General features: G+C 39.1%; 5 protein-coding genes and 1 pseudogene across 12 annotated transcripts; 3 read left to right on the forward strand and 3 right to left on the reverse strand.

Moving 5' to 3' along the window:
* Nucleotides 1-46,833: 46,833 nt before the first annotated feature.
* LOC143381056 (cytochrome c oxidase subunit 6B1 pseudogene) lies at nucleotides 46,834-49,043 on the forward strand (annotated as a pseudogene).
* A 1,680-nt stretch (nucleotides 49,044-50,723) lies between these two features.
* On the reverse strand, nucleotides 50,724-88,403 carry Glud1 (glutamate dehydrogenase 1). The gene is made up of 13 exons (XM_076834457.1): nucleotides 87,719-88,403; nucleotides 71,669-71,749; nucleotides 70,779-70,834; nucleotides 69,655-69,718; nucleotides 65,284-65,378; nucleotides 61,249-61,428; nucleotides 60,159-60,296; nucleotides 59,843-59,980; nucleotides 58,508-58,588; nucleotides 57,734-57,857; nucleotides 56,685-56,776; nucleotides 53,242-53,304; nucleotides 50,724-52,099 (listed from the first exon to the last, which is right to left on the reverse strand). The coding sequence occupies exons 1-13, from the start codon at nucleotides 88,161-88,163 to the stop codon at nucleotides 51,980-51,982; spliced, it is 1,677 nt and encodes a 558-aa protein (XP_076690572.1). The 5' UTR covers nucleotides 88,164-88,403; the 3' UTR covers nucleotides 50,724-51,979.
* A 50-nt stretch (nucleotides 88,404-88,453) lies between these two features.
* On the forward strand, nucleotides 88,454-172,061 carry Shld2 (shieldin complex subunit 2). Of its 8 annotated transcripts, none has more exons than XM_076835115.1 (15): nucleotides 88,454-88,533; nucleotides 89,322-89,369; nucleotides 91,804-91,854; nucleotides 95,110-95,183; nucleotides 96,283-96,353; nucleotides 126,950-127,040; nucleotides 139,637-139,731; nucleotides 140,078-141,619; nucleotides 144,688-144,795; nucleotides 154,150-154,344; nucleotides 154,509-154,643; nucleotides 160,928-161,134; nucleotides 166,260-166,488; nucleotides 167,873-167,988; nucleotides 171,709-172,061. In XM_076835115.1, the coding sequence occupies exons 8-15, from the start codon at nucleotides 140,083-140,085 to the stop codon at nucleotides 171,945-171,947; spliced, it is 2,766 nt and encodes a 921-aa protein (XP_076691230.1). In that variant the 5' UTR covers nucleotides 88,454-88,533; nucleotides 89,322-89,369; nucleotides 91,804-91,854; nucleotides 95,110-95,183; nucleotides 96,283-96,353; nucleotides 126,950-127,040; nucleotides 139,637-139,731; nucleotides 140,078-140,082; the 3' UTR covers nucleotides 171,948-172,061. The 8 variants fall into 8 exon arrangements, with proteins under 8 accessions (XP_076691230.1, XP_076691238.1, XP_076691232.1 ...); XM_076835123.1 differs by having other exon boundaries at nucleotides 166,311-166,488; XM_076835118.1 differs by having other exon boundaries at nucleotides 88,489-88,533; nucleotides 89,319-89,369.
* Nucleotides 105,508-106,478, reverse strand: LOC143381169 (mitochondrial import receptor subunit TOM20 homolog). The gene has a single exon (XM_076834516.1). The coding sequence runs from the start codon at nucleotides 106,411-106,413 to the stop codon at nucleotides 105,976-105,978; it is 438 nt and encodes a 145-aa protein (XP_076690631.1). The 5' UTR covers nucleotides 106,414-106,478; the 3' UTR covers nucleotides 105,508-105,975.
* Nucleotides 172,062-186,606: 14,545 nt separating the features above from the next.
* LOC143381057 (synaptotagmin-15-like) lies at nucleotides 186,607-194,579 on the reverse strand. The gene is made up of 8 exons (XM_076834337.1): nucleotides 194,410-194,579; nucleotides 193,385-193,660; nucleotides 192,703-192,845; nucleotides 191,562-191,884; nucleotides 189,918-190,088; nucleotides 188,943-189,063; nucleotides 187,849-188,028; nucleotides 186,607-187,290 (listed from the first exon to the last, which is right to left on the reverse strand). The coding sequence occupies exons 1-8, from the start codon at nucleotides 194,577-194,579 to the stop codon at nucleotides 187,148-187,150; spliced, it is 1,527 nt and encodes a 508-aa protein (XP_076690452.1). The 3' UTR covers nucleotides 186,607-187,147.
* A 25,724-nt stretch (nucleotides 194,580-220,303) lies between these two features.
* Nucleotides 220,304-221,671, forward strand: Gprin2 (G protein regulated inducer of neurite outgrowth 2). The gene has a single exon (XM_076835280.1). The coding sequence runs from the start codon at nucleotides 220,304-220,306 to the stop codon at nucleotides 221,669-221,671; it is 1,368 nt and encodes a 455-aa protein (XP_076691395.1).
* Nucleotides 221,672-288,358: the final 66,687 nt, after the last annotated feature.

The following is a 288,358-nucleotide window of genomic DNA, read 5'->3' on the forward strand; positions in this document are numbered from 1 at the left end:
TCCAGTTCTGGGATGATTTGGTGGAAAACAGTCATTTCTTTTCCAGGAACTGGAGGCCTCCCCACCCACCTCCTCTCCAGGGTCTTCCCCTGCCTGTCAGCAGGTGGCAGTGTTTCCTTCCTGACTCCCTCCTTTATCTAGTTGTGGGTGGCCACCTTTCTCCAGGCTTTGACCTCTGCCATCCTCACCCCAGGGTGGTGCCCAATTGCATGCTCAGGTCCTTGTGGCTGACTGTCCCCAAAGGGAGTCCTTTCCAAGCCTGCAAACTGAGCCAAGACTGGTTCTCTCCAGCTCAAAGAAAGGTCCATGAAGAGACACCTGGGCAGTCTGAAGGCAGCAGCAGCATCCCCATGGGGACCACACCTGTGAAAGGTGACCCCTGATCACTAGAGAGGGCAGGGAGACACAGGAGAAGGCTGGGTGGATTCGGGGTCCAAGAGAGCCCTAGAGTCTTTCTGGTATACATCCTTGCCCTGTGTGACTCAAGGATAAATTCCTGTGGGCCTCACACTGGCTGATCCCCTGTTCTTCTGAGTGAGTGCCCTCAGCATGGGTGCAGGGCCTAGCTCTGATCTGGGAGGGGAGATTTTCACTCAGAGGGAGCCAGGAGGTTTCTAGCAAGGTTTTGGTGACCATAAGTAAGTAAATAAATAAATAAGACAAGGAAAGAAGCAGCTCCTCCTCTTCCCCAGGGAAGAGATAGAGAATAAGATATATATATATTTGTGTGTGTGTGTGTGTGTGTGTGTGTGTGTGTGTGTGTTCCACTTGTGACCTGCACTTCAATCTGCTTTTTTTTGAGGTGGGTGTGGCCAGGGGATTGAACTGAGTGTCACTCTACTATGGAGCTACAGCCCCCACCATTTTCCCTGTTTTGTTGTTGTTGTTTTTTAAATAGTTTTATTTTTTAAAAGTTAATTGTAGATTACAGGAAAAATAAAAACACAAGCCAAGAACAAAGTCATCTAGTCTCAAGCAGCTTAGTTGGACTTGTCCACTAGGTTGTGTGTGCATAAACACAATATCCCATTTTGGGTGATTAAGATGGTAGTGTGTATCAAGCTTTTCCACACATCATGAATCTTCACCAATTCAAAATCCTAAAGCTACATAGGTATTTTTTGATAACCAAAAATACACTACACCAACTCAATCTGTTATCCTTTCTTGGGGACCAAAATTTCACTGCAGACAGAAATGGCCAAGGCCTCTAGGTAGACATATTGGCAGAGTTACAACTGAAATAATGCATTCCCTCAATGCTCAATTTAAAATAAGACCGCAACATAACACACCAAGCTTGTTTCATTACCAGATTTCTACTACTAAACTATTAGCAAGAATGCATGTTCCCAGTGAATTAAAGTAATCCTATAGTACAGCCAGCAGATGCACACACACCAGTGGCTCACATCAAAATGTAAATCTTTGAGCCCTTGCTCCCATCTTTCCCTGTGTTTCCCTGTGCCCCTCTGCTGTCAGCCTAAGGAACAAGTCCTGATACACAATGCCCCTCTGGGGCATTGTAGTTTATTTAAAGCAATTCCAGGTCCAAGATGAATGTTTTCTATCAATTATAACAAAAAGATATTTTCAAATTGTCTAATTCACTAGCACTCCTTTTTTCTTTATTTTTTTTCTTTTTTCTTTTTTGTAGTTGTAGATGGATAGAATGACTTTATTTTATTTGTTTATTTTTATGTGGTGCTGAGGATCAAACCCAGTGCCTCACCCATATTCGGCAAGTGCTCTGCCACTGAGCTATAGTCCCAGCCCACTAGCACTCCTTTTTATGATTCACTTCACCTCAGGACATCTAGAAAGCTTAGATGTTGTGAAATGAGGTAGGAACGTTGTGCACAATTTCCCCAAAATGCACAGATGGCTGATCTATGGTTATAATGTAAACCTGTATCCAGATATGGAGACAACAGCCAAGAGCACTTCCCCTCCCACTTCCTCTTTTCCTGCTTCCCCATTCCAGGGGAAGTGTGGATTAATAAGGGTCATTCTCAGAAGGCAGTTCTTCCTCAAGATCAACAAAAGGATATTGATACAGGGGTCATTTTGCTATTTCTAACACCTTTGGGCATTAGGACTTATCCTTTAATACGCAGCAAGATTAACTAAAATGCACAGGTAACAATGGCTAGATAATCCGAACTAGTCTAAGGGACACAGAATGCTTCTCTATGCAACATTTCTTCTTTCCCCATCCCCACCCAGTGAACTTTCAACCTACCCTCCAAGACATCAAGTTCAACAACTCCATTCCCCTACATGGCAACCATTCCTATGCAGTAACAACACATACTTAAAAGGTATTACTTTAGCTCTCTACTTTTACCATGTCTGTGAGCTTTTAAACATCTAGAAACACTAGATGTTTTCGACAAGGACTGAAGTTTCCAACTATACATACAGTAGCACCAAAGAAACCGCAGCACTTACTAAACAATGGCTATACTTTGAAGAAAAACTCCCCCTTTTTTTTAAAGATGAGAATTTGAAAGTTTCTTCCAAACAGTTACATTCTGGCCTAGAACCCTTCCCTTTCTAGACTTATCAACCCACAGGTCAGTATTTGCATCTGTAATGCTGACAGATGACTTTAACAATTTCACTTCCTAATTGGTTTTAAGAACAGTCTTTCCTATGAATTTAACACAACATGTACTCAGTGTGGTAGTTTACAAACTCTACTCTTGTCCTACACTGGTAATCTCTTTAACATCTAGATAGACTAGATGCAAATTAGGACTCATTTGTCCTTTATATACACTCTTTACACAGAATAGTAAAACAAAACTCACAAATAGAAGGGACAATGGTCAATTGTGCTTCACAGAAAATACACTGGTATGAAGCCCTTTATATTTTCTTTTCCTTCTTCCTCCCTGAACCAACACTGATATAATATGTCCTGCTCAGAGAAGTGTTTGGATCATTCCATTTCCACAAGACAGATATTTCCTCATGAATTTTAACCAAAGGATATCTAGGATATGTCTTATTTACTACCTCGACTTTTAACATACATGTGCACTTCTCCACATCTAGAAAGAGTAGATGTTTGAAATAAGGACTTAAGTTTGTCCACTATGTACATAGTAGTGTTAAATAAAGTACACACATGCAACAATGGTTACATCTGAAAGTGTCTTCTAAGCAGGATCATTCTTGCCTAGAATCCTTCACTTCTTCCAGTTCTTTCTCCTCTGTAACATGTGTCACCCCTGAGTGTCACATGATGTGATGTTACAATTTCACCTCCAAAAGTCCTTTTCAGAAGACTGCCTTTCTATGAATTGTAACAGAAAATGTACAAAATGTGTGAATTTACTAACTCTACTTTTGTCATACATTGGCAACCTCTTTAATATCTAGAGACTAGGTGTTATAAAATTAGGACTCCTTTGTCCAGTATATATACAATATATACAGTACAGTATCGTGAAATGTAATGCATGTTACAGGGCAAAGGGTAAGCTGAAATGTTCTAACAAAACACCTTTTGCAACTTCTTCCCTCCCTTCTCCCTTAACCAATGAACAAGTACAGATAGTATTCTGTTAAGAAGTGGTTTAACATTCTGAAAATGGTCCACACCAGCCTGTGTGGGACCCAGTCTCACAGTAGGCCTGGTCCACCCCTCCCCCAGTGGAGCAGAGCCTAGCTTCTGGTGCAGGACCACAGTAGGCCTGGTCCACCCTCCAAAGCCTAGTCTTGAAGGGTGCAAGACCACCCCTTCCGAGCAGCAGACTACTGCAGAAGCAGAGGCCCGGCCCAGCCCACTCACACTAGCCCCCACGGGTCCCAAGCCCAGGTCCACCCCTCTACTGGTGGGGCAGATACCTGGCAGAGCCTAGCCTCCTAGGACCAAACTCACCAATCAAAAGACATAGATTAGCAGATTGGATTAAAAAAAAAAAAAAAAGACCCAACAATATGCTGCCTCCAAGAGACTCATCTCATAAGAAAAGACATCCACAGACTGAAGGTGAAAGGTTGGGAAAAATCATACCGCTCACATGGACTGTGGAAGCAAGCAGGGGTTTCCATCCTCATATCAAATAAAATAGACTTCAAACTAAAGTCAATCAAAAAGGATAAAGAAGGACACTACATACTGCTTCAGGGAACCATACACCAATAAGACTTAACAATTATAAATATATATGCCCCAAACAATGGAGCATGTATGTTCATCAAACAAACTCTTCTCAAGTTCAAGAGTCAAATAGACCACAACACAATAATTTTGGGTAATTTTAACACACTTCTTTCATCACTAGATAGATCTTCCAAACAAAAGCTGAACAAAGAAACTATAGAACTCAATAAGACAATCAATAGCTTAGACTTAACTGACATATATAGAATATTTCATCCTTCAACGACAGAATACACTTTCTTCTCAGCAGCACATGGATCCTTCTCTAAAATAGAACATATAGTATGCCACAAAGCATCTCTTAGCAAATATTAAAAAGTAGAGATACTACTGTGCATGCTGTCAGATCATAATGGAATGAAATCAGAAATCAATGATAAAATTAAAAATAAAATCCACTCCAATGCCTGGAGACTAAATAATATGCTACTGAATGAACAATGGGTTGCAGAAGATATCAAGGATGAGATTAAAAAATTCTTGGAGGTGAATGAGACCACAGATACAACATATCTCTGAGACACCATGAAAGCAGTTCTAAGAGGAAAGTTCATTGTATGGAGTTCATTCCTTAATGGAGAAAAAAATCAACAAATAAATGACTTAAATTACATCTCAAAGCCCTAGAAAAAGAACAAATCAACACCAAAAGCAGTAAAAGACAGGAAATAATTAAAATGAAAGCTGAAATCAATGCAGTTTAAATAAAAGAAACAATTGAAAAATTGACAAAACAAAAAGTTGGTTCTTTGAAAATATAAATAAAATTGACAGCTCATTAGCCATGCTAATGAAGAGAAGGAAAGAGAAAACTCAAATTACTAACATATGTGATGAAAAAGGAAATATCACAACAGACACTACAGAAATAAGAAGATAATTAGTAGTTATTTTGAAAACTTGTACTCCAATAAAATAGAAAATATCAAAGGCTTTGAGAAATTTCTAGAGTCATATAATTTGCCCAAATTGAACCAGGATGATATACATAATTTAAACAGATCAATTTCAAGTGAAGAAATAGGAGATGACATCAAAAGCCTACCAACCAAGAAAAGCCCAGGACTGGATGGATACATATCTGAGTTCTACAAGAACTTTAAAGAAGAATTCATACCAATACTCTCCAATTTATTTCAGGAAATAGAAAAATAGTCTCAGCACTTCCAAACTCATTCTATGAGGCCAATATCACTCTGATTCCAAAACCAGGCAAAGACACATCAAAAAAGAAAACTTCAGACCAATATCTCTAATAAATAGATGCAAAAATTCTCAAAAAGATTCTGGCAAATCAAATACAAAAATATCAAAAAGATCGTGCACCACAATCAAATGGGATTCATCCCAGAGATGCAAGGTTGGTTCAACACATGGAAATCAATAAATTTAATCTCAGCACATCAATAGACTTAAAAGATAAGAATCATATGATCATCTCAATAGATGCAGAAAAAGCATTTGACAAAATACAGCACCACTTTATGTTCAAAACACTAGAAAAACTAGGGATAACAAGAACATATCTCAACATCGTAAAGGCTATCTATGCTAAGCCCAGGCCAACATCATTCTAAACGAAGAAAAATTGAAGGCATTCCCTCTAAAAACTGGAAAAAGGCAGGGATGCCCTCTTTCACCACTTGTATTTAACATAGTTCTTGAAACACTGGTCAGAGCAATTAGACAGATGAAAGAAATTAAAGGAATATGTATAGGAAAAGAAGAACTCAAATTGGCACTGTTTGCTGATGATATGATTCTATACTTTGAAAACCCTAAAAGTTCCACTAGAAAACTTCTAGAACTAGTTAATGAATTCAGCAAAGTAGCAGGATATAAAATCAACACCCATAAATCAAAGGCATTTCTGTATATCAGTGACAAGTCCTCAGAAATGGAAATGAGAAAAACTACCTCATTTACAGAAGTCTCAATAAAATAAAATAAAATAAAATACTTGGGAATCAACTTTACGAAAGGGGTAAAAGATCTATACAATGAAAACTACAGAACCCTAAAGAAAGAAATCAAAGAAGATCTTAGAAGATGGAAAGATCTACCTTGCTCTTGGGTAGGCAGAATTAATATTATCAAAATGACCATTCTACCAAAAGCACTATACAGATGTAATGCAATTCCCATCAAAATGCCAATGACATTCCTAATAGAAATAGAAAAAGCAATCATGAAATTCATCTAGAAAAATAAGAGACCCAGAATAGCTAAAGCAATCCTTAGCAGGAAGAGTGAAGCAGGTGGCATCACTATACCAGACCTTAAACTATACTACAGAGCAATAGTAACAAAAACAGCATGGTATTTGCACCAAAACAGACTGGTAGACCAATGGTACAGAATAGAGGACACAGAGACTCACCCACAAAACTACAATTATTTTATATTAGACAAAGTCACCAAAAACATGCATTGGAGAAAAGATAGCCTCTCCAACAATTGGTGCTAGGAAAACTGGAAATTCATATGCAAAAAAATAAAATTAAACCCCTATCTCTCACCATGCACAAAACTCAACTCAAAATGGATCAAGGGCTTAGGAATAAAACCAGAGATAGAAGAAAAAGTGGGCCCTAAGCTTCATCATGTGGATTAGGCCCCAACTTCCTTAATAAGACTCCTTTGGCACAAGAATTAAAATCAAGAATCAATAAATGGGATGGACTCAACTAAAAAGTTTCTTCTCAGTGAAAGAAACAATCTGTGAGGTGAATAGAGAGCCTATATCTTGGGAGCAAATTTTTACCCCTCACACATCAGATACAGCACTAATCTCTAGGGTATATAAAGAACTCAAAAAGTTAAACATCAAAAAAACAAATAACCCAATCAATAAATGGGCCAAGGACCTGAACAGATGCTTCTCAGATGATGATATAAAATCAACCAACAAATATATGAAAAAATGTTCATCATCGCTAGCAATTAGAGAAATGCAAACCAAAATCACACTAAGATTTCATCTCACTCCAGTCAGAATAGCAGCTATTATGAAGACAAACAACAATAAGTGTTTTCGAGGATGTGGGGAAAAAGATACACTCATACATTGGTAGTGTGACTGCAAATTGGTGCAGCCAATATGGAAAGCAGTATGGAGATTTCTTGGAAAATTGGGAATGGAACCACTATTTGACCCAGCTATTCCTCTCCTCAGTTTATACCCAAAGGACTTAAAAACAGCATACTACGGGGACATAGCCACATCAATGTTTACAGCAGCACAATTCACAATAGCTAAGCTGTACAACCAACCTAGATGCCCTTCAATGAATGAATGGATAAAAAAATGTGGCATATATACACAATGGAATATTACTCAACAATAAAAGCATAAAATCATGGCATTTTCAGATAAGTGAATTAGTTTCTTACTATGTTTCTGGTCTTTTCTACAGTTGGCCTCACAAATTTCTGAACGGCCCTGGAATTTCCAAAGTTTCAGGTTCGGAACACCTGCCACTGTCCAGCTAGAGTTGGGCATTGCATCTCAGTTTGGTTCCTGATGACTTTGAACTCCTCCTCTCTAAAACCTAAGCTCAGAGGGCTAAAATTATTGTGGGTGGCAGAGTAAACTGGAACACCTTCTTTGAACAGCAGTTGATTTTTTGGACTTTGTTTTTCAGGTGTGCACAGGTACACACAGGTGCCTAAAGTGCAACACAGATTTATTGTAACATGTCTATATTAGTGACAGGTTGTTAGTTCATAAAATGCTAGTCAGATATCACATGGATGGCAAGTTCTTGTGTTTATTAGGTGTGTCACACACAGGATGGAGTTGATATCTATTAATTCTACTGTATTGTAAACTCCGTAGCTTAAAAAAATGGACCCAGTTTCCAGATGGCCATCAACTGGGATTGGCCAACAAATATTGCATATGTTTGAAATGGAATATTCCTTGGCTATTACAGATGAGGGAAATGTACATATATCATGAAGCTCTGACCAAGTATCAACAAGTTGTAAAATATATATGTGGAATAATTTCAATTTTATACAGCAAAAATAATTGTGTAAGGAAAAAACTGATAGCATACACAGAGCAATTTTTTTTTACTTCCATTTCGGATTTTCTTTTGCTGTCTGTGCTCTGCAATGAGGGGACATGAAATCAACTTCCATCAAACTATGCATGTTATAAAAAGCAATATAAAAAGTGAGAGTGATATCAGAAAAAAATGGTGGAATAAGGACTACTAAAAATGTTCTCTTCTAGGAAAGCCATGAGAAAAGTGCTGTATATGCAGAGGACAGCAGCAACCAATGTCCAGACCAGACTGTGCCCAGGACCCCAACATTCCTGATTTCTTGAAGAATCCACTTAACTATAGCCTTCCATCTCCTGGAAAAACCCGAGGAAATCTTATACCCTTGCAGTGGCTCCAGACCAATTGAAACTGGTGTGGGGAGGTGGGGATGAGGCTCAGTGCTAGACCACTTGCCAGGCATGTGTGAAGCCCTGGGTTTGATCCCCAGTACAACAAAAATAAAATATAAAAAATAAAAAAACCTATCTGGCATTATGAGAATGGAAGGTGGTCACTTGGTATGGTCACCTCTCCTTTCTGCTACTTTGAAACTTATGGATTGAACTCTTTGACCATCTGTCTTTTAAAAACCTAATGTGAAATGGTAGAAGTTTCATAACACTATCTGTAGCTACCTATGGGTAAAGTTTTAGTATATTACCTTCTAGAGGCCTTCATCTTCCTGTTTGTTACCATGGCTTGATATCATGTTCTCTATTGAAAATCTTTTAGGATGAAATTAGCTCAGTATTTATTGTTCTCATGACAATGCAGCAAAGTGGGACTCTGAGTTAGTTTCCTGTCATCATACCTAAACACCTGAGATAATGAACTTACATAAGGAGGGAAATGTTGCTGACTCATGATTTCAGTTCACGGTAACTTGCCCCAGTGCCTTTGGGCCTGTGGTGAGGCAGGACATCATGGTGAGTGAAGGCAGTGGGGGAAACTGCACTGCAATGCCGCCTGGAGGAAAAGAGAAAAGGGCTGGGGGCCAGTGCTCCCCAGTGACCTACCTTCCTTCCACTAGGCCCCATTGCCTAATGTCCCACCATGTCTCAAGAGTGCCATAGGCTGGGGACCAAGCCTTCACCCCTTTGGCCTCTGGGGACATTCAACATCCTAAATATAGCACATTCTCAAGTTCAGATTCAGCTCAGCGGAGCTCTAAAGTGCTTACTTCTTCTGCCTGTGAACCCTTTTTAATGTTGTTTTATTGAGGTGGATGTTTATTTCTCCAAGGCTCACTTCTGTGAAAACTCAATAAAGAAACGAATAAAAATTAAGGGATGGGGATATAGCTCAGTTGCTAGAATGCTTGTCTCGCATTCACAAATCCTTGGGTTCACTGCTAGGGAGCTCTGAAACACACCCCCACAAACAAATAATCAAACAAATAAACAACAACAACAAAAACCAAAACCCTAGGACTCTAACACTCTTAGAAGAAAAGAGGGAAATCTTCATGATGCTTGATTTGACAATCATTCTTGCATCTGACACCAAAAGCACAGGCAACAAAGTGAATGTAGGTAAACTATACTGCATCAAATGTAAAAACCTCTTTGCATCAAATAACACAATCATCAAAGTGAAAACATAAGCTGAGAAAATATTTGCAAGTTGTGCATTTGATAAGAGGTTAATATTCATAATATATAAAGAGCTCCTACAATTCCACAATAAAGTAACCCACTTACAAACAAGTCAAGTCATTAGGCGTGGTGGTGCATCCTGTAATCCCAGAGACTCATGAGGCTGAGGCAGGAGGGTCTCACTTCCACAACTTTGTACTGTAATTCCGTCTATCCATTATCTAACTTTTCTTGCTGCATGCACATTAGGACTTTCGTTTTAATTTAAGAAACAAAGCAAATGACTATGCCACACTTTCCAGTTATGGGAAGATTTGGAGGAAAACAGTCTTCTTCCTTTGACCAGAAACTAGAGGTCCCCCAACTTACCTCTTCCCAGGAGCCTTTCCCTTCCTGTCAGCAGGTGGCGGTGTTTCCTTCCTGACTCCCTCCAGAATGACATTGAACTTTTGATCCTTCTGCCTCAGCCTCCTGAGTTGCCGTGGGTGGCCACCTTTCTCCAAGCTTTGATCTTTGCCATCCTCACCCCAGGGTGGCCCCCAATTGCATGCTCAGGTCCTTGTGGCTGACTGTCCCCAATAGGAGTACTGTCCAAATCTGCAAAATGAGCCAAGGCTGGTTCCTCCATCTCAAAGAAAGGTCCATGAAGAGACACCTGGGGCAGTCTGAAGGCAACACCAGCATCCCCATGGGGACCACACCTGCGAAAGGTGATGCCTGATCAGAAGGATGGCATAAAGACACACAGGAGGTTGCGTGGGGATGCATACCAAGAGAGTTCCAGAATCTTTCTGGTATGCTTCTTTGCCCTGTGTGACTCAAGGATAAATTCCAGTGGGCCTCACACTGGCTGATCACCTGCTCTTCTGAGTGATTGCCTTCACATGGGTGTAGGACCTAGGAGAGGTCAGTTCAGAGGGAGCCAGGAGGCATCTATCAAGGTACTTGTTGATCATAAGAAAGTAAATAAATAAACAAGACAAGGAAAGAAGCAGCTCCTCCTCTTCCCCTGGAGACAGAGTACTTCTGTGTGTGTGTGTGTATGTGTGTGCGCCCGCGCGCGTGTGTGTGCGCGTGCATGTGGGAGTGCACGCGTGTGTTCTACTTGTTACCTGCTCTCTAATTGGCTTTTTGCGGGATAGGGGCCGGAAGATTGAACTCAGTGGCACTCTACCGTGGAGCTAAAGCCCCCATCCTTTTTCCTTTGTATTTTGATACTAGGGCTAGCTAAGTTCTCCAGAATGACATTGAACTTTTGATCCTCCTGCCTCAACCTCCTGAGTTGCTGGGGTTACAGCTGCTTTTTATTCTTTTTGCTGTTCTGTCTGGAAAACCAATCAACTTTGCTTGAACCATTGGAACACTTACCCTATTTTATGGAATCAAGCATTGCCTCCTTCTAGAATAAAAAATAAAGCCAGGGACGGGGATGTGACTCAGGGGTAGAGCACTCGCCAAGCATGTGCAAGACCCTGGGTTCAATCCCCAGCACCACAAAATAATTAAATAAATAAAGCCAATGAAGATCTTCAAATTAAGTTGTAATTGTATCATCATTAACATTACTAAGTGCTGCATTTGAGGGTGGAAACCTTCCCCTTTAATCTTTGGTCTCTGTTCCTTCCTCCCTCCTCTTCTTCAAGGCCATGTTCAGTCAGTAGGAGGAGCCTTCTTTGTATTTATCTTCACAGCCCCCCAGAAGACACAACCTCAACCACTTGGCTTTTCAGCTTTGATTCTCATCAGACTCCAGATGGGCAAGGACCAGAGATTTCTACTTCCACCTTCTCTTCCTTTTTCCCTCTTTCTATCTTTTAATTGTCTTCTTTTGACTTTGTGAACATGTGTAGTATTTACATTCCATTCCCCAACACTCAGTCACACCTTGGCCTTCCTCCTAGATGTGCAGTTGAAGATACTAACAGCTCCGTGCTATTCCTTTGGTTGAAATATTTTCTGTTACCCATTGATTGGTTAGAGTCGATTTTTCCAGAAGTTTTCTCAAGAATGAAATGTTCACAGGTTAACAATAAGACTACCAGAATCTGGGATGATAATTTTGGTAGTTGTGTGATAAGTCTTGGAGGTGTATAATATTCTATTTTTATGCATGACATTTTCTATTTTTAATTTTTTTTTAATATTAATTTTTTAATTATCAGCAGACACAACATTTTTGTTTGTACGAGGTGCTGAGAATTGAACCCGGGCCGCACGCATGCCAGGCGTGCGCACTACCACTTGAGCCATATCCCCAGCCCCATTTTCTATTTTTAAAAAGGCAAAAATGTTAAAATGTAAAAAGAAGAGATTATGTGAACAATATTCAGAGGTCTTAGATGTTTGAGTGATGCTATTGGTCTTGTTAAATAAAAATTAGAAGCGGCCATTGTTTTGGACTAAGCTCCTACATAGACTGGGCTGAAGATCAAAATTCAGTTAATAGGTAGGAGCTAGCAATGAGCAATGGAATGCATGGTAAGATCATAAAGTGTTCTTTAAATTACTTTAGGCTCCTTCTTTAAACACTCTTAAGAAATCAAATGGTGGCAGTTGAAAGAAAGTGAGGAACTAGAAGATAGGCAAGCAAGAAATATAAGGCAGAGACTAAGCAGAGATACACAGGAGAGTCTTTTTTTTTGTTCAGGGCTGACACATAAAGGCCATCTCTCCATAGACAGAGAGAGGCAACACAGGCTAAGGTTTGACTTTTATAGAGGAGGCTCAGGGATCAGAGCCTGGTGGGTCCTAATGTGGGCAGTTAAGTGTGGGTTGGTATGAGGGAGTGGGGAGCCTTTCTCGGAAAGGCCCTTGAGTGGGAAAACAAAATTTTTCTTAAAATGGCCATCCAGATGCTAAACAAGGACCTTACATTCCCCCTTTTTTTGTTTGTTATTGGGTCCCTTAAGGGCATGGGGGTAGATCAATCTTCTGCATCTTCTTCCTGCTGGGAAGAGGCGGTATCTACTCCTCAAGGTGTCTTTGAGGCAATGGTGATGGTTAGGACCCAGCGATGCTGACTCTGGATGTCCCAAATTTGGTGAGGGGTTGGCAGTCCTGTAGCAGAAGCTGATTCACGTTTTGGTTAGATCTCCTTTGAATCTGGTCTTGAATAACTCTAATGATGCAGGGGGCAAGCATTAGCCAAAGGCCTATGACAAGGAGAGGTCAGGAAAGGAAGTGTTCAGTGGAGAAGGGGGTTATTTAGCTGCCATCCTAAAGTTCCAATGGCAGTGGGAAGCTTTGAGACCTGAAGGAGATTGGAGCTGAAGGGGGCATTAGTAATTGAAGTTCCCTTGGTGGTAAGGAATCCACTTTCCTTCCAAATAGCAGAGTGGGAGAGAAGTGTGTGCAAGTGTATTTAGAGTCGGTGTAGACACTGAGGGAGGCTCCCTTTGCCAAAGTGAAGGCTCTGATGGGGGCAACAAGCTCAGCCTGCTGATTGGATGTATTATTGGGGAGGGGAGCTGCTTCCACAACTGAGGTTGGAGAGACTACAGCATATGCTGCCGGAGGAACTCCCTCCTGAAGGAAGGAGGAGCCATCTGTGGGTCAAGTGTATGTTGCCTGGAGCAAGGGCCTTCCTGTATGTGGGAGGAAAATGAAAGAAGCTCCTCCAGAATTCAATGCATGAATGGGTGAGAGGTGAAGAGGTGGAAGAGTCCTGAGGGGCAGGGAGGAGAATAGCTGGGTTTGAAGGTGAGCATGCATGGAAAGTGATTCTGAGATCTTCCACCAGGGAAACCTCTAGAGATCAAAGGTGACTGGCGGGTGGGAGGTGAGGGGTATGTGTGTAAGGAATGTAAGCCTTTGAATATGAGGAGTTCCTTCAGGTGATGGGCAGCCAGGATAGTAAGTGAGGCCCCAAAGGTGAGTTTCTTTGACTCCTTAATGAGTAGAGAGGCTGTAGCCAAGGTTTGTAGGTAAGGGGAAAGTTAAACTAAACTGACACTTTTTTTTTCCCCCTTAGGCCTCCTATCAAGCCTAGTGAGTCTGTATTTCAATGGTAGCTTGAGTGTGGCCTTGCCCAGGGAGATTGCTGCCTAGGGCTTTACAATGTAGGAGGGTCTGGGTCTCTTGTCTGTCTAGAAGTAGGGTCTCTGAAGGAATCCAGACGTTTAGTGGCAAGTAGTGTAATGCCAGATTCATGGGACCTCAGTAGACCTCCAGGAGCCAAATCCGATGCAATCACACAAGAGTCTTTACTGCAAGCTCGAGCCTGGACTCACAACCATTTCTGATGCAGTGGTCCCAGGGAGTGAGTCCTGGTCCTTTGTTCAGTGAGATTTTATAAGTTTTGGGGGGATACTCTGTGCATCACAGTATCACACAGCAAATCATTCCATACGGCGGGAAAGTCAAACAACAACTCTTAACATTGATTAGCACATTCACAGGCGGGAACAAGTTGGGTAGGGGTGACAGGTTAGTACAAGAGGGGGATTTGTTTGAACTGATTGGTTTAAGCCATAAGGGGTGTACGTGCTAAACTACATGGTTTCCCAACATGTTATCAACCACCATAAACTACTTGGGGGTCATCAGGCATCCCAGGTATTTTTCCCTGTCTCATGCTGATTAGTGGTTGCTAGGGGGTTGCTATGGGTCCTCACCTAGCCTAACTGAGCCAGGGACATCTGGCACTGTAGACCTCTCCTGTTATTTGTAGACAAACAACTCAGCAGGGTGGGTATGGGCTTAGGAGCCCTCTGTGGGTTTTTCCCAGGACAAGGGTCACGCCCCCTTCCTTAGGACAGGCCTTGAGGTAGAAGCTGCTGTTATTTATTTTCAAAAATGGAGTCACATCAGTTTCTCAGTAGAAGCTTGGCAGGGGAGCAAGAGGAGCAGGAGTCAAAGGGAGTGGGGCTTAGTGGGCAAGGAGGCAGCCTAGGTGAGTCAGATGGGATTTGGAAGTTCCCCCATGGCAAGTTGGAGTCTGGGCCTGAGAGAAGGGAGTCCCGAGCTTTGTCCTTAGAGAGTCTTGGCTGCCTGGCCAGGGCTTTCCTGAGCCCTGCTGAGGAGCTGAGAACCAAGACCTGAGAGTGAACTTGCCAAGGGGAAGGGATGGGCGAGAGAGACTTGTGAGGATGAAGGGAGTGGAAGGGCGAAGTCACTTACCCAAATGAGGCCAGATTGTAGATGAAGAAGAAGAGAACTAGGTGAATGGGGAGAAACTGATGTGACTCCATTTTAAAAAATAAATAAATAACAGCAGCTTCCACCTCAAGGCCTGTCCTAAGGAAGGGAGCGTGACCCTTGTCCTGGGAAAAACCCACAGAGGGCTCCTAAGCACATACCTACCCTGCTGAGTTGTTTGTCTACAAATGACAGGAGAGGTCTGTGGCGCCTGGTGTCTCTGACTCAGTTAGGCTAGGTGAGGACCCATAGCAACCCCCTAGCAACCACTAATCAGCATGAGACAGGGAAAATACCTGGGATGCCAGATGACCCCCCAGTAGTTTATGGTGGTTGGGAAACCATGAAGTTCAGCATGTACTCCCCTTGTGGCCTAAACCAATCAGTTCAAACAAACCCCCCACTTGTACTAACCAATCACCCCTACCCAACTTGTTCCCGCCAGTGAATGTGCTAATCAATGTTAAGAGTTGTTGTTTGACTTTCCTGCAGTATGGAATGATTTGCTGTGTGATATTGTGCTGACAAAAAATAGGAAACAAAAAAAAAAAAACTAGGAGGAAAAAAAAGCAACTAAGGGTAAATGTACAAACCTTAGGGGAAAAAAAAAAACTAGAAGATAGAAATAAGATAAAAAATGGTTGAAAATGTCAAGTAAAGGTATTTCAGATAGAAAATGCAAAAAGCTAAGACAACTAGTAGATACAGACATGTACTTATTAAAGCAAAAAGAGGGAGTTGGAAAGGGGTATATATCCCCCAAAGAAGAACGTGTTTGTAGAGGGCTGGTGTGAGTTCGGGAATAAAGAATTGCTGTTTGAATCTACAAAGCTGTGAGTGGCTCGTGATTTTGTGCTCATCCAGACTGCGGCATTTGGTGACCTGTACGCGGAACATCTGAAGAGAAGGTAAGTGAAATTACTCGCCCCTGAAGGAGAGCGAAAGAATGGGTGAGCATTTCAAAAAACAATGTGTTCTTGTTCTGATTTATTTTGTTTTTATTTCAAGTTGCCTGTTCCTAGAACTTTCTCAGGCAAACTCGGGAAAATGGTTGACTCAAGGTTTGAAGTTGTTCGCCTCCGAGGAAGAGAAATTGTTAGAGGTAGGATGCACCCCAGGAAGACCAAGAACAATTAGGGCATATGTTGATACAATACAAAAATGTAGCCCATGGCTTTTTAAAGACGAATTATTAAGTATATCAATGGGACCATCATTGATGAATTTTTCTTCAACAAGAAAGAGATGGCTAGTTCTGTTTACTACATTTGTCTAAGACCTTGGTTTTTACAGACATCTGATTAATTTACAAAGCTAAAGTGTTAAAATATCAACCACTAAATATAAAATCAAGTACTCTTTACTTATTAAGTTACATAAGGTAATATATTTAAACACTATGTGTGTTTTCATAAATTGGTAAATGGAAAAAAGTTTAATATTGCTTTGGTCTGTGTCTTTGCCAAAACAAGGTTACTAAGTGTTAAGATTCTATCAGGTGTAATTTATATACAAAGAGTATAAGAAGTTTCAGTTGGGTTTCAATTACAGTATTATAGTACCATAAAAAACATGAAAGTATTTCATCCTATTAAAGTGGAGTAATTTGTCTAAATTAGAAATTTTATAAGAGTTGTTTCAAAATGTGAATTTATAAAAAGGGTTAATGGTTAAAAAAGAGATTAAAAAAAGATTCAAGATGTGGAAATATTTTAATATAAAAGGTTAAAGGAAAAAGAAATGTTTCGAGATGAGATAATCTCTGTGTGGTAAAGTAAAAAGTTGTAAAATGCCATTTAAAAAGATTTTGAGGAAACTAGACTTACTTTAAAAGCTTGAGAAAGGAAGAAAGAAGAAAAAGGTGTGTGTACATGGCAGATTGAGACAAAGCTTCTTCATGGGAAAAAAAAAAAGCCTTTAGTTGAAGGGCAGCCATGTAAACTAATATTAAGCGATTTAAACAGAATCTAAGCCTCGTTTAAAAGAGTGAAGCTATAGGTGGTTTTGAAAAAGCACATTTAAAAGTACAGTATTTGTGACGGAGGAAAGATTGTGTCATTCGAAGCCTAGTTAATCTTAAAAACATTACTTAAAAAAAAAACATGAAAATGGGAAGATAATAGGATAAAAGATACTTAGGTAAAGAAGATTAAAAAATTGAAGTGAAAACCTTTAAAGACAGAAGTATAGAAAGTTAAAAAGAAAAAAAGATAAGAAAAGATGTAGGAAGATAGAGAAGATGTAGGAAGACAAGAATTTTAAACCCACAAAATAGGAAGAAAAAAAAACTAAGAGGAAAAAAAGGAACTAAGGATAAATATACAAACCTTAGAAAAAGCTAGAAGATAAAAATAAGATAGAAAATGGTTGAAAATGTCAAGTAAAGGTATTTCAGGTAGAAAATGCAAAAGGCTAAGACAACTATTCAAGATAGAAAAAGGTAGAAGAGAGAAGTTTAAAGTCAAATTATGGATAAAATAAAAGAACAAGGAGATTATTAGTAATTTTTTCAAAAAGCCCATCAACTTTAATTTCTGATGGTGCAGAAATTAGACGTCTTAGATAAGGGTGTTAAAATTTATAGGCAAGAGCCAATTTAGAAAACGTTAAACTAGAAGAAAATTGGTTTAAAACCACATCAAAAAATTAAAAGGACTAAAGTAAAACGTACTTATTAAAACAAAAAGAGGGAATTGGAAAAGGCTATATATCCCCCAAAGATAAACTTAAAATAACGCTTTTTACACTAAACTTTTTAAATTTGGATTCATCAGGACTTAGTGCTGCGGAAAGGCATATGTATCCAAAAAATGTACATAAGCCTAAAGTACTTTGGAAGGATATTCTAACAGGACAATGGAAAGGTCCTGACCCAGTGATTGTATGGAGTCGGGGTTCTGTTTGTGTTTTTCCACAGGGAGAACAGCATCGGATTTGGATTCCAGAGAGATTAACTAAAGCAATTTCTACAGACCAAAAAGAAGATGATTTGACTCAAATCCATAACAGCTGATATCCAGAGCTCCAGCTTGGCTATTCTTACATCTGCGACAGTGATTAACCAGGGTGTTTTTTTCAATATCTATTTTATTATTGCATTTTTCCCACATCATAAAGTTCTATTTTATTTTTTGAGCTCATACACACCTAGGTTAATGTTTTTCTGATCAGTTTTATTTTTTGACTGTGGTGTTTTTAAACATTGCAATGGAGATTTCACCTAGGTAAAGCTACAAGGCCTTTATTATTGTCTTATGTGTTGTACGTTTGTGTGCACATTTGTGTTTTGTGTTGTATGTCTTTGTGTGCATATGTCCATATATCATATATGAGGAGCGCTCATGAAAAAATGGATCCGAATAATTTTTTTTTATTCATGTGATTTAAATGGCTTAATTTAAATTAGGTAAACAGCTGTTAAGGATTGTTTTTAAAGGAGGTTAACAGATCTGTTTGTTTACTTTCACCTTTCCTTTTCATTATATTTAATTCTTTTCAGGATAATGTCTCTTTAGCATCATTGCCAGAATTCCTATCTTCATCCCAGTGCCGGTGAAGACAAAGATAAAACCAAACTACAGCTTCTATGATAGCTATCACAGTAAACTGTATAAACTGATGCATTAATGAATATAACTCAACAAGTAATGCTCAATCAAGGACTCGATTTACTTTGGGAGGAAATGGACATATTGATAGATTCCTCCGCTTTGAACCACTTGCAGAACTTGCCTGGACTATGTAACTATCGTTTGCTGCAGCAAATTGTGGTAGTGCTGGCATATCTTTACTGATGGTGTCACCAGTGATGCAATTTTTATTTCCTTGCCAGCGCACCCCATGTTGATTGTGGTAGTGCTGGCATATCTTTGCTGATGGTGTCACCAGTGATGCAATTTTTCCAAAGGAGCCGTCAATTGGCTTGGTGTCGTGGCATTTCTGTATCCTCCTCCCTTCTGCTAGTGATGGTCTAAAATTTGGGGGCCAATGGCTATATGCTGGACCAGTAGTCAGTGACGGGTATGATCCAATTGCAGTGGTATCAACCTAAGACAGGAGGCTAACGCCTAAAGGTCAGTTTTCTGATGATGGGTAAGTACCATATGTTGAATTGGACAACCTACCAGGCACGGTCCTTAAGCCACATTGCTTGTTTAATTAATCAGAAGGGGGGAGATGCTGAGCGCCATTAGCCAAGTAGGTATGACAATTTCCTTGCCAGCGTACCCCATGTTGCTACAGGAAGTACTCGTGGTAAAATGGACTTGCCTTGGACATTTTGCAGTGACATTGCATGTAAGGTGACCTTGCTCAAGGACCAGGGCGGATCAGGGTTGGCTCTCCTTGGGTTTAGGGCGGTTCCAGGTTTAAGGTGTACCCTGCTGGGAATAGGGCATATCCTGCTGCCTCAGGTGTGCCTGCTCCAGTAGTTCCCATTGAGTTCTCATGAGATTCAGAGAGTATTTGGGCAGAGAACGTGGATTCCCCCAGAACGTGTGTAGAGTGTCGGTGTGAGATCGGGAATAAAGAATTGCTGTTTGAATCTACAAAGCTGTGAGTGGCTCGTGATTTTGTGCCCAGCCAGACTGCAGCAATATTGTGATGCATAGAGTATCCCCCCAAAACCTATAAAATCTCACTGAACAAAGGACTGGGACTCACTCAATGGGACGGCTGCATAGGAAATGGTTGTGAGTCCAGGCTCGAGCTTGCAATAAAGGCTCTTGTGTGATTGCATCAGATTTGGCTCCTGGAGGTCTATTGGGGTCCCAGGAATCTGGCATAGCAATGGAAGAAGTGTGGTCATTGTCCTTGACCCTCAGTCCAGGATCCCAAACAGCTGAAAACCCTGGAGGGGAGAGCAAAGCTGAGAGGAGAACATGATGGAATCACTGGCATCCATGGAAGAAAAGTGGCGCAGGACTAATCACACACACACCTGGAATAAGAAGCGGGTTTATTGTCAGGAGACTGACACGGCTGCTCTGCAAAAAGAGAGGGCTAGCAGCAGCAAGGAGGGCAAGCAGGGATTGTGATTGGGCCAGGAAATGGAGGGAGGTTTTGAGATGGATGTGAATAAGCTCCTGGAGTGAGGCATGGAAGGACTTGACACATCCCAGACAGTAGGTTCCACCTTGGATGGGGGTAATGGGGAGGCACTGGCAGACGGAATAGGGGATGGTCTAAGGTAAGGGCAAGGATCAGGGGAGCGGCAGAGGAGTCTGTCCATTCCCATAAGGGGAACAGGGCATTGTGGATGACCAAAAGGAGTGGGTGAAAACTAGAGAGCCAAAGGCGCAAACAAGGTAGGTGTTTACAAGGGCTGATAAAGTTTGCCCTCTACTGGAAAATAGAGGTCATAGAACAAGTAGTAGGCCCCCAGAACTCCTTGAAGATGAAGAGGTAGCCCTGGAGTCTAGGAGGAAGGAGACAGGCCTACCTGAAATAGGCAGAGTTACCCTGGGTTCCCACAGACTGATGGTAGTGTCAGGTTATGGGGATGTGGGCCTTATCAGTCCTCTGCAGCCAGTCCTAAGAGTTGGAAAGGGGATCCAGAAGGGCCGAATGGCCGGGGCCCACTATGGGCTCAGGGACAGTCAATAGCCCAGTGTCCCTTCTGATGGCATTTCAGACAAGGGCCCAGAAGCTTGCAAGGCTTAGGACATGTAGGAGCCCAGTGATCCATCTGACCACATTTAAAACAGGGTCTGGGGGGTCCCCAGGGACCTTTCCATGGGCCAGTGAAATCAGTGACAGATGCTGAGCCCAGATAAATGGCTTCAGGCAGCAACTGACGTTTCTGCTTCCAGGCCTTCTCCTCTCTCCCATTATACACCTTAAAGGCCACTCCCAGAACCTCAGCTTGGGGAAGTAGAGGCCTCCCTCTCAAGTCACCTTAGTTTGGCCTTAATATTGGGGAAATTCTGGGAGAGAAAGTAGGTCATTGATAGCTGTCTCCCATCTGGACACTCAGGGTACACATTAGTATATTGTAATAGTATATTGTAATAAAGCCTTGGTCAGGCGACCCAGAAATACTGAAGGGTTTTCATTCTTATCTTGGATGACTTCCTGGAGCTTTTCATAATTGATAGCCTTATGGGTTGCCTTTCTAAGTCCTGCCATGAAGCAAGTAATGAAATGGCTTCTATTAGTTACTCCTCCAGACGAATTATAATACCAATTGGGGTCCTGTTAGGGACTGCTTCAGTGCCAATCAGATGGGCGGGGAGGTCTCACGTACCTTATCAGCATAAGAGAGAGAGAGAGAGAATTTTTTAATATTTATTTTTCAGTTTTCAGTGGACACTTCATCTTTTTTATTTTATTTTATGTGGTGCTGAGGATCAAACCCAGCGCCCCGCGCATGCCAGGCGAGCGCATTACCAGTTGAGCCACATCCCCAGCCCTCAGCATAATTTCTAACTTGCTCCCAAACTTGCCTGCGCTCCTCAGGCAGGAGGGTGTTAGGATCATATGGGCATTTATGTAGTGGGACTTGAAGTATAGGACCTAAGCCGCTTTTCTATCTGTGAAAGATCTGACAAAGAGAGAGGCACATGAACCAGATTCTACCAACTACCCCAGCCATTTTGGGTAGAGGACACAGAGATGTGGGTTGGCCAGTGGCAGCCTGTAAGTATGTGGCAGGAGGAGACGAGGGCAGAGGGGCCAAGGGGACAGTTGGTGTGGTGGGTTCACTAGAAAGCAAGGGGAGATGAGAGCTAAGAGGACTTGTGCAGGAGAACAAAAGTTGCAGAGAGAGGGCTTAGAGAAGATCTGAACATATGGTATCTATTTCCATTTTGCTGAACCCTCATAAGAGTTAAAAATATCCCTGATAATATTGGTACTGAAGCCAGATTTAAAGTTAGGTAGTCAGTATAGTTAGATAAATCAGGTCTAATACCGAGTGAAATCTAAAATGGAGGCCATGTTGAATGAATTCAGGGAAATGCAGGACAACTCATGGAATGTTAATGAAGTCCCAAGAAAAGACCTAGGCCCAAAGTCCATCCCAAAGGAATGTTAATGAACAGCTCCAGCAGATTTGAAGGTAGCCCATCCCAAAGAAGTGTTAATGAAGTCCTTCCTGCTCAGACTACTTCTTTGGCCCACCTGTGTCTGACCCCTCGGGCCTTCCCACCTACATTCCATCACTGAAAGAACTATAAAAAGGGGAGACAACAGCCCTTCCACGGATTCCACCTCTTGGGTCCCCTTCTTCCTCCGGGAGAAGTCTTTAATAAACTTCTACTCTGACCTTGCCTCGGCGTGCTTCTCTGGTGTTATTCTTCAACATCCGGGAAGCAAGGACTCGTCACCGGTCAACAGCGGTATCAGTATCTTTAAGTGTCCATTTAGAGTTGTCATCCAAAGGATATTGAGACCAGATCTGTTGCACAAGTGGATAAGTTTTGGGGGTTTAGATTGTAATGCCAGATTCATGAGAACCCAATAGACTTCCAGGAGCCAAATCTGATGCAATCACACCGGAGTCTTTATTGCAAGCTCCAATGGACTCACAACCATTTCCAATGCAGCAATCGAGGAGTGAGTCCTGACCCTTAGTTCAGTGAGGATTTATAGGGTTTTGGGGGGATACTCTATGCATTATAACATCACACAGCAAATCATTTCACACCTTGGGGAAAATCAAACAACAACTCTTAACATTGATTAGCACATTCACTGGCGGGAACAAGTTGGGTAGGGGTGATTGGTTAGTTCATGAGGTGGATACATTTGAACTGATTGGTTTAAACTGTGAGGGGTGTGTGCGCTAAACTGCAGGGTTTCCTAACTAGTTATCAATTACCAAAACTACCGGGAAGGTCACTTGATATTTCAGGTATTTTCCCTGTCTAATGATGATTGGTGGTTGCTAGGGGGTTGCTATGGGTCCTCACCTAGCCTGAGTCAGGGACACCTGGCGCCACAGAGCTCAACTCAGCAGAGTGGGTATGTACCTAGGAGCGCTCTGTGGGTTTTTCCAAGGACAAGGCTCAAGCCCCCTCCCTTTGGACAGGCCTTGAGGTAGAAGCTGGTTTCTCAAAAATGGAGTCACATCAGTTTCTCAAGGTCTGGGTGAGAGAGAGAGACCCTAGGTTAGTCAGGGAGCAACCTAGGAGACTATGGGAGGGAGTGGATGAGAAGCTGCCCATTGAGAGAAGTAGAAGATGAGTGTAGAGGTGGGGCGTCCCCCAGTCTCTAGTATTGAAGCCAGATTTACAGATAGGTAGTTAGTGTAGTTAGGTAAATCCGGTCTAATATCCTGTAAGATAAATAAAATGGAGGCCATTATTGAGAATGGAGTTCAGGAAGCCAATGCAGCACTTGGGGAAATTGAAATGTTAATGTCCCCAATGCCCAGAGCCAAAGGAAATGTTAATGAAGCAGCTCCCAGCAAACAGGATATGCTAATCCAAAAGCCACCCTTCCTGCCCAGAGTACCCCTTCAGCCCACCTATCCCCCACATTTTGGGCCTTCCCACCTACGTTTGTTGTGGCAAGAGAAAGAAAGACAAAGGACAGGAATGTGGGAAAATTGGAAGAAGACCTTAGCTATAAAATCCTTCCATGGATTCCACCTTTTGGGTCCCCTTCTTCCTCTGGGGAGAAGTCTTTTCTGCTGTCCTTTAATAAAGCTTCTACTTTCCACTCTACACTTGCCTCAGCATGCTTCTCTGGTGTTATACTTCAGCATTCGGGGAAGCAAGAACTCATCACCGGGTAAACAGCTGTTTACTGTAACAGAATGACCCAGTCCCGAGGATGGCTATGCTCAGTGGTCCTCACCCCGGGGCATAAGTATGGGGGCAGGGCCCAGAGAGGCACTTGGTAGGAGCAGAAGCCTTAGAGATTAACCCAAGGCCAAGTGGTGTCACCCAAATAACTCCCTATCACCCTCCTTGGTTTTTCTCAAAACTCAGGACCCAATAGACCCGGTTGACAGTAGGGATCACTCAGTAGGAATCTGGCGAAGCTGTGAAAACTGTGGCTGGGGTACCCCCAACAACATGGTAACCCTGGGAATGGGTGGAGAATCCAGTCACTTCTCTGGACTGTAGGTCGGTCATTTATGTCAACTAGAGACAGGGGTCTTACCTGGAATGTCTGTGGTGGGTGCAGAGAGAGCATTTGGCAGAATGGAGGGCCTGGTCCCATGAGGGAATTCTGATCAGGACCCAGGGACACTCAGTGACCCTTGAAGAAGGGGGCGGGCACATTGGGGAACCAATCCTGGGTTTTGGCACCAATGAAAGGAAAGCAAGGAGACTGGGAGAACAAGAAATGAAAGAGGGAGACCAGGCAGAGATACACACAAGAGTTTATTTGTCAGAGCTGACAAATAAAGGCCATGTCTCCATAGAGGGAGAGAGGCAATGGAGGCTTAGGATTCTAGACTTCTTTGGAGAAGGCTCAGGAATTAGAGCCCTGTGGGTCCTAAGGTGGGCAGTTAAGGGTGGGGTTTGCATGAAGGAGTGGGGTTACACCCTTGGGTGGGAAAGAATGCTGGACTTGAAGGGTTGTGTAGGTATGAGGGAGTGGTGAGACTTTCTCAGAAAGGCCCTTGGGTGGAAAAGAAAAACTTTTTCTTAAAATGGCAGCTGTCACTTAAGATGGCCATCCAGATGAAAAACCAGCCTCTATCTCAGAGCAAAGCCTGTCCAAGGAAGGGACATGACCTTTGTCCTTGGAAAAACCCACAGAGCGCTCCTAGGCACATTCCCACCCTGCTGAGTTGTTTATCTACAGGAGAGATCTGCTGCGCCAGGTGTCCCTGACTCAGTCAGCCTAGGTGGGGACCCCATAGCAGCCCCCTAGCAGCCACCAATCAGCATGAGACAGGGAAATACCTGGGATGCCAGATGACCCTCCCAGTAGTTTATGATGTTGGGAAACCATGTAGTTCAGCAGTACACCCCTCTTGGCTTAAACCAATCAGTTCAAAGGAATACCCCCTTTGTACTGACCAATCACCCCTAGACAACTTGTTCCCACCAGTGAATGTGCTAATCATGTTTTAGAGTTGTTATTTGATTTTCCCGCGGTGTGTGATGATTTGCTAAAAGAGGCTATGATGTATGTGAAGTCCCTGCCCTCTCCAAAGAATGTATAAAAATGCTGCAAACCCTGGGTTCGGGGCCTCTCAGCTTCACCAGTTGCTGTGTATGCGTGCGGAGGACCGAGGTAGCTTGCAATAAACACCTCTTTGCTGCTTACATCGATCTTGGGTCTCTGGTGGTCTTCTGGGGGTCCTGAATTCCAGCTTAACACAGATACAAACAAGAAAATTACAGCAGTTAATCTGTAGAAAAAAAGCAAGGGGGGCTGGGGATGTGGCTCAAGTGGTAGCGCGCTCGCCTGGAATGCGTGCGGCCCAGGTTCGATCCTCAGCACCACATACAAACAAAGATGTTGTGTCCGCCAAGAACTAAAAAATAAATATTAAGAAAAATTCTCTCTCTCTCTCTCTCTCTCTCTCTCTCTCTCTCTCTCTCTCTCTCTCTCTCTTTAAAAAAAAAAAGAAAGAAAAAAAGCAAGGCAGCTATTTCTAAAACATATCAAGAGAAAAGCATTAATGGGAGTAACTAGACAGAATCCACTGAGGTTGATGTGAAGTTAGAAATTTGGGGTAAAAGTGTCTCCAAGTGTCTGAGGAGTTACTGACCCCAGTGTCCACATTAACATGGGATTCACTGTAGATGCAGTCCTCCTAAATAGGATGGCCACCATGACAGTTCTGGAGAGGACCAACTAAGTCAAAAACCCCACCACCCCATAGGAAGGAGTTGAACACCTGACTGGTGAAAGTCGCTGAAGGGGGACCTCAGTTTTCATGTCAACCATGAAACAGTACTAAATTTGGAGACAGCATTGGCTCCTGTCTGCTTCTCTGCTCAGAGATGGCTCACTGTCTCTCTCTCTAGAGAGTGCAGTCTCTGCTTGAGCCTCATTTGGCTTTTCTTTCCTTTCACCTCACTTTCTCTTTACTTTCACTGATAATAAAGTTCTCTGCCATGGCTTTTGGTATCTGACTTTAAAGTTTCTTTTGTCAGAACACAAGAACCAAGGTTTGGTGCTTCAGCTCCCTGCTTTCCTGTGACAGGAAACTTCATGCTGAAGTTCCAAGTCACCAAGCTGACACTCAGTTGATTGTCTGACCTGCCCAGTAATCAGGATTAGAGAGACTGCCAAGTTACCAAAGAGGCCAGTTTCAATTGGCATGATGAAGAGGGTGCCTCAGCCTTAATCCTCCCACAAAAAGGCAACCTGAAATAATCTGATGTGAACCAATTATTTTTGTATTGTTCTATGTCCTGTTCAATCCTAGCAAGGAAAGTTAACTTTGAAATGGCCAATCTGGTTTTTGCTCTTTGTTTCTTTCTTCAAGTCCTTCTCTGTATGTAAAATGAAAAATCCCATGCTCAGCTCATCAGAGCATTCATATTTTATGAAATAGTGTTACTCTGTTCTAGAATAGACAATAAAGCCAATTCAGATCATTAAGTTGAGTTGTTGTAATTTTGTTTTTGACAATCTATAGCTTTTCTACTTTATACCTGTCTGGGTTAGAAATCTCTGGCTCACAGATGTGTTCTTGAGTCTTGGGAGGGTTGGAACTCTGCCTTCTGGTGCAGGAGGGTTAGAGTAGGCACTAGCTAGAGCAAAGAAGATAGGAAAAGGAAGTTCAGGCTGTGTCCCTGGGTAGCATCCAACTGGCCATTACACTTCTCAGGGCCACTTTCCTGTGTCAGACAGCTCCCTGTCCATCTGGAGAATATGGATACAGTCTATGCTGGGGAAATTGCCAAATGGTGAAATTGACAGAGGTGCAGGTAATTTAGGTGGGAAATGGCTGTAACCATTGCATAATACATGGGGTGGGAAGATGCCAAGTAGGCCATAAAAGCCCAGGATGAAGAAACAAGAGCTTGCCTCCTCTCTTGGCACAGCCTGCTACACGTTCTGTGAAGCATACTTTCATTTCACCGAATAAGCCCTTATGCCTCTTCTGTGTCTCAACTGAAATCTTTCTTTTGGGAAGATGAGAGCTGAGTAACATCATCTGGTCACATAGAGTCCAGAGTTCAAGATGTGTGACACCCTTTGGAATTTCTAATTGATCTTTCTGGCTGGACATCTTTTTTCATCTTTGAAATACAATGACTTTTTTAATAGTTGATTTTAATGACACTGGTTGTTAGTATTCCCTGGTGTGCAATTTACCCTTTCACCTGAAAAACCAGCCTCTATCTCAGAGCAAAGCCTGTCCAAGGAAGGGACATGGCCTTTGTCCTTGGAAAAACCCACAGAGCACTCCTAGGCACATTCCCACCCTGCTAAATTGTTTATCTACAAATAACAGGAGAGATCTGCTGCACCAGGTGTCCCTGACTCAGTCAGGCTAGGTGGGGACCCCATAGCAGCCCCCTAGCAGCCACCAATCAGCATGAGACAGGGAAATACCTGGGATGCCAGATGACCCTCCCAGTAGTTTATGGTGGTTGGGAAACCATGTAGTTCAGCAGTACACCCTCTTGGCTTAAACCAATCGGTTCAAATGAATACCCCTTTTGTACTGACCAATCACCCCTACCCAACTTATTCCCGCCAGTGAATGTGCTAATCATGTTTTAGAGTTGTTATTTGATTTTCCCGCAGTGTGTGATGATTTGCCATGATGTATGTGAAGTCCCTGCCCTCTCCAAAGAATGTATAAAACTGCTGCAAACCCTGGGCTCGGGGCCTCTCAGCGTCACCAGTTGCTGTGTGTGTGCATGGAGGACTGAGCTAGCTTGCAATAAACACCTCTTTGCTGCTTACATGGATCTTGGGTCTTTGGTGGTCTTTGGGGGTCCTGAATTCGAACATAACACACCCTGTATTCTAGCTTTATTTTGGGATATTTTAATTATTGTTTTTTTATATTTTTAAATTTTTTTATATTTTTAAAATAAATTATATTTTATAATTTTAAAACTTTTTCTGTATTTATATTTTAGGACAGATGCCTTCATTTTATTTATTTATTTATTTTTATGTGGTCCTGAGGCTTGAACCGAGGGCCTCACATGTGCTAGGCTACATCTGCCACTGAGCCACACCCCAGCCCCTCAGGACTTTATTTTTAATTGTAATTTTCTTTCTTACTTTAGTACAACCATTGCTCATATTCTTTTCTACATCTATGTGATTTCTTGCATATTAACCTAAAAACTTCTGAAAAAATTTAAACCTTACATGTTTAAGGTATATACTGTGATATGTCCTTGTTTCAGTACTGAGGATTAAAGTCCAGGGTGCTCTACACTGAGTTACATCTCCATCCCTTTTTATTTTATTTTAATCAGCTCTTGCTCTATTGCAAAGGCTGGCCTCAAACTTGTGATCTTCCTGCCTCAGCCTCCTGAGTGGCTGGGATTACAGGTGTGAAGCAGCATGCCAGGTTTGATGTTTTGCAGTGTTGGGGATCAAATTCAGGGACTCTTGCATGCTAGGGAAGTGCTCTACCACAGAGCTACCACCCCCATACTGCTGTGATGTTTGGATGTATATATACACAGTGGACTGACTCTTACAATTGAGCTAATTAACATATCCATCCTTTCACTTAAAATCCTCTCTGTGTGATAGGAAGATTTAAGATCTATGCTGGGCATAGTGGATCACACCTTTAATCCTATTTATTTGGCCAGACTAAGCAACTTAGTGCAGATCCTATCTCAAAATAAGTTGTAAAAAGGGGTAGGGATGCAGCTCAGAGGTAGAGGGACCCTGAGTTCAGTTCTTCACACTACAAAAATAAATAGCAGGGCACAGTGTCATATGCCTGTAATCCCAGACTCAGAAGGCTGAGACAGGAGAATTGCAAGTTCAAGGCCAGCCCCAGCATTTTAGCAAGACCCTCAGCAATGTAGTGAGACCCTGTCTCAAAAATATTTTAAAAAGGGCTGGGGGGCTGGAGATGTGGCTCAAGCGGTAGCGTGCTCGCCTGGCATGAGTGTGGCCCGGGTTCAATCCTCAGCACCACATACAAACAAAGACATTGTGTCCGCCGAAAACTAAAAAATAAATATTAAAAAAAGGGGGGGATGGGGATGTAGCTCAGTGGTAAAGCACTCTGGGTTAGATCTATAAGTAATAAATAAATAGTGAATATTTTTTCAATTAGCATACATACCACTTTATGGTTATCTGCTCCTTTGTTGATGGATGTTTGGATCTTTTTCAAGTCTTGGCAATTGTGACCAATGCTGCAAGAAACACAGGAGGACAGATATTCCTTCCAGGTGCTGATTTTATTTCCTTTGGATGTATGCCCAGAAGAAGGATTGCTGGGTCCTATAGTAGTTCTAGTTTTAATTTTTTAAGGATTCTCCACAGTATTTCTCATAATGGCAGTATATTCCACCACAGTGTAGAAAGGTTCTCTTTTCTTCCTATTCTTACCAACACTTGTTTTCTTTTGATTTTAAAAAATAATACCCATTATTTTTAATGGGTGATATGAGATGCTATCTCATTGTGGTTTTGATTTGCATTTCTCTTATGATGAATGATATTGAGCCTCTTTTCATATATGTACTTAACTCTATTTTAAAATATTAACTATGTGCCTTTGCTTGCTTTCTTCTTTGGGAATTCCAAGTATTGGAATGGGGGTCATTCCTACTTTGTTTGCACATGTATCAGTGTCTCCCAAATACTCTGCATTTCCTTAAGGCTTCCTCTTTTCTTTGTTTTTAAAATTTTATTCCTTAAATTCCTCCTGTGGTATCCACTTTATTTTGCTTCTTATCTGAAAAAGTCCGTCCTTCCTTCCTTCCTTCTTTCCTTCCTTCCTTCCTTTCTCTCTCCCTTCCTTCTTTCCTTCAATTATTATTATTATTATTTTTGGTGGTACTGGGTTTAACTGGGAAGGCTCTATATTTCTAGCCCCCTCTCCCACTTTTTCACTAGATTTCTGAGGCTGGCCTTGAATTTGCCACCCTCCTGCTTCTGCCTCCTGAATCTCTGAGATTAGAGGCATGCATTCATGCCTAGCATATCTTACCTGTTTTTCTTCTAATTTACTCATGAATTATGTATGTCCTGCTAAAAAATCCTGTTGTCTGACCATCTCAGAATTCTGGTATTACTGACTTACAGTTTTCCTTCATAACTGCTATTGTTTATAAAGGATCTTCAATTGTTTTAAAAATTCATGTTGGAAGGTTATGTAATCATTTTCATGTTGAAAAACCAGCCTCTAACTCAGAGCAAAGCCTGTCCAAGGAAGGGACATGACCTTTGTCCTTGGAAAGACCCACAGAGCACTCCTAGGCACATTCCCACCCTGCTAAGTTGTTTATCTACAAATAACAGGAGAGATCTGCTGCACCAGGAGTCCCTGACTCAGTCTGGCTAGGTGGGGACCCATAGCAACCCCCTAGCAGCCACCAATCAGCATGAGACAGGGAATTACCTGGGATGCCAGATGACCCTCCCAGTATTTTATGGTGGTTGATAACAAGTTGGGAAACCATGTAGTTCAGCAGTACACCCCTCTTGGCTTAAACCAATCAGTTCAAATGAATACCCCCTTTGTACTGACCAATCACCCCTACCCAACTTGTTCCTGCCAGTGAATGTGCTAATCATGTTTTAGAGTTGTTATTTGATTTTCCCGCAGTGTGTGATGATTTGCTAAGGGATGCTATGATGTATGTGAAGTCCCTGCCCTCTCCAAAGAATGTATAAAACTGCTGCAAACCCTGGGCTCGGGGCCTCTCAGCATCACCAGTTGCTGTGTGTGTGCGCGGAGGACTGAGCTAGCTCACAATAAACACCTCTTTGCTACTTACATCGATCTTGGGTCTCTGGTGGTCTTTGGGGGTCCCGAATTCGAGCATAACATTATTTATTTACTTGTAAGTGCATACCAAAGAAATAATTCATACATTTTAATCCTTTAACAAAAATCACATCCTTCAGGAAGCCAAAGTCTTTACAGCAAGATTAGAATACAGAGTTCTGTTTGATTTGTGGATATCATTATGTTTGCTATTTAGGTGCTCTTGCTGAGTTCTAAATTAGTATGTTTCTTAAATTCCCTCTAAGTGATATTTTACCCAGTGTGTTTACATTTAGAATCATCTTTCATGATAAAGTCGGTCATCAAATAGGAAAACTCTCTCTCTCATGAGAGAGAGAGAGAGAGAGAGAGAGAGAGAGAGAGAGAGAGAGAGAGATTGGTGACCTACAGAGAGAGATTGGCAGATGGAGAAGTGGTGGAAAGAGGGGGCAAATGGGAACAGAGTACCAGAGATAAGAAGTGACTCTTCTCTGAGTATATCTTTTTGTTTGTTTGTTTTTTGATAGTTCTGACTTATAAAATCATAGTAATATTCTAATACTGAAGCCAGATTTAAAGATAGGTAGTTAGTGCAGTGAGAGGTAAATTGGGTCTGATATTGAGTCCAATAAAGAAAATGGAGTTCATAAAGAAAGTGGAATCCAATCTGAGCCTGGGAAAACCAGAACAACACCTGGGGAACTTGTAATGTTAATGTCCTCAAGGCCCCAGGCCCAAGCTAAAGAAGTGCTAATTAAACCACACTAGGCATCTTCCTCCTATCTCTGCTCCCCACCCCAGGAGTCCACCTGTTTCCCACCTTTTGGCCTTCCAACCTGCATCCCCCATCATATGCAAGATAGAGAGAAATAAAGGACAGGAAAGTGGGAGAACAAAAGAAGACCTTAGATATAAGAGGAAAAAGACCTCTACTTTCCACTGATCCCCCTTTCACATCCCCTTCTAATTCTGGGTGGAAGTCTTTTTTGTTATCCTTTAATAAAACCTTCCACTTTCCACTCTACCCTTGCCTCAGTGTGCATCTCTGGTATTATATTTCAGCATTTGGGGAAGCAAGGAAAACTCAGATGAACAACGATAACAATACCCTCCAAAATACACAGAATCAATTAGAATTGGGGGGGGGGATCCCCAAATGGAGTGCAAATACCAACAAATCAACCTGACTCTACTACAAATGGAGAAAATGGGGAGAAGAGAAAACAGAGTAACTTGGGAAAGGTCTAAAGGTAAAAAGCACTATGCATATAGGTGGTCATGTAGTCAGAAACATGGGCATTTCTCATAGGATAGTGGGTAAGCAATTCTGGAATAACTTTCCTGTATTTCCTCTGTTTGCTGAGAGTACCTAGACACGATGAATCCTGGGAACAATGAATATGTCCAGCAGTCCTATACTGGTGGCCAAGTACCATTTTCAAATTAAAGGGACTAGGACTTCAAGAAGAAGTGTTTTTGTTTTGTTTTGTGCTGGGGATTGAACCCAAGGCCTCTTGCATATTAAGCATGTTCAAAGAGAAGTAGTAGATGGTCAGGCCATGGCAGGGGAAATGCAAGAAGAATCTGTAACACCTTGTAGTGCCATTAAGGAGGAAACAGTAAAACAAATGAACAAATAACATATTTATTATTATTTTTAAACTTTTTGCTAGGTTGGGATTGAACCCAGGGCATTCCACATGCTAGGAAAGCTATATTCTCAGTCAAATCAATAACTTTTGAAAGATTGATGCTTATTGAAAGAATATGAGGGCTGGGGCTGGGGCTCAGCGGTGGAATGCTTGCATAGCATGTGCAGGGCCCTGGGTTCGATCCTCAGCACCATATAAAAATAAAAAAGGTATTGTGTCCAACTACAACTGAAAAACCAGCCTCTATCTCAGAGCAAAGCCTGTCCAAGGAAGGGACATGAACTTTGTCCTTGGAAAAACCCACAGAGCGCTCCTAGGCACATTCCCACCCTGCTAAGTTGTTTATGTACAGGAGAGATCTGCTGTGCCAGGTGTCCCTGACTCAGTCAGGCTAGGTGGGGACCCATAGCAGCCCCCTAGCAGCCACCAATCAGCATGAGACAGGGAAATACCTGGGATGCCAGATGACCCTCCCAGTAGTTTATGATGTTGGGAAACCATGTAGTTCAGCAGTACACCCTCTTGGCTTAAACCAATCAGTTCAAAGGAATACCCCCTTTGTACTGACCAATCACCCCTAGACAACTTGTTCCCACCAGTGAATGTGCTAATCATATTTTAGAGTTGTTATTTGATTTTCCCGCGGTGTGTGATGATTTGCTAAAAGAGGCTATGATGTATGTGAAGTCCCTGCCCTCTCCAAAACAATGTATAAAAATGCTGCCTCTCAGCATCACCAGTTGCTGTGTGTGTGTACGGAGGACCGAGTTAGCTCGCAATAAACACCTCTTTGCTGCTTACATTGATCTTGGGTCTCTGGTGGTCTTTGTGGGGGTCCCGAATTCGAGCTTAACACAACTAAAAAATAAATATTGAAAGAAAGAAAAAGAAAGAAAGAAAGAAAAAAGAAAGAAAGAATATGAGCAACCCTTTAGAACCAGATTTGAAATACTTTGGGCAAAAATGTCCACAATGATAGTATTTGTTTCAGTCAACATTCCATTGTTATGACAAATACTTGAGACAATTACCTTATAAGGAAAAAAGGTTTACTTTGGCTCACAGTTTTAGAGGGTGCAGTCCATGATTGCTTTTAGGCCTGTGATGGGAATTGTGGATGGCAATGGCCTAGAGCACATGGCAGATCAAAACCAACCACCTAAGGCCAGGATGCAAAAGTGAGAAAGAGAAATGGGTCAGTGTCCCACAATCCTCTTCAAGGCCATGCCTCCAATGACCTGAAGACCTCTTATGAGACCCAATGTCTTACCAGCTCCACTCCCTCCCCATAGTGCCACCCTGGGGACAAAGGCCACATGACAATGGGGGACACTCATCCAAACCATAGCAGTACTGGATTATAGTCCACAAAATAGAATAAATATTTATGAATCCAAACTAATATAAACAGGGAGTGGGTTGAATAAATACGAAGAAGGAGCAGCTCTTACAGCAGAATTCCAACTTGTAATTGTGGAAGGGCAGAGAGCAAAAGGGAATGACCAGGCTGGGGCTGGGGCTCAGCAGTAGAGCTCTAGCCTACACATGCAAGGTGCTGGGTTCAACCCTCAGCAACAGCTAAAAAATTAATAAATAAATTGAAGGTATTTGGTCCAACTACAAGTAATATATATATAAAGAGTGAATGACCATTAGAAAAATGCAATAAATTATTAATTAATTAATTTATTATTAATAAATTATTAATGCAAATTAATAAATTATTAATGCAAATTAAGATTTACTGCTGATTTCTAAAATTAGTGTGCAAAATATGAGGTGCAAAAAATGGGTTTTAAGGAGAATGTCAAGACTGCTCAGTGGGGAAGACAATTTCTGGCAAATAGTGATGAGAAAACTGAAAGTCCACATGCAAAACAATGAAGTTGGATTCTGACCTTACGCTATTTCAAACACTAATTCAAAAGGTATACAGAACTAACTATTAGAGTTAAAAGGCAGCCTGGGGCTGTGGCACATGCCCATAATCCTCTCTGCTCAGAGACTGAGGAAAGAGGATGTCAAGTTCAAAGCCAGCATCAGCAAAAGCGAGGCGAGGCACAAAATAACTCAGTGAGACTCTGTCTCTAAATAAAATGCAAAAAACTCAATGAGACTCTATCTCTAAATAAAATGCAAAATAGGTCTGGGGATGTGGAATGTTCGAATATGCCTGAGTTCAATCCTCATTACCTACCTACATAAATAAATAAATAAATAAATAAATAAATGAAAGATTTAGAAGGCCAGACACCTGTTGTTCCAACTACTTGGGAGGCTCAAGCAGGAGGATGGATTGAGTCCAGAAGTTTGAGACCAGCATGGGCAATATAAGGAGACCCCAAGTCAAATGAACAAATGAAAAAGCCAAACGTGGAGATGCATGCTTGTAATCTCCACTACTCAAAGACTGAGGCAGAAAGACTGCAAGTTTGAGGGCAGACTGAACAACTTAGTGAAACCCTATCACAAAATTAAAAATGTAAAAAGGGTTAGGGATGTAGTTCAGTGGTAGAGTGTTTGTCAAGCATCTGTGAGGCCCTGGGTTCCATCCCTAGCACTGAAACATACACTTGCACAGAAAAAAACAAAAAAACAAAAACAACAACAACAAAAACAACCACAAGCAAAAACATTGAAAAACCAGCCTCTACCTCAGAGCAAAGCCTATCCAAGGAAGGGGGCATGACCCTTGTCCTTGGAAAGACCCACAGAGCACTCATAGGCACATACCCTTCTTTATCTACAAATAACTGGAGAGATCTGCTGCACCAGGTGTCCCTGACTCAGTCAGGCTAGGTGAGGACCCATAGCAACCCCCTAGCAGCACCAATCAGCATGAGACCAGGAAAATACCTGGGATGCCAGATGACTCTCCCGGTAGTTTATGGTGGTTGATAACATGTTGGGAAACCACGTAGTTCAGCATGTACTCCCCTTGTGGCTTAAACCAATCAGTTCAAATGAACCCCTCTCTTTTACTAGCCAATCACCCTTACCCAATTTGCTCCTGCCAGTGACAGTGCTAATCATGCTTTAGAGTTGTTTTATGATTTTCCCGTGGTTTGTGATGATTTGCTAAGAGATGCTATGATGTATGTGGGGGTCCCTGCTTTCCCCAAAGAGTGTATAAAACTGCTGCAAACCCTGGGCTCAGGGCCTCTCAGCGTCACCAGTTGCTGTGTGTGCCTGTGGAGGACCGAGCTAGCTCGTTGCTGCTTACATGGATCTTGGTCTCTGGTGGTCTTTTGGGGGTCCCGATTTCGAGCATAACAACATAAACAACAGAACTATAAAACTCTTAGAAGAAAACAGGGAAAAGCTTGATGATGCTTGATTTGACAATCGCTTCTTGGATCTCATACCAAGAACACAGGCAACAAAGTGAAATAAACAGGTAAACTGGACTGTACCAAATGTAAAAACTTCTGTGCATCAATTAACACAATCCACAAAGTAAAAACCTAAGAAGAGAAAATATTAGCAAATTGTATATTTGATAAGAAGTTAATATTCATAGTATATAAAGAGCTCCTATAATTCAACAACAAAGTAACCCAATTACAAACAAGTCAAGTCATCATGCAAGGCGGTGCATGCCTGTAATCACAGAGGCTCATGAGGCTTAGGCATGAGGATCACAAATTGAGGACAACTGCAGCAACTTAGCAAGTCCCTGTCTCAAAATGAAAAACAAAAAGGGCTGGAGATTGGTTCAGTGGTAAAGTGTCCCTAGGTTCAATCCTCAGTAGGACAGACAACCAAACCACCACAACAAAATGAAGTTCATTTTCCCAGACACCACTTGGGGAGTGGTTTGAAGGGGGTGGAGCAGGGGAGTGCCATATCTTCACAAGGCTGTTGGACGTGCCTCTTGGAAAACAAATGAGTTTCAGGAACATTCTACCACCATTCTTCTGTCCCCTGTGGCAATCTCTAAGACTAAGTCCTTGTCTCCCAGGACTCCCTTTCTCTCTGAGATCCCTCCCTCTGGACTTCCTTGGGCACTGTTCTCCATCATTCCTCACCTCAGTCAGACCTCACTTCTGTTCTGGGGAGTTTTCTGAGAGTCCTCTCCTCCTGGGACTATGTGGCTGGCAACAGTGGAGACCCTCCCTCTGGTCCCTCCCCACTCCCTGTTCCTCCTCACTTCCCTGGCTTCCTGCACCTGAGCTGCTGGCCTCACCTGCCTCTGGGGTTTGCAATCTTCCTCTGTTCTCATTCTCCACAGTGAAGTGAGGATGTGTGGATGGTGGCCTTCCTTGGCTTCTCCTGGTTGCTCCCTATAGTTGGAAGGAGACCTGGGACCCTTTAGAATTTAACCACTGCCATGTTGCCACCAGACCTGGAAGTCCAGCAGGCTGAGCTGGTCCTCTTTGCCCCATCCACACTCACTCTCCCCTGCTCCTCCCTGCCTGGACCCCTCACTCTGACCGTGACTGGGATCAGCCCAGAGGGAACATCCTAGGAAAGTGGACAAGGGGAGAAATAGTGATTCCCCCAGGTACCTTCTTGCTGGGCATGGTTTGGGGGCAGCTTTGTTCCTCTAATAATGGTGGTGGTTCCCGTCTGCTGACCCTTTCTTTTATAGCCATGGCTCCTTTTGGAGGCTGTGAAGGCCTCTCTTGCCCCTGTAGACCCAGGAGATACAACTGCCACCACTGGTGCTCACTCACAGGGAAAAGCTTCATGATGCTTGATTTGACAATGACCATTGCTCATTGGTCCCTAAGCCTATTCCTATCTCCATGAACAGTCCCTTTCCTCAAGTGCCCTTTCAATGGACCCAGGAGCCTGATTGATCCTCATGGATGTGTGAAGGTCCTTATGCTGGGCACCTCTTCCCTTGCTGACTAAAGAGCCAAGAGTCCAGTATCTGGATGAGAGAGGATCCCCTGTGGCAGGGAGGGGTCAGTGTGTGCAGGATCTGTGGGCACAGCATATACTATGAGCTCAAATTCATGAAGCACAAGTAGGAGGAGGCCTAGGCAGAATGGACCATCACAAAACTTTTGATGTTTGTGAGAGCTATAGCCCCAACCACAATGAAATATCTTGCTTAGCCAGGTACTGGGTTGTACACTTGTAATCCCAGGGACTGGGGAAGCCAAGGCAGAAGGATTGCAAGTTCAAAGCCAGCCTCAGCAATTTAACAAACCCCTGTCTTGAAATAAAAAATAGAAGGGGCTGGGGATGTGCCTCAGCGGTTAAGCGTCCCAGGATTCAATCTCTGTTTTTAAACAACAAACAACTAAAAGCCATGTTTCAGACATTTGGGACATCCTTACATATTTATTTATTTTTTTTAAGAGAGAGAGAGAATTTTTTAATATTTATTTTTTAGTTATCGTCGGACACAACATCTTTGTTTGTATGTGGTGCTGAGGATGGAACCGTGCCGCAGGCATGCCAGGCGAGCACACTACCACTTGAGCCACATCCCTAGCCCTCCTTACATATTTAAATACTGAAAATAAACATTAAAAAAGGAATTGGTAATAGGTAAGTTGCAAATTGCTATTAGAAAATTGGGTGTCTTTGACTTGATGATTCAGCCTGCTGTTCAATTATTGTGCAATTTTCCCTTGAAGAATTAGTCTACTCCTGTCAACACCAGATTCATCCTGTCCAAGGGGAGGTGGACTTGACCTTCTGACTCAGGATATGCTAGCATGGGTGCCTGGGCTCAAGGCCTTTCTGTTGGGGCCCTCTTCCAAGATGAGGTGGTGGAGGGTGGGCCCCGCCTGAGTCATCTTCAACGTGATCCAGACACTTGAAATTGTTCTGTTGCAGGAGTGGTTTGAGCTCAGCCCCTGAGAACAGAATCCATTCCTGGTTAGGAGGGTCACTGGTGAGGTTAGCAGCCTCTGGGGTGGAATGTAGAGGGTCTGCTGGGGCTTGTGGGTTGGGCTGGGAGGGCAGGGGCTGGTTATAGCTGGAGCTGGGAAACCAAGCAGGACTAGACCAGGGCCAGAGCAGAAGAGACTGGGGTCCATGTCCAGTCCTGGAAGTCTGGTCCCTTGCCTTCTCTGTATGGAGCATTTGGAACCTGTCTCTAGGCAAAGGGCCATAGAGCGTCCTCACTGGAGTGGTCACCTCGAGGCAGTGTATTAAAGAGGGACAGGGTCTCCTGTGCAGGGGGGATGGGGAGGGCCAGCAGTATCTGAGAGGGAGGGGAAAGGCAGCTGTTCAAAGAGGCTGCAGTGGGCAGGGCTCCAGGCAGGCTCCTGTGGACAGGGCGCTGCTGAGGGGCTGAGCTCTGAGGAGGGTCTGTCAGGGCTGGTGAGCTCCTGAGAGGGCATCTCTGACCAGCACACTAGCTGGGGCTTGTGGGGTGGGGTCTGGAAGCGGGTGGGTATCACTTCTCAGGGGAGGGGCAGAGAGGACCACTATGGAGGTGAGAGTCACACAGCCTCCAAGGAATCAGAAAAGGGGTTTGATGGTTCCAGGGAACATCCTCATGTGTCCCTCTGCCCCAGTCCCATCAGCCTCCCTGTCTCCCCGACCTCCACCACCCTTGCCCTGGGTGGCCTCTGGAGCTGTAACAAGGGCAGCATAGGGTCATCTGGACCTGCTTAAACTCCACAGTCCCCACCTTCATGGTTCTTCCCAGGTCCCCGGGTCATAGGTATCTACTTGGATAACTTGCAAGTGGAGAATTATTGTAATTCTTTTGTTAATGAGGCCTCCTCCAAATTATTTAAGCCTTGATCCACCTCTGCCCAAGGGAGGTGGCAGTGATATGTGTGGGGCTGTGGCCTCAGGCAGGATCCTAAGGTCCTGCTGCCCACAGCATACTCTACCCACCCTAGGGAGGCTGGCCTTGGCTCTGAGCCCTCCCAACCTCTCTCAGAACTGCGAGAGGGCTTCAGCTTTGCATGGCACAGGCTGTGAAGGCTTATGGACTGGTAAACACTAATTAGGCTCCACCACACCCAGGGCTCTGAGGGATACGGGAGTCAGTATGGGGAGGGCAGTCTCTGACTCCTGTTCTAGGCCTGGACCAAGGAGCAGGAAGGTGGAAGATCTTCTCATCTCAACTCCTGGCCAGTGGGAGTCACGTCCTTCAGCCCTCTCTCCAAGGAGACTTATTCCCCAACCACTCCTTAGCCCACTCCACTGGTTGGCCAGGACCCAATGCCCAGGGGTACTTCCTTAGCACAGTGGTGATGACATGGAGGAAACAGGTATTTACTGAGAGCTTGCATACTTTGTCCCACTGTTTATCAGTGCCACAGCCAGGAAGGCATAGTTGTTCCCATTTTATAGATGAGGAAACTGATGCTTACGTTGGGCTAGTGATTAAGGGAGGCAACATGTAGCATGTGGCTTGAGGCATCTCTATTCTGAGTAACCAAGGAGGAAGTCTGGCCCTGTTCCGTATGTGACGAGTAAAGGGCCAGTAAAGCTGCTTTCTGTGCAATTCTAGCTAGGGCCAGAGAACCTCCTTGGACCTAGAAGATCTTCTTGCTGATCTCTCAGATCCTCCCCTACAGACTGAAATCCAAAATGAATTGAGGTCGGGATTCCTCCACCTGCTGGCTGCCCCAGTACTGGGACACTCAGGAGCACAAGCGAATGATAATCAACTGCCTGGAAAGTCAGGGTGACTACCTGGCTCAAGGCTGTGACCTCCTCTGTTTGGAGAGCCAAGGTCCTTAAGAATGGGAAGGGGGGTGGTGCCCACTACTTTTTTTTTGTTTTTAATATTTTTTACCTGTTGATGGACCTTTGTTATCTGTTTCTGTGGGGTGCTGAGAATCAAACTCAGTGCCTCACACATGCTAGGCTAGTGCTGTACCACTGAGCTACAAGCACAGCCCACCACCACTGTTGTGTGCTTGACCTCAGGGGATAACTGAGTCCCCACATCCCTAGAACCTCCAAAATCCTGTCTAGGCCACACTGGGAACCTTGATTAGCAGACGGGGAATCCTGGGCATTTTCACCAGCTACATAGGAGGTCTGAGTTGGTAGGACAGTTGTCTCTGAGTGCTGTCCTCCCCTAGAGCACCCAGGCCCCTGCCCAAGCTGACTTCTCCTCTCCAGCCTCAGAACTGATCCCTGTCCTTCTCCTGCACAGGGTTGCTAGGACATGGGTGGGGGCACTGTGGGGTGTCTCACTGTAAGAGGGGCAGTGCCCTGCGCTGGCATGCCCCACCCAGCCTCTTCCTCTTGCTGCCATCTCCAGTGACTCACCTGCCCAGCTTCTTAAAAGGTCAGGTGAGGGTTTGGTGCTTGGTGAGACATCAGAGTCATCTATAAAAGCACACTGGTTCAGTCCCCAGCATCCGTCTGTCACTGCCTGCTGTTGCATGATGCTGGGAGGCCTGGGGAAGCTGGCGGCTGAGGGCCTGGCCCATCGCACAGAGAAGGCCACTGAGGGAGCCGGTAAGGACCTAGGGCTTCTTTCCCCCGTGTGGGGTCAGGGCAGGCTTGACTGGGCCTGTCCCCAGCTGATCCCAGGAAGCAGGCCAGGCCTTGAGGCATACTGAGGGCCTATTGGGAACCCTGGCCTATCACCCCACCAGGAGAGATGGAGCTACGGGGTGCAGATGCTGGGGAGGGCAGTTTAGGGTGGAGCCCCCAGAGCCTCACTGCCCCAAGCAGCCGTCTCTACCTGTGGAGCCTAATCCAGGATCCGTGGTAGAAGAGAGGCCAGGCCAGATGAGGCTCCTGGGGACAGGTGAGGAACACAGGTGCTGAGTGAGCAGCTGGCAGGTTGGATCCTTTCCTCTGAAAACTTGGGTGCCCTTCTGTGTCAAAACTGCCTGTTCTCACAGCCTATGAAAAAAGGATGGTGGATTTTAATTTTCATCATAATTTTAAAGCTTCAAGCATTCCCATGTTATGAAACAAATGAGTCTGATTCAAAGTCCATGAGGACATTTTCCCATTTTTTCCAAGAATTCAGCAACTAGTTTTATGGGCAAAGGTCTGCAGCTACTGGGGGAAGCTCATCCAGGTCCCACCTGTGGGACATGATGGTGGAAAGGTTGTGCCCAGGCCTGCTCTTCTCTTTGTCAACAGGTGCAGAGCTGTCTGCATTTCACTTTTAACTCCACAGCTGGTGTGGACTACCCACTTTAGTCTTTCCCTTGACTTGTGAGTTGTGTATGATTTCCACTGGATGATGATGAGGGGATATGGCAGAGGAAGCAGAGGAAGTTGGAGTTAGATTTTAGAACCAGTTTTGACTCCAAAACGTTTTGGTTCTAGGTTGTTACCACCCAAACTGTAAAACCCCCTAAGGTAAACAGGGAATGCCCTCTTCCTGAGGGCACTCCTTTGAGGGATGTGGTTTCCCCGGAAGAGGCTTAGGGATTCTGTCAAGGCAGAACAGCCAGATCAACCTGAGAGGTGTGGTGACTTGGCCAACAAGGTAGGCCTTGGCTCCTGGTCCCCAGCTGGCAAGAGGCCTGATCCCAGCACTTCTCGCCTACCAGACTGAGGAGCATGGAGGGCCCTGTGTCCTCATCCGGCTTCTCAGTTCCCTTTCAGCAGCCAGGCCCTTCTGTGCAGCCTGAATTGGCTGGGTGTGGCATCCTGGAGCTCCACCCTGGTGTCCAGAGGTACTGGGAAGGGAAGCAGGCTTGCATGGTGACTTTGTCTCTGAAATTGTCTGAATTGGTCTTCTTTTTTTAGTTCATGCTGTGGAGGAAGTGGTGAAGGATGTGGTGGAGCATGCCAAGCAGGCTGGAGAGAAAGGTAATGAGGGCTGGGGTTGGAGTGAGGTGGGGCAGAGGCAAAGAGGGAAGGAGAGAAGGAAGAAATGGAAGGAAAGAGAAAATGAGAGTGAAACGGTGGAGAGGAGAGAAGATCAGAAGAAAGGGCTGGGGAATGGAGCTCAGTGGTAGAGAGCTTGCCTTAGTATGCATGAGGTCTGGCATGCAATTTTCAGCATCAGCAAGAAACCAAAAAAAAAAGAACAAGTCCAGCATATAGTGGTGTATGCCTACAATCCCAGCCACTGAGACTGAAGCAAGAAGATTGTCAATTTGTGGCTAATATAGGCAACTTAGGGAGATGCTGTCTCAAAATAAACAGTAAAAAGGGTTGAAGATGTAGCTCAGCAGTAGAACACTCCGAGTTCAACTCCTATTTCAACAACAACAACAACAACAAACCAGAAGTTGAAGAGATGGAGGACAGGATGAAGAAAGGAAAGATAGGTGGGGCCAACGCCTTCTTTACCCAACAAAGTCAAAGGTCAGCCCCCCTCACAGCCCCAGTGTTGCATCCTTTCCATTGGTATTCAATTATCTGTGAATGCAATTATCAGTTCATACCAAACTTTTTGTTTAGGTTCCATCCAGGTAGTCCTCTCTGTGCAAAATCAATGCAAGGTGTCAAAAGATGATGTGGCAGACACTGGGACAAAACATTTAAAATATAAAATAATAAGCCAGCGGTGGTGGTGCTCCCATGTATTCCCAGCTACTTGGGAAGCTGAGGCAGCAGGATTGTAAATTCAAGGCCAGCCTGGGAAACTTAGTGAGACTGTGTCAAAATAAAACAAACAGGCCTGGGGGTGTAGTTCAGTGGAAAGGTACTTGCCCAGCATGCAGTAATTCCTGGGTCCAACCACAGTACCACATACACACAAAAGCCACAGGCTGAGGCAAAATATGTATAATAGAAATCATAATCTGATCTAACAACCCAATATAAAAAAGAGCAAAAGATATGAACAGAAAAGTGAAGAATGAATAGCCAGTGAACCCATGAGCAGATACTCAGTCTCATTCAAACTAAAGAAAGGCAAGTTGTTGGGGATATAAACCAAATTGGTTTTGTGGTACTGAGGACTGAATCCAGGGCCTTGTGCATGCTGGGTCAGCATTCTACCCCTGAGCTAAAACCCCAGCCCCAGGAGAACCAGGTTTGGATTTATTCTGCCTCTGCCCCATGGGATGTGTCCAGGAGTTGCTCTTGTCAGACTGCCCCAGCCCCCTGCCTCTCAAGGTGACATGCTGAGCACAGCAAGGGGTTCACCCTGACTTTTTCTCTGTTTTTCTTCCTGACAGCCCTTGCTGAAGCCTTAAAGAATGCCCAAGAGTCGGGAGAGAAAGTGGTGAAAGAAGTCACCGAGAGAGTGACCAACACTGTCACAGATGCTGTCACCCATGCGGCAGAGGGCTTGGGCAAACTGGGACAGTGAGCCTGCTGGCGACTACAGCGGACCCTCTCTATATTGAATAAAAAGCTGAGGAATGTGTACACTGAGTCCTTGACTTATTTCTCTTTCAAGGGAAACACTAGGCAAAGTTTTTGTTTTGGTGCTGGGGACTGAACCCAGGGCCTCACACTGCTGAGCATGCACCCGAGCACTGCAGGGTACCTCCAATCTCTGACAAGGTATTTTTAGGCTTAGTTGTACCTCAACTCCACACCAGCATGGCAAACACCTGCCAGTGGGTCAGGTCGTTTTCTAGGATGAGTCAGCTGATGCATCAGATGCTTCTGTGGTTTCTCCTGTCAGTAGGCAGCTTCCCTGCCCCTTAACCTGTTACTAGGGATTGAACCTAGTGAAGCTTTGCCACTGAGCCACATCCCACCCCTTTACATCTTTTATTTTGAGAAAGGTTCTTAATTGCCAGGTTGGACTTGGACTTGCGATCCCCCTCTTTGAGGAGCCTTAGGAGTAGGTGGAATGACAAGCATGTGTCACCTCTGTGCCTGAGCAGCAAACTATTGCTGCTCTCTCCCTCCTTTCTTTTACTGCATCCACCTCACTCTTGCTAATCTTGTGTTCTACCACGAGCTACCCTTCCATCCTGGGCTCTGTGAAAAGACTGTTTCCCCAGAAAATATGATTTTCAGACACCTTGATGCTTCAATAACACCTAGAGGGAGAACCCAAATTTTTCTTGCATGTTCTTTGGATCTTCCCTGAAATGCTCTTGTAGGACTCAAGGAAGGCAACAGACCAATCTGATTAGAAGTTTGGCAGGGCAGACTCCCACTAAGCTTTTTCACGTTCTGCAAGAGGCTCTGACAACATTTCTGCTGTATAGTTGTGGAACCGGGTCAAAGAGGCCCTGAGTCCACTGCTGAGTGGCCCTAGAAGCTGCTGTTGAATCTCCACTGGGTCCTTGTGTCAGGTCCATTTGTTGATAGAAGTCAGTACTGCACAGGTTACACATGTGTAAGCAACAGTGAGCTTAAAAGTTTTGGAATACAAAAGAGGAAATGATGTGTAACAATAGAGCTGGGAGCTGTTTTTTCTTAGGAAGTAGAAGAAAGTGTGCTTTGATTAAAGAATGAATTAGTTGCTTACTATATTTCTGGTCTACACTTGCCACTGTCCAGCTAGAATTGGACATTGTATCTCAGTTGGTTCCTGATGACTTTGAACTTCCCCTTTCTAAAACCTAAGCTTAGAGGGCTAAAATTATTGTGGGTGGCAGAATAAAGTAGAACACCTGCTTTGAATGGGAAGTCGGTTTTTAGGTCTTTCTTTTTCAGGTGTGCACAGGTACACACAGGGGCCTAAAGGGCATATTCAGATTTATTGTGGCATGTCTGTAATAGTGAGAGGTTGTTAATATCCTAAAATGCTATCGGATATCATATGTGTAGCAAGTTCTGGTGTTTATTAGGCGTCACACACAACATAGAGTTGATACATATGAATTCTACTGTATTATAAATTCCTTAGCTTAAAAAAATGGGACCCAGGTCCAGATGACCATCAACTGGGATTGGCCAACAAATATTGTATATATTTGTAATGGAATATTCTGAGGCTATTAAAAATGAGGGGAAATGTACATATATCATTAGGGTGTGTCCAATTATCAACAAGTTATAAAATATACATGTAGAAGCAAAAATAACTGTATAAGGAAAAAACTGATAGCATATGTAGAGGAAAAATAATTTAACCTGTTTCCCTTATGTTTGTTTAAGAGAAAACCAATAACTTTTTTTTTTTTTTTTTTTTGTGATGCTGGGGATAGAATTCAGAGTTTAGCTCTATTACTGGGCTACATCCTAGCCTTTTTTTTCATTTTGCAATAGGGTGTTGTTGAATTTGGCCTCAAACTTGGGATCCTCCCATTTCAGCCTCCTGAGTAACTGGGATTACAGGAGTGCAACACCACACCCAGATAATAGATTTTTTTTCCCCCCAAAGATGTGGTTGTAGAGGACTGTATTACTTTATTCAGGATTGTTTTCTAAAGAAATGCTACTCAAAATTTGCTGTTTTGCAAACTCCATTACTACTTGGTAACAAGTAGCTGAGATTGGAAACTTTATAGTAATTTGACCATTGCCTGGATCTTCAGGGGTGATCAGTGGACGATTCTTGCTGAACAGGATGTAGAACAGCTTGGGTTGTTGAACTTGCCTGGCAAGTTGCATGTACACTAGTCACTGTGCAATAAGACCACATACCATCAGTTAAACAGATTGTTCATTCTCAGAGAGCTGGAGAAACACTGCCTACAACTCCCTAACTTAACTTTGCAGGTTGTTGTTCTAGAGTAAGCACTTCCACTCTCATTTTCTTTTTGCTGCCTGTGCTCTGCAATGAGGGACATGAAATCAACTTCTATCAAACTATGCATGTTATAAATAGCAATATAAAAAGTGAGAGTTATGTCAGCAAAAATGGTGGAATAAGGACTGCTATAATTTTTCTCCATTAGGAAAGCAATGAGAAAATTGCTCTGTATGCAGAGGTCAGCAGAAACCAATGTCCAGACCAGACTGGAGCCCAGGACCCCAACATTCCTGACTTCTTGAAGAGTCTGCCTAACTATAGCCTTCCATCTCTTTGAAAAACCCGAGAAAATCTTATACTCTTGTAGTTGACTCTCCAGACAAATTGAAAGTGGTGTGGGGAGGTGGGGATAAGGCTCAGTGCTAGAGCATTTGCCAGGCATGTGTGAGGCCCTGGGTTTGATCCCCAGTACAACAAAAATAAAATACCAACAAAGGAAAAAAAAAAAACCTGCTGGCATTATGAGAATGGGAGGTGGTCACTTGATATGGTCACCTCTCCTTGCTCCTACTTTGGAAATTATCGATTGAACTCTTTGACCATCTGTCTTATAAACACCTGATGTTCAAAGGTGGAAGTCATATAAACACTGTCTGTAGCTACCTGTGGGTAAAGTTTTAGTATATTACCTTCCAGAGGCCTTCATCATCCTATTTGTTATCATGGTTTGATATCATGTTCTGTATCAGAAAAATTTTAGAATTAATCAGTATTTATTGTTCTCATGATAATACAGCAAGGTGGGACTCTGAGCTAGTTTTCTGTCACCATACTCAAAACACCTGAGATAATGAACTTATTACATAAGGAGGAAAATGTTGCTCTAACTCATGATTTCAGTTCATGGTAACTTGCCCCAGTGCCTTTGGGCCTATGGTGAGGCAGGACATCATGGTGAGTGAAGGCAGTGGGGGACACTGTCATTGCAATACAGCCTGGAGAGAAAGAGCAAAGGGCTGGGGGCCAGTGCTCCCCAGTGACCTACCTTCCTTCCACTGGGCCCCATTGCCTAAATGTCCCACCATGTCCCAAGAGTGCCACAGGCTGGGGACCAAGCCTTCACCATACAGGCCTTTGGGGACATTCATCATCCTAAATATAGCACACTCTCAAGTTCAGATTCAGCTCAGTAGAGCTCTAAAATGCTTACTTCATCTGTCCATGAAGCTTTGTTAATGTTGTTTTATTGTGGTGGACTGTATATTTCTCCAAGGCTCACTTCTGAACCTGTGAAAACTCAATAGAAAAAAAAAAAATTAAGGGATGGGGATATAGCTCAGTAGGTAGAGTGCTTGCCTCACATGCACAAATCCCTGGGTTCAATCCCCAGCATGCTCCCCCCACCCCCAGCCTGCCAAAAAAAAAAAAGTTTGGGCTGGGGTTGTGGCTCAGAGGTAGAGTGCTGGTCTAGTATGTATGAAGCACTGGGTTTGATCCTCAGCAGCACATAAAATAAAATAAATGTATTGTGTCCACCTATAACTAAAAAGAAATTATTTAAAAAAAAAGTTAAGGGCTGGGGATGTGGCTCAAGCGGTAGCGCGCTCGCCTGGCATGCGTGCGGCCCGGGTTCGATCCTCAGCACCACATACAAAGATGTTGTGTCCGCCGATAACTAAAAAATAAATATTAAAATTCTTTCTCTCCCTCTCTCTTTAAAAAAAAAATTAAAAAAAGTTAACATGCTCTAGATAAACAAAAATAAAAAGAATTCCTGAGAACTGACCTTCTCTATGGGAAATAATTAATAGCCTTTCAGGCTGAAATGTAAGGATGGTAGTTAATAACTCAAATCTACAGTGAAAAAGGGGGAACATGAGATGTAATTGAACAGGTAAATATATGACAGTAAAAATGTACTTCTGAGTATTTATTTTTTTTGGGGGGGAGGATATTGGGAATTTAAGCCAGAGGTGTTTAACCACCGAGCCATATCCCCAGTCCTTTTTATCTTTTGAGACAGGGTCTCTCAAGCTGCTTAGAGCCTTGCTAAGTTGCTGAGGTTGATCTTAAAACTTGAGCTCCTCCTTCTTCAGTCTCTCAAGCTGCTGGAATTATAGACATGTGCTATAATGCCTGGCTCAAATGTACCTTTTTCTCCTGTAATTTAAAAGATAACTGTAAAAAGCAATAATTTAGATCTTTATTGATTGGCATATGATATACAGATATAATTTATATGACAATAACAGCAGAAAGGGAGCAAAGGGAACAGAGCTATATGAGTAAAATTTTTGTATGCCTTTAAGTTATTATTATTTTTTTATGGAACTGGGGATTGAACCCAGGGCTTAATGATGCTAGGCAACATTCTGCCACTGAGCAGCCCTTTGTATTTTTTTGAGATAGGGTTTTGCTAAGATGCCCAGACTGGCCTCAAACTTGCAATTTTCCCGCCTTAGCATTCTAGTTAGCTGGAATTATAGGTGTGTGCCACCATCCCTAAGATAGGTTGTTATTAATTATTAAGTTGTAAATCAAGATGTTATAATCCTAAGGGCAACCACTGAGAAAATAACTCAAAGGCTTAGACACTGAGCCACATGCTGCTCAAAGAGCGACTTTAGGAGTCAGCATCATAGCAAGAGACACCAAGAAAAAAATCAAGCCAGGAATGGTGTTGCATTCCTGTAACGCTGCCAGACTGTGGAGGCTGAGGCAGAAGGATCAAAGCCAGCCTCAGAAACTTAGCAAGGTCCTAAGCAACTCAGCAAGATCCTGACTCTAAATACACACACACATAAAGGGCTGGGCATGTAGCTCAGTGGTTGAGCGTCCCTGGGTTCAATTTCTAGAACCAAAAAAAAAAAAAAAAAAGACAAAAATCAAGAACTGTAAGACTGCCTCTTTTGATAGCAGGAATCAGATCAGAAACTGCTGTCAGATTATCTTAACTTCCATCTCTGTGAGAAGGCAATGACTGCAAATGGGAGTGATGTCTGTGGTACTGGTACGAATGTGTGTTAAGTCCCTCTGCTCGATATCCTGCCCCTCTGCTCGATATCCTGCCCCTCTGCTCGATATCCTGCATCTCAACTAAGGATGAACACGTGGCAGAAGGCATATTTCCTGGGAAGATTTAAACTGGTTCTACATGGCTCTCCTGTCCTTCTCCCAGGATGGTAAAGGAGGACTTGGGTACATGGTAGTTCCTACATTGGGACCCTAGATCATTAAATGATAAAAACTCACTGGGTAAAGTTAAAAAAAAAAGTGTACAGTAAAAGAAAAAGTTGTCAAGGGAATGAAAATGGTCATAATTATTATCTTGTGATAGACAAGTCTCTTCAATTATGAGATTTTTTTTTCTTTTGTAAAAATTGCGGGGAGATACTATGAGACTAGCTGTCTCCCCACTGAACATTTTTTAGTATCAGTGGAAATTTTCTATTATTCCTTGCATGTTTAATTGGCACACCCCTCTATGGGATAATTTCCTATTTTCTGCATTAATTCGCTTATTTAGTAATGGTAGCATAGAGTCATAAATTTCTTTTGAATCAGGAGTTCTTTACTCAATAAATAATTATGAATAAATAAGGAAATTTCAGTTAGGGAGTTATTTCAGTTAAAGAATAACTGACCAGATTTTAACTCAAAACTTGAGGAATCAACTAGTGCTGGGTCATCTTTATAGACTCCATTTCTGAGAATACAGTTTAATATCAACAATTAGTACCTCTCAACATTTTAATCTTTAAAAAAATTCCAATATCAGAGCCAGGTATGGTGGTGCACACCTATAATCCCAGAGACTGGAGAGGCTGAGGTAGCAGGATTGCAAGTTCAAGGCCAGCTCAGCAATTTAGTGAGGCCCTAAACAACTTTGTGAAATCAAAAACCCCTGTAATACCATCAGGGGTCAGGGGCTGTTTGTAGCTCAGTGGTAGAGCACTTGCTTGGCTTACAGGCCGCCTTGGGCTCAATCTCTATAACTGCAAAAAACCAAACAAACTGAAGTCATCACTATTGGTTTTTCTGAGGTTTAGTCACGCCATGACTAAGACTTATCTTACTTTCACATGATCTGAATGTACTGACCTACCCAACATCATTCCAAACATTCTAGAATTTGTTTTCACATCCTTCTCTCCATCCTGACATACTTCAGTACTACACTTAGGTGCTGCAGAAAGGCTCACTGTATCTACGTGCCACTGGGCTTGTCCATCTGATGATTTCATAATCAGAAGCAATGAGGCAGAGCCATGAAAGACAGATAAAGAGAATGAATGAAACTTAGGTCCCAAATCTGGCAGCTAAGTAATTGGTGCAATCTGATCTAGAATCCAGTTCTGCTGATTGCAGTTAGTTCTGTTTTAAATAGCACTTACATTCTGTGGCTAGATTATTCCAAACAAAACCTCCCCTCATTTAAAAAGGCACTAAAAATCACTTTAGTTATCAGTTTTAATCATTAAATCTCCTCCCCGAGAACAGCTATTGGTATTACTTAATAAAATTAAAATGCAAAAGAATTCAGGAATAAAATTTGGGCAGCTCAGGACACAACAAAAGGAAATGATACATAGGCAGCTGTTACAAATTTTTTTTTTAAATTTATTTTTTAGTTATCGGTGGACACAACATCTTTGTTTGTATGTGGTGCTGAGGATCGAACCCAGGCCGCAAGCATGCCAGGCGATCGCGCTACCGCTTGAGCCACATCCCCAGCCCTGTTACAAAATTTTTGAAATCCAGATGTAGTTTTATCCTACTAAGAGAGAGATCATTAAATATAAAAAACACAGAAAAGAAGCAAATTTTGGAAAATGTAGACTTTTAATAACTGCTTTTATCACCAGGTTAAGTCATGCAGTTACAAAGTAGTTAGAAATCTGTTAAAGGGCATTATCGTTAAAATAAAAAAGAAGAAGAAAAAAAAGAGCTCATTCTTACATAAATATCTAGAACTTCATTGGGACACTGCTCAAAAGGCCAAAAGGCCCTGGAAACATAGGTTCTAAACACTAGAACCTATATTGTTTTCAGCCTGCTGTTAATGCTGTTAATGAAGCTGGGTGCAGAATGCAAAGCCTCCAGAAGGGGAGGACACACAGGTTGAGTCAGGGCCATCAGCAGTGCTCAGAGCCAGCTGGACTCCAAACAGGGAGCCCAGTGGTTTTTCTTGGGACACTCTACTTGAATTATGGTTTAGTCAACACAATAATCTTCAAAAGGGAAGAACAATTAATTAACATGATAAGGAGATTACTACATTCTTTGGACTATGTGTCATAATGGCAGTTAGCAAATTCTGATAGTTTTAACAAAAATAGCCTCCAATGTTTCCAGGTATGAAGACAGATCTCCATTAGGCTTTTTATTTCTGCTGGACAATATATGACTGATAAGCTATAAATGATATTACTTTATGTTATAAAAATACTAGCTTTTTTCATTTACTGTGTTTATAGGCATTCACTGCTTGAGTCAAGGTTAGGCTTATTAAGTGATTCAAGGCAATTTTATTACAGTAGCATGTACTTATTTTATTCTATGAGAATAAAATGCATACGAGACAGCTTTTATTTTTTTTGCAACTTATAAAATTGAGTTATTACGCAGATGTAAAATACCAATAACTCATTTGAGGACCATGCCACCTTTCAAAAACCATATATCTAATTCTCACATGTATCAAAGTTACAGCATGTCCCAGACCTGCCAGAGCAAAACCGAGTAACTGTTCTTGACTGCTTTCCTTGGCAACAACCCTGACAGTGTTGGGAAGAGCCCTGGAGCAAGGCAGCATAGTCAGGTGGAAGATACTTTTTATTTAAAAGCAAATTGCCTAAGTGGCTTTCTGGAATAGGTAATTTCTACTTTCACACTCATCAGATTGTACACGATCCCCTAAACTTAATTTCTTTCTTAAGGGGCTGAATCAAATTGACTTTTTTAGAACAGTGTCCATTGTTTAATGAGTCATGAGAGAAAGATTTCTGCAGTTACATGTAAACTTGTGATAGGTCAGCAGAAGTTACAGAGGGTGGTGAGGAAGTTAACCATGATCCATTTATGTGAAGGTCACGCCAGCTTCATTGTATACTTTGAAGACTTTCTCAATGGCATTGACATAGGCAGCTGTTCTCAGGTCCAAGCCCAGGTTATATTTCATGGCTGTACGCATAATTTGCTGAAATGAAGGAGAAAAGGCAGTGAAAACCACCTGAGTCAAGCAGATGGGCCATGAACACAAAAGACATGTGACACAGTGGGATCTGGGCAGCCAAAGACAAACTATGCCATCAATACAACAACCTCTAGGCAGGAAGGACTAATTCTCTGGAATTATTATCAATGATTACTGTCTTGGCAGTAATAAAAAGCCATTCTCAGAACTGCAGATGCAATGCCTCTCTGCCCATAAGGCACTGTTAAGTTGTGTATATCATATACTTTTTAATTGTTTCAAAAAACCTAAATGAGGTGATGAAAATGTTCTAGAATTTCATAGTAGTAATTGCAACACAACTATGTGAATATCCTGCTGAACTATATACTTTAAACAGATGAATTATTTATAGCATTTTAGCTATATCTCAACAAAAACAATTCTAAGAGCACCACCTTCTTTATCAGTATTTTTTTTTTTTTTTGGGAGGGGGAGGATGGGAGGGGGGTGGTGTGGTACCAGGGATTGAACTCAGGGACATTTGGCCACTGAGCCCACATCCCCAGCCCTACTTTATATTTTATTTAGAGACAGGGTCTCACTGAGTTGCTTAGCATCTCGCTTTTGCTGAGTCTGGCTTTGAACTCTCAATTCTCCTGCCTCAGCCACCACACCTAGCTTCATCAGTATGTTTTTTTATGCTGTTTCAACTTGGCAATTCAAGTGAATAGAATCTGAGCTTAAGAAGAAATTAGGAAAACGGATTCAAACTGTGTTTAAGGCCTTGCTTGAAACAAGGATCAAGTAGTCAAAAAAACTCTTAAACCAAATTTTATAGAAAGTTAGCTTCCTACAGCTGAAATATAGTGAAACCTGAGCTGTATTCCAGTTTGGCCCCACTACTCAACATTTAGCTAATTACTGCCAATCACTCCCTCCTATCTCTCAGTATTATTATTTTCAGGGTTTGGTAAACACTGAAGATTGACAACACTACTCATTGTTTGAGGAAAAAAAAAAGGCATGTTTTTTTGCTGCACACAAATGAGGACAGACTCCTATTTTCTATCACTACATATATAATTTGGCCACTGAGATGATATGGTTGAGCTATGTATGATTCCTGTCACTAACAGAAAGTCAGATAGCATCAATTCACGTACCCTGGCTGAACGCTCCATGGTGTAGGCTAAGCCAGAATGCACAATGTCTTTCTCTGATGCACCCTGTAGGAAAAAAAGAACACAAATTTAACAAAATCACATGAAGAAGTATTTTGTGACTCCAGAAAAGTACAAAGGATTCTTAAGTTAATGTACAGACAGAATTGTTTTGTTTTTTAGCAAAGATACATGTAATTTCTGTACACTATCAAGGAACAGTATGTTTTTGTTTTTCCTTTGGTTTGTGGTACTGGGGATGAAACCCAATGCCTGACACATTGGGAAAGGGGTCTATCACTAAGTAACATCTGTAACCCAAGGTACAGTATTGTTTTTTGGAGTGGTGCTGAGGATTGAACTCAGGGGTGCTTTACCATTGAGCTACATCCCCAACTTTTAATTTTGACAGGATCTTGCAATAAGTTGCCAAGGCTGGCCTGGAACTTGTGATCCTCTTGCCTTACTCTCCAAAACTGCTGTGATTATAGGTATGTGCCACCACACCTAGTAAAAGATAAAGTATCTTGATACTGATGCAGTTGCATTTTAACCAGAAGAAAACCTGGTTAGAGCCAACAGCAGCTCTGGAGTAGAACCCTGCTTGTGTATTCAGTAATACCACCAACTTTAAGGCTGAATGATCTTAGCAGCTCTTTAATTTTACTTGGGAGGAAACCCAGGACCAAAGGTTGGGCAAGGTTATCAATAGCTATTTTAAGACTGGGAATGACCCAGGGCTTCCCATTATCAAGTCAGCTTATCTCTGTCCTTTGTCAGTTATCTATCACTATTCTTCCTCATGTACCATACATAGTCATAGAATATACATTCATGACCTGTCAGAAAGAAAACAAAAGTGCATTAATTAAAAAAAGTAATCTTTGCTGGACACCATCCAATACATACTGTATTCATTTAAGAAAGTATATTTCTAAAACATATGTATTAATAAGGAATCTTATGGCTGGGCACAGTGGTACACACCTGTAATCCCAGCAACTCAGGAGGCTGAGGCAGAACTGCAAGTTTAAAGCCAGTCACAGAAACTTAGTAAAGCCCTAAGACACTTAGTGAGATTCTGACTCAAAATATAAAAAAAGCTGGGGAAGTGACTCTGTGTTTAAACACTGGTGGGTTCAATCCACACTATCAAAAACAAATGGACACAGTAGAGAACAAAACAATCAAAGTTCTCTGTTCTCATGGAGTCTCTATCTTAGTGGGGGTGGTGGTGAAATGCATGTGTGGACTTGAAATCATGAGGCCAAACAGGTGCCCAGTGTTTTAAATTTAAGTTTAGAAGTGGTTCAGAGGCTGAGGGCATCTAGTATTAAAAGGGTGGAGAGAGGAAGAGTACCAGCAAAAAGCAATGAAAAGGAATGGTTAGTGAGGTAGAAAGAAAACAGTCTCAGGCAGCAGCCTTAACAGTGAGAAGGATGGCTGATAAGTCAAGATGAGGACTGAAAAGTGACCACTGGACTGGGCATTGCTATGTCACTGGTTCTCTTGAAAAGAACAGTTTTGGTATAGTAGGTTCAAGTACAGAAGAACTGAAGATGGAGTATATATAACTCTTTTAAGGAGGCTTTGTGTATGGGAAATAAAATTGGCAATAACTGAAGAAGTAGGATTAAGATGTACCTTTTTCAAGCAGTACTTGGTATACTGAGAGAATGACAGGAGAGGGAAAACTGATGATGCAGGAGAGAGGACAAGACTTGTTAAGTGTAGTATATCTGAGAGGCTATGGGACAAGCCATGCAATATTCTGTATAAGAGCTGGGTGTAAATGGAAGCATACAGAGTTAATCTACCACCTTAGGGAAAATGGCACAGGAAAGGGTAGACACCAAATGTTGACTAGGTGTGTAAGTTCTCTGACTGCTTCAACTTTCTTTGATTAGATACCAGCTCAAGAGCTGTAATGTAGGTAAGAAGAGGAGAAAATGATACACGATTCAGGGGAGGAAGAGAATGAATGCAATAGGGAAAAGTAATGAGACTGGTTAATCAACAGAGCCTCCAGCTACATAGGCATAAGCATGGAAAAAGGAGAGCTGGGATTTTATCAGGGGTTGTTTAATTGTTCACAAGAAATGAATATGATAAAGCAAAACAAGACCAAGGAGTACTACTGTAATGATGGATTGTGGGCCTTTCATTAGATAGAAGAGAAAATTAGGGAGTGTGGATGAGGGACAGTGAAAAGATGGCAGGGTTAATAGCTATTCTAAGCCTGGAAGGGCTAAAGGGCTGGGGAGGGGGAATACAATGGACAGAGTTGGGGAAAACCGGGTTTTCAAATGTACTTATTATAAGACTTCCTGAAATAACAAACTCAGCGAAGAGTGAGAAATAACAAAGTTAAACTTAGCAGCACTAAAACCATTTAAAAAGTAGAAAGCCAGGTGTGGTGGTGCTGCATGCCTATAATCCCAGCGATTTGGGAGCTGAGGCAGGAGGGCCACAAGTTCAAGGCCGGCCTTAGAAATTTAGAGACCTTGTCTCAAAACAAAAAATTAAAAGAGCTGGAGGTATGGTTAAGTAGCTTTAGGCTCAAGCCACAGTACCTGCCCCCCCCCCCCAAAACCCCCACAAATTGTGTTAAAAAGGCCACTCACAACCAGATAATTGTTCTCTTTCTGTGCCCCTCCTGAGGCACAATGTGAGTGATCACCATGTGCCAGGCATGTATCAGACACATGCCAAGTAAGGGGAGAAGTGAGCCCTTCAATGTGCTGCAAGTCACTCTGACAGAAAGAGTAACAAACAAAAAAGATACGCTGTTTTTGTTAATAGTGAGGTCAAACTTTTATTTAGGTGTACATGCAGGGATAATCTTTTTTGGGTCAATAATGAGTATTTGGTCAATTTTGGTGAGAGTCTCTTCTTACCAAGTTCCCAGACTGGACCAATAGGCAGTTTATGCTGTTTTTGTTAATAGTGAGGGTTAAACTTTTATTTAAGTGTACGTACAGGACTTTGTTGTATGTTTGCTCTCATGTAGTGGTAAAGAAATTCTCTTTGCAGTATGTTACACTATTAAGTCAACATCTGGTTAATACGAAATACCTTTTCTAATCTGTTTTATCTCTTGTGTCCACTTAGCTACTTCAAATTTTCATATAGCCCAGTCTAATGTTTATTTTAAAATTGTTTCTTTGAAGCTTAGAAAAATTAAAATAGATAGCAATCATTCATGATTATGTTGAATCACTGTAAAGTCACTTATATTGCAAAAAGTAACAAAAGCAGAAGAGCAATTAATTATTTAAGGTTGATATTAGATTCTTCATTTTTATAATAGAATGAAAGAAGATACAAAACACACAAAAAGCGTACAATTACTATCATGTTGACCACCACCTGTCAACTCCAGTCAACCTGCTGTATGGAGGTCAGGATGGGGAACATATGTGCTACTTTGGTGCTACCACACTCACCGATATCCTGTCTTGGAACTCTGCGGTGGGTACAATAGGAATTGTTCCACCATGCTTTCCAAATTTTCTTTCTAAGCTCTCTTGAACAGACACTATAAAAAAGCAAGAGATCAAAATAAAATATTGCTAGTAGGGCAGAAAAACAAACAACAACAAAAACCTCAAAACCTCCATAAATAGCCCCAAACTATATCTATAGTTCTTCAAAACAGTTTTAGAAATCTTCAATGCTAAAGAGATATAAAAGAATTAATCTCTAAAAACTCAGTCAAAAAGGAATAGAAATCTTTGCCAAATTCCTATGTAAATGTGAATTTAGGTCACTGCTCTGTTTCCATAACACCCATTACCAGGGTTTTTCATTGGCTCTATTAAAAAGAAAATGCTGAGCTAAAAAGAAAAGGAAATGGAAGAACACTTCACCCAGATTCTCAGAGTGGCTGCTCAGTTGGAGGTCTTGGTCTCATTTCAGTCTGATGAGAAATTCTATTCTTAACTGTGTAGCTTACTCTCATCAGAACACTCAAAAAAAATTCTCCACACTAGATAGGCTTTTACTAAGAGCAACCAGAGACAGAAATGGATGAGTATCAAACAATGGAGCTCATATAATTTAAGATACTACTTTTTATAACATCGTTAACTTGTGGATTATGTTCTGGAAATATAAAATCATAGAATAAAAATTTGAGGGCTGGGGATGTGGCTCAAGTGGTAGCATGCTCGCCTAGCATGCGTGAGACACTGGGTTCGAGTCTCAGCACCACATAAAAATAAAATAATGATATTGTGTCCACCTAAAAATTAAAAACTAAATATTAAAAAAATTAAATATAAATACATTTAATAGTCAATTCATTGAATGCCCAAAGAAATTGGTATTTTGGTCTAATCCTTAAGAGAGAAATAAATAAGAGTTTTCTACTCTGAGATGGAAGTCTCTAAGATTACCAAAGGGAAAAGACCTCCTGAGTGTATGTATTCTTTCTCCAGCCTTTTGGCTGGTCAAAAGGGTTATTTTTTTGGAGAATGATATTATAGGGACTCACTGAGCAAGTGGTAGTTAGAATCCCTTTCATATTTGAAGGTTAATCGGCCATAGCTGACATGATTCAGATTCTTCAGCCACTCAAAGTAAGATACTGTCACTCCACCAGCATTTAAGTAGAGATCCTATACATAAAATGTGACAGGAAGACACCAAAGAAATTAAAAGATGATGACTTTAGCAAAAGCTTAAAATGAACATAAGAACTCAATTTTAATACCAAGGTGGACCTAAGGTTTAAACTTCCCAATTATATTTTCGATAGTATCAGCAATTTCATAATTTAACAAACTCCCCTTCACAATTCAACTAGGATTTTTTTCATTTAGAAAAATCTTTTTTGGGTCATTAGTGAATATTTGGTCAATTTTGGTGAGACTAGACCAACAGGCAGTTTACCAGGAGATTAGTATTCCTACTACCTAAAAGCAGCCTATTTTAGTTAAATATTTTCAGCAAAGAGGGCTCTTCAAGATATACCCAAGACCTGAGCATATGTTCCTCATAAGAGCTTTCTAAATAAAGCAGGAAGGAACACTTGAAATGTATTAAGTTAGGAATTATATAGAAGATCTTAAGGGTTTAAATTGAAATGATATATCATATACAATATAAAACTAGTTATGTCGCTGCCTCCATTTTCTTAAAAGCAACATAAAGACAAAAAATTCACCAGCTGAGGAGACGAGTAAGTCTTCTCTTTTTCCCTAATTCTTAGCAAAAAGCAATTGTAATTCCTAGTATGCATAAATCTGGATGAACACAGATGACTTACTGGAATAACCATGATGTTCCTCTCCAGGAAAATCTTATCAGCTTCTGGAGTGGTTGGTCCATTGGCACCTTCAGCAATGATCTGCAAGAGAGTCAGGAACACATATATGGCTAGGGATCATAGATATGCACATACAGATAAGAGAACTGAATGGAAGATTATAATTTTTTTGGTACCTGCAACTGAACCCAGGGAAGTTTAACTATTGGACCATACACCTTCAGCCTGTTTTTTTTTTTTTTTTGTATTTTATTTAGAGACAGGGTCTCACTGAGTTGCTAAGTGCCTTGTTAAGTTGCTGAGGCTGGCTCTGAACTCACAATCCTCCTGCCTCAGCCTCCTGAGTACTGGGATTTCAGGATGAGCCATTGAGCACAGAAGATTATAACTTTAGTTAAATTATCAACTGGTAGGCTGGGGATGTGGCTCAAGTGGTAGCACACTTGCCTGGCATGCGTGCAGCCCGGGTTCGATCCTCAGCACCACATACAAAAAACAACGATGTTGGGGCTGGGAATGTGGCTCAAGCGGTAGCGCGCTCGCCTGGCACGCATGCGGCCCAGTTTTGATCCTCAGCACCACATACAAACAAAGATGTTGTGTCGGCCGAAAACTAAAAAAAATAATAAATATTAAAATTCTCCCTCTCTCTCTCTATCTTAAAAAAAAACCACAAAGATATTGTGTCTGCCGATAACTAAACAATAAATATTAAAAATAAATAAATAAATAAATAAATAAATAATCAACTGGTATGTGCTGGAGGTACATGACTGTAATCCCAGTTACTCAAGAGGCTAGGGCAGGAGAATCACAAGTTTGAGGCCAGCATTGGCAACCAAGTGAGACTCTGTTTCAAAATAAAAATAAATAAAAAGATATTGTGTCCATCTACAACTAAAAAATATTAAAAAAAAAAACAAACAAAAAAAAAAAACGGGTGGTGAAATAGCTTAGTAATATAGTGCTTGCTTAGAATGGCATGAGGCCCTGGGTTCAATCCCTAATACTGCAAAAATAAATAAATGAATAATACAGGTTATTTTGCTCTACAAAGTGCATCTTTGTAGAGCATGAGGAAGGTATCTTTCATTTCATCTTTTCTATTTCCGTAGTTTTTAAAAACTACACTTGGGTGATGGTTACATAATTCTGTAAATATGCTAAAAAGATATTAAATTATATCCTTTAAATGTGAAATTTATGAGACTTAAATTATATGCAATAAAGTTAAAGAGTGGGGGAACCCAATAATAATCTGACAAAATTTTTTATAATCTCGTTAATATCATCTCACATTTATAAAGCTGATTCTGATTTCTATAATGCTTTTACCTTGGCTTTCACTCTGGGTGCATTGGATTTGGTCAACTGCTTCTCACTGGCAGCAGGGATCAGTATGTCACAGTCAGCCTCCAAGATGCTTCCTTCATAGACCTTTGCTTTGGGGAAGCCCAGAATTGATCCATGTTGCTGTAATTGATTGAAAATCAGAGTGAATAGCTGCATCATAGTTTAAATGTTTATATTGAGTGCCTCACAAACATGAACATTTAAGGACTTTGAACTACATTTAAAAAAAAAGCAATATATTTAAATAATATTTATTTTAACTTTACAGGGTTCTAAGTAGTAAAACTGTTCAGATTACCAGTTTGAAATCTTCCAGTTCCTTTGGGTCAATACCATCTGGATTCCATATACTCCCATCAGATTCACCAACACCAACACATTTAGCACCAAAACGATGTAAATACCTCATAGAGTGCAGGCCCACGTTACCAAATCCCTATGGAGAACAATCACACACAATCCCAAAATTAAAGTCTTGGTACAGATAGTAGGAGTCTTAATCCATGTATATTTATATTCTCTCTGTGCTAGGTGAGCACTCTACCACTCAGCCATAACCCCAGCCCCTGTATCTATATTCTTAATTATCCTAACCCACATATAGGTAAAGTTTCAAAATCCTTTTGCCAGAAAAACCAACATACTAAATGACTTCTCTTAAACAATAAATCTCTATGTTTAAGAATCTGGGTCAATACCATCTTATGGTGGAACCCAACCCTTTATTGTCGGTGAGAGTGAGTCCTGAAGAGGTTTAGTTAGGTGCAAGATTCTTGGCTTATAAAGAAATGGTAACAATGCCAACCACACCAGTGTGGTCAGACCTGAATGACCCAAGGTCCTATGGTCATATTAATGTATGTCATTAGTGTAGAGGAATATAAACTCTAAAGTAATGTTCAACATAATTTAGATTTCCCTAGATAAAATACATGTTACCATATCATACAAGTTTGGGGCAATGTGCAAACTTTTCTGCATACTCATATTTAGAAAATCATGAGACATTTTCCTTTTTTGGATACAATTTCAGGTTCAAATAAGGTCCAAAAGAAGTTGATTATTGTCTTATATATATCTGAGAGATATTAAATCAGTTCTAGTCACATGAATCAACATTCAAAAGAGGATGCATTATTCTTCTGAAAGCAACACTCTAAAACCCAACAGATTCAAAATAATAAAAATTTAAAGTTGTAAATCTACAAACATTAAAAATGTATTGTAGGGCTGGGGCTGTGGCACTTGCTTATCATGTGTGAGGTACTGGGTTTGATCCTCAGCACCACGCAAGAAGATAAAGATATTGTGTCCAAAAACAAAACAAAGCCAAACCCTCATCACATATTGTTCATCAGTTATAAAGAAAATTAATTTTTTTAAAAAACCTGAACCACAAATGTTTTATCTCCAAATCCTGGTGTCATTCCTAAAATGCTCATGTAAGAAGCTTCATTGATGAAGTTTTCAATTCCATGGAAAACACCACGGCCAGTAGCAGAAATGCGTCCATGGATGCCTCCTTGACTGATGGGTTTACCAGTAACACAGGCATGTGCATTAATATCCTGCAAAAGGAGACAAAATAATAAAACAATGTATCCTAATTTTTATGATGAATCAATATAATGAATATAAGTCAAAGCACATTCTCATCTAACTAAAAATATTCTCATTAGAAGTGTGTGTGTCAAGCATGTGTGCATTGAGAGTCAATGTATTTAAGGTATACTGTGACCAATAGGAAAAAACCTCACTTTTACTTTCTGTTGCTAGAAAATGTAATAAATTATATTTCCCACTGGGAGAAACAGTTCAGAAATTTAGCATCAGTCTCTATATTTATGAGACTATTTAGCTTAAAGCCATTATTCCTTTAAATCCTAAGTCAGAGTATGCATCTTGTCTACCACAATCTACCACAAGACTTGCATATGTCACCAAAACAGTCTGAGACAGAAAGAGACACTGTAATTTTCTTGTTGGGAAGACTCAATTTTTAAAATAGGAATATGGAGGCAAGATACAGTGGTACATGCCCAGAATACCCCACCCCTTTTTAAGTAGTAATGGGGATCCTAGGGGTGTTTTATCACTAGGCTACATCATCATTTTTATTTATTTATTTTGTACTGGGAATTGTTTTACCACTGAGTCACATCCCCACCCAGTACTTTTTACTTTTATTATTTTGAGACAGGATCTTGCTAAATTGCTTAGGGCCTTAACAAGTTGCTGAGGCTAATTTTGAACTCCCAGCCTTTGAAGTTGTTGCTGGGATTATAGGTGTGTCCCACCATGTCCAGCTCCTTTTTATCTTTCTTGAGATGGGGGTCTAACTAACTGCTGAGCTAGCAGTGAATTTGTAAACCTCCAGAGTTGCTGGGATTACAGATGTGTACCACAGTTCCTGGTTTACAGAGCACCTTTGGTAGCAGTGCTAGCTCTTTAAGTATAGAGGGGATTAATGATTTTTATCACCACACTTTCTACCCTTCTTCTTCTTCTTTTGGTACTGGGTATCTAAGTAGGGGCACTTTACCACTGAGCTACATCCCCAGCCCTTTTTCTTGAGATAGGGTCTCACTAAATTGTTATGGCTGGCCTCAAACTTTCGATCCTCCTGTCTCAGTCTCCCGAGTCTCTAGGATTATAGGTATATGCGACCATGCTTGGCTTTCTCCCCTCTTTGAATTGAGGATGTGTATGTATTTTTGTTGAGAAACAAGCATAACTAGAAAAAAGGGGTTTGGAAGGGATTCCCTTCCAAGGTATCAGATATACTACTATGAAATGACAACCACAACACTGTGGAACAGATACACTGATCAGAGAAACAGGAGAAATGAGATGCACTCTGATTATGTACAGGAAAGAAACAAAAAATGAAGGGAGAACTTTAAATCAAAGGCCAAAGAATGACTTGCTAATGCAATTTGCCACCATGTGAACAAGATGAGATACCTTAATTCATTTCATATTCCTATCCCCAATACTGTGTTATAGCCGAGTTAAAAATTAATCTGTTTTTTATCCATATTGTTTAAATATTTTCACAGAGAGAACTTAGAATTGCATTTCTTGTATAATTATCAACAACAAAAAGAAAGCAAGTTAAAAAAAAAAAGCAGTCTAATAAAGCACTACAGAATTAGTAGTTTTCCCACAGTTTTCTTTCATGAATAATTAACATTATGAAAACAGAACTGCAAATCTGGTGCCAAACAGCTTCTAAACAGTGAAAATGCAAATGCTGAAACTGAAGGAAATACTGTCTGAGGTCAGGCCTAATGCCAACTGCCAGGCTCCCCAGCATACCTAATGGTCCTGCAGCCCAGGGTAAAGAATATGGGGAATGTTCTCCCCCAACATGGCACTGTCAGATGGGGCCGGACAGAAGACTCCCTGTTCACATCTGGAAACAAGTTAACAAAAACTATGGCCTCCTAACCTAGCCTGGGTTTTGGAACACAACATTCACCAGTATAGTCCAAGGCTTAGCTGGCAATGCCTCATAAAATTTGCTTTTGCTGTCACCTCTATGGAAAGAGCTATGAATAATGGTATCCTGCCTATTAGTTTGTGCTACTCAGTCGAGTGTCCTGCTCAATACAAACAAGAGATCATACTCACAGCTCATTAACAGGTGACATAGGGAAAAGTGTCCCTTTTGGGAATGGCAGTCCAAACCAAAAATATCTACTCTTACTTTTATGCCCAGTAAGAGCTGAGGACTGTTCTAAGTACATTAACTCTACATTCCTTTTCTCCAAGGCCTGTTTTACTTCTAGGGTCCTTGAATGACACCCTCTCCGCTGCCTTTATTCTCTTGCTCTATCTATTATTATGGGTTTATTTTGCATGGTTTGTCTCTTGCACCAATGAATGTCTATAACCAATAAACACAGACAACAACATAAACCCTTTTATTAGTCACTAGTCACTTTTCATGCTGTCTTCTCTAGTGCCATTTTTCTTAGGTGGAGGCCATATGTCATGCCCTACCTTCCCTCTCTTCACAATCCCGTGGGATCTAGGCCCTTTCTATTAGTTTCCTGTCCTTAACTTCCCATCTCCTCTGCATATTTAGATAGGCTTCAGTGTACCCTCAGTTGTGCCATAAACTTGTTCATAATTAGATCTTCATCACTTCCCTGTTTTCAGGACAAAGACCAAAAGTCCTTATGGTTTCATATTAGGCAGTAACCTGGCCCAATCTCCTCTATTGGCCTTTTGTATCCCCTTCTTCCCTTTCTCAACTCTGGTTACAACAGCTGCCCACAGCCTCTCAAGTTCCCTTCTCTTCTTCACTTCATTCAAATGCAGACTTCTGCCCCAAGCACTTGCCCCACCCCTTTCCCTAGATGCATAGGCAAGAAGGATTCATCTCCAAGGATGCCTTTACTGACCTTACCTCCAAAGGCTTGGTCTGTCCCCTTTAATTCCAAGCTTTGAAAGGTGATAAACACCTGACCTGCATTTAGCTGTGCTTGCAGGATAGAATGTTTTTAAAAATATCTACTTTTCTTCCTGATCCTTATATGTCTGTTTTTCAAGGTTCCAGGGCTTTCAGGGACAGGAATTGTCCTTTCCTCTTCCGTTCTATTCAGTGGCTTTCTTTCTTTCAGTCCCCACAGTTGTATCTCCTTCATATCAACTCAAACTCATCCCCTTCCTTGATTTCACATATATAGTCTAGGCTCACTGAGTCTTTCTCTGTGGTATCCATTATGTGCCTAGATCAATGGCTCCTAGACTATGATGACAGGTGCTGGTACCATGTAGGAAGTTATTCTTTCTTAAGAAGGGGTTGCAGCAAAGTCTTACCACTGAATATTAAGTAAAACCAACAATGGACTTGGTATTTTTGTTGTAGTTCACTTACCTCTTTACTTGTATATTCTACTACCTTTATAAATATGCCTTATTTCAATTTCCCCAAATCTCCAGATGTTCACATTAAACACACTTTCAAGTCTGGTCCAGATATCTCTTCCAGAAAGCCTATTTTGAGAAATCATAATTCTTTTCCCTATATTACACTATTTCCATACTTTATCTGATTATGTGTCTTAGCTCTTCTTTTAGCTTATGTGTCTTAGCTCCTCTTTAAATGAAAGCTCTTCGACACAGAATGCTTCTTTATATACCTTCTAGTCTCAGCAAAATGTGCTGACCTGGTTGGAGAGGGTCCTGCCCACTGTGTAGTACGTGCAGCATATAAGTAAAAGCTCAATCCACATTCACTACATTTATAGTTCAAGAGTAGAGAAAAAGAAGCAAAATAACATGCATATCAAGTTTATGATTTAAAGAGAGTAGAAAACCCCAGTGAGTCTCAATTTCTCCTTATAATTAGCTGAATTGTTTCTTCTTGTGAAGAGCAAATACAGGAAGCCTTGGGGCTTCTGGGGAATACTCACATAGTGCCCTATGGTGCTGGCATAGGTGTCAGCGATCCAGGACATCTCTCGCTCACCCGTGCTCATGTCTGGGGCAGGCACATCAATACCAGGACCTGGGAGCACAGGGAAAGGGCAGTGCACCAGTTTTTAAAATAATTCTCTAAAGATAACAGCACCATCTTGCTTGACATAAAACAGAATTATTATGGTTAGGGAATAGATGTGTATGAAATACTATAGCAACATGCTACTTACTGGTTTAGGTTCAGTTCTTTTCATCAGGTAGAAAAAGATGGAAAAAAGTCATATGGCTGAAGCAACTGTGTTTAAGACTGTAGTACTTTTACTTATGGAAGAATGCTGCTTTTACCTGCTGTTCAATGCTTAGTGAACATAAAGTTTTAGGTTTTGACTTATTTTTGATATTGTTGTTGCAGTGCTGGGGACTGAATCCAGAGGTGCTCCACCAGAGCTACATTCCCAGCCCTTTTTATTTCTTGCAAGCATTAAGCTAAGTTGCTGAGGTTGGCCTCAAACTTGCAATCCTCCTTCCTTAGCCTCCCAAGCTGTTGAGATTATAGGTATGTGTCACTGCACCTGGTTAGGCCTTTACATTTATTTCCTCAGATCACAGCACATTAAAAGTTTGAGAATAACAAGATATTGGTTCACAGGTAACACTGAAGGCTCTAACACTGATGGCCAGTGAGCTCACTGAAAAACTTCTTCAATGATGTTGTCTCCTATCTCTAAAGGCAGAAATATTCTTCTTAAAAACAGTAAAAATAGGGGTTGGGGTTGTGGCTCAGTTATAGAGTGCTTACCTAGCATGTGAGAGGCACTGGGTTCAACCCTCAGCACCCCATTAAAAAAAAAAAAAAGTTCTTAAAAAAAACAAAACAGTAAAGATAAATACAGGACTGGCACAAGACAATTTGAAATACTCAAGGTGTGCTTTTCACATCCCCACCCTGTCACTCTATGTCCTATCCCCCTTCCTTTCCTTAGGTACTTACTTTCTTATGAAGTCTAATTTCCCCAAACTACTCTCCCTCCACATAGCATCCCTACTTGAAGGATTAATGCCATGTTTTAGTGTCATATTCATGGATCAAAGGACATTAACTGCTTCTCTTCACTCACGTTCCATTTCTTGGGAGTGATATATATTAGCTACAGGTTAGTACAAAAATTGTTTAACCACATTCCTTTTCTAAGGTACAAACGACAAATTGCTATTGAATCCTTATAGACGTATTTACAAGTATTATACTTGTTTAGCAACATTAAGAATTAAATAATAATCTTTGTTGTCTTGAATAACAATTCAAACTGGCAAGTCTGAGGTAGTTTGTAAATCAGAAACGTGTACTGATACACCACTTTAGTCTAGACGTGCTAAGATGAGACAGTTTCTCCCACTTCAAAACACAAGTACAAAGTACTGCGAGATTTATGAGTTTTCTACTTTATGGAAAAGTCAACATATACGCATGTACAGATTGCAAGTAACATCTGAATTACATATAAATTCTCAAATATTTGAGGGAACAGGTCAGAAGTCTAGTCTTTTTTTTTTGGTACCAGAGATTAAACTCAGTCTGGGGCACTCAATCATTGAGCCACATCCCCAGTCCTATTTTGTGTTTTATTTATAGACAGGGTCTCAATGAGTTGTTGGTGCCTTGCAGTTGCTGAGGCTAGCTTTGAACTTGAGATCCTCCTGCCTCAGCCTCCTGAGCTGCTGGGATTATAGGCATGTGCCACCATGCCTGGTGAAGTCTTGTCTTTTTGACAAAGCAATTGCTCTAACATGAGCAAAGAGTAAAAGCTAAGAGAGTTAATTTTGGCATATGGAGATATATAGGGAGATGAGAAAGATGGAAATATCAGGGATCTTCTGGGGAATTTTATAGCTTATACAGGTGTTACCTGAACTCACAAAAAATTAATATTGACCTTTTACAAGCTTTTGCAAATATCAGAAGTGGAGGGAACATTTCCTAACTCATTCTATGAGGTGGGTATAACCTTGATTATAAGTTTGAATAAAGACATCTCAAGAAAATTACAGACCAATCTCTCTTATAATAGCATCAGAAGAAATAAAAAACAGTTAAGAATCCTACATGGAAATCTATAATGTCATTGAAAGAAATTAGAGATGAAAACATGGAAAAACATTCCATGCTTATGGATTAGAAGACTTAATATAGTTAAGAATTGTTCCATGAATTGAGTTACAGATGAAATAAAATTGCTATCAAAATTCCAGCTGCCTTTTTTGCAGAATTTGTCTAACAATTCTAAACTCACAAAATGTAACAGGGTCAGGATGCAGACTCAGGTCTGAGTCACAATACGAAATGCGACAGAAAGGAAGACATAAAATAACAGATTTGGAGGTGTGCCCAGGAGTGAGGAAAAAAAAAACCAAAACTTCCTTTTGTCTATTTACAAACCTTTCTGGATCCAAATGTTAGTTTAGTTATATCATGGATTAATGAGGTTTTTGCACAAAAGCAAAGAAACCAGATAACATGAGGTTTTTGCACAAACGCAAAGAAATCAGACAACTAGTATTGTGGGGCTTTGCTTCCTTTCAGTGTCCCTGTAAACTTTTAGACCCATAAGATACTTGTCAAGATCCATAAAACTAGGTTGAAAACGCTAGATATAGGTAATGAATATGACTGAATAAAATATAAAACCATACAAGTTTATATTAAAGTACATTTAAGATTTAGGCTAAAAAGTAATATGATATAAAAATGTGATGGCTATCATCAGGCTGAACATAATTTTAATTATACTTCACGTAAGTGTGAAAGAGGTAACTAACTTCTGTTAGCATGCTTCTCCTATAAATAATGTACAAGTTCATAGCAGTACTGGTATGAGGTATGTCAAAATCCCAATTGCCCTTAAAATTATGAAATTTGTGCCAAATCTTATAAAGTTCTAGCATTACCTATGTATTTTATTTCTATATTAGTTTCTTTATTTCATGTATTTTTCCCTAAAAATGGGATAATTTAAAAAATATTGATAGTTTAATTTCAGAGAAACTTATCAGTGGTTAGGGGAACACAGGAAAAAAAACTCAAAGGAAGGAATACAGAAAAAAAGTAGGATTCTCCCCGTTTTAGTCAGTCTTATTTTGTTTATGTTAACAGGGCAAAGATTCTTTTTAACAATTTTGTTCATTTTATTCCAAAAAACTAGAAGCCTTCTAGACTAAAAGAAACATGAAGACTTAAATTGCTTAAAACATTGAAGAGTAAATGATAAATATTTATACGTTACAAACAAAAATGTTTCACACAAAATAACATAAGCACATGTAATAGACAGTAGGATAAACAAACATCAAGCAAACAAAAATTAGTATCCTCAGAGATACTGATGGTGACTGGCTATTCCTACTACTTTAAAGGGGAATGTGGCATTTATACACAATGGAGTATTACTCTGCATTAAGAAATGACAAAATCATAGAATTTGGAGGGAAATGGATGGCATTAGAGCAGATTATGCTGAGTGAAGCCAGCCAATCCCTAAAAAACAAATGCCAAATGTCTTCTTTGATATAAGGAGAGTAACTAAGAACTAAGAGTAGGGACGAAGAGCATGAGAAGAAGATTAACATTAAACAGGGAGGAGAGGTGGGAGGGAAAGGGAGGGAGAAGGGAAATTGCATGGAAATGGAAGGAGACCCTCAGGGTTATACAAAATTACATACAAGAGGTAACGAGGGGAAAGGGAAAAATAATACAAGGGGGAGATATGAACTGCAGTAGAGTGGGTAGAGAGAGAAGAGGGGAGGGGAGGGGAGGGGAGGGGGGTAGTAACGGATAGGAAAGGCAGCAGAATACAACAGACCCTAGTATGGCAATATATAAATCAATGGAAGTGTAACTGATGTGATTCTGCAATTTGTAAACGGAGTAAAAATGGGAGTTCATAACCCACTTGAATCAAAGTGTGAAATATGATATATCAAGAACTATGTAATGTTTTGAACAACCAACAATAAAAAAAAAATAAAAAAAAAATAAAAAAAAAAAAATAAAGGGGACAGGTAGGCCTGTTTAAAAGCCCCAGCTCCAAAAGGCATTAATTAGATTTCTCATTGCTTTAGGAACAAAAGGATGACCATTTTAAAAACTGTGTTTTTTATACTTAAAAATATTTCAATATTATTCAGTGTCTCAAAGTAGGGCCATTTTGAATGTCTCAATAGAGAAGAATGTCCAGGAGATCTACCATAAAACCTGGTTTCTAAAGGAAAGAGAATTATGATATACTATATTTAGCCATGTGTAAAGATAAGAAATGTCAGTTATTATGAATTCCATTTCATACAGAAACTTACATGGCAATACATACCAATAAAACCTTTTTTTGCGAGCTCCATAGTGAACCTTCTTGTGATCTTTTCCAATTCATTATCCTATAAAGAAAAAAAAAAAAAGACAACCAACAAAATACAGTAATAAAAAGTATTTTTGACATAAAATCAGCTGGGATGCACATCATGTTTTGTATATGAGAGAAATTCTCATATATCTTCTCCTGTAATTGTCAGTATAATCCATAAAGTAGGCATTTCCATTTTAAAGAATGAAAATTAGGTTACAGTGGCTAGGGATGAAGCTCAGTGTTTGAGTATGTGCTTAGTATGCGCAATGCCCTGGATTCAATGCCTAGTATGTGCACAAAACACACTCACATACATGCAGATAAAGATAATAGACTAGGGCTCCTCAAATCCCAGTTTCCTTTTGTATTAATTCCTCATTTCTTTCTTTAAAAAACTTTTTAGCTATAGATGGACATAATACTTTTATTTTATTTACTTATGTGGTGCTAAGTATCGAACTCAGTGCCCCATGCATGTGAGGCAAGTGCTCTACCACTGAACCACAACCCTAGCTTCAAAATAACTAAATATTAATTAAGACTAATTGAAAAATGATATAATTGTATTAATATGAACCCGATAGGCCATGTCCTTGTATATTTTCATTTATAAGGTGAACTTACAGGTGTGTGCCACCATGCCCAGCTTAAATGGTGAACTTCAAAGAGAACAGAATCATATGTATTTATTATGTTTGTATAGATATCATTAATTTAGTACTATGTAGGGCACTGTAACTAGTTTTAATTAACTTGATACTGATAGGAGGATTACTTAAGGTATTGTCACCAGAAGGAGATCCCTACATTAAAACTTGATAATAGTAATTTTTAAAAGTGAATGTAAGTGTCTAACAATATCAAGTATTAATTGCTTCTTAATCAACTAAGAAAATGAAAAGACTTCGATGTTACACAGATGATCTTTAATATGGCAACATGCTCAATGAGGCAATTATTTACTTATTTTCCTATTTTTCTGAAAAGCATCGAAGACCATTAATCTCATTAATGAGGGATATACAGAAGCCTAAAAATTTCAAGTTCTTTGGTAAATGCATTGTGCTTACAAATATCACTTTGATACTTACTGTATAGTTCTTGGGATTGATCTTAACACCTGCTTTAGCACCCCCAAATGGCACATCTGAAAGGAAAGACTGAGAGTTGTTACTTCATATAAAAATTTAAAAAATAAACACACAGAAAGCACTATCCAAAAGAGGTTGGATATTTTTTACCTGAATACTTTTTTCAGAAATATATATTTTTTAAAGGTAAAGCATTCTTTTTTTTTTAAACTTTATTTTATTTATTTACTTTTATGTGGTGCTGAGGATCAAATCCAGTGCCTCACATGTGCTAGGCAAGCAGTGTACCACTGAGCCACAACTCTAGCCCCTTAATTTTGTACAGTATTTTCAGTGTGTCTGCATTTTGACCTAGACCTGTCTCATGAGGTCAGGTACGGAATTTATTATTGATGGCTCCATGTTCATATTTAGAAAATTTCAGATTTTGAAGGATTTCAGATGTCAGATTTTTAAATTAGGGATGTTCAACTTGTATAATAATGCTTTACCATTTTAATTTTGGAACATTGTAGAAATAAAACCATGATTCTAAAGATTATACTTTAAATAACACTTTATTAAACAGAAATTATAAGGCTAGTCAAGTTATAATGTAATCAGTATTCTCTACTATTGTTAAAAGAACACTGTATTTACTTTCCTTTTACTATGACTTGGTTTTATTTATAGATGGTGGACAGGTATTTAAAACAAAGATCTATATTTTGAGAAAGTCCAACTAGTTCCTATAAAAAAATCCCCCACTTAAGCCTTAAGGAGTTTAACTTAAAGAAAAAGTTCTGATAAGGTATACTTCTATAATATCTTAAAATTAACACTCTATGTATTAACACTCTATGTAGACCTATTTCCCCAGTTATTAGGTAGCAACAGGGGTTATCACTTACCAACCACTGCACACTTATAAGTCATCAGAGAAGCCAACGCTTTTACTTCATCTACACTCACATCAGTGCTGTAACGGATACCTGGTGGTATTTAAAATAAATAAATAAATAAATAAAATAAAAATAAAAGTGGGGGGTGATGTATTTCAACAAATTTCTGGTAAGTTTCAAAACAAACAAACAAAAAAGGGCTATAAATTAAAAACAATCACACTATTTACATTTTATGCTCAGGCTATTTCCAAGAATGTTTGAAGTGTCTATGTGTCAGAACACCATAAGAAGTGAAAAGAAAAAACTAAGAAAGAGCTATAGAATTAACCCTGAATTTGGTTTTAAATATACTGATAACAAAGAGAGGCGATAGTGCTGAAGCTCAGTTTTCACTTTCTGGTATGAGTAAGACAAAAAAGAGCAAGAGTTCTTAGGAATTTAAAGATGGGGAACACAGTCCCTGTTCTTAAGGAAGTTATAAGCCAGTGGGAAAAATAACTGATCACATAAGGCAAAAAAATGCTCTCCAAAGCAATGTTTTTTACACTTTCCAGAAGGCAACTACCTCATAAGTCTTTTTTATTTTCCTTGTACTGCTTGGTTTGGGTAATTTGCTAGCAATAATTTCAAGAATTCTGCTGTCTGAAAACATACAAACATGAAAAAATGGACTATAACCAGGTTTGACAGATTCAATATCAGATGTCTATATAGAAATTTTGGCTTCAAATGGATAGATCCAAAGAATTTCTTATGCCTGCTGTTCCCCTTAACCAACTGCCAGACTCCTCCACTGGGATATGAGAAAGCTTTCTCTTTTTCCTAGATATTAACATTTCCCTTCACCATTTCTTCAAGGAGGGGAGGAGGCCATTCCAAGTTCTAATGCCCCTGCATCTAGAAGCCATGAGGCATCTGGGTCATTCACCTTTACAAGTTTTGCAGGGTTAAATCACCTCTCTTTCTCCATGTTCCACTGTTCTCAACCCCAAGGAAGATAGCCTGGGTGGTGATATCTAGCTGCCCTGATGCTCTGTGTGTGTAGACACCCAGATGAAGCTGCAGCACCTTTTCTACCCTTCCCTCTTCTATCTAGCTCTAGGTGCTGGGTATAATCCTCACTCAGAGTCACAGGTAAGTAATAGGGGCCTCAGGTACATCTTTTTAAAAGAATAATCCAGGGACGAAAAGTTCTTCAGACAAACATGGAAAATATCTCATGGGCAGCCTGAGAAAATTCTAGTCAATTTTAAAAGCAGATTTTTGATGTTTCAGAAAATGTCAACTTAAATATTGATGCTTTAAGAGAAATCTTTATAGTATACATGAACATAAAGAGCAAATTCTGAAGTTGCACATAAACTTTAGTCTATTATAAAAATAAGAAAACGAGTGAGTCAGGTACAGTGGAACATAACTGCAATTACAATTAGAAGGCTGAGGCAGGATTGCTTGAACCTAAGAATTTAAGGCCAGTGTAGGCAATATAGTGAGACCCTAGCTTAAAAAAAAGAAAAAATTTACATTTAGAAGAGTGGTTTCTTAGAATTGTATCTTATAAGCCCAGCTTGGTGGTGTACACCTATAATCTCAGTGACTCAGAAGGCTGAGGCAGGATGATTATAAACTCAACAATCTACCAAGAACCTAGCAATTTAAATTTAGTGAGACCCCCATCTCAAAATAAAAAGAGCCGGGAATGTAGCTCAAGGGTAAAATGCCCCTGGGTTCAATTTCCAGTATTAAAACAATAACAACAACTAAACAAAACACCCCAAATAAAAAACAGAATTATATTCTGTACATAATGGGTATATTTTGTACATAATGAATTCTCAAATTTCTTATGAAGTTAATGAAATCATTTTTTAAAATTTTAGAATGTGATATGACCGGTTAATTTTTCTAGCATACAGATACACAGCTCTTTCATTTCATTCAGGTCTCCATTTCAAATTATTCTGAGAGGTCCTCCTTGACTATTCTACTTAAAAGCACTTCCACACATCCACTCTCTAGCCTTTTGAACCTTCTTCTTCTTTATTTTTTTTTAAATATATTTTTTTGGTTGCTTATGGATCAATGCCTTTTTTTTTTTTTTTTTTTTAAATGTGGTGCTATGATACAGGCAAGTGCTCTGCCACTGAGCTACAACTCCAGCCCCTATCTTGTTTCTTTATAGCATTTATTATAACAGATCTACTTATCTATTTATGTCTGGCTTTCCCATTCGGGAAGTTTACACCAGGAAAACAGACTGTGTTTTGTTTGCTGCTTTTATTCCTGATGCCTACCACAGAAAATGGCACATAGTAGGCACTTAAGTATCTTAAAATTTAAGGAAGAAAGAAATGCCATGGTCACTAAAATATTTGTCATACACATTAAACAATTTCCCATGAACATCTTTACTTGTCATGGAAGAACTAAAACCATACTACAGAGTTAAAGAACAAGGTCCTAAAAAAATCCAAAATAAAATTTGTCAGTAATAATAGTATGAAATGTTTGTATCTTTAAAACAAAAATTTTGCTTAAACACTACACTGCTTTTCTAATTAATAAAAAAGCTAAGTAATGATATATTACTTAATGAACATTATATTAAACCAGGGATACAAGTATAAGTGCTTTATCCAGGTGATCCCAGCCAACAGATGATCCCAGCTCATCTGGAGAGGCAAAACACTGTTCTCCTTTGCTTATGGCCAAGGCTGTGGGATGTCCTATGTGAGTCATCTGACTCAGAGGCTTGCACTGTCATACTCAAATTTCAACTATTAGCACTGCTTTAACAACTGAAAGTAGTAATACATAACAAAGCAATTTATCAAAACACAAAAGGGTCTAAAGTGACAGGGAATTGAATAAACAGCTTTATAAACTTTGATTTCATTACTTCAAGATAAATTAATAGTGGGTGGTAAAATAAATAAGTTTTTAATAATTAGTTTATTTCTTCTTACACACAGATTACTTTTTTCATTGCTCTTTAAAAGCCTATGGAAGTAGCCATACTAATTTATTTATTGATTGAATTATACACCTAGCCCTGTCCAAGCTGGCCTCAAAATTGCCATTCTTCTGCCTCAGCCTCTTAAGCAGCTGGGATTGCAGGTGCCCAAGATTGTGCCTGCCCCCACTCAATTATTTGAATTTAAGTTTATGAAGAAAAAGTTACTTTAACTAGAAACCTAAAAGTTTAAAAGGTACTTAAGAAGTACCTGTAATGTAATGCAGTTATAGTGAAGAATTAAAAGCTGATTTAACTATAATCTTCATAAATCAAATAGCAGAAGCATCCAAATGGCAAGTCTAATATTCCAGACAAAGATACTAATAAGAAACCAGAACACTCCTTTTACCAAAGTGGAAAAGAATTGTCGTTTTTATTACAAAAGTCTGGAATGATGAGTCATAAACTCTATAACAAAACAGTTTCCCTGGATGGAACTCAGGAATTCATTTGTGAAATAAAATTTTCTTTCTCATCTATAGAATTTTCTGTCACACAACAGGCATATTTTCTGCAGGCTATGAATTAATGAGAATTTTTACTGTTATTGAGACAAGGGAGGAGCTATAAAGGAAGTAGCAGAAGCTTAGTGGAATAAGCCCTAAAGTATAAAGGTGGGGGAGCTGAGGCTGTAGCTCTCAGTGGCAGAGCGCTTGCCTAGCATGTGTGAGGCGCTGGGCTCAATCCTCAGTATCACATAAAAATAAACAAATAAAGGCATTCTGTCTATTTACAACTATAATAAATAAGTAAATAAAATGAAATTAAAAAAAAAAAAAGATAAAGGTGGGTCATGAAGGGGACAGAAGGTGATATTGCCTGGGCTAAAGAAATAGTTTCTTTAACATTCTAATTAATCAATAATACATTAATGTTTTCACTTCTAGAAATTAGCAGGTATATTAGTATAGGGTTACTTAAAGTGTCGATATGAAAAAAACAAAAATTCTCAAAGAGTACCCATAAATAAAATACTCTGTAGTAATACTTGAGATAAACTACAGTAAAACAAGATATTCACAGTTCTAGAAAGTTAGTTATGTTTCCCCTTCTGCAATTGGAAACCAAAGATAATTACTAAAAATATACTATTGCCTGAAAACTCTTTACCATATTTTTATGGACATTAAGAGATTTGAACAACAACCTGATAAAAAGAAGGTACTTTCTGTTTATAAATTTAGCAGATTGGGAGCAATTAGCACAATTGGGTTATGTGAAGGATAAAATGATGTGACATTAAAATTCTTAAAAAAGGAGAAATCCAGAATTTCTGAATGGAAACCATATCTCAAGAATTCTAATTTGAAAATAAATTTCTTCAAGAAGGTAAAAAATAGATAATATGCACATACATATTTTTAAAAACCCTGAAAACTTTAAACAAGCAAAAGGAAGAACATCCTTTTGATTTGATTAGAACTTTAAATAAACAAAAGGAAAAACATTTGCAGTTTGAACATTCTGACATGTAACATGCCTGTAATCCCAGCAGTTTGGGAGGCTGAGACCCTAAGCAACTCAGTGAGACCCTGTCTCTAACTAAAATACAAAATAGGGCTGGGATGTGACTCAGTGGTGAGTGCCCCTGAGTTCAATCCTGGCTGTGCCTCCCCCCGCCCCCCCCCAAAAAGTATGGACCACAGAATGGATGTCTTTAGAAATGAGATTTAACTTAATGAGAAAATAATCTGTGTCTCAGTCCACTAGTGAAAATTAGAGAAACACTGCCATGAAAATGATTTATCAATCTCAGTCAAGTTGGAGGAAGGGCAGGGGACAGAAAAATGAAGTATTTAACAATGCAAACTTTGAAATCATCCTTTTTACTCTTAAGAGAAACTGATTAGTTATTTTGGGTTAATGCTATCTGGATGTTTCAAAAGAACACAAATGAATACAGACATCTGCAAACTACACGAAAGCACAAAGCACTGTCTGCCTTTTAACAGATATACCTTAATATGTTCAATAGTCTAATGATTGGTGCACACTAAGTTTCTCTAGGAGAAATAACTAGCTGGAGTTGCCATAGTGATGGACAAAACAAACAGCTCATTACTTTAAAAAGATTCAGTGAAAACCACAACTGACTAGCTTGAAATTTTCCTTTTCCTAGATGACTCAAAACCAAATATACACATACAACCCCCTAGCTACCATTATTTTATGATGAATCATTAACTAAACATTTATGAAAATTCAAATGGTTTTTAAAGTTACTTGAACTGGATCTCTTAAAGGGTATGATTTATTCATCAGAAATCCAATTTCTAACAGTACTCTAAATTATTTATAAATAAACAAGAATTCTACATCAAGCACAGAATTCCAAGAAAAGCAAAAAAGCCTTAGGACAACTCTGAAAATTAATGTATCAACACTCTCTCCATGAATTCACCATAACCTATTTTCTCAGTTAATATTGGTATACTTTCTAACTCACAATAGAATAGCAACAATATTAAAAATGAAGTGCAGGAGGGAAAGAGGCAGTAAAGAACTAATTGCCCATCAGCAAATAACAAATACCTGGAATCCCAGAAGCATCAGATACAAACTCAAATATTCACTGGGAAGAAACATTTTGCATAGGAACAAAGAAAAACCATACATTTAAAAAAAATTTTTTTGAGGGGGTGGGTACTAGAGATTGAATCCAGGGGTGCTTAACCACTGAGCCATATCACATCCCGGCCCTTTTTATTTTTTATTTTGGGATAGAGTCTCATTAAGTTGTTTAGGGCCTTGCTTAGTTGCTGAGACTGGCCTCAAATTTGTGATCATCCTGCCTCAGCCTTCTGAGACACTGGGATTACAGATATGTATCACCATGCCCTGCAAAACTATATACTTTTGTTTCACCATATCTAAGTACTGTAAGAAGTCAGGGAAACATGCACTTTGTCCTATTATCAAAGTCTTTTATTAGTTTAACCATTTTGAAGAGATAAAGTTTCCTGGGAAGCAAAGGTTTAGCTGCTAATGAAAATATATTTCTTTTTACTAAAAATTTAAAATTATATAATAATATGCCTATGTTTTCATTTAAATTTGAATCTCTCTTTGACTACCACTCGTGCCTAAAAGTCTTCTCCTTAGGAGTGACCATTCTTAGTGATATAAAATGTATATACTTTGAAATTATTTCCCTGCATATCTTAAACATATAGCTTTGTTTTATGTTTAACTTACTGCCTTGTTGTTGAAGATTAGGCATTAGGAGGATCTTGCTAAATTTTTTATTTTTAATTTTGTACTGGCGATAGAACCCAGGCCTCTATTCATGCTAAACAAACACTATACTACTAAGCTAAGCCCTAATCCCCTGATTTTTTCTTTATATTACAGGTCCTTTATTCTGACAATAACAATTTAGCCACAGACCTTTACCCAAACAGGTTGGAAATAATGCTACACTACTGAGCATAAAGTTGGATAATGTTTAGCAAAAGATAATAGTAACCTGTAATAAAAAGGTTCAAAGAGGTAAAGACACGCAACTTCAGATATCATTTCATATAAATTATTTACAAGTCAAGGTGATATTTAAGATGGGTCTTCAGAGAGGAAGAATCATTGGCATAAGGGAGGCAAGGCATGGATGGGCACTGAAGGCATGCCTGTATTTCTTTTTTCTTTTTTAGTACGTGGGATTGAGCATAGGGCTTCGGGCATGCTAGCTAAGTACTCTACCACTGATGTATATCCCGCCCCCCCCCTTTTTTTTAAATTGAGGCAGTCTCACTAATTGTCCAGGATGGCCTTGAACTTGAGGTCCTCCTCCTTTAGCCTCCTGCATAGCTGGGATTACAGGTGTGTACTACCATGCCTGATATATAGGCCTCTATTTCCAAAGATCATTTCGTATCAGATTTCCTTAATTTTCAAAATTCCTTCCTTTTTTCCTAATACATAGTCCCTCTTATCTGCAAGAGATTCTTTCTAAGACTCTCAGTGGATGACAAAAGGTATGGATAATACTGCATCTTTTATATACTATGTTTTATTCCTATTCATCCCTATGATCAACTTTCACTTTTTACTTAAAGGAAGCACTTTATGGCTTCTCTTTGGCATATCTGAATTGCTAGCATCATTTTTTTGTGTGTGTGCTTTGAAGCCATTAATAAATAAAATAAGAATCACTTGACATAAGCACTACCATTACCAAGACAGCTACTGACTGACTAATGGGGCAGGTAGCAAACACAGCATGGATACGCTAGGCAAAGTGATGATTTGTGCCAGGGAAAGATGGTATGGGATTTCATCCCACCACTCAGAATAGTGCACAAATTAAAACCATTAATTATTTCTGGAATTTTCCATTTAATATTTTCAGACTGTGGCTTGATTGTAGGTCATTGAAACCACAGAAAGTAAAAACAGAAAATGGGGGTAGGGAGAGGCAACTACAACCCTTTTCTATCCTTGGTACCATCATTTTTTATCAGTCTTTTGGAGTACAAGTTTTGTACTTATCTTTGACTCTTTCAAACAGTTTATCAATATCCATCCAACAAACTTAAAAGGAAAACTTTTCTACCCACACACTTCTGACACCAAACACGGGTTTTCTAAATTGCTGCAGACACCAACTTGATATTTTACAATTCTGACACTAACCACCCAGCATTAGTGCAGACCTAATAGGTTAAGGACAATTTCCTCACTCCAGACACTAGTTGCACACTTCAGTCCAACTTGGCTACAAGTCAGGGATTCCCACGACCCCCTCCACAGGCTCAATAATTTGCTATCACACCTTACAGATCTCAGGGTACCGACTGCAGGAGTTTATATTCCCAAAGAACTAGAGGTACGCTACCCTCCTGACAGCTGGGTGCATTTACCAAATTGGAAGCTCTCTGAACCTCCCATCATCATTTAGGATCTCCCAACCCTGAGATTCTATTACATAGGCATGATTGTTTATATCATTAGCTATGGGTGATTAGATTTAAAATACCAAGAGTTTTAAGGGCTCTATATCAGGCGCCAAATATATTTATTACGCAACAAATTCTACTCCTTACTATTTACAAACAGACAGTTCCACTTGGGTAAATAATGAAAAAAAAATTCAGCCTTGTATTTAAAAAAATTTCTTTCTTTTCTTTCTTTTTTTTTTTTTGACACCAGGGATTAAACCTAGAGGTGTTCAACCCCTGAGCCACATCATCAGCCCATTTTTAATTTATCTTGATACAGGGTTTCACTAAATTGCTTGGGTTGGTTTTGAACTGGTGATCCTCCTGCCTCAGCCTTCCAAGCCACTGTTAATACAGGAGTGCATTGCACCTACCTTTAAAAAGTCTATGAAAAGTTCCCCCAACAGACATGGCACATGCCTATAATCGCAGTGGCTTGGGAGGCTGAGACAGGAGAATCATGAGTTCAAAGCAACTTAGTGAGACTCTCTATCAAAATAAAAAAATAAAAAGGCCTCGGGATGTAGTTCAGCGGTTAGGTGCCCCTGGGTTCAATCATGGTAACAAAAACCAAACCAAATCCACAAAACCATAGGTCCTTTTGTTGCAGCGCTAGGGATTAAACCCAGGTAAGCAATGGATCACACATCTCAATGAATGGTCCTTATTCATTAAACCCCTAATATGGGTACCATCACCCTTGGTTATTCCTATACATACTTATGATAATATCAAACAACAACAATAAAAAACAAAAACAGGACTGGGCTGGGATTGGGTGGTAGAGCACTTGCCTCACACATGTGACATACTGCATTAGATCCTCAGCACCACATAAAAACAAAATAAAAGTATTGTGTCCATCTACAACAACAGCAACAAAAATATTAAAAAATAGGACTTTATAAGATATATTGCTGACTATGATAAATGACTAAAGGGATTACCAAAGCATTATACAGATTTAATGTAATTTCTATTAAAATCCCAATGACATTCTTCATAGAAACAGCAAAATCAATCATGAAATTTATTTGGAAAAATAAGAGACCCAGAATAGCTAAAGCAAGCCTTAGCTAGAAAAGTGAAGCAGGAGGCATCACAATACCAGACCTTAAACTATACTACAGAGTTATAGTAACAAAAATAGCATGGTATTGGCACCAAAATTGACTTGTAGACCAATGGTAGAGAATAGAGGACACAGAGACAAACCCACAATACAGTTATCTCATACTAGACAAGGGTGCCAAAACATTCACTAGAGAAAAGATAGCCTATTTAACAAATGGTGCTGGCAAAGCTGGAAATCCATATGTACCAAAATACCTCTCTCTCTCACCCTGCACAAAAATCAACTCAGAGTGGATCAAAGACTTACACATCAGAACAGAGACCCTGCACCTAATAGAAGAAAAAATAGGCCCAAATCTTCACCATGTCTAGGATCTGACTCCCTTAACAACACTCCTAAAGTGCAAGAAGTAAAATCAAGAATCAATAAGTGAGATGGATTTAAATTAAAAAGCTTCTTCTCAGCAAAGGAAACAATAACTGAGGAGAGAGTCTACAGATTGGGCTAAGGAACTGAACAGACACTTCACAGAAAAAGAAATACAATTGATCAAATATATGAAAAAGTGTTCAACATCTCTAGCAATTAGTGAAATGCAAATTAAAACTACACAGAGATTTCATCTCACTGCAGTCAGAATAGTGATTATCAAGAACACAAATAACAATATATGTTGGCAAGGATGTGTAGGGGGGGAAGGTACACTCATATATTGCTGGTGGGACTGCAAATTGGTGCAACCACTATGGAAAGCAGTATGGAGATTCCTTAGAAAATAGGGAATGGAACCACCAATTGACCCAACTATCCCACTCCTTGGTTTATACCCAAAGGACTTAAAATCAGCAGACTATAGTGATGCAGCCACATCAATGTTTACAGCAACTCAATTCACAATAGCTAGACTATGGAACCAACCTAGTGTTCCTCAATAGATGAATGGATAAAGAAAATGTGGTATATATACTCAGTGGAATATTACTCAGCTTTAAAGAAGAGTAAAATTATGGCATTTGCCAGTTAATGGTTGGAGTTAGAGAATATCAGGCTAAGAGAAACAAGCCAATCCCACAAAACCAAAAGCAGAATGTTTTCTCTAATATGTGGATGCTAATTCACAATAAAGTGGGGGGCACTAGGGAAGAATAGCGTTACCTTAGATTAGGTAGAGGAAAATGATTGGAGGGGTGGGGTGGGAATGTGGGTATAGGAAAGATAGTAGAATGAAACAAACATTATTACTGTATGTATATATGACTACATGACCAATATGATTCTGCAACATGTACACTCAGAAAAATGAGAAATTATATCCCATCTATGTATATCGAAGTGCATAAATGCATTCTACATTGTGTATAACTAAGTAAAACATATAAAAAATTTTAAAAATGGTAAAAGGAATCACAGTACTGATAACCTTTGCAAATTTCCTTTGTATTGTCTTTCACATTTTCCTTTAACCCAGAAGCAATCCAGCAAAGTTTGGTCTGGAAAACGTTCCCCAAGAACAATCAAGAGAAGTGACAATGACCCATGATAAACAGAATTCTCTTAGTTTTTAATGAAGACATGTAAGAGAAACTCACTTTAAAATGATTCAAGTGAAATTCCTTAAAGATAAATAATAAATTAGTTGTTCTAATACAGTAATCTGTTAAATAGCAAAGATTTTTTAACCTCTTCCATGGAATACTCTTTTTACAATGTTATTTCACTGCCTTAGCAATTAAAATACATGGATCACTAAAGATATAATTTTTTTTTTAAAGAGAGAGTGAGAGAGGAGAGAGAGGAGAGAGGAGAGAGAGAGAGAGAGAGAGAGAGAGAGAGAGAGAGAATTTTTAATATTTATTTTTTAGTTATCGGCGGATACAACATCTTTGTTTGTATGTGGTGCTGAGGATCGAACCCCGGTCGCATGCCAGGCGAGCGCGCTACCGCTTGAGCCACATCCCCAGCCCCAAAGATACAATTTTTGATGAGGTTCATGTGCAAACTTGAACATACATTATTTCCTAGGAAGAAGACTAGTATAACAGATATTAAATTTCAAAGGTAGGCATGATTTAAAGTTATTAGGAATCACTGTGTCATAGAATAATACAGTTCTCAATCAGTGCTTACCACAAGATACAATTTGTAACTTTTTACATGAACAAGTCCCAGATAATAATGATTAAGAAGATGGGCACCTGAAGGTGGGTAGCCTCCAACTTGTGATGCTCCAATTCTTACAAAATGTATTTTGCATCGGTGAGCAGTGTTTGTCTTCCTGCACATGGGATTTTTTCTGAACACAGCAAACTTGCTAAATGGATTCACACATACAAAGTCTGAGTTCTAATTCTACTATGTACTACCTGTGTCACCTTGCCAAAGGACAGACACATCACTCTTTAGTTTTAGCAGCATTTAGAAATCAGGATGACTGTTTATTTCATTAAGTATAAAAGCAACAATGCATGAAAAATTCTTAGCTTTCACTGTTAGCTATTATTATTATCCCTTGCTTTGCCAATTGGTCTCTGTGAAGACAGAATGCCTGTGGCTTCAAAATTACCCAGGTAAAGTCTCTTTTTAATAAAATTACTCAAAAAGGTCTTAAGTAGACCTTTTTAGTTTGTCTTTTTGCCCTTCACAAAAGCTTTCCTCCAGCCTTTATCAGTAGTTTTTCCACATATGAATACTTCCATTTGGTTAGTGAGTACTTCAACTTGCATTAATTTCTGTTTCTGGAAGGGGGAAATATTGATTTATCTGACTGGTTAGATTAGGTTTAGAGAAGAGTTTTGGATTTAAGAGCCTTCAATGCTTATCTTGCAGGATACAGGAATTATGGGTCATTTATGAATTGATGTGATTTATTAAAGCAATACCAGAGAATTTTCTCCTTACCTGTATTATAAAAAACATTGTGCAAAATAAACAGAAAAACAAAACAAGAAGATGCATGTCAAACTAGTGCCTAGATTTTTTTCAACACCAACATATTAGTGTTTTTATTGTTTCCAGGCAGAATCCTCAATATCTTTAACATTAGGGGATAAAAACTAATTTTCCTAGCTGGGCACACCTAGTGGCATATTCCTATAATCCCAGCAACCCAGAGGCTGAGTAAGAGGATCACAAGTTTGAGGCCAGCCTTAGCAATTTAGCAAGATAAAAAAATAAAAAAGAGTTAGGAATGGCTCCGTGGTAGAGTGCCCCCAGGTTCAATCTCCCAGTGCCACAGAGAACTAAACCTGGTTTTCCTAAGCAATTTAAGTCATTACCAACTATAGTAAATCCAATTTCTTCCCAATATAAGCCAAAGAGCTCATTTTTTAATTTCTTGGACTCAAAAGTTAAATACTATCAGTTTTATTAGAGTTTAATAGTCCTGGTGCTTAGCTTCCAATTTGTGATGCCCCAATTCTTACAAAGTGTATTTTGCATGAGTGAGCAGTGTTTGTCTTCTTGCACGTGAGGTTTTTTTCCTGCTAGAGCAAACTTGTTAAATGGATTCACATGTACAAATGGTGGGAAGACTAAGTGACAATATCATGAACACATCTCCTCTGGAATCATAGGTCTTTATGCCTGAGAGGAAAAGTAGCATGTGACTTCCATGAAATAAAAAGGCTTTTATAATGGCAACACTTAAGTTTAGTTTTTAGTATTAGAAAGTACTAAAAACCAACACAACCTCAGGGCTAAAATGTTTGATAGTTTAAATTCTGTTATCTTGTGGCAGCAAGATATAAGCAGTCACACTTCCAAAATATTAGAAAGTGTGTCAAATACCCAAATTTCAATGGTTGTCAATTGAGCATAGGAAACAGGAGTCCAATGTTTTTCTCCCCAGTGAAGACAGGGTATCTCATTTTAAAACAGTATTAGTATGTAAATGCAGTCTTCCCCAAGGTACTGATATTCAACACACAATGAGGGGAATTACAGCCTTACAAGGCTTCCAACCCTCCCCCGGCATCCTGTCATCAAAGGACCATCTATCTCCAACTGCTGCTTCTTGCATTTTGGTTCTTAAAATAAGTCCCAGGGTTAACACAGAGCATACTTTTTAATTTATAATTAAATAAAAGATTTATTTTTATCAGAGAATTCCATTTATAGTCCATTAATTTTATTAAAATAGTTTTAGAAAGTTCTAAGACAGGAGGAATCATTATGGAAGAATTTTGACTTGTAGTAGTTTTAAAATCAAGACAATGAGGGGCAGGCTTAAAAACTGACTCCTACATCAATGGATTGCTATTATTAATTTGTACTCTTTTCCCAAACTGACTTTTTTTGGGGGAGGGGCAGGGGTGCATTATCATTTTTATAATGAGCTCTATCTCAGGCCCTTTTGACTTTTTATTTCAAGACAGGGTCTCACTAAATTGCTGAAGTCCTTGCTAAATGGCAAAGGCTAGCCTTGAACTTGAAATTTGGTTATCCTCTTCCTGGCTTAGCCTCCAACATTGCTGGGATTAAGTCACCCTGCCTGACCCAGAATAAATGATAAACTTTCCACTAAAAAGGTAGATTGGTCTCAGGTAGAACCATGGTAAATTAAATATAGAACTTACTCAGAGAAAGTGAATAGAAACAATTTTCAAACATCTGAACCTTTGAATGAGTCTTCTTAATCAATCTCTCATTCTCACAATACTGATCTTTGCTGAATTTTTTTTTTTTTTTTGGTACTGGGGATTACACTCTGGGCCTCATATATACTAGGCAAGTGCTATGAATTTGAGATACATATCCAGCCCTTTTTGGTTTTGAGACAGGGACTTGCTACTAAGTTGCTCAGGTTGGCTTTGAATTTGTGATTCTCCTGTCTCAACCTGCTGAGTAGGAGTAGCCACCATTCTTGGTGCTCAAAGTATTTTTAAGGCCTTATGTAGAGCTTCCCTTCATAGCCTACAGCACATTTTTCTTCGAATCCTTAACAGAGACAAATCTAATGGCCTCGGGAAGAGAACAAAAAACAACGTACTATTAAATGTACACTTTGAATAAAGTATTCACTAGCTACTAAGGTATACTAAGGTATTCCAAACCACCTCTTTGCTTTACAGATATAACAAGTTTGTTGTTTTGATTCAAGCTTTAAGGATTCTATTTTAGGAAACTCAGGTACAACTGCTATGGAGGAAAGATTAGATATAGAAAGCTTAGGGTTGGGAAAAGGATGATGACCAGATGAGGTTCTCCTTTTGCAAAGGATACTAGAAGAGAAAGACAGCTTAGTGGGGTGGGGGTTGTGGGGGTAGGGAGTGTGGCTAAAATGTTTAAGAGGGAAAGATTTACTGAAGTTCAGAGATTATCAAAGGCACTTATCTCAATCATCTAACATATTCTGTATTTTTAGGACCCTAATGGGACCAAGAAAATTAACAACTTTTTTTTTTTTTTTAATTTAAAAATAGGGTCATCTGTAGTCCTTTTTATATTTTATTTTGAGGCAGGGTATCTCTAACTTGCTGAGGCTGACCTTCAACTTGTGATCTCCTGCCTTAGTCTCCTCAGTTGCTGGGATTATTGCCTTTGTGCCCAGCTTGATGTCCATTTTAAAGCAATACTGCAATTTATTATTTGCTGTATGTTGCCTCTTCTTCCAATATCCTTGTTTGCTTTTATGGGAGTCTGAACTTGAGTTCCTGGTTTGGAGAATAAGGGAGTGATAGGAAGAGGGAAAGCAGTGTAGAACGACAGTATGCCCCTTTATATAATTTTGGAGCTGAAAGGGAAACTAGAGGTCAAAGTGATACCAACAGCTTTTAGCAGAGGAAACTACAGGGTTAAAGGACAATTAGGCTTCAAAGGTAGAAGTAGGGGCGGTATATGCAAATTTAGTAAATCATTAAACACTGGGTAGCAACCTTTGTTCTCCTGCTGAGAACAGGGTCACAGCTAAAGTTTTTCTGGTAGAGAAGGGATTTCTAAAAAATCACCCTCAGAATTAGGCTGCCAAGAAGAGAGGATAGGGTTGAGGCAGACAAAGGATCTAGCCCAACCTCCTCCATGCTTATTAGCCAATCCACCTCTAGCAAGACTTCGCCTCTCTGGATCCTTTATTTTACCTAAATTTTTTTTTTTTTTTTTTGAAAAACAACAAAAAAAAGGTGGTTTTGTCCCTTTCATTTTAGGACACCTTAAAACACATACTGTGCAATGTACTGAAAGTGGGGGCGGGAAAGAAAGCTTTCATTTATTTGAAAAAAAAAAAATCAATCTGACTACAGAATCCAAATCTACACACATCCAAAAATTGAAACTACAGAATACTTCGAGGATTACTAAACTGTAACTGACTCAACTCTCTTCTTCACCTAGTTATCTTTTCCTTCAGCTCAAATCTGGTACTAGCCAGGACCAGTACACACCCCTGGAGCTGTTTCATTGCATTGGCTGGCAGGCCTTCTGCAGTCTACACCCTTTAATGTCAGGACACCCAGTGTTTATTTGTCAAGAGACGTTATACGGACCTATTTTTTTGAGGGGCGGGCGGTACAAAACAAAGTGTAAAAATAACTTCACAAGCGCTTAGTAATTTCCTTTGGTTAATAAAACTGTCTAGATTTTGAACCTTGAAGACAAGTCATTCTCTATTTTTCTTTTTCATCTGTCACTGCTGCAAAAAAAAAAAAAAAAAAAAAAATCAGAAAATTCTATAGTTTGCTTTCAGGGGAAAAGTCAGAAGCCTACAAAAACTCTCACAGCACCATCGGATGGGCTAGGGGCCAGTCACTGCCTTCTCCAGAAGTGGAATTTGCAGGAATTGGACTAAAAGACCAGTGCAGTGTCTACTTTGATACAGCATTGGCATAGTGAGGCCAGCGGTGATGGCTCGCGGGGGAAGGACGTGGGCTGACTACACTGTGGTTTTAGGGCGGAAAAATCACTTATCTTCCAAAACTGCCACACCCGAGACCGGCTGGCCCGAGCGTAGAGCTTGGGAGGGGAACACCGCCCGCCCGAGCGCTGAGCAGTTGCTCCTCGCAGGAGGGCGGGTAAGACGGGGCCCAGCGAGCGCTCACCTCCCTTGCAGGGCGTGCGGTGCTGGCTGTGCTGGGCCCGGTAGCCCTCGATGACCTCCCAGGAACCGTCGTCGCGCCGAATGGGGAAGGAGAGGCTCAGCACATGGTTACAGGGCTTGATGATTCTCAGGATGCCTCGCACCCGGTTCCGCTTCTGTTCCTCGCTCTCCCGGGTCTTCAGGTCCTCCACCAGCTTATCCTCCACGATGCTGGCACCACGGTCGAAGAAGCCCTCCACCATCTTGAAGAAGTTGGGGTCGTCTTCACGGTCGGCAGCCGCCTCGCTGTAGTGGCGCCGGGCGGGCGGCGTGAATCCCGGCTGCGGGGAGGCGGCGGGTTGTCCGCGGGCCCAGCCCAGCAGCGCAGCTGAGTCGGCGGCCGCAGAGGCCAGCGCAGCGGGTCCGGCGCGCGACAACAGCAGCGCTTCGCCCAGGCGGCAGTACATGGCGGAAAGTAGAGGCGAGAGGCGAGCGGGCCGCAGAAGAGGTACGCTCGGAGGCCTGGGACTGAGGGAGGAAGAACTTGGCGCTGGCAGTCCTTTTAAGCCGCAGCTTCCTGCCTGCCTGGCTGTCCCCTCCCCTCGACCGCTCGTCGTCTAACGGGAGGAAGGACTTCGGGGGCCGCGCGCCGCCCAGGGCGCTCGGCCTCCGCCTCCGCTCCGGCCTCCCAGGCGGCGGCGCGTGCCGGCCTGGCGTCGGGGGCGCGCAGGCGCGGGCGGTTGGTGCGCATGCTCACCGGCGGGTGGAGGGGTGGGGCGGGCGCTCGGGCGGCTGGATCTCTTGGGAGCCCGCCCCTAGCCTTCTGGGGGCTCTCAGGTGTGTGCGCGCTGCTGGGGGAGGGGACAGAGCCAGGGAGAGGACCCTAGTCTCTCGGGGGCGCTGCGGGGCGTAGTTGCGGGGTCTGGGCGGGACCGAAGCCTGGAGGTCTGGCCCCGGGCCCGGGGCGTCTTAGTCATGTTTCCGTCCGCCTGCTAAGGGGCGCCCTCGGGCCGGAACCAGTTGTGCGGGGCTCAGGCGCTTGAGGCCGGAAAGCGATGCGGAACAGAGGGTGTTGAGGTCTGGCTCAGGGCTGGGCCTCCACCCGGGGTGAGGAAAGTTTTCATCATTAGTGGAACTGAGAGGAATTATAAAGGAGAAGGCCGCGGGGCTGGGGAATCCCTCCCCAACTGGCTTTTACTACCCACGTTTTATTTTGTCCCATTCTACTAAAAGACATCGAGATAAAAGTTACGCAAAGCACTGTTTTCTTCCTCAATTCGTTGACTATACTTCCTATTTGCCAGAATTATGGTCATGAAATAGTCTAAAACAAGGCAATGTGGAAATGCGATTATGCTCAGGAATAAATAAATAAATAGGAAATGCTAAATCTAATGCACTTCTTTAAATAAGATGTTTGAAAGAGCCTAATGACTCGGTCATTAAGGAAAGCTGCCAAATGCCACATGACCATCTTTAGTGGTCCCATAGTACTTTGGCGGTTTTTAAATGTCATCTTTTTGTATTTCCTGAAATTCATCTATTAGATAACTTCATTCATCTATTAGAATATGAAAGAAAAATAATTCTCACAAGATTCTGTATATTCTTATGTTTTTCAGCAGAAAAGAGATCAGTATCCTGAATTTATTTTGATGGTCAAAAAGTTAAAGGTACCAAATTTTGTTTTCACTTGATAGTACTATTTTACCACTTAAAAAATTTTTTTTGTCGTTGTTGTAGATGGACAGAATGCCTTTGTTTCTCTTTATGTGGTGCTAAGGATTGAACTATTGCCTCACACATGCTATGCAAGCGCTCTGCCACTGAGCTACAGTCCCAGCCCCTTATTTTACTATTTTACCTTGCAGAAAGCAAACACCCCAAAATCTGGAGTTTCAGAATAATAACACCCCCAAAGCTGAAGTTTCAGCACTACCTATCAGCATTAGTAAGCTAATGGAAATGTTTTTCTTTTCAGGCTAATTCTCTGGTATGTTTTGAGGAAAGTGGTTTAAGAGATTAGTTTTATCTCTTTCTTGATAACTGCAGCCTTCAGAAAATAAATGTTTAACTTTGCTTCTTCTGTGGCTTGTTCATCTGAATTCAAGAAGATGGAATTTAAGAAGCTTGGGAAGGAGTGAGGAATAGAGCTCTGGAAATTCTTTTTTATTGAGTATCTCCTGTGTAGAGTTGTCTTATAAAATGGCTATATGAGAAATCTATAAAAGGAAGTTTTTTTAATTTTAAAAACATTCATTGTTTTAAAATTATATACAAGTTGTAAAAAATTCAAATTTTACAGGTAAGTTTTTTTTTAAAGAAAGTGTAATTATCTAACCCTGCCCTTCTTCCTCCATTTAGTGCATAGTTGGAGTTATTCCTTTTTCACCTTAAATAAGGTATTATGATCACTTATTTAACAGAAGAGGGAACTGAGGCTCAGAGACAAAGTAAATTGTTGATGATCACCTGGATGATAAATAGGTTAAGATTCAAACCCATGTATCTGATCCCAAAGTTTCATTATTCCAAAAAGTATCTTAAGCATTTGTTCCATTTAGTTTAAAATTACTGTGACATAAAGTCTCTTAAGTTTCAGCTTTAGATTTATGACTTATTTTGAAAAATGTACAAATAGTTTGCAAATTAAAGTTTAATTATTTGTAGTAATTTCTGGTTCAAAGGGGATCAAAATTTAACTTGAAGGGAATTTTGGTCATTCACCAAAGACAAATTGGTTTTCTGCCTCGAAATTTATGAGTTTTTCTTAGCTGTTTTAAAATTCCAGGTTCTCCTTGATCAGTAGTGTGCTTTTGTACTTTCAAATGCTTCAAAAAACATTTTAGAAGAAGACTGTCAGAATTTAGAAATGAAAAGCATGTAAATACATGAACAACAATCATTTGAAAAAATAATTTAGTTGGAAAAGGTATATATTCTATCTCTCTAGATATGTCTATTCTGGGCATTTCATTTAAATGGAGTAATTCAGTAGGTAGTCCTTACTGATTGCCTTTTTTTCACTTAGCATGTTTTAAAGGTTTACCCATGTAGCACATATGTGTACTTCATTTTTTTTTTCTTATAGCTGGACAGTAGTCATTGTATTGCTATATTACTATTTTTTCAGTGCTCTACCACTGTAGTGCATCTCCACTAGTTATTTTGACTATGAAGAATAATGCTCTTGTGAACATTCTTGTACATGTTTTTGTGTGGACATATTTTTTTCAGTGCCTGAGAGTGTTGACTTAGGAATTGCTGGGTCATATGGTAACTCAGTGTTTTACCTTTTAAGAAACTGCTAAATTGTTTTACACAGTGACTTCACCATTTTAATTGCTACTAGTAGTGTATAAGAGTTCCAGTTTTTCTGTATCCTTACAATCATTTGTTGTCTTTTTTATTATAATCATCCTAGTGGCTGTGAAGTGGTATTATTTGCATTTCCTTGGGAGCTATAGATATTGAGTTTGTATATGTTTTTATGTGCTTTTTGTTAGACAGCTTTCCTCAGCCATGGCTATGACAAATATCTGAGAAAGACTGCTTAAAGGACGAAAAATTTATTTTGGCTCATGTTCTCAGAAGTTTCAGTACAAGGTCCACTGGTTCCATTGCTTTTAGGCCTGTAATTAGGTAGAGACTTTATGGTACAAGGGTATGGCAGAGCAAAGCTGCTCAGGACAGGTGAAGAGAAAAGGGGTGGGAGGAAAAAAAATATACCCTTTCAGGGTATATTCTCAATTTTCTACTTCCTCTAGCTGGCTCCAACTAGGCCCCACTTCTTACAGTTGTACCACCTCCCTGTAATACAAATAATGTCATCAAATTGTGATTCCTTCAGTGTATTAATCCATTGATAAGGTCAGAGCCCTCTTGATCCATCACTTCCCCAAAGCCCCACCTCTGAACATAGCTGCACATGGGAACAAGCCTTCAACACATGAGCCTTTGGAGGACATTCCAGATCCAAACTATAACACTTTTCTGATTTAGAAATGATCTGACTTAGAAATGTCAGATTCTTTGCCTATTTAAGAAAAATATTTTTAGTTGTAGATGGACACAATAACTTTATTTTATTTCTTTATTTTTATATAGTGCTGAGGATTGAACCCATTGCCTCACACGTGCCCGGCAAGTGCTCTTCTGGTGAGCCAGAACCCCATCCCCTCCTTTGCTCATTTTTTAAGTTGGGTTATTTATTCTTTTATTATTGAGTTATAAGAATTCTTTATGTATTCTAGATGTAAGTTCTTTGTCAGCTGTATGATTTGCAAGTGTATTCTTCCATTCTGAGGATTGTCTTTTCACATTTTTAATGGTGTCTTTGATGCACTGAAGTTTTAATTTTGATGAAGTCCAATTTATAAGTATTTTCTTTTGTTGCTTGTGATTTATGTTATCTCATGTAAGAAACCATTGTCAAATTGGAGGTCATGAAGAGTTATACCTATGTTTTCTTCTGAAAGTTTTACAGTTTTAGATTTTATACTTGGGTCTTGGATCCATTTTCGAGTTGATTTTTGTATATGTTGTAAAAAAAAAAAAGATCCAATTTTATTCTTTCCATATGACTATCTATTTGTGTTAGCACTAATTTGTTTAAAAGACTATTTCTTTCCCATTGAATGGTATTCACATACTCTTTGGAAAATAAATGGGCCTACATGTGAGCATTTATACATATGTGTTCCACTTATCCATGTGTTTATCCTAATGCCCGCACCATACATTTAATAACTATAGCTTTTTAAAAAAAGTTATTTATTTTTTGTCTGTCAATGGGCCTTTCTTTTATTTATTTATATGTGGTGTTGAGAATTGAACCCAGTGCCTCATACATGGTAGGCTAGTGCTCTGCCACTCAGCCACAACCTCAGCCTTAATTACTTTAGTTTCGAAGTAAATTTTGAAGCTGATAAGCACAGGTCTTCTTTTGTTCTTTCAAGATCATTTGGGGGGCTGGGGATGTGGCTCAAGTGGTAGCTGCGTGCGGCCCGGGTTTGATCCTCAGCACCACATACAAACAAAGATGTTGTGTCCGCCGATAACTAAAAAATAAATAATAAAATTCTCTCTCTCTCTCTCTCTTAAAAAAAAATCATTTGGTTATTCTGTGTCACTCGAATTTCCATATGAATTTTAGGATCACGTGTCAATTTATGCAAAGAAGTCAGCTAGAATCTTTATAGGGTTTATGTCGACTCTATAGATCAGTTTGGGTATTAGTACCATTTTAACAATATTACATCTTTCAGTTGGTAAACATGGATGACTTTCATTTATTTAATACTTTAGAAATTTCTCTCAGCAGTGTTTTGTTATTTTAAAATGGAGGTTAAATTTTATACTACTTAAGATTACAGCAAACTGAGACAGTATTTCCCAAGAATTGTATGAGAAAGTAACCCTTCAAATTTTGTAAAATAACAAAATTGTTGCGTGAGTGGGGAGCATATGCCAAGCCCAAAACAATTTAGAATCAAGGATAGAATTCAAGAGAATCAAGGCTGCAGCAGTAATATTTTAGATTTATAAACTGTATGTCCATCTTAAGTGTTTTAGGAAAAATTAAGCTTTAAAATTTAAGGGATCAATCTGTGATCCTGAAATAAAATATGTAATAAATTAATAAAAAATAAAATTTGTTTTTCTTTAGTCAAATTTATTATTATTTTTTTTTAAATATATTTATTTTTTAGTTTTAGTTGGACACAATAGTATTCTCTGTATTTATTTATTTATTTTTTATGTTGTGCTGAGGATTGAACCCAGGGCCTCACAGGTGTTAGGTGAGCGCTCTCGCTAAGCCAGAACCCCAGCCCAGTATTTTATTCTTTTCATGCTATTGTAAGTGGAATTATTTTCTTCATTTTCATATTGCTCATTGCAAGTGTGTAGAAATTCAATTGTTTATTGTATACTGACCTTTTATACTTCAACTTTACTGAACTTTTTATTGTTAGTTTAATGGATTCCTTAGGATTTTCTATATACAGGATTCTATCTTATGCAAGTAGAGAGTTTTACTTCTTCCTTTTCAATCTGTTGCTCCCCTTTTTAATTCTTTTTTTTTTTTCTTTCTTTGGTTTTTTTACCCCCTCGTGGTAAGGGATTGAGCCCAAGGGTGCTTTGCCACTGAGCTACGTTTCCAGCCCTTTTTTTTTTTTTAATTTTGGGACAGGCCTCACTAAGTTGCCTAGGCTGGCCTGGAACTGGTGATACTACTGTCTCACTTTCTTGAGTCTCTGGAATTATAGGTGTGTGCCAATATACTTGACATAGTAATTTTATTTTGTACATACACAGGTAAGTATCAGTTTTAGATTTAAGGATTTCAGTTTTCTGTCACATACGCCACAGTAAATACCTCTGCATGGAGGCAGTTTTATTTCGTTTCTCAGCTGTCAAAAATGATGTTTAATAATAGCACAGCTCAGCAAAAGAGGAAGACATTGCCTACCAATAATCATTCAACAAAATTATAAAAAACTTTAGAGCCTATTGGAGTGACTTTTCATGAGAAATGGTAATCATGATAATAATAGTATTAGTAATAGTTACACTCTATTGCACTTTACTATATTTTGGCAATCTGATGACATTTTATTCCATTTTCTTGCTTAACATTACTCATTCTTCTTTGCTGTTTCATACTATTTCATTGTATGGATGCATCATAATTATTTTTCCCATCTCTCATTGAATGACATATACATTGCTTCCAATATCTTGAAGTTGTAACAATGCTATAATAAATAACCTATTACATATTACAACAGCTCTCTTTTTCATCTCTTTACCTTCTTGTGTATGTTATGACTTAATCTTAGGAAGAATTTAATAAACATCTAAATTTTGTTTTCCTATAAAGTTGCTTAGTTCACATTTGACCTTAATTATTATACTTTCTAGTATTTCAAAAGTGATGTCATAAAGCCAAATTATATCACAAATCAAATATTTAACCTTTTAAACATAGACTTTTAAAATAAGCAATTAAAAACTTGAGATCAGGCCCCATATTCCATATTTTTATGGGGATTTTAGTTCACATTAATCATTAATTTGCTAAAGAAAGTGGAAATAGGAGTGGAGCCTTTGCTAAAGAAGCAGCATTTGCAGAGTTTGCAGATAAATGAGATCATAGATTGCAAATTTAGGGTTGCATACATTTGGTTAAAAACAGTTTGATCAATGCAATAATTTGGCTTAAACAACAGTTGGGTTGAAAATGAATATCCTCTAGCTATGATTTTTTTAGGTACTGGTAATTGTGGTGAATAATGGGTTGTTTTTCAAACTTTTGTGTTGAAACTTTCAGAAAACCATTTTCTAGTTTGCCTTTGTATTTCTAATTGATTATTCTGAAAAGTATTTAATTGTGACTTTTTTTCTTTTTAGTGAGCAAGTTTTTGTAATAAGCCAAATAACAATAAAAGGAGTTGTATCAAAGAAAAGGATCTGAAGTTTTCAAGGTTTGTGGTCTTTCCTCTAAAACCTTATTTTCCTAATAAATCAAATGTTAGTTATGTCTGTTTGACTGATTTAGTTTTCATGTTGCTGAATTTCTGAGTAACTTTGAACAAAAGTTTTATCAACTCCTGCTTAAGGAGCCTTTCTTTATTATAAGCAAACATGGAAATTCATAGTATGATCTTTATCCCTTTAAATATAGCATTCAAGAATTTTTAAGTCTCTTTAAAAGAGGTTGAATTCTGATTTCACCTGCAGTTATTCACTTTGTCTTTTTCATTGTTTTTAAATTTGGGTTAAATTTTTTGTTATGAACAAAGGATACCAGACTCAGTTACACATTATTTAGCTGTATTTATTAATGTTCTTGGTGACTCTGTAAAAGCAAAACCTTATCCTGTATTTAGCATTTTATTTTTAAAAATTTTAGATCAATTGTGATTTCAATATGTGACTTGACTTTGGATAGTAAGAGAGAAAATGTAAGCTAAAAATTGGGGCACATTTGTAAAGTTGTTAAAAGCAGACATAACTGAAAAGTGTATCAGAGAAGCAAAAAGTACCTTCTATTTCATCATCAGGGAAAAATTGTGGAAGAAAGACTTTATGTGAAATAGATGTGAATATAATTACATTAAGCTTAGTCCTTACAACAATTAGAATTTTAAAAAGGAAGAGAAGATATATGGCAGTGAAGCACTAGGGATCAAGGTAGAGAGGGTTGTAGTGTTGAGTCCACTAAATAGCAGAGACCTAACTTCCTGACCTGAGAGTGTGAAGTGAACAGTTATTTGCTAGCTAGATTAGTTAGTATGTTTTGGCTTTGGCTTTCAGATACCAACAATATCCAAATAAAATGGCTTAAGCTTAAGCCATAAACTGTTACCTATCAAGAAGGTCGAGGTAGGACTTTTCCACTGTTAGAATTAAGGGTCTGTGAAACTATAAGATGCTCAAGTTCTATTCTCTGTGTTATATTCATCACATTAGTGATATTTGTCCTAATGGTTTTTTTTTTTGTTTTTGTTTTTTAGAGAGAGAGAGAGAGAGAGAGAGAGAGAGAGAGTGTTTGTTTTTTTTTTTTTAATATTTATTTTTTAGTTTTCGGCGGACACAACATCTTTGTTTGTAAGTGGTGCTGAGGATTGAACCCCGGGCCACACGCATGCCAGGTGAGCTCGCCTCTGCTTGAGCCACATCCCCAGCCCTGTCCTAATGGTTTTAAGATGGCTTTAGCACCTAGTGGTGGTGGTAGGGGGAGGTTAGGTTCACATGGAGGTACAATCAAATGCTACAGAGAAAGAGCAGTTTCCTCCTCCTGTGTATACCCCTTTATTGTTGAAGGTAACCTCCTCCAAAGACTTGCTATCCAGCTTCAGCTCTCTTAGGCCCCAGAGTTGGGATTGGGTTACATCCTAGCTCTGCCCTGGTTGTAAGGGAGGTGAGAAGGAGGACTTTTTATAGAGGAGGCACTTTTAACCCCTGAAGTATAAGCAGAATCTGTGAGCAGGGAGGAAGGGTGGAAGGAGTGATTGTTAGATAGGCAATCAACAGTGTTTGCCATATTTGCCATAGAAAATCACTAAATTGCACTTTGCTATCTTATTGTGATAATGTAATTCCTTAGAATACAAGTGAAATTTAAGGGTGGGGTTAATTCTTAAATATGACACTGGGAATTATGATACAGTTTTCTTTTCTCTGCATTGGGAAATCTACAAATTCTAGTTCTTTTTTTGATCTTACATAATGATGATTGTCTTTAGATTATGCCTCCTGAATTAAACATTGGCAGCTTATAAAGCAATAGTTTCACACTATGGTGTTTATTCCGTTGCTAGAATGAAGGACAGAACAGAAACCTATACTTAACTTTTAGGGTTTATGATGAAATAGCAAGTGCTTAAATGATTCAGCAGACTTTTTGATGAAGTTTCCATGAGGGACTTGTTACTGTCATTGGTGTATGTAGGCAAGTGGCTTAAAATAATAAGAGGGCTCATCTGGCCTTTATGTTGAAATTAGAAATTCTTCTTGCCTTTCTTTGTCATAAGGGCAGAAATAATAGACTTAATTCTCTGTGTTATAATAATATAGTAATAGAAGCATAGCTTGGGATTAGACTACTTTGAAGATACATGAAGTAGAAAGTCACAGTGGCTTTTACATAGTTATTGTTTTTCACAGTCTTCCCATTAAATGTGGAATCTTTAAGATTGCATTCTTAGAGGGCCATTGAAAACTACATCTTGATTCTAGAAATTGACATCTGTCAGCCATCCACAATGAAAGTTCAAACCACCTATTCAAAAAGAAAAAGCAGGAATGAGTATTCAGTGAAAACATATATCAGTGGGAAGGTACTGAAATAGAGAAATAACAGGATTCCTCAAGAATAAGAGAAGTTTGTGATGAGAGGCTCAAGTTAAAGTATATATCCCCTACCTTTGTGTTTTTTTTTCCTAAGTCAGGTATTAATAGTCTGTAGTCAAAAAATAAATTATTTTGAATAATACTCTTTTTGGTATATTCTTATAAGTTGGCTCCAATGAGTTGTAGACTTTGGGTAATCTTAATTTCATATTCTTTTCTTTTTTTATGATATATGACACACCAAAAAAATGTGAACCAATTCACATTAGAGGAAGAATCACAGTTGGCTTTAAATTAAGTAGAACAAACTAAAAAACCTAAGTGTTGAGAAATTTTATTTCCTTGCCTTCTATGGTTTTCATTTATTTTAATACTTTCTTGGGTAAAAGTTTAAAAGATATAAAAGTGAAAATAACAGAAAGGTTATCCCTTAATCCACCATAACTGCATTTTCATCTACAGATTTTCTGCAGTTACACAACTCTAGATGTCTGAATTAAGAAGCAGAATAGATGGATCGGCAAGGAATACTTACTATTTTATTCCTAATCTATTTATATAAATTCATAAAATTTCTAATCTATATCACTCTATTTTCGTATTTTTTCACAGTCAACTGCTATGTTCTCATGGAACATTTAAGTTTTTCTTTTTTAAAAAAATATTTATATTTTAGTTGTAGTTGGACACAACATCGTAGTTGGACACAACATCTTTATTTCACTTATTTATTTTTTTATGTGGTGCTGAGGCTCGAACCAGGGTCTCCCACGTGCAAGACGAGCGCACTACTGCTGAGCCACAACCCCAGCCCCACATTTAAGTTTTTCTAATTTTTCTTTGTGGTTATTACTCTAAAGTAATAGAAACTGGCAAAAAATGAATTAGAATTTAAAAAGTAGGATAAAACTCAAAACATTCTGAAAAATGAAATAGAGATGCTTAAAAATTGCTCTAAAAATAATCAAAAGTTACTGTCTGATACAATTAAGTTACTAATAAGTGAAAAAAATAATGACTGGATGTATTCAGTTTTTCTACTTTCTGAAATTGATGTTTTGTTTTAGAGTAATTTTATTCATCATAAATTGTTTTGTAGTAATTGTTTTATTAGAATTAATTTTAGATAAGAGTTACAAAGATACTACAGAGTTCCCATAAACTGTTCACCAAACTTTCTCTAAGGATAACATCTTTTTAATTTTTCCTAGTGGTACTAAGAATTGAACACAATGCCACTTTACCACTTCCTTTATATTTATTTTTGTATTTGGAGACAGGCTATTACAGTTTCCCAGGCTGGCCTGGAACTTGTCATCCTCCTGCCTTAGCCTCCACTTCTATGGGATTGCAGGCATGCACCACCACATCCAGTTTCTAATGATAACATCTTATATAGCTATGGTATGAAAATTAAGAAATTAATTTTAGTATAGGTATATTTATTTATTTTTAGTTATAGATGGACACAATACCATTATTTATGTTTATGTGGTGCTGAGGATCAAACTCAGTGCCTCACGTGTGCTAGATGAGTACTCTTATCACTGAGCCACAACCACAGCCTGGTATATCCATTTTTGGTGGTTGTTTGAGCCAAAACCTCCTGTTGGCCAACATGCCCTTTTTTTTTTTTTTTTGCTTTTATTTTATTTATTTATTTATTTTTTTTATTCAAAACATTACAAAGATTTCAGAATCACATCGGTTACACATCCACATTTTTACATAATACCATAATAGTAACTGTTGTATTCTGCTACCTTTCCTATCCTCTACTATCCCCCCTCCCCTCCCCTCCCATCTTCTCTCTCTACCCCATCTACTGTAATTCATTTCTCTTCTTATTTTTTTCCCATTCCCCTCACAAACTCTTATATGTAATTTTGCATAACAATGAGGGTCTCCTTTCATTTCCAAGCAATTTCCCTTTTCTCTCCCTTTCCCTCCCACTTCATGACTCTGCTTAATGTTAATCTTTTCCTCCTGCTCTTCCTCCCTGCTCTGTTCTTGGTTGCTCTCATTATATCAAAGAAGACATTTGGCATTTGTTTTTTAGGGATTGGCTAGCTTCACTTAGCATAATCTGCTCCAGTGCCATCCATTTCCCTGCAAATTCCATGATTTTGTCATTTCTTAGTGCTGCGTAGTACTCCATTGTGTATAAATGCCACATTTTTTTTATCCATTCATCTATTGAGGGGCATCGGGGTTGGTTCCACAGTCTAGCTATTGTGAATTGTGCTGCTATGAACATCGATGTGGCAGTATCCCTGTAGTACGCTCTTTTGAGGTCTTCAGGGAATAGTCCGAGAAGGGCAATAGCTGGGTCAAATGGTGGTTCCATTCCCAGCTTTCCCAGGAATCTCCATACTGCTTTCCATATTGGCCTCACCATTTTGCAGTCCCACCAGCAATGTATAAGAGTACCCTTTTCCCCACATCCTCGCCAGCACTTGTTATTGTTCGACTTCATAATGGCTGCCAATCTTACTGGAGTGAGATGGTATCTTAGGGTGGTTTTGATTTGCATTTCTCTGACTGCTAGAGATGGTGAGCATTTTTTCATGTACTTGTTGATTGATTGTATGTCCTCCTCTGAGAAGTGTCTGTTCAGGTCTTTGGCCCATTTGTTGATTGGGTTATTTGTTTTCTTATTGTTTAATTTTTTGAGTTCTTTGTATACTCTGGATATTAGGGCTCTATCTGAAGTGTGAGGAGTAAAAATTTGTTCCCATGATGTAGGCTCCCTATTTACCTCTCTTATTGTTTCTCTTGCTGAGAAAAAACTTTTTAGTTTAAGTAAGTCCCATTTGTTGATTCTTGTTTTTAACTCTTGTGCTATGGGTGTCCTATTAAGGAATTTGGAGCCCAACCCCACAATATGTAGATCGGAGCCAACCTTTTCATCTATCAGACGCATAGTCTCTGATTTGATATCAAGGTCCTTGATCCATTTTGAGTTAACTTTTGTGCATGGCGAGAGGAGGGGATTCAGTTTCATTTTATTGCATATGGATTTCCAGTTTTCCCAGCACCATTTGTTGAAGATGCTATCCTTCCTCCATTGCATGCTTTTAGCCCCTTTATCGAATATAAGATAGTTGTAATTTTGTGGATTGGTTTCTGTGTCCTCTATTCTATACCATTGGTCCACCCGCCTGTTTTGGTACCAGTACCATGCTGTTTTTGTTACTATTGCTTTGTAGTACAGTTTGAAATCTGGTATCGCTACACCTCCTGATTCACACTTCCTGCTTAGAATTGCTTTTGCTATTCTGGGTCTTTTATTTTTCCATATGAATTTCATGATTGCTTTATCTATTTCTACAAGAAATGCCGTTGGGATTTTGATTGGCATTGCATTGAACCTATAGAGAACTTTTGGTAATATTGCCATTTTGATGATGTTAGTTCTGCCTATCCATGAACAGGGTATATTTTTCCATCTTCTGAGATCTTCTTCTATTTCTCTCTTTAGGGTTCTGTAGTTTTCATTGTATAAATCTTTCACCTCTTTTGTTAGGTTGATTCCCAAGTATTTTATTTTTTTTGAGGATATTGTGAATGGGGTAGATGTCCTAATTTCCAGTTCAGAAGATTTGTCGCTGATATACAGGAATGCCTTTGATTTATGCGTGTTGATTTTATATCCAGCCACTTTGCTGAATTCATTTATTAGCTCTAGTAGTTTCTTTGTAGACCCTTTTGTGTCTTCTAGGTATAGGATCATATCATCCGCAAACAGTGATAATTTAAGTTCTTCTTTTCCTATTTTTATGCCTTTAATTTCTTTCGTCTGTCTAATTGCTCTGGCCAGTGTTTCGAGAACTATATTGAATAGAAGTGGTGAGAGAGGGCATCCCTGTCTTGTTCCAGACCAACATGCCCTTTTAGGTGAACATGTTTAGTACCCTGTGATCTGATTTTCCCATTCTTAGGCTACACGTGACTGATTGTCTTTTGGGCAGATGTCCCACCTTGTTCAATCTGAATGCTGGCCAGAAATCTGTGATGTGACTTTGTCAATAAAGTGGTTTTCCTGTTGTAATTTCATTTTTAATCTATATGTATCTTTATAATATCATTGTTTCCCTTTATAAAGGAATCCAAGTGTCTATTTTTTTTAACCCAAGCGTAAATGGTACATATTAGGTAACAGCATCATAGTTCACTGTCAGTGGAGTATGTGTATGTATCTTTTTGAAGAAGGGGAGGGTCCTATGGGAGAAAAAATGGTGAGAGATCAAGAGGCATTTACCAGATTATGTCTCTACATAGGGCCAGTTTATTGGCTTTCCCAATAACCCTCTATTGTATGCTTTTTCTTTGTGGTGTTTGAATCTGTTGATGAGGACCTTTCATGGGTTCTAGAATATTTTCATCTGCTACCCCCTCAAATACTATCTGTACCCTCTTCTGTTCTCTTTATCTTCTGTGTCTCAGTCTACTCTTGTAAAATATAAAAGTATTTTCCAACTTTTAATTTTTTTGTGATTTATTCTATAAGTGCCTTTGAAGAGGTGGAGTGCCTCCTTGATCCAAGGTTTACAATTCCCTGAACCATGAAACTATGCAAACCTTTGTTATAAGACTGCAGGGACTGGTTTACTTTTAGATGACTATTACTTTGAGAATGTTGCCCTTTGGCGCCACAGGTCATTGTGGAGAAGTTACATTTTTAAACTCATTATTTTATTTGGGTTTTGTGCTTTAAATTATGTTCCTCTTAACCCATAAGACCCTCAAACAAAAATATTTTTCCTGATGACCAGACACCCTCAGGTCAAAAGCAGCTCTAATGTTAATTTTCCCTAGACTCCCTATTTTTATAGTTTTGACTGAGTAACTCCTTACTCTTCACTTGTGACTTTTAAGAATTTGTTTTTCATACTTCACCCAATATTTTTTGTTGTTTTAATGGGAAGAATTGATTGAAATCTATCTTACCATTTTGGAAAACTGGAACTTATTTATATATTTCTGGTATTGATCATGATTAATTTAAAAAAACACATTCTACTTGATGTTGCATTATATCTATAGATTCATAAGGGGAGCCTTGACATATTATTGTTTAAAAAGAGTGTGGAGCATCTTTTATTATATTCATTGTCTGTTTTCTTCAGTAAAGGTTTTAAGGACCGGATTTTATTCCTTTGCAGTTTGTATTCATATACTTTTTAAAATTAATTAATTGTTTTGTGACTTGGGGATTGAATCTAGGGCCTAATGTGTACTAAGCATGGACTCTACCATTGACATATATCCCCAGTCCAAATTTTAATTTTAAAGAAACTTGTCTTGATGATTTGTTTTTATTTCATGTTTCCATTTTAAATGGCTTTAACTTGAAGAAGGTACCTATGATTTTAGGTATCATATTTCTAGACTTCTATAATTGCATTCTTTAAAAAACAAAAATAGAAACTTATTTTTGGTCTTCTGTTTGACTTTAATATTCAAATTAAAAAATAGTGAATGTCTGCTTTTAACTTTTATGTGTGTGCGGTACTGGGGCTTGAATATAGGACCTATAGGACCTAGTACATGCTAGGTAAGTTCTGAGCTCTGCCCCACTATCCACTAATTATTTTTAGCTTTTTAGTTTTTGAATTTATGAGAAAATTTTGGGTTTATTTTATGTATCACACTTTTGTTTTATTCATTCATGTAGGAACCATTTGTTAAGACTTATTATCAACCAGACATTGGGGTATGTGGTAAACAAGACAGATATCTCTTCTAATGTGGAATTTTCATCCCAGTGTAGAGGCTACTGATTGTAAGAATGTTAGCTAGAAAATAATAGCGTATTGCATTACAGGATAATAGGTAATACTTAACATTATATAAGGTGCTCAGAGGCGGCCTCTTCATGAAAGAAGCATTTAAACAGAAACTAAAGGGTTGAATTGGAACAACCTAAATAAAGAGCTATGGGAAAAGCATTCCAGGTAAAGGAAACAGCATGTGAAAAAATTGTGGTAAAGGAAAGATCTTGACTTTTTTTAGGAATGGACAGAAATCCAAGCAAGTCTGAGTGGAGAATGGAATTTTTTTTTTTTTTTTTTTTTTTTGGAGCAGCAGATAAGGGTCAGATTATGGAGGAAAGAGCTTCATATTTTATTTGTACAGCAGGAAATCCAATTGGAAGTACAGTAGGCATAAACTTTGTAGACTACAAATTTAAATGTAAAAAAGACAATACTGTCCTTATTTCTCTGTAATTAAAATTTTCTTAGCTGTAGAGCTTCTTGTTTCTACTGAGTAGAAGAAAATGATCTTGCTGAATTATCTTGCCAATTTAGGATAAAGTCAGTAGCTTAGAGTTTAGCTAAGTTAATTCCAGATTAATTCAAATCCTTGGGTAAATACTCGGTCCTTTGGGTAAATGTTCAGTTTTTCCACATAGTTCCCTCCGCCCCAACAGAAGATATTAGTAAAGAAGTCTGTTTCCTGGTAGTGAGGGGGAGGCATACCATCTTTGTGTCATCCTCTGTCCTTCTAGGACATTGCTAATGACTGGCTTGATCTTGAATGGTGCTCTCTGCCCCTGCCACATCTGAGACTGATGTCATTGCTGCTTTCTTGGCATCTGGTCATTATATCTATACATGCTGGGTTCTCCTGAATCTCAGGCTGTTTTGAGCTCACTGGCTGAAAGGAAATTCCTCCGTGGTTTTCTGCATCATGCTGGTCTGTGTAGGACTCTGAGTGACTTTTTAAGAATATGGTTTATACATGTCACTGGCTATTGCATTGCTGCCAACTGTGATCTAGTGTTAGATGCAAGATTTTGCCAAGTGTAGTTTCCTGTACCATAACATACATATATAAAATTATCTTCTATTCTGGTCCTTCCCCACTGACATGTTAGATATTTTTGTTACCCTTCCTCATAGTAATACTTACCTCCAGATGGAGCAGGAGGTAAAATCTGAACTTATATCTAATCTAACTTTGCTCTCTTGTTTCTCTCTGAACTCTTTAAGTTTTTATGTTGTCTTGATCATTTTGGGAGAACTATAGTTGTTAATACCTGCCTCTTCCTCTAGCTGTAGTTATGAACTATGCCATCAAAATGTTCGTGCTTTGGGGCTGGGGTTGTGGCTCAGCGAAAGAGCACTCGCCTAGCATATGCCAGGCATGAGTTTGATCCTCAGTACCACATATAAATAAATAAATAAAGGTATTGGGTCCAACTACAACTAAAAAAAATTTTTTTAAATGTTCCTGCTTTTTTTTTTTTTTTTTTTTTTTTTTTTTTTTTTTTTTTTTTTTTTTTTGCCATTAAGTACCAAGGATCTTTATTTATTCTCAGTTCTGAAATGAAGTCCGTGACTCAGATAATATGCCACTATTTGAAAATAAAAGGTCCCACCAGCCCCAGTCTTCCCAAATATTTAGTCACAAGATCACACTTCATTTACCACACAAGACAATCAAGCTGAAGAATTAAGGAGGTACACTGAAGATAAAAGCAAAAAAGGAATCATCCCAGTTACTTAAAAAGTTAAGTTTCAGATTAATTTACACAGTAGTGACAAAACTATTTAGTCTTAGTGAAAACGAAGACAGTCATACCATTTAGAAAAGATCAATTCAGAAATACTAATTCAGGCAAGCATGCAAAATTCAGAATATTAAAAAAAAAAATGCAAGGCCTGGCTGCACACTCAGGTGAATTGCAAACTGAAAGGGACTCTTGAGGGATCAGCAGACCAGTCTCTCCTTCTATGAATGAGGAAAGTGAGCAGACATGTACTGGCAAAGCTCATGTGGCGACACCAGGTACATACAGATCTAACTCCTGGTGCCACCTGCAACCCCATATACTTAAAATAAGGATATAATACCAGAACACAGAAGCCCACTGATTTAAATAAAAGATTTTAGGACCGATACACAGAGAGGAGGTCAAGTTAACACAGCACAGTAGCACACCTCATGTTTCAGAGATGAAATGATCAAAGATTTAATGCTTCATTTTCACAAACAATAAAGTTTCTATCCAATTTTCTGATTTATAGTAAAATGTACTAGCTTAAAAAATGTGCACTCTTCACACTTTTTTGCCTAACTTTTAAAACTGAGAACTGGCTGTTTTTTAGCCCAAGAAACCTATGCCATGCATACACTTTAACTGCATGTCTTAGGAATACATAAAATCTGTGATATTTTGGTAATTTATAGTGTATTTATAAAATGAAAAGCTCTATCAAAATACACTTTTCACTGGGAAAAATAAATAAAACAAATGAATGGATCTACACAAAGCAAACAATAACTTTGGTAGACTTCAGTGTAGGACAGTCTATGACAAACGCATTTGCCCTTATTCCCCCAGAGCTGCTCATCTTCCAAGTTAACAATTTTTAACATTTTTATCTGAGATTTTATTATGTTGACGTTTGTTTCTCATTCCACATCATCTTCAGCCAAGCTCTGAGCACTCACAATTCTCTGACTAATTGTTGGGAGCTTAGTCAGAAGCATCTGGAACACTGGTGGTGGAAGAGTTTGCTGTAACACTTGCAGCAACTGCTGTGGCTGTCCACAAACAGCAATTGCGTTTGTCAGATGGTCCACACCTTTCTCATATTCACCTTGAGCTAGCAGCTCTTCACCGAGTTGTATTTCTTCAAGGAAGAACTTCTGAACAGCTTCTGCATCTTTAAGGTCCGGTAACTTGGAAAGCCCAGCTCTCTCCTTGGCAAGCTTCTGTTTCTTTCTTCGTTCCCGAAGCCTGTTCTTGAAGTTGGGGTCGCTCCGTCTTTTGCGGTCGAAGTAGATGCAGTAGCCGATGAAGAGCGCCCCACACACGCCGGCGGCGATGGCGCTGTTCCGGCCCACCATCTTCTCTCAGTGCGGCGAAGCCGCCGCGAGCACTCGAACGAGCCTCGCCGCCCGTCGCTCTGGACGCCGGAAGGATGTTCCTGCTTTGATTAGTGATATTTAAAGCCATATTTGTAGTATTTTAAAAAGCTCTCTTAAGTTTTTAGATCTTAAAATTGACATTCTTATTAGCTTTCAATAATTACAATTAATGGATCAAAGACCTAAATATAAGAGCTAAGTGTAAGAAAAACTATAACTCTAAAAGAAAATATAGGTGTTAATCTTTATGCTTTGGATTAGGCAACATCTTCTCAAATATGAAACCCAAAGTGCAGGCAGCTGGACTAGAGATGTAGCTCAGTGGTAGAGTGCTTGGCTAGTATATGTGAGGCCCAGGATTTGATCTCTAGCACTTTAAAGGAAAAAAGAAGAAGAAGAAGAAAAAAAATTGATAAATTGGACTTAAAAAAATTAAACATTTGTGCTTCAAAGAAAAGCAAGCAAAAAGAAAACAAAAAGAAGCTGGGTGTGGTGGTATATACCTGTAGTCCCAGTAATTTGGGAGGATGAGACAAGAGGATTACAAGTTTGAGGCCATCCTGGGCAACTTAGTGAGAATGTCTCAAAATAAACAGGGCTGGGAATGTAGTTCAGTGGTAGAGCTCTCCTGGGTTTAATCCCCACCCCTTCAAAAAAATATTTTGTTTTGAACTAATATTAGGCTTCTATAGAATAGTTTTGATAAGATCTTCATGGTAGAGATAAATGTTAGATTGCTCATAGAGTAAGTGGGAATAGTTGGTGAAAGAGAGCAGACAATTCTTTTAAAAATCCTTTGCAATGGCTAGATAGGGTAGTGCAGGCCTGTAATCCCAGTAGCTCAGGAGGCTGAAACAGGAGGATCACAAGTTCAAAATCCACGTTGGTAACTTAGTGAGGCCCTATTCAACTTAGTGAGCCTCTGTCTCAAAATAAAGTAAAAAAATATATATATATACTATTTCCTGGGAATATGTCTCAGTGGTTAAGCCCCTCTGGATTTAATACCTGGTACCAAGAAAATTAAATCAAAAATAAAAAAGTTTTGCTAGGAAAAATGGTAGGGATACAGGATAGTAGATAGAGGAGCATGTTGAATCTAGGTAAGACTCCAGCATATTTATATGGTATATGGAAAAGGTCATTAGAATTTGAAGATTAAGTAAAAAGGAAATTGTCCTTAAGATTAGCAGGAATGGAGTGAAGATACTGGGTTCTAGGAAGAATAAGAATATAGTTTCTGCTGAAGTAGGAGTAAGGAAGAAGGGATATTACAGATGGGGAAGTGTATGGATGGTAGGTGAGGAATTTGGGGAATCAACATTCGAAGTATTTTTTTTTTCAGTGAGGTAAGAAAAAAACCTGCTGAGATTGATTATAGGGGAGCAAGATGGTGATTTCAGGGTAGACATTGAGAAGAAAAGGAGTATTTCGAGAAGGTTATTAAGGAAATAAGAAGGTGAACTGAATTAGAGTACTTAGAAGTACTTCATTGTTCTGGTATATACAGTTATGTGAAAGATTTTTTCCCCCTTTTCTCAGGATTTAGCAACCTAAGTGAGCAGACAAGTTAAACAACTGGGTCAGTCTAGTTTTAATTTTATGGGCTAATCTGACACAATAGTTAAGGAGACAAGAGATTAAATCATGAGAGTGAAGTGATGGACCTTTGAGTCTAGGCTGAATAGGGAATAAATGAAATCAGAAGGTAGCTGCTGGCATATTAAGTGGTTGGTAGTGGAGATTGGATAGTGGAATTTAAAAACAGGAAGACCAGTTGCTGGTTATGACAGGATACAGATCTTACTATGGAGTGGGTTTTCAAAGTATAGACAAAGTGAAGACTATTGGATTGAGATAAGGGGACTCTAAAGCTAGATTGTTAGAGGAGTTAGCAATACAAACAGTGAGTTGCTCAGAAAAGTAGCAGATTGAGGGGTGGGAAGGTTCTGAACCAAGTTGCAAAGTCATAGTGAACATAAGAGTGTCCAGGTCAGTAAATAACAGAAATAAGGAGAGAGAGGTTAAGAGATGACATAAACTGAGGAGTATTTGGGGAGTGGTAGTTCATGCCTGTAATTTCAGTGACTCCAGAGTCTGAGACAGGATGATAGTAAGTTTGAGGCCAACCTCAGCAACTTAGTGACACCATGTCTCAAACAGAACAAAACAAAAACCCTAAACTGGGGATGTAGCTCAGTGGTAAAGTGCCCCTAGGGTCAACACCCATTACAGAGAGTCGGAGTGTGATGGGGAGAGAACATAAGCCTCAGTAGAGGTACTTTTATGTGAGGGTATCAAATTGTGATGATAAATAAATGACTTCTCAACTGTGATGGTAAACAAATGATGACTTGTACAGGCTGCATTTGTTGAGTGAAAGAGTAGTTGTCACTGAGGTTTTAATTTAGACAAAAAGATTTCCAGAGTGTTGGTGAAATTAATTCAGGATTTAGGGTATTTGTTTACAGTGGAAGAGTTTAAAGGGCTATCAGTGACTATTGTTATTGGGGATATGTGAGGGTAGAGGAGAAGGGGAACACATACAGAGCAAGAATGAGATGAGAGTGCAATGAGAAAGGGGAATTACTTGTAAGGACTTAAATTTTGGATGATTGTGACTGGTGAAAAATATGGTGATCTTAGCTGATCTCAAAATTTTGATTAATTTTGTGGGAAACTGTGTTTATGCTAACAGACTAAGATGCTGGATTATGCACAAAGCTAGATAGCTTCATTGTTTTTAGGTCTACTTAGTAAGATTTAGCATTTTGTAGCCTTTGCTCAGTGTACCATAGAATACCCTAGCAAAAAAAAAAAAACTGTTTCATTCTTTGACAAGCTCAGTCCTGGATGAAAAGGAAGATCTGGATGGAAGCAATTATTGCCTGTTGGATTTTTTTTTTTTTTAAAGAGGTGGGTGAGAGTATAGATAACCCTAACTTCAAATTACGGTGATAAATACTAGGTCTTAAAGCCTTTGCAAAGTTTGATACCAGGTTAAGAGAGAATACAAAAAAGTTGTATAGTAATAATCCCAATAATAATAGCAGCATGATTGACTAATGATCTGTTTTAAGACATGTAGAATTAATGATAAATTCTGAAGTATAACCTGAAATGCTACATATTAAACATGCATTTTTCAGAATTGTAAGAAATGTATCATTTCATAAAGTTTTAAAATTGTACTCTGAAAGTTTTGCCTTTCCTGAAATGTCTATCTTAAAATACTGATTAATCTTTGGCATGTTTAAAATATGCTTTGGACTTACTCAGGTCCTGTAATACTTAAAATCTAGAAGCATGTCTTATTTCAGAGCACTAAGAAATATTGATGTGTATAATTCTGCTGTTTAAACCAAGAATAATTTTGCCAGCAGGAAATATGACTTCATTACGTGTTTAACTGTCTCTGTGTCTCACAAAACATATGAATGGAAAATATTAGAAAGAAATAATATTTCACAATATTCACTGACATATGAGAAGAAAATATTAGAAAGAAATAATATTTCACAATTTTCCTATTTTTTCAACTAGTGGGCCAACTTGCCTCATGTTTGTTTGCTTCTTTTTTTTTTTTTGGTACCAGGGAATGAACTCAGGGGCACTGTTCAACCACTGAGCCATATCCCCAGCCCTTTTTCATATTTCGTTTAGAGACTGGGTCTCCCTGAGTTGCTTAGTGCCTCCCTTTTGCTGAGGCTGGCTTTGAACTCGAGATCCTCCTGCCTCCTGAGCTGCTAGGATTACAGGTGTGCGTCTCTGTGCCGGCTGCCTCATGTTTCTTTTGTCATTTTTAGAACTTTATTTCAAAGACAGGAGGTAGCAGATAAGTTAAGGAAAATTTGGGAGGTAAAAATTCCATCTACTTTTTAAAAAGACATTTTAGCATTGGCATTGTATATTGTTTTCTTAGAGTTTCTTTGTTTCTTATTCTTTTTAAAGCAACCAGGTTTATTGAGGGCTGTTCTGTAAAGAAGTAGGTTCTATCTTCAAATAACTTTGAGAAACTGAACACCATGTCCCCTCCCTGCTTGGTGATTCACAGGGAGGAAATGGTATTACTACTAATAATGTAACATTTATCAAGCACAGTCTAGGGCTCTCTTCTAAGACTTGCACATGCATTAATCTTTTTAATTTTTTTTGTACCTTGAATTAAACTCAGGGCACTTAACCACTGAACCACATCCATATTCTTTTTTTTTTTTTTTTAAAGAGAGAGAGAATTTTCTTAATATTTATTTTTTAGTTTGTGGTGGATACAACATCTTTATTTTTATGTGGTGCTGAGGATTGAACCCATCGCCCCGCGGGCGAGTTCACTACCACTTGAGCCACATCCCCAGCCCCCATATTCTTTTTCATGTTTTAATTTTTAGATAGAGTCTTGCTAGATTGCTTAGGGCTTAACTAAGTTCCTGAGGCTGGCTTTGAACTTGTGATCCTCCTGCCTCAGCCTAACAAGTTTTGGGGATTACTGTCATGGGCCACTGCATCCAGCAATCTTTCTAACCTTTACAATAACTTTATCTACTAGAAATCACATGGCTGAGCTGAAATGGAAGAGCTGGGATTCAAATCCAGGAAGACTCTAGAGCTGGGTTTATGGCTCAGTGGTAGAGTGCTTGCCTAGCCTAGCATATGTGAGGCACTGGGTTTGATCCTTAGCACCATATAAAAATAATAAATAAAATAAAGATATTGTGTCCATTACAAAAAAAAAAAAAAAGAATGACTTCATAGGTGTCAAGCCCAATATACTACTTGCAGCCAGTAAGGAAACAGGACTGATGTTAAATCCAGCATTTCTCAAACTTGTTTGACTCTAGAACCTCATGATTTTTCAATATTTATTCATGGATTAGTTGTCCATGGATTCGACCCTAGACCTTGTCTGAGCTGGCTTACACTGGTGATTGCAGACTTTTTTAAACATATTTTTTAGTTATACATGGATGCAGTATCTTTATTTTGTTTATTTACTTTTACGTGGTGCTGAGGATCGAACCCAGTGCCTCACACATAGGAGGCAAGTCCTCTACTACTGAGCGATACCCCAACTGCCTAATTGCAGACTTTTACAATGGCATTGTTTTAAGATGGGACTAGTTTTTTCTAACTAGGTTCTCTATTGATAATACTAAATGTTATATTTATGTGTGAAGTTTTCTGCCTGAAACTGTTTTGTATTCTGTTTCATAGTGACCTTTCCCAGGAATTTTTAAAAAGAGCTATAATTTTTTTAATCCAAGTTGTTATTTGCACTCTGCTTTTCCTGCCCCAAGATTATATTCTCATAAAATTTTTAATGTTTAGGGATCTTAGAGATGATCCAGTTCATCTCCTTTATTACTTACTTATTATTTTTTGCAGATTAAGAAAGTGACAGCCATTTAGTGCTGTGCAACATTATAATAATTTACATCTGAATTTGAACATGATGCTTTTTATTAGTTATGTGGTCTTAGAAAAGTTACTTTGTTTCTTAAAAGTTCTGTCTCTTCGTCTAATAGACCATGATAATATCTTGCAAGATGGCTATGAGAATTAAATAAGAAAACCCATGTAGTATCTGGCATATCAAATGTTCTGTGTTAATTGTCCCTTTTTTTTCCCTTAAGGAGATAGTCTATAAAGTCTGCACACGAATGAATTATGAAAGTGCTTGGAAAGGAAGAAACAGTTTTTTAATGTGAACTGTCCCAGGTTTATGCTGGCATCAGCTGATTTGTGGTAAAGTGATGTTGTCATGATACAGGTTATATGGGAGTTAAAACCAGTTTCCTTCTGGTTTTCAAGATGACATAATAAGCAGTACCTGATGGGGTAAACATAGACCTGTTTATTAGCTCACTTATTATTAATGTTAAACTAGCTTTGTGCTGACTTCTTCTGTTCTTTTTGAAATTTTACTGTTGCCATTTAAAATCTCATACAACTTCAGTCTTCATAGAATGTTTAATGATTTAAATCATCCTCCAAAACATGTGAAGTGTCTTTTCTAATGTGGCATCATCTGGTAGTATTGTTAAAAATCTGCATGTAGGACAGAATTTACTACTGGATGCTTGTTTGGTTTTCATAGCACTCTATGTTTGGGGTTTATGGGTATTACCAATGTGTATAACCTAAACATTTAAACATTCATTTAAAATAGAACTATTCAAAGAGATATCTATGGGGATTTTTCAGTTTTACAACTTCCTGAACAAAAAGAAAATGTGTTTGAGAGCCAGGTATTTTGGCATGCCCATGTAGTTCCAGCTAATAAGGAGTCTGAGGCAGGAGGATCACTTGAGCCCAGGAGTTTAGGCTAGAGCCTGAACCTTAAAAAAGAGAAAAGAAAGAAAGAAAGGAAAGGGGTTTTAGTTTGACTTCTGTGATGGGGGATTTCTAATATTCTGTTTTAAATCTCTTTTACAGCCCTAGTACATAGTACGCATTCAGTAAATATTTAACGATGAACTAAATTTAGTTTCCAGTCCTGACTCCATCTCTTGCAACTTCTATGACTTTGACAGGTTTCTCTACACTTCAGTTTCCTTATATATAAAAATTCCTATGTTCCAGGGGTTTTGCAATAATTAAATATTTAGGCATATAAGAGCCCCACAGCATATGGCACATAGTAGGTACATAATATGTTGAATGTTTCTCCCAGACACTTACCTGCTTTCTTCAGCAATGTTTTTTTTTTTTAATTTTTTTTTGGTTGTCAATTGACCTTTATAATTTATTTATATGCAATACTGAGAATGCTAGGCAAATGTTCTACCACTGAGCTAGAACATTGCCCCAGCCCCACCAATGTTCTTTTTAAGCATATTTTTCTCTTCTCATTCCCTGATCATTTAGAAACTATGTTCAAGAGAGAATATGATTGACAATTAAACTGGGAATATGTTCCTTTGCAAACCATCCTTAGAATGTCTTACTAGAAATGATTTTATGTCTGACAGACCTTGGTTTGAATCCTTGCTTTGTAATATACTGGTGTTGTGCCCTTATGTAAGCCTGTTATCTGTAAAGTTATTGTTAGACTAAAATAAGTAATAATATGCAAAAGGCATATAGTTTATTTTCTGGTTTGGATGGAACCCAAATAAAAGTTATTACTTTTTTAAAAAATATTTTTTTAGTTGTAGATGGAGACAATACCTTTATTTTATTTGCTTACTTTTATGTGGTGCGGGGAATCAACCCAGTACCTCACACGTGCTAGGCAAGTGCTCTACCACTGAGACACAGCCCTGTCCCAAAAGTTATTACTTTTAATTGAAACTTTTTTTTTTTTTTTTGTACTGGGGATTTAGCCCAGGGGCACTCTACCACTGAGCTACACCCCCAGCCCTCTTCAGTTTTTTTTTTTTTTTTTTTTTGCAGGGGTCCAGCAGGTTCTCACTAAATTTCTGAGGCTGACCTTGAACTTGTGATCCTCCTGCATCAGCCTCCCAAACTGGGATTATAGACATGGGTCGCCTGTCTGATTTGAAACTGTTATTAATCTGGTAGATTCTATGGTTAATTCATGGACATAGCCTCCTCTATTCAAATCACAGTAAGAGCAAATAGAACACTATGAGTGACTAGTGGGCATATTTTTATATAAGTAGCTCAATTTGGCCTTGCCTAGAATTAGGTTTCACAAAAGTGGTATTACCTGTTGTACTTGGGTAAAAAGAAATTGTTTGGCTCTGCATTTGGCATGACTTTAAAATGTTGCCTTTTTCTGTTGAATATCAAACAAACTATCAAAGAAGTTTATGAGTAGTACAGTATTAAATTGTTTGCTATTTAAAATGCTTTTCTTCTTTTGCTGATCTCATTTATTAAAAATAAACATGTTTCCCTCCTTACTAACATTTAGCACAGTATTAGCAAGCCAAATTTAATAAAATATTGTGTCCAATTTAAAATTCACTTGAATTGTTTAGACAAATATGAAATTGATTCCTACACTGGTGGACTAAGCATTGCAAAGTAGGAAATAATGAGAATTCCTAGTAAATAGAAAAGCTTAAGTAGGGATATTGTAGAAAAAAGGTTTAATTTTATAATATACTTATCAAATTAAGAACAGAGTTTTAAATGGGTACCAAAGCAATCAACATTTATTTCAGAAGTTGGCTTTCTCTGATGAGAAGGCAGCATCAATTTTTTTTTATGTAGGGTTTCTTTTGTTAAGTAAGATATGTAGTTATATGACATAGATGTATTAGTGACATTAAGTACGTTCCTGTTGTTTTGCAGCCATCACCATTATCTAGTTCCAGAACTTCTCATCATCCCAAAAGGAAACTGCATTTCACTCACTTTCTATTCCTGCCTTCCCCCAGCTCCTGACAGCCACTCATCTGCTTTATGTCTCTGATTTGCTTACTCTGTTTCATATAAATGGAATCACACAACATGTTGCCTTCTGTGTCTGACTTCTTTCATTTAGCTTAATGATTTTAAGGTTTATTCTCATTGTAGCATATATCAGTACTTCATTCCTTTTTATCTGAGTGATATTTTATTGTGTTCCCATACCATATTAATTTTACCTGTTTGTCAGTTTATGGATGGATGTTTGAGTTGTTTCTGTTTTGGGATATTATGAATAGTACTGTTATAAATGCTCATGCATAAAGTTCTGTTGGAACATGGTTTTTACTTCTCCTTAGTATGTATCTAGGATGGAATTACTGGGTCAGTTGCTAACACTATGTCTAACTTTTTGAAGAAGTACCAAAACTTTTTCAAAGCACCTGCATTCTTATTTTTTAATTTTGAAGTGCAGTGGATAGAACCCAGGGCTTTGTGTGTGCTAGGGAAGTATTCTACCATTGTGCTAGACCTCCAGACCTGTTAGATTAATTTTAATGCTCTTATACTTTGGAAGAAATGAAGAAAAATGGATAGTAAAATGTTGATTTGAGACTATTCATACTCAAAAACAGCCAGCCCTTCTGCAAGCCAGATGGATTGTAAGAATTAAGTCTCAATTTGCTTCATTTGTTTTACAGAATGAAAACTTTAAAATATAAACATAACACTATAGGAATAGTGTCAAATTTTTGTGCTGCACTGTTACTCCAGCCACCTACTTCTGGAGGTTTAGAGTATGCTTGGAATTGATGGTATTTACTTTCATATGAGGATAGTTATCTAAAAGTGACATATTAGATTTCCTGGCTTTCTTTGTTTTCACTTTTTGTTGCATAGTTTACTAAAGCAGGAAATTGAATAATGCTTTTTCTACAGAAAAAAATATATTTAAAAAAATTTTTTTAGGGCTGGGGATGTGGCTCAAGCAGTAGCGCGCTCGCCTGGTCTGCGTGCGGCCCGGGTCCTCAGTACCACATACAAACAAAGATGTTGTGTCCGTCGAGAACTTAAAATAAATATTAAAAAATTCTCTCTCTCTCTCTCTCTCTCTCTCTCTCTCTCTCTCACTCTCTCTTTAAAAAAAAAAAAGAAGAAAATAAACGTTTTAAAAAATTTTTTTTAGTTGTGGTTGGACACATATCTTTACTTATTCACTTATTTTTATGTGGTGCTGAGGATTGCTGAACTTCAGCCCTACCCATATAGAAAATATTTTTGAATCAAAATGTAACTATAAATTTGTAGTTTATCAGGGGTGTAATCTTAAAATATGAATCTTGGATTTGAAAATGGACTTTCAAGCAAGCAAAAATTATTCTGTTGGTTATAATGTCTGAGATAATACTTGAAAATTTTTTATGAATAAAAAATTGATGAAAAGTTGAAGAAACTGGGAGTAGACCTAATTAATTGTAATTAAATTTTCTTGAATGTAAAATAAAAATTTTCAATCATCGTATAAAGACATCACTTATCACTTAAATCTTTATGTGAGGGCAGGGAGTAAAGCTCAGTGGCTGATTGTGTTTATCATGTGAAATACACATACACACACAATCATGTTTCTGTGAAAGATATTGTGTTAATGTGTTAATGTCTTAGGTGGTTAAGAGACATTTCTGTCTCCACTGATGCCGTTGTCTCTCTCTGTTGCTGTCCTTCACTGTCATTGTCAGTTCAGTCTCTTTCATTTGTAACCAACAAATGCTTATACAGCTTTTACTAATTAGCATAAAATGAAGTCATTGTAGAGAGGTAAAATAAAATGGTTTTATTGGAAGTATAAAATATTAGAGGTTTTTTTTTTTTTTAAAGAGAGAGTGGGAGAGAGAGAGAGAGAGAGAGAGAGAGAGAGAGAATTTTTTAATCTTTATTTTTTAGTTCTCGGCGGACACAACATCTTTGTTTGTATGTGGTGCTGAGGATCGAACCCGGGCCGCACGCACACACCAGGCGAGCGCGCTACAGCTTGAGCCACATCCCCAGCCCATTATTGGAAGTATAAAATATTAAAGCAGAGCCACAAGTGGTGGTGTACACCTGTAATCCCAGAGACTCAGGTGTCAGAGGTAAAAGGGTCTTAAGTTCAAGTTCAGCCTTAGCAACTCAGAAAGATCTTCAGGAACTTTGTGAGAACTTGTCTTAAAAAAAAAAAAAAAAGTAATAAGCAAAGGACTGGAGTTGTAGTTCAGTAGTAAAGTGCCCCTGGGTTCAGTTACCAATATTCCCCACAGCACTCCCAAAAGGATTTTTAAAGCAGAAAATGCACTCTAGAGAAATAACTGTCATGGAGTAATTTTGAATGCTAGATTAGATGGCTTTATGCCTTATCTTATTTCAGGTGTTAATCCATGTGAATTTTATATTTGGAAGAAAAAAATGTGATTATCATTCATTCCATAAAGTTTGAAGGGAACTTTGTGTATCTGGATAAATCATCCTATTCCTTTGCAGATATATTACAGATATTGAATTGTTTCCTTTCTTAGGTAAATTTTTTTCAGGTTTTAAAATATGAAGGTTAGTAATCACTTTGGACATTGAATAGGTTGTCTACTAAATTCTGTAATTTTAACTTACAATTTTCAGTAATTTTTGCAATTATTTTGATGACTAAAATAATTTGTTATCGTCACTGAATAACTTTGTGTTGTATACCTTTGTCTACCTCATTTTGGGAATGTTGAAGTATAGATAGTTGCACTTGCATTATAGAAATATTGCGTTTACTCAGATTTTTATTTGGATATTGACTCTTGTAATTACTTTTTTGTATTGTTTTTGGCCATTGTATTAAGTTTATGATCGATAACCTTCTGTACTAACTATAATTATAGTTAATATAGAAATAGAAACTGCAAATAATTGATTCAGATAAAATGTTGGTGGCTATTTTTATTTAAAATATTGGTAAGGAGAAAGAAACTAGGGAAATTTTGGAGGGCAAGTTTTATATTATGAAATCCCAATTTAATTATTTATACATTTAGAAACAGTATGAGTGACCAAAATGTGATTTCTAGGAAATTTATGGGAGTACCTATACACTCTATAATTATACACTCTATAATTCTTGGTGCTCAACTTTTATCTTGCTGCCAAGATTAAGGAAAATATTCATTTAGTTGGAAATCATAATGCATTTCCTTATAGAAGCAGGGTGGTTGAATAATAGTCTGAATTCTTATTCATTATTCATTAAATGAATATTTTAAAGACAGAAGGCAAGTACTTTGTTATATACTCTTTGTGTTTACCAAGATGTTGTGCAATTCCTATCTTAGAAAAATCCACCCTGTCCCCGCAGCCTTTTGCTAGTTGTGGGGAGCACAAAGGAAAAGAAGTGGTTGAAAATTACCTAACAATTATGCTTATTCCTTTCCATTTCTGTAGTTCTTAGGTAATTTATGGGTTAAATTGACCTCTGTTTATTGTCCAGTATCTAAACTTAATTTCAAAATTTTTTCTGTTTGGAAAAAATGTTTTTTAAGTTTTAATAACAAAACATAACAACATGAAGAACACACAATCTGTGTATAAGTTGGAGAACTTACCTCTTGTGAGTTTGAACAGTATTTACCTCAGCATTACTGAATTAGTTTGTACAAAGTTTTTCATTTTAATTGATAACTTGCTTAGAGTGAATGATTGACAACAAAGTGTAAGATAAAGTATGAGTAATTTTTTAAGACACACTTCGTTCTTCAGTGTAACAAGAATCTTTTTTTTTTTTTTTTTTTTTTTTTTGTGGTGTTATGGGGATTGAACTCAGGGACACTCTACCATTGAACTATGTCCCCAACCCTGTTTTTTTTTTAGTAGAGGGATCTTGCTAAATTGCCAAAGCTGGCCAGGAATTTATGACACTCCTGCCTCAGTCTCCTTGCCCCTGGGTAGCAAGTAACTGGGATTATAGGAATGTGCCACCATGCCTGGCTAGTTTCAGTGATATAAAAAATACATGTGGTGCATATACACAGCACAATATTACTCAGCCATAAAGAATTACGAATTTATGGCATTTTCCAGTAAATGGATGGAACTGGAGGCTATCATGCTAAGTGAAATAAGTCAGTCCCCCCAATCAAAAGCCAAGTGTTGTCTTTGATGCTAACATACAATAAGAGAGAGGGGAGAATAGAAGTTCATTGGATTAGACAAAAGGGAATGAAGGGAATGGAGGGGGATGGGAATAAGAAAGACAACAGAATGAATCAAAGAGAACTTTCCTATGTTTATTTATACACGACCAGTATAACTCTATATCATTTACAACTACAAGAATGGGAAATTATACTCCATGTATGTATGATAGGCAAAAATACATTCTACTGTCATATATAACTAAAAAGAACAAATAAACAAAAAGATAAAAAAGTGATAAAGTACTAACCATATTAATACTATTTATAGCCAATATTGCAAGCAATGAATAATGTTTGCTTTTCATTGAGAGATTTTGTAATTCTCTTATGCTATTATGAAGAGTATCTATAATAAGTACTTTATAAAGTACAATAATAATTTTATATTTAATTAGTTTCAAGGCAAGCTAAAATTATTTATAATTTATGAGCAATCATATTTGCTCCTGTGGATATACTGACAAATAAGAAAAACAAAATTCATGTCATTATGGAACCTAACTTCTAGTAGAGGAGACAACTAAAGAAGTGAAACAAGTACATTTCAAAGAGATGAGGGCAATGGAAGAAAAGTAAAGAGTAGGGTATGGGGATGAAGGGTGACTGGTATCTGTGAGACTTTTTAAATGGAGTCAGGGAAGTGTCTTTGAAAAAGGTGATATTTGAGTACAGACACTTTAGTATACCAGGGCGGGAACCATCCAAAACGGGGCAAGAAGTCTCCTTGCTTTTCAGATGTACAAAGTTGCATGATATTATTGTTCTTTCCCTGAAAACCCTTAGAAGCCAAATTAGAATTGAAATTTTTACAAACCTACCAGAGAATCAAGGATACATGGAAACCTAAATGAACCAAACAAATGATTCAGAAAACAATTCAACCTTCATAATAAAGAAGAAACCCATGGCTGCTCTGAGATAAAACAGCCTAAGGAATAGGAATCTGCCTTAGATGGGAAGAAAGGAATCAGCAAATTATCTTCTTTCTTTTTTCCTCCTCTTTCTTTCTGTTTATCATCTTCTTCCTATTCCTTCTCCCTGTCTTTTTTTCCTGATTCTGGGTATTGAACCTAGAACCTAGAACATGCTGAGCAAGCACTCTACTACTAAGCTATATCTGCATGTGGACTGATGCAACAGGTTAGAATCCTGTGGAATATCAGCTGAGGAACATCAGCTCTTGTACCAAAGAACCTTCTTCTTGCTCTTATCTTAATCATAGGTCTTCACTGAATGCTTCACAGAATGACAGAACTCCTATTTGAGTCATATGGAACCTCTCCTAAGGTTAAGGCAGCACTGATTTTCAGTTCTAGAAGGCTGAAGACAGGCAAAGATCTGGGGTTGAGACCCCTACCTTGTACACTGGAACTCCCTGTATTCAACCAGTAATGACTGAGGAAAGGGCTGGAGAGGTGAGAGACATTAAGCTACCACCCAGTGTAGGAAAGCTGACCTCCAAAAGAAGGTGGGGACTGGGGATGTGGCTCAGTGGTAGAGCACTTGCTTGCCTGCCTGGTATGTGTGAGGCCCTGGGTTCCATCTCCAGCACTGCAAACAAACAAACAAAAAAAGGAAGGACAATGAGGAGGAATAGGGCTGAAAGAGAGCACCTGAACTGCAGAAAACAAGGTCTGGTACCCAGAGATCTAAGAGAACACTCTAGCAAACCAAAAGCCTGGCAGTTGTGTTTTAAAAAGGAGAGTTTCCAGAGGGCACATTGGCACATATCTGTAATCCCAGCAACTAGAGAGGTTGAGGCAGAAGGATTGCAAGTTCAAAATCAGGCTCAGCAATTTAGCAAGACCCTAGGAAACTTAGTAAGACCCTGTCTCAAATAAAAAATAAAAAGGACTGGGGATGTGGTTCAGTGGTTAAGGGCCCCTAGGTTTAATCCCAGGCAGCAAAAAAATAAATCAAAAAAGAGAGCTCCCAGCAGGGTACAGGGACACATGCCTGTAATCCCAGTTGCTGGCAGCCTGAGACAGGAAGATAGAGAGTTTGGGGTTAGCTGTGGCAATTTAGCAAAACTCTGCCTCAAAATTTTAAAAGGAGCTAGGCGTGCCGGGCGTGGTGGCACATGCCTGTAATCCCAGCAGTTTGGAGGTGGAAGCAGGAGGACTGAGAGTTTAAAGCCAGCCTCAGGGACAAGTTGCTAAGCAACTCAGTGAGACCCTATCTCTAAATAAAATACAAAATAGGGCTGGGGTTGTGGCTCAATGGTTAAGTGCTCCTGGATTCAATCTCCAGTATCTGAAGAAAAAAGAGGAAAAAAAAAAAAAAAAGGAGCTAGACATGGTGGTTCACACCTGTACACCTGTAATCCCAGTGGCTCAGGAGGCTGAGGTAGGAGGATCTCAAGTTCAAAGCCAGCCTCAGGAACAGCAAGTTGCTAAGAAACTCAGTGAGACCCTGTCTCTAAATAAAATACAAAATAGGGCTGAGAATGTGGTTCAGTGGTTGAGGGACCCTGAGTTAAATTCCCAGTACCCCCCCCCCAAATTTTTTTTAAAAAAGGACTAGGGGTATAATTTAGAATAGAGAGAGCTTTCCTATCATGCATGAGGTCCTGGGTTCAACCCCAAGTGCCAAAACAAAACACCAGAAAACTCTCATAGTTTTTTTTTTCTTAATAATTTTATATTTATCAAAAAATTTCACAGATGCCTATCTGCCCTGTATCCTTTTCTCCCAATTATTAATTAACAGCTGACATTAGAAAGGTTTGTTTGTTAAAATTAATGAGCTAGATCTGGGGATGTAGCTCAATGGTTGTGTGTTTGCCTTGCACGTATAAGACCCTGGGTTCAATCCTTAATACTGCAAAAGAAAAACACGCTATAATTAATGAGCTAATGTTAATATGTTATTATCTAAGTCCTTTTTTTAATCTAATGCCCTTTTTCAGCTTCAGAATCCCTTCCTAGGTACCACATTATGTTTAGTTGTCATGTCTCCTTAGGCTTTTCTTAGCTATGACAATGTCTCTGACTTCTTTTTTTGTAATGCCCATGATGTGCTGGGGATCAAACCCAGGCTTCACACATCCTTCATACATCCAGGACTTCATACAGTCAAGCTCTCTACCATTAAGCAACACCCATATCCTGCTTTTGAAAGTTTTGAGTTATTATTACTCAGGTAGTTGTAGAACATCTCCTTATTTTGGTATTTGTCTGGAGTTTTTCACATGATTAGAATGGTGTTTGTGGTTTTGGGTTTTGGGGAAGGCCTAGGTCTGAGTACCCTTTTCATTATACTGTATGAAACAGACATTGTCAACATGACTTGTTTTTTGGTTTTGATACTGGGGATTGAATCCAAGGGTACTTAATCACTATCCATATTCCCATCTCTTTTTATTTTTTATTTTGAGACAGAGTCTGGCTGAATTGCTTAGGGTCTCACTAAGTTCCTTAGGGCCAAAACTGAGTTGCTCAAGATGGCTTTGAACTTGCAACCCTCCTTCCTTAGCCTCCCAAGCCTCTGTGATAACAGGCATGTGCCATTGTGCTCTGCTTAATATGACTTATTGATCATGTTGACCCTGATCATCTGGCTGAGGTAGTGTGTGTCAGTTTTCTGTACTATAAAGTTACCCTATTTTCCCTCTTTTTGCATTTGTACTTTTGGAAAGTATTGATATAGGCATAGTCCTCACTTAAGGAGTGGGAATCTTTCTGTCTCTCTCTTTCTGCTTTTGTGATAGGAACCTCATAGATTTCTTTTGTGTTCTTTTCTACCATGTGAGATCACAAAGAAGTCTATAACTAGGGTGTTAGCACTCTGTCTCAAACTTGTAGACTCTGGAATTGTGAGAAATAAATTTCCATTTTTGTAAGCCACCCAGTCCATGGTATTTTGTTATAGCAGCCCTAACTAATTAATTAAGACAATGGGTTGGGGGTGAGCTCAGTGGCAGAGCACTTGCCCAACATGTGCAAGGCCCTGAGTTTGATTGATGCCCAGCACCTCGCCCCACCACAGACAATAAGATTGATTATAATCTATGCAAGCTAGAAGACATTGGAACATCCTTTTCAAAGTACCGAAAGACAAATAAATGCTGTCCATCTAGATTTCCATAATCAGTGAAAAATATCTTTAAAAAATATATTTTTTCAGACTAACAAAGGTGTGAGGATTTATTGCCAGCACATCTGAGTTATAAAAATGTTAAAACTTAGCAGAGCTCCATGGCACACACCTGTAATCCTAGTGGCTCCAGAGGCAGAGGCAGGAGGATTGAGAGTTCAAAGCCAGCCTCAGCAAAAGCAAGTCAAGAAGCAACTCAGTGAGACCCTGTCTCTAAATAAAATACAAAATAGGGCTGGGGATGTGACTCAGTGGTTGAGGGCCCTGAGTTCAATCTCCAGTCTCCTCCCCCACACAAAGTTTAAAACTTTTTAGACAGAAACAAAATGATACTGGAAAGGAAATTGAATGTATAGATAGAACCAGAAATGGTAATAATGTGGTTTTCTGATTCTTAATCTCTAAAGGATAATTGTTTATATAAAGGAAGAATAATTGCTACCATATTTGGGGGGTTTATGATATTTCATGTATTTGTCATACACTGATGGTCCCTGACATATGATTTTTTTGACTTCATGATGCTGGGAAAGCAATAAGCATTTAGTAGAACCCATACTTTGAATTTTGAATACGATCCTTTTCTAGGCTAGTGATATTCAGTAGGATCCTCTGGTGATGCTGGGCAGCAACAGCTCCTAATCAGCCACGTTGATCATGAAGACAAACAACTGATCTTCTACAGTGTACTGTGTTGCTAAGCTAGAATGTTCAGTAGGTTGTCTGAGAAATTCATTTTTTTTTTATGTAACAGAATATTCCTTAGTGTTATCTAAGTCTATGTTACATTTGTCCTGTTTCTCAAAAATACCTTTTTTATTGATTCAGATGTGTTCTAAACATGACATTTGGTTGATCTCTTAGCTCTTCTTTAAAGCATCCTCCTGTTTTGGTTCTTTGCCACTTATTTATTGATGAAACCCTGCCATTTGTCTTATAGAAAATCCCACATTCTCATTTTGCTTCTATGTGATATTGTTCTTTTTATTCCCCATATTTTCTGTAAACTGATTTGATGAGATTTGCTTTTATTTTAAAATAAACACATATCCCAAACCAGTGGTAGTTTGGAGTTACCATATAAGTAAGAATGTGATTTAGGGTGCACCTTTTCTATTAGTTAATGGACAATTTCTTTTTGACTGTGATTGTAAGCTATTTTCTATTTTTTGAAGAGATTATAGTTAATTTTTTAAGCACACAGTAATTCTTCCTGAATATTTAGGGGTTATTTTTTGTGTAATAATCCTTTACTAATTATAATTAAACTTGTATTTCAAGAGATTTGAAAGCAACCAATCTATAAGTTCCTTATCTCCCAAAGTCCTGAACATAAATAAATGCCCTGCAAAATAGTTTGCTCAGGCTGCTATGACAAAGTACCACAGAGTGAGTGGCTTCCAGAGATATATTATTTCACAATTCTAGGGGCTAGAAATCTGAAATGACGGTGTTGGCAGGGTTGGTTATTCTAAAGGTAGTGAGAAAAAGATCTATTCCAGTATAAGTACTTTTTTGTTTTTTGGTACTAGGAATTGAATCCAGGGAACCACTGATTCACATCCCCAGCCCTTTTATGTTTTTTTTTTTTTTTTAACCTTTTGAGATAGGGTCTTGATAAGTTGCTTAGGCCTCTGTAAGTTGCCAAGGCTGGCTTTAAATCTGCAATCCTCCTGCCCTAACCTCCCAAGTCATTGAGATTACAGGCATGTGTCGTGTCACTACATGTGGCTTAAATCCATTTTAACATGGTATTTTTAACTTAGGATGAATTTATCAGGATATAACCTATCGTAAGTCAAGGACCATCTGTATCATAAGTATACCATGTACATAGCACATATAATACATTTTATATAAAAATTTATATTATTTATATAAAATATGATAAAATAGCATAAAGAATAGTAGGAAAAAATGGATGAATACAATTGTAATATTCTTACACTAGGTTAAGTGGTATAGTGTTATTTGAAGATTTAATTGTTAAATTTGAAATTCTACAGCAGTGGCTAAAAACATAGTACAATGTCAAAATGATAGAATTAATAATGTAGTAAAAGTATTGTTTAGAGGGAAACATTGTATATATTAGAAAAGAAGAAAAGTGATAAATCAATATAAAAATAAGGGATCAATGATCTTTGGTCTGTAGGCCAAATTCAGCACATAATCTGTTCTTAATGTGGCTAGTGACTTAAAAATACTTCTTACATATTAAAATGGTTCAACAAAAATCAAAGGAAACTTTATGAAGTGTGAAAATAATAGGAAATTCAAATTTCAGTGGCTGTAAGTAAAGTATTATTGGAATATAACAATGTCATTTGTTTAAATATTGTCTCTGTTTGCTGTCCCACTATATCAGTAGCATAGAATAGTTGGAACATACTGTATGGACTTAAAAGCCTAAAATACTTACTATCTGACCTTTTACAGAAAATACTTGTCAACCATAGGTAGGGATACTATATATATTAAAATAATATGGTTATATTTTCTCTTTTACCACTTCTATTTGGCATTGAACTAGTGGACCTAGATTGTATAAGAGGTCAAAAGAAAGAAATAAAGTAAGGCATGAAAAACTAAAAGAAAGTAAAACTATTATTTACATATGTCATGATTGTATACATAGAAAACTCTTTGAAACTTACACAAACCAATTCTAGTAAGTGAATTTAGCAAAGTCAATCCATAGAAATCATTTGTAGTTCTCTGTAATAGCAATGAACAATTTGTAAACTGAAAAATTGTTTACAATGACATTAAAAAAAAACAAGTACCTATGAATAAATCTAAGAATATGCTCTCAACCTCGAAGTGTGAAACACTGCTAAGTAAGTTAAACAATAGAGGATTGGGAGAGAGGGAAACAAATGGTGACAGTCATGACTGAAAGACTGCATTGTTAAAATGGAATTTTTTCCAAGTGATCTACAGATTTAAATACAGTTTTCATTAATATCTTGGTGGTCTTTGAAGAAATAAACAAGATGATTCAATAAATTTACCGAAATGTAAAAGACTAAGGATAGTCAAAATAATTTTGAAAAAATACAGAGCGCTTGCCTAGCATGCGTGAGGCACTGGGTTCCATCCTTAGCACCACATACAAATAAACAAGTAAAAAAATAAAGGCATTTGTCCATCTACAAGTACAAAAAAAAGAAAAAAAGACAAAGTCAGAGGCCTTTTATTTCCTGATACCAGGGTTTCTTTTGAAGCTACAGTAAACAAAGCAGTGTGATCTTGGTGTAAGGATGTACATATCAATAGAACACAATGGAGAACTCAGAAATACACAGGCACTTATTCCCACCTAAGTGCCAAGTCAGTCCAGCAGGGGAAAAAAAAAAAAATGTCATTCTACCTTCATATCTGTATGGGAAACAATGAACTAGTATTCCTACTTACTCCATACACAGAAACTAATGGAATTGCATTTCATCATATACCTAAAATCTGAGTATAAAAACTATAAAATTTCTGTATCATCTCTTTCTATATAACAAATTTCCCAATATTTAGTGGCTTAAAGCAACAGATATTTATTACTTTGCAGTTATTCTGTGTCAAAAACACAGGAGGACCTTAGCTAGGTAATTCTGGCTTAGGTCCCTTGTAAGGTTGCAGTCAAGATGGTAACAAGTATAGTCATCTGACGGCTGGATTGGAGTTAGAGAATCGCTCACTCAAGTGCCCTTAGGACCTGGTAGCTGTCTTCCCTCAAGAGTGAATGATACAAGAGAGAGAGCAAGGAGGAAGCTGAGTGCCTTTTATGACAGTCTTGAAAGTCACACACTGTCACTTTACTGTATTCTATTCATTACTCCAGCCTGTATTCAAGATTAGAGGAATTAAGCTTATGTATTTTTTTTTTCCTTTCCTTTTAGAAATGGGGTCTGTTTGTTGCCCAAGCTGGCCTGTAACTCCTGAGCTCAAGTGATCCTCTGGCCTCAGATTCTTGAGTATCTGGGACTACAGGTATGTGCCACTGCACCTGGCAATAGCACTCTAACATGGTAGCTCTTGAATGTTAACTGAAATTATTGATGTCATGCTACTCACTGCTCATTTGGAGACAAGTTAGTTAGAGGAAATGGGTTTATTTAGCTAGTCCTAGGAAAGAAAGAAGAGACTTTTTTGCTTCTCAGATCTCCATCTTTGTGGGTTTCAGTATGCAAAGAGTTTTTAATAGTAGAAAAGGGTGTACAGTGAAACAATAGGCAGGGAGTCCTTGTATTGGTCAAGGTCTTTGGCATCCAGATGTGTGTTTTCTCTTGAAATAACATCAATATGACCTGCAGCTAGTTAACAAAGCCTTAAGAAGGGCTTTTGTTCAGCCAAGCTGATTTAGGGAGGGGTGGAAGGTAAAGAGAGGAGAGAGCAAGGGATGGTTTTAAATGAACCCCTGTTACAGGAGGAGTATCAAAGAATTTGTGGACTTTTTTTTTTTTTTTTTTGTAATGGGTATTGAACCTGGGCACTTCACCACTGAGCTACATCCCCAGTTATTTTTTTTTCTTTTAAATTTTGATACAGGGTCTCCCTAAATTGCTCAGGCTGGCCTTAAACCTGAGATCCTCTGCTTCAGCCTCTGAGTTTTTAGGCATTGTGCCTAACTTGTTAATATCTTTTTAAACTGCCATACCTTCTATGAATTTCAAAAGGAAAATAACCTTATGACCCTGGAACATATCTTGGATAACAAGCTAAGATAAAAAAGATTGGAATAAGAAAAAATATTGATTAATTAGAATTTACTTAAGTTAAAATTGCATTCTTTAAAATATGCCATTAAGAAAGTGGATGGGGGTTGGGGCTGTAGCTCAGTGGTAAAGCGCTTACCTTGCATGTGTGAAGCACTGGGTTTGATCCTTGGCACCACATAAAAATAAATAAAGATACTATGTGTTCATCTACAACATATATATATGTGTGTGTGTGTATATATATATGTGTGTGTGTGTGTGTGTGTGTGTGTGTGTGTGTGTATATATATATATATAATATAAAAAAAAAGAAAGTGCATAGGGCTAGGTATAAAACTCAGTGGTAAAGCGCCCCTCTACCACTGTGTGTCAACCTATTTGTAAGGTGGGGAGCAAAAAGCTAGATTAAGGTTCACTTGCCGTTTAAATCCTTTATTGGAAGAAGGCAAGTGCCCTGTAATGGAAAGTGAGAGGGAGAAAGTCCCATTTGTATTACAAGCAGGGATAAGAGGCTCACTTGCACTGTACTAACCTTAGGTGGTGATAAGAGGTAATGATAAAAATATGATTATAGATGTTTTATACGAATACCAAAGACAACTACAAAGGAAATCAGTACTTAGGAAAGAAAATTTAAGAAATTAACTGTTCAGGGACTGAGGTTGTGGCTCATTGGTAGAGCATTCACCTAACACCTGTGAGGCACTGGATTTGATCCTCAGCACCACATAAATAAATAAAGTTACTGTGTCCATCTACAACATTTAAAAAAAAAAGAAATTAATTGTCTGCTCAGGTTTGTTTTAGTAGCTTTTACTTCAGATACAGGAATGAGTAAAAGCTTTAAACTTCAATTGCTTTTCTTTTTGAGGTACAAATAACATAAATGGGTATCTTATAACCTTTCACAATTAATATAAAATGTGGAAAATCTGATACTAGTGTCTAGTAACTATTAGTAATTCTTAAGAATAGAGTTCAGCATAAATGTATGTAGTATATGAATTACTAGTACTCACAGTTATTTATTAGGACAAATGAATTAAGACAAATTGTATTGGTTAAATGAGGTTAAATAATACAAAAACTCAGCTGGGCTAGTAGAGCACACCTGTAATCCCAGTGGTTTGGGAGGCTGAGACAGAAGGCGTGTGAGTTCAAAGCCAGCCCCAGTAAAAGTGAGGTGCTAAGCAACTCAGTGAGACCCTGTCTCTAAATAAAATACAAAATAGGAGACTGGGGTTGTGACTCAGCAGTAGAGCATTCTCCTAGCACATTCGAGGCCCTGGACTAGATCCTCAGCACCATATTAAAAAATAAACAAATAAATAAAAGTATAGTGTCAAACTATAACTAAAAAAAATAAATATTTAAAAAAAATACAAAATAGGACTGGGGATGTGGCTCAGTGATTGAGTGCCCCTGAGTTTAATCCCTAGTATCCCCAAAACAAAACAAAACTCTTTGTCTTTTTGTTTTTGTTTTTGTTACTAGGAATGGAAACCAGGGGCACTTTATCACTAAGCTACATCCTCCGCTCTTTTAAAAATTTTTATGTGCCACTATGTATGGCAAGAACTGTTTCTTTTTTTTCTTTTTTACCACCACTTATACCAGTCATCACAGAGAACACATAAGTATTTTAACCTCAGTGTAAATAGTAGTAAAATGGACATTGATCTTTTTCAAATATATATGTAAAATGAAATTTTCTGTATCTAATTTTTTATAGTTTCCTTGTTTACCTATCACTGTATTGAGAACAAATTTTTATATGACTATATTCTTCATTATTGTAAATGGCTGTATTGTTTGCTTTTGTTTGGATCTGCCATAATTTGTATAACCAGACCTCAACTGATGAATATATTCCTAACATTATAAAAAACAGTGCTACGAAAATCCTGTAGGTGAATTTGTGAGAATGTTTATAATATATTTCTTTTTGTTAAATTCCTAGAAGTATAATTGTGAGACCAAAGGGAGACAGAATTTCCAGACCTTTGACGTACATTGCCATATTGCCCTCCAGAAATGTTTTACTAGTTTAAACTCCTACCGGTATAAACCATTGCCCTGTACCCTGTACTCTTTTAATGAATCTTTGCTAGTTTGATAGGTAGAAAATGTTTTCTCATTAATTTATAAAATTTTCTTGCACTTTATGAAGAGGATGGGTGTCATCCGTGTTTCAAACCATGTACATTTTTCCCCTGTGATATATGCTTCCTAACCTATTTTTTTTTTTGAGAGAGAGAGAGAATTTTTAAAAATATTTATTTATTTTTTTAGTTTTTGGCGGACACAACATCTTTATGTGGTGCTGAGGATAGAACCCAGCGCCCCGCGCTTGCCAGGCGAGCACCCTACCACTTGAGCCACATCCCCAGTCCCCCTAACCTATTTTTGTTGCTTTGTGTATCTTTGTGTACACATGCTTGCATATTCCTCATGTATTAAAAGTATTAATCCATGTATAATTTAAAGTTCACTCTTTTTAATTTTGCAAATAACTAGAGAAATGCAAATAAAACAATAGTAAAGTACCTCAATATCCTTACTAGCAAAATTACTTTTTTTTTTTGGTACTGGGAATTGAATCCAGGGGCACTTTACCACAGAGCTATATCCCCAGTCCTTTTTATTTTCTGAGATAGGGTCTTACCAAGTTGTTGAGGTCTAAGTAAATTACTGAGGCTGGCCTTGAACTTGCAATCCTCCTGCCTCAGCTTGCTGAGTTGCTGGGATTACAGGTGTGTGCCACCATGCCTAGCTACACAAAATTACTTTTTAAGATACTAACAATATTGTGGTAAGACTGGTAAGACTGGTACCCTCAGGTATTGTTGGTGGCATTATAAGCCATCCAGTTCTTTAGCAAACAGCAATATAATAAATATTAATAGTCATAAAATGTACATAAAATGAATCTAGTAATCCCATAGCTAGGAGTTTATCAAAATAATTGAAAAGTGATCTAAATGAGCTAAAAATAATTTATTGTAGCATTATTTTTCATAATGATAAATTGAAAACAAGTTAATATACATTACAGTGACTGAAGTTAATATATAGTTGAAAATTGCTAAGAGTAGATTTTAAGTTTCATACAAATACAAGATAGATAAATAGAAGATAAATAGGTAAGGTAATACATATGCTAAGTTGCTTGATTTATGAATTTCACAATGTATGCATATATCAAAACATGATGTGTTCTACCATAAAGATATTCTATTTTTCCTTGTCAATTAAAATGCAAATTAAAAAAGAAACAAGTTAATAAATTAGAAATAATGGTTAACTAAATGAGACTCATCTTTAAGATACCAAGCAAGTATTAAAAATTATTAAGATTATAAGTTGACATAGAAGGGTAGGCATGTATTGGTTGAAGCAGAATACAAATTATTTCAATTTTATCATTACCACTGTGTAAAAATACACATTAAAGACAAACACATGAAAGAAATCCAGGGGATTTTGTCATCAAGTATGTATGTATAGAGTTTCCTAGGTATAAGACTATAAAAAGCTAATTATTTATTGAGTAATTACTGTATACCATCTCATCATAGCACTCTATGGAAGTAATTGATGTTATTTTCAATTAACAAACTTAATTCTCCTTTGACAGAAAAAATTGATCTATTATTATGGATTTGTCAAATATATATAGATCTATAAAGGACAGTATAATGAACTCCATGTAATGATCACCTGACTTCAGGGCTTTCTATTTTGCAGTTTTGGTAAGTTGCAGAGCAGGGATTTGAACTCACATCTGTTTTGTTTCCAAACCATGTTTTTAATTATGATCCCATGCTTCTGCTTCTTCATTTTGTTAGTTGATGCTATTGAATAATTTTATAGTTGTTGGTATTTTGGTGAAATAGACACAAAAAGTGTTCATAATAGTTATAACCTATTATAATAGTGCAGTTTTAGAGTTTGTTATGAGATGGAGAAAGTGCTCTCTTAATGCCATGTATTTAGTAATAAGCATTTTTTAGTTGCCCTATTCTGCAAAGACAAAACCTGCTGATACAGTCCATCCTGTTTTATAAATCTTTGACCCATTCATCAGACTCTGACCACTCTAAAGATAAAAGATTATGGTCATATTGGTCTTTCCGACTGAAGTGGCCTCCTGCAGATTGAGAAATTGTGTAATTATTAACTGTGGTAATGGATATGTACTTGCAAGTTTCATCTGGTATCTTACTGAGCTTTAACCCCCTGCATACACCCAAAATGAATTCTAGAATCTTTTGAAACTCATCGGTTATCTGTTACTTAACTCTTGTATTTAATTTTGCTATGATAAATATGTTGTTTCCCCTGCCCTCATCACTGTCCATCCCCTTACTTACACATTCATAACTCCTATTCATTCTGGGTACTTAGTAGTAGCAGCCTTTGGTATAAATAGGTTTAAAAAATACTCATTTTTAAATGGGGCTTTCTAGTTAATCTTTGGAAGGGTGGGAATCCTACATTTATAGGGGTATTTATTCAGACAAATAAGTGAAGGTACACTGAGGTAATTGTTACATATAAATAACATGCTTTGTAGAATTTTTATTTACCTCAGACATCTCTTTCTTTGGGTGATTCTTTGAACTCTCAAGACACTTTGGTTTTACCACGGTGCTTCACCATCTTTCTGAACCTAGAAGGCAAATAGAGATTTGAATCTTGCCCTTGATTCTTCTGTGATCCTGTCAAATGTGGTGATGCTAGAAATATAGGTCTGAAGGGGAGCGAGAGAGAGAGAGAGAGAGAGAGAAAAGATGGTTCAATGTAGGTTTGTAAGACACAGTTGGATATGTGGTAGGATTGGATAAAATTCTCCAGAAAAGCCTGGCTCAGTGGCACACCCTGTAATCCCAGTTGCTCTGGAAGCTAAGTCAGGAGGATTGTAAATTCAAAGCCAGCCTTAGCAAGAGCAAGACACCAAGTAACTAACTAAAATACAAAATAGAGCTGGGGATGTGGCTCAGTGGTTGAGTACCCCTGAGTTCAATTCCCAGCACCAAAAACAAAACAACAACAACAAAAAACAAATTTCCAGAAATATGTGAGGTGATGGATAGATAACATTACCCTAAGTACATGTATGAAGACACAAATAGTGTGAATATACTTTATGCACAACCAGAGATATGAAAAATTGTACTCTATAGGTGTAATATAAATTATAATACATTCTGCTATTATATATAACAAATTAGAATAAAAGATAAATAAAAAAAAAAGAAATGAGTGAAATGAAGAGATGCACCAGGAAGAAGTAGAGAACGAAAAATCAGAGCAGTGAAAGAACCAGTTAGGAAAGAGCTGTGATCTAGAAACTAAGGAAAGAAAGAGTTTTACAGCTGAAATGGTGAAGTGCTGGTTGTGGTTGGCAATTTGGACTTCACTATTGTCTTAATAGAGATAGGAAATGAAAGTTAGATTTTCAGGCATTTAGGAGGTAGTGTTAATTGAGGACACAAAAGCAGTATCATATACTCTTTAAATGTCTTGGAGATTAGCAACAATAGGCCTATCTCTTGGGTGATCCAATTTAGATAGATTTCCTGGGCTGTAGAGTACAACTTTTTTTCTGAAGATTTAATAATGTTGATAATGACTTTAACAAATTAAGTAACAATTTTTTAGTCCAAAAAGCCTATGAAAAATACAGATAATGGGCAGTTACATGTTGGTTGTGTTGTCCCAGGCTTCTCTCTTCTGAGGATACCCTTACTTTTAATTCTGTAGTAGCTCATATCATTGCTTTATAATTATCATTTTAAAGATCCTTTTTTTGTTGTTGTGCATTCTTAATACTTGACCATAATGCCTGACAAATAGTGTTGAGTGTTGTGTGAATGATTGTCAGATAAATCACAAAATATTTCTAATTTGGTGGTCTTTTAGGATTTAAAAATGTAGAATATTTGAGGAAAGAAGAATTGATAAACAGTTTCAAATGGCAGTAAGAAAAGGTTTGAAAACTGACCTTTACGTTTGACTATTAGAAAGTCATTGGTTTCTAAGTATTATAGCAAAATTGTTGGGATAGAAGTCAAATTAGGGCTTGAAAAATAAATTAGAAGTGAGAACAAAGAAACCAGATAGAAGTGTGTTTTTTAATTTTTTTAATTTAAAAAATTTTGAAACTAAAGGGAAGAAACCATTGGAGAGGAAACTAAAAATTTAAGAGAGTAGAGTTCTTTATCATTGGCAGCTTTATGAACTTGTTTTGCATATATCTAAGTACTTCCTCCAGTTCATCAGGATAATATATTCCTCTCGGTTTCAGTATATATCTTGAACTTGAAGGATTTTGCTGTGCTATTTGGAGCCTCCTAGTGGCAAATCTAATAATGGCATATAATCATAAAAACAAAAAAATTAGATCTCATATATCTGTTACTCCTTATGCAGATTAATCTTTCTATGAGGATTAAATTAAGGTGGGATATGTGATAATTATAGTGATGCTTAGTTCTTTGATTTTCAGTGAGTCAAAACTTCACACCTAAAATTACTATAATTTTGTCTCAATAATAATTCATTATTACAAACTGAAAATTGTAGTATATTTTTTTTATCTACTAGTTCCTTAACAGTGGCTATCATTGTTCTCAATTCATACTGAAATGCTAGCTATAGGACCATTGTTATGAAACTGTTGGAGCATTATATTCTGTTGAAAGATTGTGAAAGAAAAGCCTGAATTACCAAAAAAATGATATTATGAAAATAATACACATTAATTATTCCTTGATAGTAAAACTTTTAAAATATAAAACTCTTTTAAAAATCATCCATAAACTTGCTTCTTAGTGTTTTTCTCTGTAGGATTCAAAAAATATTATAAAATATTTCTGAACAATATAATGAATACTTATGTAAACATATATAGTTAAAAAATAAAATGTGATCAGTATAGTTGAAACCTTCTGTGTACCGTAGATCACATCCCTTTTATTCTATCCCAAAGGTAATCACAATCCTACATTGGTTGTTTTAAAAGTATATATATATATATATATATATATATATATATATATATATATATGTGAATAAAAACAAATATAAACATATATGTGTGTGTGTGTGTGTGCATGTATAATATATGTGTGTGTGTGTGTGTGTGTGTGTGTGTATGTGTGTGTGTGTATGTATGTGTACTTGGGGATTGAACCCAAGGACCCTCTAGGGCCGAGCTACATCCCCAGATCTTTTTATTTATTTTTATTTTTATTATTTTTTACTACTGGAGATTTAACCCAGGGATGTTTATCACTGAGTTAAATTTCCAGCCCCTTTTATTTTTTATTTTGGGACAGGGTTTGGCTGAATTACTGAGGCTGGCCTCAAACTTGGCAATCCTTCTGCTTTAGTGTCCCAAATAGCTGAGATTACAGGCATATGGTACTGCACCTAGCTATATATTGTATACTTAGAATAACATTTTATTTATTTACTTTTTTGGTACTATGGATTGAACTCATGGGTGTTAACTACTGAGCCACATTCCCAGCCATTTTTTATTTTTTATTTTGAGACAGGGTCTCACTAATGTGCTTTTTAATGAGCTTTGCTCAGTAGCTGAGGCTAGCTTTGAACTTGTGATCCTCCTGTCTCAGCCTCCTGAATTGTTGGGATTACAGGCATGCACCCACTACACCTGGCTTAAAATTTCACTTTCATTTACAATTAGATTTGTAAAATGGATCTGTGTTGACATGTAGCTCTTATTCATTTATTTTTGTTGCCATGTTGTAGTATCTCTGAATATTCCATGCTTTATCCAGTCTCTTCTTCATGGAGTTTAAGTTGTTTTTAATTTATTGCTTGTAGTCTCCCATTATCACTCTTGTACATGTTTTCTTATGTATACATGGGTAAGAATTTGCCAGGGTAGAAACTTGGAAGTAAAGTTGTTCTCTTAAATGGTATGTGTGCCCTCAGTTTTACTGTATTTTGCCAAATTATACTTCAAAGCCGTTTGCCAATTTACTCTTCCAACATAAGAGTTTTCCAGTCTTGGGTATTGTCAGACTATTCAAAATTTTTCTCAATCCTGTGGATGTGAAACAGTGGTTTCTTAAAAACAAACAGATTTGTATTGTAGGATATTTTAACATGTACAAAAATAGATTAGTGCAGTGGATTGTTTTGTGTTTCATCACCCTCATCTCACCAGTTATTGACACATGGCCAGTCTTGTTTTGTCTACTCCCTTTGCCCCTCCTCTCTCATGTTATTATGAAGAAATCTGAGATAGAATACTATTCTATCTGAAAAGACTCATATCTTCAGCACATACTGCTTTTTAAATGTAGCCACAATAGCCTTATCTCACTATAAACTGACAGTAATTCTTTCATTTATCAAATGTTAGTCAACGTTTCAGTTTTTCCAATTGTCTTATAATACTTTCACATTTGTTTGTCCAAGTCAGGATCTAAATAAGATCCATGCATTGTAATTGGTCTCAATCTATAGGTTTCCTTCACTCTTTCTTACAGTCTTTATCTTTGTGAGGTTAGTAACCATTAAGGATCATTGCCTAAAAGATCCACTAATTCACAAATGTACAAGAAATTGAGGAGCTGAGATGTAGCTAGCAAAATGATGATAGTATATCATTCTTTCTTTGGTTACTAGCAGGATCTCTATAAAGATAGATTTCTAGCTGGGCATGGAGGCTCAATCCTATTACAGCTACTTGGGAGGTTGAGGCAGGGGGATTACAAGTTCAAGACTGTCCTGGGCAATTTGGTGAGAGACCCTGTCTTAAAATTTAAAAAGGACTGGGGATTTAGCTCAGTGGTAGAGAGTTTGCCTAGCAAGCATGAGGTTATGGGTTCGATTCTAAGTATCATAAAATTAAAAAAAAAAAAGATTTCTTTTCATCACATAGTTGGTTATCTTAAGATATTATTAAGATAGGATGAAATTCTTTTTTAAATCTAATTTATCAGCTTTAAAGAAGTTCCTATGACCATTGAGAGAGTTTGCTTTAGTTTTCTTTATTTACTCATGGGGATTTAAGCATGTTTGATATGATCTAACCCATTACAGTGTTTGCCTTGTTTATGCTCAGTGGGAACTTCTTCAAGTTAATTCTGATTTCTTTTGATATAATCCTAATCATCTTTTATAATTGTTTTTAGGGGGCAGGGCTTCTGGTATGATATATTTTAGGTTCATCTGTAATTTCCTGCCCCAGACCTTGAATCAGCCATTTCTTTAAGGAGACTGAGTCAGATAGCCAGCCTCTGTCTAGCAGTACCAAAATGTCAAACTTCCAGAAAGAAAGCATGTGTTCAGGATTGACTCTGTTGTTTTACATAAATACCATGCTTTCACAGAATACCAGCCAGCCAAAGTCCACTTTATATGCAGATTTTTTAAAAGAATGTAGTCTCAGGCCTGCTACTTTACCTTTTATATGTATGGATACCTATTAGATATCTTGTGGCAAGGAATAAGTAGAAAATTGGATAAGGAGTCAGGAATTCAAACGAGAGGTTGTGGACTATTATCCTGTAGAAGCCATTTAAAGCCCTGAGACTGAATGTAGGTAGAGAGTTCAGAGATTCAAGTACTGGGACCTTGTACAAGAAATTGAAGAGCTGAGAAGCAGCTAGTAAAGGAGCAGCTTGCAAAAGCTAGAAAGAACAATTGGTAAGAGTTTGAGATGGGTCAAGATTCAAGAGGATATGATATCCTTAAAGTCCAATGAAAAAAAGGAGTCAGTGGCCGGGCACAGTGGTACATGCCTGTAATCCCAGCGACTCGGGAGGCTGAGGCAGGAGGATCCGGAGTTCAAAGTCAGCCTCAACAAAAGCAAGGTGCTAAGCAACTCATCAAGTTCCTGTTTCTAAATAAAATGCAAAAATAGGGCTGGGGATATGGCTCAGTGGCTGATTGCCCCTGGGTTCAATCCCAGGTTCCCCCGCCCCCCCAAAAAAATGAGTCAATGTTGTTGATAGGCCAATTAAGCTAAAACTAGAGTTGATAGAGGGCAGTGTAGAGGTCATTGGAGACCTTAAGATAAGCTGTTGTTTCTTTATAGATTTGGACAAAAGCTTGGTGCAGTGGGTTTAAGAATAAACAGGAGCAAAGGGGAGTATAGATGATTCTTTCAAAGAATTTGGCTGTAGATAGAAATAGAAAACATGGTGAAATAAGTGATGAATAACAGCATGGGGAAAAGTAACAACATGTTCATGTGTTAATGGAAATGCTCCAGTACAGAGAAAAATCCCTGACGGAGAAGAGCCAGGGAAAATTATTAGAGCCTGAGTAGGAAAGTGGGACCATGTTGGTGTGTTAAGTGTGAAAGAGATGGTCTTGCATTGAAACATGATAGTCCATAGTAACAGGAAGGTAGGCAGCATGTATAAGACCCATAGAGCTGGGTTGGTGAATGTATTGTTGGGAATTTGTGAATTGAAATATGTAGCTATGAGTGGAGGTTGGGAATGAGATGCTGGAGATTATATAAAAATGTATAAAAGAATTATCTTTAAGAGTGAATGGATAGGGAAAGACAGTATTGCTAGATACTGCCTTTAGATTAGTGGTAATAAATTTAAAATGAGATCAGTTTTCAGATGATTGTGTATTTTTTTCTCTAGTTACTTCTGGCCAGCGTAGGTGATGATGTAGCTGCATAAGTACCTTGGAGATCAAAGTAGTAGAGTTAGAAAAGCATGATAGGAAGTGATTATGGTAAACTCTAGAATTTAAGATGATGAAGGAGGGAAATGAAGAAAGAGGCTGTAAACTGTATGGTAAGATAAGTGCTTTCATTGTATATCCCATGTGGTCAAAGAACTGTTGAAGTTGTACATCTAGAGGGAAAAAAATTGGAAGATAGAGTAGAAAGTTGAAAACAATTTTGAAATTAGGAAAGGGTATGCAGTTATTGATAAAAAATGGTATTTTGTATGATTATACAAGTAGATGACTGAATAAGGGGGGAAAGAAAGTCAACAGAGAAGAGGAGGTCAAGGAACCATGAGATGAGCCAGGAAATAGGAAGGATCAAATACACTGATATTGAAATCATGAGCTATGATCAGATTAGGAAGAGGTGCCAATGAGTAAATCTTCAAGAACTATTAAGTGTGACAGGAGATTATAGCTGGCATTGCTTGGCTTAGACCTCGTTTTGCATATACTTCCACATGGGCTTTTCATGATTGATGTTTCCTATGTTTTTACAGTGGACCCTATACCCTAACCAAAGTCCTCAGTCCTTCATAAGACTTTCGTAATTTTGCCCTTTTATAGATCCTATTTCTTGTTTGAAATGCTTGTAGCTACCTTCTATAAGAGCACTCTTCCCTAGTAGATCATTATTTCCCGGTTATAGGTTATAGTATTGCTTACATTATTTTGAAACTACAAACTTATGTTCACTGTTGCCCCTCCAGTTGTTTTTAAACCAGGTCAACAATTCCCTCATGTTGAGAAACTTTTCTGTCTTTTGCCCGAATATAACACTGTAAAAATGTTTTCAATGAATTCTAGGAATAGATCTATTTAACAAGTGATTATTTAAAGTCAGTTATGAATAAACAGACATTGATATGATTCTTTTATGTTTATCTCAGTAAGAATGATGTTTACTTAGATTTATTTATTACAAGTTATCACAGTTAATAAAAAAGTTTAAATGATACTGAGTTTTTCTTTTTTATCTATATGTTACAAGATAATTATTATTAATCTGATTATGGAAAAGGTAAAACAATTTCTTAGTGATTGTGCTAAAAGATTGAAGTGAAAATAGAAAATATAGTTACTTTTACATTTTGAAGAAAATCTTACTTTTTTATATTCTCTGCCTGCCAGTTTGTGCCTTCTATTTTGGTTTTGGGAATTGAGTTCACAGTTCAAAGAAGGAGGCTCAAAACTTACTGAGATAATCTATGGAATAAAGAAAACAGGTAATGTAAAAGTGATTGTAATAAGTTAAACAAATGCTACCCCTCCCTTTTACTAACTTGTTATTTAAATGGGGCAAGAAATGAACATATTTACCTGTATGATGCTAATTTTATTCTTAATTTTATTTATCTGAAAGAATCTTTAGGTAAAGATATTTTTGTGACTAAGTTGATTTTTCTTATGATTTCTTGTGTATGTCTCAGTTTTATAATTAAATGGCATATGAAAATAAATCATTGTTATTAATTTTTCAGTTTATATTATATTTTATTTTGATACATTATTAAGTTAATATTATATATAAAGTCTATCAAAAATTAATTTAGGGTTTTTCATTTTTATCAGAAATTATGAGTGGAGGATCTCAAGTCCACATTTTTTTGGGTGCTCCAGCTAATCCACTGGAAATGACAGTATCACAGAGAAAAACTTTAATGTCCACTGCAGACCCCTGGAAAAAAATTCAAATTTGGTACAATCAGCATTCTTTGCATCTGAAGGACGAAAACCATGAGCCAAACAATCTGAAAGACTATCAAGTCTCAGAAGCTATTACTGGCCCTCCAGATCTTTTAAGTGGTGGTTGTTTAGTGAATTCTGTGAGTAGATCTGTTCAAGTTAAAGATGATTTTACATACTTTACTTCAGAAACACAGAATATAAAATCCCAGAAGATTTACCCTTCAGGGCTGAGTGATGTAACTAATTCTAATGTGCAAATACATGGATTTAAGGGCACAGTTCAGCATTTACCTGAAGAACAAAAGAATCAAAAGGTTCAATGTGAAAATAATAAAATTACAGATGAAGAGCCTAAAAATCAATCAAACTTATGTCAAAACTTTCAAACAGATTCCTTTCAGTTAGATCATAAATGTGCAGTTATATTGGATTTGGTTGGTAGTACTAAACAAACTAATACAGATCTTGAAGCTGTAGAAACAAAGTATAAGCCAACAGAACACCATGAAATGCAAAACCAGTGTCTGGACTTCTTTTCCTCTAACGCAATGGATGAGCCAAGGTCTGATAGAGCAGTTAGGAACGTCTCAAACCTTAAAATATCTACTGACACTGAATTTCTGAGTATAATGATCTCCAGCCAGGTTGCTTTTTTAGCTCAAAGGGAGGATAGAGCTCTGAATTCTATAAATAAAGGGACCAGAAGCATGGAAACTGAACCAAAGGCAAGTCATGGGGAAATAAGAATAACTGAAGATAGTTTTATTCAGCCTAATGATGATTTTGCAGAAAGACATGAAAGAGGACAAAATGAAGAAACACATTCCTTAGAACTTTTTAGTCCTATTTGTCCTGAAAAAAAAAGTAGCCACATTCACATAAACCCTGAAAAAGATGTTGAAGAAAATATAGGATCTCAAGAACTTTTCAGTTCTGAAGATAAACTGTCACCAAATGAGATCTGTATTGAGTTGTGTCGCTCAGGAACACAGTGTTCCCAACTAAATACCTTTCACAAAAGTGCTGTTAAAAGAAATTGGAGCTCTGAAGAGAAATCAGGCCATTCGAAAGCTCTGTCTAAAGTCCTCCAAGTATCTAAGAAAATGAAGTTGGGTTCTAATGCAAGAGATTCTATCATAGCAATGAGCCAGAGGAATATGTCTGAATTTAAGGGTATTAAAAAAATATCATTAATAAAAAATTGTGATTCTAAAAGTCAGAAGTATAATTGTTTAGCTATGGTGCTAACTCCAAGTCAGATGAAAGAAATAAACATAAAATCTGGACCCAATTCTGGATCTAAAGTGCCTTTAGCAACAATTATAGTAATCGATCAATCAGAAATTAAGAAGAAGGTTTTTCTATGGAGAACTGCTGCATTTTGGGCACTTACAGTATTTCTCGGAGATATAATTTTACTCACAGGTGAGGTTATCAAAGTTTAGTGGTGACTTATTTTATAAAGCCATGGTTTTGTGTGTGTTTGTTTTATCCTACTTTAGGTATTTGAGGATTCTTACTTTACCGTGTGCCTCCTGGGGGCCCAGCATGATTGCTCTCTTGTAGCATTGCTTTAGTCTGCTTATGTTGCCGGGTATCATTGCCTTTTCTGGGCCTCTGTTCTAAGCTTAGTTCTGCACTGCCATTCTATACATCTTCTTTAAGAAGCTTTTTCTGTTTGCTGTCTCTTTTTTATTCCCCATGTAAATGTTTAGGTCATATCATTGGGCTCCTTTTAATTTTCTTATAATTTTGTGTACTTAGTAGCAGTAGTCTTAGAAATGGTTTATAGAGGGAATGAGAACCTTAGTTAATGTATCTGATGTTCTTCTTCTAGAATTATCAGGGATAATCTAATAAAGAGGCAAAAGGAAGTTTGTAACAAACAAGCTTAGCATAGTCCCATTCCACTATTTATATGTTGTTATTGTTGGAGAGTCCGTTTAACTCCTATTCTATCTAACTCAGTGCTGAATACCTCTTGTGATCTGGCTTCCCAGCTGTAGAACTGTTTACAAAGTGAGGGGATTGTAGTATTTTCTTTAGTTATTAATACTTCATTGTAAATGAAAAAAAGTTGAATTCTGATTTTCTTGTCTCATTAACCTGTTTAATATGTGCTTATGTTACAGAGCTGATATCCACTTTTGGAATTTAGATGAAGTTAGCATTCTGAGTCTCTGAAGAGAGGGCTAGAGTCTGGAAGATAGTCATTTTACATAGTCATTTGCCATAATCATTCACTTTGTGAAATTTCCCGGAGACCTTTTCCTAGTAGATGGAAACTTGACCTTACTATTTCTGTATTTCTCCCCCTAATGTTTTATACAATTGTTAACAACTAGGTTACATTCTATCAAGTGACTTTATTAGATTTTACTTAACTATTTTTCTATTATAGGACATTTAGGTTATATCTGAAGACCTTTTAAAAATATCAGTTTTTTATTCTACATTCTTAGGAAAAATATATCTAGTTTACTGTTTTCTGAATAAGTTTTATTTTGTGTGGAAAAGATGGAAACTTAGAAAAGAATCAGTCTTTTTCCATAGCCCTAATTAAATAGTGGATTATATTTGCATGGACATTTATGAATGCACCCGTTTTAGTCAATAGCATCCAATTGTATATTATTATATCTTTGTCTTGGATAGCTCATACTATCTATTGATATACATCCCCAAACTGAAACATTTTACATAACAGATATGTCCCAGAACATGTTCCTTTTAGTACACAGTAGATGTTTTTGATTACAGTAGAACTAAGAGATGCTATAAATATGGCTTGTCTGTGGGAGACTATTGACTAGAGTTAAAGAAAAGGAGGTAGGCTTAATCTGGGGAAATCACAGTTTTTAAGGAACAGACTGAAGAAGAGGAGTTAGGAACTAGGACATAGCAGTGAATGGGCAAAATGGAAACCAGGAGGCAAAGGCTGGGCTACCACTCCCCATGTCCCACTATCACCATTAATCTAACATAGGTTTTGCAACCTTAGTTTTCCAGGAGGAAAATTCCCGGAGAAATTTCTCATGGAATTTCTCATTTGCTGCTTTTTTCTGAAGAGTCGGCAATCTGAGTGTCAAAACATGAAAAGTCTTTTTTTTGTTGTTGTTCTTGTTGTTTTGCAGTGGTGGGGATTGAACTCAGGGCCTCATATATGCTAGACAAATACTCTACTACTGAGCTACATTTCCAGTGCAATGAAAAGTCTTGAAAGCTTTGCTAACTCTTCCTGGTTAAGTATTGGGGATTCTCTGAGTGTTCCTTAAGCAAGTCACTTGATCCCATTAATGTTCTTAATAAATGACTTGTGAGCATTGTGGGGCATGGATTGAAAGGAGTACTGGGAACTATTAAGAGAGGAATGTATGATGTAAAGCAGCAGGAGGGTAAAGGCAGTGGCAGGTCCACTAGGCAGAGTCAGCTGGTGGGGGTTTGGGGACAAAGGTGTGAAGGAAGATGCAGGATAACCTCAGGTTTTGGTTTACTTGAAATGGGTAATATGGAAGGAAAGCAGATTTGGACAATGCTAAGTATGGGAAGCAAGCAAAACCTAGTTGCTAAATCTATCTGGGAATATCCATTAGGCAGTTGTAGATTAAAGAACCTGAAACTAAGGACAGGGTTTAGAATATAAATTTGAAAGTAATCACTTTGAATTTATGCCTCCTTGTTTTTTCTTACTTACCAAATTCTTTTGCTATTGTTAATATTTTATGCTTCTAACACTTTGTCCATGGATTATATTCTACCTGGTAGTTATCCCTCCCCCTCCCTCCCTCCCTCCCTCCATCTCTCTCTCTCTCTTTCTTTCTTTCTTTTTCTGTTCAGAACTTATTATTATAGTTTTTGCTTTGTCTAGAACTATTTCTGTCTGTTGATATGTTTACTTCTACTAATTGATTCTTCTCTCTCTATCCTAAATCAGATAGCCCCTTTTTTCTCAATGAAAAATGTTCTCTACCTCTGAAGTATTTCACTTTTTATATTATAGAAGATAATTACCAAGCTATTCAGGGAAAAATAACTAAATTCTTTAAAATCTGCCTTATATTCAAATATATTCAAAGCAGAAGGGACCGTGTACACTGAACATTATTATACTTCTAGACACTACTGCTTTGGAACAACTGCTTTGCTTCCAGATCCTAAAATATTTATTTTTCAATTTATCAGAAATATACATTACAACATTTGCCTTATTTAAATGAAAACCATTAAATATTTCTCTGCAGAACAGTGAGTTTCTATATTGACATAATTTGAATATACAGAGGCAAGTGGTTCTTTTACTTATGTAAAGGCATACCTGAAAGATTTTGGGTTTGTCATTTTATCATTTTCTGCCATTAGGCAAGTCATTTAATGTATCTGAACTTTAGTTGCCTGACGTGTAGGAGTTTTGCATGATATTTTGCTATGATTAGTAAATTAACCAGAATGTGAAGGAATTTATGGCACAATCAGATTTTTTTTTCCCTATTCAGATGTTGTTATTCATGAGGATCAATGGATTGGTGAGATAATACTCCAATCAACATTCACAAGTCAGTTCTTAAATCTTGGGAATTATTCATCTGTACAGCCAGAAGAATGTAAGACATATTTTAAACATAGTAATTTCTTAGTATTTCAAGTGCAAACAGTCCCCAACTTATGATGCTTCACCTTACAATTTTTTTTTAAACTTTATGATGGTCCAAAAGTAATACACATATACTTTGGATTTTGATTTTGATCTTTTCCCTGGCTAGTGATGTGCACTATGATACTCTCTTGAGAAGCCTGGCAGTGCCAACGAGCTGCAGCTCCCAGTCTACCCTATCTGATCAGGAGGGGAAACAACTGAGACTGTAGTGTGTGTTGTATTGATCAGCTGGGATATGTAGTAGGTTAACTGTTAATACATTTTCAACTTACAATATTTTCAATTTGTGGCATTATTAGGGTATAGCTATTCTAAGTTGAGGAGCATTTCTGTATAAACATACTAGGAAAGATTAGAGTTAAAATGGTTGTTTTCTAAGCAGTTATTTTTGTTAGTAAGAATAAAAATGGAATTTAAAAAAATGAACTTGAAATTTTAAATCAAAATTATTTTAAAAAGCATTGTGGCTCATGTTTTACCTTCTTTTCTTTTTTTAAATATATTTTTAGTTGTAGATAGACACAATACCTTTATTTTATTGATTTATTTTTATGCAGTGCTGAGGATCGAACCCAGTGCCTCACACATATTAGGCAAGTTCTCTACCACTGAGCCACAACCACAGCCCTTACCTTCTTATTCTTACTATGGTGGTAGTTTTTCATCACCTAGGAAGTCATAGACCTCTTTGAGAAGCTGTGGGCCCTTTCTGTAGAAAAATGGACTTACATAGGTAGACAAAAAAATTGTTTATAAATCCTAAGCCACTCCATAGACTTCTGTATTTCTTCTATGCAATTTCTGAGTGTTTGATTAAGAATGCTTGAGTCAGTCAGCTGTGGCTAGAATCCTTATTTTCAATCTACCATTGCTAGGAAAAACTATTTTCCTTCTCTGATAATTGTTTTCTCCTCTTTAAAATAAGCTATTGAATGAAGAAAATTGCAGCTATCTTTTTCTCCAGGAAATAAGAAAAGAAAGTAGGGAAACAATATTTGGAATCTAAGAGGCCAGGATTTGAATCCTGACCCTAGTACTTCCAAAGTCTTTTCTTTATCCAAGATATTTAATTCCGCTATCCCTGTCTCCTTAGTTGTGAAGTAGAAACAATATACACATACCTAATGGGGTTGTTGTGAAGATTGAAAGAAAAAATATAAGGTATCAAAACTGCATATAATAACAGTATAGTAAGATCAATGGGAGAAATAGTAAGTTAGCAAAATATAGTAGATAGAATACTGTAATAGTGTAATAGAAAAATAGCTAGGAAAATCTGATTATACCAGAGTTTAACTAGAAAAATAGGAAGTTATGGAAGGTAGAGCATAGAATTCCAGCAATTAATTCAGCAATTAGAATACTGATACCACTGTGTTGAGAAAAGGTAAGGTTTCACTGTATTCTTGGGAGTTCTTCAGCAAAAAAATAATACTGACACATTTTCATAAAATAACTAAATCAGTTCTTTATCCAATATGTATGTATTATGTATTGATATTGTTTCAAGCACTATGCTTAACAGTACATGAAGGATACAGCAGTGCCTGCCCTTAGGTAGCTTACATTCTTCTGTGGAAGATATACTGAAATAAACAAAAGAGAATTTTTTATATATATATATATATATATAAAAGTATTTGCAAATAATAGAATGTTGTGGAGAAAACTGATAAAGGACTAAGATTTAGAAGAATATCATGGTTGTAGTTGGGAAGTATTGCTCATGGAGTGGAATTTCAGAGGGTTAGAGAATTACACAATACTTATAGTGGAGATAAAGAGAAATGGATAGATTGGAGATAAATTTCTAAAGAGAGTTAACCAGATGGTGTGGATTTGGGGATGAGGGAAGAGGAGCAATCTACTAATAAGAGACTTTTGGTTTAAGTTACTTGGTGGCTTGTATTGGCAAAGAATGAAATACAGGTATATGAGTATAATGGAAGGTTCTAATTCAGGCATTTAAAATGGAGATATCTTTGGAGCATCCAAGTAGAAGTATCACATAGGAACTAGATACAAAGTCCAAGACTCAGAGGTTTAAAATTAGGATACAAATTTAAATTATTGGCATATAGATATTCATTTATTTCATTTAAAAACTTTTAATCTTAAAATATTATTTGTGAAATTATAGACTCATAGGGGACTACAGAAATAATAAAAATCCCATGAATGCTTCACCCAACTTCTCCCAATGGTGGCATATAACTTTAGTATAATATGAACACCAGGAAATCAACAGTGTAGTACTGTTGAACTAGACTACAGACCTTATTAGTTTTGGCATACACTTGTGTGTGTGTGTGTGTAGTTCTTTGCAGTTTGAGTCTATGTATAAATTTGTGTTAAAACCATCATAATCCAAGTTACCAAATGGATTTATCACCACAAAGGAACTCCCTCATGCCATCTTATAGTTGCAACCGCCCCCCTCCTTTTTTTTTTTTTTTTTTTTTTAGTAAAAGGAGAAAAGGTTTATTGCTTTGCTAGCAAGGGAGAAACACCAGGTCTCCTGTTCCAGAGGCTGTGATTTTTGCCCATTAGCAGGTGAATCAAAGGCTACATTCCACATGTTCTCTGTTGGAATTGTAATTCATTTGATAATTTGGGAGACAGGCATTTCTGAGATCTTCTGGTACCATCCCCAAAGTCTGGATTATTTCCTTCCTATGGTAGGTGTGTACTCAAGGATAGATAAATCTGCCTAAAATGGGGAAGAACTGTAATTCTGTTTCTGTTGAGATTAAGGAGGGAAAGAGATTAGGGAGGAGCAGGGAGAGAAGAAGAGAAAGAAACATGTTCATGCTAAAAATAAGTTGCACTGGCAGAACAACAAGGGCCATATTCAAAGCATAAAGTGGACCACTATTCCAATTCCTCACTGTCGATTTCTACATTCTATTCCTATGGAAAAATAACCCTCCCCCTTTTAACTCTATTCTCACCAATTTGTCTTCCATCTCAGTGGTTTTGTCATTTTAGAATGTTGTATACATGGAATCATGTTGCATGTAATCTTTTGAGACTGGCATTTCTCACTAAATATAATGCCCTGAGATCTATACCATGTTGTTGCATATATCTCTAATTACTTCTTTTTTAAAAAAACATTTTCAGTTGTAGATGGGCATAATACCTTTATTTATTTATTTTTCATGTGCCTCATACATGCTAGGTAAGTGCTTCAGCACTGAGCTAAAACCCCACCCCCTAGTTACTTCTTTTTTAGTGTTGAATAGTATTCCATTATGTGGATCTACCAGCATTTGATTAATCTGCTGAAGAACATTTGAGTTGTTTCCCAATGTGGGATATTAAGAATAAGCAAATATGAAATATGAGTACAGGTTTTTCCTATGAATATAAAATTTTACATCTCTGGCATAAATGTCAAAGGGTGTAGTTGCTGGGTTGTATTGCAAGTATATATTTAGTTTTATAAGAAACTACCAAACTCTTCCACTGTGACTGTTCCATTTAAAATTCTTAACATGGCCAGAGGATGTAGTTCAGTGGTAGAGCACATGTCTAACATGTGCAAGGCCCTGGGTTCAACTTAAGTATTGCAAAAATAAATAAGTAAATGAATAAATAAGCCAGGTGTGATGGCATGTACCTTTAGGCCCAGCTTCAAGAAATCAAGGCAGGAAAATTGCTATTTGGAGGCTAGCCTCTGCAATGTAGTAAAATCCCATCTCAAAAATGAATTACATAAGCAAATAAAAATTTAAAAATAAAAATAAAATTTTTACCAGTAATATATCTTCCAGTTTCTCTACATCTTAGTCAGTATTTGGTGTTATCCTATTTTTTATTTTAGCTATTCTGGTGGATGTGCAGTAATATCTCATCATAGGATTAGTTTGTATTTCCTTGGTAGTATAAGACAGATCTAATGTATAAACTATAATTAAGGAGATAAAAAAATCTAAACAACATAGTGCAAAGATTAGATCATTTAGATATAAATCAAACTCTACACTAGTAATACATATTCTTTTGTACCCCCAATACATTCAGAAAAATTGATTCTATACTTTAGCTCACAAATAAAATACTAGTGACTTCCATAAAGTATAACAAAAGTGTTAAAAGGAGTATAACAAAAATGCCTATCTAAGTGCTATAAAATTAGAACTTATTAATAAAACAAGATTGTTTATTTGCAAGTTTTAAAACTTTTTAAACAAATTCTGGATGAAAGGGTAATACAAACTGATACAACATTTAAAAAATAACAATGAAAACATGATATATGAGAATCTATGAAATACATTTAAAGCAGATATAAGAGAAAAATTTGTTAGGTAAACACTTTTAAGTAAAAATGAAAGAATAAAAATAGTTAAATCCTAAGCTCAGAAAACTTTCCAAAGAACAACCAAGTCATCCAAAAAAACCATAAGAAATAAAATGGTGAGGATAAAAGCAGGAATTTATGAGAATGAGAATTGATAAACAATAAATGTAATTAATAAATTAGAATTCTACTTTTAAAATAACAGATAAACTAACTAGCTTATGTGATTAAGAAAAGAGAGGGCTGGGACTCTAGCTCAGTTGGTAGAGGACTTGCCTTGCATACACAAGGCCCTGAGTTCAATTCCTAGCACCACAAAAAAATAAAAATAACGTGCTCTTTCAGGCTGGGGTTGTGGTTCAGTGGTAAAGCACTTGCCTAGCATGTGTGAGGCACAGGGTTTGATCCCTGGCACCACATAAAAATAAACAAATAAAATAAAGGTATTGTATTCATTATTGTATCCATCTACAAATAAAAAAAAATTTTAAATAGGTCTGGCTTTAAACTTGAGATCCTCCTGCCTCAGCCTCCCAAGATATTGGGATTACAAGTGGGGGCCACTTGAAGAAGGCTTTAACAAAATTCAATACCCTTTTAAGAAAACACTCCAGGAAACAGGTATTAAAGGATACTTTCTCCTTCAGTATCAATAAGTATCAATGTAACATTTTAAATATAATACCATATTAATAAAGTAGATATACTGTTTCAAATTCCAATGTCTTATTTAAAGAAAAAATGCTGGAGGGCTGGATATAGTGGCACATGCCTGTAATCCCCAGATTTGGGAGGCTGAGGCAGTAGGAGTGCAAGTGCAAGCTCGAGGCCAGCCTCAACAATTTAGTGAGCTCCTTAGCAATTTATTTAAATAAGTTGCACTGGCAACTTATTTAAATAATTGGCGATATATTGCTCAGTGGTAAAGTGCCCCCACATTCAATCTTCAGTACCAGTAAACAAACAAACAGATAAATAAATACTAGAGGAATTTTTGCTAACATTAGGAACTAGATAAAGATGTCCACTATCTGTGCAGCTGTACATTTTATACTAAAGTTATTATTCAGAGCAGTTAGACAAGATGAGGCATCTGAATGGGTGAAGAAGAAAGCACAATATCTCTATTTATAAATGCTTTGATAACCTAACTAGAAAACTCTAGGGAATGAAAGAAAAATTAATTCAAACAGTAAAAGAATTCAATGATACAGCAGGACACAAATTAATGTTGAAAAGATCAGCGTGTTTAAAACACTATTGGCAGAATGATAGGGAAAAACTCATTTACAATAGTAATCAAGAAGATATTTCAGAATAAATTTAACAAGTAATGTACCAGACCTATATGAGGAAGAATTTTAGACACTCCAAAAAGAAATGAATACATGGGTAAATGGAAAGATCTTCCTTTTCTTGGGTAGAATGATTCAACATCATTATGTCATTTCTCCCTAAGTTAATGTATAAATTCAATGAGGTTCCAATACCAACAAGTACTATTATGGCATATAAAAATTGATAGTAAAATTCATATGGAAAAACAAATATGCAAATGTAGCTAGGAAAACACTGAAAAAGGAAAACTGTGATGGGAGATAGTATTACTAGACATTGAAATATTAAAACCTCTATGATTAAAACGGTGAGTTACTGGTATGTGAATAAAGTAGACTAGTAGAAAAGAATAGGAAGATCAGAATTAGACCCACATTCATGAAGCAATTTAGTATGTCAGAGGTCATATCTGAAATCATTGACATAAAGGGTAACTTTTTAATAAATAGTGTTGAGGCAACTGGTAACCATTTGGCAAAAAATAAAATTAGGCACATGCCATAACAAACAGAATAGCAAATACCAAACAGATTGAGAAGCTAAATGTAAAAAATAAAACCATCTACTAGATGGAAACATGGTTGAATCTCTTAATCTTGGTATAGGGAAAGACTTTCTTAATATTACTCAAAATCCAGACGCAGTAAGGCAAGACTGATGAATTGGACTACAGAGAAATAAACCTTTTCATGACCAAAAGCATTGCAAAGAAAGCCAAAACACAACTGACAAACTTGAAGAAAATATTTGCAACATTACTCTAACAAAAGGCTAATATCTCAATATATAAAGAACTTTAAAAAATTGAGTGACAAAGGAACTGAGAGGAAATGAGAAAACAGGGAAAAGAAATGAATGGCATTTAAAAAAAATAATTTAGAAATGGCCCTCAAACATTATTCACTCGGTTTTAATTAAAGACATTCAAATTAAAACTTTAGGGAGATATAATTTCTCACTTATTAGTAAAATTAAAAAAATATGGCAACATATTCTTTTTTGAGGCTGTGGGTATACAGATATTCTCACACATTGGTGGTGGGAACAAAAATTGTTAAACCCTTCTGGAGAATATTTGTCATTGCCTAATGAAATTACATATGCACTTTGCTTTCAAAGGAGCAGTCCTACTTCTAGGAATCTTCCCTGGAGATATACTTCCAGTAATATGAAAATTACATCACCACAAGTTTATTCATTGCAGTAGTTTATAATTGCAAAACATTGTTAAAAATCTAAATGCTTATACATAGAAAGATGATTATGTAATGAAGTCACACAGTGGAATACTATGCAGTTGTAAAAAAGAATGAAAAAGATATGAGTCATTTCCAGGATATACTGTTACATGCAAAACACAGAGCCCCCAAAAGTATATGTTCTTTTCTTCCCTAAAGGCCCAGATAATTACAAGAGCTCATTATTGACAAAGTCAGAATTTTAACCCAGCTCTTCTGAGTCCAGATGTGCTGGAAATACTGTGGAAGAATTCAGTCTGGTTAATAAATTGGAGCTATGGAAGGAGATGTTTGAAGTTGGGTGGTGTAATCTAATTGACTTCTTGCTATTGTTCCCCTCATTCATTTTTCATGCTGTCCTTTTTCTTACATATATTATCTTTGTAAGTGAGATCAGCATTATTTCATAGAATTCATTTGGGAATTGAGTAATCCTAGTTGTTTCTTTTTATCATATTCTAAAACTTTTCAAACATTTATTCTATTCCATTGACTCAGCTGGCTAGAAATCTTTTCTTTACTCTCCCCTTAAATTTAACATGTCATTCCATTGCAAATAATACAATAATATGCATTGATATTAGCAGTATTAAATCACATATATTATCATGTTACAGTATAATTTTTTTTAAATATCTGGGTTCTTTTTAAACTTTATTTTGTCTATTTATTTTTATGTAGTGCTGAGGATCGAATCCAGTGCCTCACATGTGTGAGGCAAGTGCTCTGCCACTGAGTCATAATCCCACTTACAGTACAATTATTGAAGATAACTTGAATATCATGTATACCATCATTACTTTAAAATTACAGTAGTAGATAATCTGCTGTATATTGTTATGCAGGAAGACTATTATAATAAATATTATTTAGATAGGACTTCAAATGCTTCATCAGACTATCAAAAGCATCTATAGATTTATAACTCCTTCTATTTATCTTGAAATATAAAGCAACTCTTGACCTAAAAACTCTTAGACATTTTCCTAAAACCCTGCTCAAGTATTCCCTCATTAAAGCCTCTCCCAGCTTTCCCAGGGAGTTCTTTTTCTCTGTGCTCTTAGGAATGCTTGCCTACATGCCTTACACCATGTGGCCAGTGTTTGTTGTTGTCCATCTCCAGGTCAATGACTCCTTCAGTGTTGAGATTGTGACATGGTTTGTTTTTGTATTTTCAGTACCTGATATAGTGCTTGGCCCTTAGTAGATAATCTACTGAAGAGTGAGTGAATAATGAGGGTTTAATCTAGCTGATGGAGTATACAATGATGAGCAAATTAATAGAAGAAAAGAGGAATCATAAATCAGCTTATAAATTCTGCTTTCTAAAAAATAACAAGTACTTTTTTGCCAACATCTTATGGTTTGTCAGTAATCAAGCAAGCATTTTCCTTCAGGGAAATTAAAATTTAGACATCAAAATTCATCAATCTGTGAATTCTAGATGGGGTAAATGGGAGGGAGGGGAAGGGAGGGGTCTGGGGTTAGGAAAGACGGTGGAATGAGTCATGAATGGTATGACTTTATGTACAACCAGAGGTATGAAAAATTGTGCTTTATATGTGTTATATGAATTGTAATGCATTCTGTTAGCATATAGAACAAGTTAAAATTTAAAAAATTTATCAATCTGTATATTTCAAAATCATATTTTACTGTATGTTAAGTATGCCTCAAAAATGAGAAAAAATTGAGACAGATAGTAATTTAAATATGACTGAAGAATTAAATAACCAGTCTTACAATTGAGCATTATTGCAATGTGGCACATGTTTAAATGCCAAATGAGAGTTAGAGAGAAAAAAATCCTGAATTTAGAGGAGGAAAAGTCCCTGTGAGCCTGAAGTGGTTGTTAAAATATGTGGGATTTAGATGGTGAAAGAGCATGAAAGCATTGAAGTCTAATAAAAGTGAGAGCATTACAACTGGTCATCATCAGCTGCATAAACACGGGAAAAGGAAGGGCATGTTCAGGGAGAGAGCCAGTTAGGTGTCTTGTAGATTATTTCCAATGGGAAGTGCTAAGGGGCTTGTAGAGGAATGGCAGTGGTCATGCTCAAGGGATTGGGAAACCAATGAATATTATCACACTGGTGGAGGAGTCAAAAAATGATGGGAGTTTTAAGCTTGGCTAATTAGTAGAAAAATAGTATTTTTAACCAAATAGAGAAGAAGGGGAAAAGAGCAGATTTTTTTTTGATATGGTAAATAATTCTGTTTCCATTGCTGAAAAATATCAACTGTTGTTTTTGCATTTAAGCTGATTTAAGAATATGTTTCTGTACAAATTAAGTCAGGTTTTATGTCTAATCACACTTTATAACATAAAATTTAGTTCTAAGAAAATATTATGCATTATCAAGAAAACATGATCTTGCCATTCTTTGTCCATTGTTTGTATGTTTTTTTCCTTCCTTAGATTCCAATATAGTTAGTGATGTTGCACTTCAGGATTTACTGGCATATGTGTCCTCAAAACATTTCTATCTTGAAGATCTTCCACAGAGGCAGCCTCAGAAAGTGAACAGTATAGAGTTTGTAGAATTGGAGCGACTACAACCTGATAGATTAGTACATGCAGTACTAAGAGTTGTGGATATCACTATAATGACAGGTAAACATTTGGAGTGCCTCTTTGATTTTAGATTATAAAAAGATTAAGATACAAGACCATCTTAGTTTATCACCTAGTTATCACTATTTATTTGTCATGAGATATTATAATGTCACCTGTGCTAAAACTAAGCCAATCCACATTTTCTTCTTTTCCTTTTCCAGAGTCATTATACACTTACAGAGGACAGAAGCAAAGGAAAGTTATGTTAACAGTGGAACAGGCCCAAGGTCAACACTATGTGCTTGTATTATGGGGTCTTGGAGCAGCCTGGTACCCTCAACTTCAAAGGAAAAAAGGTAAATACACCAAAAAAGCATTTAACCTATTTATATTTTGGTAAATGATTAATGCTTATGAGCCTAAGATGAAGAGAATCTGTAGACATTAGTTAACATTTGAAATATAAATGATAATTGAATAATATTCTGAAAATTTCTTATAATTTTGTACCTCTTAGCAATTAAGTAATTATTATCTATAATTATCTAAATAGTTAATATCTATAATTAATGCTGGCAAAACAAAGGCTTATATTTATCTCCAGGTATATACTACTTTACCTTTCTTAGTGAAGATCTTATCCCCTTCAGATAATGTTCTTGAAAAATTTAATTCTGAAGAAGCTTCTGCAGTTTTTTTCTTCTTCCAAAGTGCTCTGATAAATAAACTTCTCTTTGGTTAGAAGGCAGATGTTAGGGCAGTTATATTAACTCTTTCAAGTCACAGTTATTATTCAATAAATTACCATATTTCAGGTTTTTATTCCAGTTCTTTTAAAACTGGAGTCATAATAGAATGATCATTTTAAAAAGATGGCTTGATGTTACATTTTTCTAAAGCATAAATTGATAATTTATGGTGCATTGCACTAAATGGTATTAATGTATTAATAAAATAGTATAACTTCTTTTTGCTATTGGGAGATCTATTAGTTGTAGCAATTCTTTTGCTATTGTGAGATCCTTTAGTTGAGATAGTTTAATAATGGTTTATGAATTGTTTTGCCCTGCAAATTTAATAGAGATTAAGCATACAAACCATTAGTTTTTACCCGAAGGAGTTAATGTCTCTTTCCAAACTTCTTCCTACCAAATAGTTACCTGAAGGTAGGATCTGTCACATTGTGTCTTTTAATCATTAATAACCTATAACTAGGATTTGAGATAAGTCTGACTTTTGACTTTTATGCTAGGATCAAACAGTGACAGATGTTTGTTCTGTTGAGAAATCTGACAAACATGTATTAGTATACTGAGTGTGATCATTGACCACCATGTCACAGCTTGGAACATGAGTCTAGTGCATGCTAAACAAAAATGTAGGTCAGGGTTATATTGGAGCTGTAGCAAAGCAGCTCATTGTGTGTAGCCATTTAATGTTAATAGTTATTTAGTAATAGAAGAGAAATTAAAGTTGTTTCTAGATTATCTATGGTATTTAGGTTAATATTGAAAATATGAATTGAAGAATTAAGCTGTGTTTGTTCTTTATTCATTTGTTAATTCAACTTATGATAGTTTATACCATTGTTTTAAAGTTTTAACATCCATTTTAATACCTCAAGACATTTCTTTTGTAATAGAAAATACCAGTTTTGAAGGACATTTAAGTAAGTGGTTCTGCTTTCAGAAATTGTTAACATTCTATTTATTCATTTAATATTTCTTGAGACCTTCTCAATATTTACCTCTGTATGAGGCACTGGTTTTACTTGGTCCTAAGGATAACAAACTGACATTTAGATGATATAATAAAAATTATATAGTCATTATAGAAGATTACAGAGTTGATATTTTTAGAAAAAATAATAAGAAAATTCACAATCCTTTGCAATATGCATTGCTAGTAGAGATTGAACATGCTTCATCTGTAGCAAGCATTGGTTAAGGTCCTAATGAGGGTAAACTAGAGACATAAAGTACACTTCTTAAGAGGAAAATAAAATATCTGTTCAGATATGTTTTTTCCATGCAATATTTTTCTGAAATTACTTAATAGAAGTCTTAATATTTCAAATATATAACAAATCATGAGGTACTCCCATGAAATAACTAAGCACAGAGCATATGCAGATAATCCCAACACATAAGACTATATGTTCAAAAAAAGACTAGGGCTAGGGATGTGGCTCACTGATAGAGTAATTGTCTAGCACATGCACAGGGACTTAGGTTCAATCCCCAGCATCACCAAAAAAAACAAAACAACAACAACAAAAACCCTTTATGTTATACCAAGTTATAGTTATGTCTGCATGGAGGTTTGAAATCCATTTACCTCCTTAGTTCATGATTCAAATATAGAAATATATCACAGTTTATCTCATACAACTCTCCTTCAGATTTTGCTAACTTAACTGGCACACAGTTCCTTTCTGTTACTTAAGGGTGCCAACCATCTCCTGTTTCAGGGTCTTAAATGTATCTTAGATTTGTTTTCAGGTACACAACTAGATGCTTCTCCCTAGAGTGCTTTTCTTCCAACTGTGCCACATGCATGGCTCCTTCATATCTGTGCTCCAATTTTATATCCTCGGAGAGGCCTCTCTCAGGAATGTACATAATTACTCTCGGGCAGATCACTCTTTGCATTCCATTCTAGCTTATTGTCTTCCTTATTGATTAATTTTCTTACTACAGTAGAAATTCTATGAATACAAGAACATTGACTAGCTTGTTCACCCACTGGGTATCTCCATCACATTGCACTGCTTTCTCTAGTAGTTATTTTCTCTATGAATGAAGATTAAAATACAAGTCAGCCAGCCATTCAAATTTCTCACTGTCAAGAGTCAAGTTTGAGGAGGAAATAAAGTTGCTGGGTTTTAAATAGTAAGGAAAAACATCACAAGGCTAAAAATAAAAATGTACGCATTTGAAGATTTTGCAATCCTTGGGGTGTGTCAAAAAGAATTATAGGTAGAGGTAATAGAGTGTATGCTTAGCATGCACCAAATCCTGGGTTTAATTCCCAGGACTAAACAAACAAAAAACTAATTACTGAACTTGGGTTCTAATGGCTTGTATTATAACTAGAATTCCATCCTGGCTAACTTAAACAATTTAAAGTATGTGGAGTGTCACTTAGTAGCCAATGGCAAGAGTGCTGGTGGATTCCAGGGGCACTTAGAACCAGGAACCTAAACCCTACAGCAGTCCCCAGAAGCTTCTCTGTGTATCTGTTTTATCTGAAATTATTTATTAGAACTCAGAATTTCTCTGCTTTTCCATAATATAGAAAGCAGAGGATGGTTACTCCCTAGCTCCTGATTTTGCATGAGGCACTGAGTTCCATCCCTGGCACCACATAAAAATAAAATAAAATAAAAATGTATTGTGTGCATCTACAACTTAAAAAAAAAGTTACTCTTAAAAAAAAAAAAAAAAAGAAGGGACTAATCCTACCAGGCATGGTGGCACTTGCTGTGATCCTAGCAACTAAGGAGGCTGAAGCAGGAGCATCACAGTTTCAAAGCCAACATCAGCAACTTAGCGAGACCCTAAGCAACTTAGTGAGGCCCTAAGCATCATAGTAAGATCCTGTCTCAAAATAAAAAATGAAAAGGGCTAGTGCTATGATTCAGTGGTTAAGCACCTCTGGGTTCAATCCCCAGTACCAAAAAAAAAAAAAAAAAAAAAAAAAAAAAAAAAAACGAGAGAGAGAGAGGGAGAGAGAGAGAGAGAGAGAGAGAGAGAGAGAAGCGGGGTTGGGGAGAAACACCAGTCCCATTTCCAAATTTCCAGCAAAGAGAATCTGATTGCCCAGACTAAATCTAATTCAATAAGCTGTGACCAGAAAGACAGAGTTACATAATATGTAATAGTCATAGGAGGGCTTAAACTTAATTTAGTGGCAGAAAATTGTTAAGGAAGTTGTTTATTGTCTGGGTGGACACATACAGTATTCGCTGTCCAAAATATATATATTTACCAGCTTAGAAAGATGTACATGACGTATTACTTAGTTTTTAAAAAGGGCTTTATAAAACTTGGTGTATAAGAGGATCCAATTTTAATAAAAGTATATCTATAAGTATCTATGTACATTTAAAGATCTGAAAATATATATAACAAAATGCTATCTGTGGTTATTCTGTATAATAGTTTTATGTTTGATTTTCATTTTTTATTTATACCTTTAGTTTGCATTTTATCTGAATTTTTGTGTGCATCTGCATTTTTTTTTAAACTTTTGTAAAAGCTTCAAGCGTATACAAGATTAGTGAGAATAATAAGTACAGATAAGGAACTTAAATGTCCATTAGCCAGGTTATTAAAAATAGCCAATCTTATTTCACCTATTACCTCTCTTTTCTCTTGCTGGCTTAATGGTTTATAATAAATTTATTATTTAAAAATCAACCTAAAACATTTTTCTTTTGAATAAAAGAATATTTGACATTTGGAACATTTAGCAATTTGAGGAAAAAATAGAATTAAATTCTGTTTCATGTCTGTGCCAAAATAATCCCAGATGCATTAGAAATTCAAACAAGAAACAAGTAGTAGAAGAAAATAGAAGTCAATTTACTTGGAATGCAAAGATTGGTAAATTAAATAAAATGTAGCAACAAAACCTATTAAATATAAAAGCCACCATATGCAAAATTAAAAGATGTGACAAGCCAGAAAAATTTTCATTTTGTCAGAAGATAATGAAAATAATTCAATAAGAAAAATCTTTAAAGATAAATTGAAAAGGATATAAATAGGCAAAGCATAACAGAGGAAATGTAAATGGCTAATAAATATATGAAAAATTACTCTGCAAATAATTAAAGACAAATAAAATAATAATGATGGTTGATTTTTTTTTGTAAGAAATTGATAGGAAAAAAATTGGGAAAATAGCCCATAAACAGTTGGAAATGAGGATAGTTGTAGATGCCTTATAAAATAATTTGGGGTATCTGACTCATTAATTACACCTTGAGTAGGACATTAATTACAACTGAACAGGACTATCTGTAAAGATGTAGCTGAAAATGTTTCTATCATGGTATTGTTTTTAATAGTGAAAAATAAGAAGCAAAGAGTACCAAAATAGAAGATTGTTATAATAATTTTAAAGATTTTGGTGTGTCTGTACAATGGCATATTACACAATTTAATAATTTGAGTAATATTTAATGACATGTAAAGTATGTATTTGACACATTAAGCAAAAAAAATTTAAAAATCCAAAACAACTGTCCACAAAAGTGTTAACTCTGTTTGTTTTAGGGTATTAAGATTATGAAGCTGCTATTTATTTACTTAGCTTATCTGTGATTTCAAAGCATGTATTTTTTATTTTTAAATTTTTTTTAAATTTATTTTTTAATTTTTGGTGGACACAGAATCTTTATTTTATTTTTATGTGGTGCTGAGGATCGAACCCAGCGCCCTGCACATGCCAGGTGAGCGCGCTACCACTTGAGCCACATCCCCAGCCCCAAAGCATGTATTTTTTAATAAGACAAGAAGGCTATTTTAAAAGTAGCAATTGGGTTTTTGTTTGTTTTGTTTTGTGGTGCTGGGGATGCAACTTAGAGCATGCTAGGCAAGTGCTGTACCACTGAGCTATATACCCAGCCTCATCAGCTAGAAGTGATTGGTTTTAAGCAATAATTTGTAATATTTATGCTTTAATTCTGTGTAATGAGTCTGTACAGATTTATTGACTCGTTTAATCACACACACACACACACACACACACACACACACACACACAGTCTAATGAATAAACCTAAGGAACTAAGTGGGTAGGAGTGAATTAGATTTATGGTCTAAAGTGGGAAACTAAACAGGCACCTGTTATTATCTGAAAAGTTAGTGTTGAGAAGTCTCCTTTTTTATTATTTTAAAGTTGAATTTACTAATATATAATGATTACTTGGCAAGAAGATCTTTGCTACTGTGTTTAAAAGTTAGCATTATTACTGAGATAATTAAATAGGTGCTACTATATTTAAATGCTTTTTTGTTATTATCATTCTGGAAAAGTCAGCTAAATATGATAACAAAGGTATTGAAATATCAGTGAAACATTGCTTATGGTAGACCTGTGTCCATTTCAATTTCCTTAAAAAATACCTCCTAAAAATATTTGCCTGTAGCTATCAAAATGAGAATTTGCTATTCTATAAAACAGTTTGTTGTGATAAATTATGACTTTTGGTGATCAAGAAATTTTTAGAAAATTCTTTACTGGAATTATCTCTAGGTTAGGCATTCCTGTAATCCCCATGACTTGGGAGGCTGAGGCAGGAGAATGGCAAGTTCAAAGATAGACTCAGCAACTTAGTGAGACCCTCTCTCAAATTAAATAAAAGTTTAAAATGGGCTGAGGATGTGGCCCAGTGGTTAAGGGCCTCTGGGTTTAATACCCAGTACCAAAAACAAAACCAAACAAAATTATCTCTAACATTCTTACATTATTGCTTTTAAACAACATTTATATTTTGTCTCTTCATGCCCAAATTCTTAAGTCATAAAAGTTGTATTTAAGTGATTCAATTAAGCTAACCTGTTTAATCTGATTCTGAACCTAGACATTTTCCCTTTGGATAATCTTTTGTTTTTATTTGTTTTTGTTTAAGATTATATTTGGGAATTTAAATATCTTTTGGTTCAGCACAACTGCACACTGGAAACCCTAGAGTTGCATACAACGCCTTGGTCATCCTGTGAATGTCTGTTTGATGATGATATAAGGGCAGTTACATTTAAAAAAAAATTTCAAAATAGTGTACCCACTTTTGTCAAGATGTCAGATTTAGCAGCACACTTAAAGGATAAGTATTCAGGTAAGATCTTTATACACATAAAATGTTGCTAGAGATAATATAAGCAAAGAAACTACCATTTGTGAGAAAATGTATAATTGAATATAAAAGTAAAAGTTCTTGCAAATAACTGAAGCCCATATTGACAACTTTTTAGCTTTCTGTCTCTATTTCTTTGATGTTAATTTTTTATTAGGGATCACTGTAAAATATTTTTCATGCATAGTTACCAGCAGCTCATCATTTGATAAACCAGAAATAGAAAAATGACCTTCACCAGAGGTACTGTTGAGATAAACATCTTATGAAGTCACTCAGCTGTCATCTAGACATGATTGTTAAGATTTAAAATTGATAAAGGATCTGTGAAATTTATATATTGCTTTGTAAAATTCAATACTTCCTGCTGTGGTTTTGGATGTTTTCGTCCCCCGAAGGTTCATGTATTAGAGACTTGGTTCCCACTGTGGAAAGTGATAGACTTTTAAGAGGTGGAACCCACTGGGAAATCTTTAAGTTAATAGAGGTTTGCTCTCAAAAGGGATTATGGGACCTCAGTCTCTGGCTCCCTATTCAGCAGTGTGATCTCTCATATGCATTCCTGCTAGTCATCATGAGGTTCTCATCAGAGCTACACCAATGCCAGTGCCATGGTCTTGAATCTCCAAAACTGTGTGCAAATAAACATTTTTTAATAAAGCTAGCTTGCCTCAGGTATTTCATTATAATGAAATGCAGTCTGCTACCCTTCTAGTACTCAAATATGTGTGTGTCTAAAATTCATCCTCAGAAGCATACCACATAGATGAATTCCTTTGATTATGAATTATATACACATATTCATATTTCCTTTTAACTAAATATAATTAAAGTGATTTGTTTGTAGTACAGAAGGAAAGGAATACATTTTAAATCCAAAAGGCCAAGGATTTTGGAATGAAGAGAGAGTACAGTACAGTAGTGATGATAAATATTTGTAATTTCAGTGGGAAATAGGTTTCACTAGATTGCACTGGCTTCCCACTTACAAAGATAATGCTAAATGATTCTGACTTCTAGTTGAAGGATAGCAAATAGCATTTGAGCTATATTTAGGGTTGCTAAATTCCAGTAATTAATAAATGACAGTGATTATCAACTTTGGAAAGTAATGGAAAGCTTTCCATTGACTCTGATAGTAAATGCATTTTGGAGAAGAAATAAGGATTGAAGATAATGGAATGTGTATATAGGTTTATTTTGTTCCATAGTTCAAGTGTTTTAATGAAAAAGAAAGAAGTTGGTCAAAAATTTCTAAGAATTTTTATAAGATTACTATTTTTGATGCTTATATAGGTTAAATTATTGAGAATAACTGAGGAACTTTGATACAGAATTTTGTCTTCATTTTTTCATTTGCATGAATAATCTTCTGAATTCATATATGATTTTAGATTTTACAAAATGCTACATGTAGCTTAAGTGAAACAATATGATTACTTTTGTAATTATTTTGATAAAAAGAGTCTGATCCAAAATGAAATAAATTACAACTCTGAAAGAGACCACTTGCTAAGAATCTCAAGTATTTTTTTGGAGCTTTTAAGCTGACATGGTATGCTTCCTTTTTGGTACTTTCACAGTAATTTGAAAGTTGTATCTCATTTTAGAGTTAGTGTCTTTCAAGTGTGGTTCAAAAACCAAGTGTTAGATTAAAAAATAAAACCTTAACAGAGTTTTTGGGTGTAGTTTTCATATAGTAATCTTAACCTATTATGTGGATTTTTACATGAAACCATTACCACAGTTAAAATAGTGTTCCTTTTGCTTTTTTGTAGTCTCTTCCTCCCACTCATGCTACTTCTGACCTTTCTATTATTTTTTAAAATAAATGGAATATCATAGTATATACATTGTTTTATCTATCATCATTCAGGAGGCAAATTCTTTTGAGATGCATCTGTATGGTTATGTTTATCTGTTCATATCTTTTCATATATTGATACACATTGGGATTCTTTCCAGATCTTGATTATTACAAATAAAGCTTTTATAAATTTTCATGTGTATGACTTTATGTGGACATAGTCTTTCTTTTCTTTTGAGTGAAATACCTATAAAATAACTGAATTATATGGTATATTTAACATTCTAAGAAACTGCCAAACTGTTTTCCACAGTGGTTGTACCATTTTATATTTTATGTTCTCACCAGCAGTATATGAAAGTTGCAATTTCGATACATTCTGATCAACATTAGATAGGGACCTTCTTTTTAATTTTTGTCATTCTAATAAATATGTAGTAAGAATTCATTACTGTTTTAATTTATATTTCCCTACTGGCTAATAATATTGAGCATCTTTTTCATGTACTTAGTTATTATCCATATGCCTTTTACTGGTGGAATATCAATTGAAATCTTTTGCCCATTTAAAAAAAATCAGGTTGATTGTTTTATTATTGAATTTGAGAGTTCCTTATATATTCTGGATATAAATCCATTATCAGTTATATGCTTGGCAAATATTTTTTTTCTTTTCTTTCATTCTTTTTGGTAGCAGGGATTGAACCCAGAGGTACTTAACCACTATATGCTTGGCAAATATATTCTCCCAGTTTGTTGGCCATCTTTTTATTCTTTCACCTGGATCTTTTGAAGAGCACAAGTTTAAAAATTTAATGAAGGCAGATTAACCATTTATTTTTATATGAATAGGGTTTTTGGTTTTGTGTTTTAGAAATATTTGCCTAACCCAGGGTCAAAGGATTTTCTTGTGTTTTCTTCAAGAGTTTTAGGTTTTTTATTTAGATCTATGATTTATTTTGAGTTATATTTTTATTTAAATCTGTGATTTATTTTGAGTTAATTATATTTGTATATAGTATGAGGTATGGCTTGAATCTCTGTCTCTCTTTCCAGCTCTCTTTGTTGTATGAAATATCCATTCATGTAAACACCATTTGTTGAAAAAAATCATTATTTCCTCAGGGAATTGGCTTTGCACCTTTGTAAAATATCTGTTGTCCACATCTATGTAGTCTATTTTTTGACTTTCTTTTCTGTTATATTAATCTATTTGCCTATCTTATACCAATACCAACCTGTTTTGATTATTATAGCTTTACAAGTCCTAAAATTTGGCACTGTTAGCCTTCCAACTTTATTCTTTTTCAAAGTTTTTTTTTTTTTTTTGGCTATTCTAGAACACTTGCATTTTCATTTGGATTTTAGAAACAGTTTGTCAATTTCTACCAAAAAAAAAAAAAACCTGTTGGAATTTTGATTGGGACTGTGTTGAAGCTACAGATAAATTTCTAAGAGAACTGACACCTGAGTACTTAGTTTCTAATTCATGATCAAGGTCTTTCTTTTCACTTGTTTGTCTTTCTTGCAGGCATGTTTTGTGTGTTGAGAGTATAGACTTTCACATCTTGTCAGACATGTTTATTTTTCTACCTTTGTGCTATTGTAAATTATATTTTTTTAAAAAAATATGATTGCAGTGGTTGCTAATATTTGGAAATTCAATTGATTTTTATATATTGATCTTGTATTTTTGTAATCTTGCTAAATTTACCAAGCTCAATAGGTACTCTTGTGTAGATTTGGATTTTCTACAAAGACAATCATATTGTCTGTGAGTAAAGACATTTTACTACATCCTTCCTGTTTTTTATTTATTTTTCTTACCTCACTGTACTTGTTAGTTCCTTCAGTATAATATTGAAAAGACTTTGTGAGAGTTGATATTTTTATTCATGATCTTCATTTTTAGTATGATGTTGACTATAGGTTTTTTATAGATTCCTTTTATCAGATTGATTGATGTTATCATATATCATTACTAAAAATTTTAATCAGAAATGGGTGTTATATTTTGACAAATGCTTTTTCTCCATTTTTGAGATGATCATATAGTTTTTCTTTTTAATCTGTAATTAATTACATTGATTGATTTTTTTAATGTTAGACAACTTTGCATGTATAGGAAACCCAACTTGGTCACAAATATATATCTTGAGTTGCTGAGGCTGTTCTTGAACTTGCGATCCTCCTGCCTCAGCCTCTCAAGTCACTGGGATTACAAGCCTGTGCCACTGTGCTTGGCTTTAGGTTTTTCTTTATTGAAAGATTTTCACTGAAATTTCAATTTCCTTAATAAATATAGAAGTATTTAGGTTATCTACTTCTTCTTGAGAGAGTTTTGGTAGTTTGTAATTTTCAAGAAATTTGTTCATTTCATCTAAGTTGTTTGTATAGCAACAAAAAATTTATTGACGTAAAATTATATTATTCTCTTTGTGTGTGTGTGTGTGTGTGTGTGTGTGTGTGTGTCTGATATATATACTGGGGATTGAACTCAGGCCTTGCACATACTAAGAAAGCACTCTACCACTGAGCAACACCCCTTATTATGGAGAAGAGGGGAGAGTATGCTTAGATAAATTCATAGAATTTACTAGTATACTGAAAGGAAAAAATAGGAAAAAAAGAATGTCTGGCAGACAGTAGATATTCAGTATTTGTTCAATAGGTGAATGATGAGCCATTAAGTAGTCATTGAGCATGCTTTAGGTTACATTGAGTCACATGAGAAACCATTAGTAAATGAGGACTGTCAGTGCTCACATGGCTATATAACCCAGGATGGATGGATGGGCAAAAAATTGGTGGGGGGAGGGGGAATAAAAAACAGGTGGACTATTGGTTTATTACTTTTGGATAGAGGAGAGAGTAGAATAACTAACCCACCTCCTGCTTGACTTTTGACTGAAATAAATTAAAAAGATGGTTGACACAACAATGAAAGAGGGCATATTAGCTAGCTTCAAGTATTTGAAGGACTTTCTCCTAAAAGAAGGATTAAATTTATTTTGCATGATTCGAGAGGGTGAGGAGGAAGAAAATACCACATGTTTAGTCATATTAGCCAAATAAATCTTTACTCACTTACATGTAGAGATCCCTTTAGATTCTAGAGTCAGTACTGAAGCTGTGAGACTCTCTAGGAAGAGTGAAGACAAAAAAAAAAAAAAATCAAAAACAAGAGCTTAATGTAATCTTTACTCTAAGTGACTAAATCAACCATATCATAAGCCATATTGATAATTAAAATTATAATTTGGGTCAATAATTTATAATATTTTTATTTGTCTTTTATAGGAGTAGTTCTAATTAAAGCTCAAATTTTAGAACTAGTATTTCCTGTTGCAGCAGCTCAGAAGATAACTCTAAATGCTCACAGTTCCCTGAAGAGTATCTTCTCCTCTCTCCCCAACATTATATATACTGGCTGTGCAAAATGTGGATTGGAACTAGAAACAGATGAAAACAAAATCTACAGACAGTGTCTTAGCTGCTTGCCATTTGCTAGGAAGAAAACACATTATAGGTAAGACAACTAAGCAAGCCAATGTAAAGGAAATTTTAGGTCTGGAAGTGACTGAAAAATTACATGTATCATTACTTTCTAACAAAAATTAACTAGAGCTAATTGAAGAGGATAAAATACTCTCCTTGAGTGACAAATAGCTATTTATAAAAGCAAATATTGTCCAGAAATTATAACAGGAATTTTTTTTTGGCATTTCTTGGGATTGAACCCAGGGTGCTCTACCAAGCAGCATCCCCAGCCCTTTATTTTTCAATTTGAGACAGGCTTCCACTAAGTTGCTAAGACCGCTCTCAAACTTGTGATGCACCACCACGCCCAACACCGTTTTTTCAAACAAATGTTCAAAGCCCACTCAATCACTAAAGTTTGCCAATTCTATTTTTCAAACACTCTTAAATCTGCCCACTTCTTTCCATTTCCACCACTGACACTGCAGTCAAGTCATCTCTCCCCTAGGTTTGATCCCTGGTACCACCAAAACAAAACAAAAACACAAACAAAACTTATTTTCTTTTTTCTTACTAAATTTGTAAGTTCCTTAAAGAAGGCATCAGATTTGTCTTGCTATTAGTGTATAGCCAATGTTTAGCACAGTCATGGTACATAATGAATATTCAGCTTGTCTTTGTTGACATAAAGAATGGAGGGAGAATGGAAGTGCTGTAAACATTGATGTGGCTGCGTCACTGTAGTATGCTGATTTATAGCAGCTCAACTCATAATAGTTAAACTATGGAAGCAACCTAGGTGCCCTTCAACAGATGAGTGGATAAAGAAAATGTGATGATATTACCCAGCCTTAAAGAAGAATGAAATGATGGCATTTTCCAGTAAATGGATGGAGCTAGAGAACATAATGCTGAGCCAAATAAGCCAATTCCAAAAAACCAAAGACATCATGTTTTCTCTGATATGCAGATGCTAATTCACAATAAGTTTGAGGAGGCTAGGGAAGAGTAGAGTTACTTTAGGTGGAGGAGAGTGAAGGGAGGGGAAGGGAATATGGAAGTAGGAAAGACAGTAGAATTAATCAGATATTATTACTCTGTGTACATATATAACTGTACAATTGGTGGGATTCTACATCATGTATAGCCAGAAGAATGAGAAATTATACTTCATCTATGTTTGAAATATCAAAGTGCATTCTACTTTCATATATCTATAATTAGAACGAATTTTTTAAAAGTTAAAAAAAAAAAAAGGAATGGAGGGAGAGAGTGAGCCTGGAGAAAGAGTGTAGAGTGAGAAGAGGATGGGACCTAGAATCACCATATGGGTAAAGTGGGAAAATCCTTAGTCACATTTTATCTCTGTTATACTAAATTTCCCTCTACTAATGATCTCTTTTAACTTCTAATTTCTATTTTTTTTTTTGTAGGCCAGCTTTAATGACTGTAGCTGATGGAACACATAACATTTGCATCCATGTAGGATCAGAGTTGATAGAGAAGATTCTTCTCAACATTTCTCCAGACTGCCTCAACAGAATTGTAGGTAATGTGTCAACACTCCATCAAGGAGATTTTCTTCATGAAACCATTCATTCAGGAGTATAGGTAGTATATTGGAACAGAAGGAATGCTATGTTGTAAATTGACTTTTTTTTCATCAGCATAAAAGCAGAAGGATAATTTACCTTGAGTAAAACATAAGTCTATGTAAGTTAAAAGGTGAGATTTTCTCTATACCTATCTGGGTACATGAATATGGGGAAGTACTTAACCTCTCTTTAAATTCCCCATTGGTCAGCAAAAGCCCCAGGGCCCAAGTTTTATAATAAATAAATAAATGAATGTGTAATTCCATATATTTGAAGGTAGTCTACTCTCAGTAGAATGAATTTGCAAGCTCTTCAGCTAGAACGTCAGGGACAGTCAGTGGCTAAGGACAAAGCAAAGATACTGCATCTATCAGGTAATCAAACTCCATACCTGTTCTCATTAGCCTCAGATTCTTTAAGCAGATGAACTAATTTGGCTCTTTTTATTGCTTTGTCTCTTAATGGTGTATTGTTTTTCTTGCTTGTTGTGTGTGTAATAGTTTTTGTTTGAATGCTGACCATAGCATTTAGCATGCTTCTTCTTTTAGATCTTTACTGGGTGGGCAGGGGTATGGTTGACTTCAGGCATGGGCCTCAGATTCATGAGTATTTTGTTGTGAGAATGGTGAGCAGCACTTCCCTCTACTCCTGTTCTGCTGCAAGCTTTAGTCCTTCACTTTGTACCTGGACTTTACAGAGCTTCTTTCCATACTTATACATATGTATGGAGTCCAGTGTGATATTTTGATATGTGTGTACAATGTATAATGATCAAATCAGGATAATTAACATTTCCATAACTTCAAACTTTTATTGTTTCTTTGTGTTGAGAATATTCAAAATCCTCTGTTTAGCTACAGTTGTATTTGAGATGTATTCTGAGAAACATGTTATTTGTAAGTGTCATAGAGTATGCTTATGCAAACCTGGAGAGTATAGGTCAATCATTCCACATGGCCGCTTGATGCAACCAAGAGACCTGGTATGAGATATATGAGGCTGCTGCCAGTGTAATACAGCATACTCTTTTATAGTAAATGATTTAAAAAAAAAAAATAGGTAAGAGTACAGTTAAAATAACAATTTAAAAAATATTCTGTAGTAAACCAGTAACATAGTTGTTTATTATCATCAAATATTAGTTAGTATAAAAATTATAGGTGTTATACATTTATACAACTGGCAGCACAGTAGTTGAACACTGTCATCACTACAAAACGTGATAATGCTTTACCCAATAACATTATGAAGGCTGCAACACTGGGTGATAGGAATTTGTCAGGTCCATTGCAATCTATGGGACCAATATCATGTGTGCAGTGTTTCAATGACTTCATGTGGTGCATGACTGACTGTATTTTGAATCTCTGTGTTCTTACATGTCCTCAAGCTGACCTGGCTTCTGTTGGTTGTTATTTGGTGCATCCTAGGTTGGTCGGGGAAGGGGACCAGGATGATTCTCTCTATGATTCTGTTCCAGTCTTATAGGGTTTTGGGTGTGACACTCCCTCTGTGGCCTTGCCCCTTTTGCCATGGCAAATAAGCTCCAATGTGACTTTGGTGTTCTTGCTTGTGTGGCTCTGTCCCTTCCTCAGCAGCAGTGTATTGCGCATCTTGATCTAGAGAGGTGTTCTGTCTCTTCTCCAGGGTTAGAAGGATTTTTTTCTCTTATTTTTCTCTCATTTATACTGGGTCCTCGGGGCAACAGAATTTACTATCTTTCCTCTTTTCTCCCCTCCTTCAGGACTTCCCAACAGTTGGAAGCCTTTTCTGATGTCTTGTACTGCCCCAGGCTATGAGCACCTGATAGAGGTGAAAACAGCCACATGGAAGGGCCAGCACAGATGCAAATTCCCTTATGTCTGTGGTATTGGCCTGTATTTGACTTTTAACAATTCATTAAAAAAATGAACATATTCTTCTTTTCCTGTTTGTTTGGTGGGCCTGACTTCTTCCCAAGCCCTATTGTGATTGGACCTGGCTCCTGTTCCATCCCTCCTTGGAGCTATCTGTCTTACCCACATTTCTTGGCTGCTGGGAAACCTTGTTTTTCTGTGGTTCCAAGAAAAATGATGATTTTGTCAGTTAGCTTTTTCTAATAACTTGGGGTGGGAGCCATATCTTTCCAGCTTTCTACATCCTAATTTGAAGAATCTTCATTTGTTTGCTTTTGTAATTTGTTTTTCTTTACGTGCATTCTTTTGGCTATCTTCATTCCTTTTCTCAATGTTCTTTTATATTTTCAATATTATCTCTTTCATCTTTTAAGATAATAATATTATTATTTTTATATTGTCAATCTTATCTCTTATTATTATTATCTGTGATACTGGGAATTGAACCCAGGGCCTCATGCATGCTAGGCAAGCACTCTACCATCAAGCCACATCCCAAGGTCTTATCTCTTCCATTTTATACACAGTGTAGTCTTTATTTCTCAGAGAAGCATCATTCTTATATCAGATATGCTTTGTGCTTATCCATTTTTGAGACAGTTATATTTCTTGGCATATGTTAGATTATCATAGTTACAAAGAGGTTATCAAACCATCCATATAATCACTAGTGCAGATTTTTTTTGTTTATCAAAGTGAAAATACAATAATTTTAAATTCCCATACTTCTGGAAATATGCTATTTTAAATTACCATACTTCTGGAAATACAAAAATTTCAAATTACTTTATTTCTGGAAATATGACTTCCAGGACAATAATAGCCCAATCCAAGAAAGACTGTTGGTATTGGTCAAGGAACTAGTGCAATTTCAACACAGTTAATAGTGCCCTGTTAGTCTGGGATTAAACAATCTGCTAAAGTAACTCATTAGGTGTCCTAAAAAAAAATAAGAGGAAGAATATAGGACAAAAAATAAAATGATACATCTATGCATAATTTTTAGTTATCAAAATTTGGTATTCATTAAATAGCTGATTCAGGTTCTTTAATATTAAAATTAAGTAAAAAAATCTGAAATCTGAAATGCTTCAAAACCCAAAACTTAGAGTGCCAATGTGGTGCCATAAGTAGCGAATTCCACAGCTGTCTTCATGTAACAAGCTGCAGTTAAAACATAGTCATATTAAAAATATTGTATAAAATTTCCTTCAAGGTAATGTGTATAAGAAACATGAATGAATTTTGTGTTTAGAATTGGTTCCTGTTCAAATGATCTCATATAAATACACACACACACACACACACACACACACACACACACACACAAATATTCCTAAATCCCCCTAAAATCTAAAATCCAGAACACTTCTTCAACCAGTATATGTGTAGGTAATTGTGATTAAAAACAATAGATCAGATAAATATGAGAGTCTTTCTTTTATACAGATACTCTCTTTTTGTTTTATTCATAACTTAGGGAAACATTAGTCTCAGTTCTTTGCTACATTAAGAAGCTGATAGCTGTGTGGCAATAGGAGCGGCTGTCAGTCTGAATAACTCATCTTCTGAGCTTGCTTTTCCTGTTAATGAGAATCACAGGCCATTGTACTAGACTGCCTTCAGTAACTTGAAACTAGAAAGAGAGGTATAAAATGAGAAATTTAACATGGGTATGAGACTTGAAGAACCAAATGAAACAATGAAACACTCAATGTATGTGTCTATTAATCTGGAAGGGATATTGAACGCTTCCTGTATGTCTCTGTTCTTCCTTAGTACCTTCTTCAGAGATCACCTATGGAATGGTTGCAGCAGACCTGCTTCTCTCCTTGTTGACGGATAGCACAGAGCCTTGTGTGTTGAAGATTCAGAGCCTTTTTGTCTTAGATGAAAATAGCTACCCATTGCAACAGGATTTCTCCCTACTGGATTTCTGTCCTGATCAATGTAAGGCATGGAGCCCTTCTCTGAGGCCACATAAGGAAGTTGTAGACATTCCAAAGAAGAAGTACTGAAATGATTTGTGTTTTAAATGAATGATAGGGGTTTTGCTTTGAGCTTATTTTATATATATAAAATAAAGAAAATTGTGCCAAACATATGAATTAAAATTATTTTTTCTAAGAAAATTCTGTGAAGTTTTATTATTTATTTTGTTTTTATTTGTTAGTCTCTTCCTTTCTTCTGGTGAAATTGTCTAGCAATAAAGGCAATATGCAGTTCCCTAGGCATTAAATGTTACTTTTTAGTCCCTTCTGTGTTCAAGGCTCTATGCTAAATACTGGGCATTCACACATATAACATTTCCTCAGAAATTGCTTTTCTGCTATACTCACAAACTCTATATACTTTGTCTTATTTCTACCTCAGTAAACTATCAACATGAAAAATATCCTTGATTATAAAGAACTAGACATGATAATGCATTAATTTACATAAGCCTTTGTTCAGACAAATTTAAGACAAGCATGTATTTATATAGAAAGCACTGAAAATGTGGGAAACAAGATCATGTTTCAACTCAAAAGTGGGGAAGAGTCCTGCTGTTGCTTCATATCTAGAATTTGAGTGCCTTATTTAATTTAAAAACATTTAGCAACTTGTTCTCTCATGATAGTAGAAGAAGCTCTTATAAAATGATAGTCACTAATTTATTATGGAGTGGCATTTAACCTATAAGTCTAGAACATGTTGAGTGTTAATAGATAAATAATATATATTAATAACATTGCCTGAAAATAACTATGTTTATGCTGAAACAAACAAGCTTATTTTAGTGTACGTTTGTTTTTAAAAAACTCTTTTCATTCTAATTGTTTTCTCTAATTCAGGATTTTTAAACTTGACTTCCCTAAGAATGAACTTCAGGAATTTTGTGATTCTTTGAAACATAATATGCAGTAAGGTATAGTGCATATTGTATATACACGTGGGAGTGCGTACACACACAAGTACATCATTCTTCTGAGGTGAAGGGTCTATAGCTATCAACAGTTCCTGAAAGGGACCTGAGTCAGAAAAGGAAGAGCAAGAGCAAAGCCTTAACTGATGAGTTTCTTCCTGGGGAAGATAAGAGAATTAGAGCAAATGACTGCCAAGTTCTTGTTCAGTAGCTTAAAAGGTGGATAGAGAAAGAATTGTCCTCATTTTGTATCTAGACAATTGAATTCAAACAAAATAGTTGGCTCCCGTAGATAAATCATCTACTGTGTGATGAAATGCAAGCCTGGAGTTGATGTCTTCCAACCTGTGTTCTTTTCTCCACACTGGGAGCAAATTTCAGAATTCTTCTATCCAAGTAATAACTAGACCTGACCCTGCTTAGCTTCTAAGATCAGACAGGAGATCAGGCACGTTCAGGGTGGTATGGCCATCGATTCAAATTCAGAATTTTGATGTAAAGCTTACTAAAATGATATGATTACTATGGAGGGGGGGGATTTGGGGCCTATTTTCACTTTATTTTTGATTAACATGCATTAATTATACATGTTAATGGGGTTCAGCATTATATTTTAACTGAACAAATAAATATATTGAATACAATATACAGCATGTATTGACGAAACTCAGCTCCCATTATTATTATTATTATTATTTTACAGTGCTGGAGATCAAACCCAGGGCTTCACATATGCTAGGCAAGTGCTCTACCACTGATCTACATTCTCAGCCCCTTTTATATTATTTTTATCTTATCAAATCATTTGAAAAATTTCCCTAACTTCTTAAGAGTAAAAATTCCATAAAGTCTAGGGACTTAGTTCAGTGGTAGAGTGCTTTTCTCACATGTGAAGTCCTGGCTTCAATCTCCAGCACCACAAAAACAACAACAAAAAAAAAAAATATAGAAAAAGATGGTATGGTTTTGAAAACAGAGAATAACACCACATAATATATACTGACACTTTGTGGGGTGGCAGCCAAGCATACATTGATACCCCTTCTTTGAACCATGTCTCTACTATTTGGTTTGATCATTTGGCAAAAACTGATTACTGAAGGAAAGCAAGACACCTGACTCCAGATGGGCCAATCAGATTCCTTTTCTTATAATTTAAAAGAAATTGAGTTAAAATTTATGCACAGTAAAATGCACAAGTCTTAAATGTACATCTTGTTGAGTTTTGCCCAATATATACATTTGTTATCAATAGATGCTCCAATCAAGATCTGGGACATTTCCATCACTGTAGAGATTCCCTTATCTCTTCCCATTACTCCCTAGTCATGACAGGCAACCGTGGCCCTGATTTCTGTCATCATAGGTTAGTTTGATCTGTTCTTGAGCTTCATACAAAGGAAACCATACCATATATAGTCCTTTGTGAATGGCTTTTTGTCATCCATATTTTCATGGATGAAAATTCAGCAATATTTTCTTTTCTCTGAGAAATATACCTATAATGACTCTATTATCCATTCTCCTGTTGAAGGCCATATGGGTTGTTTCTAGTTTGGGGCTATTATGAATAAAGCTGTTAAAAATACTTTTTAAACAAGTCTTGTTGTGGAAATATGCTTTAATGGTGGGGAGGGAATACTTAGGATTGAGATTTCTAGGTTTATAAAATAAGTATATATTCAACTTCATAAGACAGTGCAAACAGTTCTTCAACGTTGTGTAATTTTACACTTTTGCCAGCCAGTATAAGGGTGCCAGTTGCTCTATATCCTTGCCAACATTTGGAGTTCAGTCATGTTCATTGTACCCATTCCAGTGGGTACAAAGTGATGTCTCATGGTTTGGGTTTGCATTTCCCTGATGAGTAATGTTGAGCAACTTCACTCGTGAGTTCACTATCTGCTTATCTTCACCAATGAAGTTTCTGCTCAAGTCATTTATACATTTATTTTATAGTCTGTTTGTCTATTCACTGAGTATATATAAATTCTAGGTAAAAGTCATAAAGTATAAGTATTATTTATATTTTCAAAAATCTGTTCATCACCAGAAATGCTGGCCATGATTTAAGAAGAAAAAAGATTATGCAACAAAAAGTCATAAGCTACAATATCACTATTTTTAATATTTAAAATCTATACCCAGAAAAACAATGTTGGGAAACCAACAAAAATACTAATAATATACTACTCTTTAAACTTATATTACACATAATATAAATTTACAAAGTTCTGTTCCAGTAATATACAGTTCTAAACATAAAATAATAATGCTCACAGATAAAATAGAAACTCTAAAAGCTTTATATATTCAAAGGAAATGATTGAAAAGCCACAAGGGGAATAAAAGGAGATAGAAATTAGTAGAACACTCTATCATGTCCTTGCTATTTGGAAAGATTTGATAAACAAAGTTGATTCAATAATAACCAAAGTCCCTGAAAGATAGCATATAGAAACTAATTTTAAAAATTGAGAATATAAATAAATGAATAAAAAGAATTGAGAATAAATGGGAATATGATATTTTAAAATTATTGACTCATACTTTAAATGGGTGAATTGCACATTTGAAATACATATCAATAAAGTTGTTAAAGAATAATCAGGAAAAAATTTTTAAGTCAAAAGAAAAAATAAGGTAAACAAAACAGTGGGAAAAAAAACATGGTTTTGGTGTTTACAGCATATTGAGTGAAAATTATTGTTAGGAAATAGTATGAAAAATTTTCTGTTCTTTTTCATTTTTGTTTTCCCCCCAGTGCTGGAGACTGAATGCAAGGCCTCATGCATGCTAGGCACATTCTCTACCACTGAGCCACATCCCCAGCTCCAGATATTTCATTTTTGTCAGATATTTTCATTTTCTATTAAAAGATAAACTTTGGACAAATGAAATTTAACAGAGTTTAAATGAGCAAAGAAAGATTCATAAACTGGGCTGGTTCCTCTGGTTCCTCTAGTTCCTCAGAACCAGGGCGGATTTAGGGAGAATCTCCTTTGCAATGTCATCTGAAAGGTTTTATGGACAAAAAAATGGGAAAAATGACACAGAGAAATGAGTGAGGTATAGAGAAAGCTGAGTTGTGTCCAGCTTTTTATTTGAACATGATTTGAACAGTTGGCCACCTGTGACTATAACTGGATGCTATGATTGGCTAGAACCCAGCAATGTGCTACTAGGACAACTTGCTAAAATAGATTTAAGTTTTTTTAAACAGCAATGTTTATTCTACGAAGCTAACACAGTAAACATTTTATTTAACAATGAAATGTGGGAAGATTTCTAAGAACAGAAATAAGACAGCTCTATCATCCTTCTGTCATCACTTATATTGAATAGTTGTATGGTATTCCTAGCCAGAGGAATCAAGCAAAAAATTGAAATAAAAACCATAAGGATTGGATGTAAGATATATAATCATACTTGTGTTTATTGAAAACTTAGAATAATCTAGAGATAAATTATTAGAATTAGTGAGTTTAGCATGGTTGCTGAGATCAAAAATCTTAATTTCTGCATACCAGCAAGAATAAAAAGATAAACATTTTAACAATATTATCTACAATAACATAAAAAATCAAATGTCTATGAAAACTTGATGAACTATGTACATGACCTCTATATATCATATTACAAACATTATTTAGAGAAGAGTTTAAAAAATGGAAGAATGTATCATGTTGACCAATTAGAGGGCACGGAACATTAAAAGTGTTGATTGTTCCTTGAATTTGACTTATGAGCTCAATAATGCCAATCAAAATCACAATACACTTTTTTGGGGGGCATTAAAAAACTGATTCTAAAATTTATATGAATATGCAGTGTCCAAGTAACTAAGATATTCTTTTTTTTTTTTTTTTTTTAATCTGGGGATTCAACACAGAGCTTCATAATGCTCAGCAACTGAGCCACATCGCCAGCCCAAGACACTCTTGAAGAACAGACCCAGGACTTATTCAACAAAATATTGACTTCTTAAAATTAAGAAATGGTGGTATTAATATAAAGATTGTCAAATTAACCAAAGTGAAGAAGGACCTCAGAAACAGACCCAAACATATACAGACACTTAATTTATCCCTAAGGTGTTACAATGAACCAATGGGAAAAGGATAGTTTTACAATAAATGGTGCTGGGATGATTGGATATCCTTATGGGAAAAAAAAAAAGAGGGGCTGGGGATGTGGCTCAAGCGGTATCGCACTCGCCTGGCATGCATGTGCTCCAGGTTCGATCCTCAGCACCACATACAAACAAAGATGTTGTGTCCGCCGATTCTCTAAAAAAGAAAGAAACTTGAACCTTATGTCATAACTTAAAAATCAATGTTGAGTGATTTCTAGATCTAAGTGTGGAAGACAAAATAATAAAACTTGTAGAAAAGAATAGAGTATCTTCATGATCTCAAGGCATGGAAAAACATTTAAAACAAGATACAAAAGCACTGATATAAAAGAAATCAAACCCACTTCATTTAATAACATCAAAATTAGAAACTTCGGTAGAGATAACCTGCACAATGCAAGAACATATTTGCACACTACGCATCCAAAACAAGGATTAATTTCCAGAATGTATAAAGAACTCGACTTCATAGCAAAACAAAACAAAACATAAAACAATCACAAAATCAATCTGATTAAAAATGAGCAAATGATCTGAATAGAACTTTCTCAGAAGTTAGACAAATGATCAACAAGTACATAATAAATGCTCAAAATAACTAATCATCAGGGAAACGCAAATCAAAACCACAATGAGATACTGCCTCAGCCCAGCTGAAATGGCTATAATCAAAAACGGCCAAAAATAACAAATGAGGGCAAGTATGAGGAGAAAGTGGGGCTTTCATACACTGTTGATGAGAATGTAAATTGTATAGCTATTATGGCAGAGTACTGTGGTTCCTCAAAAAAACAAAAACAAAACAACTAGAAATAGAACTACTATATGATCCAGTTATCTCACTTCTGGGAATATATACAAAGGAAATGAAATTGGAATATCAGAGATATCTTCACTCCCATGTTCACTGCAGCACTATTATAATAGCCAAGACAAGAAATCAATCTAGGTAATAGCCCCAATCAAGAAAAAACCTCAAAGTCCATAAGCAGTAGAATGGATAAATAGCAAAGCATCATGCAGTATTATACAGCATTGAACATGAAGGATGTATGCTTACATACATGAAGAATAAATCTCAAAACATAATGTGCAATGAAGGAAGCCAGAGACTATTTCCTTTCTGATTTCTTAGATTACATATATGTTGCATGGTTGGGTGGTAAAAGCAAAAGCAAAGAAATAATTGCCAAAGAAGTCAGGGAGGAAGAGGCACTGTTTTGGAAGGACCGCACGGGAAGATTCTGGCAGGGCTGGTATGCTAGGTACCAGTTTATGGCCTCGCAGCTCCAAATCCATCTTTCCCTAAATTATGGTTACCCTCAAATCTCCCAAACGGCTCTTTATCGTCGTGAAGGATGTTGAACAGTAGAGGGCGCTGGAGTCCCCCCTTGCCAAAGGGCGGTATTATTGTTGTGGTGCAGGCATGGAGCCACTAGGGCCGTTCTCTGCCAGGACCCCGCGCCCAGCGCGCACGGTCCAGGTCCCTGCCACCTCTTGGCCCTGCCTGCCTTGTCAGTAGTGTCCCTCCTGCCCAGGACACCATGCACTCTAGGCTCCATCCCCGCAGAATCCCCACTCCCTCCACTCCATCCATTCCTGCCTGGAAGTTTGTCAATCAGCAAACTATTTGGAAGCAGATGATCAAAAAACAAAGAGCCATCAGAGAGGCTGGTCATTTATCAGATTTAAACTCTTCATTAATGGAAATGAATAGATTATTTACACAGAAAGAAGGGTGGAAGGAAGCAAGGAGGAAGAGAGGGAAGAAAGAAGGTAATATTGAGTATGCATAGCCTAACCCTCAATTAAAAATGGACAAATAGAAGAGGCTTCATCAAAGAGACACTAAAGACCCTTGAACAGATCCCACGCCGGGTTGCAGTGATGTGAAAGCACAACAAGTTGTCTCCATTATTAATTTATTTAGAGCTCTCTCTGACCACAACATTTTTGAACATCTGGAATCAGATTTGAATTTCAGCTCCACTGTTTCTTAGCTTTGGGGCCCTGAGAAATGGCATACCCTTCCTGATTCTCACATTTACATGTGGGGAGGTTCCTCCTGCGCTGCCCAGGAGATTTAACAATCTGATGTATAGAGCTCTCTTGCAGTTGCCAAGGATTGGTTCCTTCCTCCTGGGTTTGACAGTCATTGCACTTGGAGAAATATAATTAATTCCTCTTGAAATAAAGCTAAAGCAGGGAGGGGAAGTGATTTGAGTAAATTATTTCATATTAAATATTAGGAGGAAAACACAATAGATATATTACAGTCTGTCTCCATAATAGCATACTAAATTCAATTAAGAAGTATATCCATTATGTTAAAAGAGCCAGGCTTATGGAATCTAATCAGCAAACCACTTCATTCTTTTTTGCTACTTAACCTATTCAAACCTGTTTAGCAGGTAGCTTCTCCCTGCCCCTTGGGTAAAATCTAGGCAAGTCTTATGACTTTTTTTTTTTTTTTTTTTTTAGTCTCAAGACTGTTTTGATGACTATTAACTAATAAAAAATTCTCCTGTAACTTCTTGTTCCAAAAAATACTCTGTCCAGCACTTAGCATGTTCAACTTTATGTGGTTGTCTAAACTTCCAACTTCAAGTTTAAGCTTCCCCTTCATTCCTGCCCCCATGCTGGCCTATGCCTGCATCTGACTGCAGCAGGTGATAAACTTATTTCCTATTACTGTCTCTTTTGTGCTTTCATCCCTCCTTCCCCAACTTGCTCATAGGGGTGGATGATCATTCTGGAAGGCTCCAGGATGCTATAAGAGAAAGAGGTCACTCAGGGACAGAGAGGGTTCTAGGTGAATAGTGCTATTGTGAGCTGTAGTACTCTGTACTTCAGCAGCTCCTTGCACTGTGGATTGCTTCCCTACCTCTCTGTGACCTTGGTTTGCCCCAGAGCGTGTACTGGCATACAGCACCATTCCCCTTTATAGGTTTTTATTATATTTTTCTGTAAATGGAAGTCTGGAAATTATATTTCCCAGACTCTGTTATGAACAGAATTCCTGCTGACTCTCTCCAATGCAAGGTACTCAGGTGAGGTCAGAAAGCAGCAAGATGGTAAAAATTGGCTTTTCTTCCTTTGACTCTGGTAATTGTAATAGTAGGATGCTCAATGCTCTTGCAATAATTTGAGGAGAGAATTCTAGAGTGAAAAACAAAGAAAAACATATTTGGCAAATGACTGTGCAAATTACAGTTCATCATCATTACGGGATGCCAAATTGGCAGCAATGGCATTTAGGCTCCCACAGTGGCTTCATGGCAGGGGGTTCCACCTGCATATCAGCACAAGTTCCTGAAGTTCTTGTCTCTAGGGAATGTCATGGATATGTGCATTGAATTATCCATGCTAATTTTCATCTCTCCTTGGAGCTGTGTCCATGGTTATGTGGCTTTGCAGTTACTCACAAAAGAAACATGGTTAACTTCCCTGCCCCTTGATTTTCAGCTAGGCTATGTGAACTTGCTTTGCCCAATGAGATATCAGGTGATGGAACATAAAGGAAGAGTGTAGAAATGTGATTTCACATTGGAGCTTACCCTTTTAACTTCTGCCTTTGCCATGGAAAGAGCTTTTCCTGGGTGGCTGCTGCCCCTTCAGTCTGTGCTCAGAGTAAACAAATGTGGAACAGGTCCATTGACTCCCATTAGGAGTCTAGCCCAATGTTATGGTTTGGATCTGAAATGTCCTCAAAGTCTCATGTGATGAAGGCTTGTTCCCCAATGCAGTAATATCCAGAAGTGGGACTTTTGGAAAGTGATAGGATCATGAAGGCTCTGACCTCATCAGGGGATTAATCCAGTTGATGGATTAATAATTTGAATAGACTGCTGGGAAAAGGAGGAAACTGTAGGCCGGTGGAACATGCTTGAAGGGAGTGGGTCCTTGGGGCCATGCCCTTTGGGACAATATCTTGCCTCTGGCCCCTTCCTCTTCCTCTGCTTTGTGCCTACCATGAGTTTTCCTCTGCTACATCTTTCTGCCATGATGCCCTTCTTCACTTCAGGCCCAGAGCAATGGAGCCAGCTGACTATGGACTGAAACCTCTGAAATCATGAGCCTTCAATAAACTTTTACTCCTTTAAGTTGTTTATGTCAGGTATTTTGGTCATATTGAAGAAAAGGTGAGTAATCTACCCAGCCAGATCCAGAGCTTGAAAGTGAGTTAGTGGCCTACTCTAGATCATTCCACACTCAGCTGACCCATTGAGGCAGGAGACATAACTGCTAATATTGCATTGGGAGGTCGTGATTGTTATATGGCATCTCTACAAGCAACTCCCCCGCCCTCCTTTGGCTTCACTAGTCTTATAAGAATTATGTGATTATCTCCTGTCACATGAAGTCATTCTCTATTGAGAATTCTTTTGATGTTTGAGGCAGACTGATGTTCACGCTGAGACCAAGTGGAAAACTGAATGAAATGCAGAAAATCTTTTCTAAACTTATTGGAGAACTGCCAAGTTGACAAGCAACTGAAGGGCCATGAAGAAGAAGGAAAGCACAAGAAGGTTAGTTGACATTCTATGAACCACTTTCCTCTTCAGGTTATTTGTTGATTCTGGTGAAGAGGCTGAGCACTTGGGCAGAAGGTCACAACTAAGGGCAGCAAAGGCAGCAGAGTCTCTGCAGCTGGAGAGAGAATAAACTGGAGACTGAGGTTGCCAAGGCATCTAGGACTGGAGGGGCCAAGGTGTCAGAGAGAAGGGGGACACAGAAAAGTCACTCTGATGCTTGGGGATTTCCCCCTGGACATATTTGCTGAATTATTAAGCTGAGCAGAAAGCCTATGAAAGTCAACAGATTTTGGCAATGTTATAATATTAAAGAAATACAAATCAAAGTTCAGTACCCACAGAAGAAGAGAAGGCTACGTACGTACGTACCAGAGTTTTTGACTGGGATCTTTGCAGGATAGAGATAGAGCCTTACAAAAATTGTAACCCAGACTCTAGTCAGTTCAGTACCAGATTAGAGTAAAATGACCCCTACCTACTCTGTCTACCACAGGATGTGGTAATCCATATCTGGGGGAATATGTTATCTAGTTAATTTCACTGGAACCACTACAATTCCTCAGCATTCAACAATAAATGATCAAGCACTCTTGAAAACATAACTAACCCAATAAAATTGATCCACTAATGATCCAGATATCAATGCTATAAAACACACTTGATTGAGAACATGGAAACATTCATCAAAGAATGCTAACTGATTAGGAGGAATCAGATGAAAGTTTAGAACTGGAAGATGAAGAATAATTGAAGAACTTAGTATAGATTTAACCACAGTTAGACCTGGCAGAAGAAAGAATTATTGAACTATAATACAGGACAGTATAAAAACTCTAAACAGAATCATAGAGATAAAGAGAATAGAAAATATAGTGAAGAACATGAGAGATTTGTGGGAAATGGTGAAAATATCTAACATATGTTTAACTGAAATTTCAGAAGAAATGGAGAGAAGGAAATAAGAGCAATACCTATCATTAAAGAAAATTAATTAAGAGGCTGATAAGTAGAAAATTGGGCTGAGTACTTTCTGAAACTGATGAAGTTTTATGATTCCAAAGCAGGATAAATAAGAAAATTGCATCAAGGCACACAGTGTTGAAAACTGAAGACAGAGAAAGGACACTAAAAGTAGCCAACTGGTGAGGGCAGAGGACATATCACTTTCACAGTAGAAACAACAGCATGGACAACCACTTGTCGAAGCAATGATCCAAGTGAGCAGACACTGAGATACCATTTTTAATTGCTGAAAGAAAAAAATATCAACCTAGAATTCTACATCCACAAAAATATGCTTTAAAAATGAATTTGGAATAGAAAATTCTATTCAAAATCACAAAAAGTATGCTGCCAGCATATCTGCACTCTAGGAAATACTAAAGGGAGTTCTCAGGGTAGAAATAAGATAGAATTCCAGAAATGTAGAAAAGAATAAAAAGCAGCAGAAAAAATAAATACGTGCTTGAATATCAATGAATAGTGGTTGAACACAGTAATGACAGTAATGTCTTACTGGGTGTAAAAATATAAAAATGAATATTATCAGATAAATGAACATACACACAAAAAAGAAGAATAGAGGCAGAGATTGTTGTGACATTAGAGCATGTTTAACAAGTGATAAAAAGTAAAATGTATATTGGACTATAATAGATAATACATGCAAATTGTAATCTCTGTGGTAACCACTAAAGGAATAATTAAAGAATGTGTAAGTAGCAACTAATAGGTATGGGGAGATAGATTTTTTTTTAAAGTGAGTCAATCCATAAGAAGGTTAAAAAAGAAGGTGGGGAGGGGAGGAGGAGGAGAGAAACCATAAAAAAAGTAGGACAAGTGAAAACAAATAGTAAGGGGGTACCTATGAAAGCAAAGGTATCAGCAATTACATTAAATGTAAATGCACCAAGCACACAAATGGTAGAGTTTCATGGACTTGATTTAAAGGCTATTTAAGAGAACATAACAATGATAAGAATGTTATAACAAATTTGAAAAAATAGGGGGAAGTGGAAAAAAATACCATTGCAAATTATAGAGGTAGTTTTTCACAATGATAAAGGGTTCAACCTGCCATAAAAATATAAATTTAATTGGGCATGAGCCTAATAACACTGTCTCAAAATACATAAGAGAAAAATTGATGAAACTAAAAGGATATATAAATAAATTCACAATCATAGTGAAAGGCTATAACCTCTCTCAATAATAGTAAGCAAAACAGACAAAAAATATCCATAAGGATATAGATGATTTGATCAATATGATTAACAAACTTGGCCCAATGGAAATGCATAGAACATCTGTACACAATGACTTTAGAATACATATTCAAGTACAAGGAACATTACAATACAAACATTATAGATAAGTCTCTCATGAACATAACTATTAAGTGTAAAAATCCCTCAAAATATAATTGCAGATAGATTCAGTTTTAAAAACACCATGTATTTGTGTGTGCCACTCACACACACATCACTTGTTTCTGTCATACGAATGTAAATTTGGTTTGATATTCAAAAATCAATCACTATAATTTCTCACATTGAAATAACAAAGGAGAAAAATATGATTATCTTAAAGTTACAGAAAATTGTTAAATAAAATCTAACACCACTTGTGATTAAAAAGAATTTTAGATAAGTTGGGACTATATGGTCATGAGTATATTAGAAGTCATATAACTAGGGCTAGGGATACAGCTCAGGTGGTGGAGTGCTTGCCTCACATGTATAAGGCCCTGGGTTCAATCTGCAGCACCACCAAAAACAAAAAATCAAACAAACAAAAAACCATCATGATGCTTAATGTTGAATATTTATTTATTTATGGTACTGGGGATGGTACTGAACACAGCCCTTGCACATGCGAGGTACATGCTTTACCACTGAGCTATATCCTCACCCATTTAATGGTGAATTTTGATAGCTTTACCCCCCTGAAATTGAAATTGAGACAAGAATGCTCACCATAACTACTTGTAGTCGCTATTCTGCTAAAAATTTTTACTTTTTGTATATTGATCTTCTATCCTACCACCTTGCTGAACTTGTTCATTAGCTTCATAGTGTGTATGTGTATTTGTGTGTAAGTGTGTGCATGCATGTGCATTCTTTAGGATTTTCTATATACAAGAATATGTCATCTCCAAATATTATTTTATTTCTTTCTTTATGATCTAGGCACATTTTATTTCTTTTTCTTGTCCAATTGCCTAAACCCTGCAAGAGATATAAGGACTGGAAAAGGAAGAAATAAAACTGTTCTTCACAAAGGACATGAATACATACAAAGAATCTGCAAGCTGTTACAGCTTAAATAAATTTAGATAGGCCACTAACTAGATATAAAATCAACATACTTCTGTATACTAGAATCTCTTTATATTAGCAACAGAGAATTGTAAAACCTAAGACTAAATCTACTGGAAGATGTGTAAGAATACTTTGCCCAAAAGTGTTATAAGAAAAATTTTAGAAACTTAAATTTAGGGATATACCATGTTAATAGAATGAAAGATTCAAAATTCTAAAGTTATTAAATGACCACCAAATTGGTCTATGTGTTTACTAAAATCCCACTAAATTATATCACCATTTTTGGTGGAAATTAGCTAGTTTATTTTAAAATGGTTTTATGGAAATGCAAAGGATTTCTTTCTGCTGGAGTTGTGTGCCATCAGAATTTGAGACAAACCAGGCTATGGGAAGCACTGACCCATGGGAAGCACATATGCATTTTTTTTGCCCTGACCATGTCTGTATCCCAATGCAGCAATTTCTTCTTCCTTCCCATCTGAGAAGACAGCCTGATAGTCCCCTGCCATTTAGATTTCTTAGAGATGAATCAAAGACATCAGTATACTCTGTCCTGCAAAAAGAACGTTTATTAACTTTTCCAAGTGACCTTAGAAATGCCATTACTGATCATAAGCCTATAGGGGTGGTTGGTACCTATAGTCTCAGGACCCTAGAAAAACAGAAACAGTTCCAATTTAGTAGTCTTGTCTACCAGCATATAAAGGACTCCGATTATGACTCTACTATGCAACTTTTGGAAAAAACTACTATGGTATAGATTACGTTGAAAATGTGCAAGGGAAATGAGTGAGACAAAGCAGACACAAGATAGTCTATTGATATGGACCAATGCCAGGCAATGCTTGTATTTCTGTATTGACAGAGATCGGAACTGAAGTCAAAGAGGCACAAATTCAGCACAATAGTCACCACCTTCTTTTGCTGAAGTTGCTTCACTGCATAAGAAAGGAAAGACACAGGTTCAAAGTTCTGTTCAAGTTATACAATAACAATGCATTGACTACAAGCTCTGCAGTATTAGGTGCAAAAACTGTCAGAGTAGCAATGACAAGCAAAATGACTGCTCATTAACTTAAGTACACCTTCTGGGGAATTGGTGACAGCGATTGTGGGAACTGCCACCTTAATGAATTTTATACTTGTCATAGCACAATAATCATACTGGAATTGCTAGGTTTATAAGAGTTCTCTGACTATACTATGGCCCCATGTGTTTACCATTTCCTGCCCAAAGTGACATCCCCAGCAATTGATGATATTAACCAAGGTACCATAGAATCCAGCAGCAGATCATCTGCAAGATCAGGGGTATGAGGTTTTGGACCCTGGGGAGGGTGCGCCATAGGCAAGACTTGGGTCCTGGGAGGGGGCCTAACAAACAAGTGAAACCCTCCTCACCTAGCACAGTGAGCCTCTCTGACAGCTCATCTGCCATTTTGTCCATGGGTGGGCTGCTCACAGCATTCTCCCAGTTACATCATCCAGAAAAGTGTATGTTCTCTGCTAGGCAGAAGGCAGAGAAACCGCAGTTGAAATGTAATGCAGTGTAGCATCAACACACTAGATATAAAATCAACATACTTCTGTATCACTAGAATCTCTTTATATTAGCAACAGGTAAATATAAAACACCTAAGAATGAATCTACTGAAAGATGTGTAAGAACACTTTGCCCAAAAGTGTTATAAGAAAAATTTTAGAAACTTAAATTTAGGCATGTACCATGTTAATAGAATGAAAGATTCTATATTCTAAAGTTATCAAATGACCACCATATTGGCCTAGGTGTTTACTAAAATCCCATTAAATCGTATCACCATTTTTGGTAGAAATTAGCTAGTTTATTTTAAAATGGTTTTATGGACATGCAAAGGAATTCTTTCTGCCAGAGTTGCATGCCATCAGAATTTGAGACAAACCAGGCTATGGGAAGCCATCAAGATGATGGGACCTAAGTTCACCCTGTACTTCCAATCAGATATGCCATCACTAAATAGAATATTTCTTCTGAACACCTGACACCTGATATCACATCATGACTGTGATGACCAGGAGTCTGGATTCCAGGCCCACACAGCCCCACGGCTAAAGAAGGGTGAAGTGAGTTGTGGGGGTGGGGGGCAGTGCTCCTGGCCACAACTGCTGACTCGGGCAGAGCTTCCTTGTTCCCTCTTTTCTCCTGCCTATCAGCATTCAGGTACCCCTGGTTCATGCTGGCCCAGTGAGACACTGGATGAAATGTCCTTGTTTGTGACTGCTGCATATGACTGTGCGGTCAGTGAGCTTCTGAAGCAGAACTGCAGTTCTGGGTGCTGGGTCAGGGGTCAGTGGGGCCACAGAGTGCATGCCATCGCTTCACCAGCTCCTTGGGCTTGCTGAGCATCTCGTCCCAGTGCTCCAGCTCTCTTCCACGTGTGTACATGTAGGGTCCCACCACCACACGACCCAGAGGGTGGCTCCCTGCAAGAAGAGGGAACTCCATTTGCTCTTGAGCACGAAGCCACATCACTCACACCCCAACATCCCCAGTGACTTTTCTCTCTATGTCTGTGTCTTACTCTCCCTTGAAGGAAGCAGTAAGCCCCCTGCTCTCCAAGCATGAGCTGTCAGCCCCTAAAAGGGCCCTTGATTTGCTCTGGGGCTGAAGAACTGCTTTTTTTCTCCCTTGGAAGTCCCAAGGTATGAGAAAATGCAGGCATATAACGCCCACCTTGCAGATTACTGGATTGGTGCTAGGCAGCCAGCAGCCTCCTGATCTCTCCAGTGATTTGCCCAGGAATAGGTAGTAGAGACTATCCATTAGTCTCTTTCTGGGTACCACACACAGTCCAACTGGAACTCTGGAATCCCAGCACTCCTGATGACTAGCAGTGTATCCTTGGGCAAGTATCTCAGTTTCTATGTGAGAATTTCTTTAACCAGAGATCAGAGGTTGGATAGCTCCTCCTGAGGTAAGGCATTCATTCTGACTTTGCCACATTGCCCCAGTAGCCTGAGGGGTAGGGAGGATATCCTTACTGTCCCCTTCAGTGCTTTGCAGCACTGTCAGGCTGAGGCTGGCGGTGTCCAGCTCGGTGGCATCGGCCTTGAAGCTGAAGGTCTCATTGTACACAGGGTTGACGGAACCCAGCACAGCTGAAGTCTTCTTGCACTTGACAAACTTGTTTTGGTTCATCAGGGACACTTTGACAAACACACCTGAGGGGCAGTGCACACCAGTAACTGGGAGACCAGCAGGAACCCAGCATGCACCCATGAAAGCCTGGTCAGGAGGGTATGAACCCAACCCAGGCGCCGGTCCTCATCACTCACAGTGCTGCTGAGGCCAGAGGGTGTGACAAGAGGAAATGGGGTTGATTAATGTCATGCCTCTTGGCCAAGGAAATGCTTAGCTCCTTCCTTTTCCTCCCTCTTTGCTTAGGAGACATGTTTGAGCTGCCCCTTGTTCATTGGAGCCTGGTAGCCCATACCCATCCCTCTCCATCAGGGAGGGGGGCTATCTTCTGAGTGCTCAGGACCCTTGGGTCCCTTGAATACCTGTTTGATCAGAGGGCTACGATTTAGAGGGAGGAGCCCAGATGGCCTTTGAATCCACAAAGAGACACAAACTCCAACAGGCTGCAGACAACCTCTATTTTGCTAGGGGCACCCACAAGGGGCAGGACTTATCTGCTGCTTTTCAGCTCCTGGGTTTTGGAGGCTGGGGAAAGTGGGTTCACTATTAGCTGGGCATCAGTGCCCCAGGGAGTGCTCAAGCCTTTCCCCTGGTAGGAGGGAGGCAGAGTACTGGACCCATTCAGCTGAGGGACAGGTAGAGGCAGAGATAGGCAGGACAGTCAAGGAGCCAAGACACTGCCTTGGAAAACAGGAGGGGCAGGTGTGGTCTTGGATCAGATTAGAGCCTTTGGGAGGGTGCGAGGGGATACAGCCTTGGGTTCTTGCACCAGAACTTTCCATGGATGGAGGGCATGTCATGGGAGGCAGTGAGCACTCTGTGAATGGGTTCTGTAGGCAGAAATTAGAATATAAGGGTGAGGGTAAGACTCCAGCCCAAGCCCCAGGTTCACCAGGTGGGACCTTCCCCAGGAGGATAAGGGTGGTGGGTGACTCACTGACAACACTTCTGTCTTCCTGGAGCTGGAGGCCTTTGGCACGAAGCACGACCACGGTCAGGCGGTTCAGGTAGTCATTGTAGCTGAGGCAGAACTGAAGGTCGCCAAACTCCGAGGGAGGCTGGGGAGGCCAAGATGGAAGCACCCACCCATCACAGGTATAAGAGGGGCTATAGAGTCCTAGAATGCCTCCTGCCCTCTTGGCAGTCAAGGCTAGGGTGCAAGTGATACACCCCAATGGGTTTCTTTGAGCCCCAATCATTTTATAGATGGGGAAAGTAAGGTCTGGAGAGTTAAAGGGACTTGTGCAGTATGTTGATTTGACATTCTATTTCAAAACTCTGAAGTCTAAATATTCCAACATCCAGAACTTGTTGAATGCTAAGTGGAAAGTTTCATATCATGAAACTTTTTTCATGAACAAAATTATTTAAAAACATTGTATTAATTTTTTTTTGTTGGACTCGGGTCTTATTTATACGTATTTATATGTACATACAAATATTCAAAAAAATCCTAAATCTGAAACACTGCTGATCTGAAGCATTTTGGATAAGGGGTACTCAACCTGTAATACGGATCAGAGCCAAGAATTCACACCCAAGTCTATGGGGTTCCAAAGCCTATGTTGAGCCACGTGGACCCTTCCCCGGGGATGGGAGAATGATAGATAAATATTTCCCTGGGCTGGTCTACTTGTGCTGTCATTTTTCTTAGTGGTGGAAATCCAAATGTGCATTTTTTGACAGCCAGTGTGGAAAGACCTTAGGTGACCCCTCCCGGCCCAGGAGACTCATCCCAACTCTTCTCAGGAGCTAGCTCATGGATTGGGTCTGCCTTCCTGACTCCCTCCTGTAGGGTGGTATGCAGTGTACTGAGGACTGATGTTGGCCGGCAGGTGCTGGGTTGGCTTTGAGAATGCCTGCTGGCTGCCCACAGCAGTGTTGACTGTTTGTCTAGTGACCTCCACCTTACCTCCAGGCTCTCAGCCTCTAGGTCTCTCCAGAAGACATGGTGGCAGTCACCTGCTAGGGTCTCATTCTTCAGGGGGAACAACACCTGTCCCAGGAGTTGGTGCTTCCTCTGTCTGTTCACATGGTACACTGAAAACTTCAGCACCCGCTGGGTCACACTCTTGCAGGATACCTGCGGGAGATGAGGATGCAGGCCAGGCTCAGGCATGGGGGTAGAGGATGAGATGCTGACATGTTTGACGCAGGCACTTTTACTGAGGAGTATCTAAACCAGGCATCTACATACCCCAGACCCAGACATCCTGTGGGGACCCTTCTCCACAGAAGGGCCAAGCACACATGGGAAGTGCAAGTGCATGCCAGAGCCTTGTTGCACAATGTGCTCTGAGGACATGCAACATCAACAACTGCCTGAGCCTTGTTAGAAAGGCAGGATCTTGGGCCTCATCCTGGGCTCATGAATGAGAATCTGCTCCTGAACAAGACTGCTAAGTGCTTTGCCTGCCCATTAAATGTGCCAGGACATGACCTATCTACTATCCGAGTTGGGTACAATATTCTCCCCCTCTCAGAGACTTGGCCTCCTCACCTGTAAAATGGGGATCATGGTTCTTCCTGTCTGATTTGTAAAGCCCCAGTCACAGTCTGAGCTATATAGATGGGCAATTAGTACTCATTTCCTTCTCTTGCTCCTTCTCCTACTTTTTCCCACTTAAAGCACAAAGAGGATAGGATCAAGTGTGGATGGGGTTGGGTGGGGAAGGGGTGAGTAAAATGAATGAATGAATGGATAAGCATGGTGCATGACTGTGTTCGTTAGCAAGGCTGCAAGCACTCCTTAGATCCTGATGTCCTAAGATGGGGCAGATTCACCTGTGAATTCTCACTGCTTCTGACCCAGCAGGACAGCCTGGAACAAGGCTGCCCCTCCTCCCAGTTCTCAGCATTGGAGGAAAGCATGAATCATAACTCTGGCCTCAGTAATCATGCTCTTTCTGGAAGTGGGATGGTCTTTCCTTACCTCTCAGGCAGGCATGCTGTACTGATCTTGAGAAAATGTTTGTCAAAGGCCTCTTGGCAGGTCTCAATTGCTGACTTCCCCTAAGGGCCCCTAGTCACCTGTTGAGGCTCCCAGGCCCTTTCCAGCCAGATGCCCTAATGGCCTCTCTACCTGTAAACCCAGAGGGGTTCAGCCCAAGGTGCAGCAAAAACACAGTAGCTGCCCCAGCATGGCTCTTGGTCCCCGTGCCAGCCTCTAAAAGCAAGCATAGGACAGTTTCTGCCCCCACTCCAAAGGGCCTGAGGTAACTCTAAGCAAAATGAATATTCACCTTCCTTGGGTAACCTTGCCAGAAACCCCTTATTGTTTCAGGTCTTTGGAATGCTTTCTCTGAGACTCGTGGGCTAGAGCCTAGAATTTAGTAGGTGCACCAAAATGTGTTTTCTTCATCTCCTCTAGGCAGCCAGGACAGGCTGGCCCCTTTATTCAGGACCCACCTCTTATAGACCCTGACTTGGTCAGCTTGTTTAGCAGATCTGGAGGCACCAATGGTCCCAGGGGCTAAACATAAGGCTGGACTGTCCTGCATAATGTTCCTTCCCATAAGGCTGGAAGACACAGGCCCTGTCTGCCCAGGGGCTATACCTGGAAGATGAAGTGTTCATCAAACTGTGGGCTGGAGGTTTTGCGTTTGGTCTTGGACTGGAGGAAGCGCCGTTCATCAGGCAGTAGGTGGAGCTTCACCAGGAGGCTGCAGGTCTCAGAGGGTGCTTGCAGCAACCGTGCCTTGATCAGGCCCACCAGCAGCCGCTCAGTCTCCTGCTGGTATTCCACAGAGAACCACAGCCGGCCCAGGCAGCCATCAGGGAAATCAGTTTCACTTGTGTCCTCTGGAAACTTGTACAACTCTGGGTTGATTGTCCCCACCACACATGCATCTCCTACAACAGAATGGCTTGAAGGTCTGGCTGGCAAGAGGAAGACAGGCACATGGAAGATAGTAGCAAGATCTAGCCATATCACTATTGTGGCCCTTCTCCCTTCATCTGAGCCTCAACTAGTCTGACCACCTCTACCTCACTCTCTTCTCCAGACTATGAAGGTGACCTCCCTCTGGTGCATGTAAGCATTCCATTACCCATTCAATGCCTACTCCACACACCTGTGCCCCATGGTCAACTCCTATCCCTGGAGGTCAAGGCATGCTTTCCAGTACATTCTGTCCAGTACCTGGCCTGGTCCCTTTCCTCGGTGCTTAGAGAATGACCCAGTGATAACATGTTGCGTTTTTTTCTTCCTCTTCAAATTGGAAGTACCAAGCTGATTACTGTGTGGTTCCTGAGAAGGTCTCTTGGGAGATTTTCAGAAGCAAAGAGGAGACTGGAAAGTTGTCTCTACCTCCTACACTTCTGCCTTCTCAGTTGGCCATCATCTCCTGGAGCAGGATGTTGTATAAGTTCTGCACCTGGTTACACCTACTTTTGAATCCCAGACCTGTTGCTTATTGCCTCTGAGACCTTGGTAAGGCACTGCTGCTAAACTTCCAGAATGTAAAATGAGTTACTTCCTTCCCCACCAAGATGTTAAGGTCTAACTCCAAAACAGCACAGTGGTCATATCTCAAGGGCATGAGGTGCAGTCGGTACTTGGTAAGTGAAAGTACTCAGAAAGAATGGTCTCTGGGTAACTCTGGCCTTCCTGGGCCAGAGGCTGATTAGCAGCCAGATTCGGGAAAGCAGGTGGATCCACCAAGCCCAGGCAGACCCTGACCTGCGGGAGTACTCACCAAGATTGCCGCTGGAGGTATGAGGCAGGAGCTCTGGGGCTAGACAGGGGTCCTGTGGGGCCCGGGACAGCTCTTTGTTATGTAGGGGTACCCAGTCTCGGCCTTGGAAGGAAGGGGGCACCATGAATGGCACACCTGATGGCCTGTTCAGAAGTAAAGAAACAAAATGTAGGTGGCAGGTGAAGGGTGGGGCCTCAGTGTGCTCAGCCAAGAGGGGTTGAGTGCCAGGGACTGGAGGGGGAAAAGTCACTGGGAGCCAGGAATAGGTAAAAGCATCATTTTCTGGATCCACACCAGGATGGACAGACACACACACACACACACACACACACACACTCACAGCCAGTCAGTGCCTCTGTCTGCCCACAGCAATGGGGTGTTGGAGAAAGAACAATAGCCTCCAACATCAGCCTACCCAGTTTCTAATTCCTGTTCTGTCTCTTACTAGTTTTGAAGCCTAGACCTGTTACTTATGTTCTCTGAGCCTCGGTTTACTCAGCTAGAAATGGGTTTCACAATGCCTGTCTCACAGCTTGTGGTGAGGTTTCTGGGTTTCTTTGTGGTAGCTCCTGGCATGCCCAGGGCTTGCAGGAAGAGCTCTAAAAACAGAACTTTTCTTTTTCACCCAATCCGATGGCAACTCCACAGAGAGGAGTTGCACTTGGCCCCCATCCTGCCTTACCTGCTCAGCTGGGTCCCGGAATGTAGCTGACGGCGCTTGTCCCCCTGTCTGCTGGAGGCAGCGCTGATGGCGGTGGCTGGTGTCTCTGGCAACTCCTCATAGGTGAAGGTGGCACAAAACCTCCTCCACAGACAGCAACTCACACCGGTCAACAGCAGTAGAAGCAGGCCCCCAACGATGCCCCCAATCACCAGGGCCAGCTGCTCTGAGGACAGAGACCACCAGGCAGACAATGATGCCTGCCTGGTGAAAGCCACTCCCCCACACAGCTCTGACCTGTGGGGGCAAGATTGGGGTAGCAACCCCACACCCTGGCTTATATTTCTGGAGTGATGCTGAAGCAAGCGGCTGGCTGGACTCTGCCAGGTCTCAGTGGGACAAGGCATTTCCATTGGGGCCCTAGTGTCTGCCCCCCGGAAAGCCTTAGTGTTTCTCTTGGAAAGCAGCAGGCCCTGGATTTGAGATTGTGACTGAAATGAAGTGTTTCTTGTTTTTTTGATTTGAAATCAAACCTTCTCCTACCAGAGCCTTCAACTTCCCTGAGATCCTTTTGAGGTTTGAGGGTGGTCTTGTGGTTAAGCACACATGGCAAGGAAAGCCCAAGGAGGACCCACACCCCTGATGTGCACCCAGGTTCCAGCAGGTTCTGGACGTTGCCGTGAGGCTGGACTCACCTTGGGTTTGGTCACCTTCTCTAACACCATTCCCTTTCCCAGCCCTCTATCAAGATGAGCCCGTGGAGAGGCAGTGGAGAGGGGTGTGGGGAGGCAGCTGTGGGAAACAGAGACATATGGGCCTTTCCCTGTAGCACTCACACGCCTATATTTGTGGGTTCCTGGGAGGCTTTGCCAGGAGCCCGCTGAGGACGCTTTGGCCCCTTTCAACTGATCATCACAGCAGGACAAAGGGGCACTTGAAGGGCGGGGGCTTCCCGGCTCCAGGCTCTGGGTTGTGGACCAGTTGGGGTGGTGAGAAGGCCAGACCCCGACACCTTCTAACTTGGCAATTGTTTTCCAAGAGCCGACCTGTCTACTCCATTCTCGCACTCCCGTAGGAGCCGGGCTGAGGCCAGACTGCGCAGGGGCTGTGGCCCAGCGGGGTCTGCAGGGCGGAGGCAAGTGCTGGAACCTGTGGCCCAGAGTAGCCTCTCATGACTAGAGCCCGGGGCAAAGAAGATAGAGCACTTACCCGCCATGAGGGTGCTCTGTCCGGTCCTGGGGCGCCAGATGGGGCTCAGTCTCTAGGGTCTCTGCACCTCCTGCTGGAGCCGCGGGGCAGGCACTTCAGGCGTGGCGCAGGGCCACCGGGAAGTCGCGGGGGCGATGGGTTGAGGCGTTGCTCCCCTGAGGTCCGCAACGGAGTGGCTGACGGGGGCAGGGATCCCGAGTCCCGAGGCCACAGCTCCGCCCCAGCCGGACCCTGGCAGAGTCCGGGAGGGGCGCGGAGCCCGCGGTGCGCTCTCGGAAACCGCCCGGCTCCGGTCGGGGCGGGTCTCAGCGTCCTGAAGGCTCCTTGCAGCTACGGGCTGGGTGGGCTGCAAAACGGAGGGCAAAGCTAAAGCCTTCTCCACCAGGTTGTGATCGGGAGCTCCACATCTGGTCCCTCACACCTGTTGTCCTTGGCATATGTCATATCAAGTTGACCTCATGGGTCATTGTCGCAGTGGACAAAATAACCAAGAGTTGAGAGAGATTCTGGAGCTCCATGTCCTAGGGTTCCTACTCTGGCTCCCCACCCACCAGCTGTGAGAGTTGGCCCACTTCAGTTTAACCCTCTGTGCTCCCTCTCCTTGGTTGGGTAATAACAGCATTCCTGGGGGTAAATGTGTGTAAGGGGTTCTCACAAGGATGATTGGCCCAACATTGACTTACAATGTATGTAAAGGGCACTTAAATTAAAAAAAAAAAAATGGTGCAGTGTGTTCCAGCCACTGCTATGGAGACTATATGACTGAGGGAGTTGTCCCCTGGGTCATCTACTCACAGCCCTTAATACTGTGGCGATTACTATCAGACCACCTGCTGGTGAACACAGTCTTGGTCAAGAGGCTCCTGGAAAGTCGCTGGGGTCTTCTGTGCTTTGGCATCAAGTGGATGCAGTCCAAGGATATCGCACCCTACTCTCATCTGCACACATCCCCTTGGAGAGGACCTGAAGGGGAGAGCTTGAGACTTGGAGGTGTCTCTTTCATGAAGGTAATGTCTAAAGATAGCCTGAATTGGCCTTTTCCCTAGTCATCCATGCCTAGGGAAGGCTGGGTAGGCAAGTGGGGGGGAGGGGACTCAATAGTCAGTGGGCGTGAGGATCTGGTCCTGCTGGGTCACCCTAGGCGGAGTAGGTGTAAATTGGGGTATCCCTCATCTTGTGGCCACCTTCTGCGACTATGGGCAGAGGCAGTGGTCACTCTCCTTGTGGAGTACGAATTTAGGGAGGAGGTAATGTCAAAGCAGGATCCCCACATTTGGTCAGCCACACTTTCTACCCCACCATTACACTTGCTAAGAACCAGGCAGAGGTCTGTGTTTCTCCTACTGTCGTCTCTCCTGTCACAAACTTGCCTTCAGGCTCCAGTCAGACTGGAGTGTCAGGAGGATCACAGGACCCTGACTTCTGCTTCCACATAGGTAACCAATGGAGGCCACAATTGGAGCAATGTCTCCAAAATGGGGCACTGCCAAATATCCCATCTTCATCTCATGTGTGCGTTAGATATCTGTACTTTTTAGTTTCCCATTGCACTGACATAAATTAGAACCAATTTAGCACTTTAAAACATAAGTTTAGTGTACAGAAGCATTTACCCAAATCCATCTGGCTACTTGTGTTTGTGGCAGAAACTGAACAGTTCCTGTTCCCCCAGGTTTTAAGCCTCATTTACAGTTGAAAAATGGAGTTGCTCATGCTGGGAGAAGAATGTTATAATTTTTACTTATTAAAGTTGACTCATAATTTTTTTTTTTTTTGGCTGGGGGTACCAGGAATTGAGCTTTGTGGCACTCAACCACTGAGCCAGATCCCCAGTCCGATTTTGTATTTTATTTAGAAACAGGGTCTCACTAAGTTGCTTAGGGACTCACTTTTGCTGAGGCTGGCTTTGAACTCGTGAACCTTCTGCTTCCGCCTCCCCAGAAGCTGGGATTACAGGTGTGCACCACCAGGCCCAGCAACTCATAATGTTTTTAAAGTTAAAAAATATATATATCTTAATGTTCTAAGAGACAGAAAGATGTCTTCCTTTTGGAGGCTCTAGCAGAGAAGCTATTGTCTTGCCTTTTCCAACTTCTAGAGGCTACCTACTAGAGGATCCCCTATCTTCAAAGTCAGAAGCACAGCATTTTCTTATTTGACTCTGGGTCATTTTAATAACCGTTTCTGCCTCCCTCTTATAAGGACCCTCAAGATTATATGGGCCCCACTATACAATCCAGAATAATCTCCATATATCAGTATCATTAAGTGATTCACATCTGCAGTATCCCTTTTGCTATGTAAGAGACTCATGGATTTTGCGTACTCATGGGTTCTGGAGTATGGACATCTTTGGGGCCATTATTGTATTGACCAGAGAGATCCCATGCAGCACTTTGGAGTGGTAGAGGTGGTGGCTTACATTCTGCCTCCTGCTGCCTGGAGCTCTCAGTGTGTCCCATGGCTCCACTCAGGCAGCTAATAAGGTTCTCATGACCCCTTTGTGGTAATTCTTCAATAACCTTGACCCCTCTGCCCAGATGTCCTGCACCCGAGCCTGACTGTTCTGTGCTTCTGTTCCAACTATCTCACACACACGTTCCTCCACACTGTGTTCCAAATAGCCCCAGACAGCTCCTTGTGCTCAACAAAAAGTATATTGAGCCAACAAAAATGATGTGGAGCCAACTCCACATAATGGATATGATATCCCATCCACATGGGCTGTCTCCATGGTGGGGCCTAAGCTGTGCAGGGTCTATTCTGAATGTGGGGAGGGATAGTGTGTGCTCTTTGAAAAGTGAACTCCTGTTGGCCAGTCAGGCCCAAGCTGCCATTCTTCCCACCCCCCTCTCCAGGCCCATGTTGTATCTTTTCAGGGTGCCCATTTTCCTCCCTGGTCTCCTTCTCTGATTGCTAGCAGTCACCAAATCCTTCCAGCTCTTTCTCTGTTCATCCATCATTACCAAAATGCTCATCCTGGCCTCCATCAGCTCACACCTTCAGAACTGCATCAGCTTCCTCTGTACTCCCCAGATTCTATCCTGTACCTTTCCCCAGCTATGTCATCTGGGCTCTCTCCCATCCCTCTGTGATACTCAACATCCAGTCTGGTGAAGCTACTCTGGAACCTCTGCCAATTAACTGGCTCCCTCTCAGCACATCTGAAATACTGTGTCCCTCCTGTTCTTCCCTGTTGCTCATCTCAGGTCCTCCTCCATTAAATCTTTTGTCACCCACTCCTTGTCCTCAATGTTCCTACAGATACCATATTGACTATGGGATTATGGGCTGTGACCACCACTCCACTGTACTCTCCTGGTAGACCAGCACCTCCATGTGGGCAGGGGCCATGTTTTATTCAGCTGGACATTCCCAGTGTCCACCCCCAGGGTGAAGAATGTACTAAATGGTAAAGGGCTTGTGCCTTCAGGATGAGCTCCCTGGTTTCTGTTAACTTTGTCCATGTAGCTGACACATTGTGGATTACACATTTGGGCCTGGCAGGAGTTCCCCGGCCTTGTCCTGGACACTACCTGCTGGGTTTGCTTATGTTGCTAGCTGTGTTGGCAAGTACCTTCTAGAGCCAGTCCACCATGTTTTGGGTCTTCCTCCGCTGGAAGACAGAGCAGGCGGCAGCAGAAAACTCATCTTTCTTGTGAATCCTGATATTATGAGCATTGCGATGCAGGCTGGATCTTTTGTCACTGAACCTTATGTCAGCCTGCAGTGTCGGGATCATGCCCTTAGTTAAGGACATTAAAGAAGGTTCATGGTCAGCCCAGTAAGTGGTGGAGCTTGACCTGGCTACCTGGCCCCCTTATTCTTTCCTCCTCACTGACGGGCCCATGCAAAACCCCAGGAAACCATTTCCTATGGAGATGCCCGTGAACCTGGCCAAGAGCCTTAGGCACTGTGGCTAATCTCCCTTCCATCCACTGTCCCACAGGGCCTCTGAGATTGGTCTGGCCTGGAGCCAATTCCACATAATAGAAGCACTTCCCAGGGCTGGCTGCAGTCCTGGCCCTGCTTCCTGTTTTCAGATCGTGCTCCTTACCAGATCTCTGGAGCTGGGAACCTGGAAACAGGAACAGACATGATTTCTCTCCTCTGTGGGCAAAAGGAAGTCATATTTCCATTGGCAAGAGCATTTCCAAGGAGAGTGGCAGGAAGTCCAGGAGTTTAAAGGCCTACAAATGCCTGCAGGTGATTAATAATTCAGTGCAGTAGATGATTCATGAGAAAGGCCACTTTTAATTAACCTTAAGAATCAGTCCCCGTCTAAGGAAGTGTCATCTCTCATCACTTAGGAACAGAGAGGCTGGGGCAGAATAAAGGCCATACCGGGAGATGTGTACAACACTGTGTTTCTCACATTTATGTAAATTCCACCCGGGTCACCTTAGGTCCCTCTTTATGAGAGGGGGAAATGTTCCCCTCACCAGCACCCTATCTTTTGTTCTGCTAGGGTGGCCTCAGGCTCAGTTTCCTACAGCTACCTGTTATGGTTTGGATCTTAAATGTCCCTAAAAGGCCAGTGTGATGAAGGCTTGGTAACCAGCCAAGAGTAGTATTGGGAGTTGGTGGAACTTTTTAGGAGGTGGGGTATAGTGGAAGGAAATTAGGCCATTGGGGTGAGGCCCTGAAGGAGATAGTGGAACCTTCACTGCTTCCTCTCTCATTCTTTGCTTCCTGGATGCTCTATTATGTACTCCTTGCTCTGATGGTCTCTTCATCACAGGCCCCAAAACAATAGAGATAACTGTGGACTGAAACCTCTGAAGCTGTGAGCCAAACAAAAATTTCCTTCTTACAAGTTGTTTATCTATGGTGTTTTTTTTTTGTTGTTGTTGTTGTTGTTTGGTTTTAGTTGTAGATAGACACAATACCTTTATTTTATTTGTTTATGTGGTGCTGAGGATCGAACCCAGTGCCCCACATAATGTGAGATGTGCCCTCTACCACTGAGCCACAACCCCAGAACCCTATCTCTGGTGTTTTGTCACAGTGATGGAAAGTTCACTAATATAAACCCTTTCTTTTGAGGAGCTGAGAGATGTGATCTCTTTGTTGGGCCAGGAGTCTCCCCTGTCTCCTCCTCCACCATGCTGGCTCCAAATGTATCCCATCCTGTGGAGAAGCACCTAGAATGTGAAGATAGAGCCCAGGACCCACCCCTGGACTCAATGCTGCACCTCAAGAGTATTTTCTGCTCCCCTGCCCCGTTCTCCCTTCTGCTTCGTCATGCCTGGTAGCCCTCTCCCTTACTAGCACCACCATTCTGACTTCTCTTTCTAGGGGACTACTTCCCCAGCTCTCTTTCCTGCCAACATAGTCTTTATGAAGCTGATCCCATCCTTTTTCCTACATCACTTCCTCACCTGTTTAGGGGTTGGCATATGACCAGGCCCAGCCATTCTACCTATTTTACTCCTTGACACAGTGGTAGGTTTAGGGATAGAACTGTGACCCCCAACAGTCTGGTTGGGATCAACCCTAGAATTCTTGTGGGATTTATGGGCAAGAGACTCTAGTTTTGGGTGAGAGTTGTTGAGCTTGAAGAGCTGTCTGGGGCTGTTTGGAGAACAGTGTGAAGGAACATGTGTGTGTGAGACAGTTAGTACAGAAGCACAGAACAAAAGTGGAGGCCCAGAGAGACCTGATGTACTGTCTAAGCTCTGTATCTTATTGTGCTCCAGTTTTCTATCCCTGGACTGTTCAATAAGTTGTCTCTTGTGTTATCTTTAGCTAGAAAGATGTGATTTTTGCCTCTTGCAACTTAAGGGTCTTATTACAATAGTCCCTCTTATACATAGTTTCACTTTCTGAGGTTTCAGTTACCTAAAGTTACAGGTGATCTGAAAATATTAAATGGAAAATTCCAGAATAAGAAACTTATGAATTTTCACTTATGTGATGTTTTGAGTAATGTGATGAAATCTCATACCATTTATTCCTTACCACCTGGGATGTGAGTTATTCACTTGTTCAGTGTATCCATGCAGTATATGTTACCTTACAGTTAGTCATAGTAGCCCTTTATCAGACTGTTGTGATATTGCAGTGTTTGTGTTCAAGTAACCCTTACACAGTGGCCTAATACTACAGCATAATGCTTATGTCAGTCACCTCCCTTCATCTCATGACAAAGGCATTGCATCTTCTCACATCATCACAAGAAGAAAGGTGAGTAAAGTTAAAAAAAAAAAAGGTATTTTGGGAGAGAACATTTACATAACTTTATTATAGCATACTGTTATAATTTGTTCTATTATTAGTTATTGTTGTTCATCTCTTACTGTGCTTAATTTATAAGTTAAAATTTATAATAGGCATGTATGGGTAGGAAAAAAACCAACATATTTAGGGTTTGATATTATCTGTGGTTTTAGGTATCCAATGTGGGTCTTGGATAAGGGGGGCCTTATATGAGGGTTAGCAAAGGCAGAGATGATGGGGATTGGGATGGAGGTGGCAAACTCTGTAATGCTCTTATCCCATTTTACTCAGGTGGAAAGTGAGAATGGCTGGGGTGAGGGGCTGCCTGATGCAGGACTGAGTGAGTTTGGCATCAGCTATGCCAGCTCCAATCTCTCGGCCACCAAAGCTACCCCTTAGTATAGAGCAGAAGTTAGAAACTGAAGCAAGGCTTGTCCTTCCTGAATCATCACCTTAGATCTCACAGCTGTCTCAAGGATGTTGACCTCTGGGGGAGGCGTCTTATCAATCAGCATTTTTTGTTTCTTAGGTGATTTATTTCTGTGTCCTCTACCAACCCTGCCTCTTCATGGCTGCTCTGTTGCTAGCACCAGACCCAGATTTTTATAGGGGCAGCAATGTGCTTACCTTCCAGGGTTAGGTCCAGATGGGCTAAGCCATTAAGGGACTCATTGTCATCCCCTTTTACAGAGAGGATGACCTGGCCTATGAGACATGTGAATGAATCTTCCAGGGGGCTGTCCCTGGAAAATCTAGAGAGATGGGTGGGGCAGACAGTGGAGGCTGAGAAATAAATAACTCTTATTGGACACATACAGCCCTGGATGATAAGACCTCACCCCAAGCTGTGTGACCAGGGTTGATAATTCAGGAAAGACTTTTTTTTTTTTGACATATTGAGATGTTAAATTGACATTTTGCCTGAGTCACTAAGAAATTAGCTATCGTACTTCAAAGAGTGATGAAAGACGGAGATATAGATTTTCAAAGGTGGCTGGGAGCCTGCTGGACAACTGGCCCATTGTGAGATAGGAAAGGCCAAGAGTTGGAGGAGGGAAAGGATTTGTCAGGTTCTTTTGGTGAGGGCTGGAGCTGTGATGTAGACTCCTGGGCGGGGCGGGGGGGGGGGGGGGCAGGCGGATGGAGTAGCTACACCCTTCCCTTTAGCTCAGAGAACACTGGCTTTAACTGAACTTCCCTGAGTACTTGCGTTCTATTTCCTGGAGTTTGGGAAGCAGGTAGACTGAACATAGGCAACTGGGGCTTCTGATGGGATGGTAGAGAGAGAACAGGGAGAGAGCAAGCTGGTGCTGCATAGAGAAGTAGCTGTACTTCCTTTAATAGTGGGTTAAAAGCCTGTGGATATTGGGAATCAGATAAACCATTTGGACTGGGAGTGCCACTGGCCTTCATCTGGGAGATTTGTCGGGATGTGCATATTCTTCATGACCAGATATGGGCCACATGAATGAAAGAACTGGTGTGTGATTGTCTTAGTCTGTTTCATGTTGCTCTAACAAAATACCTGAGATTGGGAACTTTGTAAAGAAAAGAGACTTATTTGGCTTGCAATTCTGGTTGCTAGAAGGTCTAAACAGCATGACATCCATGTTCTGGCAAGAGCTCCCTAGCTATATCACATCATGGCAGGGAAAAGGAAAGGAAACCAAGTGAGGGCAGAAGGGTCAAGCCATGGGATGATCTTGCTTATAACAACCTGTTCTCTGAAGAACTAACCTAGTTACAAGAGACCTGACCCAATACCAAAAGGCAACATGAATCCATTCATGAGGGTGGGGCTCCTATGCCTAATTATCTTCCATAGGCTCCACCTCTTAAAGGTCCCCCAACGTCAATACTGCCTCACTGGGGACCAAGCTTCCAGTATGTGAACCTCAGCACTACAGAGCACTTCCAAACCATAGAAGTGATCATCTCACGTCCTAATCAAAACATCTGGTCAGACAGTGATGGGAAGGAAGTAGAAGGTGAACTCTCTAGGGGCTGAGGAGGGAACAAGTGGCTTCTGATTCTTTCCATTAGCTCAAGGGAACTCCCTAAGGAAATTCTGATTCTTTCCATTAGCTCAAGGGAACTCCCTAAATAAACTCTAAGGGAGTCTTTTTCCTCCCTGCATGTGTGCAGTTTGGCTGGGCTCAGCTGCTATGAAGGAGGGTCTCTAAGAAATCTTTCAAAGTATCTATGAGAAATTTAAATCTTTCCAAGATTTAGAGAGCATAAGGTCATCTTATGAGACCATCAGGAAAGGACTTTCTATATCCCCTTCCTTCCTCTGCTCAGGCTTTGACCTCAGAAGTCTTCTGTAGGCACGCTGAGGAGGAGAGAGGATGCGGATCATAGCACATGCTCAGAGGACAGGGGTTGTCTGTGGCTGGCCCTAGCTGTGGAAGGTGAGATTCCATTCAAGCTCAAGTACACAGATTTGATTGTTACCTGGGTCAGGATTTCTGACAATTGCATTGAGACTGTGAGGGTAGAACATACAATGGAAAAAAAAAAATCTTTGATAAACACCTCTCCCTCTCATATTTTTCTTCGTTCTTCCAAATAGATACCGAGATTAGAGACAAGACCACTTTATTAGAATTTAGTGTTCAGACTGACTTTTTATTATAATGAGCAAATTGATTGAAAGTGATAAATCTATGGGGAAGGTTGTTATTTGGTTACTATCTGTGGCAGATTAAATTATTGGTCTCGAGTCCTCTCTTCATAGTACTGGTATTGTACATCCATACCCTGAAATTGGACATTGTGCTTGGTTATGTGACTTGTTGGGGCTAACCGAATGTTAGCAGAAATGACTGTGACAGAGAGTAGACATGCATTGTGCTTCACCTTGCTCTCTTGTACCTTATTCATCATCATAAGAAAAGCATCGCTGAGGAAGTGGTTGTTCCAGGCTAATGGGAGATCTGTGGAGCAGGTCCAAATCTAACCAGCAGCCTGGAGTCAATGAGTCTAGTCTATGCCAGCTGAGCCCAGCCAAACTACACACATGGGAGGGAGAAATAAACTCATATGGAAGAATGCTACAGAGAGTTTATAAGCAGTGAAAGACTGCTTATAAACACTATCACTCTCTCACTGATTGCCTTAGTGAGCATGCAGCAGTAAGCTGAGCAGGGGCACAAGCCCTGGCCCCCACACTTCCAATTTGTGGCCCAGGGTGGATGAGCCACTTCTCCTTACTGGCTGGCTTTGGTCTTCCCTGGACCAGCCTTCATGGTTGTGTGGGTGATATCATGCTGAGACCTGAGTACTAGTAGCGGCTCTAGGACAGAGAGAGAAGACTCAGAGGGGACATCTGGGGTTGTCCCATGGTGTCCTTTATCCTTCTGCTACAGAGGAATCTCATGTCTGGGAATGTCTTTTTCTCTTCCTCCTGGGTGTGGTTGACTCCATCCTCTGTTCCTTTCAGTCTTCAATTCCTCCATCGCTCTCTGTTTGCAGTGATTGGTTCAGGGAGATGTAGGCACAGGAATGGACCAGGGCCAATGAGCTGCAATGCCACTTTTCCTGACAGAGCTGGGTCAGAGGTACATACTCTTCCTGAAGGGCGTGGATCTAATGAGAGATTCTAGAATGGCGAGAAAAGAGCCAATCAGAGGAAAGAACCAGTTCAGAGTAAGGGAGTGCCCAGAAGGAGAGAGACACTGGCCTGGTGACAGCTGAATCATACCATACCTGAAACTGGGACACCACTTGACTGTTAGGTAAGCAAACAATTCCCATTTGTACTTAAAGTCAGTTTGAGTATGTATCTGCCTTTTGCACTCAAAAGCTCACATGATACAATATTGCCCTGCTTTGAATCTCAATCTGCTTTGAACCTCAATAGTTCAGATTTATAACTTACTGTTCCTTCACCTGGCCTTATTTTCTGGATGTATAGTTCTCTTTGGCTCATATGTGTATGTGTTGTGTGTGTGTATATATTGTTTATTTTTGGACATGGTAGAAAAAATATATATATATGAAAGTATATATATATATATATATATATATATATATATATATATACACATATATATTATATATACATATATATTATATATATAATATATGAATTCCATCTGTGCCAAATGCTCCACTTACATTATTATATCCATTAATTCTTTGCATTATTTACTTAAATTGTATCCATTAATTCTTTTAAAAAATTATTAAATTATTTTTAAATTATTAAAAATTATTTTTAAAAAGATTTGAGGTGTTGGGAATTGAACTCAGGACCTTGAACCTGCTAGGCAAATGCTCAACCACTGAGCTACAACTCTGGACTCTAAAACTTATTATTCATTCTTTTTTTTGTTTGTTTGTTTGTTTTAAATTAATTTTTATTGTTGGTTGTTCAAAACATTACATAGTTCTTGATATATCATATTTCACACTTTGATTCAAGTGGGATATGAACTCCCATTTTTACCCCGTATACAGATTGCAGAATTATTATTCATTCTTTATAACCCATAACAAGGGAAGGTGGGGAGAAGAAGACCTCTATAGTGATATTTTTATCAGTTGGGAATTCTTTTGGATGTAACTTTCAGCAACTTTACTAAATGTGGCTTAAACCATAAGAAAATTTGTTACCATACTTCATTGGCTTTCAGATGCTGTTGATTATGAAATGTACCACTATTTTGCATCACCTTTTATTCTTTTTTGTTGTTGTTGCTGGGGATCGAACCCATGGCCTTGTGCATGTGAGGCAGGCACTCTAACAATGAGCTAAATCCCCATCCCTGCATCACCTTTTTTACATAAGAAAATAATGCTGTGTAAAGGAACTGAACAGGCACTTCACAGAAAAAGAAATGCGATCAGTCAACAAATATATGAAAAAATATTCAACATCTTTATCAATTAAAGAAATGCAAATTAAAACTACACTGAGATTCTATCTTACTCCAGTTAGAATGGCAATTATCAAGAATACAAGGAACAATACATGTTGGTGAGGATGTAGGGAAAAAAGTACACTCATATGTTGCAGGTGGGACTGCAAATTGGTGCAACCACTCTGGAAAGCAGTATGGCGATTCCTTAGAAAACTTGGAACGGAACCACCATTTGACTCATTTATCCCACTCCTTGGTTTATACCCAAAGGACTTAAAATAAGCATACTATAATGACATAGCCACATCAATGTTTATAGCAGTTCAATTCACAATAGCCAAGCTATGGAACCAACCTAGGTGCCCTTCAACAGATGAGTGGATAATAAAATGTGATGTATGCACACACACACACACAATGGAATATTACTTAGCCATAAAGAAGAATGAAATTATAGCATTTGCTGGTAAATAGATTAAACTGGAAATTATCATGCTAAGTGAAATAAGCCAGTTCCCCAAAAAAAACCCAAAGGCTAAATATTCTTTCTGATATGCAGATGCTAACCCACAACAAGGGAGGGTGGGGAGAGGATGACTAGCAGTCCATTGTATTAGACAAAGAGTAATGAAGGGAAGGGAGTAGGATGGGAATAGGAAAGACAGTAGAATGAATCAGACATAACTTTCCTATCCTTATATATGAATATATAACCAGGGTAACTCCACATCATGTATAACCACAAGAATAGGATTCTAATTAGAATGTTAAACTCCATGTATGTATAACATGTCAAAATACACTCTACTGTCCTCTATATCTAAAAAGAACAAATAAAAATAATCCTATTAAAAACAAGCAATTTCCTAATCATTTTTCATTGAATGTACACTGCCCAAAGGAATTTATAAAGAAGAAATTGATAAGTGATTGTATGCTGACAAGCTCTAACATGCTGTGGATATTATATATAGTTGTAACAAGAAAAAAAAAAAAGAAGCTTCCAGTTGAATTTTGTTAGTGAAAAATCTACTTTAAGTACATAGAAAAAATTCCATCACAAAAAGAACACTAACTATGAAGCACTTTTTTTTTTACTATTAAATCAGTTTTGAGAGGTACTTGATTTCTCAGGTGTCAAAATGTGAAAACGAGAACATTTTTAGATTTGGGGGAAACGTAATGTTACTTAAGAAATCTGTTATTGGGTGACTTCATATTTGGTTTGGAAGCTCAAGAGTATCATCCAAGACAGCCTCCTTGAAAAACTTGAAAATATGAACCTATTCAGCTAGGTAATACTAGCTAAATAGTATATACAAACAGATATAGGAAAAGGTGTGAGATATATATATATATATATCTCACACTTACTTTCTTTTTGTTATTTATTTATTTATGGTAATCGGGATTGAACCCAGGAGTGGTTTGCCACTGAGCCACATCTCCAGCCCTTTTTATCTTTTGAGACAGGGTCTTGTTAGGTTGCCAAGAGTCTTGCTAAGTTTCTCAGACTGGCCTCAAAAAATGCTCTGCTGGCATTTCAGGTATGTTGGCCTTGCTTCCCTTTTATAGTGACAGATACTATGTTTCCTCTTCCATCTGATGGACTCTGCATCCCCTTGGTCAAGGTATGTGTGCCAGATGCAAATTAGGCCAATCATTCCACAAGTTGAAGGGAATAATCCAGATTAATTGGAGAGACAAGTTGGGGGCACTCTGAGGAGATCACCTGTTAGGTCCTGCTCTCTAGGTTCATAGATCTTCACTTACTACACTTCTTTTTGGGCTCTCTGAAAGGTCCCCACATCATCCAGAGATTCTGGGTATGGATGTAGCAACTGGTTGAGAACGTAAGTCTGTGTTGTCTTCTGCTGCAGAGGGTCTGTGCAGGGTGTTGGTGACATATGGTCTAACTGCATTATATTGATCAACAATATTTTAACAGCTGTATTTACGGCAAGATGGATATGTGTGGGTAATTGGGCAGTTAAAGGTGCGGATTACAGATAATCATTGTTTTTGCCTTTCTCTCCATTCTTGCTGCTTCTGCTGACAAAACAGTCTTGGATGCTCCAGACAGCTCCCCTATTCTCAGGCCACAATGAGAATGATCTAGCCAGAGAATCACAGCTCTTTGGCCACAATGATTGGTTAAGAATTGGAAAGTGGCTCACCTTAGTTTACTGACTTGAACCTAGAATTTGCAGGCAACTGTTGGGAGTGATAATAAAAACTATAACTAATGTAATAACTGGACATTGCTCTTAATTCCTTGAACTCTTTTCCATGGACTGTAAAGACATAATCCAGGAGTTGCTGAGAGCAACTATGTAGGGAAGATCTGGTTAAAAATGATGGAGAGGTACCACGTTCTGATAACAACATTTAAGCCTGTGGCTCTAGCCAAACATGGATGCCCTGGACTTTTGATTTTACCAGAGCCAAAAAAAAAAAAAAAAAATTTCCTTTGGTGCTGAAGCCAATTTGAGTTGGGTTTGTGATTATTGAAGACAAAAAGAGTATTGGCTAATATAATAATTCTGTATAGGCAGATGAGCTGAGAATTGAGAAACATGGCAGGAGCGAGACAGCTAGCTGCAAGGGAAGTACGAAGGATGCATTAAGAGATGACACCTGAGAAAGGGGAGGGAGGAGGGTAGAAGAAGGCAGGATGGATATGTTCAATGCATGATATGTGAATGTATGTAGATATCACAACAAATCCCATTAATTAGTATAATTGTATGTATTAATAATTATAATTTAACAAATAAAGATCTAGACAAGAAAAAAAGAAAATGTCAGGAGAGGAAGCTGGGCTAGTGGCAATTCCTGTTTTCAAAGCAATGGGAATTCTGTGTCCGTAGAGGGCACTAGTTGGTTTCTCAGACTGGCCTCAAAAAATGCAGACAGGAGCGACCCTGTCCAGGAAGCTTCCATGGAGCCATGGATTATTTCTGAAGTTGATCTATCCTCACACATCCTACAACAAAGTCATTCTCCCCCTTAAACAGGTGGTCTCTGATATACCTTTCAAGGCAGAACTCTGGCATCCCCCTTCCACCACGCTTAGGCAATGCCTCTCAGGGTCTTCTGATAACTGTGTTATTGAAGCCACTTTTGATAGAAATCTAACCCAAACTAGTTTGAACCAAAAGGAAATGAAATTTATTATTATCCTGAATTGAAATAAGGGACAAGACTGGCCTTAGTCTTTACTGAATTCAAGTCTTCAGTGATGGACCCTGAACATTGGCATTTTGTCATTCTCTGGACCAACTGCAGTATTAGGCTTCCTGTCAGATGGTGGCAGCAGCTTCAGTCCCCATGTCCACTTGAGGAAAAGAGTGCATGTCTTTCTCAGGACCACCAGGGCATTTCTTTGTTGTGGGTCATTCATTAGCTCTAAGTGGGACACATGCTTATCCAGATAAATCTCCATGGCCAGGGACATGTGATGCAGTGATTGGCTCAGGCCTAGTCACACATCCCTAGGCTGAGACCCACCCAAAGCACATGGGTGGAGAGAAGAGGGAAGGATGAGTAATCTTTAGAATATAAATTGACCTGCTGGAAGAGAGACGTCAAATGCAATTGACTTAAACAAGATAGAAGTTTCTTTCTCTCTCATTTGTCTGCAGGTAAGTGGCCTGGGAGCCCAGGTTTTACCCTATTTTGTTACAGTTTCTAGGTATTGTTTTTCTGTGTGGTGTAAGATGTTTCACCAACATCTCCACTGCCCAGCCAGTGGGTATAGAAAAGGGCAAAGAGGGAAGCTCACCACTTCTGGCTAAAGGCATCAGCTTTCCCTGCCTCAGCCCTGCTGGCTACTGACTTGGCCAAATGTAGCTTCCGAGAGATAAGAACATTTAGTTTTTTTTTTTTTTTTTTGATTTGTTTTGATTTCCACATCCCTAGATGAAAAAGAAGGACTATAAACATAGAAGGAGATGAAGGCAATTCAGGGGCAATTAGCAATCTCAGTCCTATTCTGTCCTTTGGGCCAAACATTTGTGTCCTTTCTGAAGTACAGAATGTCCTCTTCTTGGAGGAGATAACCCCAAAGTTCAATCCAAGGCTTGCATCCTGCTCGATGCAAGGATCTAGGATCTGGGGAGTGATAACTTTACCATCAGGCCTGCATGTGGTTCTTCATGGTGAGCACCCTCAAACTTGCACACAGATTATCTGCCTCATCACACCTACATAAAATCGTTAGTAAGAATAGGATAACCATATTCTTTTGGCTTGTGCAGGACTTTGTAGAGAGTGGCAAGAAGCATCCAGCAAAGACCACATTTTAAAATTTCCATTCTTTTCCCTTAGAGCTAAAGCTGACTTTCCAATGTGTTGCAGGAATTTGTTTATCATCTATGGTAGCAAGGTATAACAGGGGTCTCCAGATTTCCAGCCTGCCATATGTATATAATAGAATCTATTTTTAGTATTGTTACCTATGGCAATTTTTATACCTCTTCCAGGTATATAATTCTGTATTAATTAGCATATAGGCTTTCCTTCTGTGAGAGAGCCCCTCACCCCAATTAGTATCATAAATAGGGTAGAGGTTAATTTCTCTTTTATGTAAAACGTGGTTGTAAATAGTCTAGGACTGATAGAGTCCCACACTGTGTTGGGACATAGGCTCCTTCTATCTCATGCTCTGACATCTTTAGGGTCCCGCCCTTGGCTGAATGGTACACACTGATTTAATATCATGATTTCATTCCAACCAGAGGAGAGGAATAGGAGCCAGGCACATTCCTTTTGAAGGCACAACCAAGAAACTGCATACATCACTCTTGCTAATCACTCACTGGTCAGAACCTAGCCCTATGGAACTGTGGCTGAGAAGTGTGGTCAGTATTCTGGACAGTCATGTTCTTAGCTAGAGAAGTTATAATACTATAGATGGGGAAGTATATATTGGGGAACAACTAGCAGTCTCCATTTGGGGGTGATCTCTAAAGGAAATGAGGGAATGGATTGTACAGAGCTGAAAAGCACTGAATGTCTACTATAAGGCCTGTCCTTTGTGTGCCCAGTCCTTTCCTTCTATTGCTGTGACCTAACTGTCCATTTACGTGTCTGTCATCATCTTTCCTGAATCCCCATCATGCTGAGATCAAGGCACCTCTGGTTCAGTCTGTTGCCAGCTCATAGTCTAGAACTGGAACTCCTTAGAGACTCAGGAAAATGTCTGTGGAATTGAACTGAGGTGGTAATAGGTATTCCTTGATAAACTACCATTAATTCGTAATCAGATCCTCCATCCAGCATCTATTGTATGCCAGGGCCTGGGGAGTTGGTGTCTTTTCATCAGATAAAAAGGCATAGGCCTTTCATTCAGGGAACTCATGGCTAGAAGGATCTCCTGTGCTCCAGAGATATCTTTGTCTGAAAAACCAGTGCTGTTCAGCTCAACCAAAACTCTCTTCCTTAGGCACTGACAACATACTGGCACATTCTAGCTCTTAGTGTCTCCTCTAAGACCACCATAGATGTGGTCCCCCGTCATTTGTGCTTTGGGCCAGCTAAGTGTCACTGACCCTTAGTCTGGCAACATCCATTTGAGGAACATCTGTCTCCTACTCTCTATGACCCTATTGGGGCTGTTGGTAACAGTGCAGTGCCTCTAACCTCCTGGAAAGAGAGGATGTGACAGGCTGGCCATTTGAAGAGCTCTCTCCCTCTGGACCAGAATCTTCAAGGCAAGGCTAATAGGATTTACTTTGTAGAATTTTAGATCCCAAGAGATAAGGGTGCAGATTTAGATTAGGGCTGACAGCAATTTTCTTTACCAAGAAGGGAGAGACTGTATTCCCTTGGTACTACTCCCATCAGATATTCTTGACCCCTATTAAAAAAAAGAAGCCACCTTCCTCCCCTCCTATGTAACTCATTCTGGTGGACCCTAATGCCAGCTGTGATTCCATTCCTCTATGTCCATCTACTTCTCTTCATGAGTCTCTCTCCTCAGCTGTCAAATGTACTCAATATGGCACAATGCACAGTGGATATCTTTTTCTGGCCACCTAGCCATAAACAAAGTCTCTGTCCTGAGCTATAGAGGCTTTGTAGCTGCCTGCTTCTTGGGAAGGAGGAACAATTGAGTAAGGTCTTGGTGGGTCAGTAGGTGCTCCTAGAGAGGCATTTGGGCAAAGAACTGGAATCCTTCCTTCCGTGGTGGTGATGGGATGAGACTGTGGAGTCACGTGTTCCTGTCTTGCAGAGCTGAGACTGGCTTTCCAGCATCAGCTTCCATTCTGAGTTCTCTGCAGTCTTCCAATACACTACCTTTTGCTTAACTTATTCAAAGTTATTTTCTGCTGCTGGAAGCAAGGCAATATGCAGCTTCTTAAAAAGCAAACAAAGAGACAACAACAACAAAAACAACTAAAATCAAAATACCTTTCTTGACCCTGACCTCTTCCCAAATGACACATTTTTTTTCTTTTCCCCTTTATGGCCATACTTAGGAGTTGTCTAGGCATGCACCATTTCTGAGTCACTTCTCCAATTCATCCCTCAACCCACTCCAGGGGCTTCTGCCTCCTTCAACTTACTGAAGCTGCATGTTCTAGGTGTCCTGGGTCACCACAATGCCTGGCTCATCACATTTTCCTCTGCCCTTTCTCACTGCTCTTTTTCAGTCCTTGCCACCTGGTTTCTCACAGCTGAGTTTTAAACCGTCCTCTCACTCTATTCTTCCCCTTAAGATCTCATTTACACTTGGGACTGGGTATCCACTTGCCCATGATACCCAGACCTCCTGGGAAACTCCAGTCCTATGACTGCAATCTGCATCTCCAAGTGGTGTCTCCAACATCCCAGTGTGCCCTCACTGAGCTCTTGAGTTCTCAGCTCAACCCACGTTTGCTCCTGTTCTGTCAAGGTCAGCAAATGGATCTTGGCCCATGTGATCCTCAAGCTAGGGCCATCTCTCTCTACTAAAGCAATCTACAAAGCCCCATCTCTCTCAACCCCCATTCCATAGTCCTAGCTTGTACCTCTAGAACCTGACAAGGAGGGGTTTGGTAAATATTTGATGAAATGTCTGATAGCAGTGAGCGCACTCCACAGAACATTTCACAACCACCATTTTCACCCTGTGAGATAGGTGGGTAGGTATAATCACTATAGATGAAGAAACCAATGACCAGAGAGATGAACAATTATTCTTGGGTGTGGAATAGCAAGGCCAGTGAGTATATGGAGAAGTTAGCATTGAAATTCACATCTGAGTCTCCATCCTGAGCTCTCCTTGGGCAACTGCCTCAGCCAGGGGAGCCTCTTTGCCAAGCCACAAATGTAAGAAGGGGACCAGTGGGCCAAGGGCCAAGGCCAAGGCAATACCTGGAGACCCCAGTGGAACACTTCAGCCAACATGTGTCTATGATTATCCAACCAGGCTTCTTGAAGCATATTCAGGGAAGTTCTTGGAGGGCTCTGAGCTGTGAGTTCCATGTTTGAGATATGGGTCTGGCACCAACTTTCAATGTAGTTACACATACCTTATCTGTTCTTGGAGCTCAGTGGTCTTCTTCAAAAAGGGAATATAACCATCCCTAAGTAATTTTCCCAAGATATGGAAAAAGGGGTCCTATTCCTAGGCAGGGGCAGAAGCAGGTAGTGATCCTGAAAACAAATTCCCCATTAGCCCCTTGGATAGGCTCCCCCACGCAGATTGTATGGGATAGGGACATGACATCCTGGGGCTTCCACTTTGACACCCTATTGGTCAATATGCTCAAATCCCCAAGGTGGCTTTCTTCCAGAATCTGAAAGTGCTCTGAGACCCATTGGAAAGGGCTAAATGGTGCAGTCTGAGTTTGCCTGAACAGACTGAGTTTTACCCTCACTGGGGGAAAAGCAGAGATGGTATGGGCTGCTATAACTGCATGGGGTGCAGACCCTCAGACAAGAGCTAGGCAAGCAAGATGGGGTTCCTTGGGCTGGTATCAACAAAGAAGACATGGTACTAGGACCTAATTCTCTGAAACTGGGGCTCTGGGTTTAGGCCACGGAAACTCCTTGAGGATGGAAAGGACTCAGGCAGGCCTAGGGTGTATAGCTCTGCCTGGGGAATATCTAGGGAAAGGCATGAGGCTCCCAGGTCACCAAGGAGACCAGGAGATCTCAGGGACTGGATCAGTGGGATGGAGAGGGAGTAAAGGAGGGTGTTTAGTTCAACGAAGAGTTTGTGGGAAAAGAATGTGGAATTGGGTGGGATCTGCTCTTTTTTCAGTCATTTTTGGGATCTGTGAGGCAGGCTGGGAGATTGAAGGCCCTCAAATTGGGTTGGGCTGGTTTCAAAGGTAGGGAAAGGGATGTGGGTATGAAAATGGGTGATAGAATACTAGCCTTAAGGATGTGGCTGAGGACATAACCTTTGAGAAGGAGTCTCTAAAGTTGGCGGGTCTATGAAGATGGGGGAGGGAGGCGGGCAGGGCGACTAGGGAATAGGCTGGGATTACAGAGCTCCAATAACCAGGGTTAGGTGTGGGGCCCACGAGGGCAAAGATCAGAGAATGGGACGTGGTATTTAGGGGTTGGTGAGTCCCCAATCCGTGGGTGCAGGGCCAGGAGAGCAAGAGTTAGTGGCGATAGGGTCGGGTATGGGGTAGTGCAGACCCTAGAGGAAGGGGGTCTCAAGAGCGTGTTGGGACTACAAAATTGTGAGAGGTGGGGACCGCATGACAAAGGATATGGGGGCGGGGCCATGTGAAAGGGGGTCGCCACCCGAGATGTGAACCTCGGTGCCCGCAGAGGCGCGAAGGGAACCAGAGTGGAGCATGCAGAGAGGGGCTGGAGGATTGTGGGGACGGTGGGGTCGGGTCAGGAAGGTGGGTGTCTTGGGGGTTTGAAGGGCAAGCCTGGAACGCAGGGGCTCGTCTTGGGGGCGGGGCTAAAAAGACAGCAGAGTGGGAACGGGGCGGTGAGCAGGGGTCGGAGGGAGGACCCGGGCTCGCGGGGGCGGTGCCAGGGGCAGTGGGGGCGGTGCCGCGGAAGGGGGCGGGGCTGAGACGCCGACGCGGGCGGCGGAGCGCGGGGGCGGGTCCAGGTGAGCCGGGCCTCCGCCCCCTGCGCCCTCTCAGGGGTCCCTGGTGCGGGGTCGCCGGGGTGGGTCCCTTCCCAGCGCTGGCCCAGCTGTCGGCTGGACCAAGGCGGACGGTGTCTGGGCCCGGGCCGGTTCTGGGTCTGGTCCTGGCTCCATCTTGGGCCGCTGCGCCGGGCACCTGTGGCAGTCGCAGGAGCAGCGCTTCCGCCGGCCTGTGGGGCTCCGGGCGGGCGAGAGGGTGAGAGGCCGGTTCATCGCGTGCCCATGGGGGTTAGTTGGGGAGGGGGCGCGGATAGGCGGCGCCTCTCACTTCCTGCGCCCCAGAACCCGCTCCTCACCTCTGCGTGCACTCAGACCCTCCGCATCCTGGTCCCCCGCCTAATGCTCAGCGTCCCCCATAGCCGCAACCCTCCCCGCATCTCGCCCATCCCATTTCCTTTTCTTCGATGTCTTCTCTTCTTTCCATTTTTCCTTACTCTGACCAGGACCTGGCTCCTGCCGTTTCTTCCCTCATCCATTCCTTTTCTCGTCTATCCCCATCCCCCACCCTGCCCTTTTCCACTGCTAGCAGCCGTTCCCCCACCTTTCTTGCCCCTTCTCTTCTCCTGCCTTGCATCCCCGCCCGTTTGTTCGGGCCCATTTCCCTTCAATCTCTGCCTTTGTTTGGGGAAGGTCTGTAGTCTAGTTTCAGGCTGTGTGAGGTCCTTTTCCTTAAGAACCTCTGTGGGGTTTGCTCGTGAGGGTCGGGAAAGGGAGCCCCTGCTGGGTGAGGTTGTGTGTGTATGGTGTGTTCAGGCCTTTGGCCCCCAGCAGGGCAGGCTGGGCTTGGCGTGCAGAGTGCAGCAGTATGGATGCTATTTCCTGTAGGCTTGCACTGCAAATGGGCCTGTGCCTTAGTCTCTGGTGTGTCAACGGTGGGGTGTGTGCCCATGCTGGGTCACAAGTGCAGTTGAATGTGCAAGAAGGAACACGCTGGCTATGTGGCTGTTTCTAGGCTGGTGTGACTTGTCCATGAGGCTCATCCTCTCCACCCCAGTGCCTCCCTGAGGGTGGACAAATCCTCCACAGGGTAGGAAGCTCTAGGGCTGCTGGGGTCCTAAATCTTTTTGGTGAGCAGTACGGCTCCCCTCTCTGTGATGGGCAGGTTTTGTTCCCTGCAAACACTCCTTTTCTGGAGTGCTTGCTGCTGCGTTGTACAGTTTTGGCCCAGTGTGTTCCTTCCTGTCAGACTCTTTTCCCCTCTGGGATGTGTTAAACCACCTGGAGGAGGTTGCCACACCCCTCCTAAACAATGAGGGATTTGTGGAGTGTGTATCCTTACCTGGTGTCTGAGGGTAAGTTCCATATTTTAACATGTGACCAGTTTTTTTTCTTCTGATCTTGTGGGATTGTTTTTCCCATGTGGTCTTGCTGGACCCAGAAATCATCATCCAAATGCCTGCTAATTAACAAGAGGGGACTTTATAAGTATATTATAGTATGGCCTTGGCAGTACTCCTGGGCAAACCCCAAAGGCTTGGACTCTTCTTCTGGGATGAGAATTGGTACCTTTGACCAAGTTGATCCAACAGTCTTGGTTCTGCTCCTGCAGAACAGGGGGCATTTACTCTAAATGATGTTGACTGTTGCCTGCATGCGAGACTGGTCGATTCTCTAGTTGCTGACAAGCAGAACCTGAGGCAGCAGCAAAGTTCATCATTGGCCACAGGACATGGGCAAGGCTTGCAGACACCAGATGTGTGTGTGTGTGTGTGTGTGTGTGTGTGTGTGTATTTTCTCTGATTAAGATTTGAAACAACCTTGGGAAACTTAGTATAGTGATGGAGACACTGGTGATGGCCAGATTCTAGAACAGAATGAAGGTATCAAGGATGATGCAAACCCAAGCTGACCTCTGGGATGTCTTGATGGCTTCCTTTCTGCCTCTCAGTACTAGTGCCTGCAATACCTTGAGCTCAAGCTGCTCATGATGGAGGAGAAAGAAGATTATTATTATAGTCCATATGTTATTATATTTACTTTTCACAACAATCACACGCTGGCTTCATGGCTGTTTTTAGGCTGGTGTGACTTGTCCATGAGGCTCATCCTCTCCACCCCAGTGCCTCCCTGAGGGTGGACAAATCCTCCACAGGGTAGGACGTTCTAGGGCTACTGGGGTCCTGAATCTTTCTGGTGAGCAGTACGGCACCCCCTCTCTGTGATGGGCAGGTTGTTTAGGAGTTTACTTCCATTTTTCAGATTTGGGAAACTGAGGCTCGAGGTTAAGTATCCACCTGAGGGCACATATGCAGAAGTGGAAAGAGTGCTGGAAACAGAACCTTGCACCCTTGGCTTCCTGGTCCATTGGTCCAGCCTAAAGTGCCAGCATCAGAGAGCTTGGGAAACCTCCTCTCCTTGGGGGCAACCTGAAATAACTTCCTTGGAGCCTTCCCTCCCCCAAGGCTGAAAAGGCCAGGTTGTAGAAGGATATGCCTTGGCATTCTGAATTTTCCATTTTCATTTGTAGATTATTTGACATTTTTAAACTGTTCCACGGCTCAGTTTTGTTACCTGCTACTTGCGGTGGGATAGGGAAGGGTACCAATAGATGTATATATCCCCCCCCACACACACACACATACACTGGGGTCTCTGTGGTCACTGACCTCTCTGTGAGATGACTAGCCTGGGCACTGGACAGCTGTCTGGTAAGGCAGGTACAGTAAGATTCTTATCCCTGATGACTTCTCACTTGGTCTTGGAGCCTGAGGGTGTCTTCAGTCTTGTCCCACCTGTTTCAGGGGCTCTGGCTCCTTCTGGACCTATTTCCTAGGAAAGTCTGAAGCAATGGGGCTCAGCTGAGGCTCTGAAGGCTGTCCTGATAGGGCCTCCTTGGGGTTCTTAAACCTGTTACTGGGTGGTTATCTTTGCCAGAGCTTTTGGTGACCACAGGCTTCTCAGATAGCAGGTAAGCCCCCCCCCCCCATCCTCCTCACTCTGAGTAGCCTAAGCAGATGCTAAGAAGTGATAGGGTGGGTGGGAAGTCAGGCTTTTCTCCCACTCATTAACATTTTCCACTGGAATGTCACAAACACAACTGTGAGTGTCGGATGCTAGACTGTGTGCTGAGGTTCCAGATGATGACAGTGCAGGGTGATGGCAGGCAGGACAGAGGTCTGGGCAGTGCTCAGAGGGGCAGAGGACCTCATGTACTCATGGGCTTTAAGTCTGGCTCAACCACTCTCCAGCAGTGTGCCCTTGGGCAAATCATTGAACTTCTGAGTTTTGATCTCCTTTGTTGAATGGGGAAGATGACTTACCTCCTGAGGTTGCTTTGATAAATTAGACAGTGTTTCTAAATGAGGTGACACATGTCTGGTACATGATGATGTTTGGGTAATGGGAGCTGTTACTATTTATTTGTTGTTGGCTTTATTGCTCTTGCACCTGTCCAATTTTAGAGCTCCTTGAGAGCAGCATCTGAAGGCAGAATTCTCTCTTGACTATTCATCCTTTTCCAGACCCTCCCAGGGACCAGTCTGGCTGGGATGGACACTCTTCACCAGGGTAGGCTGTGTTCAGAGCTGCATGGTCCAGTATGTTTGCAAGTTAGCCACATGTGGCCAGTTAATAATAATAATACTAATAATTATTATTATTATTATTTGGTGGTGCTGGGGGCTGAACCCAGGGCCTTGTGCATTCGAGGCAAGCACTCTACCAACTGAGCTATATCCCAGCCCTCTGGGAAGTCAAATTTAAATTACTTAAGTTTCAATAAAATAAGAACTTGGTCATAGAAGCTGCCTGTCAGGTACTTAGGGGCTACATGTGACTAGCACCTACCCTACTGAACAGCATATGGAATTGTGCAGAACTGGACTGTAAGCACTATGGCTCCAGAACCATCCTTGCTGTTGCTTTCAATAGCTGCCAGCTGACTCTTGAGCATAGTTCAGCAGAATGGTTGCAATGACACAGAAACTAAGTTCTGGAGCCCTTCCTGCACTCCCTTTCAGGTAGTCTTGCTCACCTAGAGGTGAGGGTGGCTGGTTTCCTAGCAGTCCTTATCAGTCCAGAGTTAGGAGGGTAGGGCCAGGATTGCCCAAACTGCAGCTATTGCCTTCTACCCTCCCTGTTTCTCCAGCCCATCCTGCCTGGTAAGGAGTCCTGGAGTGATCTTCCTCATTCATAACTATGGCCCAGGCTGGCTTGGTCCAGGCACCTTGACACTCTGGGCCCTGCCCAACTCTGAACCCTCTGCTTTCCTCATAAACTCGGAATATAAGCCTCTCTCCTTCTGCTGTTCCTTCCATCTAGGCACCTCTCCCTTTTCTGTGGCCCCAGCTTCCATAAGTCCTCCAAAAAGCCCTTTCTGATCATCTCCAGCTCTCCTTGGAATAGGTTACAGGCTTGCTCTGCCAAGTCCTGGTTGTTGAGGAGGCTGACAGTCTGCCAGACTGTACCATCAGACCTGATGATGCTCATCCAGGAGTGGAGGCAGCCCAGCTGAGAGTATCAGGAAAGATTCAGAAAAGGAGACACTGAGGTGGCAGGGGGCTAGAGTGGACTCTAGGCTGCAGCTGGGTCAGTGAGCAGCTCCAGAGAGCTCTGTGTGGCTGGAGGAAGGGATGGCAGTGGTAGGAAGGGAGGGGTACAAGGAGGATAGAGGCACACTGGGAAAGAGGGAGTTGAAATTTTTTGGAAGATGTGTCTTATTTTTGGTGTTGGATACACAGCTTATCTCACTGCTAGACCAAGGTCCCCAGGGCACAGCTAGAACTAAATGAATCCTGTGTTCCCCAGTTCAGTCCTGCGCAGCATGCAGCTAGGAGATGGCTTTGAAATGAATGAGCAAATACCAAGTGAGTCCCATGTGTACAGGGTTGTTAGGCAAGGCTTCTCCTTGCCCCTAGCACTAGATGGGGAGACAGGGAATCATATCCCATTTACTACTGCCATGTCTGAGTCTCAGAGACATGATGGCTCAGCCAAGCCAGAAAGGATAGGGATGGTGTGGGGGGTGCAGGGAGAACCCAGGGTAATTCCCAGTTTGGGTTCTCTTCATTACTGTCTCATCCCACAAACCTCCTCTGAGCCCCACTCTACCAAGGAGGCCCCAGTCCACAGTGAGATGGATTCTGTCAGTTCCAGTTCTAGTATTCTAGTCCAGCTCTCCTGGTTGCCAAAATTCAGCCATAATTCTGTGCCGATTGACTAAGAGCTATTGTCCCAAATTCCCTGCCCCTAATGCCTTTGTCCCATCCCAGGATCCCCACAGACTTGGCCTCTTCCCTGTGTTCCTTCCACTTCCCTTTCCTCCATAATCTATCCAGTAAAGGTCACCAGATGGCACAATAGGTGAGTGGTCTCCTGAGCCCTTCTCCAGAGGTACAGATTGTTATATATTTATAGTGTCATTCCTGTGGGATGGACTTGATTTGAAGTGTCTGGTGTGATGTCACTGACTTGCTTATGATTCTGACCATTTAATCAGGCTGAGATTAAAGCTGTCTCCCCAGTGTGTGAGCTCAGAGTCCAGCTAAGGTGCTGATACCCAGCTCAACTCCTTCCTTCCCCTTTTGTCTCCTGCAGGCAGCCATGAGTTCCAGCCACCCTGAGCCCGAATCCCAGGCACTTCGGAGTCCCCGCACACAGCCACTGTCCCAGAGCTCTTCCAGCCTGCTTTGTGAAGGCCGGGGGCAGAGACCAGAGCTCCGCAAGAGTGCCAGCAGTACTGTGTGGCAGGCCCAACCTGGCAAGGCCAGCACTAGTCCCCAGGCCTTGGTGGAAGAGAGGTGCCAGACTGAGAGCACAGAGCAGGCACAGACCTCAGGCCCCCATCTACGGTCTGGTGCTGTGGGGCATTGGCGAAGCAGCACTGTAGGAAATGTATCTACAATGGACAGTGGTGACTTGTGTCGCCTGCGGGCCCCCAGTGTGGCTGCTGTGCAGAGGAGCCATTCTGATCTGGTCCGTAGCACCCAGACCCAGGGTCATAGCAGTGCTCGGAAGGCCAGTCTCAGCTGCTCAGCCCTCGGTGGCTCACCTGTCCGCAGGGCTCAGCTGCAGCCTGGCAGTATTTCTGACCAGGTTGGCCAGCCACCTACAGGCCTGGAAAGAGAACTGGCTCCAGCAGATGGAACTTCTAACTCAGCCTGGATGCTGGAGGAGAGTCAGGTGTGGGTACCACCACCAGTCCTGGGGGACACAGCTACCCACAGCAGTGGTCCCCAGGCTGGGCCCAAAGCCACAGGGCAGCCAGCTACCACCTCATGCCACGCTCTGCCCCCAGCAGCTCTTCTCTGCAGCATGAGGGAGGCAGTGGCCAGTGGCTGCTGCCATGCCCTGCCTGCCACAGGGATCCTGGCTTTTCCCAAACTGGTGGCATCAGTGAGTGAGTCTGGGCTGCAGGCTCAGCATGGGATGAAGTTCCATTGTAAGTTGCCTGGGGGGATTCACAGGCACTCCCACTGTTGTGCCCACCTTTGGGGTCCCACAGGGTTACCCACAGAGCCTGGCTCTAGGACCAAAGATGTATGTACCATGACTTCAGCTAGTGACTTGGGCCCCATGTTGGTGTCAGCCCAGGATGCTGGTGTGCAGGCAGCCCCAGTGGCAGCATGCAAGGCTGTGGCTACCAGCCCATCCCTGGAAGCCCCTGTGGCTCTGCACATGTTCCCAGAGGTAACTCTGGGGCCCAACCTGGAAGAGACATCGTCCCCTGTGCGGGATGTGCGGTGGGATGCTGAAGGCATGACATGGGAGGTGTACGGAGCATCAGTAGACCCTGAAGTGCTTGGTGTGGCCATCCAGAAGCACCTGGAGATGCAGTTTGAACAGTTGCACCCAGTGCCAGCCAGTGAGGACAGCTTGTCCATTGAGGGCCGGAGGGGCCCGCTGAGGGCCGTCATGCAGTCCCTACGGCGCCCCAGCTGCTGTGGCTGCTCTGGTGCAGCCCCAGAGTGAGGAACTGCATCTCTTAGGCTGGCCTGGCTCATGGACTCAGCCCTAAGCCAGGGCCAGGGACAGTGTGGGCCCTGTGCCCCCTGAACCCACTGCAGGTGGACACATCTTTCATCTGATAAATATTGACTACCTACAGATCACAGAATGCAGCCGGGGCTTCTGGCTTCATGAAGCTGGGCTCTTTTTTAAGGGCTTGATCTCTAAGAGCCACATGTCTGCACATTCCAGGCTCTGAACTTTGGGCCAGGGTTTCTGCACTGTGTATAAACTAGCTCCTATTTTTTCTGTAAAAATATTCAACCTTCAGTCTGCCCTCGAAAACTTTGTCATGTTTCTCTTAGGACTGTTGCTTTACTTTAAAGCATTGCTGAGAAATATTGAATTCTTACATTAATTGGTGGGCACAGGGGTTGTCCCAAGTGACAGGGACTTCCTGGGTCTTTAGAGAAGGGAACTTTAGGGAGGGGAAGCAGAGGCCTCCTGTGTGCCATTTACTGTGCTTGGCATCTTACCTTGTTGAGTCTTCACCTCTTTATGCCATTCTACAGGGGAAACAACAAGATGTTTGGCAAGGCTCTAGTTGATGTGCCCCAAGTTGGACAGCTGGGAGTGGTGGGCTAGGATTCAAAGCCAGGACTGGCTGAGCCTGGGTGTTTCACTATAGCCTGGTCCAGTTCAGTGCAATTGGATACAGGAAGGATTTATTGAGCCCACATTCTGTGTCAAGTTCTGTGGATTTGTGTGAGGAATGATAAGACCTCCCCTGCCATGGCTGAATCATGGTGTGTGGGGGCTCTGAACATTACAGAAGGGTTGATGGGGCTTTCAAGAGCCAGCCCCCTTGCAGGTCATCATGTCAGGGACTGACCCTATGATATGGAGAAGAGGTGACTACATGCCCTTAAATATGTTGTAGAGCCTGAAATTGCACTATTATCATCTCGTTCCTTTGTCTTAGATTTATTCCCAGCTGGTGCAGTTCTTCAAGGAGGGAGGGCAGGAATAGATAGGGGCAGGGAGGGAGACTGGCTGTGGGCCCTGTGCTGGGGCCTCCCACCTTGTAAGAAAATGCTGGAGGTGATGGGGCCTGGGGACACCTTTTGAGCCTGTTTGTCTAGTCTTGCCCATGTGACCTGACTTGGGCCAGGGGAATTGGGTCTGGGGAGGGAACACTAGGGCCTTTCACTGCTGTCTTCCTCAACCCAAGGACTTCTTGAGGCTCGTGGAGGATGGAATGGATTGTGTCTATCCTGGTACTTGGTGTTGAAGATTCTAAGCTCCTAAAATAGAACCCTCAGGCCACCCTATGTGGGAGCCAAAGGGTTAGGATGGTGTCAGGGTCACTGACCTGGCCCTGTTCCTGGGCTTCTTATGTATTTAGGAACATAGGACTCAAAAGCTGGTTTACTTTCCCTTCCCTTAGGACCCAATACTCACTGAAGTGAGAAAAACTCCTGCAATGATGGCTCAGGTTTTTAAACAGGGTTGGCATTCCAACAGGCCAAAGAAACAGGTGAGGAAGGCATGCTTTAGGTCAGAATGCCTTCTGAAGCCTCGTTAATTGGTATTCATAACTTGAAATGTGCCCTTCCCATGTAAGCATGTGCCTTCTCAGGTAACTCATGTTCTGGAGTGTGGCATATGGGTACCATGCCTCCTTTGTTCCTGGTCCTACACAGGGGTTCCAGTACCCCCCGCCCAGGGGAGAGGGAAATGGTTGTAGGGATATGAGGGAGCAGCACAGGGCCACAGTTGAGCATGGTCTTGACACAAAAGGACTGGGAAGGTGAGTGGATCTGGGGCAGCAAGAGGCTTGGAGGTAACTGCCCTGCATGTCCATGGTGCATGAATTATAGAGGCTCAATTGGGGTGTTCATTGGGTTAGGAGGCTGGCTAGGGCGTCCTCATTTTGAAGTTCCTGGTATGACTGAGGAAAGGGACTTCAGGGCAATAGAGAATAGGTGGGGCTACCTGTCCCCTAATATGTTGCAGTGCCTGAAATTGTGCCATTATCATCTCATGCCTTTGGCTTAAGCAATGAGTGAAAGGGGTGGGTGGGGAGACCAGATTCCAATTTAGAAATATCCCTTTGGCTACCTGTAGAGGAGAGATTTGGCATCTGAGTGGCAGAACATAGGAGCCCAGAGGGTGGGGACACTTAGGAGGGGCCTGTTAAGGGGGAGGAATGGGTAGGTGGGGACTGTATTCACACATGTGTGCAGTTGATCTGGGGAGGAGGAGGAGGAGTTCTGGGAGGCTGAGGTTCTTCCAGATTGGGAAAGAGAAGGGTGAGGCTGCTCTCTGGGACAAAGATGGACTCAGGAGGGGCAGGGGAAGGGCCCCACACTACAGAGTTTTGCTGAGAGCAGTGAAACCCGCTTCATGAAGAGACCTTCACTTTCATCATATGCAAATTACATGAATTCACCATTGAGCAGAGGTGTGCCAATTTACAGCACCTCCACACTACAAGATGGCAGGCCAGGCTGGGCCCTGCATGGGACAGGCCAGATAAAGCACCCACTCACCTCACTGAGACTGAGATAAAGGTTTGCAGGGTGGTGCTGGAATCCAGCCCCACCTGTATCCTGAATAGGGCCCCCCAAACACTCTTCTAGTTAAACCACATCCTTGGTCTCACCAGCTGAGCTTTGCCATTAGGTAGAGCAATTTCTGAACTTAATTTAATTAATTTATGAACTGGGCCCAGAGACCTATCGTGGCCCTTAGATTAGCCTCCTCCTGGCCAAGCCTTATGCCTGTAGTGGTTCAGGGCCACAGAGCCTGACCACTGATTTCATTTATAGATCTCCATTTCCCGGTTTCTAGTTCCCTTTCAGGTCTCGTTCTGGGAAGTGCTGGATTTCATTGTCCATGTGTTTGTTTTGTTTTAAATTCAAAATAAATACAAGTTGGAAGAAGAGAGGTTTGCCAGGCCTGGCAGGATAGGGGAATTGGTATTGATTGGTTGTACTTGGTCCTTTGAAGCAAACCCCAGAGTTCTAAAGCTCCCTGCCCTGGCAGGAATCTACCCTTTGTCTTTACCAGGGACTTCTTCCTTCTTTCCACTGGCTTTCCTTCTATGGCAGCCTGGGCCTCTGACACTGAAGCCTGGCCTCCTTGGGCTTCTCACCTCTGGGTCTGCCAGGACACAGAGATGCATCTCTCCTCTGACCTCAGGCTGTAATTGTCCTTATAAGGAACTGATCCAATAGGGGAGGATCTGTTCCTGTTGGGATGCAGGCTTCTGCTGGCTGAGGGGCAAGGGATATGGTCCTCTTCCACTGTGATGTCACCTCTGTGTCAGCTGGTTTAGGTCTCTGAACCCTGGATATACTAGATTATTATTTGACAGGGTTTGAAAGGGCCTTGTCCATGAAGATCCTAACATTTTAGACTTGGAGCAGGCCACCATAGCTTTGTGGTCTAAAGCTGGAGTTTGAGCCCTGGATCCACATTGATAGCCATGAGTTTTGGGGCAAGTTTTGGAGTCCCTAAACTTCCTCAGCTGTAAAACTGGGATGATAATAGTGCCTTCTTCATAGGCTTGTGAGGATTTTAAATGGGATAACCCATGTACAACACCTGACTCTGAGTGATCGATCCACATGTGTACTGATGGTGTTGCATGGTGTGCCACGGCCCTAGGGAGTCCAGCTCTTCCCCAGCTTGACTCTGATCACAGTCCACCTTCCATTTGTTTAAAACCTATTTATTCAAAGGCACTTCTGAATAAGGTTCTTCATCTTCAGCTTTTCACCCTGCTTGGGGCACATACATTCTGGCTGGAGATCTCTGAAAATGTGGTACCCTAAGCTGTATCAAGGAGGACCACTCTCCCTAACTGCTAGTCTGGGGATAAGATCCCAGAAGCTCGTGCCAAGATGAGGATTACGAGGAGTCGGGAGAGCATGATAGGGAAGGATAGAAGTCAAATGAAAATGTGACTTCAGGCCAAGCCAAGTCCCACATAGGAGTCCTGGGGTGCAAACTCTGTGTTAGGGCCACTCAGGGGTAGGGGGTAGCCTCTAGGCACTTCTGGCCCTTTGGCATGCAGGCTGACAGGTTCCAGGAGCCCCAGGGTAGGTCTCTGGTTGGAGCTGGGGGGCCTATTCCAGAGGAAGTGTACATAGGAACTGTCAAAGGGAGTCACAGGTATCTGGGGTCCACCCACTGACAGGTACCTTCATATTGCAAGCAGCTTATCACCCAACACATAAATGAGGCTTGTGGCCCACAAAATGCCCAGATCTTTCCCTCTGTGAGTTGCTCAGAAACAATTCTCATTTGTTTGTGCCAGGTGACGTTGGTTAGTTAAATGCAGAGCTTGGAATTTGCCCAATTTCAGTTCCTTCTCATTTGTCATTTTGGCCTGGTCCAGATTTGTTATCTAAAGTTATGACTAGTCTTATGCCAGTTTTCATCCAACTTGTCAGGCAGGGAAGGGCCTGTATGAGCCTGGAATACGTCACTGGGTTATCCTGTAGGTCCCCTGGGCCTCCAAATCCACAAGGTCATTGTGGGAAAATTTGTTCAAGGCAAATATGTTAAAATCCAGATCTTCAACATCAGTAGGCCTTCTCATCTAAAGCACAGTCCAGGGACCCTCGGCATCAAACAAGGAAGGAGGAGGGTGTGGCCCGACTCGGTCCTTATTCTCAGCAACACTGGTTGGTGATTGCTGCTTCCCTCCCCCTGATTTGACCTCCTGTTTAGCTGTTCTAGAAGTTCGAGTCCAAAAACAAGCTAAGATTTGCAGACTCTACCTATTTGTCCTCCAAAACTTGCCCCCAAACTCATGGCTATCAATGTGGATCCAGGGCTCAAACTCCAGCTTTAGACCACAAAGCTATGGTGGCCTGCTCCAAGTCTAACCCCTCTTGGCTTCCCCGAAAGCCCCATCAAAGGCTGTTCCTGGCACATAGGGGTTTACCTGCCAGCTTCCAGGGGGTGACCCTTAGGGTCAGAAGATTTAGGCTCCTTACAGCTGTTCTTCAGTAACCTTCACTTTTCTCACCCTTTTTGTTGAGGTCTTTCCAAAGCTGAGTGTGTGTGTGTATGTGTGTGTGTGTGGGGGGGGGGAGGTCTCCCTTCAGGTTGGGAGGACATGGGGATGGTTCTGTTGCTGTGGTTACAGAGAAATAATAAACCAGGAAAAGCATCTGGAGAAAGTTGATGTTTATTAAAAAGCCAAGCCAAACCAGAGTGGCATGAGCTGATGGGAATGTGGGTGAATTGGTGGGGTCTGACTTTCTTGTCCTCAAAGTTACGCACATGCCACCTTCGCTAATTTGAATAGTGACTCTGCAGGACTCATGCCAAATCTCTCCCCCTCTAAGCCTGCGACAACTCTGCAAAGAGGCAAATCTGGGCCTCTAAACATGAACTCTACAGATGGATACTCTAAAATTCATTTTTCCCTGCTTCATCAGGAGGGAATGTGAAAATTGGGGGAACACTGTAGTTAAGACGTGCAGTTTGGGCCAGGGAAGAGTGTTCAATTTTAGGGTACCTTTGAATTCCTTGTCCAGTCTGTTCTGGCCTGAGGCTTTTCATTTCCCAGAATATTATCTGAAAAAGACATAGGGTGTTTTCTCTGCATCCCATCAACATGGACCTTGTGATGCTGTGTCTCTGTGTGTGCAGCCAGAGACAAGTGGGGAGGCTCTGCAGGCCCTGCCCTGCTCCCCTAAGGTGTTCTTTCTCCCTCCAGTCCCCAGGCCCCAGTAGTCTCTTTTCCTTTTGTCTCATATCCATCTCTCCCCCCTTCTTTCTCCACCCATCCCATTGTCCTTACTCCTGCCTCCTTCCCCTTTATGACAAAGGTCTACCTTGCCTTAGCCCTGTGCTCCAAACCTCAGTCTCTCCCCATAGTCTGGGACATTTCCCTCCAGCCATGTTGGGTTTGGGTCTCCTCATGTCTGATTTTCAGGCCCAAGGCTCCCTGAGAGGCTTCCCTTGGTTTGCTCTGCTAGATTTCCATTGCTTTTGACCAGAAAGAGAAATCAGTTGTCAGTGGTCCTGCTGAATGAATGGGAGAACTTTGTTCAGGCTGAAGAGCCACCCTAAGTTTTGGTGGTCCTTTTTGGGGGGCTGATTGGCTAGGTTGCTGGAGGGATGCCCTGGGTGTGTGGTACCCATCTTTTAGTTTTAGGCAGGCCTCTTTCATGTGTTCAGAATCTTGCTTGGCTTATAATTGGGTTGGGTTGTGGTCTGAACCACGAGGGAGGTTGAGAAAATAATTCTATAAAAATGAATCCACTGTACTAACTCCACACATGCTTTTTTTTTTTTTTTTTGCCAAAAAGCAATCTGCCTGCAGCTCACCTGGCCTGTGAGGACAGGAAATATCACATTCCTCAACAAACTGAGGCAGGGGGTAAAAGGCCTAGTGATCAGTGTAGGTAATGAATGATGGGGTTTGAGAAGATGAAACCTGGTTATCAAAGAAAAGACAATGGGTTGCTAACATAACCTCCAATCACACTTTCCAGCTCAATGGGTTGCTGACACCTCTGGGGAATCACACTTCCCAATGCAAGCTATTACCCCTGAGCTGCTCCTTCCTGCCCTTAGGCACAAACTCTGAGAAGAAAGAGAAGGTGGGGTGGGTGGTATTAAAGAGCAAGACACACACTCTCCATAGGGGAACCCAGCTCTGGGTCCCACTTCTTTCCAGAGAAGTCTGTCTCTGTCCTTTCTTAAACTTGCTTTCTACACTGGGGAAAAGAGGACCTGTCGCTGATCTCCAAGACCGATATCAGCTTGAGCAGAGTCCAAGCAGGGAGCCTCTGTTGGGACTGGAATTTTCTACCTGCTGATCAAGGAACTAAACTGGAGTCCTGAAGCCCAGCTGAGGGGGATAGAATTATCTCCTGCTCCATACCTCTTCCATTTTTCCTGCCCCCTTGGTTCTCACCTGCAGCCTTTTGCCTGTTATCTTTGTTCACTTCTCATTTTTAGCAGTCAAGGGTCTGGAAAGACCATGACCAAGGGTGTGATTTTGTATGTAAGCTTCATGGCATTTGCAAGCCCTGCTGTGTCTCTTAGAAGATTCTGTTTTCTTCCCTTAGATTAGGGGAATTCAGGGAGGGGGAAAGGTCTTCTAAAGGGCTATAGATTCCGACACATGAATCCGGAAGACCCTGACCTTTGTGCTCTGCATGGCTCAAGCAATCTGTTGGGTCGAAGCCCCCTGGGTCGGGCAGAAACCAGCAGGGTGCGAGGTCACAGGCAGGCTGGGAGGAATACTGCCGGAACCTTGCTGAAGGACAGCCAGGCAGGAAGTAGGATTCTGCTTTATTGAATTTTGTCATTTATCTTTTCATTAACTCTGCTTTAAAAATGTTGCATGAAGATATTATTTAATTACTAAGTCTTTTAACATGCCTTTAAATGTTGCTCCTAGCCACTCCCTGACCTCCTTTCCCAGGGCTTTGGGTCCCCTTGGTCCCCTGCGGCTATGGAATTGTGGCTGATAGCAGAAACTCCCTTTCCCGCTGCCACTTCCACCCCATTTACCGGTGCCAGGCGGCGACGGAGGGGAGGTTTCCGGGGACTGCCAAGCGTAGGCTGCGCAGGCCCAGAGACCCGGACTGGGGTGGGTCCCAGACGGCGCGCCCTGCAGTGTGACCTGACGCCCTCTAGCGGGCACTTGGACGCAGCCTGGAAGCCACCCACCCGGTGGGTGGGGGTTTGAGGGAATGGCCACCCGTCGCCAGGTGGGAGGGCTTCTAAGGCCTGGGGATGAGCCAGTGCTGTGGTCATGTTATGTCCATTCCCTGCGTATTCCTCTTCTACCTCCCCTCCTGTGGACGCGCTGGGCCAACCCGGCCAGCAGGCAGACGATTCCAGAGAAGAGGATAGAAAGGGAGAAGGTGGAATCTGTGAAGCCCACTCGGAGAGTTTGGAAGGGAAGACACACTCATTTTACTTACATCTTCGACTCCAGACACGCTGAGGGGGCTGGAGGGCCCCCCCTGCCTCATCCAACCCTAACCATGTTTGTGAAATGTAACCCTTCATTGGCTTGCCTCCATCCTTCTATTTACCCAGTCTCAATTCATGCTTGGTGGTCCTGCCCAATAGAGTCTTCTTCCTGGGTTATGGAGAGAGGGTGTCAGGACCCTTTCCCCTCTCCTGGAAATGTCTGGCAGAAGAGACCACAGGGAGGGCCATAGGACAGTAGGCTGAGCAGCAGGGGGTTCTGGGCTGTACTGGCCCTAAAGTTCCCTGTGTTGGGGCTGAGACTCAGGGGCGATGCCTTGCTAGGAGCATCTCCATCTGGTGCCCAGGCCATCTGAGAGCTGGAGGGGTGATGTAGCAAAGAGAGAAGCTGGAGAGAGAGCTTGCTCCTCACAGTCGTCAGTGGCAGGAGGACAGAGGAGAATCTGACAATAGAAGGTGTGCATGGGACTGAGATAGAATAGAACCTGCAAGAAGGGAGGTGGGGGTGCCAGAAGGGCTCTGGGCCTGCAAGAAGGGTGGCGGGTGGCCAGAGAGTGTGTGTCCAGATAAGCACTCCTGTCTCATTCCATGCTTCAGCTGCTCTGTAGTGCTGTCTCCCTAAGAACTCCTTCAGTGGCAAGTAACTGAATTGTGAATTTTACCTTCCACCTTAAGAATTCAGGTCACTGGTTGCAGGGTTGGTGCTGTAGTTCAATGTGGACATCAAGTAGTCAAGTTCTGTCTATGCTTCTGCTTTGCCATCTTTAGGGTGTTAGTGAAGACTCTTCTCATGGTCACACAATGACTGCTGCATCTCCCTGACTTAGCATTCTCATAGGGAAAAAAAAAAACACCCCATAGTCTGCGACAAAAGGTTTTGGTGCATACGTTAACAGATTGAAAACACCAGCTTTCACAGCTTGGCAATGAATAAAGACAACATTAATAATGACTGCCATGTTCTGCCTCTAAACCGATGGGAGTAGTGTTTTGCATGCATTATTTTCTTTACTTCTCACAATCTGCCCCACTTCACAATGACAACTGAGGTTCATAGTGGTCAAGTAACTCATTTTGCTTTATAGTCAAGAAATGAAGGAGCTGGAATTCAAACTCCAGTCTGTGTGACTCCAGGTCTGGCTTTTTGTTTGTCTTCTCAAAAATCAAAGTGTGTATATTTGCGATAAGAGTTTAAAATAGTACTGACCTTGGCTTTTTGTTTTTAAACATTGTGCATGTTCAAGATAAGAATTTCAAAGGGCACGAAGTTTAAAGTGAAGATCTGGCCATCTCTCTCCTTTAAAATTCCCACAGCCCTCCTCTGGCAGATAATTTCTATAGGTACTTCAGCAAACTCTTTTTGTAACCTGCTCAGACCACAGATATTTTTAGGTAACAGATTCCACTTAGATACTGAGCTGCACTTATGTTTTTAAGTTAATATACCTTGCAGATAATGTTATATGTAAATTCTATCTCTTTCTTTCTAATGGGTAGTCCTCTTCTGCTGGATTCTCTATATATTTTCAAAATTAATACTTTTTGAAAAATAAATGTAAATTAATGAAATATTGGACAGATAGTAGAGAGAATACTCATATACTTTCTCATTCTCACCCTGAATTTTATTAATAATCTTGGTATATGTGGTACATTTGCTGCAATTAATGAGCCAATATTGTTTTGATAAATCCATCATGTCTTCTATCCATTATGGTATAATACAGAATAGTTTTACCACACTAAAAATTCCCTGTGTTCCATCTCTTCATCCCTCCTGTCTTCTTCTAACTTCTTGGCAACTTCTGATCTTTTTTTTTTTTTTTCAACTCACTCTATAGTTCTGCTTTTCCCCAGAAAGTCATATAGTTGGAATCATGGAGCATGAAGCCTTTTCAGACTGGTTTCTTTCATCTAGCAATATGGATTTAAGCTCCCTCTGTGTCATTTCCTGTCTTCATAGCTCATTTCTTTTTATTTAATATTATTCGATTGTATGGATGCACCAGAGTTTATCTGTTAAGCCGCTGAAGAGCATCTTGGTTCCTTCTGGATTTGGGATATTATGAATAAAGCTGCTATGAACATTTGTGTGTAGGTTTTCTTATGGGCTTAAGTTTAGCTCAGTTGGGTAAATATCTAGGAGTACAATGGTAGATTGTATGTAAGACTAGGTTTAACCTTGTAAGAGACTGCCAAAACTCAAAGCTGTCTCTTAAAGTAGCTGCACAATTTTACATTTCCACTAGCAATGAATGAAAGTTTCTATTTAACACATTTTGGAGCTATTAAAAAAACCATGGAAAAAGAAATATATGTATGTACATTTTTATGGATATGCGTGGGGAATATCTGTAGGATACATTTTTCTTCAGGTGATATGTGTAAAATGTCTATGATATTAGCAAATTACTTTCAAAGATGATTGTGCCAACAATAAATGAAAGTATTTATCTTCTTACACCCACACAAACATTTGAATATTAGAAAATTTAAATATTTTGGCTAATTTGATAAATAAAATAATGATATCTTCTTAGCTATTTTTATTTCCAATGCCTTCACTCTGAGTTACATGGTGCAGAATTTCTGGTTAAGAAACCCTCCTCTGGTTACTCTCAAACTATGCAGTATGGTTTGGATCTTGAATGCCCTTCAAATGCTCAAGTGTTGAAGGCTTGTATATAGGTTTAAGGAATTATTGGGAGGAAGAGGTGGAGCCTATGGGAGGAAGTTAGGTCATGGGGGCATGTATTTAAAGGGGATTATTAGAAAACTGGTCTCTCATTTTTACCTCTTTTCTTCTAAGCTGCCATGAGTTGAACAGGCTTCCTCTGTTATATGCTTCTGCCACCATGTACTACGTTGCCAAAGGCCTGAAGTTATGGGATCAGTTGACTATGAACTGAAACTATGAGCCAAAATAAACCTTTCTTACTTTTAAGTTGATTATCTTAAGTTATTTGGTCACAGTAACTGAAAGCTAACTAACATACTGTGATGTTGGATAAATTGATGAGAGTCATTGAACCTCATTCATAAAATGAGGATAATAATGGTTCTTTCCTTATTAGTTAGATTTGATAATTTATATTCATGACCATTTGAATTTCTTGGTTTACAATCTACCTGGTCATATTTATTTCACATCATCTATGAGTTTTTTTCTTATTGTTTTATTATAGTTTTTTTGTTTATTAGTACATATTTAAAAAAATTATATGTTAGAGTTTTTATTTTTAATTTTTATTCCAGTGTTTGATTTGTCTTGCTCTGAACCAATCTGACATCCTTCTCAGGGACACAGCACTTTAAAGCTTACAAAGCCCCTCATTTCCCATCTGTCATTTGCTTCTCAGGACAGCCACACCAAACAAACTGATATCTTTTTCAGCAGAGGAGGAGACTAGCCCAAGCAAGGCAAGAAACTTGCCTAATGACACACAGTGGATCAGTGGTTGATTGGAGGCTGAAATGAAGGGCTTTAGTGCCTTGGGTTTGGGCTCCTCAGCTCTTAGGGAGAGGGAAGTGGGGATTTGCTGGTGCAGAGAAAAATTCAAAGTCATCAAGACAGGCAGCCTTGCTCTGTTCACTTCTCCGAACCCAAGAACCTAGGTCCGTTTTTTTTTTTTTTTTTTTTTTTTTGATAAACTTGGATCATTCTTCCCTGCTAAGTCATGTGAAGATGGTGAGGGTGAGTAAAGGATACATGTTAACTGGGAAAGGCTCCCTGTTTGGATGTTTTGGGAGAGAAAAGGTAAGGAGTGTGTGTGTGTGTGTGTGTGTGTGTGTGTGTGTGTGGTGTTACCCTAACAGGTGAGCATAGAGCAAGACTTTAATTGGTCTCTCTGAACTTGGGGATGAGAAAAAGAGGTTTCAGTCGGTTTTCTGTTTCATCGGCTTTGAAGATACAGATGCTCAACATACAATGGGTTATTTCCTGATAAACCCAGCATGACTTGAAATTGGTGTAAGTTGAAAATGCATATGATACACCTAACCTACTGGACATCCTCACTTAGCGACACAGTACACTGGAGAGCATACAGACCTTTTCTGGAGCCCACAGCTGTCCCAGAGGCTCCTGGGTATGGGAAATAGTGAGCAGGCCTGAGTGTCCCAGGGCTCGGTTGGCAGCTTTCCACCTAAATGCTTTAGGATCTGTGATGATAACTGTCCTCGTCATCAGAGCTGACAGTGAATGTTACATACCATGCACTTTTTATTCTTACCCGCTGAATCCTAACAACAACTGCAAAAGACACTATATTAGTCCATTTTTTTAGAATATCATGCTGGGAGCCATCAGCCAAGTAGGTATGACAAATTCCTTGCCAGCTTACTCCCATGCTGTCTAGTGGAAGGACTTCTGAAAGGTGACCTTGCTCAAGGACCAGGGCAGGATCCGTGTTTAGGGTGTTCCCCCTTTAGAATAGGGCAGTTTAGCATAATAGGAGAGTAGGGTGTTTCCCCTTTAGAATAGGGCGGTTTAGTAATAGGAGATTAGGGTGTTCCTCTTTTGGAATAGGGCGTATCCTGCTGCTGAGTTCCTCTTGAGTGCTTAGGGTCAGACAGTATTTTTTGAGAGACAGAAGCCCATGCGGTGTGGATTTAGGCAGGAGTGGATTTGGGCGGATTGGATTTGGGCAGAGAACCTGGATTCCCCCAGAACGTGTTTGTAGACGGCCGGTGTGAGTTCGGGAATAAAGAATTGCTGTTTGAATCTACAAGCTGTGTGGAGACTCGTGATTTGTGCCCAGCAAGAGACTGCGGCAATATCACAGACAGGATAATTGTTAAAGTTTGACACAGCTTATGTTTCTGAAGTTTTGGAAATTTAAGAGCAGGAGGCCATATCTGGTGAGTTTCTTCTTACTGGTGGGGACTCTGTAATATCCTGAGGTGGCTCAGGGCAGCACATAAAAAGACAGGAGGTCCTAGCTCAGGTCTCTCCTCCTCTTCCTATAAAGCCACAGTTCCATTGGATTAGGGCCCCATCCCATAGTGTCATTTAATGGGTAATCACCTCACAGGTGTGCTGCCTCCAAATACCATAGCCAAAGTAAATTCCTACCCTCTTGATACCTCACAAAGAGGATTAGATTTCCAAATGAGTCTTGTCAGGGACATTTGGATCACAGGAGGCAGGTACTGTGATTCTTTTTGCTTAGTGGTGTGTGTGTGTGAGGATAGGCTTAGGGTCCCAATCTGGGTAGGTGGGGGCACTGGGCCTTGTCTTTAGGCTGGACCTACCACCACCTCTGTAGGCTTTCACTGTAAATCCTACAAAAGACCTGGTTGACCCGGAATTCTTGCCACAGGCCACCTAGCATGGTCAGATTCAGGGGCTGCGTCACAGGGACAGTCCATGGACTATATTATATTCAGCTTGTTCCCTGGCCTGCCCTCCACACCCTGGGAAGCCTGCCCCAGCCCTGCTGCCTCTCTCAGCTGAAAGTGCCACTGCTACCTCTTGGAGCTCTCTGCTTGGACCACTGAACATGCAGGGTTGACACTCAAGTGTCATTCCTTCATTCACTCACTCAGCAAACCCTGCCTGAGGCCTGCTACGTGCTAGTGTAGTAGGAAACAAGAGCCAAAAGACCTTGTTCTTGTCTTAACATGCAGACTGAGGTTGCTGGGGCGCCCCAGGTGGGAGCAGGCAAGCTTCCCTGGGGAGTTAGGGAGTCTGCTAGTGTTGTGGTCCAAGTTGAAGGGCAACCTGAGCAGAGGCAGGAGGCATTTAGGGAGGAAGATGGGTGCTTCTGGAATATTTTGTAGCTTTGGGCGAAACGGGGGGTTGAGGGGGGGGAAGAGCACTGGGGAACCATGACTAGTCAGGCAAGGAGCTGGTGTTGCCCTGTGGGTAAAGGCAATCCTGGAAGGGTTTTAGCATGGAAGGGACTATCTGCATGCTGGGGGCTGGGCTTGGAGCTCTTCTGTTTGGCTGCATTAGAGGCCTTGCAAGATTTAATCTCTGAGAGATAGAGGGGTCTAATTGTACCCCGAGACTGTCTGGACTCCCTGTTCCCAGAGGGCTTCATCCTCTTCCCTTCATCTCTAGGCTGCTGGGCTCCTGGAAGAACCACAGCTGGGGAGTGACCTCATGAGGAGAGGTGGAGCCTGCCTGCCTGGTGGTGCCCTCTTGAGAAGCTGATGTGACTCCATTTTTGAAAAACCAATGTGTGCCTTAGAGCCGAGCCTGTCCAAAGTGGAGGAGGGGGTGACCCTGTCCTTGGAAAACCGTTCCTAGGCACATAGCTACCCTGTTGAGTCATTTGTCCTTACCGACTCAGCAAATGCAAGTTCCTGAAAAAGACCAAAAGAATGCCTGAGGCCTAATTTCGGACCACAGCAACAACCAATCAGAGTGAGATAGAGAAGATACCTGAAATGAAATGCCAATTGCCCCCACCCCCAGTAGTTTCGGTGACTGATAACTTGATGAGGCAACCCTGCAAGTTTAGCATATACCCTCTTGCAACCCCTCGTGGCCTAAACCAATCAGCTCAAACGTATCCACCACTCGAACTAACCAATCACCCCTACTGGACTTTTCCCACCAATGAATGTGCTAATCAATGTTAAGAGTTGTTGTTTGATTTTTCCCCATGGTGTGAAATGATTTGCTGTGTGATGTTGTGATGCATAGAGTATCCCCCCAAAATCTATAAATCCTCATTGAACTAAGGGTCAGGACTCACTCCTCGGGACTGCTGCGTCAGGAACGGTTGTGAGTCCAGGCTGGAGCTTGCAATAAAGACTCTTGTGTGATTGCATCAGATTTGGCTCCTGGAGGTCTATTGGGGTCCCATAAATCTGGCATTACACTCTTAGGGGAGCCCATTGCCAGGTCCCTTGTACCCACCTGCCTTCCAAACTTGATGATGGAAAAGCTGGGTGAAGGTTTGGCCTGGAGGGTACCTGCCTACCCACCCCTGTGTAGGATATCCTCCATCTAAGTGATGAGCCTTCTTCAGTGCTAAGAGACCCTGTTATTAGTAGGCCTGAGCCCTTCCCAGCGTGTACAGAGTGACATGGGGCAGTCACGAAACAAGGGTGCAACCAAAGGGGATATACTGAGCCCTTTCCCATGGCTTCTGAGCCCTGGGTTCAAAATGCTTATAGCATGTCTTTCCTTTCTTCCTTCCTTCCTCTCTCCTTCCTTCCTTTCCTCCTTCCTTCCTTCCTTCCCATCTCTCCCTTTTCTCCTCTTTATTTCTTTTTAAATTTATTTTTAACTGATACATGAAAACAAAGATTGTATGTAATAATGGGCTTCCATGTGGTGTTTCAATACATGTATACAGTGTATAATATCTAAATCAGGTTAATCATATCTAACTCCTCAAGCATTTATCATTTCTGTCTTCCCACCCCTAGGGCAAAAAATTCTGTGGTATTAACACCCCAACATGTCCAGGAGCAAACCTTCCATCAATGAGGGACAGGAATTGGTGTGAATATTCAAACTCCTTTCATCTAGCTGTTTGAAATGGACAGTATATTTCTTTGTTCTTCTTTAAAGGAGTCATTTAGCATTTCTCTTTTCTTCTTGCCCTAATAAGTGTTTCTCCATGATGGGGACACTATATTTTTCAACTGTGTTCCTGCACTGCCTTCATCCAAGGTTCCCAAGCAATGAATGACAGTGGCCTTGTCTGAAGGCCCCACTAGGCTAACTGTACTGCACTTAGTCCTGGGGACACAGAGTTTTAGAAGATCATACAGCAGCCAACCAGGAGTAAGGACCTGCCGGCCCAGGTCCTTGGTGAAGGAGGGGGCTGATCAGAGAGCTGAACACAACACCAGAAGCCAGCTTTTCCCTGGGGGGATTTGCAGTTCTGAACCATTATCTGGGAAGCCCAGCTTCCCTAAGAGGGCCCTGGAGACCTGTGGCAATGAAAGTCAGATTTCAAAACTGGGGACCCTGCTAAACCATTTCTGATTTTGGGCTGGTTTCTAACAAACACTATCTGGTGCCCTCAATTCCCCTCAGCACACCTCTGAGGTCACAGACAGTTTCTGGATTTAGCTCCCTAAGCACTGACAGCTTTCAACCTTTGAACTCTTGGATCTCTTTGCCCCAGGGCTTCCTCTAACCACAAAAGCAAACTTTCCCCTGGGGCAGAAAATTCTGTGTCATTAACACCTCAACACCTCCAGGAGCTATATGTGATAAATGGGAGTCAGGAATTGGTGGATAAAATAACTTCCTTTCACACTCGCAATCGGGACAATTCTGAGGTATTGTTGCATACGGTGGAAATAGGGAGACCATCAAAGTATGATTTCACAACTCAGTTTTTTGCCATATCAAGAAAAATTTTCTTGAGTTTACATTTCTTAAAAGAGGGAGAGACTAACATGAACAAGCCTCCCAGGGAATCCACTGGATAGATGAGGTGCAATAATCACATAGTGAGTTTATAGATCTTGGAAGTCCAGTTACTCAATTAAGGTGGAAGCAAGCCTCTGTGGAAAGCACAATCTAATTGCAGCTTGAGGTATACCTTTATTTGGGGGGTTCTTGACCACAACAGGGAGAGTTCTGAGATGACTTGTGACATCCCTTGTGAGCCAGAGGGTCCTGCTGGATTTGTGGGTGAGGCTTTAAAGCTCTAAGGCTACTAGGGGGGTTACCTGTCCCAGCCTTACTTTCTGTTGATCTTGGGAGGCACAAAGCCAGTGCAGCCCAGTGATGGCCAAGTGCTCAAAGCTTGGTTCAAATTCTTTGTATGTATTTTGAAATTCAGCAATTGAGATCAGTAATTCATGTATATGGGTGGTGTCTGATGAAGTCTGATGTAACTTCCCGGAGGAAAGAGATGGTTCATTCCACATTCTCACATTATGGGATCTGATTAAGAAGTTCTTCTTTTGAAGGGAAGAGGAAATATACTACAAAACTTACATAAATGGAATCATTTCGAAGCTACCTAATAGGGACAACTGGGAGTCTCTGAGGGTCCCTAGTGGACTGAGGGAGAGGTGCACTCTGAAGCAGCCTGCTATTTGACCTGGTCTATAGGCTCCTCTCCCTTCCCTATCTTACTTCCTTATCTCACTTACTGAGATTGGCTTCCATGCAAAAAAGCTTGTGCCCAATTTCTTGTCTTGGGGTCTGCCTTGGGAAGAACTCAAAACTTTTCCTGGGTTTTAGTCCTCCAAGATCTATGTTCCAGGGACCTATGTTCCCCCCGAGGAAACCAGGATGGTTGGGCATTGTATATAGAGGAACAAGAAGTAAGAAACAGAATGAAGGTCATAATAGGGACAAAGGCACTGAAAGACGGTGTGTTTGTCTGTGGGACTGTGAAAACATGCTGATGACTTTAACATAACAGAAATGCATTGTCTCTGAGTTCTGGAGTCTGGAAGACTGAAACTGAGGTGTCAGGAGGGCTAGGTCCTCTGAGGATTGTGAGGAATGGGTGTCCCAGGCTTTTCCCTTGGCTTATAGATGGCTGTCTTCTCCCCATGTCTCTTCATGTCATCTTTCCTCCTAGCTTTTCTCTGTGTTCAAATTTCCCGCTTTTAATCCTATTGGAGTAGGGACTACTCTAATGACCTCACTTTAACTTGATTACCTCCATAAATACACTATCTCCAACTAAGGTCACAATCTTGAGGTTCTGGGGTTAGAACGTCAACATAGGGATTTGGGGGTCGTGATTCAGCCCTTAATAGCTGGGAAGTCAGATCCACCCTCCCAGTATTGTCTCAATATTGTAAACGTCATACATGAGAAACCCAAAGTCTACATGATGGTGAATGGGAAAAAGCTGAAAGCATTTGCTTTAAAACCTGGACCAAGACAAGGATGTCCACTCTCACCATACCTATTTAATGTAGTACTAGAAATTATAGCCAGAGCAATTAGGCAAGAGAAGGAAATAAAAGGGACACAAATAGTAAAGAAAGTCAAATTGTCTCTATTTGTAGATGATATGATCCTAAATTTAGAAAATCCAAGAACTCCACTAAAATTACTGTTGGCGCTGATAAACAAATTCAGCAAAGTAGCAGGTCACCAAATTAATACACAAAAATCAATAATTTTCCTATATGCTGATGATAATGAATCTGCAGAGAAAGAAATCAGGAAAACAATTTCACTCATAATAGTTTCAAAACAAACAAACAAACAAAGAAAAAATACCTAGGAAGGATCTAACCAAGGAGATGAAAGACCTCTACAATGAAAACTGTAGAACATTGAAGAAAGAAATTGAAAAAGACATAGGAAGAGGGAAAGACCTCCCATGTTTATGGATAAGCAGAATTAATATCGTTAAACTGGCTGTACTACCAAAAGCAATACAAAGGTTTTGTGCAATCCCAGGAAAATACTGATATCATTCTTCACAGAACTCGAGAAAACAGTCCTAAAGTTAATTTGAAAGGATGAATTTTATTTGAAAGAATACAAGACCCAGAACAACCAAAGAAATTCTAAGTCAAAAAAGTATTGCTCGAGACATCACAATACCTGATTTCAAATTAAACTACAGAGCTATAGTAACACAAACTGCAGGGTACTGACATTAAAACAGACATATATACCAATGGTACCAAATAGAAGACACATAGACCAACCTATATGTCTACAGTCTTCTGATCCTTGACAAAGGTGAGGTAGGGGACATAGGCAGTCAAAGCAGGAAAGAATGACGAGGGTCAGTTAGGAAGATGGATGTCAGGACCACCACTTGAGGTGTTCTCTGTTTGAGATATGCTCCAACACATCAAACAACATCTGTTTCCCAAATGGGACCAAAGACTCCATCCATTCTCACAAAAAGACAATTATGTAACTCAGCCTGAGCCTGAATGCAACAATTAAAATCTCAAGGACTGGTTACCGGGAGTCAGTTAAACTTACCCTCAGATCCCTTTAAGAGAAGGAAGGTTGAGAGACCCTGGTGACACTTTTTCCCATCCCATACTTTGCATGGGGGCTTTCTTATACTTCTGAACCTTAACTTGAATAAATTTATACTTCCTTGCTTAACTTGGCCTTTTTGGACTCTGTGGAAGACGACCTGATCTTATTTATGCTGATAGAAAAGGTACCAAAAACATGCACTGAGAAAAGGTAGCCTTTTTAGCAAATGGTGCTGGGAAAACTGGTTATCCATAAGCAGAAGAATGAAATTAGACTCTTATCTCTCACTCTGCACAAAAATTAACTCAAAATGAATCAAAGACCTAGGAATTAGACCAAAAACTTTACAACTCTTAGAAAAAAATGTAGGGTCAATGCTCTAAGATATAGAGATACAGGCAACAACTTTCTCAATAGGACCCCCCCTAAAGCACGGGAAATAACGCCAAGAGTTAATACACAGGATGGCATCAAATTAAAAAGCTACTGAATGGCAAAGAAAACAATTAAGAATGTGAAGAGAGAACCTACAGAATGGAAGAAAATCTTTTCTAGCTAATATTCTAACAGAGGGTTAATATCTGGAATATATAAAGAAGTAAAAAACTTAAAAAGTAAATAATTCAATTAATAAATGGGCAAATGTATTAAACAGACACTTCTCAAAATAAATACAAGTGGTCAACAAATATTTGAAAAAATGTTCAATATCATTAGCAATTAGGGAAATGCAAGTCAAAAGTACTCTGAGATTTCATCTCACTTTAGTCAGAATGGCAGCCATCAAGAATGCAACAGTAATAAATATTGGAGAGGATGTACAGAAAAAGAAATATTTTCACATGTTGGTGGGGCTGTAAATTAGTACAACCACTATGGAAATCAGTATGGAGGTTCCTCAAAAGACTAGGCATGGAATCAAAGAACCATATGACCCAGCTGTATCACTACTTGGTATTTATCCTGAAGAATTAAAGTATTCGTACTATAGTGCTATGTGCATACTCATATTTATAACAGCACAATTCACAATAGCCAAACTATGGAACTGGTCTAGGTGTCCATTAACAGATGAATGGATAAAGAAAATGTGGTTTATATACACAATGGAATTTTATTTATCCATAAAAAATGAAATTATGCCATTTGCAAGAAAATGGATGGAACTAGAGACCATTATTTTAAGTGAAATAAGCCAAACTCAGAAGGTCAAGGGTTGCACGTTTTCTTTCATGTGTGGAAGCTAGAGAGGAAAATAGAAAAGAAAGATGTGTATGTGGGAAGTTCTCATGAAAACTGAAGAGAGATCAGTAGAGTAGAATAAAGGGAATAGGAGGAGGGAGGAGGAGAAGGAAAGGGAAAATACAAGGAATGATATTGGGCCACATTGTATTTTTATATTGTGTGCAAGTATGAATATGTAACAACAAATCCCACCATTATGTGCAACTATAATATACCAATAAAAATATGAATAATATATGCATGCATTATTCATCTTTGTCAAATCATGTATTTCACATAAACACACACATACCTATGACTACCACCAAAAATAAAACCTAAATCAACTTCAGAGGAAATAACAAAACATTTTTCTATATAGTCCTGGATTAGAGAGGAATTTAGAATAATGACAAATATATTTTTCTACAAATAACATTTTACAGTAAATATAAATATGTACTGAGAGAAAATATATAGTCATGTATTTATTTCTAAAAAACTCAAAATGAGTAATATGTTTACTAATTAACAATGCATCAGGACAAGTATGTCAAAAATAAAGTAAAAGGGGCTGGGGTTGTAGCTCAGTGGTAGAGTATTGGCCTAGCATGTCTGAGGCACTGGGTTTGATTCTCAGCACTGCATATAAATAAATAACAAGTCAATTGACAACTAAAAAAAACATTTAATAAAGTAAAGTAAAAGAAAGGACAAATAATTTAAAAGACAACTAAAATATATAGAACACTAAAAATTATAGAGAGGATAAATAAAATCAAACTTGAACATGCTAAACCAAAATATGTAAGCTTGATGAAAACTAAAAATAAAAATATAAATCAGGATAAAAAAGGAGTAAAGAACATAGTGCAAAAGATTTAAGAATTATGAAATTATACTAGATATTTTTATTACAATATGTTTGAAGTTCAGAGAAATTGCAAAAATTCTGAGTAAAAAGATTTCGAACTGATAACAGGTTTAGTAGTGTCTTTACTAAAAATGGAAATATAGGTTCATTTTAGAAAATTAGAAGTCTAAAAAGCACCAGTATAATGTATTATGACATAAAATTAACATAGAGGACATATGAATTTATGCATGAAAGTTGGGAGGCATTTACAAAATATTTGAACCCTTTGGAGTTTGGAAATCCAAGAACAATATGTATCAGTAGAAACTAACTATCATAAAAATTAACACTGACTTCATTATACAAGCTAAATATCAAAGCATTTGCCATTATAATGGCAAGGGCAATATATGAACATCAACCATCATCTCCTTTTTAAATGGTTCAATTAGCATATATTGCTAGACATAGTAGTGGGCTTCATTTGACATCATCATATGCATGGAATTAAATTTCAGTTCAGTCTCTAGTACTTTCTCCCCCTACCTGACTCTGTTTCCTTTACTCTACTGGTTTTCCTTCTATTTATTTTTTTAAATTTGTGCTTTATAGATGTGGTCTATTCATACATAGCTTAATTTGGTCAATTTCATTCCACTCTTCTCTTTTCCTGTTCTTCTGCCTCCTCCTCTAATCCCCTTCCTCTACTACAGTGATCTCCCTTTTATTTTCAAGGGATTCAAACCTATCTTTTTCCTCCTTATTTTGCTCTAGTTTCTGGATATGAGAGAAAAAATTTAACAAGGCCTTAACTTTTTGAGTCCTTCATTGAGGATGATGTTTTCCAGTTCTATCCATTTACCAGCAAATGCCATAATTTCATTCTTCTTGATGACCAAGTAAAACTCCATTGCCCCCATAAACCACATTTTCCTTATCCATTTGTCTACTGACAGGTACCTGAGCTCATTCCATAACTTGGCAATTGTAAATTGTGCCACTATAAACACTGATGTTGTTGTATAACCATAGTATGATGATTTTGGTTCTTTAGGATAAACACCAGAGTGGGATAGCTGGATCCTATGGTGGTTCCATTCGTAGGATTTTGAGGAATTTCTATACTGCCTTCCAGGGTGGTTGTATTAATTTGCTATTCCACCAATGATGGAATCCATCACATCCATGCCAGCATTTATTATTATGTGTATTCTTTTTTTCCCACATTTTATTGGCACTTTATAATTCTGGGATTTGTTATGGAGTATTACAAAGCACTAAAAAATGACAAAATCATGGAATTTGCAGGGAAATGGATGGCACTAGAGCAGATTATGCTAAGTGAAGCTAGCCAATCCCTAAAAAACAAATGTCAAATGTCTTCTTTGATATAATGAGAGCAGCTAAGAACAGAGCAGGGAGGAAGAGCAGAAGGAAAAGATTAACATTAAACAGAGACATGAGGTGGGAGGGAAAGGGAGAGAAAAGGGAAATTGCATGGAAATGGAAGGAGACCCTCATTGTTATACAAAATTACATATAAGAGGTTGTGAGGGGAATGGGATAATAAACAAGGAGAGAAATGAATTACAGTAGATGGGGTAGAGAGAGAAGATGGGAGGGGAGGGGAGGGGGGATAGTAGAGGATAGGAAAGGTAGCAGAATACAACAGTTACTATTATGGCATTATGTAAAAATGTGGATGTGTAACCGATGTGATTCTGCAATCTGTATTTGGGGTAAAAATGGAAGTTCATAACCCACTTGAATCTAATGTATGAAATATGATATGTCAAGAGCTTTGTAATGTTTTGAACAACCAATAAAAAATAATAATTCTGGGATTTGTTATATATTCATACATGGACACAATATAACAATATAATTTGGCTAACATCACTCTTATTATTTGTATTCTTGAAGATTGCCATTATAACTGGAGTGAGAAGAAATCTCAATGTAGTTTGATTTGAATTTTTCTGATTGCTAGGCATATTAAACATTTTTTCTTATATTTATTGTCCATTGTATTTCTTCTTTTGAGAAATGTCTATTTAGTTCTTTTGCCTATTTGTTGATTGGGTTAGTGTGTGTGTGTGTTTGTGTGTGAAGTTTCTTAAATTTTATATCTTCTGGATATTAATGTTGGGGGAGTAGCTGACAAAGATTCTCTCCCATTCTGTAAGGTCTCACTTTCACAGTCTTTTTTTTTTCAAGAGAGAGAGAGAGAGTGAGTTTTTAATATTTTTTAGTTTTTGGTGAACATAACATCCTTGTTTGTATGTGGTGCTGAGGATCGAACCCAGGCCACACGCATGCCAGGGAGCACGCTACCACTTGAGCCACATCCCCAGCCCACTTTCACAGTCTTAATTGAGGATAAAAATCCAACACCCATTTATGTTAAAAACACTGAAGAAACTAGGGAGAGTGGGAACTTACCTCAATATTAAAAACACAATATATGACAAACTCAAACCAGCATCATACTGAATGGAGAAAAACTGAAAATCAGGAACAAGAAAAGTATGTCCACTCTCAACATTTCTATTCAATATAGTTCTTGAAACCCTAGCCAAGGAAATCAGGCAAGAGAAGAAAATAAAGGGAATACAAATAAGAAGTCAAATTATCTCTGTTTGCTGGTGACATATACTGTATCCAGAAGACCAAACCAAACCAAAACAAAACAAATAAAAATGAAAATAAACCTCACTAGAAGACTTCTAAAGCTGGTCAACAAATTCAGCAAAGTAGCAGGATCCAAGACCAACATTCATAAATCAATAGTTTTCTATACTTGAATAATAACTTGGTTGAGAAAGAATCCAGGAAAAACTATCCCATTCACAATAACATCAAAATATTTAAATACTTGGGAAAAAAATCTAATCAAGGAGGTGAAAAACTTCTACAATGAAAACTATATAATATTAAAGAAAGAAATCAAGAAGACCTTAGAAATGGAAAGACCTCCTTCTTGGATAGGCAGAATGAATATTGTTCAAAAGCATTATGCAGAGTCATTTCAATCCCCATCAAAATACCAATTATATTCTTCACAGAACTAGAAAAAACAGTCCTAAAATTCATTTGGAAGAATGAAATATATAGAATAGCCAAAGCAATTCCTAGTAAAAAGAGAGATACTGGAAGCATCACAATAGCTGATCTCAAATTATACTACAGAGCTAACATAACAAAAACAGCATAGTATTGGCATTAAATCAGGCATGAAGACCAATGGCTATTCCACTGAAGACAGAGATAAACCCACATACTTACAGTCATCTAATACTTGACAAAGTTGCCAAAAATACATGTTGGAGAAAAGATAGCTTTTTAAAACAAATGGTGCTGAGAAAACTGAATATCCATATGTAGAAGAATTATACTAGATCCCTATCTCTTACTCTGCACAAAAGTAAACTCAAAGTGGATCAAATACCTAGGAATTAGACCAGAAACTTTGCAATTACTGTAAGAAAATACAGAGTCAACACTCTAACCTATGATTCAGTTACCAACTTCTTTAACAAGACTCCCCCAGTTCAAGAAATAAGACCAAGATTCAATAAATGGCATAGCAGCAAATTAAAAAGCTTCTGCACATTACAATTGCAAATATTTTATGAATATTAATCATACCTATATGATACAAACATTTTCCTTCAAAAAAAGTATTCATATCATGCATTTAATGGGAAACAGTTATGTCAACAGTTCAATAAGAAAAATATTATCTTTCAGATCATATATTTTTTCTTTAAAATCTCTGCATATTCTTGTTGTGCTTCTAAAAGTAGATCTTGGCTTGACTTAGTAGATTTTGGTGTAGAAGTTCTAGTAGATCCAGGTTCAAATTCTGTAGTAACTAGAAAAAAAATCAATTATGGTCTTAATCTCAAAGATTTCATAGTTAACTAAGCATGAGTCAGTAAAGAGAAAGTTGAGAACTTTATCAGCATTTATGATAATGAGAAATATGCTTGTATGACTATAATAGACATTACTACGTAACATAATTTGCCTGTAGTTGTACACCGAATTAACTATTGTGGCTGAGTGTCAGAACTTCAGCTTTCCCCATTCTTCATTAGTTCAGCATCCATGTGCTCAGGTACTATGTCAGGCACTGCAATGACAAGATAAAGATGAAGAAAAGCTACTCCTCATCAATCATATATCGTAATTTGAAAAAACAGATGTACAGGCATTCAGAATCCTAGATGATGTGATAGATGTAAAACAGGGAACTCCTGGAACACGGAGAGGGGACTTTTCTCCCAGTTTTATGTTAATATTGGTTCCTTTGGTGCAGGTGGCATATAAGTGGATACCTGAGGGATAAGGAGAAAATATTCCAGGAAGAGGGAAGAAGGGCATGCAAACAGCAAGAGGTGAAGAAACACCTGTGGAATTATGAGAGGTCCTGTGTGACCAGATGCTACAGCAAAGCTGAAGTTGAGAAAATTCTTCCTTAAAAGAACTATTCATTTTTTCAAATAAAATTTGGTTTACCAACCTCAATTGACAAAAGAATTATCCATGTGGTGGGTTATATGAAGAGCAGGATGAGTGACAAGCAACAAGGCTGAGAAATGGGACAAGAACCCACTGATGCAAATAAATTTAATTCCTTGATGAGGAATTCAGCACTTTTCCTGAGGGCAAAAGGTAAATCAATGACAGAGTCGATGACAGGAGATTTAAAATGCTTGACCAAGTATTACTAGATAATGGAGGTTTTGGACCATAAACCTGAAAAGACAATGATGCTGATCTTTTCCAAGAATAGTTCTGTGTGCAGGCTGACTGTATCAGAGTGGTGGTAGAGTGAAGAAAGGGTCAAGCCAGAAGGAAAGAGCTACACAGACCTTTAGAAACTTTTAGAAGCTATGGAACATGAATGAATGAAGAATATGTATATCCTTCATCAGGGATTTTTTTTCACATCTTTTATTTGATGTATGTAAGAAAAAATATTTAATGTTATTAAATATTAACCAAACTAAAGAAGGGGATGGCATTTGATATTTATAATTTATTTAGAAATCAATCTAAATTTAGTTTATGAGTGTTGGCAACATACCTTCTTCTAGTGCTTTAGTTAAGCCTTTGTCCACTGCCTGCTCCATCTGAAAGAAGGAATATTACTTACATTACTTAGCTTAAACAACAAATGTTATCAGCGGAATGATATATTACTTAGAAAATGTGGTCTTCTCAGATAAGATGTACAGACTAAGTCTCTGCAGCTTTTCTATTTATCTCTAGCTGTGGGTTTTGTTTTAGCTCATGGAGGAAACTTGGAGCCCAGCCTTACCAAGAGGAACTCATCTGTAACTTTATATGTTTCCATTTTCAAAATGTAAGAAAGTGAGTGAATTAAACACAATAGAGCAATGTACTGTGAATGTTAGCTTATCCAAAGAATTCTTTCATAGCTGGTCATTTGTAAACTGTGTTCACAGAACTCAAAGGATCCACAGAACCCACTGCAGGATGAAGGCATAAGGAAGTCACACCTTCAGAGTGTGACTTCTGAAGAACCTTTATTTGCATCATCCCTCTGTATTCACAGAACTCTGCTTCTTTCTGTTTTATATATTACAGTTGCATTGAAAAAAAAAGCTTTTTAAAAAAGTTTGATTCTTTAAAAATAATTTTAAATTGCACGAAAGTCACAAAGTCCCTAATTTCTCAGAGAGATTATAGCAGGGCTGGGTCACATAGCCAGTTGGCTTCACGCCTGGAAAGGCTTTAGGTCTTCCTGCGCCAGGGTTTCTGCGGCAGATTCTCTCATATTTAGGAACCATACACAGATTTTTAAATACAGTTCAGAGAAAATGCATATGTCCAAATTTGTCTTAGAGCTCAGTAATGTCGAAGCCTGAAAGAACTCTCTTAATAGATTATTTCTAAAGCTATGACTAAAAATGAAGAAAAAATTAATATCATAACTTGTGTTGGTAGCAGTTAAATATATGCAACTTATAAATCACATGGTTTTTACAATAAACTTGAAGGAGAAATCTTTAGCTGAACCAAGTAAGCTGAAGTTGAGAAAATTCTTCCTTAAAAGAATTATTCATTTTTTCCAACCTCAATTGACAAAAGAAGTATCCATGTTGTGGGTTATTTGTAGCAAAATTGAAAACACAGAGGTTTCTTTTTACCATCAGCATACTTCTGGCCAAATTCTCTTCATTAGTTAGGTGATAAAAGACAGGCTTAATTTGAATGATCATTTAAAACTGTCAGAAATGAGAGGAGAACCTTCATTTGCTTGGCCTTAAGTTTCCATGTGAGTAATTGTATTCTCTCTATCTTCATCAAAAGAAGGAGAGGTGATTGACCTCATGGGTGAAATTAGATAGATGAAGTGCACTGAATGCACTGGCTTGGCTCTGCCTGTCTCATGCAAAAAAATGTGCTTGCTCACAGTAACATGAATTCAAGTCTGTTGTTGTCTCTGCAGTGACTGGCCTACTTTGGGACATAAGAGAAAACATTGGTTTCTTTCACTGAGAACTGTGTGCCTGAGTCTTTTCTGTGATTATGTATTTAGAAATCTGCTGAGCCTGCATGTCTAAAGTCACATCCTCCCATTAATTGTTATGGGTTACTAATGAAGCTAGAGTGTTGTCTCCATCCACCTGACTCCTGTTCTGAACTTAAGAGGGGAAAGAGGAGAGTCATTTGCTGCTTATTCATCAGAGCCCCAACAAGAAAGATGACTATATAACACTAACAGATGTGTTTTCTTCTTCCTTGACTTTATCATCTTTCTGTATATTCTATGAAACATCCCCTACTTTAAAGATGGGAAGTGTTGAAAGGAAGATTTTAGAATCAGAAGTACAGGGAAATCAATAACAGCAGAACACAATAAATACAAATATGTTTGCTCATTCAACAATATTATTGACAGTTTACTGTTAAATTGAGATTATAGATTGTAAAATAATGTATTCTTTCTTAAAGATCAATTTGACATATACGTGTATATATATCTTCCACAGTTAATATACTTTTAGAAACTACTAATATTTTAAAATTCAAATTTGTTATCACTCTCCATTTTAAAGAACACTCAAACATTATAAGTAAGCACACAAATATAACAAAAACAATTAACTTTGCCCTTTAAGCCACTACAATTCAGTATAAAATTCTAATAGGTTAATGTATGAAGGAAGCTACATTTGTGAGTTTGTAAATATTATATACATGTATTTTGTCCTAAAGAAAAGAACTGAGAAACAGCTGGTTGCTTGAGAGGCTGAAGAATTAAGTACAGAACCATACATATATTTAAAGCTTGTGAAAAAATGAATGAAAGAAAAGAAATTGAAATATTACCTGGATCTTTCAAAGAATAAAATGCCTAGTGGGAATTTGGTTTAGTAGATAAAATGGAATAGAGACAAGAGGGATTACAGAGCATATAACTAATATAAAAACATGTTTAACTCTGCGCCTTTGGCAAAATAAGCATAATGATTAAAAGTGATTCAAGTTCTGAGTTGCATCATTCCCTTGATGATGCAGTCTAGGTTTAGTTAAGAGGTGTGACTTCTGTTGAGATACATTTTTTTTCATGTAAAAAGTTTCAGGAATATTGTTATGGCTTTGATATATTTGAACAACCACATTTATAATAAGAATAGAATATTTGCTTAAATAGAATAGAATTTTTTTCCCAGTGTCAGTAATATACCCAAACCAATGAAGGTAAAAATTAGTCTTGGGCTGGGAGTATGGGTAGAAATGCTTGCCTAGCATGTGTAAATCTGTGGGTTTGATCCCTACACTCATGTCCCACCCTACAAATATACATATAGCAACAGGTTTATTTAATTCATATAAAGTATTTACTTGCCATGTCCTTATACTCTCAACATCCATATGTGGTAAAGTGAGGACTGTCAATCTGAATTATGATTAGGGGTGGAAGACTTGGGATGGTGCAGGGAATTTTTTAAGAGTACAATGAGGCACAGCCAAAGGAAGACCACACAGATGTGAAATCAAGGCGTCTTAAAGTGTAATTTTAGTCACAGGAAGTAACATTCATTTTGGAAACCTATTTAAATGAAGCATTAAAGGAAAAAAAAAAAGACTCAGTTCAGTTTCAAATGAGTATCTCTTGAAAATAAGAACTTCAGGGACTTTTAAAAATTCAAAACAGTCAAGTTTCTCTCTTCTTTCTTAACACAGATTATTGTGACTTTCACTTAACACGCATAAGTCAGATAAACGACTCAGTATTTTACCAAAGTCAAAATGAGAGTTAAATCAGAAATCTGAAACCCAAAGCACAAACATAACTAACCTCAGCCAGGTAGTCCTCCATGCTCTTCCTTGCAGGCTGTGGGTGTGAGGTAGGAACCACTGCATTTCCTCTTTGACTAAGACTTCTTCTGAGTCTCTGACTGCTATCATGATTTCTAACACAAGAGAGCTCTGGGACAGGCCTTGTATAAAGAGGGCAGCGTAAAGACTGGATCTGGTGTTTCTCCTCCAGGAGTCTGATATTAAGCTCCTCTAACCTCTCATTTCTCCTGTGAAGACTGCAAAAGGCAAACACATACTTAGTATCCAATTTTCCCCTAAATGACTTGTATTTTTTAAATAAATAAGAGTAATGGAATTTCTCATTAAATGGAGTCTTGAAAAGACTCATTGAAAACTCATCAGAGCATACATGGTGTATACAATTGTAGTTTTAAAATTGTTCTAAAGAAGTGTACCTATTTCTAGGGGGTTCCCGACTAAAAAGAAATTCAAACAATGTAGGTGGCTGAGCAATAGTGATTAAGCCAGCTTCAGCTTAACAATGCTGCCTTTGCAAGATTCCCGAGGCAGCCGATACAAATGCTTGTATTTAAAGGGCACCTATGTGGGAAGATGGGTACCTTGAGCTACTGGACCACGATAGCCATTTCACTATCTTGACGTGAATTACAACATCATGTACTCCTTAAACATATATAACTAGAAAATAAAAGTAAAGAAAAGCTAAAGATAAGTTATATTCAGTAAACTAGCTTAGGGATTTAAAAAACAGCCCTTGAAGGTATCTATAAGAATCTGTTGTCACCTTCTGTGCATTCTACCCTTTACCAGGAAAAATTAAGCATCAGACACTGAGAAATAATTCAGAGCAACAATCACTAGGGCAGAAAAAGTTAACTGAGTTGGTGATCAAAAAGAATTAAAACAGATCCCATGACAATGAGTTCATTGTTACCAAGGCATCAGAAGAGGCACCTGCCCTTTTTGTTTTTCACACTCACCCTAGCGCTGACCATGGAATTATTTTTAACCACATTGGAAATCATACTTCCCTTTATCCCTGTGATCATCTTTCCTTGTATCTATCACAAGCATGCTTTAATGTAGAGAGGAAAAACTGTAAAGGACATGTGTATCTCCAGGCACTATCCAGGGATAGTACCAAAAACAACAACCAAAACCAGTTGATTTACTCAGTTCCAGAAAGTGTCTAGAGAGTACTAACGGTATTTGACCCTTAGGACTTAAGCTGTAATCTTTTTAAAATAAGTTAAACTTGTTAATATTTCTACTTAAAGGAATACCTACAATTTCATAACAATGTAAATGTCTGATTGGAAATTTCCAAAAACACTTAGCTGAAAGACTAATAGACCAGGTTAAGAATATGAGAAAATTAAGCAGTGGGGAAAGCCATATAAATGCAAGAAAAGAGAAGAATATAAACTTCCTGGACAAGTTATTTACTAACATTACTTTCCAAAATTATACCGTCTGATTAGCCTTTGCATCCTACAAATCTCATGAACCTATCTAACTGAAACTTATGCATAAGAGACAAATTAAAGAGCTTAAGTTATTTCCTCTAAGTTTTGACTTACTTCTTTACTTCAGCCGATAGTGATTCTATAATTGTGGTTTCTCCTAGATAGAATTCTTCATATTCCTCTTCCACTATTTCACTATAATTTTGACTTTTCATTTTAGACAATTCAGATTCCAGATCTTGAATTCTGAGTTCCATCTGACTTAATGTCGCATAATTATTCTGTTGTAACTGCTCTGAATTTTCTTGAGCCGGTGCTTGTGTCTAAAGAACAATTAAAGCATATACTTTAAAAATAATTATAACCCAAATAATTATTCTATGTTTATCTCCTTAATTTTGAGTCAATGATTCAGAGAAAACTTTGAAATATATGGAAAAAAGATGTGGTGTCTATAAGGTTAGGCAAGAGCTGTACCACTGATCTACATCCTCAGCCTTGAATCATTGTTATGTTAGTCCGATCATTCAAAGCAATACAATCAATTCAGATTTTTTTAAAAAAATTAAATAACATAACTTAATTCAAGAATATGGTATAAGTCTATACCTCTTATCCCCTTTTCCTCCTCCTACTTTTTTATACAAACTATTCTTAAATATTAAATTATTCTAGGATGAAAATCAATATTCTGATAGGTAAATTTAGTTATAATGATGATAGAAATTGAAATATTTAAAAAATCAGATGTCATCTTCTTTTAGAAATCTATATCCCTTGAGGGATGTATAGGATACACAATGCAGTATTCAAAATATAGTTTTCAGTGAAATGAATTCCAAAGCACAGTCCAGGCAAAATAAATTAACTGAAAAAATAAAATTACTTGTTTCTGTTTTTCTTCCAAATCCTGTTTTACTCGGTTTTTGATGTCCCCTGCATGCCATGCTCCTTGTCCTTGTTCTACTCTACTGTTTTCTATATGACTTGAGATTTCTACTATATATTGTTCCCACTTGTTTTGATTTCTTTCTAGCTTTTCACATATATTTTGTAGACTTTGCAAAGATAATAACTGCTGTTGGAAACACTGATATTGTGCATCCAGATGTAGATACTTTGAAGATGCAGCTTCATCTTTAATCTGCATGGAAAAAAATGATAGAATTTAGTAATGAAGGAAATATGCTGAGAATATCTGAATACAAAGCCAATTAACAAATCATGACAAACTAATACAAAACCAATTAACAAATTGTGACATCAATACAGTTGCAATAAAATATAATCTATACTAGGTCCTGAGAATGTGTTCCTTGAATTACTCACAAAGTTAGAATTATTATGAGTCACAAAACATAGTCTTTACATTCACCATCTTTGTCACAAAATATTTACACTTGATCTTAGCTTTTTACCATTCTATTGTTTCATGACTTTACTTCTGAAAATGACTCTGAGTCACCTCTTTTAGTAGCAAGTCTTTTACTCCTCTTCTCATCTCCATGCCCTGTAATTTCTAAAAATGTTTTAGGGTCATCACAGTGAGGAGTTGAGGCCTGTGCCCACAAATTGCTCCCAAGGGAAGTCTTTAAAAAGACTCTTGATGAATCTTATAAATATGCAGTCTAATGTTACAAGCCTTTTTTAGAACTGCAAATGTTTTATGTTATTTTGAACTGCATTCTAATAAATGATTCTTGGTAAGGAGCAATGACATCTCCTAATATAAATGTTTAAGTGACATCATCTATATTTTTTGTAATATAAAGGACTTAATTCAATAGCATTTTCTTGTAATGTTATGTAATGTTATAATGTTATGATTTTCCCCACAATGCTAGGGAACATACTAAACAACAATGACGACGACAAAAGTTTGTTGGATTTCTGTAATATTGAGTTGGAAAGAATGCTAACTTTTAAGTATACTAATTATTTAAAGTGATGGTTTTAAAATTTGTCAATATTCTTCGAAATTTCTCCCATGAAATTTCTTCTCCTGAATGTGAGCTGGCCTTTGTAACTGGTTTCTAGTGAATAGAATGTGGTGGAATGGCTATGTGACCTCTTAAGCTAGGTTATAAAATGTGATACAGCTTCTACCTGACACTAGAGAAACTTACCCTTAGTATTCAGCTACCATATTGTGAGGAAGCCCAAGGCCCGTGGTGAATCCTCATGGAGGTGGTCCATTTGACTGCCCCTGCTAAAGGCCCAGTCAAAAGCCAGCTTCAACTTCCAGACAAGTGAGTGAACAAGTCTTTCTAGTCCCCAGTTTCAAGTCACCCCAGCTGATACCAATGAAGAGGAGATGAGTCAGCTTTGACTGAACCGAGCTTTGACTAAACTGCAGACTGAGACAATAACATTGCTTTGAGACACTGACTTTTGTGGCAGTTTATTATACATCAATAATTGGCACAGATAGCAATACTAAATAGGATTTTATGTAATTAAAAATAATATAGGATGTTTTTGAACCAGGGGTTAAGTGTAAGCAAAAAAGACCTAGCAAAGAAGAAAAGAAAGCCAAAAGTCTTCAAAGGGACTCTTAGTGGAAGCCTGGTGGCCCTTAATGAGACTGACAAGAAGGACTCAGGTGCTAGTGAAGAAAATGGTATGGAAATCGGGAGGAAAGGTAGCTCTTACTATATAGCAGCTGAAAGTAAAACTGACATGAGAGATAAGCTAAAGAAAGACCATTTAATATGAAGACCCAAGAATTACCAGGTGCAAATGTTTGCTTCCCATTGGTAGTCTCTTCACATGTCAAATTGCCAAAGAATGCTAAAATAAATGGCTTCTGGATAAGAAGAAATCCACAATTCTGCTAGGAATCATGGTCCAAAGATGAAGCCAAGATCATGACTGAAAAAAATCTCTCTTAAGACTTCAGAAAGAAGTGAGGTAGTACCTCCAATTCCCTTCAGGATGAGAAAGGTACAGATATCTGAAAGGCATTGTCCTAGTATAGCTTCACAGGAAGCCCATGTTGGAATCTTAAAACTGTGAAACTGGCTTTTCTAATGGCATGAACCCCAATAAATTCCACAGGGACACTCAGAATTGTAAGAGAAATGTACCAGAACCAGAAATGTACTAGAACCACCGTTTGCTATCTTGGATTAAAGGAGAGCAAGAGAGTAAAAATGAAAAGAAGCTTGTGACCTTGGGAGTTCTATAGGGAGAAAGAAGGCTGAGAAAACCTCTTAGCTGCAAATACAGGCTATTTCTTGTGCAAAGAATGGAGCAAAGAACACAGAAGGGGTAAGAGCCAAGGAGAATCATTCTCATGCTTAGGACTGATTCCTGATCACAGAAGTGGCAGTGTGCACCACAGCCTCCGTGTGTGCCTCTCAGATTCCCTTGATGAATGGAAAGGGTTTGGCAGTTCAACAGAATGTGGAGTGTGTGGCTGTTGAGAGGAGTTGTATTCAAGAAACTAAACTCTAGTAACCTGGGTACCTCATCCCCATCTGGACCTGATAAAGATGATAAGGTCTTGCACTTTTAAGTCTGAGCCTGACGCCATAATTAAGACTTGTGGCAGGTATTGAGTGGGAATGAGTTTGTCTTTCAAATGGGAGATTAGCCAACCCATTACTTTCTTCCAATGAACAGAGTGTGAGTAAAGTGATGGCAGTGACTTTTAACACCAGGTTTGAGAAGCAGAGCTTGGACTGTCTCAGACTGCTTGCCCTGGGAACCCAGCCACCATGTGGTGAGGACACTTAGGCCTAGAGGACAGCTCAAGTGGTCCAGTGTTGCTGCTCCACCTTGCCTGCCCATCACAGCAACCTGACATTAGTGAACAGACCTTCAGATGGTCGCAGTCCCTCAGCCTTCATCTGAGGGAGCAGAGGCAGGCTGTTCTCACCAAGCCTTTCCCAAACCACAGATCTGGGAAGGTAATAAATGTTATAAGCCACTAAAGTTTGGGTATTTAATTAGGAAACAATAAACAAGAAAGTAGATTTAAAAAGAGAGACAGAGGGAAACAACTTACATAATAGAAATTAGTCTACTTTAAAGTAGAATCTAGAAATTACTAAGGATAATTAATAAATTACAAACAATGCTAATAAAGAGCTACTACTAGTAGACACCAGAGTTATTGGAGAAGTTCTCTTCAAGTGCTCATTCTTACTAAGAGGGAAGTGTACCTCTTTAGAATGCTTCCTCAAGTTGGGTATTTGGAAGAATGGGAAGCAAGGAGACATATATTCTTTGAATTTTGGTAGTTGAAAGACAGCTAGAAATATTTGGTTTATCAAAATAAGATATTTTTCCTGATTTCAACTAAGTGATTTTAAAAGAGGGAGTTTTGAGTATTTATTAATAACCTAGCATTAATCCTTATTTCTTTCCTCAATGAAGAACAGCAGTCAACCTGAGGGAATCATTTAAATATCCTCAGTAGTGAAATAAAAGCAGGGTCCTTTCAATGTCTAGAAATCGAATACACTTTCTCCTTTACCTTACTTTAACCTTGTTTTTATGGAGATGACCGTCTCTTCTTCCTGTTGCACTATAAACTTCACCATATCATACAAAGTGGCTTTAAATTTTTGAAATTCACATGAATACTTTGGCTATTGATAAATTGCCTGAACAGTATCTCATTTGTTCTCCTGAACACTTTTTCTTTGGAAGATTTGGGCTATTTACTCCATAAATTCTGTACTGAGCCATAAAGTATAGCTATGCTTTGATTAAGCAAAAGGAGATGAATGCAGTGTCTAAGCATGAAGGGTCTGTGCCGAGAAGAGGATCAGTCCCAGTGTTCCACACAGACACCAGGTGAAAACAAGATGAACTTATAGACTGAAAGACAGTGATGAGCTCGGTTTTCAATGAGGAAAACTGCCAGCACAGACTTAACCCCTCCCCACTTGATAAAATCTATAGATGATTCTAGAAATTATAATTCACTATTAAACATAATGCAATAAATAGTTGACTGGGCCAGCAGATCCTGTGACCAAGATTTGAGGGAAATGGACGTGAAGAGAGATGCTTTTGTGCTGGACCTGCAGAGTTAACTGAATTGTAGCAACAGGGATCCCATGGTCTACATAGCCTAAAATACTACTATTTATTGAGCACTGTTCTAGATCTTGAGTATGTCATTGTCATTTAAAAATGATATCTTATCAAATATTCAAATGACAGAGTTGGCAAAATGGGGAAAAGATAAATTTCCTTATGGTAACATCGATATTTTTCATTCTAAGCACCAGCTTATTAACTAAAATTTGAAAAAAAAACATGTATATAAATGATGACAGCTATGCCAGTGATGACAAAACAAACTGGTCCTTTAGATACCAATTAGAAGTTTCATGGAATAGTTCCCAAGGCAGTATTTATGCAGAATGCCTGGGTCTCTGAATCCCAGCTCTCTACCAGTTACTAGCTGTGTGACCTTGCGTAAGTGACCTTTTGGTATCTCTAGTTTCTTCATGTGTAAAATGCAGATAGTGAAAGTTCTACATCACTGGATCACTGGGAAGAGATTAAGGGAATATATATATATATATATATATATATATATATATATATATATATTACTTAAATTAGGTGGCACACAGTGAACTATGTATAATGTTTACTATTATCACTGGTATTCTGTTTTAATAAAATTTGATATTGCAAGCAGGTGGCATGCCAGTGGAAGAACTCTTCTATACAAGTTGCACTGAACCAATCATCACAATACTGAAATTTGGTAGCAAATGAAGAATGAGAGGTCCAGAATACATCTCATCTTCATAAAACTTTCACCAATTCCAGTAGCCAATATTACTTTTTCCCACTTGTAATAACTGATAGCTTTTTTCCCCCAATAGTGCTCACTAGGCAGTGATAAGGTAGTATAATGTAAATAGCCCCTCCTGGATTAGGTAGTTTGTAATTGACATGACCATCAGAAGCGGGCTAAAGCACAGACCTGAAATGATTGGATTTTATTGCTAAATCAAAGTTTCCAACTCAATATATTCCTAGCAATGGTAGGTACTGGACTCCTTTAGCAAGCACACTGACGAGTAAGTAGAACAATGTTATGGGGTACAGCAAGTGAAAGTGCTATAAATCTGTAAATCCTTGTTCTTGCTACATAATGAGCAATGGGAAATGTAGATTTTATTCCATAGTGAGAAAAACATGAGCATTTGACAACCAATTCTCTATTAGAATAAGTGTCTCCAATTTTATAATTAAAGACTAAAAATATAAAATATATTTAGACTAAAACCTGCAATATGTCAATATCTCAAAGAAAAAATATAGACATGGTGTAAAGTACCTAATTTTATCCTAATAATTGTTATTATTCTCTTCTTAAGTGAATTTATACTCAAACAAGATAATTAAGATAATATCCCATATCAAAAAAAAAAAAAAGGAGCAATGTAAAATGAAGGGCTAAATGGTTCTGCAGAGGGAAGTGCTAAGAAAAAGTAATGCCAGCGAGAGTCAAAAAGTTAGAGAAAACTTCATTAAAAAAGAGCAAATTTTTTTTTTTTTTTTTTTATACCGGGGATTGAACTCAGGGGCACTCGACCACTGAGCCACATCCCCAGCCCTATTTTGTATTTTATTAGAGACAGGGTCTCACTGAGTTGCTTAGTACCTCGCTTTTGCCAAGGCTGAACTTGCAATCCTCCTGTCTCAGCCTCCTGAGCCGTTGGGATTACAGGTAGTACCACTACACCCTGCTAAAAAAGAGCCAATTCTTTTAAAGCCAGTTTTGAATACATGAGGCCAAATGTATAAAAATTGAAGAGACAGGACAGCAAGAATAAGGCACAGAGATGGTGAAATCAGCACAATTAGTGGAGAGGACAAAAATCCAGTGGCAGTGAATAAAACATGTCTGCAAAATATTTCATAAATGTCTGTTCACAGCAGCATTATTCCAAGAGCCCCCAAGTGGAAGCATCCTAAGGCCCAACACCTGGGGACTAGATAAGCGATACAGCTACACAACAGAGTGTTACGGTACGACAGAAAGAAACAAGGTACTGATACTTGCTACAACACAGATGAATACTGAAAACATTATGCTAAGTGAAAGAAGCAGTCAGAAAGGACTAGATATTGTGTGAGTCTGCTTATATGAAATGTCCATTGCAGAGAAATTATAGAGATGAAAAATGGATTGTTGGTTTCCTAGGACTTGGAGGAACAAGAAGGGTGACCACTCAGGGAATCAATGTTTTTTTTTTCAAGGTTATGAAAATGTTCTAAAATTGACTATGATGATGTTTATATAACTCAATTAATATGCTGAGATACCGTTACACTTTAAATTAGTGAACTGTATGATATGTCCATTATATATCAATAAAGTTGCTTTTTAAAAGATCTAATGCAAGAATCTAACTTTCTTCATTCTTCTTTTCTTAGGATGTAAGTAGTAGACATGACCTTAATATTTCTGTTCTTTTATAATATGTCTAAAATAAAAGCATAATGAAGGGAATTCTTAACTTTTCCAATAATTTCAGTATTAACCTAAAGTATTTGCATATTTGGAGAAATGGCCTTTCTGTCCAAGTTATCTTGAAAACCATGAAATAATCATACACAGAATCTGTATCCGTTCACAAAAATGAAGATAAGAAATAATAAAGTTCCATGGAACATTCCATTAAATGATATCCCTCTGATTTAATCTGCCTTGCCTCCCCATGGCAATAGACATAGGCACTAAAAAGTACTGTTTAACAGAAATTGAGTCTCTCAAACTTCTGTAAGGAGTGATGTATAGCTCTCAACTTTCCTAAGGTTAAATAGTTTAAGGAAAGATGTATGACATTATAAGAAAAAAAAATACAAGAATGAAAGTCAGAGTTTAAGATTTCTTAAAAAAGTGCACAAGTGGGCTGCGAATGTACCTCAGTGGTAGAGTACAGACCTTGCTCACACAAGGCCCTGCATTCAATCACCAGTACTGCAAAAGCAAAAACAAAGAAGTAAGTGCACTAGTAAATAATTAAATTATAACAAAATTAATGCTGTGCACTGAAATCAGTATCCTAAAACACTTTATATTATTTAAACAGCTATAGATTGACTGTTGATATGTACAAATTCATTTGTACTTGACTTATGTTCTGATTTAGTTCCTTCTTTAAATTCTGTGTCTCCTCTTCTAAACTAAGGCGATAACCTGATGAAACTTCTAGTGAAGACTCTGACACAGATTATCAGCCTGCTCTTGTTGAAGTTGTCTCACTGCTACCTGATAAGATATTTCTGTTAATGATTTTATGAGTCACTTCATTATTTCTGTATGTTAATAATATTTAACTCTTACATATACTGTGAAAAAAATAATCACATATATCAATTGATCTTCTGAATAGATATTTTTCTTTATTTCTAAATTCTGTTAAAGACACAGAAGGAGTTGTCTTCCTGTCTAATCACTATTACGTTCACAGACAATAGATTCAGTCCCTTATCCACTCCTCCCCTGATTAAAATGCAGTGCTTGACAACCATCCTACTGAATTTTTAAATAGAAATGGGTATGCAGGTGGGATTAGTGTTGGTGAATTCTACAGAGGAGAACATTATCCCTCATTCTTCTTAGGGGCTCAAATTAACACCTGAGTTCCTCGTGTATTAAATCCTCTGCTCAAATCTTTCCAATAGATTCCTGTCTCAGAATAAAAGCAAGGCCCTAGATAATCTGGCCTCCTCCTTCCTCCTTGACCTTAGTTCCTCCCTCCTCACTCCATTCCTGTGGCACATTAATCCTGCCGCACCTCATTAGTCTCAAAATGGGGATTCAATACCCAATTAATGAACCATGGAGAGCTACGATTATCCTTGTACTAGACAAAGTGATTTCCTTTACATGATAGCAATTGAGCCTTCAAAGGAAAAGGATGAGCAAATTATCTGTGAACATATTCAGTTAATGACAGATACAGTGGGAAGATTAAAATCAACTATAGTTTTGCTATGATTCATCACATTCATCCCATTCCCATATTATGATTTGATGAAATGTAGATGCTTCTAAAAAGTTCAGGCATCATGAAAATAAAAGAATTTGAGATGGTAATTTTGAGGTTCAAGTCAAATTGTCATGAATAAAAATAAAATTAGAAAGATAAAATGCTAGTGAAGGACAGCCATTAAAAAACACAATATCTGCACTTCAGCTTAGCTGGGAAATCCGGAATAAACTCTCCAACTAGCCCACTTAATTGAATCCAGGTAGGCACATTTCCATTTATCTGCTTTATCATGTTCTGAAAGCATGGCAACACGAAGACATTACAATTCTTGTTCTGGGCAGGTCTCTCAGTGGGGAGAGCACATGCTTAGTCTATGCAAGGCCTGAGTTCCATTCCCAGCAGTGTAAGAGAGGGTGACAAAGGAAACATGGTAAGATCTCAACATGTGAAGGGTGTGTGGGAATTCTTGGTTGAAAACTTTTGATTCTAGACTCACAGCATAGACATACTGTGTCTATGTCCACTCTCAGCAGAGCAATTTCAACCTCCAACCTGTTGTATATATGTAGAAGATCTTTTTACTGTTGGCAAAAAAGGGAGACCCCTACATTATATTTGGTTGGTGTTGTCTTTAAGTGTCTTATGATCTATTAGCAGTTCACGTTTTTTTTTAAATGCCACTTATTTGTTAGTGAAACGGGATCATCTGCTTTACTTTTTGAAAAGGATGTTTGTATCCTCCTCGTAGAACACATTCCTATATTGCCCGTTTTCCCTGCAAATTGGTAGATCTAGAAGCTTCATTAAACTGGATTCAAATAAAAAGAGTACATTATTAATATTAGTCTATATTTACTAAGAATTTGAAATATAGCCTCTTAAAACTTCATAGAAAACACAATGCCTTTACTCAAATAAAGCTTCTCTCAGGTCCAACCTTCTCTATGTGACTCTGAGTCCCTCTTTTTTTTTTTTTTTAATTAGTACATACTTGTACTTGTTTATGAGGTGCAGTGTAATATTTCAAAACATATGCAACATATAGTGATCAGAACAGGGGAATTGGCGGACTCATCACGTCAAACATGGATTATTTCTTTGTGCTGGGAATCAGGTCTAAGTCAAATTTAATGGAAGCAAGGTTAAGTTTTGGAGCTGATATAGTTAATGCATTTATAATATATGTATTTTTATATACAGCTAGATTCAACATTAGCCATAATCAAATATTACTTTGAATTTTCTCTGAAAGACAATTCATATGTTTATCTTGCTTGATCCTTACCTCCCTTTCTGCTTTCTCCTTTCCATATCTTTTTTGCAGTTTTTCTTCAAAATGGTTACAACTGTTAATTAGTCCCTTAATTCTGTTTTCCAGCATGAGACTGTATTTTTTACTCTCATCTTGAAGTACTTTTACAATGTCATGAAATCTGTGTAGGACATTAATTACCGTCTCTTCTTTATTGTCAGTGTTGTTGTGAAGGTCATGCAATTGCTGTTGAGGCAATGTATTTTCATTTTGTAGCTGAGATAATCGCTCCTCTGTGGACTCCTGCTTCTCAGTGTATCTATTCACTTTACTTTGTTCGTTTTGATACGTGTGTTCAATTTTCTTCACTTGGCACTTTGTTTCCCTTAGGTCTCTTTGTACATTTTCCAAAACCAAAGTCATTTCTTTAAGAGCATCAGTTGTATGACAGAGCTCATTTTCTAGGCTACAGAGTTTTGTCTTGTTCTTAGAAAGCTGTTGGGAAACCATCACACTATTAATTTTGAGGTTATATATTTCAAAATCCATCTTGGCCTGTGCACTAAAGTACTCATTTCTTATTTCCTGGATAGTGAATTCTAGGTCTCTTCTTGGTATCTGACTTTCATAATGATGGGATGGAACAAGATCCAAGCTGGTATGGTAGGGTTCAAGTTCTGTTTCCCGTCTTGCTTTGTTTTGCTTTAGATTCTCCAGTTCAAGAGTTAGCATTGCAATCTCAGCTTTCAGATTATTTAACTGTTCATTACGCTGGAGTGTAATTTCTCTCTCTGTTTCCTCATTCACTTCAATTGCCCTTTGAAGGTCATCACTCTTTACTTTTACAATCTCAATATTTTCAAGATATCTCTTTTCCATATCCTGGCTCTGACATCTTACTGTGTCTATGTCCACTCTCAGCAGGGCGATTTCATCCTCCAACCTGTTGTATATGTGCAGTAGATCTCTTCTTGTACAATCACTAGTAGGAACCTAAGTAAAACCAAGGAGACATTTATCTACGACTCAATGACATATCCCATTTTCCTTTGAAATCAAAGAATAACCTTTACGTATGTACAAGGAAAGCATTGCAATAGATGGATATCCAGCTGGAGAAAAATTAGATCTAAACTTCAGAGAATGTTAAAAGCAAAAGTTCCCCAAAATTTAAAATTTTCATTGTAGAAAAATAAATCTATGAGAGTAAGCAAAAAAAAAAAAAATCATAATTTTTAAGAATCTTGGAATTAAAGACTTTCCCTGAATTCTAACAGAACCAAGGCACAGAGTTAGTGATTAATAAATTTGATCACATTAAAAAATTTAAGACTATATTTTTATACCTAATGTATATAGCCAACTCATAATAAGAACCTTAACTCTACACATAGACATTTGGATAGATGAAATTTCCACAGGTTATTTTAGTTCCTCTTTCCTGAAAATATGCTACACATATTCTGCTTTTCTTACCTTTTTTAGTCAGTTATTAAAATGACATCTATTGATAACCGATAAATCTAGGAGTCATACTAAGCATTTCTACATACATCAATGATTTTTAAATCACAATTCTGAAAAGGAGGGCACAGTTAAAAAGTTTAAGCAAATATCAGAATTTTTCCCCAAGTCTTCTGACTCTGCTTCTAATGCTCTTCCACCAAACCAGGTATTCCTGAACTATAAACACATAAATAAAAAAGAAGGCTTATGGTTTAAAACCCTAAAGGTAAAGAAGGTAAAAAAATTTAAGGCATTTCTCAAACTCCTGACATTGTTTGCTATTTAGTAACATTTGTGTTTTCTTTGCCATGTTGAATTTTGCATTTGTAAAAGCGGAAGATTATTTTGCTTGGTTTGATTCTCAGATATCTGTCTGTCCAAGAGGATGCTTTATTTTTTTTTTTATTGTTTCTTTTTTTTTTATTGGTTGTTCAAAACCCTACAAAGCTCTTGACATATCATATTTCATACATTAGTATACATTAGTATAATTCAAGTGAGTTGTGAACTCCCTTTTTTACCCCAAGTACAGATTGCAGAATCACATGGGTTACACATCCACATTTTTACATAATACCATACTAGTAACTCTTGTATTCTGCTACCTTTCCTATCCTCTACTATCCCCCCTCCCCTCCCCTCCCATCTTCTCTCTCTACCCCTTCTACTGTAATTCATTTCTCACCTTGTTTATTTTCCCATTCCACTTACAACCCAAGAGGATGCTTTAAAAAATAACTTTACCCTTAGGTAATCAAAGGGCATGGACAAAGAAAATTTAGAAATAATTCAAATTTAACTGGTAAACCTCTTAACATATACCCAGGGACTCACAAATCCGTGGACCAGAACTAAGAAAAATAAGTAGTACTTGTAGCAAAATAGAAAGTAGAAAACTATTTTTCCAGATTGTACCTACTTAACTCATTATGTGTTAAATTTAATACAAATGAATTAAATGATTTTTGGTGGCTCCCAGACATTCTCCCAGAACCTCAAGTACCCAGAGGTGATGCATAGGGAGCTGGGTCTGAATTTCTTTTCCTTTCCTTTTTTTTAGGGAGGGAGGGGCACAATATCTTTATTTTATTCATTTACTTTTTTTTTTTTTTGATGTGGTGCTGAGGATCGAACACAGGGCCTTGCATACACTAGGCGAGTGCTCTACCGCTGAGTTAAATGATTTTTAACATTAGAAATGCTTCCTCATGCTGGGCGCAGTGGTGCTTGACAGTAATCCCAGTGGCTCAAGCCAGCCTCAGCAACTTAGTGAGGCCCTAAGCAACTCAGTAAGACCCCATCTCTAAATAAAATACAAGAAAGGGCTGGAAATGTGGCTTAGTAATTAAGGCCCTGGGTTCAATTCCTGGCACGCACGCGCATGCACACTCTCTCACACACACACACACACACACACACGCACACACACACACGCACACACACACACACACAATTGCTTCCACACATAAAAGATATCACCCATTTCTTAAATAGAAAGCCCTTACAGTGCATTTAAGTTTTTTTCTGAAGAAATTGGAGAGAAGGCACACTTTTAATTACTAAGAGCCAAAATCTATATATGCCAATCAGAAAGAAATGTGTTTTAAAATTTTATTGAAATCTTTTTTTTTTTAAAGAGAGAGAGAGAGAGAGAGAGAGAGAGAGAGAGAGAGAGAGAGAGAAGTTTAATATTTATTTTTTAGTTACTGGCGGACACAACATCTTTGTTTGTATGTGGTGCTGAGGATCGAACCTGGGCCGCACGCATGCCAGGCAAGCGCACTACCGCTTTAGACACATCCCCAGCCCTCATTGAAATCTTATATGATTATACATATACATTGAATTTCTGCAGTCCAGTTCTAATGTATTCTAATGTCCACTGAAAACAGTGAATTATGTTGACAATATTTACCCATCTCCTTCATTGAAAGGAAATAAGTTGAAAAGTTTTCATTTGCTCCCTAACATCACAGATTCCATTCTGAAAGGCTGGATTCTCTTAACAGGCAGTTTGTTCTATTATACCCCTATACTGTGGATGGAAATATGAAACTAAAACTTTTGGGTTACTGGTAACAATCTCCTTTAATACGTATGCAATTCAGTGGTCATTTGTGTCATAACTGTTCATAATTTCAAGTACTTATAAGACTCAATTTTGACCTTACTTTCTTCATCATTTAAGGAGGTGATACAAAAGGAAGCACAAACAGTATTTGGGAAAAAAAATGCCTCATTCCCAAGGATGAATATTAGCAATAAGTCACCATGGACAAAAAACATATTTTAAGAGTCATAACCAATTAAAATGTTTTAAAAATTAAGTATTAAACTATGATCTATGGATTCTTAAAGGCTATTATGAAAGGTAATTTAATTTGGCCTAGTCTAAAGGGCTTAACTTAATTTGGCCTACTTTAATGATCTACATTATTAAAGCAAGGAAAACAAGAGTGAAACTGGAAACTCAAATGTGTACATGCTTTCATACCTGTGGCTGGCTGTCTTCAGTGTCGTCAAGGCTCGTTTGCTCTTCCTCTGATGTTACTTCTAAGCTTGGTGCTGCTGGCAAATGTATATATTTACTTAAACTACTTAAAACAGAAAAATGCAATGATCAAAACAAATAAAAAGCACATACTACTAATAATGGAAATTTACTTATTTATTTATGTTTTATGATATAAGCTTATTCTTTATTTATTTACATTTAATGATTTAAGCTTATTCTTTAGCTGAAATTTTCTTTTACTTAATAAATTTTATGATTTCATTTTATTATTGGGTGTATATGTGGAGTTAACATGGGGCCTTGTGCAGGCTCTCAACCAGTGAGATCATCCCCAGACTTCTTTATTTTTATTTTGAGACAGGCTTTCTCTTAAGTGCCCATCCTGGCCTGAAACCTGCCATCCTCTTGCCTCAGCCTCCCCAGTAACTGAGATTACAGGTGTGCTCCATTGTACCCAGAAAACATTTACTTCTTTAAGAATCGTTATATTTATCCCAGATTTCAACAAACCAGTTAGGAAGACTCTAGATGTCACCAAGTCCATGCGTACAAACATCTCAAAGATTCATTTACAAATGCAAGCACTCAATATAAATGAATAAATATCAGAAACAAAATTTAAAAGTACCACAGGAACCTGAAAATTCACACTGTATGCTATCTTCTAGCTCACAATAGAAACTTCTAAATAACGGCTCTTCATTACTACTGGTTTCCAAAATGACTGATACTTTCTTACATGATCTATAAACACTGCTCCTTATATCTGAGATGTCTTTTGTCCACTATTGTGACAAATTCCTTTCCTGATTTTTAAACTCAGTCTACTATGTGACATCTTCCTTGATTATGGCTATCATTCCCTGTTCCTGAGGTTAAACCGGTATTTCTTTCTTTGGGGCTACCTTGCCTTTTTGTCAGGTTTTCTACTTTATTTTTACCACTTGCACAGTAAGTCACCTTCTTTTTTTTTTTTAAAGCAGTTGCCTTGACCTTTATTTTTTATTTTCATTTCTTTTAAAGAGAGAGAGAAATAATTTTTTAAATATTTATTCTTTTAGTTTTCGGCGGACACAACATCTTCGTTTGTATGTGGTGCTGAGGATCGAATCTGGGCCCTACGCATGCCAGGTGAGCGCGCTACTGCTTGAGCCACATGCCCAGCCCAGTAAGTCACTTCTTTAATGTCAATCCCTTTTGCACCTGGACCGGAAGGGACAATATCTTAAGTCACTTTGTGTAAACAGTCCTTATTTATTTGACTCCCTAATTGTTTATTGAGTTCCTAGTAAGTACTAGTGTAAACATGAGGTATGGGGCTGATGGCTTCTCTAAAGGTCACCCGAGCTGAGACTTAAACAAGTGAGCTCAGCCAGCCAGAGGGCAGGAAAAAGTGAGAGCATGAGGCAGCAGCAAGAGAGGAAGACAACTATTAAATAGGGTATGTGTTTGTCTAAAAATATAAGGATTGGTGAGGAATGGGCTAGAGGAAAAGGGCTAAATCTGCATCATATTATGAAAGCTTTATAGGTAAGCTGAAGATGCTTGGATATTAATGTTTAAAAGAGTGGTTCATGGTCATATTTATACTGGATCTAGATCAATGCTGTGGGCAGGATGAATATTCATGAGGCACATGTAGATAATGTAAGAAATGTAAGAAAATGAATACTTAGAAGGCAAGCAGTACAAAATAAAGATGCAGGAATGAACCAAAAAAATTTAGGATAGAAATATTTCAATGACAAAGATTTTTTTTTTTTTTTTAATGAATAAATGTACAAACATTGGGTCCCTAGCAAACAAGTCTCCGCTCATGACTATATAAAAGTATCAAATGAGACGGGAGATGAACTAGTGGCCTGGCTCTGTAGCTTTTTGTTTCACATCGTCCTAAGTTGAGGGCATTCATTTAGGTGTTTTATTTGGAGCGTCCTGACTCTTGGATCTACCAGCTCATCAAGGGTAAGAGAAGGCTGGTGGTGAAGCTCAGTGGTAGAGCATCTGCTTAGCATGCAAAAGGCTCTGGCTCCAATCCTCTCCACCAAAAAGGAAAGGAAAAGAAAAAGAGCAGACAATTCAGTGGTACAGGTAAGGAACTTTAGATTTACAACTCTTAGTTACTACCCAGGGAAAAAATTGATTTTCTTCTACCAAACATAATATTAAATTCTACATGTAAGGGAAAAATAAAATATATATGTTATTATAATGTATGACTTCTTACTACAGAACTGAGCCCATGAGAGATTAGGACAATGAATTAACTGGTACATAAAGCAGGATACATGCTTGATAAAATTAGTCACATAGACTGGGTATAATAGTAGAAGTAAAATTGATAATTATAAGAGATAAGCTCTCTTTAGCTTTCCCAGACTGGCTTCAAACACTTGGGCTCAAGAAAAACTTTGGCCTCAGTTTCCTGAGAAGCTGGGACTATAGGCATTTACCAGATTCCCAATAAGCATTTTTAAAATTGTAAAAATCTTAAGTGTCTTGTAATTCACCTCTATTAATTCCTAATATGTGTAGAGATTCCAATGAGGGGGACTTTAAAAGTCAAAATATTACCTTTTGAGATAATGGTAATATTTTTATGTCTGTAAAAATTATACACCAATGTGTCAAAACCAACTACATATTCATGCAGAGTTAAAATACAGAGGAATCCTCATGCTTAGCTTTGACCAATTACTTTAACTTTGGACTTTATCTTCCTGGTGGGAACAGTAACATGGCATAAAAATGCTAAAGAAAAAAAAAACAAGAATATAGGTTTAATAAAACATTCAGTTAAGATTCCTAAAGTGAGATTATGCTTCTAAAGATCATAGGTAAGAAAGTATGTATATACCAATGTAAACATGCTGACTAATGGAGAGAAAAGTGACCTCTATCAGAGGAGTAAATTATGATCAAGAGGACAAATATCAAAGCTAATGGTAGAATGTAACAGCACACATCTTCAACGTGACATGCCAGAATCATTTATGACATTATATTACAAGAATGATTCCTATTCTTCAACTTGTATAACTTAATAAGCATAAAGTTGTGATGATACATTTCCCATTAAAGAAAGTTTTCTGAACCGATGAGCTTAGACATATACTTTTAGAATAACAATTCATAAAATTTTCTTATTTTCCATACCTGAGTTGGATACTTCCTTGTCTATATTTATTTCATCTTGTGGTTCATCCATGTTCAAGTGTCTTGACCCATTCATGTGAGAAGATATAGGAACCTCATCTAAGAAATAATGTGCAGTAAGCTTAAAATGTTGGGAAAAGGTAATTAAAATGGAAAAAGTAAACTGAAATATAAAATTTAGATATCAGTAATACTTTATATTTCAAAATCAGCGTAACATGTATTAATAACAATTTTGGTATTCCAGCAATAAACTCTATAATGTGTCTTGCTTTCAGTTTGAGCCTCATGTGCTATGCTTTTTAATCTTTATCAAAACATTAGCTATCTAAGACTGAGGATGTAGCTGAGTGGTAGAGTGCATTCCTACCACGCCCAAGGCCTTGAGTTCCATCCTTAGCAACACTGGGCTGGGAGGGGGGGAGAAAAACAGTGGTAGTGGTATTTTCTACCTTAAAAAAAAAACAGGCAATGCTTTCTTTTTTTAAAAAAAAATTGCTCTTTTTAGATATACATAACAGTAGAGTATACTTTTGACATATTATACATACATGAAGTATAACTTATTCTAATTAAGATCCCATTCTTGTTGTTGTACATGATGTGGAGTTTCACTGGTCATGTATTCATATATGAAGATAGAAAAGTGATGACTGATTCATTCCACTGTCTTTCCCATCCCATCTCCCTTCCCTTCATTCCCCTTTGTTTAACCAATGAACTTCTATACCCCTGTCCCTTATTGTGTGCTAGCATCTACACAAGTCCTTTTTCTTTTTCTTTTTCTGTTAGTAGGTGCAGAGTCTCTGGTCTAATGCTTAGGTCCTTGATCCACTTAAACAGCATGAGAGATAGGGGTTCAATTTCATTTTACAACATATGGATTTACAGTTTTCACTGCACCATTGGTAGAAGAGGCTATCTTTTCTCAATGTTTTTGGCGCCTCTGTCTAGTAGGAGATAGCTGTATTTATGTGGGTTTGTCTCTGTCTTCTATTCTGTTTCACTGGTCTTGTGTCAATACCATCTGTTTTTGTTACTATAGTTCTGTAGTATACTTTAAGATCTGGTATTGTGAGTCCCCCGTGTCACTTTTCTTACTGAATATTGCTTTGGCTATTCTGGGTCTCTTTATTTTTCCAAATAAATTTCATGACTGCTTTTTCTCTTCCTATGAGGAATGTCATTGGAATTTTAATACGAATTGCATTAAATCTGTATAGTGCTTTTGGTAATATCTAAGAACATGGGAATTCTTTCCATCTTCTAAGGTCTTATTCAATTTCCTTCTTTAGTTTTCTGTAGTCTTCAATGTAGAGGTTTTTCACCTCTTTTGTTAAGATTGATTTCCAATTTACTTTTTTTTTTGAGGCTATAGTGAATGGGATAGTTTTTCTGATTTCTATTTCAGCTGATTAATCATGGTGTATAGGAACAAAATTTATTTACTACATTGGTGTCAATTTTATATACCGACTTTGTTTAATTCATTTATGAGTTCTGGAAGCTTTCTGGTAGAGTTTTTTTTTTTTTTTTTTTGGGGTCTTCTAAATACAGAATCATGTCGTGGGCTAATACAGATAGCTTGAGCTCTTCTTTTCCTATTTGAGTCCTTTAATTTCTTTATTTTTGTCTAATTGCTTTGGCTAGGGTGTCAAGGACTATGTTAAATAGAAGTGGTAAAAGAGGGCATCCTTGTCTTGTTCCAGTTTTTAGGGAGAATGTTTTCAGTTATTCTCCATTTAGTATGATGTTGGCCTTGGATTTAACATATATAGCTTTTACAATGTTCCTACTAACCCTAGTTTTTGTAGTGTTTTGAGCATAAATGGATGCTGAATTTTGTCAAATGCTTTTTCTACACCTATTGAGATGATCGTGTGATTCTTCTATTTAAGTCTATTGATGTGATGAGTTACATTTATTGATTTCCATATGTTGAATTAACCTTGAATCCATGGGTGAACACCACTTGATCATGGTGCACTATCTTTTGATTACGGTTTTGTATGTGGTTTGCCAGTATTTTATGAAGAATTTTTGCACCTATGTTCATCAGGGATGTTGGTCTGAAGTTTTCTTTCCTTGATGTGTCTTTGTCTGGTTTTGGTGTCAGGGTAACACTAGCTTCATAAAATGAGTTTGGAGGGTTCCCTCCTTTTCTATTCCATGGAATAATTTGAGGAATATTGGTGTAAGTTCTTCTTTGAAGGTCTGGTAGAAAGACCTTTGAAGGTCTGGTCCTGGGCTTTTCTTTGTTGGTAGGCTTTTGATGGCAAATTCAATTTCATTGCTTGAAATTGATAGTTTAAATTTTCTGTGTCCTCCTGATTCAATTTGGATAGGTCATGCTCTAGAATTTGCCAATGTCTTCATGATTTTCTATTTTATTGGAGTAGTTTCTACTTTCAAAGTAGTTTCTGATTATCATCTATAGATGATAGATGTCTTTGTTGATATTTCCTTTTTCATCATGAATTTTAGTAATTTGAATTTTCTCTTCCTTTTTCTTTGTTAGTTGGCTAAGAGTTTATCAATTTTATTTATTTTTTCAAAGAACCAACTTTTTTTTTTTGGTTGCAAGAAGCTCTTTATTCATTCACCTTTTTTTTTTTTGTTTTGTTTTAGTTACACATGACAGTACAATGATCTTGACATATCATACATTTGAATCAGATGGGATATAATTTCTCATTTTTCTGAGTATACAGGTTGCAGAATTACAATGGTCATGCAGTTACATATATACCCACAGCAATAATAATGTCTATTTTATTCTGCTGTCCTTCCATTTCAACTTTTTGTTTGGTTGATTTTTTGAAATTTTTTTGGATTCAATTTCATTGATTCTTGGCTCTGATTTTAATTAATTCTGTCTTCTTTGGTGTTGATTTGTTCTTCTTTTTTGAGGGCTTTGAGATGTAAAGTCAAGCCATTTATTTGGTGACTTTCTATCCTTTTAATGAATCAACTCAATGCAATGAACTTTTCTCTTAGAACCGCCTTCAGAGAGTCTCAGAGATTTTGATATGTTGTGTTGTTATTAGATTGCACCAGTACCAGGCACAGACTGGCTAAATGACACAATCCCAGCAATCTAAAGAGAAACAGTTTCTGCTATTGTCCAAATAAACAGTCTGAGCAAAGGCACTGGAGAAGAGGGGTGCTACAGATTCTTCCCTATAGATTCAGAGTGCCTGGCCAGGGAGCCATCTTCCCTAGGGGCTCCTTTGTCTAGGTTTTCTTCATGGAAATATAAAACCCTTATATTTTTTAAATCTCTAAGACCCATACTATGGTTTATTTATCGGATATCCCTCAAAAGCTCCTGTTAATGCAGGAATATTTAGAGGTAAGATGATCAGATTATGAGAGTTATAACCTCCTAGTTGAATGGCTGGATGGTGACTGTAGGCAGGTGGGGTGTAGCTGGAAGAGTTGGATCACTGGGAGGGGGGTGCCCTAGAAATGTTAATCTCCTTGAGGCCCCTTTCCCCCACCTCTCTGCTTCCTGATCTTGTCATGAACTGAGCAGCTTTCCTCCTCTGGGCCCTTCCCCCATGATGTTCTTGGGCCAAGAACAATGGAGTTGGCCATCTATGGACTTAGACCTCCGAAACCATGAGCCCCAAATAAATGTTTCCTCCTCTAAGTTATTTTGTTCATGGCGGTGCTGACTCAAACAACTCAACAGCCACTTCACTGGGCCAGCAGGTACCCATTCCAAAAGGCAGGCTGGGACAAGGAGAGAAACTGAGACCCAGGTCTGCTGAGAACTCTGGGTGGCTGGATTCAGGGTCAGGAGGTCAACCTAAGGGCTAGAAGACCAGGGTGATTCTACTAAAGTGTGGCAATTTGAGCTCTGTGACAATGAGTGCCGTGGTTGCATATTGTAGAAACCCCGATGCCTGCAGCTCCTCAGAGGAGAGCAGAACTCCCAAGTCTGAATACCCCATCATGATCAGAGGCACTTAGAGGATATGTTGTCACCTCCACCACAGAAGTGGTTCCAGAATCCCTGTGGATTTACATAGAGCAATGAGAGGGAGCCACCTTAAGAAAGCCTGCTTTTTGGGGGCTATTTCTGTAGATCACAAGCTCCTTCATGCTTTATATCCCAAGACTTAGCAGCCACCTCTCCTTACTGAGTGGTTGGACATCTATCCTGCAGGTCAGTCTGAGCCCAGGAGAAACACTGTGACACAGATTTGTAAAAATACTTGTCAGCAGGAGGAGGTATAGTATTCAGGTTGACAAGTCTGTAGGCTGGAGGGAAGTGGGGGAACTGCCCATTTAAAATTGATGGTATGGAGATCCAACATGGCGGCGGGCAGAGAGGCTGCGCTTTTAATGCACTCCCTGTGATGGGGTCATAAAGTCACAAGGATAACTCTTGGATCCTACCAACGGAGATTCTCCTAGCAAAATTCCACTGAAGAGAGACCGCCAGGGAGCTACTAGGATTTTTTTAAAGCATCTGTGTGACCCGGACGAGCGGGACCCTGCCACTAGACGCGGAGTTCCAGATTCACCAGCCACAGTCTGCGCACCACGGGCACAGCTGCAGATCCGTCCACCCGCCCACAGCCAAAGGGACTGGGTCCTGCTAGATGCCGAGACACAGCTTGGCAGGAAGAAGTCTTTAGCCAAACCTCCACGAGTCAAGAGCTGAGGCGAACTGGGCAGGACCAGTCCCACCCCTCCCCTCGGACACTCCGGCAAGGAGCCTGGGGCCCGCCATAGCAGAGAGGTGACGTCATCGGAGTTCGGCCGGTGGAATTCCTTCCCAGCAGAATCCACTTTAGCAGGTGCGTGACTTCCCATACTGATACAAGCAGCCAGGAAACTTCATTGACTTCTCAGGGGTCGTGTCCGTAGGGAAGCAGAGGGGATCCCAGACCCCAAGGCCCCCATATCAGCAGCGGTGACCACCAGGGTCTTAGCCGCCAGTTTACCACAGCACTGGGGCTTAAAAGGGACACGCGGTGGGGCTGCAAGTGTAACTAGATCTCTGGGGAATCACTTCTGGGGAACAGGACCTGGCTGGCAGGCTGACAGGAGGAAGGGGGTTAAGAGCTGGAGAAGTGAAATGGCTCTGGACTGACAAGTCTGAGAGACCCCCAGGAGACGCCCTACAGAGATAGCTCTCAGCAGGTAGAGAGCAGACACTCCGCTTGGAGGGCACAGCTCCACCTACTGGAAGAGAAGAAGGTGGATCTCTAAGACTTTAATTTTTTTTTTTTTTGTTGTTGTTGTCGATATTTTTTTTCTCTCCTTCTTCTCTCCCTGTTCCTTTCCCCCTATTCCTTCTCTCTTTCTATCCCATTTCAAGTTTTATTGTTCTTTTCATTCCCCTCTAATCTATCTCTCCCTCTATCCTTTTTTCTTTTTAACAGCACCTTCATTCCCCTACCCCCCAACTCTCATCCCAAGCATTACATCTTCCATTGCATGTAATTGTCTAAATGCAAATAGGTGAATGTCTCGAGGCTGTCTATAAGACTCCTAAATACCTAGCTACTAACAACACCCTGATCCAATTGCCTGGTAGTATCCACCTTCAGTGGAGCAATCTTCTAAAGTAGCCAAGACATACTAACCATCGTACCACCAGAGCACCCAACCTAAACATATAGCCCTAAGAACAAACAGCAAATCATTATATGCATACAGAACCTAGAAGCCTTATATGAATTGAATGAATCTGCTTTAAAGTACAACAAAGCCCAACATTTCTAGGCATAATCTCCCAACACAAAAGAGAGACAACAGAGATATACAAAGCCAAAACAAATGTATAGGAGAAAGCAGTTACAAAGCAGTCAAACAGAGCTGGAAAGCAACGTGAACAATATGAAAAGACAAGGGAAAAAAGGGTTACAAATAATGCAGGACAATCTAAATATACAGGAGAACCTAGAAGAACTAGAAACATGGACAGGGAAAGAAATCAAGGCATACCTAATTCAGATGGAACGGAATATTAGAGAAGACATGAGACAGCAAATCCAAGCATTGAAAGTATATTTTGAAGAGGAACTAACCACACAAATTCAATCCGTAAAGAATGAGCTTTATCAGGAGATAGAGGTGTTAAAAAAAAATCAAGTTGTAATCATAGAAATGCAAGAAACCGTAAATCAGATTAAAAGCGCTAATGAGAATATTACAAACAGACTAGATCAAGTAGAAGTCAGAACATCAGATAATGAAGACAAAGTTTATCAACTTGAAAAGAATATAGTCAACACAGAAAAGATGTTGAAATCTCACGAGCAATCTATCCAAGAGATATGGGATCTCATCAAAAGACCAAATTTGAGAGTGATTGGGATAGAAGAAGGCACAGAGAATCAGTCCAAAGGAATGGATAGCTTACTAAGTGAGATAATACTAGAAAACTTCCCAGAGATGAAAGATGGAATGGATTGCCAAATCCTGGAAGCTTACAGGACCCCAAACATCCAAAACCATAATAGACCAACTCCAAGACACATAATCATGAAGATAGCTAACATACAGGACAAGGAGAGAATACTAAAAGCTATGAGAGAAAGGAGGCAGATTACATTTAGGGGTAAACCAATTAGGTTAATGACTGATTTTTCATCACAGACTTTGAAAGCGAGAAGATCCTGGAACAACGTATTTCAAACACTGAAAAATAATGGATTCCAACCAAGAATACTGTATCCAGCAAAACTAAGCTTCAGATTTGACAATGAAATTAAAATATTTCACGATAAACAAAAGCTAAAAGAATTCGCAGCCAGAAAACCAGCACTCTAAAGCATTTTGAGCAAAATATTACAAGAAGAGGAACTGAAAAATAGCACCCAAAACTAACAGTGGGAGGTATCTCAGTAAAGGGGAAGAAAAATAACCAAAGAGGGAAAACTAGCCAATCTAAAATAAATAAATAAATAAACATGACTGGAAGTACAAACCATATTTTAATTGTAACCTTAAATGTTAATGGCTTAAATTCACCAACCAAGAGACATAGGCTAGTAACCTGGATTAAAAAAACAAATCCAACAATATGCTGCCTTCAGGAGACTCATATGATAGGAAAAGACATACAAAGACTGAAGGTGAAAGGTTGGGAAAAATCATACCACTCACATGGCCATCGGAAGCAAGCAGGAGTGGCCATTCTCATATCGAATAAAGTCAACTTCAAACCTAAGGTAATCAAAAGGGATAAAGAAGGACACTATATACTGTTAAAAGGAACCATCCACCATCAAGACATAACAATTATCAATTTGTATGCACCAAACAATGGTGCTGCAACGTTCATAAAACAAACTCTCCTCAAGTACAAGAGTCAAATAGACCACAACACAATAATTATGGGGGACTTCAACACACCACTCTCGCCATTGGACAGATCCTCTAGACAAAAGCTGAACAAAGAAACTATAAATCTTAATAACGTAATCAATAACCTAGACTTAACCGACATATATAGAATATATCAACCATCATCAAGTGGATACACATTCTTCTCAGCAGCACATGGATCCTACTCAAAGATAGACCATATATTATGCCATAGGGCGACTCTCAGTAAATATAAAGGTGTGGAGATAATACCATGCACCATATCTGACCATAATGGAATGAAACTGGAAATCAATGATAAAAGAAGGAAGGAAAAATCCTGCATCACCTGGAAAATGAACAATATGTTACTGAATGATCAATGGGTTACAGAAGATATAAAGGAGGAAATAAAAAAATTCCTAGAGATAAACGACAATACAGACACAACATACTGGAATCTATGGGACACAATGAAAGCAGTTTTAAGAGGGAAATTCATTTCCTGGAGTTCATTCCTCAAAAAAAGAAAAAACCAACAAATAAATGAACTCACACTACATCTTAAAACCTTAGAAAAGGAAGAGCAAAACAACAGCAAATATAGCAGAAGACAAGAAATAATTAAAATCAGAGCAGAAATCAACGAAATTGAAACAAAAAAAACCATTGAAAAAATTGATAAAACTAAAAGTTGGTTCTTTGAAAAAATAAATAAGGTCGACAGACCCTTAGCCATACTAATGAAGAGAAGAAGAGAGAGAACACAAATAACTAACATACGGGATGAAAAAGGCAATATCACAACAGACACTACCGAAATACAGAAGATAATTAAAAAGTATTTTGAAACCCTATATTCCAATAAAATAGAAGATAGTGAAGATATCAATAAATTTCTTAAGTTATTTGATCTGCCCAGATTGAGTCAGGAAGACACACACAATTTAAACAGACCAATAACAAAAGAAGAAATTGAAGAGGCCATCAAAAGACTACCAACTAAGAAAAGCCCGGGACCGGATGGGTATACAGCAGAATTTTACAAAACCTTCAAAGAAGAATTAATACCAATACTTTTCAAGCTATTTCAAGAAATAGAAAAAGAAGGAGCTCTTCCAAATTCATTCTATGAGGCCAACATAACCCTGATCCCAAAACCAGACAAAGACACTTCAAAGAAAGAAAACTATAGACCAATATCTCTAATGAACTTAGATGCAAAAATTCTCAATAAAATCCTGGCTAATCGAATGCAAAAGCATATCAAAAAAATTGTGCACCATGATCAAGTAGGATTCATCCCTGGGATGCAAGGCTGGTTCAATATACGGAAATCAATAAATGTTATTCACCACATCAATAGACTTAAAGATAAGAACCATATGATCATCTCGATAGATGCAGAAAAAGCATTTGACAAAGTACAGTATCCCTTTATGTTCAAAACACTAGAAAAACTAGGGATAACAGGAACTTACCTCAACATTGTAAAAGCTATATATGCTAAGCCTCAGGCTAACGTCATTCTAAATGGAGAAAAACTGAAGGCATTCCCTCTAAAATCTGGAACTAGACAGGGATGCCCTCTCTCACCACTTCTATTCAACTTAGTTCTTGAAATACTAGCCAGAGCAATTAGACAGACAAAAGAAATTAAAGGCATAAAAATAGGAAAAGAAGAACTTATCGCTATTTGCGGATGACATGATAATATATTTAACAGACCCAAAAGGGTCTACAAAGAAACTGCTAGAATTAATAAATGAATTCAGCAAAGTGGCAGGATATAAAATCAACACGCATAAATCAAAGGCATTCCTGTATATCAGCAACAAAACTTCTGAAATGGAAATGAGGAAAACCATTCCATTCACAATATCCTCAAAAAAAATAAAATACTTGGGAATCAACCTAACAAAAGAGGTGAAAGATTTATACAATGAAAACTACAGAACCCTAAAGAGAGAGATAGAAGAAGATCTTAGAAGATGGAAAAATGTACCCTGTTCATGGATAGGCAGAACTAACATTATCAAAATGGCGATATTACCCAAAGTTCTCTACAGGTTTAATGCGATGCCAATCAAAATCCCAACAGCATTTCTTGTAGAAATAGCTAAAGCAATCATGAAATTCATATGGAATAACAAAAGACCCAGAATAGCAAAAACAATTCTAAGCAGGAAGTGTGAATCTGGAGGTATAGCGATACCAGAGTTCAAACTGTACTACAAAGCAATAGTAACAAAAACAGCGTGGTACTGGTACCAAAACAGGCAGGTGGATCAATGGTACAGAATAGAGGACACAGAAACCAATCCACAAAATTACAAATTTCTTATATTTGATAAAGGGGCTAAAAACATGCAATGGAGGAAGGATAGCATCTTCAACAAATGGTGCTGGGAAAATTGGAAATCCATATGCAACAAAATGAAACTGAATCCCTTTCTCTCGCCATGCACAAAAGTTAACTCAAAATGGATCAAGGAGCTTGATATCAAAGCAGAGACCCTGCACCTGATAGAAGAAAAAGTTGGCTCCGATCTACATATTGTGGGGTCAGGCTCCAAATTCCTTAATAGGACGCCCATAGCCCAAGAGTTAATAACTAGAATCAACAAATGGGACTTACTTAAACTAAAAAGTTTTTTCTCAGCAAGAGAAACAATAAGAGAAGTAAATAGGGAGCCTACATCCTGGGAACAAATCTTTACTGCTCACACTTCAGATAGAGCCCTAATTTCCAGAATATACAAAGAACTCAAAAAATTAAACAATAAGATAACAAATAACCCAATCAACAAATGGGCCAAGGACCTGAACAGACACTTCTCAGAAGAGGACATACAATCAATTAATAAGTACATGAAAAAATGCTCACCATCTCTAGCAGTCAGAGAAATGCAAATCAAAACCACCCTAAGATACCATCTCACGCCAGTAAGATTGGCAGCCATTAGGAAGTCAAACAACAATAAGTGCTGGCGAGGATGTGGGGAAAAGGGTACACTTGTACACTGCTGGTGGGACTGCAAAATGGTGCGGCCAATATGGAAAGCAGTATGGAGATTCCTGGGAAAGCTGGGAATGGAACCACCATTTGACCCAGCTATCGCCCTCCTCGGACTATTCCCTGAGGACCTTAAAAGAGCATACTATAGGTATACTGCCACATCAATGATCATAGCAGCACAATTCACAATAGCCAGACTGTGGAACCAACCTAGATGCCCTTCAATAGATGAATGGATAAAAAAAATGTGGCATCTATACACAATGGAGTATTATGCAGCACTAAAAAATGACAAAATCATGGAATTTGCAGGGAAATGGATGGCATTAGAGCAGATTATGCTAAGTGAAGTTAGCCAATCCTTAAAAAAACAAATGCCAAATGTCTTCTTTGATTTAAGGAGAGCAACTAAGAACTGAACAGGGGGAAAGATCATGAGGAAAAGATTAACATTAAACTGAGACAAGTGATGGGAGGGAAAGGGAGAGAGAAGGGAAATTGCATGGAAACAGAAGGAAACCCTCATCGTTATACGAAATCACATATACGAGGTTGTGAGGGGAAAGGGGGGGGGAAGGGAGAGAACGGAACAACAACAGATGAAGTAGAGAGGGAAGATGGGAGGGGAGGGGAGGGGGAATAGTAGGGGATAGGAAAGTCAGCAGAATACAACAGTCACTAATATGGCATTATGTAAACATTGTGAATGTGTAACTGATGTGATTCTGCAATTTGTATTTGGGGTAAAAATGGAAATGCATAACTCACTTGAATCAAATGTATGAAAGATGAAAAAAAATAAAAAAAAATAAAATTGATGGTATGAAATTAGTGACAGGGAGTGTGACCATCTTTGTGTGGTTTCATAAGGGAGAAGTGTCTGGGAGCACTGGGACAAGGTCTGGTGGAAAGTTTGGTGCCTACTGTTCCCCCTCCCAAGGAAAGCTCCTTCAGACAGGCAACCTCTGCCATCCATGCTCAGAGGCTCTGGGAGAATTTACTCGGGGACTTGAAATTTTACATACCACTGAGCTCAACGACAGAGTCTTTAGAATTGGTGTCTGCAGTGACCAGCCATAGGTTGCATAGGCCAGAGAGTTTGATTGGCAGCTCTTACTATAGTCATTATCAAATTTCCAGGTACAAAGAAATAAGTATTGAATTTTAATTTACCTCTGTAGATGGAAACATTCCTTAGCACTCCCTGGAGGGCAAGGAGGAGAGGAGCTCAGCCTAAAGTCTCTACACCCAGGGTTGCCCTAATTGGGCTAGAGAAGAGAAGGAACAAACAGCACTGTAGTAGTTCCCCCAGAAAATCCCAACACTTGTGGATTCTAGAACTAGAATTACCAGAAAAAAGTGCTTACAGATTAATGACATCAGCAAGGAGATATCTTAACCTTTTGTTGTTGGTCTTATTTTTCTTTTTTTTTTTTAAAGAGAGAATTTTTTAATATTTCTTTTTTAGTTTTCGGTGGACACAACATCTTTGTATGTGGTGCTGAGGATCGAACCTGGGCTGCAAGCATGCCAGGCGAGCGCGCTACTGCTTGAGCCACATCCCCAGCCCCCTTCGTCTTACTTTTCTAAAAGTTGTTCTGTGTGATTTTCCTGATTTGTTTTTTAATCTTTCTATCTTACTTGATATTGTCTTTTCATTATTTTATTTTTTTCCATCTTTTCTTCTTCCTCATTTTTATTGCCATCCTTTCTTCTTTGTTTTCATTTCTTCTTGTCTTTCTCCTTCCCACCCCTTTTTCATTCATTTTCTTGTTTTTTTTAAAATTGATTTTGTAGTTACTAGTGCTTAATTTTTCTGTCCATGTTACATTACATTAGAAGTGGTGAGTACCACTTCTCATTGGTTAGTGGAGTTACAGAGATAATATTCAATAAGTTGTTTGTTATACAAAGTCAACATTTGGTACACTACTAGTAAAGTTGTTACTTTTAAAGTGGTGTGGGACATATACATATACGACTCCATTCCATACTGGAATAATAATTTTCCAGGAGGGGAGGACACATATATATGTATATATATGATGGTGTTTATGTACACCATATGTCCTCCAGGATGTGAGGACAAAAATGATAGATGTCACCCACTGTTCTCTGTTCAGAAAGTCCTCCTCCTAAACATTTCCTGTGGCTGGCTCCTTCCCTTCCTTGTTAGCTTAAATGTCACACTGAGGAAGATCTTCATTAACTCCAGAATTTCCCTTCTACTCCTATTGCATCGGATCTACAAATTCCTTAAAATTAAAAAAAGTGATGATGATATTTTTTGGTTCTTCATTAAAATCAACTTTAAGTATTTCAGAAGTATCTAGTTTATATCATATTTAATAATAGAGTTTCTGCTCTTAACTACACTATTTCTGTTGTGTATTTATAACATCTTTTATATTTTTTAACTTACTAGTTGTTCCTTCCCCAAACAATATTTCATATGAATTTTAACAACAAGAAATGTACAAAATGTTACATTTCACTACTTCTGTTTTTAATATATATCAGGCACTTCAGAACATTAAGACTAGATATTTCAAAAAAGTACTTAGCATTGTCAACTACATATATAGTAATGAGGAATAAAATGCACACATAAAACAATGGTTATAATGAGAAAAACATCTTCTACATATGACCAGTCTGGCCCAGAACCATCTCTCTTCCTTCTCATAGTCTTCTGCTCCATGTCCTCTAGCCTATTAGACAAACATGGAGGAGTGTCGCTTCTAGAGGTGGTTTAACAACTCTATTTCAAAAAGCCACTTCTAGAAGACATTGCTGAATTTTTTTAAACAAATGGGCATTTACAAGACTTGCTATTTTCTAGCTCTACTTTGTCATACCTTGGCAACCTCTTTACATCTAAAATGTCCAGATGCAGCAAAAAGTTTTCTTCTAAAAAGCTGGGGGTAAAATTGAGACTAGATTTTTCATATTATACACACACCTTCTACAAATGACCCGTAACTCTTCCCAAAGGGTGGTAGGCACTTACAATTGGCCAAATGCGGTGTGCTCCTCTACCGTTTCTCTCTTTGGTAGAACCCAAACCCACCGCCCGTTGACAGCTAACCGTTCCACCGTGCTCGTCCAGGACTTTGCTACCTTCCAGGACCGTTATGACTTTGTCGTCATGGTGAGGACTAATCAAACCGCCACCTGCACGGAGCTGTCACCCAGGTCCCGGATCTGCGAGGCTTGGATGTCTAACTCGTGGCTGAGCTTTCTATTGTCCATCCGCTTTTTTGGGCCCTCAAAACCCCTAACGGCCACCGCAGGGTATGGAGGCCACTATTCTCACCACCCAAAGGCGCCATATCCTTCCTCAGGGGTGGCTTCACCTGGGCCTAACAAGGTTGGGCTGGGAGACCTAGTAGCCTGCAATGAATAGGCTGGGACAGGTCGCTGGAGCCATCAGGTCATCCAGATGATGGACAGGGAGATGTTCACCTGTCTATCAATGCCTGGGCCCGGCCAGTGGACAGCGGCTGCAGTAGCTCCAGAAGTCTGTAGAAATACAACCCGACAGGCCCTCCCTCTCCAGAATCCCATAGGACATCTGTACCTTTAGTATAATAATGGCCACTTCATACTATTTAGAGGCTCTTATGTGAATCTCTAGTCACAATCAAAAGTTGGGAACTTGAGTGAAAGCCAGGTCTTCCTGAGTGTTCCCAGCAACTAGCCAAGGCTCCTGCATTGGAGCAGGAGGTACCAGCTCTGATCTCTAGGCTCTCTTCCAGCGCTTCCCAATCTTCCCAGGTTCAACTACAGCTCTTGAGGTCCTTACCTGCACTGAGCCATGCCAACCAACCGCGTAAACGGTTGTGGAATGCCTGTTTGTGCCACAAACCCCTGACTCTTCCCCACCTGGGCCTCCCACCATCCCAAACCCCTCTCCAGCGCAGGCCAAGCTACTTATTCAATGGAGCCCTCCCCCAGGCGTTCCCCAGAAAAACTTCCCTTATTCTCAATTTCTGGAGGCTTTCCGTTACCTGGTCTCTGGATGGAAGTGACCCACGTGTCCAAAGACGCTTCTGGGGAAAGACAGAAGCGGTTTGAGAATAACTCTTCTGGGGCGCTGGGGGCGGGTCCTGGCAGAGGACACACCCGGTGGCCAATGAGAATTCGAAGTGGGGTCAGCGTGGCAGTCACTTCTCCTCGGGTGGCTAACTCTCTTTTCTTGGAGTTGGAGAGGCCCTTTCCCCTGGCGAACTGCTCCATAGCATGCTTAGAATATGGATTTTCTTGCCTCTAGGGATCCCTCAGGGTGGGGCTGAGAGGGATGAAGAGGACCAGGACGCGCGCTGTGGGGCAGGAGCGGGACGCCCTCGCTGGCTGGGCAGCCTGCCGAGGACCAGCGCAGGGGAATTGGGGAGCGGCCGGCCAGCTGCGGTGGGCATTGGACAGACTGGCTCCCGGGGGCTTCTAGGACTTTCCCTCCAGCCAGGGTGCTCAGGAAACCCGGGAACTCGCTTTTCGTGGGGCTTGTTAGAAAGTGCAGATCCAGGGCAGGCGGGCAGCCCCAGTGATTTTGGAGGAGAACCGTGCGCGATGAAGAAGTGGGCATGGGGAGCCGCCAGCAACCGAGATAGGGTCCTGGGAGGCTTCTCGGTCGCTGGAGGAGGACCCGGAAAGGGCGAGGAGGGCATCTTCTGGACCTGCCAAACTAATGCTCGGCTTTGGGTGGATCGCGGTGTGTGCACTGCGGGGCTGGGGGCGGCGAGGAACCTGCAGTCTTTGGAATGGGTAGTGCTCTTTTCTGACAGTTCTCCCATTTAGGGGAACAAATCGTCCCTAGGCAGTGAAGCTTGGAAAGTCACTGTTATTTTTTGTGAAAGTCTTCTTCAACCGAATGCGCCCCTGGAGGTTTGTTTATCTCCTCTTATCCAACACAGAGGAAGAAACTATGTTGCTTCCTTCGGAAAATTCGTCTCCTTAAGACTGTGAGTAAAATAAAAGAGAATAAAATCATGGCATTTGCAGGTAAATGGATAGCGATGGAGAAGATAATGCTAAGTGAAGTTAGCCAATCCCCCCCAAATAAACGCTGAATGTTTTCTCTGATATAAGGAGGCTGACTCAGAGTCGGGTAGGAAGGGGAAGCATGAGAGGAATAGATGAATTCTAGATAGGGCAGAGGGGTGGGAGGGAAAGGGAGGGGGCAGGGGATTAGCAAGGGTGGTGGAATGTGATGGACATCATTATCCAAAGTACATGTATGAAGACACGAATTGGTGTGAACATGCTTTATATACAACCAGAGGTATGAAAAATTGTGCTGTATATGTGTAATAAGAATTGTAATGCATTCCGATGTCATTTATTTTTTAAAAAATCAATTAAAAAAAAAGACTGTAAATAACTGCCTTAGTGGGGTTTGGCTTTGTTTTTCTGCTTTCATTTTCTTCTCTTACCCTATCTTAGCTTGCACTCTCACCATAGTTCCTGAATGCCTGTGCAGAAGGAAGCCTTGGCCTCTGGTAGAGCTCTATTGGGTGGTGTCTGCTTCCACCCCTCACCAACCCAGGGGATAGTACTTACCCAGAAGCTTGGGCAACTTCTTTTGGAGGCTCCCTTGCTCAGAAATACCAACTTGAGGATTGTTAATCAAAGTGGCTTGGTCCCAAGAGATTCATTTGAGTTCTGAGAATCAATGGATTATTTTATTGGGCCCCCAATGAAGTCCTGGGCACAATGATGGGAATGTTTACAAATAGGATCCCAAGTCAGACCTTAACAGCAGTCCTGCTTACAGAAGGTGAAATGAGGGTCAGAGAGCTTGAGAAATCCAACCTAGATCACACAGCAGAGCTGGGTTTGAACTCATATCTAATTCCAAGGATTGGGCAATTTGCTGATTGCAACTCATTTCCTAGAATACATAAACAATATAAAGGGAAAGTTTGGAAAAAAGTGTCTGGAACCACTTCATTATCAGGAAAAAAAAAACAAAAAACAAATCCTGGTTCTTTCAGAAATATTTGGGCTTCTTTAGAAATTTCCTTCGAGAAAATTTAAGATCAAAATCGAGAAACTGTTTATACAACCTCAAAGCACATTCTTCCTAAGCACTTCCTTGTGCAGTGTGGGCTGCTTCCACAATCTCTCAGTTCTTAGCAGTATTAGCAAAGTGTAACAAAACTGTCAAGGCCTGGGAGCTATGCTTGTTTAACTTACGTGCAATTGTATCTATACCAGAGAATGCATGTCCAAAGCACCAAGAAAAGGGCTTTTCCAAAAGAATGCACACACAAGCCTATAGTGGTGATGCATGTCTGTAATCCTAGTGGCTCGGGAGGCCAGAGGATGAAGAGTTCAAAGCTAGCCTCAGCAAAAGCAAGGCATTAAGGAACTCAGTGAGACCCTGTCTCTAAATAAAAGACAAAATAGGGCTGGAAATGTGGCTCAGTGGTTGAGTGCCCCTGAGTTCAATCCTGGGTCACTCCCCTCAAAAAAAAAAAAAAAAAAAAGTACACACACACATGCATATGCATGCATACAATCATCTCTTTACATATACATAATATAATATCTGTAATATTAAAATCAAACATGGCTTATGTTTATTTATGATATACTTATTTAATTTAGGACATTAAGGTTTGTTGAATAATGTTATAAAGGCAGATGAGTAAAGTTTAAAAATCAGACAACCCTTTCACCTAAATCATTGTTTACATTTTGTCGTACAGCTTTCATTTTCTCCTTTCTAATAGGACTTTTAAAATTTACTTACACAGAACATAACCTTGTGCCCTCTGCTTGCCCAACATCACGCATGTGTTTTTCAAGTAGTTTCTGCACTGTTGTGTCTCCTTATATTTCTACAGAAAACTCTTGCCTTCCCCCTTGGTAGTGCTTCCTTAGTTGCAGCAATGAAGTGCGGGCAGAGTGCTAATTGCATAGAACACAGAAGCAAATTTGGTTTAATTGTTAATGACCTGGGAGAAGATTTGGGGATGTGGGTGGGCTGTTTTAGTTTCTCCTTTCCTCTCTGCTCCTCCCTCTCCCTGCTCTCTTTGAGTTGGTTTTTCTATTCTATGGTTTCTGAGTGTTTTTCTCCTTGATAGATTACAATAAATAAGTTTGAAATTGCAGCACATTCACCAATTTCTGGAGGAGACAAAGTCAAACTTACTAAAAAAAATTTTTTTTTTTTTTTTTGTCTTTTGAGACATACCGCAGATACTCTTTTGGTTTATTTGCTTGGTTGTGTGTGTTTTAATAGAGCACGGTCCAAAGGGTTTTGAGGAAAATAAAGAACAACTGATTAATTTATTATTTAATCATTTTCCTTAAACAAACACAAGAAACATGGAATGGGATGTGATACCTCTATTTTTATTTTTGAGTGGGTATTACTTTTTATTCTAAAGGGCTTGGAAAGATTTATAAATTCAAGAAAAACGATAGAATGTAAATCAAAATGCTAACATTAATTAGGATGGAAAAACACAAGTTTCTAAATGATGGCATGATTGGAAGGCCCCACTAGTAACTAGTTAGGTAGACAAATGAAAAGTCCTCTGTTGTCCAAGACTGAGAAACAATCATGACCCTTAGAGGCAAATAAGAACTTAATCTGGAAAAGAAATTATTTCTTGCACTGAGTTTGGAGGTGAGACAGAAGCAAAGAGAAACCATGGATTGGATATTGTATCTGAGTGAATCTCTTTGGGACAGTGGTCAAGTAATTTACTTCTAAATAGTTTTAGAGTAGAAGTGTCAGTTTTTCAAAAGAATCTCTCTGAAGAGTATAGGAATCTTCAGGGTAAAGCCAATAACTCTAGCACAATTGTCAGTTGGAGAGAATTACCATTTTCTGATAAGCAGAAACCTCAATAAGGAAATCTACCCCTCCCCAAAAGCCCCCATTTAACTAGTGCTTTTGGTGAATTATCTTGGGTTTCAAAAGTTCCTGACTGAGCATGTATTTTATAATAGGTACTAAATACTATAGCATCTTGAATTTTAGGATAGCGAATCCATTTCTTCCTTCTTTTGAAGTAGGTAAATATAGAAAAATGACCAGATGAAATGAAACAAAAAGTAAATATTACACAAATACAGTCACTCATCACCCCCGATAGAAGCATTTTTTATTTATTAATAAATAAAAGCTTTGTCTACACATACACACACACAAATATAATTACATGTTCAATCAATGCTATAGTCTGTCTAGTCACTTCACATGTAAACAAACTTTTATGT

This window comes from Callospermophilus lateralis, chromosome 15, assembly GCF_048772815.1.
Source record: "Callospermophilus lateralis isolate mCalLat2 chromosome 15, mCalLat2.hap1, whole genome shotgun sequence".
In the NCBI taxonomy this organism is placed as follows: domain Eukaryota; kingdom Metazoa; phylum Chordata; class Mammalia; order Rodentia; family Sciuridae; genus Callospermophilus; species Callospermophilus lateralis.

Coding starts and splice junctions, on each gene's coding strand:
- Glud1 (XM_076834457.1), bottom strand. CDS start 88,163: ATGTACTGCCGCCTGGGCGAAGCGCTGCTGTTGTCGCGCGCCGGACCC. Junction 57,858..58,507: donor GGAACATCATGGTTATTCCA/GTAAGTCATCTG, acceptor TTTTATGTATAG/GATCTCTACTTAAATGCTGG. Junction 52,100..53,241: donor CCATGGAGCGTTCAGCCAGG/GTACGTGAATTG, acceptor CCTTCATTTCAG/CAAATTATGCGTACAGCCAT.
- LOC143381169 (XM_076834516.1), bottom strand. CDS start 106,413: ATGGTGGGCCGGAACAGCGCCATCGCCGCCGGCGTGTGTGGGGCGCTC.
- Shld2 (XM_076835115.1), top strand. CDS start 140,083: ATGAGTGGAGGATCTCAAGTCCACATTTTTTTGGGTGCTCCAGCTAAT. Junction 144,796..154,149: donor ATCTGTACAGCCAGAAGAAT/GTAAGACATATT, acceptor TTCCTTCCTTAG/ATTCCAATATAGTTAGTGAT. Junction 161,135..166,259: donor CTTAAAGGATAAGTATTCAG/GTAAGATCTTTA, acceptor TGTCTTTTATAG/GAGTAGTTCTAATTAAAGCT.
- LOC143381057 (XM_076834337.1), bottom strand. CDS start 194,579: ATGGCGGGTAAGTGCTCTATCTTCTTTGCCCCGGGCTCTAGTCATGAG. Junction 192,846..193,384: donor TCCGGGACCCAGCTGAGCAG/GTAAGGCAGGAT, acceptor ACTTCTGAACAG/GCCATCAGGTGTGCCATTCA. Junction 189,064..189,917: donor TAGAGGCTGAGAGCCTGGAG/GTAAGGTGGAGG, acceptor TGGCCTCCCCAG/CCTCCCTCGGAGTTTGGCGA.
- Gprin2 (XM_076835280.1), top strand. CDS start 220,304: ATGAGTTCCAGCCACCCTGAGCCCGAATCCCAGGCACTTCGGAGTCCC.